Source organism: Anopheles merus, chromosome 2R, assembly GCF_017562075.2.
Source record: "Anopheles merus strain MAF chromosome 2R, AmerM5.1, whole genome shotgun sequence".
Classification (NCBI taxonomy): Eukaryota; Metazoa; Arthropoda; class Insecta; order Diptera; family Culicidae; genus Anopheles; species Anopheles merus.
Window position 1 is genome coordinate 7,269,603 of NC_054082.1, and position 287,207 is coordinate 7,556,809.

At 47.9% G+C, this 287,207-nt stretch overlaps 9 protein-coding genes across 18 annotated transcripts in view; 5 read left to right on the forward strand and 4 right to left on the reverse strand.

The window, feature by feature from the left end:
• Positions 1-13,587: 13,587 nt before the first annotated feature.
• On the forward strand, positions 13,588-192,650 carry LOC121588621. 4 transcript variants are annotated; one of them, XM_041906745.1, is made up of 10 exons: positions 13,588-13,684; positions 15,053-15,800; positions 110,783-110,979; positions 122,970-123,016; positions 163,130-163,194; positions 175,366-175,466; positions 181,038-181,129; positions 181,238-181,348; positions 190,522-190,791; positions 191,061-192,650. In XM_041906745.1, exons 5-10 carry the CDS (start codon positions 163,169-163,171, stop codon positions 191,487-191,489), a joined length of 1,029 nt encoding a protein of 342 aa, XP_041762679.1. In that variant the 5' UTR covers positions 13,588-13,684; positions 15,053-15,800; positions 110,783-110,979; positions 122,970-123,016; positions 163,130-163,168; the 3' UTR covers positions 191,490-192,650. The 4 variants fall into 4 exon arrangements, with proteins under 4 accessions (XP_041762679.1, XP_041762680.1, XP_041762682.1 ...); XM_041906746.1 differs by having other exon boundaries at positions 15,066-15,800; XM_041906748.1 differs by lacking the exon at positions 163,130-163,194.
• Positions 176,832-179,082, reverse strand: LOC121588620 (hexamerin-1.1-like). Its single transcript, XM_041906744.1, has one exon. The coding sequence runs from the start codon at positions 179,043-179,045 to the stop codon at positions 176,907-176,909; it is 2,139 nt and encodes a 712-aa protein (XP_041762678.1). The 5' UTR covers positions 179,046-179,082; the 3' UTR covers positions 176,832-176,906.
• Positions 192,651-194,168: 1,518 nt separating the features above from the next.
• LOC121590555 (hexamerin-1.1-like) lies at positions 194,169-196,455 on the forward strand. Its single transcript, XM_041910332.1, has one exon. The coding sequence runs from the start codon at positions 194,229-194,231 to the stop codon at positions 196,362-196,364; it is 2,136 nt and encodes a 711-aa protein (XP_041766266.1). The 5' UTR covers positions 194,169-194,228; the 3' UTR covers positions 196,365-196,455.
• Positions 196,456-201,625: 5,170 nt separating this feature from the next.
• LOC121590207 lies at positions 201,626-208,344 on the forward strand. The gene is made up of 4 exons (XM_041909669.1): positions 201,626-202,895; positions 204,201-204,329; positions 206,752-206,874; positions 207,022-208,344. The coding sequence occupies exons 1-4, from the start codon at positions 202,706-202,708 to the stop codon at positions 207,123-207,125; spliced, it is 546 nt and encodes a 181-aa protein (XP_041765603.1). The 5' UTR covers positions 201,626-202,705; the 3' UTR covers positions 207,126-208,344.
• A 1,481-nt stretch (positions 208,345-209,825) lies between these two features.
• Positions 209,826-248,970, forward strand: LOC121588825 (dynein heavy chain 10, axonemal). Its single transcript, XM_041907220.1, has 68 exons — positions 209,826-210,231; positions 210,650-210,730; positions 213,773-213,811; positions 214,102-214,175; positions 214,337-214,460; positions 214,533-215,377; positions 215,457-215,568; positions 215,645-215,772; positions 216,099-216,289; positions 216,588-216,786; positions 216,869-216,955; positions 217,180-217,340; positions 217,707-217,851; positions 219,103-219,216; positions 219,366-219,558; positions 219,683-219,949; positions 220,208-220,315; positions 221,170-221,258; positions 221,788-221,871; positions 223,043-223,156; positions 223,261-223,853; positions 223,955-224,116; positions 224,215-224,320; positions 224,393-224,475; positions 224,540-224,831; positions 224,911-225,069; positions 225,146-225,298; positions 225,380-225,512; positions 225,631-225,716; positions 225,885-226,019; positions 226,151-226,357; positions 226,662-226,795; positions 226,869-226,949; positions 227,022-227,217; positions 227,320-227,471; positions 227,573-227,654; positions 227,887-227,995; positions 228,427-228,547; positions 228,662-228,831; positions 228,963-229,104; positions 229,175-229,224; positions 229,902-230,027; positions 230,460-230,582; positions 232,062-232,192; positions 232,616-233,038; positions 233,116-233,220; positions 233,355-233,513; positions 234,667-234,777; positions 234,907-235,710; positions 235,786-236,143; positions 236,222-237,029; positions 237,096-237,300; positions 237,462-237,604; positions 237,870-238,074; positions 238,156-238,315; positions 239,641-239,814; positions 240,027-240,406; positions 240,512-242,266; positions 242,334-242,405; positions 242,503-243,114; positions 244,034-244,195; positions 244,254-244,425; positions 244,513-244,644; positions 245,323-245,675; positions 245,929-246,033; positions 246,868-246,969; positions 248,267-248,413; positions 248,737-248,970. Exons 1-68 carry the CDS (start codon positions 210,009-210,011, stop codon positions 248,881-248,883), a joined length of 14,898 nt encoding a protein of 4,965 aa, XP_041763154.1. The 5' UTR covers positions 209,826-210,008; the 3' UTR covers positions 248,884-248,970.
• Positions 248,971-249,071: 101 nt separating this feature from the next.
• Positions 249,072-250,755, forward strand: LOC121588826. Of its 2 annotated transcripts, none has more exons than XM_041907221.1 (3): positions 249,072-249,457; positions 249,551-249,982; positions 250,067-250,755. In XM_041907221.1, the coding sequence occupies exons 1-3, from the start codon at positions 249,350-249,352 to the stop codon at positions 250,550-250,552; spliced, it is 1,026 nt and encodes a 341-aa protein (XP_041763155.1). In that variant the 5' UTR covers positions 249,072-249,349; the 3' UTR covers positions 250,553-250,755. The 2 variants fall into 2 exon arrangements, with proteins under 2 accessions (XP_041763155.1, XP_041763156.1); XM_041907222.1 differs by having other exon boundaries at positions 249,074-249,457; positions 250,070-250,755.
• A 141-nt stretch (positions 250,756-250,896) lies between these two features.
• The window catches only part of LOC121590214 (papilin), a 66,623-nt gene continuing 30,312 nt past the window's right edge, over positions 250,897-287,207 (reverse strand). For 4 of the 6 annotated variants that reach the window (XM_041909683.1, XM_041909679.1, XM_041909682.1 and 1 more), the window contains exons 3-19: positions 273,212-273,364; positions 265,700-265,760; positions 264,376-264,557; positions 264,221-264,281; positions 261,503-262,473; positions 261,257-261,377; positions 261,005-261,184; positions 257,638-260,836; positions 257,390-257,569; positions 256,878-257,069; positions 255,517-256,368; positions 255,232-255,420; positions 253,861-254,405; positions 253,629-253,779; positions 252,876-253,310; positions 252,423-252,695; positions 250,897-252,339 (exon numbers count right to left, since the gene is read on the reverse strand). In XM_041909683.1, the coding sequence (XP_041765617.1) occupies positions 252,182-252,339; positions 252,423-252,695; positions 252,876-253,310; positions 253,629-253,779; positions 253,861-254,405; positions 255,232-255,420; positions 255,517-256,368; positions 256,878-257,069; positions 257,390-257,569; positions 257,638-260,836; positions 261,005-261,184; positions 261,257-261,377; positions 261,503-262,473; positions 264,221-264,281; positions 264,376-264,557; positions 265,700-265,760; positions 273,212-273,216 (7,755 nt within the window). In that variant the 5' untranslated portion in view covers positions 273,217-273,364 and the 3' untranslated portion in view covers positions 250,897-252,181. The remainder of the gene's footprint in view (positions 252,340-252,422; positions 252,696-252,875; positions 253,311-253,628; positions 253,780-253,860; positions 254,406-255,231; positions 255,421-255,516; positions 256,369-256,877; positions 257,070-257,389; positions 257,570-257,637; positions 260,837-261,004; positions 261,185-261,256; positions 261,378-261,502; positions 262,474-264,220; positions 264,282-264,375; positions 264,558-265,699; positions 265,761-273,211; positions 273,365-287,207) is intronic. The other 2 variants (XM_041909685.1, XM_041909684.1) reach the window with 2 other exon arrangements.
• LOC121590220 (cuticle protein-like) lies at positions 281,372-282,307 on the reverse strand. The gene is made up of 2 exons (XM_041909692.1): positions 282,224-282,307; positions 281,372-282,128 (listed from the first exon to the last, which is right to left on the reverse strand). The coding sequence occupies exons 1-2, from the start codon at positions 282,233-282,235 to the stop codon at positions 281,529-281,531; spliced, it is 612 nt and encodes a 203-aa protein (XP_041765626.1). The 5' UTR covers positions 282,236-282,307; the 3' UTR covers positions 281,372-281,528.
• Positions 284,588-285,619, reverse strand: LOC121590217 (cuticle protein-like). The gene is made up of 2 exons (XM_041909690.1): positions 285,538-285,619; positions 284,588-285,447 (listed from the first exon to the last, which is right to left on the reverse strand). The coding sequence occupies exons 1-2, from the start codon at positions 285,547-285,549 to the stop codon at positions 284,671-284,673; spliced, it is 789 nt and encodes a 262-aa protein (XP_041765624.1). The 5' UTR covers positions 285,550-285,619; the 3' UTR covers positions 284,588-284,670.

Below are 287,207 nucleotides of genomic sequence, written 5' to 3' on the forward strand. Positions count from 1 at the left end.
TTTTTAGAGCGTTCCACCTCTCGCTCGTAGTTTCATATCTGTTTTCTGGTAGTAGAGACTCGTCTAAAGCGGCTTTGAATTCCTGTTGGACAGTAATGTCCCTTAGAGAGTCCGTGTTGAGCCGAGGCTGCGTGTTTTCTCCGCCCCCATTGGTGCGGGGGCGGGCGATTCTACAACGTATCACTAAGCCAACCAAGTAGTGATCGGAATCGATATTGGCTCCTCGATAAGTTCTGACGTTTAACAGGCTCGACTGTCGTCGGCGGCTTATTAACACGTGGTCGATCTGGTTGAAGGATTCGCCATCCGGGTGCGCCCACGTCATTTTGTGGATGTCCCTCCGCGCAAATTTGGTACTTCCTACAACCAGATTGTTCGCTGCGGCGAACTGGACCAATCTACTACCATTATCGTTACTGTGCTCATGCAGACTGTGACAGCCAGTGTATTGGCGGTACATTGGCTCCCTACCGACTTTTGCGTTGAAGTCCCCCAGGATGATTTTGAGGTCATGCCTGGGGCACGCATCTATAGTTCTAGCGAGGCGGCCGTAAAAAAGGTCCTTCTCCTCTTCCTCTTTATCTTCGGTAGGGGCGTGAACGTTTATGAGGCTTATATTAAAAAATTTGCCTCGCATGCGCAGGGTGCATAGCCTATCGTTTATAGCCTTGAAATCTATGATTACGGATTTCAGCCGGGCTTAAAGCATATAAGTATTGTATTAAAGTGTCCGTCGTTTTTCGTCCTGAAAAATGGTCCTGTACAGAAATAAAACTTGTTCAGTCCAAGCTAAGAAGATGACTAATGTGCGAAACAAATAGAGCGCTACTTATTGTTACCATCTAAACACCGTGTTTTGCATTTCCTTGCAAGGATTCGCTTAAAAATAGCTTCCTACAACACAATTCAATACGGTAATTGAATACTTTTTCTTACAAGCTTAGCTCGCTATAATGACACTGACTGTAATTGGAGTTGTTTGTTTGGCTCCTTGCCCCTAACTGTGCTTAATTTTCGTTCCGTTTACAGCGCAAAACAACGAAAGCTCGCGAAACTTGCATCAGCATCCCCGCCCCGGAATCGTGGGAGGCAAATCGATCCCCACAAACAATACCAAAACACGGTCACGCCGTACGGTTGAAGCCGTACTGCAGTTTGGGTGCTTTTATTTTCACTTCTTGCGCTTTGGTGACTTTCAATGGATCCGTTTTCGTTTCATTTGTAGCTGCCCGCCTGCCGCTACCTCCCTGGAGTGTGCCCGAGGAGAGGAGTGCACTGATTGCTTGTTATGGTTTTGCGTGTCTTGCGTGTGCTGCTTTTGGTAAACATTTATTATTTTTTTGCTTCCTTTTGCTGCTCTTATCTATTTCCTTCGCTAGATTTGATGCACTGCGTAGCACCTGGTCCATGGGCATCCTTGTGCACCTTTGGTGTGTCGTGCACGGTGACGTTTATCGTTAACGGGGATGGTTAGCGATTTCCCGGCCCAGCGCTGGTGGTGGGCAAATCGAATGGAAAACAAATAAACATGCATCCGAGCGATGGCTGTGAATTCATGCATGCATGGGCGATAGCTGGAGACGGGTGTGTATGGGTGTGTTGAAGGAAAAAAAAGTAGTGCAGTAAAATGTAGTGACAAAAATTGCATTCGAATGCACGTGAAAGGTTACCTCGGTTGTCGCTGTGCAACGGCACTGGAAATAGGTGCGGTAGAGTCAATCGAATGGAAATTATTGTGCCAATTTTTCATGCAACGATAAGGAGATGCAGATGAAAGGATTCTGTAGGACGTTCGGCATCAAACATTGAGATGGATTTGAAAGGCGTGAGTCGTTTTTAAATCACACAAATAATGCACTATAATTTAAAAGAGTCAATTAAAGAAGAAATATGATTATTGAGAGGATTTTGGCATTCTGAAATGCAACGATGATGTGAGGCTTTCGAATAGCTTATCAATTAAATGCTTAATGAAACTTCCCTCTAGCATACACATGGTACAACTATTATTATAGTGTTCAACAAGACACATCGAACGATCAAGCCATGGTAAGCCCACCGCATCCAGGTGATTGTCATAACAACTCCGACAGAACTTGGAGAGAGTAAGAGCAAGAAAGAGAGCAAAACGATAAGGTTCAACGCAAGGGATAAAAAGACGTTGCGGTTTGATTAGTTTCATCATTTCTTAATCGAAAGCAACTGCTACCAGTGCCCGGGATTAGGCAGCCTGGGTACTCAGGGGCAGCTGAGTCAGCCCGGCAGTATGCGCTACCGGTGCGCCACGACTGCAGCAAAGGGCCGTAAGCACACTTAAAAATATAAGCATTCTTAAAAAGTCGATTACTTGGAAACATCGATAAGTGATTGTAATTGAATCACTGCTTGAAGCAGTACCGGTGCAGTCTCGAATGCACGTACGTAGGGTTTCTTGGTCTCTTTCTCTCTCTCTTTCTCTCTCTCTCTTTTTTTCTCCTGTGTAACAATAATCGTTTGTGATGGTGCGAGTGTGTGCGCCCGAATGAAGATTATAGCATTCCAAAGCATGCCCGTGTGGGGTGGTTGGTTGGTTGGGGCGTGCAAGGGAAAAGCGCCCGGCAAAGACGTGTGCTTTGCCGGATGCCAATGCACTACTTGTATCAAGTTGAAGAAACTCCCGGCCCTCCACACGCAAGAGGGTGCTTTGGGATGCTTCTTCAGCAAATCGCTCCCATCGACAGAGACGGTACCGGTAACGGTACCGTTTGCTCCCGGGATGGAAATGTGTTCTCGTTCAATCATTCTAACACACACACACACACACACACACACACACACACACACACACACCAGGTGGATCAGTGGCGACGTCCGGAGGGAGGTAAAATTTTCCGAAACCATAATTTTTCCTGTGACACTTCTGATCCGGATAACAATTTATGCAGCAGTAGAAGCGACCCTCAGAAGAACGGTTCACCCGTTGGTGCAGCGGATTGTGATGTGTACAATGTTGCTGTGCTTTTAATATGTATTTTTATCTCTCTCTCTCGCTTTCCCTCCTGCTGGTTTACCTCTTTGCAGGATCGTATCTCGCTTGCTCGCCGCTCACTGGCGTTGTCGTAATGGCCGACGATGCTGTCCGACGGTGCACCGACAATCAAGTCAACGTCAGGGTCGGGGTGCATGATGCACTGTGCACGCTCATAAATCGATCGCTGTTGCGATGGTCCCCGAGGCGGGAGCGTTTGCAACATACAAATGAATAAATTTGCAAATCAAAACCCCCACACGCACACAAGCAGCACAACATAGTCCTGATATCCTGATCCATCACGCAAAGGGTTTTGGCGAAGAAATTGCATTGCGCCCCGCGCCAAAGCCGCGGGTTCCCAAGCTAGGGTTCGATTTTTCATCGAATAGTTTCGAAAAGCCAATAACAACGGCTGTCCGGGCCGGGCCACCAGGCCACCATGTGTGAGTTTGGGGTGCACGGGCACGGGCTACAAGCTGGCCCCGATCGACTTCACACAATAATTCGTGTCATCGCGTCACCCCGGCACGTACCGAGCGGTCGTTAGCTAGCCGAAACGCACGGCTCGAGTGGAAATCGGTGGACCGATGGAAGCCGAAACATTCGCCCTGCTCGCTGTTTCGCTCAATTGGCGCACGCACGTGTTGATAATGTTTGATACGCTCGCCGGGCGTGTCTCCCCAGCACGACCGCGAACCCACGACTCGCAAGTACGGCTGGCGCGACTCGGTCCGTTATGAAGCGTAAAATAGGTACCGTGTGTGTGTACTGCGGGCCCCAGTCAGTTTTGAGCTGGAAAGACTTTCAGCACCAACCGTCATCATTATGTCCGGGTGGGACAGGCTGCTACGTCACCGCTTGCATTGCCGGACACTGCAACTGCTGCTTCGCAACGCTCGACAAAAGCCATTTCGAAGCGCACGTGGTCGTGCCGGGCAGCCGGGATTGGTTGGGGCAAAAATGATACCGAGTGGTCCCAATATCTAGCAGGAAGCAGATGGGCTGTCAGTATTTAAAACTCAAGCTTTAGGTAGATTAGGGTACAGGTACGGTATTGGGGAGGAGATTCGCACACGATAGCAGTAGGTACGGTTGTGTAGTTATTCGGAAAAGCGAGTGCAATTATGAACGGATATTAGAAAATTGTGTTTTCTACAAAAGATTTTAATCGTTTCTGTTCGTTTTTTCCTCTCAGCAAGACTTTATTATTGAATTTGATCGTGATGGGAAGATATGTAGCATATATTGTGCATCGTATGTTGGTTTTAAGAGACCCAAACTGTCTGTTCACGTTGCAATGTCTAGTTACAGGATACCTAGTTATTAATTGTTTTTATATTCCTTGTTTTTCAGTCGCTGCTCTACACTAGCCTAATGTTAATCTCCTTGTACCATTTGTAGAGCTCGCGGGGTACATCGCTCCGTACAACTAGTTACATCACATTCTCATCACATCCTTCCCCGCTAAACCACCTGCTCAATCAAAGCCATGATACATCATTTCCCATTCGATATGTCTTGCATAATTGAGCCGAGCCCGAGACGTTTCGCGCCAAGCGTATCCCAACAGATAATCAGATTCGCCGCGAGTGGGAACAAGTAATAGCCCGCGAGTGGGAACAAGTGAATAGCAAACGGGAGGGATGGATGACGCCCAACACGAGAGGCTGCGACGCCAAGCACCTGGCATTCGCTGGTCCGGATGTAATCGATTGATCCCGGCCCGGGCGCGATGGATTGGTTGTCTTCTGCGTGATGTACGCCTGCCCACCCCGTAGCGTTGGAGTCCCGGGGACGGGGTGTGAAAATACGTTCCGCTTCGTGGAAACCCGTTTACTACTGCCGTGCCTTTTCCGTGCTCCCTGACAGACAGTCTTTTGGGCAAGGTGTTCGTGTACCGTTCGCGTTGTCGTGCACGACGCCTATCGGCACAGCCAGCCGGGTTGCAGCACGATCCGGTATATTTATTTGGTGACAGTTGCCTGTCAGTTTATATCGCGTCTATTTAATATCCACGTATCCTTTCATCGCAATTGGGGGTTCACGTGCAGTGTCGTACGGCTACGGGTCGGCCGCGCAACCGTACCAAACCGTGGCGTGGATGGATGGTGAAAGCACTCGGCCACCTCTCCCTTGGCTTTCGTCCGGGCTGCTCTCTCTATCGCGAAATTGAGAAGACAAATCAATCGCAGCTTGCACTGACACGGCGAACGCGCGTCCGTTGCACATTTGCCTGCCGCTTCACGCTCGTTCAGCCATTGTCCGCCCCTCAGCAGCGCCACTCGAAAATTCGCACTGTGCTCGATTAATCGAAATTTCCATTCCCGCCCCACTTTGACAGGATGCCCACGCTCTCTTGTCGGTCGTACACAGTTTGATCGCCGTTTCAGGGGCATTTCAAGGGGGGACGTTTGTGAGCTGACCTAATTGTGATGCCGCAGGGCTGACGGGGAGGAGAAAGCGTGGGGAGACCGTTTGAGGCTGCTCCGGTCGGTACCGACCTGTGTGCTGCTGCTGGTGGTGGGTTTCGTATTCAGCACGCGTGTATGTTTTGAGATTGAGAAGCTCGGGCCGGTGCAGCACAAAAGGGCGATGCGACCGCAAACGTTTGATCAGACTTACGGCGAATTACGGCGCTATCATTATTGTGCAAATTTCAATAGCATAAACAGTCGGGCGCAGAGGAGCGTACGCGCCCGGCACGAGCACCTGCTAGAAAAGCCAAAAGCACTTGTTTGAAAAGCGATATTGATGGCCTACTCACAAGTAGGAAACAGTTAACATTACAAAGAAATCATGCAATAGAAAACGGCTTTCGAATTGTAAATGGCGGTAAATTGATTATTATAATTATTATTTATCAGTAAAAAGGCTTACCATAAAAAATGTAATAGCTGGTTCTGTAGGGTCAATTAATAAATTCAATTTCAGCCAATGCACGAACAATCCGCAAAAGGGTAAGAAATAATGCACAAAAATGGCACCATTCACCAGCATGCGTTAAATAATAAATACGCTTAATTATTTGCTCCGCTAGCCGATCATATTTTTATCACGGAAAGTGCATAATGCCGAACCAGTCCACCCACTCCTCAACCCCTTCCTCCACCTCGGTTCGTTTGGTATGTGCAATTTTTCACGCAATAAAATGATTTTTTTCTGTTTAATCTACCATCGGTTCGGAACCGTCCAGCAAACATCGAGGACGAGTCGCATATCTTGCATCAATTGCGTCGCGCGAATGGAACTTCAAAACGGTTCATATTGAAGTGCAACGATTGTGATCGATATTAAAAATTCGTAGAACAACAGCAACAACACTGTGCACTACGGTACGATGAAGTTTGCGCATTTGGCAGTGAGCAGAATACGATTATGAAATGAATGTTCCTGTAAAACCGGGCAATTAATTGCAATAGAAATGATAATGGATCTGCCCAGCAAAGTATTCAAAAGGCAGTGAGCATTCATTATCTTCTAAACGACACTGGCAGAAAGTTTTGCAAAATAATTTGTGTAGCAGAAGAAATGCTGCATTTAATTGTCACTAAACGATTGCTGATTAGGTGAGCCTAATTTGCCGGCCGCCGCGAGACAAACTTCAGCGCGACAGTATCAGTGCCGTCCCCACGCTTTACCGTACGGTATGGCCAGATATCGGTACGATATTGAGTTGATTAATCAAAGACTGAAAAGACCCGTTCCCCGTTGAATGGAAACAGTTTGCTGGCCTGGTCCTGCCCTAGTCCTGCACGGTGACATTCGACGACGAACGAAATAATCGCTCCGATGGCGTCGTTTTTGAAAAGTTTGCTCGATTTCCATTATGAGTTAGCATTAATCATAACCTGTTCACCCCCTTGGAAAACCCCTTTTCGGCGATTGGAGTCGGTCGGCTTTGGCAGGGGGCAACTTTTTCCGATGCTTCCTCTTTGGACTGCGCTGTGCCTCCCACGCTTGGAGACTCGTTGGACAGGAAATTAACGAGACAATAAGTAAGTGCACGTGCTCTCGCTACGGGGGGGGGGGGGGGGGGAGAGATCGTGACTGCGGAAGGCGAAGGATCCAACGCAGCTCGTACCTCGATGTTCTAACCTCCGGGCCGGGTAAGAATGGCGCGCATATGCTATGCTCGGTGTAGCGAAAGTGTTGTGCCAGATTGTTGCGTAAACACGGTGACGCAAAACAAATGCGCAGGCCCGGCGCAAATTGGGGGAGGAGTGGGACACATTCTATTTCTCAACTTGCGCACCCTTGCCCGCTCGGTTTTTCTGAGAATTGCTGCATCAGGTGGATTTTGGGTCGAGGCTTGAGCGAGGAAGCTAGAAGCAGGCGGAGACATTAAGTTTGAAAAATGACTTTTCCTAATGAATAATTAACAACTGGTAGCTGTTGGTGGAAATTAATTGCTTTGAAATCAACAATTACTTTCAATTGTCGCTTCCGCTGGCTGTGACTCGCTGGGATGTTTGGAAGAAAGCGGGTATGCTGGTTGCTGCCTGATTTTTAGGCTTTTTCATGACTCTAGGTAGTTTTTCTTCAAAGGATGACCATCGATGTTTGTAAGTGGTTCTCTTTATTGAAGATAATTGCTGCAATAAGCTGTATATTGGTTTTTTGTTTGATAAAAGATAATCCTTTTCGAGAGACCACCAATAGTTCCTAGCTTTGGGAAATGATATCTACATTGGTCGGTTAACCAGAAACAATTAATAATTTCGTGATAGAGATGACTGTGAGTGATGTATTGCGATTAAAAAATAAAGCGATTTGAAACAGGTAATGCTATGGTGCTTAGAGCATATGAAAGAACCTCTAAATGTCATGTTTAAAATTACGTTTCCTTCCAAAAACTCCATGTATTAAGAATTCCGAAAATCAAGATCGAAATGCATTCTCTTGCCATACGCCGTCCGATTGCGAATGCTGTCTTTGGACTGAGAGAAACATAACATTCCAGGAACCAATACAAGCCGGAAGTCTGAAACATGCTTCAACCGCACACATTTAATCATGCCTAAATGCTCGGTGACCCCCAACCATCCTGACCAACCGGTGCTGGTCGGCATGGTTAATGCATCCTCTCTGGTCATTTCCTACATACACAAACGGTTGACGGTGTGCTGCGGTATTTAAATCAAAGTTAGGAAGCATTTCCTCGCAAACCCTCCGCATACATTCCGGTGCTAAATGTCAATTACTTGCAGGGGAACGGGTAAAGCGTTTGGGGAGTGCTACGCTCCTGCAAACTGTCGCCATAGTTCGATGAGGTCAACTGAGGTACACTCTCGTGGTGACATCTCCGGTTCAAAGCAAGGGAGATAAAAGGAGTGAGATAGACATGAAAAGAGAGCGATGAAGATATGGCTTCGGTTATCCGAAGCGCACTACCATGGTTTGCAGTCTGTGTGCACGCTATTGCTGGTGTCGTGTCCCGCTTTACCATGTTGTAATCCTAACCCCTAAAAACATATGCACTTTTACGTATTCTAATGACTTCAATAATTAAAGAAGTCCTTTATGGGGATCGGGCTTGGCTTGCATCGGTTTGTGCTTCATCGGAGCCCGGAACGGTCGTACCGAGTGGCTACCACAGCTGCAGGCGGACGTTGCGGTATGATGGAGTGCTTGCCGAGAACCCCCGGCAAGCAGAAATTAGTTTCACTTTGCCGGCTTGCCCGGCGTTGGGGCCAGTTGCAAAGCGACTGTGTCTGTCTCCCTGCCGACAACTGAGGGATGCATGTTGGATGCTGTCGTACAACACCGCACGACTCTGCACACCGGTGCCCGGCGGGCGATTGACCGTACGACTTCGTGCGCAGCCGGGCCGGGTGGGCCACCGGGCGGGCAGGAACATCCCGGTACCGGCTGAAAAACTACTGGTTTCCTTTTTTACCTCTCTTTTTACTCCGGTTTCCATGACCGCTTAAGGCCCGGATCGGGTCGCCAGCAAGGTAACCTTGCGGAAATGGAAAATATTAACACTCCACAGACATACACAGGCTCCTAAATTTGTCTTCCTTTGAGAGCATAATCGTTTCGCTGCTCCCTGTCCCCCGGGTGTCCAGGACTTGCACGGCCCATCCATTCGGATTGGTTCTTTTCTGCTTTGGAAATGCAATACGCTGTTGAGAAATATCGGTCGTCGGATTTTGCATTCACCAGTCGGTGGGAGGCACGTTGCTGCTTACCGCTTCCTCCAACACCGCCGCCACCGTTCGAAAGCCGCCTGCAACTGCAAGTAGGCCAATGGTAGGAGTTTTATTCTACGCACCGGACCATTTAGCCGATGGAGCTACCTCCACAAAACCGGAGCGGGGCGGTCCGTGAAGCCTTCCAATTGCTTAGAAATTTGTTGTTTTAATTCCAGCACACGAGCCGTGAACTCGAGCTCGGTGTACGGTGCAGTCGGTGCAGCAGGCGGCTACGGTACAGCAATGCTCGGATTTCTGACTTTTCCAAAAGCAAAGCGGATAAGTGGGATTAGCATTAGTCTCGCAGTGAGGGAATTTAGGATTTAAAGTGATTTTTTCTAGCTTCCCCCTGCTAGCCTGCTCGTTCGGCCGTCTGCCCGAGCCGGCCACCGGTCGTGTGGTTTTGTGTCCCCTGTGGCTGCCCTCCCAGCCCGCCGTAGGGCAGGGATGAATTATACGGCCAGTTTGGTTTAACCAGTAAGCTCGGGCTATAATGATACGTGTACGGTTTGATGGGGGTATTGTGTTGTAGTTGCCGCGGGAGAAGCAGGGAAGAGCTCAAATCCAAGGGAATGGCTAAGGCTGAGCGAATTGTTTTGGTACGGCTTGGAGGGCGCACAAAGCGAAACTAGACACACTGAAGTGTGCTGTGGCTGAGCGTTTTCGAGAGGAAATGAAATAATTTTGGTACTTTTTTCAATTTTTGCATTCGGAACGTCTGTTAGGATCAAGTGCGGTTTGGTCGGCGGGAAGTGCGAGAAGTTGGGTTGGCTCCTTGCTTGCCTGGACAGGTGCACTGTGTGTGTGTGTTTTTTTCAATTAACTTATGCATTTTTGAAAACATAAGCCCAATTTGAGCTCTGCCAAGCCGATTCCGGGCTGTCATTGGATTAGGGTAAATGGAGAGCTTTTGTTAGTTTCAAAGCCAATTGTTTACATGCTGGAGAATAGTTGCTCTTATAAGGATATACAGGAAAAGGACGTAAAAGTAATGGTTACACGACGCAAGCAATGGTTAGTAAGATTCTTAAAAGTTTGAATCAATTGTCGGATTAATAGATTGCGAATTGCTCCTATGATCCGGGACTATCAAGTACGAAGCATCCGAGGTCGCATTGCACCAACCTTCAGGATTTTACAGAAAAACAAAACCTCAAAAACCCATCCATCGAAATGAGTATCCATGAAACTAATAAGACTTCGCCAGAAAGTAGTTGATTTATTCATTGTCAGCTTGTTTTGCCTTAATTTATTCTCCTCATCTTACACCAACGGGGACGGTGGAATTCCATTAAACAGCTGATCGTACTCATTTTCGTTCGTTGGACATTTTTTAACGTCATTTCAACCCCAATTATGGTCAGTGAAATGAGGCTGCTAAATACTTTCCCTCAACTTGGGTGCGCACCACCTTTTTTTTGTCGCATCCCTTCACCGATGATTCAATATTTCACCTCCGTAACGTAACGTAACATGCATTGACCCTTCGGCTCTTAGCCCAAGACAGTGGCGGTCAAGTCCGATATAATTTCATCATTTTTAATTTTGCTCTCGTTCAGCGCTTCCTCCCGGTTGGCTGATGCGGCATTGGGGTTAAAAAGTTTTCCCTTGTCGGTCGCTAGTTTTTGCACGTGTAAATGTGGGAAACAAAACACGAGCAGCACAACAACAACAACAACAACAGCAGCAACGACAACATTACCAACGACAGCAATTGGCAGAACCCTTCAATATTTCCCACGTAGCGCGGTCGGGATGGAGATCCCCGAGCGTTTCGCTAAGCCGCACACCCCACGATAGCTTTCCCCCGAAACCATCGGAAACCCTTTGGAGAGAAATTCCACCCTTCAGACTCGGTCGGTGACGTCGTTCAAGCCCTGGTACGGGTAAGGTTCGGTTCTACGCTTCCCTAACAGAATGTGGCCTTTTTTTGTTGTTTGGTTCCTAAACCCACCGGAAACCTGCCGTCACGCAATTCGTTTTACGTTCGTTTTGAAAAACCACTCTGCGGAAAACCCATTAACTCACCACTTAACGCAAACTCTTTTTATGTGTCCCTTTTCTGTGTGGCTGGACTTGTGTTTCTGTCGGGTGTTTTTTTTTTGCTGCTGCTGTTGCTGCTGCCGTAGTTTGTCTCTTTGGAAAGTTTCTGGCCGGCCCGGGAGCGCTCGTGGGTGGAGCGCTCTTTTGTCCTTCGATAGCTGACTAACGCTGACTTTTTCTTTTCCCGTCATAATTGGTTACTTCCTATCGGACAATCAGGCGCGCTAGGTCAGGTGAGAAGGCGGGCGGCACACAATAGGGTGCAGTTTTTGCACTTTGGAGTCTGTTGTTTTCACTGTCCATCAATTTCTTTCCCACTCGGCATTGATCGTTTCAGGCGAATCGGGGATGCAGTGGGAAGTGGCGAGAATGATTAGGAATTGAGGGAAAGTTAAAACATGGAAATGTTAGTATAGAATATGCTTGTGTTTGAAGGTAATTATGGCCTTCATGCATGGAGTATAGAAGTGATTATTTTTAGTAAAAATATTAAATTTATTTCTATGCAATAAGAGGAAATCAGCAGCTGCAAAGGATTTATTCTACTGAATCATTCCATTGATGCATGCCCATGCAGGTAACGCATTTGCTGAGCGAATACCTGTCTCATGTTTATCTTCATAGAATTAAACCTATAAACCATTTAACGAGCTAGTTCTCTAGGTATCTTCCGTCGCTGATCTCGGTAACAACAATTACTTGCCCTCGTTTCATGACCTGCCTCTATTGAGTTGTTATTCCGTCGACGTGCCAAGTCCAAGCAAATCTGTCAGTACGAACGTCATTCTCTGCCAGACGGTCTCGCGCTCTCTCTCTCTCTCTCTCTCTCTCTCTCGGGATCGTTCGGCCGAAGTAATTCATCGCCTATATCGGGTTGCTCTCCTCGACGTTGCGATAACGAAAGTTCATTCGATGCTGTACAGCAATCAAAGGTTATGATAAAACGCAAACAAATAGCAAGTTGTTTGCAATTAAGCAACAAAACATTTAAAAAAAATACTATGTTTTAGATTTAACTTTTATTGTGAACGTTTAGCCCTGCAACTTCTTTCGCCTCAACTGTCAAGCTTATTTCTTTAAAAAAATGAAGCGTACATAAGCCCCATCATCAAGACGAGATGTGTACGTTTGGTCGTTTGGCTAAAACAGTTGTCGCACGAGTTGTGTTGTTTCCCCCCCCCCCCCCCCCGGACCCGGAATGACTGTGCGCATGGTCACTGGCACATAGGTCGGCATTTGTTTATCTTCCTTTCTTCGATTCACTCGAGATTGGGTGTTACTGTGCCGTGTTGTGTTGTATTTTTTTACTGTTTTCGTTCCTCCCTTTTGTTGCAGGGAGGATGGATGAACACTAGTTCGGGTGTCAGTTTTTCCGCCCCGGGATGGTTGAGAAAATGTTCAACAAAATACACTTGGCGAGAGAACGTCGGGTCGGTTTGGATGCGGTGAGTGGACACGAAGTGAAAATCCTCTACGCGAGGCAGTATACTCTCATCTCACAGATGCGAACGTGTTTGGTGGTAACGTACGGTGTGGCTGGAGGTGGTTTAAACTCTTTGAGCGAATTTAAAAATTGAAATGTAACATCATTTTGGGAGGCAAAGACAGATTTTTTTTACGATTTTGTTTGCTTGAAATAATGCATTTTTTATAAAAAAAAAAAAATGAATTAAGTGTTACATTGTGGATAAAAACGTAACGAAATAAGCAGAATTGGGCAAAAATAAGACTATTTGTACCCAAAACTTTAATAACAAACTTTAGATTTTTTTCTAAGAATCACTAAATTAACGTGTAATGGTTGAATAGCATAAACAGTCAATAGAATGCATTGAAAAGAATGGCTTAAATTTAAATAATTCTGTTCCCTATAATGCAATAAAATAACGGAATCATAGGATAGATCAAGATTATGGGTTGAATAGACATTTACGACCGGACTGCCCTAATGCCAAATATCAAAAAAGAACTATTTTTATAATATTTTATCTGTTCAGAAAAGCTATTCTTATGTTAATACAATCACTGAGAAATAGTAGCACCAGCTTCTCACCAGTTGCTGAGTTGCTTTTGCTTACCTTCATTCTCTCACCGTCGCGAAAGCATCATCTCACATTCTCATCTCACGGCATCGTTTACTCTCCCAAGTTCAGCGCCACGACATCACGTTCGGTTCGCTCGGTTCGCATGGCAAAAGTACGAGGCGAGAAATATTTGCCGAAGCTGAGCAAGATCCTTTCGGAGACACTGAACAAAAAAAAAAAAGAGCAGAAAAAGAACATCCAGCCTCCCGAATCGGATGAACGCGTACTCGACGCGGATGCTGGTACGGTCGCCAGTTTGGCAACATCCCGCGTCGGTGTAACAGGCCCACTGGGTAGGAGTGTCGTTATCGGTCGTTTATCGGTTGACGTACGAGCCGTGATCTTTAGCGAAGGTACGTTCGGTACTGCCGTGTTCCATGATCCGCGCACTGTGATGTAGCGTTGAGCCAGTGAAAAGGCAGCAAATAAAAAAAAAACAAACAAAAAAGTCTCATTCGGTGCATTTGGGAGATCGTAGAGGAGATACAGTTAGGCCGGGATACATTTTCGGAGCCTCCAGATGTGTGTGCATGTGCATTTGTTTAAACACCAAACAAATTACTATTCTGCCTGGAAACACTAATCTGGTACTCATGGACAAAACTCCAATGGAATGAAAAATCCACCCCCTCACTGTCGCTGACAGTTTAGACGAGGAAAGTGGAAGACCCTAACACAGTACACGTGGCAGTGTCGAAAGGCCAGTTTTTCAACAGCTTCGACGATGAAGTACCTCTTGGTCCGTGGCTGAAATCTGCACTGCGATACGTTGCGTAATACGGCACGTTACACATTCCAGACTATCATCGCTGGAGCTGCGTCCGAGCACCAGCACCGAGCTAAGGATAATTCAATCAGCTTCGGGTCGGAGAGCTGTAAAAAATTGAAATCAATACCCGCCCGAAAAGGAGGGAAGGGCGCCTACGGTTGGCGTGGTGGGGTGGTTGGATTCGGCACCGCACGCCACGGAACTGCGGCGCATTATCATTATCAGCGTTTCGTCTGTAGGTACGCGCTGTAGCGTTTCCCTTTAGGCTGTTTTGCCAGGGCACACTCTCACCCAGCACGCAGCTTTCGCGCTGTTATCGTTCGTTTCCGATCGTGAAAACTTTGCTCCAGAAATAATAAACCATAAACGGTGGCCGTAGCACGGTGGCAGCCAAACAGGCAGCAGCCGGGCGGTTCGAAAACGATACCGAAACCGGTGCCGGTGCCCCGAGCGCTGGTGAAGGAGAAGATAAAATAAAAATAATCACACTTCCAGCTGGCGGGCCAGCAGGGACAGGGCGGGGAGAAGGGTGCACGGTCGTTAACAGGCATCCGGCAGGCATCTCCGAGGCGGTCGCACGGAACGGAATTTTCAGCCATTCCGTGCAAAACAAGAATTGGGCAGGGCATTTGTTTACCAGATGGGTGGGTAGAAGGTAGGGAGGGGGGGGGGGGGGTTGAATGGGAATGACTTTTCTTTTATGTAAAGTGCGATTCGCTTTCCTCGGTGGGGCTGTGCAAATAAAATCTGCCAGTTTTCGGATGGAATTTTTCCTAAGCTAGGCGTGAGAGATTTAGAGCAACACGCACTAGACAGGGTAGGAGAATCGTTAAAGTTTTCGAAAACTCAGCTCTGTATACTGCATACTGAATACACAATGTTTCGAGCTATTTATTTGCGTGTATTCCTGCATGTTTCTGCATAAGCTTGTATAATCCTTCTCATCCTTCAGAGTGTCATTCCAGGCTTTATTCTTGCTAAAACGCTTAAGCTAAACATATGCTGTGACAGATTCGTTCGGTGACGGCTCGAAAAGTGAACCGGAAAAAGTGAGTGTCGTCTTCCAAGCGTGTGAAGGCGTTTGTGCGTGTGTGAGTGTTTCACGGCTGGATTATTGTGCGTTGATACTAGTGCAAGTGGAGCAAAATAGGAAAACGTAAGTGTTGCCACCAAACGGCACAACGCTGACAGATCCAAGCGCGCGCGAGAGTGTGTGAGTGCATTGTTAGTGATGTACGTGTGCTGTGTGCTGTGTGTGTAGAGCAGCTGCAAAAAGGGGTGACGTCCTTTGACGTTCAAAATCGCGGAATGTCAATCTAGTTCGGGCTCAGCGACTGAAACGCTGCTCTTGTATAGATAACCCCTCTCCGTGCAGGAAGCAGAGCTAGCCCGATACCATTTTTCTTCCAAGCGTGTGTGTTTGTCAGTGTCTGATTGTGTGTAGCTGCAATAAAAGGAATAAGAAACAGGTGAAGTGAAGACAGGCGTACGGAAAAAGGAAAAACACAACCTAGCATAGTGGTAGTGGTGGCTATTCCTTTTACAGATATCGTTCAGTGACGGCAGCGATTACACTTTAAAGCACTCAAGCGCCCAGGCCACTCACGAAATACTTCGAACGTAGATGCTTTCTCCAGCAGCAGCAACATCAGCAGTAGCAGCAGCAGCAGCAGTTGAACTAGCAGTGGAGCCAGAACTAGGTCAGCTATTTTTATCAACATTCTTCTCGCTCGCCCTAACCTCCGGGAAGGCTATATTTTATTCTATGTTTTGTATTTTCTTGATTGTTTATTTGTGTGTGTGTGAGCAATTTGAATTCAAAACCCTATGCGCAACTCACCTTTAAAGTACACCTTGGACTACCCACCGCACAGTGCTGGTAGTGGTCGAGGGGCCTGGCGGCGATTAAAACCCGGTTGTGACATTTTCCGAAAGGATTAATGCCCTCGAGGGAGACCCGATTTTGGAGTCTTCCTGCACCAGTGCAGCAATAACCTTCGGATCGGGCTGTAGGAGAAAGGTTGCCTCTTAGGTTGACTGTTCACAAAGATGTAACCCCAGTAAGCGTCGAGCTAGACGACAGTTTTTGCATACCGAGAAGAAGTCCCACGGTGTAGAGGGTTGGGCGAGACAAAATTAGCATCACAAGTAGTGAACTTTGCGTTGTACACGACCTGACCTGTGAGTCTTTTCCGCGGGAAGGAGCGAGAAGAGCTCAGCCACGGGGCAGCTGTTGCTGTGGCGAACGATTCATCTCGGTGGCAGCGGCTTCTAGGAGGCACCGGCGACACCACACCATTTCACCGGCTCATTAAGCCCGGCTTGCCGTCCCGGCCTTGGCAAGCGCTGGCCCAAGATCTCAAGCATTGCAGGGTGCGCCTTTTGTTTGTGAGCGCCGTACGACCGGTAACGAAGCGAGGCGAACTAGTCGGCAGTTACTGGTAAAGCCATAATCACTCCTTTGTTGCTGGGACGGTGCCCACCGCGCACGCCGCTCCGTTGATGGGCTTCATTCACTTCCTGGAGCATGGTGGCCTTTGTGGCGCTTTCTTCCAGGGCGGGTGTTGCGTTCTGGGGCCCCGGGGGGGACAAAGCATCACCCCTCCCAAGGACCCTTTAAATGTGTCGGTTTTACCAGTTTTGCTTACCTAATTAAACGCAAGATCGGTCGGACAGGCAGCAGCTTTGCAGCGGTACTTCTGGGACGGGCTAACAATGGATCGAGGGATTACGCTGATGCGAACCTGTAATTAGACGGCTAGCTGATGGGTAGGGCAGTGGGGGGCATGCGGCTGTCATCGGTAGACTCTGGACTCTGGACTCGGTCGATTGATAAGTAGCAAATGACTTTGCGGTTCCGCATGGCAAGTACGGCGGCAAGTTGGCTGATCCGTTCCATTAGCGTGCCTGATGATGGTTGGATTAAACAGCAATTTGCCGATGTTTGTGGTTTGCTGGTGCTGGTGAGGTGCAGAAGCAACACCACCACCGCTAAGCGAAAACAATAAACGACTACCACGGAAAGGAACTGAAAGTTGCAAAGCTCGTGAAAGATGAAGTTATAATTCGTGGAATTCTGCTCTCCTGCTTCTTTCTGTCACGTTTGTGGTTACATTTGTACCTTGACCTTTATCTAGCGAGCTAGATCTTCCGAAAGTTTTGCACAGCCACGTGGTTTCATTCGAGCATTTCTAGGAAGCTTTGAAGCCTTTCGAGAAAGAAATGGGAAAGTTTTTGGTTAGCAAAAATGTAAATAAATGTAACGTCAAACACGTTACATAAAACCGGGCTCAAATGCTTTGCCCGGCCGAAAGAGAATGCATTAAACGTAATGAGCCACCTGCTCGCATAATCTGGCTAGGGGTTTGTCCGGCCCGTTTATACGGCTACGGCGGTTATATTTAAAATTTAAATATAACCTTCACCTGAATTGCTGCTAAAGCCGAATGAATAATTGTGCAGTTCTTTTTGCGCTCCAGGTTTCTCTTCTTTTACCTCTCTTTCGCCTGTTTTCGCTTAAGTGAGCTTTTGCAGTGTGATTTATTATACGAAAACCTTTTTTATGCAAAAAAACTACCCCAACAACGAACGGTGCAGTAGGATGACGTGAAGGAAAGCGTTAACTGCTCTTCCGACACCTTCACTTTCAAGGCTTTTTGTTCAGGTTGACCCACATCCCTACCGGTGATTTTCTAGCGAATGCTGGTGAAAAAAAAACAGACTCATAAACAATTTTACGCACACATACAACCACTCTCACGGTCAAAACAAACTGAGCATCACTCATTTCGTGCCGGCTGGCCCAGATTTATGTACCGGGAATGTTTTGTAAACCGACCCAAGATTTGTGTGGTTGCAGAAACAAAAAAAGCAGGACGAAAACATCCCAAGATTTGTAAAAGTTCTCTAAAGCAGCACCCACTGTTGGAAAAGTTGTGCCTCGGCCACGGTTGTTCGATTTGTGAGTCGATGATATTTCTCCCCACGCACAGAACGTAGAACCACGGAAGCGCTTTTCCACCGAGAGGTGGAGGGGTTTCCAACTTTAAACATGCGTTTCGGTCAAAAGTTTGCGCTGCGTAGGTCGTGAACCAAGACATCTAAGGGTCGAAGAAGGCGAGAATTTTGGGCCGCTGTGTTGCTTTGGTTGCTTTCCACATTAATCGGTCGACAGGTTAGACTGATTACGGAGCCTCACACTTTAATGTGCAGTGAATGGTTTTGTTTATTTGAAGTTTTGTTTTGAGCCTAGTAAAATATACAGCAAAGTTTTCTATACCAGCAAGGGTTTGAAAGCGGAAATGACCGACGAGTTTCCGCTACAATCGCTTAAGAGCAATAATGAGTTTTCCCATCGAACCGTTTAGCACGGAGTGAAAACGATCTCTTTTTATTGCGCCAAAGTAGCTTTGGAAGTAAAATTTTATGAACTCATCATTAATTACACAATTAAATTTCATTCGCTTCCAAACACGACACGACACGTTGGACAATCGTTGGAATGGCTTGAGCGGGGGGAAAAAATAAATAAATAAATAAAATAAACCACCGCCCAGGGTAGAGTGCTTAAAGCGTGAAAAGCTTGATTTATTGCCCGGTCCGAGAATACCCCCATGCGAAGGGGTCACTTTCCTGCCCGTCACCATCCAGCAACACGCTCGAAAGGGCTGGAAAGCAATTCGAATAAACGAACGGTTGGAACACGAGCTCGAAATGTTGTGCCGCCGGTCGGATTATCTCAAGAAGCGAGTGTTTAAGCGGTACACTTTATGGTTACCGGCAAAGGACATGTGAGACGAATGTGCGTGTGTGTGTGTATGTGTGTGCGTGAGAGAAGAAAATTGTAAAACGAGCGCGCTGCTCCGTTGCAAACAGCGCCATGGAAAACAAACCAAATCAAAAAAAGGAAAGCAAAAGAAACCCCGGTCACCTTTTCCCTGTTTAGTACCCAGAAACCCGGTCAGTTTTCGTTTAGCACGTTTCATGTTACGGAGTGTCCGAAGGCTAGAGTGAGAAAAAGAGAGCGAGACAAAGCAAACGGAAATGGAGGCTGTTTACGGTAAAACATAAACCCGTCGTCGGTAAAACATAAACGCGCGCAAAAGGGGTCGAAGAAGAAACAGAGCAAAGTGGAACCGGGCAAAGGTTCGGCAAGGCCCGTGCTGCTGCGGTGTGCAAAAGTGAACCGCATAAAACTTCGCAGGAAAGACCGAACAAACCATACCCCTTGGAAAAGCCGACTTGCGGAGCAGGAAAGGGGGAGTGGAAATGGGCCGAAAGACTGGGAAATTGATATGTTTGTTTTAAATTGAATTTCAGATCCACTGCCGGCGAATTCGGGGATGGGCTTGGGCTTGAGCTTTCGCTGAGACCGAACGACCACGACAGCAATAATATCCAAAAATGAAGCTTCACTAATGGAGAATGGTGGAAGTTGTGTAGGTCAAGTGCCGAAGGAAAGGGGGAGAGGGGGAATGTCATTTCTTTTCCTTCAGCAACGCGCTCAATAAACAGCTGAAATGCAGTCTTGCGACATCAAGACGATGTGCTGTTGTGTTTATTTATTTCAATTAGATTTAGTTTCCGCTTTTTTAATGCTTCCCATATACTCGACCGGCTCTCCGAAACGGCTTCCAGGTCTGGTCCGGGCCCGGGGCCAGTGGAAAGCGGCGGACGGATTTATAAACTCGACTGCGCTTATGGCAAGTGTTTCTCAAGCCGCAATAAAGAAGCGCTTCTTGATAACAGGCGCTTTTTGACACCCGACAATCCAGACGGCTCGGGATTGTCCCGATACGGATCAAGTATCTCGGCCCTATCGTTTCCCTTAAAAACATGCTCCCCGCTAGAGGGCGGGACTAGCGGCGGGGCGTGATTGCTTATGGATAAATGTTTATCCGTACGTGTGTGCAAGGTAGTGTCCCGGTTCGAGGGACTGTTGGAACGACTGTGGAGGCAAGAAAAGGCGCAAAAAAAGGATCGTGGCCATTTTGTCGCTATGATTGTTGTCTGGTTGCGACAAGCGTTCGATGCTGACCTTTTCCTATCTGCTGATTCCGTTGTGTTCCGTGTGTATCGAGGGCTGGGGACGCAAGGCAAAGGGTTGCACGAAGCGAACAAGGGAGCGCTTCGCTTTGCTTGCTGCCATGTGGAAAAGGGTTTGTTTTTTCGTACTCTACCAAGAAGCAGCAGCAGCCCCGTGTCGAAGTGGGTAGCATCTGCCGTGTGCCGTTTTGGCAGTTGTTGTGCTGTCGATCGTCACAGGTCATATAGTTTTGCTACTTTGCACTTCTTTTCAGCGACCGGCTGGCAGCGTCAGAGGAGATGTGTTTTGTTTTAAAATTTGGAAATTTTGTATCAAATGGTAAAACATTTGTTTCGTGCCGGTTTAGGTATGGTTGGTCGTACGGAGACGGTGCCCTAGCTAGAAAACGGTTCACAGATGGGGCTGAGCGTATGTGTGTGTATGTTGTGAGAAAACGAAAGATTGCAGAAATAAAAGAAAATAGCAAGCGAACAAACTGCACCGGAGTGTCGTTTATAAAGTTGCGCTGTATGAGTGTTCTAGACTTTCTGCCGAATCTATTAAAACTAAAGCATGCTTCGTTCTGTTTTCCACCTTTACGTGGCAGCGACACGTGTGGGCTTCCGTGGAACACAACATGAACGCAGCTTGACTTGTGTCCCGGCCATTGCTTAACGCTAGGAAAGTTTTTCTTATGTTTCATATGCCCACACACACACACACAGATAGCACAGAAACAAGCAGCAAACCTATAATGGGCAAAGTGAGGAAAACAATTGTCTCTTACACCGAGTCCATTCGATATTTAGGCTTCGTGCTTGGCGGGCCAAACCTTGAGACAAGAGAGAGAGAGAGAGAAGAACACAACGAAAAAAAGCCCACAAGAGACACAGCGTGAATTTTTTATGTGCTTTCCTTCACCTCTTCTCTCCCGTACCGACCGAAGATCGAATCCCCGGGAGACTTTCACCGGATATGTCTGGGTATGTGTTCGTTATGCTTTCCTTCTGCTTTTGTTTCGATTTCGGTTAGCGATCGCTGTCTTTGTGTCGCCTCTCTCAAGAGTGGCGTAAAATCCGTGTGCAAATCAGATGCGTTTTCCTTTTGCCCGACGACATTAAGGGATTGGTGTCTGTGTGTGTGTTTGTGTGTGTGCCGGGTCTACCCTTGCGAGGAGAACACATATTACGGTCTGTTCCGCCCCCCTGCTGTGGAGATTTTGATCGTGTTGATGGGATGTTTTTCCTTTCCCCGAGCGCGTTCCATCGCGTGCCGTCTGCTGGTTTTGGTTTCGGCAGTTCTTTCTTTTATTTTGTTTACATCACTTTGCAACCAAGCTTGGGGAGCTGTTTTCGGTTTAAAAATGTATGCTCGTGGCGATATACCCGGTGGGGCTTGGTTTGCGCACATTACGGGGTCGCATTACGGTAAGTGAGTGAAGTATGTGGTATTTGGTTGGGAAAATGTGACACGTTACTTTCCCAAAAGGTGTAGGTACTGTGGTGTAGGCATTTTTAAGTAAACGGGAATCAATAGTAACTTATTGACTTATTTGAGTTAAGAAAGAGGATGTTTGTATTCAAAACTATTTGAGAATGTTAGTGAAGAGTAAAATTGACATCTCTTTACAGAAAAATTACAGAAAATTGAAACAATCTGCAATCTTGACTATTTTGGTAGACTCTAAGTGATGCAATCTGCAGATTTAGGTAACAAGGGAATTTTCAAGTCGAAAAAATAACACAAATAAGATGTACATTTGATGTAGAACAATGGAAAGGCAATACTCCTATCCCTTGGACTGCGTCATTAAAAATGGCAGCTACCAAACGGTCACTTATAGCATCGTCGTTTCAAATTGCTATTCACAGAGGATAGCTTTGCTTGATTGGAAAAGCTCGCTAGCACGTGAAATCGAACCACTCCAACATATAGTACCACCGTTGGACACGATTTGGCCGTCAGTGTTGGAATTTTACTTCCAAGTTCCGCAAGATTGCGCTTGAACGTAAAAACGCGCCCCGAAACGAAACAGCTCACCAATTGAGTGAGCGTCCGTCTTTTTGTGTGCGTGTCTATGCCCCACCGTGTCCAGCCTTTGATCCATCGCGAGCGTGTATCACGAACACTGGTTCACTGTGTGCCAAAATGTGCACGTAACTTTTCACTTTAGCACCGTGCAAATGTTCCTTTAAGAAGGCGAATGGCGAAAACTATAGGGAATCTATCTTGCAACATGCATTCAGAAGGAGAACAAAAAAACACAACATCCATACGCTGCGGTTGGATCGGTGTTTCAGAGTTGATGTGCTTGTATAGCAACGCTCGGCATCCCTCACCACCGTTTCGATCGTGTCTTGGCAGTGTCTTGAGACAGCATCCACTTATGTTTGCGGTCTGAAGTGGGTGGAAGAGCTTTTTGATTTCTCATCAATTGATGAGCTTTCGTGACGAGCTTGGCCAACGACGAGCGCAGAGAAAAGCGCATTAACTTTCTAGCCCGTTGCCACCCGGTGCACGTCGCGTCGACTGTAGTCATTCATCGTTTTTGATGACTAAGTAGTAAACCGCCAAGGTGTGACTTGCACCCGTAAGCCACATACACTGCTGTTGGCCACCTTCAAGCGGAGCCAGAGAGAGAGAGAGAGAGATAGAGCGTGTGTGATCAATATTCAGGAGCTGCAGAGGAGCATAACTTTATTTTTTATGGGTTCACGGTTGCCTTCGCCACTAGTCTCCCAGCCGTAAGTAAGGTGCAGGGAAGATTTCGGGTTGTTGTAAAGAGGTTGATGTTGTGTAGTTGAAAGCGAATGGAGCTGTTAGCAATGAAATGAAGTCAGCGAACGTGCCTTTGGCACTAGGATTGGCTTCACATGCACAGGGGTTCGGTCTGGTTTTAGTGTTCGTCTCACTCACGGTTCACTAGACTCACTTGAACACTGCATCTAAAGCGAGCGGTTTGTTGACGGTTCAACAGAGTGTGGTGGTCAAATCTCTATGGAAAGGTACCTTACCGGGCATGTTGGTGGCTAGACGATATTGAATTCAGATGAAAGGACAGCTTTCCCATCACGGTGGTGTTTGCTTTCATCCATAACTCATTTCCGGTGATGGTTTTCGTTGCTGGTTTGATGCTTTTGCAGGGCGATTGATTTCATAAGGTCGTTAAGAACCGATAGCAGCACACCAGTTTGAGGTTAGCGTCCGAGCACCGGCGCCCGGGGTTGCAGATGGTTGCAAATGTTTGAGCGATTGCTATCCCGAAACACCATCTCGAAGGCAACATTTAATGTATCTGTGCCGCTGATCAATCGGTTTGAAGAAGGGTTCACGTTCCAGCTGGAATGAAATTCGAAGACACCTCAGACTCACTCAATAAAAACAGGACCGGGCTGGCCAGAGGGCAGCACAAACCTCTAGCCGGAAATCGATATCCGATGTTTACCGGTGTAATTTCTCCAAACTAATTTGCAGCTCATCAAAGCAAAAACTCGATCAATCTGCTGTGGCGGTAGGGCAGGCATTTTGGGAGCGAAGAAGATAGGTTTATTTGCAGGTGTTGTATTTTTGGGGCGTTGGAAGTGGTGAAGCGAATGAAGTTTATCTTGCTCGCCGATGATACAGCAAATGGAACGAAAATTTCACCGGAACTGGTGTAATTAAATTTAATTGACCCTTGAACAGCTGCAACTCCGTCGGCTGGACCGATGGAAATCATCCGTTTGGGGCAGTTGGTGTTTGGATATTGATCGAGAGGCAAGAGAGGTAGAGAGAAAGAGAGAGCGAGTTTAAATAAAAGGTTAAACTTCTCTGCCATACGGCTGTTATCTACCGTTAATTTGCAGATTTTGTTGATGAGGCGAGTCAAGACTTGCGTAGTTTTGCTGATTGATTATTCATTCAACAAATGATTAATGATTGTTGGAGGGACACAGGTCGGCGACCTGTACGATGAGGGTTCATATTGCGAAACAAAAATATATTGTAGTTAAATAACCTTCATTTTAAAGTCTTTATAAGTTACGCTGTTAGCACATTTTATCGAGGATTGTAAGAAGTGGCAAACAAACTCCTTCCCATAGACACAGTAGCACTTCATAAATGGATCAAACCATTACTGGCCAGGGTGTTTGTTATTGTGCGTCTGTTATAAAAGCATAAAAAATAGTACTGCTGCGCTCACAATTTTCCCTAGAGTTGCCTACTGTGTCACCTTCTCCGAAAAGCAATGAGCCGTTGATTGACCGGATTTATCGAATTTTCTCGCTTTTCTCTTCCTTTCTCTCTCTCTCGTCTCGGCAATCGATCAAATCGTGTTAACTGTTCAGCCCATTGGGAAAGAGCCTTCGTCGCTACCGGAAATCTGAGTTGATTTTGCAGGATTTCGATTCAATCGCTTCTTTCTTCTCCACGGCTTCCCCGGAACGGTGCGCTGTCGGCGCGTTACCGACGGGCGCAAACATCAACGCAGACCGACGACCGACTGATGATTCCAATCATAAGATGATGATAATGATGGCCCGTTTGAATAAGGGGCCGCAGTCGCCGCACTCGACCTACTTGTCGCCAGTCGGACGGATAATGGGGCGGCAAATGATGGCTGAAACGGATCCGGTGCGCGCATTGTGCGCGCACACGACGAGGCACGAGAAATTGTTATTTGAATTATTATTTTTTCTCCTCTGCGTGTGTATTGGACTGTTTGTATCGAATGGTCGGTAGGGTGAGTAATGGGAGAAAATATTTGAATAAGTGATTTTGAAACCTCGTGGCCACCACCAATCCGCTGATGGAAGGTTGATTCGGTACTGCCGAAAGGTTGGGGTAAGAAAGTTTCGCGGTTAGCTTAGGGCAATATAATGCGGGCAAATGGACTGGTGGAAGCGTTTGATTTCAGCACGAGCGTGGATGTATGGTACGGGCGAAGTTTATCGGCAAGGGATGGAATATTTTACAATCGACAATGGGGAGGATGTTTTGTTGGAGGCTCGTTTCGATCGAAGCTGCCGGAAGTTCTAGGATGAATGAATGATGAGCCCGGTTGACAATGGGAAATGCCGAATCATTATTGTTGAAGAGCTGCAGATAAAGCACTGAGCGAGGACTGTAATCGTATTCGTATTTTGAAGGGTAACGTATCGATATACATTTTAACGAGCGACAGTAACGTTTTTGGGTACCAAAGAGTTGAAATTGTTAAATTTGCATCCAAATGTCGGTTTTTTTTCAAAAACATTTCAATGCGATGTGTAAATTCTTGGTGTTAACATTTGATTTAGCTCGATAATTAGAGAACTTTCAAAACTCTGATAAAGTTAATAAAGCACCATGCGCCTCCATCAGTTGCTTAATTGCTAAAAATAAATTTAAAATGAATCGCATTGCATAAAATTATTATATTTTAACACCCAGCGGTTTAAGAATTTGTTGACCAATTTCTGTTTATATATTATCTGTTCAAAATATCTTTTGTTTTCATTTTATAGCATTAACAAAGTAATTTTTCAAGCGATGGAGCCGCCCAGTGCTTTTTGTTGTTAATTATGTTAAAATTAGTTTGTAACGTGGCGTAGAGCAGTGATTTGTTGGCCCTTCGTCTGGGTTGTTGAAAATAACGTATGTGTTATCAAACGTTTCATTGCATTCTCATCATCTTGGTATGTACATAAAGAGTCAAAATGAAGAACAATTGAGGGATAACTAATTGTACTACAAAATGTGCGAAATGTGAAGCGAAAATTGTAATGCCATTTCAGGAGTGTTTTATTGCATTTCATCCACAAACATAAAATAAAGTTGAATACAATTCTATAGTTTGGTTCATTTTCATCTGCTCCATGTTAAACAAAATCATCCTACCAGCGTGTTCGCTAGTCACGGCAGCAGGTACGCGATACGCGCAAATACGCACGCAACCCATTGCACGTCGAGTGGAGGGATGGGTGATTAAGCATCCTGCTTCTTGCTGACAGGTGTGGTGTGTAAGAAAATACGCAATCCAAAATCATGACGGGCACACAAGCGTGGGAAGGCAGCAGCGAGAAGAAAAGGTGAACGCATTAATACCGTGGTAACATTTGTGCCATTGAGCATTGATTGATCGGTTGACTGATTGATGGATTGATTGATGGATTACGGGAATGCTAGCGGGACGTTTGAGGCGCGGTACGGCCGTTTGCTAAACTGTTTGTTAAATGTACAAACAGCCTAGCTGCTCATATTTGAGTGGAGGGCCAGCGTGGTATGATCGTTTTGAGTTGTCAATCTCATTTTCCTATTTGGCGAATAGTGTTTGCTAACAGAATATGAGCGCTTTGATGGTGTCACAAATTTGAACGACTTGGGTGTCTACCGGCAAGGCTAGCAACGTTTCTAATATGTTTTAGCAACGCTCACTTCTTGAAGTATCGCAATTAAGTGTGCACAAATCAGCGGTAGACTAAGAGAGCAAGAGCTATGGTAAAAAAACAGTATGTCAGGTGCCAGCTACTGCCGTTTGGTGCTTCTCTCCTGGGGCTCGTTTTGAAGCTCATGCCCTTTAGCAGAACCGGTAGCGGCCCAGCCCAACCCCTGACGCACAGCCTCACCGATAATAATACGGAGGTAACGAGCTCGTTTTTCATAAAACCGTGTCCCACTTTCACACCGTTGGTTAAAAGCCCCAGCGTTTGGCTTTTATCTGGGCGGAATGGGCAACTTGTGGCCACCTTTTTTTTTGTTGCTGGTGCTTCTTCTCGATGGCGTTTCTGTGTGTTTTTTTTGTTGGTACACTTTCACCGAGTTCATAATTTAGTGCGGGGCTCAAATTCGCACACGCCGGCCCGACACAGTGTTGCAAAATTTTGCCTCGAACGCAAATTCGAATTTTTCCAAGCGGAAATCCTGCCCCTGCCGGGTCAACCTGCACTGTCCCCGGCGCCGGTCCAGCTTGTTGCCGCTTGATGCAATTTGCGGACCGTTCCAGCTAAACGGGCCGCGTACGGAGTATGTGTTGAATATATTTGCAACTAAAATAACTTTCTCCTGTATGTTTGCACTACACATTCCGAAAGTGGAGACGGTCTCGCGCGTGCAGTCACACACACACGCTCACACACCCGGTTTCGCCATGTGTGGCATAATTTTATGCTGCCTGCAACCCGTTCCAGCCCCCAGCGCCAGCCAGCTCGGTCCCGCTTGTGCGAGTGCAGTGTGTAATCGCATGGTGGCGGGGGCCAAAAAAATGCCGAGCCATACTTTCTCTATTTCTGTACATGTTCCCGTCGCGCACCCGCACATGAGCATTAGCGGCAACCGTTGTTCCACCATTGCACCATATGGGTAAGGTAGTTGGGAAAAGACGGAGTGGAATGGGAGAGGAAGGTTTTGGGGTAGGATAGAGAAATTCTAATGCCGTTCGGGAGTGTCGAAACTCGCTTCTGGTTACCGACCGACCACAAACGTTCAAGCACACTTCAAAGTTCAACCGAGTGCAACTCACAAGCTATCTCACACACACACACACATAGACCGTGCAAAGCTTCCGGCAGCAACACTCTCCGTGTGCTCTGAAGGTGTGTTGTGCCTGGTCAGCATGGGTGGTGTTGGTGTTTTGGGGTTTCGAACCGGTGGAAGGGCGATGATACAAAATATTGGGCAGAAAAAAAAGAAAGGAACGAAATGCAAAACAGAGCGAACCACTATGGTGAGTTTGCCGAACAGATAATTGGGAAGCTATTGTTACATTACATTTTCCAACTTGGAGTGGCATCCGGGAGAGTAAGTGCAAGCGTGTACTCGGCGGAAGAGGAAACCCGTTGTGGCATGCTGTGCATGGAATCTGCAGCGGGCTTTGTCTGGCAGAAGAAATTGATACATTAATTTACACTTGTTACACTGGTGAACACGGCAGCACTCTTGCTCTCCAGGGGGGCTAAGAGAGAAAGAGCTAGTAAGAGCAAGAGAATGAAAAGAAAGAGCGACAACTTCTTAAATAAGGTTTCATGCTGTGTACTGCTGCTGGGCTGTCTATTAGAGGCGTAATTATACAGTGAAAGTTTACGTTTTTAATTGAAAATGTGGCTGCGGGTACGATTTGACCGAAAGCAAGCTGGGGCGGAAACCGGCGGGCCCAGAGCAGGAAGGGGTGGAAGATTTATCGGGCAGAAACGGTAACATTGCCCGTGCTGTGCGGGCAAAATTGTTTCGTTGCTAGTATCGGAAGGATAATCGATAGCTACAGCTGGTGCCGTCGTGCGAGCCGTGCTGTGTTGCCAAGGAAGGCGCAAGGAAGGTGTAATTGAGTGGAATAAGTACTGTTAATGGAGCACTTCCTGCGAAAGGCTGAGACGGCAACAGGCAAATGGAAAGTGTTTGATTGTATAGCTCATTGAAATGGATAATTGGTAATGCAAAAAAGGGGGAAGGAATTTTTAGTTGGTTGGATGGAAACAGGTTGCTGCTTGGCACGATAGAATGGCGCGTTGAAAGTGTTGATTATGGACAGTACCGTCAAAAGCAATGTACTTAAATCAATGCATGTCGTTTTATTCGATAAATTGATATGTTGTTCTTAACATATTTTAATCGAAGTGATGAACTTTACATGAGCAGTTGGCTGAACAAAGATAAAGGTATTGGATCATTATAAAAATATGATTACTTTGAAACCATGAAACCTGTTAAGCCATATTTTAGGTTTTTGTAAACAAACTGCACGGCATTGGTAAATGTTTAACGTAGGGAAAAGCGGAGCAAAATGGCACATTTAAGGATTTTGCTCAAAATCTCTTTGGCTAAACGACTTTTCACTGATATGTTGACGGCAATCGATTCAGGTACTAATAATGAAGGGTTGCCATTTCGCTCCACTTTCCCCTACCTCATGCATTCTTTGCAGAACACAAGCCTGCACTGCGATTTAATACCATTTCCATAATTCCATTTTCCCGGGCCAGGCTCCCATTAGATCCAACACAAATATTGTTTCTAAATCAATGCATTGGATTGACCTTTTCCGTTCGGCCAGCGGCCAATGTAACCCCAGTCTTTCATTTACGATTTGTACACAAAGTTATCGAGTGTGCACGCAAATCGGCAACGCTGCAACCGGTACCCCAACCCCGGCACGATCCTTGATCAACTGCAGTTGAAATCACACACAACATTATGAAATCGATGCAATTCAACCAACTTTGGCCCGGTCCGTTGTGCGCGTCTGTATCTCGAGGGAAGTCCGCACAGCGGTGCGTGAAACTGTGAATGCGAGTTGGTGAGTTGGTCAGTGTTGTAGGTTGTGTTTTTTTGTTCGTTGCATTCCCCCAACCCCCCCTACCACACATCTTCTATTGTTTCAAATCTGCACCGAAATATGCTGCTAGGCCCACGCAAGTGGGTGGCCGCATTTGTACGCTCGCTTTCCCATTAGTATGCACCTCGAATGCAACAACTTGACCGCGCCAGTGCTCGGAATAGTGCTCGAGCAGCAGCAGCAGCAGAGCGTGTTTGCACGGTTGGTTAGCCGGTTGTTCGGTCGATTGGTTCGATTTTTCGGATGTTAGAAATTCAGGAAAGGATGGCGACAGAGACGGGGGGAAGACAGGGAGGGACGGTGGTGGGAGAAACCACTTCCCAGAATGCGCGTGAAAATGCATCCAATATGGACGTGCAGGTTTAGATACGGGCGGGAATAGGAAATTGCGATTTTCACTCAGCACACTACATGCTTGTTTTCGATTGTGCTGCTGCGAGATTGGGAGATTTTGCGCTTGTTGAGAGGCCAGGAGAGGCGAGCTGTGTTGTAATGCTGACCTTACTACCGTTGCAGCGCTTGGTTGGAGGTTGTGCGGCCAAGGGCCAAAGCCGACCTGCAATGAACTCCGTGCGCACCGCGTGTGCAATTAAAGCCTTCATCTTGATAATTACATTTGAAATACGGTTCTCGGTGGGAGTTTACCAGCGGTTGGTCTCGCCCAGCCGGGAGCTCTCGGTCGGTTAATAGCAGGTGATGTTGCACACGGTGGAAGGGGGGGGGGGGGTGGAGAGCCGGTGTGGGAAATTGGAACAGGAACCTGATCCCGGTGATCTGATTTCGCCGCCGTGAATGGGAACGGACCATTTCGAAAGTGGTTCGCTCCGGTGTGCTTAATTAAAATGGTATTTGTTTGATTTGGAAACATCCCTATTGAGTTATGTTGATAAAGCACGGCCCGTACGGATTGCCGGTGCAATCTAGATGCGATACGAGTTTGATAAGGATGTATGGGAAGTTTGCTTTTCGGGAGATCGTGTGTGATTTCCGTTGGTTTCATGTGTAATGTGATTATGATCAGTATGGAGCATGCATTGTCGACAAAAATTTCATCACATTTTTAAAATTGGTTGTTAAACATATAAAAATATGTTTTACGTTATGACTCGTTTTCGAGAGTCAGTAATTTCTTCCAGTTTTATATGTATCTTTTTTTTGCGTAAATCATTTCTCTGAAACAATTTCGTTGGCATTAAAGAGCGTTTATATTGGTTGTAGCTTCCACCAACCAAAACAAAGCAAGCTTTCATCGGCTGCTTTAATTTTAATCGCTATATGAGCCTGCTGCCCCAGCTCGTAATCGGTTAAGACTAATTTAATCTTATTTTAGAGCTGAAAATTACGAAAAAAGGAAGCAAATCAAGAGCGAAACAAAACAACAACAAAAAAAAAAAACTGGTACCATCACGCTCTAGTTGTTGCTTAAAGCGTTCAGCGAACTTTTCCCATCTAAAATGGGGGAGACGAAAAAGAGCGAAAAGCGTAGAAAACACAGGAAAATCGTAGACGACAGAAAAACGGGCAACAGGAAAGAACGGCTCGAGTTGGTGGTCGTACCACCATGGCATATCTGCCCGTAGGCTCAGACATTCTCCAGAGATTAAGGGAGGTTTTAGCACAGTGGTCGGCTCTATGACTGTGTCTGTGTGTTTGTGCAGCACCACTCGCAACACTATAATTTCTCCAGCACGAAGCTTAGCCAGCATAAACTCGAGTCCATTCTCGTCCAACCAGCCGTCCAGGCATCTGTGGGCCAAGCCTTGGAAGCGAGGGTTTTCATCAGCAACAACTTTGCTCGCTTCAAATGCCGAACCTGGTGTTCATCTTGCCGGGATAACCGGGGCTTTTGAGCAATGCGCTGTGTCCGCTTGCGGATTGTCGGGCCAAGCTTAAAGTACGATACATTTGGTCGACCAGCAACCGGGTGGAAAAAAAAACAAAAAACAAAAGAGAAGGCGCAGAGACAGCAGAGGGGACCGGTTTTCGGCTTCACTCAATCACGGCGGGATTTTGAAGCATTCAATCCATAATGAAGCCAGCGTGTGCGTGCTTTCGGCGCACCGACAAAGACGCACGCACACACGTGGCTTAAGGATATGGCAAAGAGAGATAGAGAGAGTGTGTGAGAAAGAGAGAGAGAATAAAACGACCCAAAACAATGGCAGCATCGACGGCCGAGTGAATCCCTCGCAAAATTATCCAACAAATGAATTAGAGCCGGAACGGCTAAGCCTAGTCGAGCCGTTCCGTAATGCTCCGTGCCGTTTCAATACTCCTCGGGCCCGGGGCGGGTCGCAGTTCGGGGAGGAAGAAATCAAAATCCCGACGAAAGTAAAGACGAACGCATTTCCACATGAGATCCTATGAATAATAAAATGCGGACAAAATCTACACCAGCTAATGAATAAATAAGTACGCAGTGAATGATATTATTTAGCATCAAATTGGCATTGGCCGAAAGCTCACGTGATCCTTTGCCGACTGCCCGTCTCGCTGTCGCTGGGCGGGTGGGGCTGGGCGAAAGTTCCAGCCGGACAGGGCCAACCGGTGGCCGGTGGTTGCGCGCGTCCACCGTTCGGGCGATGTGTTTCCGTTTGCATGAGACGATGAAGGATTTGCGATGAGCGTTGCTGAGCACGTTTCGGATGGAAAACGGTAATTTAATTTCCGGAAATGTGTGCGAGAGCATCAGAGGCGGTTTCGGTAGTTTTAGGCAGGTTTAGTTTCCGACGGGCGAGGATAACGCTTTTGTCTACGGCGTAGGGTAAAATCGATAGAATCTGTGATTTTATGGGAAAGTGTTCGTGTTTTATACTTAAATCAATAACGTATATGTCGTACGTCAATGAATATTCCTTTGTTCGCGGTGCATCGTGAACTATCGCTCGAGTGATACTGAATTCTTTACGGTTGGTTGGGAAAACTGTGTTCCTTTTTTATCCTTTTAAACTAGTGAAACTTCGCTGCGAGCTTTACGAGCATGCCAACGCCACCATCGAACTTGTGCCAACGACTCACATCGATCGATCAGTAGCGGCGGGCATGCAACTCCGGTTAGTTGAACACATGTCACGTAGGCAAATAAGAGCCAGCATCAGACGTCCACGTGCGCTGAACGAAAACTAGCAAACTTGAATTCATGTATAGTTTGCTCCACCAGCCGAAAAAGAAAACGTAATCAAATTTTGATGCTTACTTAGCTGCAGTTTAGCGTGGGACACACATTCCTCGGTGTTTGGGGGAGGCGAACGAAAGACGCTCGCTGCCACATGTTCCGCTCGCCATTTTCCGGACAGTTTGAGTTCTTATCGATAGAAGGACGAAGAAAAAAAAGAAGAATCCGGTTTGACAACTTTGTCGCACACTCCATTCCAACGGCATTGCATCACGCCCGGACGATGCAGCTCGCAGTCGTGTGCAACTTATACATCATGTTTCCCTTCCAAATGTTCTCACTCAGCTTGAACTGGATGCAACGAAACTTACTTTGTCATGGAATCATGATTGAAAGTTGTTTTTTCGCCCCCCACCCCCCCTGCTTTTTCCACTCCACCGTGCACTGAATAATGCAAGCGAAAAACTTCGTTGTCGTTGATCAGTCGATAAATTGCGAAAACTAAATTAATGTTGCCCGCCGAGCAAACCGAGTGTGTAAAGTAAGTTGATTGAAATTTTTTAGAGTTCAAATGTTTTTGTTATTACTCGCCTGCTCTGTACGCCGGGAAAGCGCAGTGTGAGTATCGCTAGCGAAGGGTGACTGTTCGTGCCACTACATGACACCGATCTGTCATCGGAGCGGTTTGAACTGTCAATCAATTGGTGGGCATGTATTTTTCATGCCCTTTTGATGGACGAAGCCCCGGAACAGTATCAACAGAGCTAAAAAAAAAGAAAAAAAATTGGAATAAGAGAAAAAAGGAAACACACATACAGGTGTTTTTCGCCGTGCTTGTGTGTGACTGTGACGGGGCAATGTGATACACTCGGCACCGGCGATGGCGGTGGGAGTTGAGCAACAACCGCATTGACACGTGCCTGAGATTATAAATGGAACCGTGATGGTCGTGGCGGTGCCACACTCTGGAAAGTTATGATGAATTATTAATGCTTTCAATTGATGCTTCCGCTCGCCATGGGGGATAAAACTGGCTGGCTGGCTGGCTGGCTGGCTGGTAGTGGCGGAGCCTTTGAAAAATGGCGTGTCTCCCTGTCGGGGTGTTGCGCCTAACCTTCGCATGCGAGAAGGGCGAGACGAGTGCGTTTGATGCGGCAAAACGCTCACGGCCTGTGCTTGGGGCAAAATTGTTGCCGCTGCGAAACGCAATCGAAAAGCAATCAGTGAATCGATTTGCATTTAACTATTTTCCAACCCTGACCCGAAAAAGTGGAAAGTGGGTGTGGCTGTTTAAAATGCTAACCCTTTGCATCGCTCAACCAAGTCTTGTTTATTTATTCACTAAGCGGTGCACACGCGTGACACAAATAGTTTCGCCGTTGCTTTCCGTGGTGTTTGACCCAATTAACAATGCATGTGTCACGGTGCGTTTTTGATGAATTCCCATACGGAGACGGTGCACCCGAGCACGTTGAAGGTATGCAGGTATTGCAACAGTAATAATGGCAGCGAAGAATGGAGCTGCTGGTATGTCGCGTATGAGCGATGAAAAATGTGTGCATAATGACATTCCACATTTGTGGGTGCAAACCAAAAACCGAGCGAGAAACGGGAAGGGTGCCCATATGCAGTGCGGTGAACGCGCGCATACGTCTTTTCCACTTTGTCTCCCTGCACGTCGCCCGCCCGACGGCTTCCGGCTTCATTTGCTCGTTGATTACAAATCGATCCAGCTGCTACCTTGGGGCACCGATTGCGAACGTATGCATACGTTGTAGCGGTGAAGAAAACGGCTTTACCGCACTCGGTTCGTGCGATGGCACAGCCTTGAATGGTGGTACAGGGGGGGAAGGGGGGGGGGGCTTTCCGCAGCCTGCGGTTGAAAACGTAAAGACGCCGCACAAGATAAAGCGAGCCTAAGAAATGTAGATTTAATGTGCACAGCCGTGGCAGCCGGTTGAGGTTTCGCTTTGAAAAGAGCCTCCGCCCGCTAGATAAGAGCGCAAGAAAGCGTGCCGGAACACCTGGCAACACATCTGCAGGATGAATCTTTTATCCCGCTTGGGAACTTCATGGGCCGGATCTTGCCAGGAGACATTAGAGGTTCGATTTATCGTACCCATATTTGCTGCCCTCCTCGCTATTGCTATCCGTAGAAAGTGCGGTGAGGGGAGTTGCACAACCTCACTGCACCTCTCAAAAGCGCAGCGAGAAAGAGAGCAGGGGCTGCGAAAGAGAGAAAGAGAGAGCACCGAAGCGAAGGGAGTTAAGTGAGTCTCAAGTATGTTTGTGCTTCCCTCTATGGCTTTGGCACCGGAGTCCCGGAGACGGTGCACAACCGTTCAATCATCACATCGTGACGCTCGCGGGGGTGGAAAATTGTGCACCGAAAGCAATCGAAACGGTTCGACCTGACGGACCTGACCTGACGGACCCCGCCACAGCCCCGCTCGATTTGCGCAATTGGAACCCGGCCCGCCCGAGTGTCGAGTGTGCGAGCATAAATTATTCATTATTATTCGACAGCGTGCGCTTTAAGCTAGGACCTTGACGTTCCGCACAGTGGCTGCCAACGCCATCAGCGCCATCAGCGGCACCATCGTCTGTGTCATTAACAAACACCCGCCGTGCTCGCACTGGTGCACCATTCTTCGTGCCGTGCTGCTGCAGCGGTTGGTTGCGGCAGGCGGAAGAAACATTCATTAGGCAATCCTTCTCCTGAGTGCACCTTTCAAAAGGGCAGCGTCTTGCGCGCTGACGTTTCCAGATCGATATTTCTTTCTCTGATGGGGTAAAGGGAAGCTATTAGAGAGGGAGAGAGGCGGAGAGAGAGAGAGGTAAGAGGCGGCACTCGACCGCATACCAACTTCAAATGGATCCGCTGTTGAGCTGTGGCTGAGCGGGTGGTTTGGGCTGGGCGAGTTGTTGAGCGCCCGGATATTAGACGCCACGTACAGGGAGGCCGCACGGGAACGTCACGGGATTATCCGATTTCCGAGCCAGCGATCGTTTGATGATGCATGGGGGCTGGTGCTAATACTAGGAGGAAAATTTTCGGTGGAATGTTTAGAAATGCGAGAGGGAAGAGGGAAAGAGGGAGAGAGAGAGAGAGCGACTACACGCATTGAATGTTATGGCTTTGGATGGTGCTGTGTCTGTGTGGGACAGCTTTGGGAAAATTGTAAATGAGGGCAACCTTTTCGCACCAAAGTAATGCTAATCGGTGCCCGAATCAATAAATGGATCAGCATTTCGTGGTTGTGCATAATTTGTGCAACATTTCTTATTGTAATTGGGGCGAGTAATTGAAGCATAAAGGGAAAGAGAGAATGAGGCGTGGCTACGTTAATAGAGCTGGGTGGTGGAATAAATTGAGCCAGCCGTTTTGATGTTTTATTCCACACTTTCTGATCTGAAGAGATTAGCGTGTTTAGTCATAAATGTGTTCTAGGAATCATACACATTGCTTCGAATGTTATTGGATTCAGAATAGAACTAATGTAAGGATTATGATGCGAAATTATCGCAAACGTTTAATCACGGGTAAATTGGCATAAATTAAAGCTCTTTTTTATTCTTTACCTTGGCAAACCAAATTCTCACACAAACCTGGGTCTTCAGGTTTTCTTCCATTCCGGGTTGCCTCTATCGAAGCTCGTTGCTGAAGTTCATTCCATGCTTCCAGGAGAGCTTTAATTCCGTCTCTGCATTTTACTTGTTATCTTCCGTCCGGGGAGTTTCCTGCTCGGTCCTCGTTAGTTTGCGATTGAAGCAAAGATATGACGTTCGGTTGAAACAATTTTCACATGCTTAGCTTAACACACACACACACACACACACACACACACACACACACACACACACACACACACACACACACACACACACACAGCACAGACAGTGCACACCCACCGGGAGGATGTCAGTTCCGTCTTGGGCGTATGATCTAGCGTATGGCGATAATGGCACCGAATGGTTGGTCTGGGGAAGTTAACAGCACGAAACCCAAGGAAACCGAGCAACCAACACACAGACACACACACACATACACACACACACGCATACAGGTTGCACATCGTCCGTGGCTCCCAAGTTCATCCTTTCGTCCCAAGTTCACCACCAAAACTACTCCCGGTACGGTCTTAAGAGTCCAATCTTTCATCTTAAGCATCCACACGGAACGAGCTCCGTATCTGTAGGTGTGTGTGTGCGTGTCGTATTCATTATGTAACATAACGAGAATGATAATTGCATCACCACAATGTGCAACGGGATGAGCACATTTGAGGCGCCGGTCAGGACTAGGCGTGGATGGGGCGAACGCACGAGGTCGGACTCGGGATGAGTGATGAGTGATAGGGACTACCGTTGGATGGCTGTACGGATGCTTCCTCGTTAACGATACCGCAGCTCGCTCAGCTCGTTCTCGGGTGCTCGGTTTGTTGTTGAATAAGTTGGCAGAGTGAAGGCAGCCCAACAGGTCCCAGCGGTACCATTGAGCGACGGTGGCGCTGTGAATCGCCCGTACCGTAGATCCGGCGCCGCCGGATGAAGCTTCCGGAATGGATACAGGGCTCCACGTCCGTGTTGGCTGCAAGCCGGTTAGAAGAAAATGAAATTCTCCCCGAGTTTCTTGAAAACAACAACCGCAAACAACGGCACAACACGTGCAGCAGTAATTGCCACCCATAATTTGCTGCTTCTCACTTTTTGTCCTTAAGGTAGGGACGGTAGGGTGAGTCCCTGTGAGTGTTTGACGTTGGCCAATAATTTACATTCGACACCCTTTCCTTTGGGTGGGCTTACGTAGGCGAGTCGGAGGAGCGTTAAAGGTTGGCAAAACAATCTGCACCATTATTCTAAACGGGGTTTTACGGGAAAGAAACAAATTGAATGGAATAGCTGGTGAAGCTCGTGAACGGGAGCTTCTGTGTTCAGCAGCCCGTAACATGATGCAGCACACCCTCTTTCTCGCTCCCCATCTCATGTACTGTTTTCCAACACTCCAGTTATAAACTTCCACACGGTTCGTGTTGCTACCACGTCCGATGGAGCTTATGTGTGAGTGTGTTTGCGTACCATCAATTCCGTATGGCCATTTAGACCATTATGATGTTTAAAAATCGATAAATTATAATTTTATCCACGCTCGCAACTTCTTCTGCAGCGCCGGTCTGCAGCGGCTCACCCAACCGTAGCCCGATGATAAATCCTTCGACAACAAGCATGGTTTATGGTTCGATTTGTATGAATTATGGCGGTCCGCTTTTGACTCCCGGGCTGCTCCCGGGAGCAGTTTTGCTCTAACAAGGTACGGAGGTTCACCTTTTGTATGACGCCGTGTCTCACCCCGTTCCCCCAGTGCCAAGGATGATATCGTTAGCTTATCGCTGCAAGAAGTGAATCGTATTGCGATAACGGTCTGTTATGAGCGTAGCAGTGGGGCTGCCGGCGAAACAACGTTCGCCGGGCTTTGGCGAAAAAGGCTCCGGACGCAGTACGGCCACCGTTAAAGTGCATCGTTTGCTGTGCCAGTGTGCGCAAACGGTTGTGTTGGGTGCCCGTCGGTTGAAGTGGAAATTTTTAATTTCTGTTTGTTGATCCGCTTTGATGAGGCACTTTAAGCGAGTGGTCTTTTGTGGTGGCAGGCTCGTTGGTGCTGCTCTTGGTGTGCGCCCGGCTCGACGACTCATTTACGGCTCGTGCTGAAAAGGATGCTTGGGTGCATTGAAATGGCGTAAAGTAGTTTTAGCACTTGGATAGTAAGGGGTGCATTCTAACCACTTCACAATGTTTTACAATGTTGATGGGGGTGAGTGTTTCACATTTTGAAGTATGCTATGACTTAGATTTTGTAAGGTTAGGTTAGCAGCAATTTTGTGGGATAAAATGCCATATAGTGCTACTTACGTGAATATTGAGAATTCTGAACAAATGGTCCTTCAGAATTTTCAAAAAATTGGCAGTTAATAGTAACGTCATACCACCGTAATCGTTAAATGTAAATTATGTCTCTTTTACACTGTTGGCCTGTTGGCAATTCGGGGATAGAGATGAGATGGTACCTGATCCGACCTATCTATGCTTAACAAGAGACTATTTAGCTTGTATAACTATATCTGCCTCCACGGGAAACCCCATGCAAAGTGAGTGTCATCTTGAGGAGCTTGCAATATTTATGACACCACAATGTAGGCCCGTATTGCTTTGCGTTTGGCAATACGTAAATAATTTAATTTGACGTAAACTGTGCTGCAGCCTAAGAACCACCTTCCGTCACCGAAGAGCTCAAGCCCCTCAAACACTCGAACCTGGTGCTATCGTGCCACCAGCCAGCATAGCTTTGGGCTTTCGGTCAGACTTGCTTCTAGATCATATCCACACGCACTCACACACACACACACACACCAGCCGTCCAACTCTGGCCGGCTAAAGAAGCATTCTGAGTTAGAAGAAGTTGCATAACACCACACACACAAACAAACACACTCACACACGCACACACTCTAGGAAAAGCTTTTTTGGAGTCGGGAGGGTTTTTAAGCCCGATTTCAAGGATGAGCGCGGGTCACGGACACCGTACCGTACCGTCCGTCGACGCAGCAGACAAAGTTTCGGGGAGTAATAATTTTGATAACCAATCCGAGAAGTTTAATAAGTAAAGTTTGTGTGAGCATCCGCGATTTGCAAACAAAGAGTAATGGATGGGTGGTGTACGAAGCGGTGGCACCGGATGGGGGTTACTTACTTTAAAAGCTTTCCTTACCGCTTGTGGCGCAGACAGAGAGCAAGCAGGGGAAGAGAAGAGAGAGAGAGAGAGAGAGAGAAGGAGAGTGGAACCTGTTTCGCCGGCGTGCTAGGACGCGTTCTATGGGCAGCGAGCGGACGGTGGGAACGTTTTCGTTTCAATCAACTTCTAATAGATATAATCCGCAGCGTTCAAGCGAACGGATTAAGACGCCGGTGAACCAAGCGGGGCTCGGAAAGAAACAGCAACGGACACCACGCAACACGTTGATGGCGTTCGTGGTTGAATTGAAAATCTTGTAAATTGGATGTAACAGAGGACGCGCAGCAGTACCAGCAGTAGCAGCAGCAACAGTTTCGACCGACGCGCTCTTCATGGCCAGAGCAAGAAGCATCAATTTGCAAAATTATTTTTCTGCTAAGCTGATGCGGTGTTTGTTTTCGGAGCAGCACAATTTGGCTAATTGAAAACTGCCAAACCAATTGGTGAAGCAGCGCGATTGCCTCATTACGAGCGGGCAGGAATTCAAGTTAAATGCGGTTTCATCTTTAAAGTTGTGGTCATTTCGGAGCCGGGCTGCTTGTTAGCTTAAGCGTTGTTACTACTACGGTACAACGGAGCACGGGTCCGACCATAGCCAGCACAAGGTTACGGTTGGTGTCACTTAATGTAATGTCCTTCCGGGAGTGTCTCGGGAAGTGGTGGCCCACGACACCCACACGATCGTTATAACGTTCTATCCGACATTACTTGCATGCCGTGTTGTACAACTTATCGCTTGAAACAGGATATTACAACCAAAATCAACAACAAAAGGGTTGTACGATGTTCTTCTTTCTCTCCCATCTCATCCCTTCGGCAGCGTTTTGTTTCTTCTTGAACCTTTACTTTCCGAAAAGACGGGGTTCGGGGTGGTTTTGTGATGAAGACAAGACACCAACACTCAGCCACCCGGACTACCCAACGGGCAACCCAAAGGAATTCTGCTTGCAAGCTCCTTGCTCGAACTTTTCCCCGTGTGAAACTGTACACGGTTCGGATTTTGCTTCACATACTGCACACACACACACATACACACACATGCAGTGTAAACGTGTGAAGACTGCAGAGCTCCTGTCTACCCCTTTCTTACACCCTTTCTTGTTTTCCCAATGTGCCGTCCCAACAGTGCCCGGGGTGTTCCTTTTTATGTGTGTGTGTATATATTTTGCGTTTCCGTTCTCCTTTGTCTGGGCGCATATTTTTTCGCGATCCAATGGCCCCCGGGAGGGGTTTCCACGTTTACTCATACGAATTCATTGCTAAAGGGTTTCGGGGTTTGGGAAGCCTTCGCAGGTTGTTTTTTTTATTTCTTTAGTCATTTTCTGAAACATTGGTTTTTGCATTCCTTTGTGCTTGTGTGGGCCGGCACGGCTTTTGGGGCTGTGGGAAACTCAATTTTCAATAAATTTCAATAAACACCGCCTCCCCGGAGAGTTTTGGGAGCTTTCGGGTGCGTGTGTATGCATGTTGTTAAGCCTGTGCGGTTTGGTGTATCTCTATGTGAGTGTGTGTAAGTGTGAAAAAGAGAGTGAGTGTGTGAGTGAAAGGGAGAGAATATCTTGAGATACAGCTTTCATCGGGTTGCTTTGTCCCGTGTTTGCAGTTTGCAGACTTTCATTCGGCAGCATTTTCGATCGGAACGGAATTCAACCCAGAAGGATATTTTGCCGCGTTGAAGGCAGAGGGAGACCTTCCCTTTATTAAAATATGCCTTTAAGAGCGGCCGGGAATGGCGAATGCCTGTGACGCACCCTGGCGTCCCGTGTGCGATGCCTACAGGCGAAGGAATCTCATTGTTGATGCGCTGTGAATGTGGCTAAATCGGTTTTGCCAGGAGAATCGAAAACTTTGAACCATCGTTAGACCTTGGCGAGAGCTTGAAGATTGAAACAGGTGGTGATAAATGATAAACGCGAACATGGAGTTAAGTGCTAGGGGAAATGGGGAAACGAGTGAGAGAGATTAGAGCATTCACTCTTCCACTCTAGCAGCAGCGTCAGCAGTCAGAACACAATACCCGGGCAAGGTGATGTGGAAAAGAATGGCAGAAACAAAAGAAAGATTCACGGAGATTTGCTACCATACCCCTCTCACACCTCCTTCCCCCCTCCTCCCTCGCGAAGGAAGGGATTGATTTGGTGCAAAAGTTTTCCATCTTGCTAGGCCTCTCGATGTGTCTTTCGGGACGATGGTGCCCGTGGGGTTTGTCGCCGATGTGGTATCAACCCGGAGCAAAACATTATCTCCGTATGGTACAGGATGTTTTACCTCGATTTTTCTTCGCCTCGGTTGCTTTTTTGATGACACATTTTCCTGTCACCGCGTTCCTGTCGGTGTGCGTGCCATTAAAAGGGAGCGGAGGGGGAATAGCGCTGCTTCTGAAGTGACAGGAAAGATGTGTCTTAAAAGAACTTCCTTTCAATCCCGCGTGTCACCGTATGTATGGAAATGTGGGGAAAATCTTTCTGCTCAGTGCATTACGGGCACAAGGAAAAGTTCGTGGTTCGCCAAGACAATTTGCATTACCACCTTCTTTCCCGTTTTTGGGGGGCGGTCCGCACGCTGGATGATTCGGTAAGAAATTTTCGATTCATATTTACCTTGATAAAAGTGAGGCAGAATGAAAATGGGACCCGAACGGTAAGAACCGTTTCCAACTCCACAAGCCATCACCAGCTCGCAAGCATCGACACGATCAACAGAGTGTTTGGCAAAGTGTTACCTACTCGATTGGTTGGGCAGAGGGGAGACGGGCCAGCCAGCTTTACAAAATTGTTTTTCCTCCATATTTTGGCTTGTAACGTACCGGGTGCCATGCAAATGTCTCCAGGGAAGGTTTGCGGATGGGTTTGAACCAATTACGGCAGGCGGCGAGCATACCGAGGGATGGTTGAGAAGAGGAAAAAAAGGGGCAAAACATGACGTGGCCCGGGTAGGAGAAAAGTTTTCCCACCATACCGTGCAAGTCAAACAAAACATGCTGATGCAAAATATCGAACGGATAAACTTAATAATATAGTAATCCCCTTAGCTATTAATATGGATTACCGCAAAAGTTTGCCGAAAACTTCCGCCACCGTCGCTCGGTGTCAAGCGCTGGCGGTGAGGTCGCCCGGACGGCTTGTCCCGTGCCGTGGTGGGACGGCCGGAGCGGGACGACGGTAGACACTTTCACTTTTCATCCCTTTTTCCGATCAGCCAGCTTTTGCGGCCGGAAGGCATCGGAAGAGCAATTGAGCGGGATCGAATTTGTTGAAAGCTGCCGGTTAATGGAGAGCGGCTGGAGTGCGACCGAGCAAGTGATGTTTGGTGAGGGTGTACAACTGCCACCACTTGTCGCCCGATAGAATTGGTTAGCGGAGGGTAGCCGATAGAAGCGGGAATGGAAAGAGGGTGGTAGCAGCAGCAGCAAGAACACTTAGTGTCGGTGACTGTTGTAGAGGAAAAGGATTATCTTCCCACGGTGGTGATGGAGCGGGTGAGGGCGGGTTTCGGTTGTGTGAAACGTCTTATCTTCCCGTGTAAAGACGAGGTAGCGTTCACCTGTAAGGGGACAGGGTGTAATGTACGGTGCACATTTCCAACCGATCGTTAGGGAGTGTGCGGTGTCGGTTGAGCAGGGTGGAAAGAACCATTTAGTACACTAGTTGAGCGTTTCTCTCATCGGCGCTACTGATGATAGAGCGGCAATTTATATTGTCAAAGTTTAACATTTGGCATGTTGTGCGTTTGCACATACTAGTGTAGGTTTCGGTAATAATTGGGACTTTGAGGGGAGGAGTTAGTATTGGTAAGCCTTGTAAATGGGTTGGATATTCAACAAATAATGTTTAACTAGCGAAATGAATCTTTCATGCGAAACCTACGAGCCTAAACAAGCTTTCACGACAGAATGCACAGAGCTTATACAATCACATGATTATCAAAGTATATGCACTTAAGATAGTGGCTAACGAACTTCAAACCCAAAATCAAATCGGATTCTTCTTGAGTGTTTGATGGAGCAGCACGAAGTCACACAATATTGTTTTTCCTAATGCCTTTTTGAAAGGCTGATAAATCTGCATCTGAGCAAAAGTTAGTAGTAGGATGAACATGTAAAAGCCTGCAAAAGTCTGAGTGGTTCCATTCTGATACTGATTCCTAGAAGTTGACCATTTCATCGTCAAATGATGTCGTTATTACACCTGATATTATGATGTTGCGGCGTGCGAAAGGAATGTCTAGAAATATCATCTGTATAGAGATTTCGCTAATTAAATTATAATTCTCATCAAATTGCACAACTAACAGAGGCCAAAAAGATCTTTTTTGGCTTTTAGGATCGTAAAAATTGTATAATTTGTAAGCTTAAGTATCTTACTGTAACAAGTAACTTATCTAATCAGAATTATGAAAGACACCTTAAATACTTCTATAATCCTTGGTTTTATATTTTACTAACACTAATTGCTTTTTTTTCTCCTTTTTCCATTTCGCAGGTAAGCTGTGCTGCATTTAATCCGTCAGTTGTGTGAGTAAAGTGCATGTCCTCTGCACGTTGCAATGAAACAATTTAATGCTCGTTTTGTAGCCTTTGTGCAATTTTGAAGCAATGGCAGGACGTCATACACTGCCAGCTTAGAAAAAGACCTCTTCAAGCAGGACACACTTCTCTCAACTGTGTCCTTCCTGTCCTTCCAAAAGTCTGCTTTGGATGTTTTTTTGTCCGTCTTGTTTGGCTACAGCACAAAAAAACCAGCCCCGTCCCGTTCATTGCTGTCTTGCGCTTGTCTGATCATTACCATCATCGCAAAACCATCACCATCAGCGTCATCATCATTACCTTATTTATCTGCAATGGTTGTTCTACACCGATTCCAGAATATTTTCCGAAATTAATCCTCTCACTTTTCCACCCTGGCCCGGACGGGGGTGTTTGCTACAGCGCCCACAGCCCTGTCATGAGCACGAGGGGCGTGTATTTTTGCACCAACCCCTCTGCTGGGTGGAGGCGCCCAGCATCGCGTAGCATTTAAAATAGGGGAGAACCTTTACGGACACCCACACACACATCCACGCAGACACACACACACACACACACACACACACACACACACACACACACACACACACACACACACACACACACACACACAAACATTCGCCACCCCGTGAAACTTCTTGGGAAAATGGTGATTGTGTCGTTGTGCCGGGGTGTGGCTGTGTTGTTTTTCCTGCCCCAGCCAACCGTGGGGAACCGGCAAGAAACGAGGGAAGTGAGTGTTTTTGTTATGCAGATTAAAAGTGAATTTAATTGAAATACAAAAATGAGACGATCCAAACGGTTCCGGAATGGTCATGTCGCGTGGTCTTGTGGCGTAAGGTTGTTGCTGTTTGTTTTTTGGCCTTCTTTTCACCCTTCGCTGTGGCCGATGGTCATGACGGTGATGATGGTGATGATGGTGATGATGGTATAAAGGAAACGGTTTACCTTGTGCGGGTGTTCCAGAAGCGTGTGTGTGTGCGTGTAGTTCAAGTTTGGCTGTTTGTTTTTTGTCTTCTCCCGCTTTAAATCCATCGCAATCATTGGTCGTGGTTGGCCGACGGGTTTTTGAAATGGAAAAAACTGGTGTCGGTTACGATTGTTTTCGATGGTGGTTGTGGTCTCGGGACCTTGCGCCGTGGGAGCTTACTTCTGTTTGCCTTCGCCGCCAGAGCGGGCCGGAATGTTTTGTTTACCGTCTGTTCGTTGTGCTGTCGGAGCCGTTTTTCATCTCGCTTTGTTGGTGGAAGGCTTTTTCCCATCGCAGCCACTGGTAGATTCTTGGAAGTAAAGGCTTTTTCTACCGGTTCCAGGCAACCAAAAAGTCCAAAAACCGGCAATATGGACTACTTTTCCCCCTCATAGTAAGTCAATAAACAAGGTCTGGTCGAGTGAGCGAGCGTTGGTTTTGCATAATTCGACGGTAGGCGACAGTTGGAAATGGAATGTTGATTGTTTAAAGTATCATGTCGGAGGCGTATGTCGGTCGGTGCCTTTAGCTTTTCGATGTTTGCTTGTACCAAAGGGGGGGAAGTGCCGACATCATTCGATGTCGGCACTAGTAACGATGTTAGCTACGATGATTGCCAGGCCCATTGAAAGCTTTTTTAAATTTAATATAAACATGAAATAGTTTAGCAGTAAAACGAGCTTAAAAATAAATGGTAACATGGTAAAAAAACAATGCATTAAAACAATGCTGTGATGAAAATGGCTGTGGAAAAGTGCTATTTTCTGTGCTCATTCGCTTTGTTGCTCTAGCACGTACGTGTTCACAGAGCCAAAGATTCAGACATCAAGTGAATTGTTTATTGGTAGCTTTGCGAGGGATCAGAAAAATGAAGGTGAAGGCGGCAGGTCCCTTGGTCAAACGTTCGTTCTTGTCCGGCAATGCCCACAGAAGCATTGTTTGCGAAAGGCAAACTGTAGTGCGGTCCAGGTCGGTAAGGCCTTAGCTAGAACTGGGTTGGATCGTCTAGTCTGCTGTGTGGTTTTTTTTCTGTCGACAAACGGGCAGCCAAAATTGAAACCAGAATGAAGAGAGACGCTGTGTTTTTAGTAAAATTAACTTTTCTATCGCATTTCTGTTCGCCTGCAAAGCTATCGGTGGGTTTGCAGAGAACAAAAAGCAAAGGTTATGTTGGAGCAAGGTGGATTGAGATGGTGCCTTTTAGCGATGTTGTAGTTGAGTCTAAAGGCATTTTCACGTTCAGTATAACTAAAATGGAAAGTCACCATTTTATTACAGCGAACAAAATATCACACTATTTTGAAAAAAGAAAGATACTAATCTACTATTTAAAGAAGAGATGGTAAACGTCAATAATCAATTCAATTAAGTCTTAAAAGGTACCGCTGATCTAGTGGAAACTGGTCCCGAGATTGCCATTAACGTAAAATGCCATATAAATCGGTTGTAACGAAACGATTGGTGCGTTAATTTTATATTCTTCGTTTTACGGTGCATTTGTTAAGACATCATAAAGCAATTAAGTACGCCATGAACACCATCCGTAGACCAGCCACTCTTCACGAAGTATTTAAATTTTTAACATTTTGTTCAGCCCATTCTTTTCCAATAATTGTTCTTGCTGTGTGCTATCGTTTGGCCGGGCGCTAATGAAAAGCTTACGGTTTTACGAATGGCCCACTGCCGGGTGCGCCTATTAATGATGCGTGAACGGTTCGTTGAGGGTCAACTCGGCTCCATTGCCGCATGAGACTTCCCTAGCACACAAAAAGGAACAAAAAATAATAGTACTATTAAAACTCATCAACTCAACTCACATAATAGAAGGATAATACTGATTGCGGTCAACCGTGTCACGAACCAAGCATTCAAATGAGTGTGCATGTGTGTGTGTGCGCACGCTCGTCCTTTGCACTGACCGGTACGTTCCCGGTTCCCGTTTGTTCGGGGTTTTGCAAAAACCCCAAATACGTAACCGAGCGTAAAATCGCTGAAACATTAAGGGACCGACGCCTCACACTTGATCTAGTGTATTTATCTTGAAAGTTTTTCATTCAATTTTGGGGTTGAAGCCTCACTCCGGTCGGTAAAGTTGCGAAGTGGATCGATGCCCTCGCCTGCCCGCTTTGGTATAAAGAAAGAAAGAAAAAAAAAACATCAGTATTTGGAATCGATGGAAGTAATTTCCCTCCTCAAGTTTCTTCACAACTGCTGACTATGGGAAGGTACCGTCCGGAAAGAAGCACCAAATCATTGTCGGGCCCGATGCCCGGTACAGTTTCGTTACCGACCAATTTCTATTGTGCAAATAATCATAGTCATCTCACTTATAGGGTTAGGCAAAGGGTATTGCTGGAAGAAAATAATGGCATGTAAAGTAGAAGTGGCAAAGAAAAAGTGGGAAATTCTTGGAAGAACCAAACATAAAGGACAAATGTTGGGCGCATACATGCACAATAACGCTTTCGCATCCTGTCCAGTCCTGAGGACACACACACGCACCCGACGGAGGGGTTAAAATCTTTTGATGCTTTGTTTGGGGTGTTTGGGTGACAGGCACATTGAAAAAGATGTACTAGGATCTTCATCCTCGAGTAGTTGGGTGGTGTAAATCTATTAAACACTCGTCTAAGCAAATCAACATGAGTGAACAAGAAATTGCGACCGTTTGGGTAGGGCAGGAGCTATTCTTGTGTGCTGTGTTTTCGGGTCCAATGATGCTCAGGAGGACGTAAAAAGTAGAGATTGATGGTAGTGTGCTTGGAAAGTAGGGAAGAGCATTGATGGTAAGGGAGGGAAATAAATTGAAAGGAAAAATAGCTCTTTGAAATTTATAACACAACACAGAAGGAAACGACTGGTTCCAGAAGATGTAAGCGTTTGCTTTAAGGGAATTGAATTGCGTGGTTAGCAATGCAAGGAAATAGAACAGTATTCACAGTTTCTAATAAAAAAAAGGTAGAACATGTTCTCGTATGCTAAAACAATGCCATCAGTTTAATTGTTTCAATAATATATGTGAATAAATTCCTATAAAAAGTAGGTTAAAGGCTGCGAAAAGGCATCCTTGGAGAGTTTCACCGATATACGTTACCCTCAGGGATGAAGTATTAATATCCGTTTCCCATACTAATGCACCGCACCGTTACCCGTGGCAGACAGATAAAAGCTCGATCCGATCGGTAGGTTCACGCTTAATAGCATCGCGCGTAATCGAGGTGTGCGATTAATCAATCATACCGATATAAATTAATAATCACTGAACAAAAAAAAAAAACTTTCATTTTGCCATAGCCAACCGTGCGAACCGTTTTATTCCGGCGTATTTTTTTGTTTGCAGTTACCTTTTGCGTCTCCGGTGTTTTTAATTTACGCTACAGTTCCATTTTTACCTTTGCGTGCTCACGTGCGTTTTCCAACTGAACTGGTTCTCAGCCTGGCGGGAGCCCGGTGTCTGTGCGAGGGGTGCCCGGGCAAAGGCCGTGGTGGCACAATGATTCCATGTCACCGCCTCTTTGCCGAACTCGAAACTAATTTGTCCAGGTGACCGTAAAATAATAACATTATGAAAAATGGAGCCAACATTTTTATGCTCATTTTGCGCGCGGAAAGCTTAAACATAGGGTAGGGAATTTTTTTTTTCCGCCCGGCAGACAGTTTGTCGATGGTGCCTGTGAAACGAAACAGGGTACGAGAGAGTGCGTCAAACCCAGCGTCGTAATTTATGGCAAGCGTGGTTTGGAAAATTATTGGCAAAGCAGGGGAATATATTTATATCGAAAACAAAAACTGCCCCATCCATAGGCATGATTGCACACGCAACAAAAAAGGGATGAGTTGGGCAAAGAGTTCCAAGAAATAATGCGGAAAAAGACACACACATACACACACCGTAAAAGTGCACACTGTCAACCCTTTGGTCGCACTGGCCGCAAGGCGAAGCGGAGTAAGGGAAGGGAGCGAAGAGTCGCTCGCTCATTGATGGAATTAAAAATGAAAAAGCGGCTCGTGAAGCAGCTTAAAGAATGTCCGATATAGAATGGGAGATAAATACACAGAGAGAGAGAAAGACAGAGAGAGAGAGAGAGAGACAGAGAGAGAGAGAGAGAGAGAAAGAGAGAGAGAGATAAAGAGAAAAAGAGGTATGATTATCGATGACCGAAAAAAGGGTTTTGCTGCGTTCCAGCAATATTGGCTACATATCACTGTGCTGCGATGGTGCGTTTTTCCCTCCATTGCGTGGAGATGGGTGGACACAACCGAAAAGCGTTCCTCCATTGCCCTGTCTGCACGTTCGGCCGGTCCTGAAGGCACAACACTTTGATGAATTTTTCATGAGCCTTTTCATGGGAATGATGTGTCGTGATGGAGAGGATGTTCCCTTTTTTGTTTTGGTAGCTGTACGGTACAGTTTCCCTCCCATAGAGCCTCGCCTGTGGTCTGCGTTGCTTCCGAAAGCATGTGGTATAAATCAATTGGGAAAAATTGGAAACATTGATTTAAATACGATTTTAAATGTTATCATATTTCCTTGCGGCAACGTTACGCCTTGCGGTATGGGGCACAGTTTTTGGAGGAGCTTCATTTTTCTCCCCATTTCACTTACTAGCACTGGAAATACACGACGCTCGGGTCTGTCGTTTGTTCATAATGTGCCCCTTACGCGCAGCACAAAAGCTTTCCCTTCCCGGTTTTCAATTTACCGGGGCCGGAACTTTTGGACGGAAAATTTGTCAGTTCCGCTACCGCTAAAACTCATCCTGCAAGCCCAACATTGAATGGCGCAGGGCAAAGGTAGATGAGGCAGCATGAAAGTGCATTTTCCTAAGGCCACCTCTACTCCACCCGCAGGGCACATTGAAGTGTGTTGTGATTTTCGGCTGTGCCCCGGCCCAATACGGTGGTAGTGGTGCAGGTTGTGAGTGATGTTTTCTTTCCCCCCTTCTTTTCCCCTCCCCCCATCCCCCCGGACCGTGTGCGATTCTTGGGCGTGATTGTGGCAGGTCACGTTTGCCTTCACTCCGTAACGGGTGGGGTTTTTCTCGGCTAAAGGAATGGCGCAAAAGGTAAAAGTTTTTAATTTAAATTAGTTTCGCATTAACATTCTTCTCGAAAGAAAGTTTTCCTATTTCGTTGTCGGTGGCGGCGCTTCCAGGTAGCTGCTGCCGCACCGCACGGGACTGCTGATCCCGCTGAGGATGATTTCATTTCCACGCCTTGGCTGCCCTTGGGTGCCCCAGAGTGGCAAAAGAAAAGATTGGAGCGTCGAGTTTTTGACTGGAAGGGAATGGCAGCCGTACTATTGTTTTGCTGCCAGTGGGATGGGACGAGGTGCGCTTGGATAGAATTTTATGCCTCGCTGCACTTGTGATTGATATTTAGTGAAACAAAAAGCCAGAAATCCGGTCGGTCGAAGTTGCTTCATCAGTGCCAAGGTAGGGAAGCATCGTTCAGGCGGGAACAGGGTAGATAGTGAGCGAGTAAAGCACAGTTCCGTTTTCAGTAAAGGCAGAGCGAAAGGAATTGTATAAACCGAGGTACGTTTTTGCCGGTGCGAATGCTTCTCGCTGGAGTAAGGGAGATTGGTGTTGATTGGTGTTACGTTTCAAGTTAACGCAAGGTGTGGAAGAAATGAGATGATCGATATTTCGCCCATTCATCGGTGCGTTTACTTTTGATTGAGTTTTGTTTTTCTGATTTCGACTGCCGGTTGTTGTCGGAAAGAGAGTTGGAAAATCTCTGCTAGGAACGGTAACACGGTAAAAACTTTGCTGAAGTTTGTTGCAGTAAGCTTTGTAAAGCATCTTATCGATTGGCATTTCCGAGGACTTATCTATTTGATGGTGGATCTTTGTTGTTTTGCTCTTAAAGTGGGAGAGGAAATCGGGTAAATTTAAAACTTATTAAACACAGTTGAATTTTTGCTTGATTGAGCCTGTTCTTCCAACAAAAAGCTAGCGCTGAATAGTAGTAGGCAAGGAAGGAGTAATAAAGTTTGAGCTATAATTCCTTTTGAGTGATTTAATATTTGTTTTTTGAAGGAAATTTATATCCATTGGAATTGCTATGGATGTCTCGTTACCATGTTTACTCACTATTTTTCCCCAACGATTATAACACAAGCAAAGTGGATTGAAAAACACGAAACGCAACCCTCCCTCCGCCCCATTGCAATATGAGCGATGTTTTGCAATTTTTCCAATTTTGCGTATCGTGCTGCTTGCGAGGAAAAAGTTTTACATTTTTCCCTATCGAAACGGTGCCACCCACGGCACGGCACGGCACAGCTGGCAGCTGGCTGGTTCGAGTATATTGCTCGCGTTTCTTCGCCCTTCTCTTGCCCTGTGCCTTTGCTCACCTATTTGCCAGTTTGATGTCGAAGATGCAAAAGTTCACCCGGAAGCATTCAAATTCTAATTTATGTTTGCATGCATGCATACGTTCTGATATGATTTTTGGTGTGTTTCGTCATTTTTGTTGTTTTCTTTTTTTCTCGAGTTTGTTATGTGCTTCTTGCTATTGCCGTACGTCGTAAGACAATCTGGAAAGTCGTTTTATCTAGTAGAAGTGAAACTTTTACCGCCTCCACTTGTTTCCACGCAAGATCATTTGTGTGTACCCATACAGACACACACACACACACACACACACACACACACACACACACACATGACGAATAAATGTGAATGCTCAACTGGAGCTTTGCAGTGCTTTTTGCCTGTGTGGTGTGCTGGGTGTTTTCAACGTTGTTTATACGGGTTATGTAGAAGAAACGACCACGACGACGACGATGATAAGCGCAGCAAAGCAAATCAGCATAAGAAATAGACGGCGTGCGTCACCATCTGCCCCCAAACTTGCCAGTGGCGCAGCCATTATTCGTTCGGTATGCTTTGGGCGGGTTTCCCGTGCTTTTGCACCTTGTTTGTGTTGCGTTGGCAAGCAGAAAAGTTGTAAAAAAGTTCTGATTATGCATGACGGCTCGGTTTGTGACGTTGGCGTTTCTGTATTTGTGTGTGTGTGTATGGCTGTATGGTATTATCAGACTAAATGGCCCGGTTAGACCCCGCGTTTCGTAGGTTCGTAAAACTTGCCTATCTGGTGCTGTTTGATCTAGGCACTCGCGTTGTTTGTTTGGAATTAAATGATAAACGCACATTTTCTGACACGCCAGCTTTGGCGGCGCGGCAAGATCATTGGTACCCGTCGCGGATGAAATGTGACGCGGTATGGTAGCAAACAAACAACGCGCGAGAGAAGGCGCGAGTGCATAAGGGAAGGCTTGCATGACATTTGGATAGGAAAATAGCTGTGTAGCTGTGTTAGTGTTTTACCGAGCAAACGGAAGTCATGTGTATAGCTTTTTTACTCCTTTTCATTAGTTGCTTATAGTTACAAGCATAGATTATGGGACAATATGAGTAACGTTATTGTTTGCTTACTAAAGAATAAAATGTTAATTAAACTTACTTAAAAAAATGCTCATTGATTGGGGAATGTTTGAGATAAAAGTTTGTTCTTTTCCTAATGAGACGTTCGATGATGTTTGATGTGAGATTTGATTGACAGATTCAGTTTTTTACATGCAATTTACCTAGAAAACATGTTAAATTACTCAAAAACGAGCAATAGTATTCCCAATTTATCTTATAAGATTTTTGTCTCTTTCATAACATTCCACATTATTTGGAAGACCATTAAATGCAATTCAGTAATGCAACCCGGTTGCAAAGCCGCAGCATGTATCAAATGCGTCGCTGTGATGCTTTTACTTATCTCGCAAAGGATTCAGTTGCTCCACAGAACGGATACAAATGCGCGTTCGATTTGATCTGTTCGGTTGGATTTGAAGCGAGAGAGAGAAAAAATGCGCAATGTGATCGTAAGGCAGACAGAAAAAGTAATCCTCGTTTTTTCTCCTTCAGTTTCTGTTAACCATCCATCCACCCAACGGGTGCACCTTTTGTTGTTGACGAGTTTTCATTTGCGAATCTTACCCCGTCGTACCTCGGTGCGCACACCTGGATGTGTTAGATTGAGCCCGGAACATCCCAGTTCGCTGCCTCCTGTGCCGGCGTGTACTGCAGCCTCTTTTTTTGTTGTTCCTGTACCCTTTTAATATTGGTGCCATTCACTGGTGTGTTTGAGGAAAGAGACCTTCCATTTTTTGTGTTCGGGCCTGTGTGTGTTTGTCTGTGTGGCCTCGTTTTCGATCGCAATCAGCCATACTTTGACCTGCGAATGCAGCGTTTCACTGCTTGCAATGAATGCAGCAACTGCATCCGAACATCATTCCCTTCCTACACCGAGCGCCAGTATCGGCAAGCTACTCGCATTTCAAATCATGATTGCCAGCATACCGATTTATGGCCCATACACACACACACACACAAGCTCGCACAAAAACACACCGACAGTGTGCAGAGAGTGTATGTTCCCGGTTATGAAGCGACCCAACACGGCTCGGGCGCATCTGGGTCGAGTTTTTGGGGCAGCTTTTTCCCAATGTCTGCCATATTCCAACCGTGCAAGGGCGTGTGCGTAATGGACATATGCGAGTGGCCGTCAAATGGAGGGGGTATAATTTGATTTAATTTTCGTAGTTTGGAAGCGGATGCATTTGGAAGGGATTTCGTTCTTGTTTTTCTGTTATTTTTTTTTGCGTTTGCCATAGACCACGCTTTGTCGATTGTTGGAAAATGGAAGCGCTGAGACAGCGTTCCATAAAACTCTTCTCGGCCGTGTTCGGGTGTTTGGTTTCGGTACGTGAACCGGTTCCAAATCAAACGCATCGATAAATGTGCAACGAATGGGATAGTTGGGGGGAATTTTCGTTCTAATTTCTCTCACAACACACTCATCATGCTCGACGAGCATCCATCGCAACCTTCCATATTACGTTTCAAGTTGGTTGGAATGTTTAGTTAGCAGATTTTCTTCCAAAAGCGTTTGATTTGCATTATATAGTTGGTCCCTTTTCGATCCAACGGATCCAATTACTAGTCAAACCAGTGGCCAAATTTCCAAAAAAGTTGTAAACTGCTGTTTTGTACAGCAGCACTCATTTGCAATACGACACCAGTGCAGTGGCTGGTGTAAATAGTGTGTTTGATGATGGTTTATGAATTGTTTCGCGGTTGATGGACGTTGTATCGAGAGCGTCAGCAATTAAACAACTCCTCCGGCCCTTCTGTACCCATGCAGGTTCAGCCCAGAGTGCACTGGCTAGATGGACGGTTCTGTATCGGGCATTGCCACAGCCGGTATTGACCGGTACCCGGTATCGTTGCCGTGTTTAATTGGCGTATTGTTACAACGATGAGTTATTAAAATTCAGGAGATCATGTGAGCCGATCGGTGAAGTTGAGTGAGTTTATTTGTCTGCTATTGTCTGGTTAGTGTGGTGCGGGTGGTCAATAAAGTGATTTAGGTATGGGTTTATTGAGGTGTAAAATCATCCATCATGCGGGTTTGGTAGGGTACCGTGCTCTATAGGTTTGTTTGTGCAATGTAATGAAATTATTAGAGCAGACTTTTGCGGATAGTGCGATGCAAAAGTTCGCTTGTTTAGAGTTTCAGTTTATGTTGGAGGAAAGATTCTATTAGCAGGTTTTTCGAGGTGAAAAATATGAAACGTAGCTAATGAGTAATCAAGTTTCTGTATGAACTTTCGCTATAACTATGCCACTATTAAAACGGAATATTTTTCTTTTGATAAATATTGGTTATCCATTAAGAGAATTCTTATAACCATAGACTTGGATGGCTGTAAGCTACGAAAGTTTTACTAGTAAATGCAGGTATTCTTTCCATGAGAAAACACTATTGATAAAATGGATCGCTCATCACCGCGTGTAGCATAAAACCATCGTACCACACGTTGCACAAAACATGTCCGACTGTTCGCACACTCCTGACAGCTCTACCTTTTTGTTTCGCTGTCGCGGGGATGAAGCAAAAAACCGCTCCCCCACGATTAGTTTAGGACAATGTCGAACATGACAATCTATCCAGCGCCATGCCCTCGAACGCTGTCAGAAAGATACAACGCTTGTAACGAAAGCAATTTGTTCGATGACGGTCTTGCTACAAACAATCCGCCATAAAGCATTGTAGAACAACCCAATCGACACACGATCGACACGTTGTGTGAAGCGGATGGTAGATGGAAGCGAGTAAAGAGAGGCTAACAAAAAAAAACGTTTTGGATTTTTGTTCTTTATTTGCACTCCGATCAAACACACGGGTACAGCCGGTAACCAGCACCACTGTGGTCGAAACAAAAGACGGGCGAGCATTATTTGGGCGTAAACGATATTTTCATCCCATACGGCAGGACGCTTGGAGCATACTTTTGTTCTCGCCCGAAAAGAAGCTTCCCGCAGTGGTTGGCCGCCTGGCAAAAGGATAAAACACAACTTGAGCAATTTATATATATATGTATGTGTATCGAAAGAGTGGAGTGCAGCTTAAAGCTTGTCGTTCGCTTGGCGCATCGAGTTTTATTCTCTCTGCCTCGCTGCCTTCGCCTGGCCCAAGTGGATAATGGATAATACAGTGGTTATACACAGTTTGACCATCCATTCGCTTTCGATCGAGCTGGCGGTGGACGCTTTACGGGGATGACCATGTGGTGAACGGGACGGCGGCCCAAGCGGATGCCGAAGCTGACAAGGATGGCCCAAGGCAATTTATGCAGCGCTAGCGGCAGCCCAGATTTAGGTCAGCCATAAATTTGGATTAAGAGTTTAAAACGGTTAAAAGCAAAAATATGGTCCCAACAGCGTCCCCAACGGCGACTTGACGGTCCTTGGGAGCCAGTTCCGTTCGGACCCGACATTATTTCGGGAGCTGTTGAGTGTGTGTGTGTGTGAGCACTTTCATTGTATTGAACGGCAGGGAGGGGTTGGGAGGGGTTTAAGCTTGTGCTTGCAACAAGAGGACCTTATTTAGTGTACTGCAGGCACGCTTGTCACCAATCACCAATCGATCCCTCCCCGTTTTTTGAAGTGGATTATCTCCGTCGAGCGGATATTCTTTTTTTTGTGCCACCGGAGCGAAAGCGTGAAGTGTGAAGTAGAATTATGTCACTGGTTTTTTTTTTTTTGGTACCAGACCACAGTACCTTTATTTATTACACCGTGCTTTTGTAAAGTATTGTTCATCTTAAAAATACAGTAGAGGGAAAAGAGGTATAATAGATCATATTTCATTCTGTGCCAGCGCTCTGAATTGATCAATTCTCGGAATTTTAATAACCCACTACATCGCTGGCCAAAGATGATTTTGCTTTGAATTATGGCGTGGCCCGCATGCTTAATCCATAAAAAAGATACCACCGGTGCGCGCCCATAACCCGAGCCCGAGCAACCTGAAATTAAGCCTAGAGAAAGAGAGACAACGAAGCGCAAAAAAAGAGGCCACAATCAGTCTGCAACGTCTGCTCGTAAATCTTTAGTGAAGGCGAAGTAATTTCTGCCCAGACTCCGACTGCCCAGACTCCGTTCCGGCCTTTAAGTAAGCTAGCCCATTTGGCAGGGGTGGGGTGTACCAGAAAAAGAAACGGCTGCCACACTCCAAGAAATGCCAAGGGTAATAACATTGATCGGAGGCCATGGTCGGTACATTCTTCCGCCTAGCAACTTCCCGCCTCCTATTTTGGAAGGGCAGTAGAGCTTTGCATTCTTCGCAGCTGAATGGGCAGTTTCGGGCAGCAAGCGCAGCCCAAGAAGCTCCATAAACCACATCGATCCCGTCCCGGAGAGGGGCGGATCCACGAAAGGGGAGTTGATGGAACGGGTGGGAAAAACTCAAAAATAACCGCTCACAAATTGCCCCACGGGGTTATTGGACTAACGGGGGAGTGGTGGTGCTGGTGGTGGTGAAAGGATGAGAGTTTACGTTGTGGTTGGGGTTGGGGGCTGGGGAGAGGGATTTCCACTGGTTAGTGATTGGTTTTTCTCGGTCCCTATCTCCCCACACCCGGGATTCCCGTTGGTCTAGGATTCCGTTCGCCGAGCTAGGAGTGGGGCGTTCAGGGAGTGGAGTTTCTTCTCTGTTGATGTATTCAATCTTGGTTTATTAACCAATAAAGTTGAAAATCTTGGCCAGACCTTGCACGCTATCGCTGGCCCTGGTGGTGCTCGAACACTAGTTTCAAGCTTCGTTTTTGCTGCTCCATTCCTGGAAGAGGCTCAAAGCGGGCAAGATAACATTGGCATTGGGTTAAACGATGGGGACACAAAGGAAAATCCACTCCCCGTTCCGTCGCCGGACGCTCAATAGTCTACCTGCGCTCGACCGGAAGTTGGGTTGAAGCGCAAACACTCGCACACAAACATACACACAAACACATAAATGCAAATGGTTTTTCCGCTAGCTGCCCTCAGCAGCAGTAGCAGCTATGTCGTCGTGCTTGTGCGGCACGTCGTTTGTCCTGCCCGGCGTGGGGACCGATCTGTTGGCCGGCCGGTTCCGGCAAGAGCGATAGTAGTGCTGCTCCACCCGCTGTGTTGCTCGTGGCGGGCTGCTGTGGTCGAATGTTCGAACGATTTTTCAACTTCCCATACACACACACACACACACACGTGCGTCTTCCACTATTTCACGCTCAAACGAGCACGTCCAAGAAAATTGTTTCCCTCTCTTTCTCTTATAGGCCGGAGTCCCGTTCGTTCGTGCTCATTTCCGGCGCTTTTGCATCGTGCCAGCGCCAACCTTTCCAAGCAATTTTTCCACTCGAGCTCACGGCCAAACTTTCCGCGAATGCTGTGTGTGTGGTGGGCAGGGGGAAGATGAACAATTTTATTCATATTCATTGATTTTTCCCTTCCCCCCACACAATCGTTCGAGCACAAACACACGCCCCGTAGAACAGTTCAATATTAATATCGAGTGTTTTTTGTTGTAGTCGTTGGTGTATGCTGTTGTTGTTGTTGTTGAGACTGCTAGACCAATCTTGAGCCGGCGGAGGAAAACATGGAAAAGGACAAGGGAGTGGAAGGGAGGAAACAGGGCGGGTAGATTGTGTCTGGAATATTTTTGCGATTCGTTTGCTTGCTTTCATCACACCGACCGACCGTAACGACCGGAAACTGACCCAATGAAGGAACCGCTTCACTTCTTTCCGGTAGCAACGTCTCCCTTTCCTCCCTTGCTGCTCTCAAACCCGATGGCGGACCCCTTGGATACGGTCGAAATTGTCTGTCGTGTTCCAATGAAAGTTTCTGTGCTTTTCAAACACAGAGAGAGAGAGAGAGAGAGAGAGAGAGAAAAAAGAAAGGGCAAACAAAAATCGAGTGTTGTGGTTGCGGACAGCAAACGGGGCGACGGATAAGCAGGCCGAAGATCAACTGGCGATGATTCTTTTATTATTGAGAGTTCATCTTGCTGTTTGTTTTCTTGCTGCTGTGGATGGTGGCTTTATTTTCTTCTGCACCCCGGCTCGTTACGGTTTTGTACGTGGCTGCTTACCTTTTTTTTTTCGTTCGTTGGAATGCTGCGTCAAAAGCCTCATCGAAAATGGGGTTCTTTTTCGAGCACTTCCCGTTCGTCCCGGTTTATCAGCTTACCGCGCAACCCGCCATTAGCGAGATCAAACCAAACCAAAGAGGGAGAGAATGGAAGGTCCTTAGGAACCTCTCCACCTCATACCTCAACAAATCACTTGAGCAGCTAGTCAATTAACCTATTTTACACCTTCACTAGTGGGGCCTAGGTGGTGTGTGACCCGGCGGAGGCAAAAAGCTGATAAAGAAGTGCTGAAACTGACGCTGGTTATTCGAGTGTTTTTTGTGTGTGCTTCCTCCCGAGCATTGTTTGCTGGCGCCGTGCGTCAGAATAATCGCAAGAAAGCTACCGTTGGCTGATGAGGCAAGAACCTTCGGTGAGGGAGTCCCACCGAGAGCGAGAGTGGGGAAAAAATAACATAAAACAATTTATCATCTCATTAGACGCAAGAAGAGTGGGGATGGGTTTCAGGTGGTTTTGCGGCAGCTTCTCCCGGTCCAATCGGTTTTGTGTGCTCATCCTGGGGACGTGCCGAGCGCTAAAGCTGGGTCGAACAGGCGGAAACAATGGTGGAAAAAATAACACATGCACAAAAACATCCTACCGTTCCGACAAAAGGCTCGTTTCGGTGAGTGTACTGGGTGGCATGGCCCTAGCGGAGGGATGTCGGACAAAAAGTCGCGGCTCAGCGGGGAAGTGTTTGCAACAGGACAAACAAAAAAAAAGAAAAGAAAGAAAGACAGCTTCAAGAAGCTGAAGTATAAAGCCGAAGAAGGGAGTCGTTTCCACCCGTCGACTTTTTCGCATCGAGACGAAACGATCATTATGTGGTAACGGATGGCGAATGTCAAGGGCGGTCCGTGATGGGCGGTGGTGTGCGTCAGGTGCCAGGTGCCAGGAAAGGCAGGTGAAAGGCATTTTGAATAACCCGTTGTGTTTACGGGGGCGGGTGGACGCGCGCAAGCATGTGGACGCAGGTTGACGGATGTAGCGATACGGCGCGATAATGAAAGGGTGGATCACTCACACATACACACTCCAAAATCCGACTCTTCCGACACAGGGCGTCGGGGAGGGGAGTTTCCGTCTTCGGAGAGTGATAAATTATCTTTCTTATCGAATTTATTTTGCCGTCGCCAATATTTTCACCGTGGCTTGTCGGCTTGTCTTCCTTGAGCCGTTGAGGCGTTTGTGTTGTGGGGCGTGAGGCGTTATTTTCTTTCCGCGTCCTTGCTGGGATATTCTAATGGTGGCGAATTGTCTAACGCCAAGGTGGAATTTTGTGCCTCACCTGTCGAGCGTATTTTTCACCGACGTACGGTGGTGGTTTCGCCTTTCTTTTCGCCCGTTTGTGCTGTGCGCCGGTGTGCCTTCGCGCGAAATGAGACGACCTGACGGTGACCTTAATTTCAGCAACACACACTCACACACACACACACACGCCCTTTCTCATCAAGCGGTGCGCTGTGTGACAGTCGATTAGGGAGCAGTTGGGAAATTAATATAAAGCGATAGAGTTGGGCTTCCGTTTTTCATGTTGCGCTTCCCTGTTTTTTCTTCTTCGTTTTCAATTATCCAGCCCAATAGCGAAAAGTGGCAGCAAAAAAACGGCTTCACTGGTGGCTATTTAGTGGTGGTGGTGGTGGTAGTGGTGGAGCAAAAACTTATTGCAATAAACCTCCCGGGTGTCCCGAGCCGAGACTTGATGCCATCGTTTTTTTCAGCTACTCTCCTCTTCGCATGTTAACGGCATCGTGCTTTACAGCTCAGGCGATGCATTCTGTCTTGGTAGCGCCGTGGCCGTGTTGGAGCGTCTTTTCAGCCCTTGGTGGAAAAGAAAAGCGTGAACTTAAAATTAAATATTTGGGGCCATCGTATTTGGTGGGCTTGGTCGTGCCCGGTGCCTGAACGGTGTAAAGCAGCAACCAGCAAAGGAAGGGAGATAAAAGCACACACATACACAGCATACACACACACACACACACACACACACACACACACACACACACAGCATACACTTGTGCGATAAAAGTTTTACTCAGTATGTTAACAGTTTAGCGAAGCGCCACCGGAATAATCCCTTAGGGAGGAGTGAGAAGCAGTGGATGGGTATGGCGAGCTAAGAGGGTAGTTTCTTTTTTTTACTTTTAAAAACAATATCTTAATAGAGCGTGCCAGTCCGTTGATTGGCGTTTAAAGATAAATGCGGGAAAAGACTAAGGCCAATGAATTTGGGTAATTTAAAAAGAACATTTTGTAATTAAAATGATTTTAAAGCATAAAGGAAAGTTTCAGGAAAACTTTAATGATAGGACACGTTTTCATTGCCGTGAATGTGCTGCTGTTGACTTAATTATCTATTCACTACTTTTCTACTCTTTTACATGAAAGTTTTATGAAAAGCGAACTACATCTCTACATACGAGTTGATGAATGGATGGGATCTTCTTCGATGACACAATGTCATGTTTATGCTGCAGTAGACAATAAAAACACAGCATTCAGTGCAATTGTTGCTGTCTCTCTCTCTCTCTCTCTCTTCATTTCCATACAACCATACCCAGAGTAATACCACCACAGTGGAAATGGAGTGTACTTAAATGCCAAACCACCTTTGGAACGGCCACATGTGTAATTGCCTTCCCTGAGACCATTCCTTCAGCTCCTCCTTTTGGGAGCAACACAATGATTGATTTTGCGTAGCGGGCTGCACTTGCGGTGTCTTCAAACAGTGTACTAGGCCACACGCTAATACACGCAAACCACATCAAACGTAAGTGTGCTGCTGCTGTGATAGACCGTGCTTGCTGTAGTACACTTTAGTCGCAGAAACGCATTTCGCACCGTCGCCGTTGTTCGTTGAATCATCGCGCGAACCGCCGAACGCCGGTGGGCGGTAAATTGGCGTAAAATCCTGCAAATCGATACGGGTGCGACGGTGGGTGACGGTTGTGGAAGTTCGTGGAAATCTTCGCCTAGCAAAGACGTCAATAGAGAGTTGGCCGTATCTTGCCAGCGGTTCACCTCTGCAGCAGTTGGGGTGCGCGATATCTCGCACTCAATCGCACGGCGCGAGGCTCCCTGCAAACGGTCGCACCTTGGCAGCGGGTTTTGCAATCATTTGAAGATAAAATTCAATTCGTTTTGGTAATTTGTTCAATTTTGGCATTCCACCCGACGATGCAGCTTTGCAGCCTGCGGGGTATCTGCGCGCTTATTTGTCGCCCTGCACGCGGTTGCTGGTGGCTTCTCATTTACCATCATCATTAGCACGATTGTGTGAAGGTAAGGCATCGCGAGGAGCAAGATTCGCCCGGATTTCACATTCCGATCCACCCCGATCCTTGTCCGCCTTGGTGGTTGAGTGTTATTCGTTGTGTTTTGGGGGCGTCTTATCAAAGCTCTTTCGGTGCACAGTTTTTCTTCGAATCATCGAAAAACGGGGAATGATTGTTTCTTTTGTTCTGGGAGCGATGATCCTGCCACGGTCCCTGTGCGCCTGTAGTAAGGTGTTCTGGGGTGCTTTATCCCTCTAAATGGCGTTCGTTGAGCTTCGCATTTAAATTGGTGGCGTAGTATTATTTGCTGTCTCGTGTCATCATGTCAACATGCCACGTGAGTTCGTTGCCGGTGGGAAAATTTTCCTCTCAGTTGCCAAGTAGCCGGTACGCGTGGAAATGAGGGTACAAGGGTGTGCGTGAAGGGTGATGTTGATGTGGCGGGGTAAATTTCGTGGAAAGAATTTTGCATTTTCGATTAAATCCTTCGACACAAATTGACGTCATGGACGCATCACGTGGCGTTGTATTTTTATAATTTAAATTTTATTCGCTTGGTATGCTGAAATTCTTATTTGGGGGGCCAACACAATTGCAAACGACACACGCTTTTCTTTGATGTTGTAAAAGTGTAAATATCGACGACGGTTATAAAACAAAACTTCTCAACTGAAGTTATTTATATATTGCTTAAAAACAAACGATTCACACACCAATTGTATAACTTTAGGCGTAAGACTTGGGTTTACAAATAAAACTATGTTTTGAGTTTTCTATTCGGGTAAGTGTTTGTTATCCAAGGAAACAGCAACAAGAAATTCCATTTCAATCATCATTCAAAGTCAACCGATTCGGGAGGATTGTTTTGCACCCGCCAGCGCCTAAATCGCGTGAGTTGAGAAACTCAATAAGGAATCTATTTGGCAGATCGAATCACACTTTTCGTTCCTTATCACCATAACTGCATGTGTCAAGCCGGATCGATTCCTACCACTCCGAAGCGGCTCGATGTGAAAATAAGCGCAAAAAAACGAATAAATGAGAACGACGGTAATGTTCGACCGAAAAAAAAAAATACGACCATAACACATGCCACTGAAAGGCCGGAAAATGGGCTACGTTTAGTCGATGCCATGATTGTGCCTGTGGTAGGTTTAGCTTTTTTTCTGCTTGCTGAATAAGACGGGAAATTGAATTTAATATGTTTTAAGCTACACGATCCCGGACGCGTTTGCACGGTCGGTGCATTGCGGGAAAGCGAAAGCGGTGCCCTAAATGGTGTATCTGCTTTTTTTTGCTTCTATCTCCCGCGCCATTCCAGCGAAACACTCCATACACGCGGGCTGAAGTTGGTGTGATTTTCATCGGTTTCGTACCGTTACGAGATGGGTGCTACCACCAGTTACTTGGAGAAAAGTGATGCTTATGAAGCCAAATAAGGCAACGATTGCGTGGCAAAAGGGCGGGCTGGAAAGGGACATGACTGTGAAGCAAGCGTCCCGCTCGCCATCAGCCGGCTTGCCGCTTCGTGAGCGAATACAGTCAAATCAGCAAACATCCGGCAGGTTTTTGGAGTGGTACGGTTTTTCAACCACTTTCCAACAAGCACAGCTTTTACAGGCAGCAGATGGAGAGGGAGGGGCACTAGGTATCCGGGGTTACGTGCCGAGGTGGTTGGTTGATTTTAACGAAATGAAACAGAAGAAAAACGGAAGGGTGTTTTTAGTACAAACGGAAAGGAGCTGGGAAGCAGCGGGCGGTGGGAAAAGCCACCGCAAAACTCCGGGTCTGGTACGTTTGAGTGACAACCGAACGGGACCAAAGAGCGAAGAGAGCGAGAGAGGGCACCGGTTCCCGTATCGGGAAATTACGGTAGCTTCGAGGAACCTCCCCACCACCGAGGGAGTCAAATGGGAGAAATTGAAGTGGGTACGTGTTATCTGTGTTTCGGAGAAAATCAAACATGTACAGCAACCCTGTACTGTTGCGGTTACTTGTCGGTTTGCTTTGCTGTTTTGCTTCTCAACTTTTCCATCCCGAAGCCGTACACCGGGCGCCGGGAGCACCGGAACGGTTGAACGGTGGGGCTTTCGGTAATACACCGAACTAAGTGGAGCCCACTAAACTGTGTGGAAAAAAAGTATTAAGCGTGGTAGGGGGCGGGACAAAATTTCAGACAAAAATAGCACACACAAATACACATGCGAGAGAATGTAATTCCGGTCGTCGGTGGAAGATTGTGGATGCTGCTAGGAAACCCTTTATCCCCACGGCCCTGTCGACAACCGTGCAGGGTTCATTAAATTTCGAAAAGCTTTTCAGAATCAGCCGTCCGACACCTTTCGGCGAGGTGCTAGTTTCGTGCTTTCCAATTTTCTTGCTGCAGCAAAAGTGGGTACGTCCCGCCACCAAACGGGAAACAGTGTCGAAATTATTGGAATTGCGTGAAAGGCGGAGGAAATAATTTTGTATCCTTTTCGTTGGAAGTGGGAGGTAAATATTGTGTGAGGGGTTTTGACGTACGAAATGGTACGGAATATAATTTCAATCGTTTTGGAAAGAGAAGTAGTCGGCTTCTTTGGTGCGATGATAGCGAACATTATCGAGCGGAATTACTTAGGACGTACTTGAGAAATATTCGTTTCTGGTTAACTGTTGAATGGCTGATTGCTTATCGTGCAGGGAACAAGGTTTCGGAGACAGAGACGATGAGCAAAAGGCGTTTCTGAAGACAAGCTTATGTATTTTGTTGTGTTAATTACGCTTGGTTTGTGTTGCTTGGTTGTCGTTGTCGTAAGAACATGACAAGATATTGAGTGATACTTTGAGCATCAAGTCGCATGATCATTGCGTGCCGTTAAGAAAACAATACAACATTTTCAGGATCAAGAGTATAAAAGGTCATGTTTGTTTATATCCAAGGTTCTTAATGACCTCTATAGTGAATGGCCATGTTATTTGTAAGTAAGCAAACCCAACTCTAGATCGTAGAATCTTAAAGGAGTGATTAGAACCAAGTTTTGAGACAATTGAAACCAAAAACACGAGTCTCGGCATTCTCAAAGAGTGAAGGATCCTGGAAACAATGAGAGTGAAGATCTTCCATAGGAAAAATAGTAAATGGCCCCATACTATAGGTTAGGAATTTATTGGCATGTTTTTCGGGTTGAACATGTAGAATAGTGGTTAAGCATTGAGACAAGACTACCATTACTATATGTATCTATGCCAATTAAGTCACTCTAATCTTCCACCAATTCTAGCAGAAGAGTAAATAAACAATTCAACCGCTCACGTTTACTCTCCAGCTCGGAATTTGCCCCGGATGTCGTTCTCGTTTGTTTGCATAATTTCCTTTCAAATAATTCGACCCCTCGCACTTCAAACACTCAAACACACTAACACACACACATCTGGCAGCTAATTTCTCATCCATATGATCAACCCGTCACCAATTACCTAACCTCACGTACGCCACGGGTGAGAGTAAATAAACAATAGCAGCACAGCCTCCCCCCCCCCCCCACGCCCGCTTCACGTGGCAAGACGTTTGGTAAAATCTGGCAAAAATTAAGTGGTTTCCGAAATTACAAATGAAACGAAATCACATCTCATTAGCATGGGGCATGGAGGAAAGATACACGCTCCGCATGATGTTGCTGCGTGCGCTGTGTGTTGGCTGTGCGCACTGTGGCGGAGTGGGTGATAAATTAAGGAACACAAGAGGGCAGCCCACACGTGGCGCGGGGGTTGGCTGGGCGCAATGTGATGATTGTGAACATGGGCCGTGATTAACAACGCCACAGCATTCACCCGCCCAGCAAGGCGCAGCCAGAGAACGCATGGAGGATTCCCAGCGTCTTCGGATGGCTTCATGTGGGGCTTCTGTCGATTCGTGGCGGGTGACTTTCACATCCAGCCGCCGGTGGATCGGTGCTGATGATTTTGCGCTTCGGCTGAAGAGTTGTGTAAACTTTGGGAAAATTAATTTGATCACGGGAAAAGCCAGCCGGTTCTCGGGTACGAGCAGTACGAGCGGAAGTTGAACCGAGAGGCTAAGCGTAGACGAAGCACGCGCAACAACACCAAACCATGAGGCACGGCTGATGGAGAGTGATTGGTGGATGATTTAAATTAAAGCGGATCGTTATGGGAGAAGAATCGCTCGAGAATAGGGCGGAAAAGGGAGGCTACCCGGAGGGCAGGACGGTGCCGAATGAAGTGGTATAAGCAACATCTGTTAGCAGCAGAACCGTTGCTGTAATCCAACCGTCCTCGGGGGGAAGACATCTCCAACGACAGGCCAAGGAGGTTAGAAACGATCGAGAGAAACGTTTTGCTCCGGTGCGGGCAAGATAGCGAGAGAATGTTTATTGTTGTTACACTGTTTTTTGGTCGGTCCATTCACATCCTGTTTGTCAGCAGCAGAGAATCTAAATCCGAACGAAATATTGAGGATATTCGATGTTGTCTGATGAGCAATCGCGCCTACGGACAAACTTTCGCTATTCAGTGTGTGCTCCAAACACACACAAACACACACACACCGACTCACACACAATCAGTGGTTTTATTCACAGTCTCCACCTTTCCGCAAACACAGCCCCACTCGGTGCGCAACAGTGTGAGAATACGCACGGAATATTAAACTTCCTACCCCCCGCGTACCGTTTTCATAACAATCTCTCCAGCGTACGCGACATTGCATGGCAAGACTAACGAAGTGTCCGAACCGCTGCTGGCAGGGACGGGAACGCAGAAGTATATCCGGCGAACAAGAGTGATCGTACCCAGCCGGGCCACAACCGCACAATCAATCTCTTCCAATTGAGTTTTTGGGTGTCGATCGTCGTGCGCCTGCTGCCCCAAAAAGGGTAACAATCAACGGCGACACATTCGGAACGGCGGGCCTGGCGAGATGGGGACAGCTCCATCCCGGAAGGTTGGTTCGTTGCCTCTTCAGCTTCACTGTGTACTACACAATTCCCAAATCAAATCACCGATAGAACAGCGAAGCGGGAGAAGGAATAGGAGCAGGAGTCGGTTCGGGTCATAAGCCGGGAACGTGATTGAGACAGCCGCTGCGGGTAGTTCCGTTCGGTGGGTAAAGTTTGTCAGCTACAGTTTCCTGCCACCGCGGCGGCGCGGTGGTTTTGTAAGTTTTGCCGCACGCAGCGTTGAGTGCTCGCCTAGGGAAAGAAGTTTTTCTATCCCAATCCCAGGCTCCATGGTCTCGGGACCTTGTGGGAGGGAGCTTGCGGACAATGTTCATCATTGCTCCTGACGCTCCGAAAACCCAATAAATACTTTAGCGCGAGACGGGTGTGCGCGTACGTTTCTGAAAACAGATTTTGATTTGCCATCTCCAAATGGCCGCTGGCTACTGTCCGTTCTGCACAGTGCTTGGGGACCGCCTGGAATGAGATTAATAGAGTCACTCGCAGGCACAGCATCCTGTTGGGTAGGGTGAGCGGGAAAGGTGACCCTACTTCCCGTCACCGGGGGAAAAAAATGCGCTGCGCCAACTTATGGCCCAAAGTATCAGAAAAGTGTCCTAATTAAGTGAGTTATAAAGTTTTATGCTGTCAAACGGAAAGTGGCATCGAAAATTCCGAATGTTTGTCGGTTTGGAAATCGGAAAAGCGGAAATCCAAATGCTGGCTGTGGGGAGCGGGCGATCGTGGCAGATAGGGTGGGCAGATTTGAGAAAGAGCGTCGCATGGATGTCGCTAGCACCAGCTCGGGGTGATTTCTGCATTCTGCTGTGGCAGTGGTTTTGGTATTTTTACGTTCCGCTCTAATCAATTGCTTTCGCTGTGATGGTTTCATTAGGCAGGTTAAGAAAGTTATCATGGTCAAGGGGAGTCACGAGACTGTCGGCAGCAGCAAAATTAAATGTTCCATTCAGAAGGTATAGCGGGCTGGATACAGAGACGAGAAAAAGTTGTTTTTTATTTCGAGCGATAAAGTACAGGATGTTGTTGTTTTGCGTAATATTGAGCATTTTCTGAAGAGCTTTTGATTTACTTGGCGAAACTTTCGGCAATAGCAATAGCTGATGTTTCGTGTTATGGGTTTGAAGGATGCTCTGTTAATAAAAGCAATAACGTTGGATTATGAATATTGTTTTGGAGCAAAAATGGATGACCATCAGATGAGATTCCAAACAGGTTTGGCCATTTTAATATCAGCTAAAGTTTCGCGTTCAGCATGATGCTTTGAAAAAAGTGTTCCTGCTTCTAATAGTGGTCTGAATTAATATGGGATATAGTTGGCCAATGTTCAGTTTCGAAGCACCACTAGAAGACCATCATTCTCGTGTTGGCTCCAAAGGTGTGTAGATATTGAACTCGCTGTGTCAAATATCGATCGCTGATGAGTGGTCGGCATTCAGTATGCTAACAGAGTAAGCAGTTTTCGGGACCTAATTAATTAATTACTATCGGTGATCGCGATAACAGTACTCACCGAAAGTAGCTCACAGTCTGTTAGCATTGTTCACTTGTTTAGTGTTTTTTGTTTGTTATCACAGATTGAGTGTATTTTTCTCCTCTTCACGATGGGTGCTTCCCGATACTGACCCACCACGATTAGCAACGGAGGACAAATGGTGCAGTGAGCGGTTTGTACATTCCGCTTACGATGAAAGCGCTTGGGAATTGACACACCGAAATCGCCACAGTTTCGTAGGTAATGGAAACGGTGTTGGGAGTGTTTTTTTGCATTTCGTAGCGAAAATTTGTTTTCAAAACAATTTGCCAGATGGCTGTGGAGGGAGATAATTGATACTCGAAACGGAGTGCTCGCCGCCTCCCGAATGAAAATGGGCTTGGCGGGTTTTTGTGGGTTCGTTTAGACGGCTGTTTGATCCCGCATGGGGCAATGTAAACGTGGCGGGTGGGTGTAATAGAATAACGAGGCATTTAGTGTTTGTTTCGCCTGGTGCTCTGGTGTCCCTATCAAATTGGGTTAGGTTAAATGCTGTTAAGATTTTTTGCATGCATGTCGTGGATGATGATGAAAATGAAAATTTGGTGAAAGCAATCGGTGTTGCAATCGGTGGAATTGCAGACTGAGTGTACCAACTTTATGCTAACTTACATTAAAAAGGCAATCAATTGCGGAATGCTGTGTGGAAAAGCGATGAAACCGTTTTTGAAAATATATTTATTTTACATAGCAAAACTGTATTTTCATTTGAGCAAATTACTCATTGAGGTATATGTAAGAACAAATCAAGCATAATAACAGCATTTTTTTCTTTCTACTGTCATCACGGCTAGCTTTTAGCAGCAACAAGCTCAAGTATCGGCTTAGTGCTTTAACATAAGCTGATTGCTTTCTTCAGCGCTCCTTAATGAGCTGAGACTTTATCGCCATTAAACTTTTACTACACCAGCCCAATGGGTTGGGTAAAACAAGAAAATCGCCTCGTGCTGGGCGAACGAAAGCAGCAAAAACAAAAAAACCAAAAGCAAAATCACGCCACTGACGCTCCAACACGGTACGGCGTGGTTCGAAAGGCGCGATGCAAGCGAAGCATCCTTCGTACGCGGACAGTCGGGTGTAGAGTAAAAATCACAATTCATTTCCCGCTCGTAAGTCACCCTTTCGTTTCGAAACGAAGTACAGCCACACAAACACACACACCCACACACACACAACGCAGAGAGGGAGGGACATATTGCAAGCGCTTGAGAAGATCGCTAAGCAGAGCGGAGCGATAAAAGCTCTATCGACTGCACTGAAACAGTTTAATGAATTTTTAATGGAACGTCAATTAATTTTATTATCTATTGTGTCGACTCGGCTGCATGGCATTAACAAACTGAGGGCGAATAGTTCCGGGTTGAAAGTGTGCTCTGTGCCAGCGCATTGAGAAATAAGGAAATCGCTGGAATGGCTTATGAGAAAATGCATTTGCGAACTGAAGAAGCTAGCTTTTTTTAAAGGATTGCGTGGTTTATGCTTTTCAAGAGTATAATATTACCGCAAATTCATTAGTTTTAGACTAGTTTTTGATGTAGTTGTTAAAATATTTGGATTAATTGATGTGGTATTTTTGATTAAGGTGTTTAAACTAGTATTGTCGTAGCACCAATAGTTTCGTTTAATATTACGTTTCGAGGAAATCGAGAAATGTTTAATGTATAAAATACTGTATTTAAACATCCGACCTTTTGCCTGACGCACGTTTTGCACAATTATTGAAATTGTATCAAATATCTTGTTGTATCTGACATGTTGGTCGAAAACAAGCAAGAGCCGATTGCTAATGAAAACCGTCAGCCGACATTTTGGATTAAAACCACCGAACACACACACACACACACACACACACACACATACACTTACTCCGACGTAACTGAGGCAATAACTCATTTTACAATTTTCATATTAATCAGAACACTTTGATAACGGTTCCAATCATCAATTTCGCCCGTGTGAGTGTGACGGGCGCTTTTTCCGCTGGATACCGGTGCACCGGTGCAATGAAAGCGAATCCCCGGGCGAGCCATCATTTATTGTGCTTTGTTCGCTCAGAAGGTAGGGCAGGACACTTCAGCACTATGTCCATCAGCGGTATCTCCCCCCCCCCCCCCGAGGGGTAACGCGTTCGATCCGGCCGGGTGACCGTCAGCTCGCCGATTACGCGTGCAGAGCGAACAATCCGGCCGGCCCGTAGCAGGCTCCAACCCGGTCAACACAACATTAGCAACAGTAATAATGCTGTGCAGTGATCAACGGTTTACATAAATCAAGCGAGCTATTCGAACGATGCGTTACACCCACCGTCCGAAGGCGCCCGCGGAGGAGCCCGCGGGACCGGGAAGATAATTTAGTGAGCGTACGCGAAACGGTCATTCCATGTGCGCGGGTGCATGTGAGCGTGCGAGTGCTTACTTCGGTTCTGGTTGGCCCGGGAAGTATTGCAAATCGGTCCATAAATTTACGCCTTCGCGAAGGTGCAGCCATGCGCTGGCGGCAGGCGCTCGGTGTCTGTGACGATCCAATCTTCTTCCAGCCCGGCAGCGTCACGGGCAGCGTTTTGTTGCGTTCGGCCAGGACTAAGTGGAATTTGCAGATTACTATCAAAAGCTCAAGTGTGGATGTGGATTTATGGATAAATAATTAATTCAATCGTTGTGTTTTATTTAATCCGAGAAATGGCGGCTGGTTGTTTGCAATGGACAATGGCAGTTAATTACAGCTGGCATCAACTTGTTAGCGTTGCGGAGAATGAAATGTTCTTCTAGGGTAGGAGTTATTGGTTTTGGAAGCAGAATGTTTCAATTATTAGAATTGTTGTTATGTTATATGCTTTCAAAGTGGGCTTGAAAACAGAAACGTAATTGAAAATCAAACAGCAGCACTGTAAACGGGACGCTAAATTCAATATCTCACGCATGCGAAAGTGATTCCCGAAATCAACGGGGAAGCCGAACCTTTTAGGATTAAACCGCTGGACGCCACGACTGCCAGCATGGTGGCGGTGTGAATGAAGTTATCCCGTTTTGCGCTGTTGTGTTTGTAAATTTATCTATAAATCCGATTTAATTCGGAAAGCTCTCAGCCGCCCACACCCTACGCCGGTCGTTCGGTTGCGAGCACTCGCTCGATTGCTACGCTGCTAACCGTATTTAGGTGGGCGGGTTTCGGCTACAGATAATCAAATTTTGCCAGATTTTGTGCCCATGTGAAATGAGGCCACATCGCTCGGTTTATTTGGGCGCGTTGTTTGAGATCGTGACTCTAATGGTGGTGTGTATTCCCGGCGCATGGGTGGGTTCTTTTTTTTTGGGGTTGGTGGTGGACCGGGCGGATGGTGTATTGCTCTATATTTCATCCTTCGTTTGCCACCGCCATTGTGACGTGTAGAGTACGTGCCAGGTAGTTCGCACGGTACGGCGGGTGTATGTGTTTATGTGCAGCTAATGAAGCTGGCACGAATGCTGGGACTTGAGAGAATCGTGTTTCGAGCGCATCTAATGCTTTAAGACACGTCCCACGTGAAGGGGTGTTTTTTGTTCATTATTTAATGCGAACATTGAATGATGATGGTTGGTTTGGGATGTGTGTTGTTATAGGGGTTGTATCTACCGACACAAAAATGGGTAATTGAGAGAATGGAAGAACATTATTGGATTTAATATGTTTTCCGCTGTGTTGTTGATTTTTTTCGAAAGAGGATCTTATCTGTTGCCGATTGCACATTTGCTAGACTTTGTATTTTTGTTAAAAATACTGAAGAAGCGACTTTTGTATTCCTTTGTGGAGTGAACAATAAATTTCTGTGATGTTGTAGAATTATGTGTTTTTACAACATTATTTGAAACGATTGTGCTGCACTGTATTTATAGTAACGATTGTACTGCAAGATTCATTTTCCTGGTTCTACTGTATAAGTAAATGAAGTACTTGATGAACCTATTATTTCTGACTTTTAAAACACTTTATTCTCTTTGTCAATTGTGTCGATGTCTTTCTTTTCTTTCTTGAATTGTTAATATCAACCAGAATAGGAAGTCGAACACAACTCCATTCACGCTATTAAGTAGCAAACAGTGTCCTTTCTTAAACGAGTTGGAGTAGAATCTACCGCAGGTTACGACCGCAACCACGCATGATCTTACGATGACAAACGGAACGAATGCAGGAATTATGTAAAATTAATGAAGCGTTAAATGTCGCCCATAAGTGAGCTTAATCATATTTGAAGATTGCCACCGTCACGGTCTCCGCGAGCAGGGCGTCGCAAGATGGTTCCTTCTTTGCCGATAAAAGACTTGGTACTGCTTGGTAGTGGAAAATTCTCTCCCGTTTCTGTGTGGCTTCTACCGGGGGAAAACCCGAGCAATTTTTTGCTTCCTTTCCAGCCGTTTAATCCAGCCCAGAAAGTTGTCGTATGGTCTAGGGAGCTTTTCTATCGACTACTGGGAAGCTGGCGAAGAAGGGGGTGTCTCGAAGTGTTCTGGGTGGAAAAGAATCGATAGCGTTGATTTATTGACAATCCCCGCCCTCCCCCATCAGCCCACCCCTTTTCGCCTTCGGTTTGTCTGGTGTACACGGATTCTCGAGAACCGTGTGAAGAATTTCTCGCTCTCGCGGGACACTTTTCCATGGTGGTGGTGTGTGTAGACGCGCGCGCGCGCGCGCCATGGCGAACGCTAGAATTGCTAGATTTATTACACTCAATTGTCGCCCGCTCGAAGGAAGTGATAAATTTAGAGGTTTTCGAATCCCGCACTCTAGCACAACGCTGGCAGTACCCGGCACAAGGAAGAATGCCGACACCATTCGGTCTGCCGAGTGTGCCGGGTTTATCGTCATGCCTGCCGCAAACGGTAAGTTAATAGCGCACCATTTGAATTCCCCATCGGGCTACTAATTTTGATGGTCATGTTGGGTGCATGTTTTATATTCCATTCCATGGGTATGTTTGTGTGTGTGTGAGTGTGTTTGTTTAAAACGTCTATAAATTGAGGCGCCAGGTGCCGGGAGTAGGTGAGAATGTAATGCTCTCGCCACCCCGTAAAGGCAGCCATTTGTCTGCAGTTGCTCAAACCACAGTCGGTACACTGAGCCTGCGGTACTCACTCCGCACTGTGCATGTGTACATTAAATTGTACGTGATCTTGTTGGTTGCGTGATTTGTTAAATCGTTGCCATTTTATGCCGCACAATTTCTTACCTGTTAGGCTGGGATTGTGGGCTTAATAAATTCTGCACACCGGTTAGGAGGCGGATGTTTTAACCCGGGTGGAACGGATTAGGACTCTCAAAAGGATTGATACGGAGCAAAAAGCGCTACAACAGGTAGCACGGAAGGATCATGGAATGGTTTGACGGTTGGTGTGTGTTGTTAAATTTTATGAAGCTGCTCGTGTTTTGAATGTTATGGAACCAATTGTGCGTACGGAGAGGTCTCGGTGACAAATTTGCACTTCATGAGTCGCGTTGAAGTTTAATTGAATATAAAATTGTGGTCTCTTACGGGTATAGGAAAGAAAAATTAAAATTTATTGTTTTAAACAACTTTTCCACGTTGAATACCTCAGCGGAAATATTTTACCTCATTTTGAGGAGCGCATTTCTCAATTCTCTGTACTGGGTCTTCAGCACAGGCTAGTGATATCGCACACAAAAGGAATTTATTGTTATCGCTAGCAATCCCCTACCTCTCCCGTATCAGCATCGGGCTCTGAAACGAGCGCAGAAACAGTGCAGATAAGATCAGCCCTGCTTCGAAAGGGATTCGGAGCGGATCAGCATAAAAGAGGCAGGAGATTAAGAAATTGTATTGCTGCTGACATTCTTCCGTAGCAGAGCATATTCTTAATAATACGCTTACTTAGAAATATATACATGCGCCGAAAGCAAATCGATCCATGCGGGCGGGCATGGCAGGCACCGGCAGGCTGTTCCCGGGCGGATGCTGGCTAGCGGAAAAGGGTGGAAAAAGATTAAAAAAATATTCTCGCATATCATTCGCGGGTGGGAGTTGTAGATTTTTTTTTCGTTGCTGTTGTTTGATGTGCGGAAGTGAAAAGGGAGGAAATACGCGCAAAAGATTAAAAGAAGTAGCCTCGAACGAACGCAAGCACCGGGGTGCTTTTTTGTGCAGGAGAAGGATGTGCTAGAAAAGAATGAAAACACATTGAAAAAAAAAGAAAACGCTTGAAAACGAAGGATGAAAGTAAAACCGACCGGCACAGTTTGAAGAAAAGCGATGCATTGTTCAGATAGAGAAACTTCACATTCATTCCTAGGGATCATTACAGCTGACTGATTTCTTTCAATGGATTATTATTGCAAGTGTACGGGTACGCTTCAGGGACGACGAAAGAAAAAAAAACTGGTTAAAAAACGGTTGGTACGTTTTTTGCCAGTGGTATGTCACTGCGGTGTGGTGCGATACAACCGCTCCGAAAACGTCGGTTCGGGCGCTGTCTTTGTAGCTTGGCTTCATGTTCTGTCCTTGAAGCGTGGTACGGCGCTGAATGTTGAATCATATTTTGCTAATGATTAGAGTGTAGCGCACAATCAAAAGACAGATAACATCAGGCGCTGGGAATTGGAGGAGGGCCCCGGGAGGGGGGGTTCTTTTGGCTGTTGCTTTGGGCGTTTGTTCAGCGTTTGTTCTGTGCGGTCCTGAAGCTCTTTGTTTGATGCATTGCTTTGCGGTAGTGACTATGGCGCAGGCCAGGTACTTGGCGATCGCTTGCTAGGCGATAATCCTTCTGGCGATGGCAGCGAGCAAGTACGAGAAATGGAACGGGAATTATAAAATGAATTTGTTTTCTGATTTAAAAAGAGATAGATAAATTGTTTCAAATTGAAAAAAAGGCTTAATGAAATAAATGGATTAGTTTTATGTATTAATATACGTCAAATTGGTTTACCTCTTAAAAGAAAATACATTAATACACATAGTGCTTTATGTTACTATACTTACATAATACATCTTATTGAACGTCCAGTTAATACTAGCGTTCACGAGACTGTGTCTGATTAAATATTTCGTCAAAACGCAAATATTCTCACCCGTCCAATGCGTCCAGATTGCGGCAATTGGGACGGTAGCACAATCACACCGATGCAAAAATCTCGGACTCAAATCGTTCAACCGAGGCCCTTGGGCTGTGGGGCGCACATTTTGATGCGAAAGGATGTAATAAAGATATTCGTTGCAGCGCAATTGCACGGCCAACCGCTCCAGGCGACCGCACAATGGTCGAACGGTGACAGACATATGACCATGTGCTTGTGCATACGGAACAGCCGAACGCCGAGTCATATCCTGACGCTTCGACACCAATCTGTCTCCGGACAACGTTTTACACACTGCAATCTAAACGTTGGAGCGTTTTTTTGTTTGTCTCGATGACGGATACTCATCTCGCTATTCAGAAGTCTATTCAGCTAAAAAGGGAGCAGTCAAGCATGGCGCTCTTGAGCCTTCCGCTAAATGCCTAGCTTTAGTGCTCATCTCGCGTCACCGAATGGCGTCTCTGCCGCTCTGCCGAAGGACAACTGTGTGTAGCACCGCGTACCTGACCCACGGTGGTCGCGTTTACATCGCGTGCAGCTTCCATGGATCCCGCTGGCTCTACGGCTGCCGAGCGCGCACTCAATTTGACGCTTTTGGGGCATACCGTGATGGATAAACATGTTCCTCCGGTCGACATTTGCTAAACGTGGGGACGAGGGATTTATCATCAGCCGACTCGGTTCCTCGGGCGGGCTGATATGGGACAATGCTCCATGGAAGGGAGGCGATGTGTCACGGGCATGTGACGAAGGTAGCCGAGGGTAAATGTATGCGCCGCATTTTGATGATCCCTGAGGATCCCGACGGTCGGTGGCCCTGATGAGTTGCTTCCGACGGAAGTTTACGGAGCACGGAGGACGGTGTGCTGCCTCTTGGTGCGGGATTTTGTGTAACCACGTGGGAACAATGTGTGGCTGCTGGTAGTCGGTCGCTGCTGGACGGCTCGGGGGCTGTCAAATTTCACGTCACCGAAATCCTGTGGGCATAATTGATTAGATGCGGTTATTCATCGACGTGTGTGGGTGGAGCAATTGAAGGTAATAACAATTGCCCAGCCGCTGGCAGTGCAGTGTCAAACTTATTGTGTTTGGCGTGGTTTGTTGCTCTTTGTTTGAAATGACAGATATGTGTTCAAAGGCCAATTTCATGGACAAACTAATCTTGAATTGATCCGTTATTGGTGCCACATTAGTTTTTGTAGGTTTTTAACATTTTAAAATCATTTTGATGGAATTTTAAACAGAGTTATGAAATAATTTAAAGTCTTTTAGAAATATTTTAATAAAAAAAACCATGAAAAACTGTCACGAAAGTTAATGTTGAGTGGAAAACAACGAAGGATAAATTGTATAATAAAATGTTCAACAAACTCATCCTCGCTCATCACGTCTATCGTCGTCACAACTGTCGTATCGCACGCACGCGGTCGGATCCTGGATCAGCACACAAAGCCTTCCAACAGCTTTGATGAATCTACTCTAGTCGCACGCTCACCGCACGCCATCCCATGCTGACGCTCCCGGTTTGTTGAGCTCTTAATTACCCTTCATTTCCAGAAGCCCGGGGGGCCACTTTGGTCGACCCCCTTCCACCAAACCACCAAGAAGTCATCAACCGTCCAGAGCGCCACAGTAACGATTGTTGCGTGCTGAAGCCGGACGGACGCGAATTATGCCGTGTGCCGATGTGTAGCGCTGCTGTCCCCTCGGGTGGGGAGGAGTGTAGAACGTGGTGACGTTGCTAAAAACACTTCCCCGCATCACAGTGCAGAGGTTGCTTCGTAGTGATGGTGGCAACTGTTAAAAAAATGCCAACGCCTGTTTGCTATCCACCTCCCGACGGGACACGGGAATCCTTCAAAACTTGAGTGCTTAACAGCGAGGCATGATAACAGCAAAACCTTTTCAAAAAAATGAAAGTGGCAGCGTCGACCGATGCCTCCGAGCATTTGAGAATGACCTGGTCAAATTATTTGAACGGAGGGCGTCTCCGTGTGCACACACACACACACACACACACACACACAAACAACATCAGCAAAAAAACCGAGAATCCCCAAACAACAAACGTACGAATAATCCGCTGGCCGCTTTTTTGTGCGTTGCCGTACCCAGTGAGCATGGGGATGCAAGGGGGGCACGGCTTGGTGTGTATTCATTTGAGTCCTTCAAGTCGACTTTTTCATCATCCACGGCGTTGTTCGCGACGCAAGGCGCACCCGTTTTTTTAGCTTTTGTTAGTAACAGACGAAAGGCGAATGAAAGTCATTATGTCAACTTTCATCAGCGTGGTGGCGTACGGAGGAGCACATTTGCCTTTTTCACATTCGCTCGTCTCACATCGTGTCGGTTCGGGGTGGGAAGATGGGCTGCTGGAGATGTAGGCCTCCGGTATTGCGCCGTGCATGTGTGTATGTGTGTGTGTTGGCACATCCCTGAGAGCAAGGAACATTGTAAGGCTTGCATAACACCGCACAGCCGGTCGGTCGGTGCCGCTGTCGTGTACGCTGGTGAGCGTTTTCCCACGCTCTTTCCAGTCTATGCTGCGTGCGTCGGACATCAAAGCATTGGGTGAAGGGTGAAAAGAGAGGCAAAGGGACACGTTAGTAGGCAAACAAAACCAACAGAAAAAAAAACTGCTACACCTTCTCAGCGGGGGCACTCTCTCCTGATGGCAGCACATTCGAAGCACCGGGCCCCCTACGAAATGGGACAAGTTGTCCGCCCACTGTCCACCGGGTGATGGAGATTTTTCACACTTTCATTTCATCAGCGAAATGACCTCCGGTTTTTCGCATCACTGTGGTGTTTTTTGTCAAGAGGGTTGTGTGTGTGTATATGTGTTTGTATACTCGTGCTACGCATCAGTGCTCCTTCGTGGGAGATTTTCGGCGTTAGGAGAACGTTAGTTTTTGTTGCTGTATGCATTATCCAACCGCCATTTTGAACCTATTTCGAAGGGGAAAGCTGAGAAAAACAAAAAAAAAAATAAAAATCTGTGGGTTAAGTTTTTTTTCACACCAAGTCTTTGCAGGCCAACTGAACTAACTGCTCCATCATGCTACGGTTCGTGGGACGCTTCAGGGTGGCGGTTATTCTTTTTGTTTTTTTGATTCTGCTGGCTCAAGCGGTACACCCTAATGACCACTCGTTTTCAATTTTATCTAATCGCATTATGCGCTCGTCCCTCGGCTGCTTCTGGGTGGGGTTATGAGTGTTTCGGTTTTTTTTTTTCATTATTATTCCTCCGTCAGCATTCTCTGTAGGGTCAAGCGATTAAGTGCATTTTGATGTGTCAAGTGGTCTGTTGTGGTTTTTGAATGAGGTTGTGAATTTAAATAAAAAAGCAAATAAGAATTGAATTCAGGCTTCACAAGCGTGGTAGAATAATGTACAAAAATCGTTTGTACATGTACAAAAATGCAATAAAAATTAATTTAAAAAAATCAATATGTACAGTATGAAAAGCACTACAACTGTGCGCGTATACAGCGTTGATAAAATCGTTCAATTTCGTATTGTGCATGATGAATTGTCCCATAACGGACGGATCGTGAGTGACCAATATTGACCAGCCGTAAATCATTGTCTACTTTTGTGTGTGCCTACTTTTGAGCAAGCGTACAATATAAATATCAATACTGAGCCGAAAATTGCCGCTGCTGTTAAAAATGTGTACATCTTCATTTCGCGCGTGTTTGCGTTGCGTGGCCGGTGCTCTTCAAACCAATGCCGGTGCCCATTGGTAAAAGCCAAAACTGGGGATTGCATTTTTCCAGAACCATACGGTGGAAAAGCACTCAATTTCCGAACGGGCGCAAACATCCCGCATAATTATCCGAGGCTTGGGTTTTTTTCTGGATGTGTGCACGGGTGGGTCTCTGTGTGTGTGTGTGTGTGTGTGTGTTTTTTTTGCAGGCAGGAAAATGGATGTGTTATTTTTTGCCTTTATATCTTTGTTCGATAAAAGTCACTCTCGCACTATGATTAATTGAATTTTGTGAGACCACTACGGGTGGAAAAATCTGGACTGGAGTGTTTCGATTTTATGTGTGTGTTTTTATGCTGCTCCCTCCTTTATGGGTGCAACGGCAGCATATGGCTGTCCAAATAGTGTACGTAGCGTGTATGCGGTTTACAGACTGAAGTGTGCAATACATTGTTCCTGGCCGTGGAAAGCCAACACTTAACTGTTTCTGTTTCGGACGTCCTCTGGCAAACGTGAAAAAGAACGTTTGATTGAAGCTGCATACTGATTAAACAGAATCATCGTAAACTGATGTGTTTGCTATCGGGAAGCGTTGGAGCCAAAACGTTGCGCATTTTTAACCACAGCAATACCGTGTTGCTGTAAAACTGTAACAGAAAGTAACACGTTTTATAACGCGTTTCATAACTTGATTTTTCTTTCTTGGCAGTTGCTCACCACTGCAATATCATCCTGTTTAAATATTTAACCTGTCACCATAAGATGACCAGCCTCATCATACGGAGTAGTCATTTTTCATCAGCTAGTAGCGCTTGCGGCTGTAACAGGGGTGAGCGAACAATGCTGTTCAATGTACCATGAGTGACACAAATGAGCAATCGATGAGTAGGTGAAAAATGATGTTTTAAACGCGTGTCACTCAATGTATTCATTTCTTGTCTGAAGTGAGCTGCTGCTGCTGCTGCTGACGAGTCGGGCATGACTGAGCAACACCGTTTTCTCCCCGCACTACAGCTATATTGGTTCCAATGTCTTGCATTCCGTACTGGAGCCGAATTATGGAGTGGAATTTTATGCCGGGTTTGCTTACAAGCATGCGGAACGATCAAAGGAAAGTTTTAGCATTTATTAGCAAGTTTCATTTTTATGAAATAAAACTGGAAGCTTGAAGGCAACATTCTTGCTCACGATTCAATAGCTTGCTAGTCGGCAAGGTGATGAGTCTTTTTGTGGCCTGAACGCTTCCGCGCGATCGAGGCATCGCAGCTTAAAGTACGTGCCGCTCCAAATCCTCTCCGTTAGCGTATCTGGTGCTTCACGCTGCAGCTCGTAGAATAAATGTCACCTGAGCAGCATATTCATATTTTTCCCCGTTAAAAATGTAGCCCATGAGGCGTCATATGTCCCCCCTCCCCGCGCTGCCAGTTGTCGACGTATGCTTTTGTTGCGCTCGTGTGCTTACGGCCCCCGTCGTCACAAGCGTCTGGGCGCGATCGATGGCGTACCATCTACCGTTGCGTTTGGCCAGGGGTATACCGATACGTGTGCACATGTGTGAAGCAGCAACCGGCAGCAAGGTGTGTCATTTTTCTGCCACGTAAACGTTTGCGCCCGAGAATGTGAACAGCGATAGAGATGTTCGATGGTATGCGCCTGCTTTTCCGTGCTTTGGAGATGAGCTTTCGGCAGCGTTTCAGCGTGGCCCACCATCCACCATGGAATGCATGCAGGTAACAATGCTTGCGGCACGATGAAAACATGTTCGTGGATGTATGTGTGTGTGTGTGTTTGAGTGAATAAAAGACAACAGAGAAACGGCAGCAAAAAAGGTCACCTACAACAGGAGACGAACCTCGACAGTGGGAGTGGAAAACTTGGAAGAACGCATATTTCGTCCGGACGAATGAGGGATGAAGTGGAAATCGTCGTACCATCCGTTCTGGCAAAAAAAAGGAGCAAAAGAGGAAAGAAAGGACGAGGTGTGCACCTTTCGAGGGTTCAACTGGTAGGTGGCAGGCGCGAACGATCCGGTTTCCCTTGGCAGCAGCGAGAAGCCTCGTTTCGTGTCGTAGCACAGTGTCTAGCAGTAGGTCGACTTTTCTCGTTCGTTATTTTCGCTCGTGATGACAAATTCATGCTTTTGTCATTTTCGAAATATTTGTGTACTACCCCCAACGTTTGTTCACAACTCTCTTTCTCTCTCTCTCTCTCTCTCTCTCTCTCTCTCTCTCTCTCTGTCTCACCACATCAAAATATCTTCCTCATTTTGGAGTATTGTGTATATATCTGTGTATGTGTGTATTTGTGTACCGAGACTGTCTTTATGGTTAGCGGGAAGCTTTTCGCGGAAACATGGCAGGGTGGTATTTTGATCCTTGCCTCACGTCATACCTACGCCAACATAGGTTTGACGGGCATTTTTGCCCCTTTGCGGTCCTGTTTGAGTCATTTCGCGGGAGAGATGTTTCTTTTTTTTTTAGTCGAAAATGTTGGCTGGTAGCTGAAGGTTGGCGATAACTATTTGTGTCTGCTTTGTAATGGGCTTCATGAAAGCCTGGTTTGGTGGATAGTGCAGAAATGTCAACACACATCGTTGAGAGGAGGTGAAGGAAGCGCGTTCATTTCGAAAGCGTGTTGAGAAATGCTTTTCTGAGTACTGGTGAATGGGTTAGCTTTTCGTAATGAAAGATAATTTCTACCTACAACCTCAGTGTAAAGTGCTATTTGCTTCTACGAAGTGAAGGTCAAAGTTCGCATATGAATTGACGGATCTGTTTGCTTTTTTATGCAGCAAAAAAAGGGATTTTTGTAATAGATAACGACAGTATTTTAGATACAATTGGCTTGCTACCCATTGAGCTTGAAATAAAAATGTTTAATATTATGTGAAATATGTTGTAGATTATCCAACAAAAATAAAGCAAACAATACATCCAATTTATCCCTTTTAAGACCTTCTCCGTATGTATACGATCTCAGCATGTGAAGGCGAATGTAAATCTTGCCATTTTGAAGCACGCTCTCCTTCTCTTGGGTCAGAAAAATCATCCATTGCTTGTGACGCGTCACTCCCCGGGCTGATAAGCTTTTCTCGCCCAGCTGTGTGCATCAAAGCGGGAAGAAGTTATCAAACTTTCAGTAGGGCCGCTGAGGATGGGTTTGCGCCGTCAGCTTTTGCAGCTCGGTTTGAGGTTGTCGGACAGTCGCAAGGGAAGGCGAAGGGTTTGGAAAGGCTCGTTGAGAAGCGGCGACATGAAGCGTGGTCTACCGCTGGCGCCAGTGCGATGGGTACTGGCATTTGAAGGGAATTGAAGCGGAAATCGGAAGGAGGAGGATGCGAAAAGCATCTGTAGCGTCTTCCAATTTGTCCGGGATTATGTCAGTCCGCATTTCACACCAAACGAAGCGAAACGGTTAGGAAAATCTTGCACCATCTCTTCCCGATCTTTCCTGTGGGGTGTGTGCGTGAAGTGTGAATCCTTAAAGGAACCGAAAAAGTCATCAAGTATGTGTGTTGAATGTATGCTGTCTGCTGCGGTGTAATCATGAAATAGAAAGAAGAAGAGAAAAGAAAAATACAACACATATGCAGCCACACTCACACACACTCAGACCCATGCATACAGAGCGACTGACTTACAGCAAGTGAAGGGTGTGCTCCGATGGGTTTGATGCCATTATTTCACACGTTATGGCGAAGAAACCGGTTCCTGCACTCCCTGTCAGAGAGCCCGTGGTAGATCGGCGTCGTTATTTCAAGTTTGAAGAACGAGGTTCAGCTACGGCTAGGAGGACGGCGGCATCCTTCATCGCAACTACCACATGTGACCATAGGATTTTGTATTGCAAAGTACATGTGACCGAGAGTGCAGGGGCTGTTGAGCTCGTGTGGTAGATCACGGAGGCGGCAAACCGAATGCAACGTACGCCTTTGGTTGGTGGAAAAAATGCATCGAGCATTTACCATCTCGGGCACGAGTTCGCCCGGTGTCGCTGCAATGGAGCGAGAAAAGTGGAAAACCATGAATTACTGCAGTATCTTGGACTTTGCCATTAATCTATTATCAAGCTCGGGGGTACGTCTCGTTGCTTTATGGTGGCACCGGTAGTTTGCACTGCTTGAAGGTGAATACCGTTGGACACGTCCGTAGTGCCGTCGGTTGGCGATAGAGCTACGCATTTTTCAAACCCCAGGTCAAGCCCGGGTCCCACCCACACTCTCGGTAGAATGTATAAATCTTGAAATGAAATTACACTTTCTTCCGAGTGGTTTTACCACTTTCCACTCGGTTTGACTTTCTTCGCCACTTCGCTTACAATCCCGTTAGAGCTGCAGGCAAATTGGTAAGGGTGAGATGCAAACGAGACGGAATAATGGGAGAGTGTTACAGCTTGGCCTTGCCATTTCTTGCCACCTCGAAGGTTCGATGTCAGTGTAGTCAAGAGTGGAATGAGAGCAAAGGGGTTTCAGGCAGTGAGATGGATAACGTTATTCACTCGAACGTCTTGATATATGGTGTAAAATGGTCAATCGGGTAGAGATATCGTTGAGTTGTAGCAGCAGCTAGCTGTTTAATGTGACATTAAAGCATTGTCTATTGAGTGATGTTTTGCAAATAGTATTATTTTGTTGTAAATATGTAACATTCGTAAAAAGGTGTGAAGAAATCTAAAGAATGTGTGAGATACTAGGCGTCTCCACTACGCGTCCTAGAGGAGACGCCTGGTCTTTTATGGCCATGTGGAGACGCTTGGTGTTTTAAACATTTACTAGCATACGGTTGAATTTCCACTGTAGACTGTGTCGTCTAACAACTCATCATCTATTTTTACTTGTTTCTATCTTTCGTTACAGGTAAACATAGCACCCGTGACCCTTATCACTGGCATTAGTGAAACGTCTCAGCATTAAGGCAAACAGAAAAAAAAACCCTTCACCACTATTGCACACTCGCAGTGAGCAGAAGAACAACAGCTCAGTCGAAAAATAGTCACCTAACATTTCCAGCGAAAAGCATCGAGCCGTGAAACGGGACACCGTGGGTCGAGATCCGACGAAAGCACCTGGCAAGCAGCAGCAGCAGCCGCCTCCCCGTGCTGGTAACAAGGTTTTGCGCACGTTGGAATCAAATTCGAATCGGAATGCTATTTGGAATCCTTCTGCTTGATCACGTGCCGAATATTTGCACCATGACTGTTCGCAAATGGGCACCACTGTAGCCTCGGAGGGTTTGGCATTGGAAGGAAAAGGGAACAATTCTGGGAAATGCGGCCCAGCTGGTCGGCACGTGGTAGGAAGGAAGTAGTTGAAGCTTGCGCAAGAAATTGCAAGACACTGCCGCTGCCTAGGCGAAAGAAATATGACCCTTAAAGGGAAGGCGCTTGGCAGCGGGTACATTTCACCCGACGGGCAACGCGCTCTGGGGCAGCGGGTGCGGGGCGATCTCGTATTCGCACGGCTGGCTGCCGGGACCGGCCAGCCCTTATGGAATGTTCTGCTTCGGGGAGGCTCACGCAAAGAATGAGTGAGTAAAAATTGTTCTCGAAGGATTTCAATTTGTGTGCAGCCCGCTCGCAAGGCCCGCAGATGTCTCCCGGGGACGCTGAGAACCGGTAACCGGCATCGGGTGGTGTAAAATTTATTCTTCCTCTTTCTCGCGCTCGGTGTCTTTTCCTAGCTCGAGAGTAGCTTCCAAAATACCGCCACGGCAGGAATCTTTTACACATTGTGACCGAGACGAAACCTTCCCGAGGCAGAACATTGTACGGTGGTCTTTTGTGCCCGAAACGCGGGGATGGAAATAAATGTGCAGGAAATTGAAAAAATAAAGATCGCCAGCACACACAGCTCGCTGGCTGGGGCGAGAAAATGCCGAAAACAAAATAACGAACGGTAAGGTATGGTGCCCGATCACGAACTGTGCGACTCTGGTGGCAGGTCATGAATGTCGCTGTACGTCGTAGGGAGGATGTAAATCTTCGAGTGTCGTTCGGTGTTCGTTTGGCCGCTGAGAAGCTTTTCGCCGGTTTCAAAGAGCCGACTGAAAAGGAAAAGACTAATGAAGTGTTAGTGAGTTGTATAAATAATGCTATTTGTTTGTTGATTCTGGCTGTCAGACAATAAGGTGCAATGTTTGGAAGCCGTTTTAAAATAGACGCTAGAAACGCTCGAATCGAAAGAAACCAGCAAATGGAAGTAGATGGATGGCAAAAATTAAGGACTTTTTGTTTGAAGCCTTATCTTTCAACTTGTTGGTACTTGTTAGTACAGAATATTGTAGTAATCGTGCAAAAAAATTTAAGAAAAAATGACTTCCAAACCCCTTTATTTTGTCCACCCCTTCCCACATTGGTGTCTCGCAACAATAAAAGAACGAAATAGTCCATACGGCAGCACAGTCCCGCAGTCGTATGTAAATCGATCCCATCGTATTTGTACCGCTTGAGCCCGGATTTAGGGCTTCAATTTCTGGTAAACAAGTGCGTTACCATTATTTGGAACGATACATTTTGCTTCCCCCAAGTCGAACGGCCGGTTCGCTCGATGTAACAGCCGTCGTACAACGGCGTCTCAGCGTGTTTGTTGACAATTTTGGGCCCATACGCTCGACATGAATCTTCAAATTTGCAAATGAAGGCAAACTCGCAAATGCTTGCGCAAAGATAGGGTTCGGAAATATCAAACACTTTTGTCTCGCCCGGCCCAGCTCGTCACTGACTCGCAAGTTTAGGTACTGTTTGGTTCAGGGTAGAAGTGTGCCTTCTATCCACTCACAAACACCACGCAAATGACCGGCTGGATCGGGATGGACGCGATCCGAGACCGGATTCAATACCGCTCGGCTGCCGTTTCCGCTCCGTTGTGTTAGGACCGTGTCGCCCCGGAAGGTCGCCCCAAAAGTGTGTACCATCGTGACAAAGACACCGGATAGACTGTTATGTTCGCCGGCAGGACGGGGCTAAACTCTCGCATCCGCTTACACAGCGTTAATTTAGCCGTGGAAGTTTAATCCGGTTTAATTTTAGCCGTGGAAGTAGAAGCTGAACAAGCGATCGTTTATACCTCTTACCATCCCGCCTCGAAGTGACGAGCGTGTAAGTACACGGGCACGGATTGAACTAGGATCGGTTCGAGTGTCCAAAATCCATCCCCGTATGTGAAAGTCATTCCGTGTACAAGGGGTTAGAACTTTTATATGGCTCATCATCAATGGGAGTTGTCGTAGATGCCGTGTCGTAACCGGGGCCGAATTCTTGTGCAACCGGTCTCGAAGCTGCACTGTTGGTTTGGTTGTATTTTGGAATACTGCTTCCGGTACAGCGATATAAGTGGAAAAGTACACGTCTAACGATTGATAAAAGTTCGAGGGACAGAGAGCGAGAGAACCAGACAGGTAGAGAGAGAGAGAGAGAGCAACAAATGCCCAACAAACAGCGCAAAGCGATCGTTCGGTTGTTGGTGCTTTAAAGCATTACGTTCACCCCAAGGAAGGGCGACGAATAGTGCTGTCAGTTTCCGATGATGCTTCGCACTGTACGTCAGGCAGTTTGACGGGTAACGAGCTCTCGTTACAGCAGACCCGATAAAGTGTGCCGCCAAGGGGGAGGAGAGATGAGAATGCTAGAAATCATTTCCTATTACTAGTGAAACGTCCAGTAAGCGGCTGCACAAAGCGTCCCACTACGGGAACGATCCGGCCATCCAGCGGTTTCAGTCGAGAAGGATGGTATGGTGTTCCAGAACCGTTCAAACACATTACCCAACCATCCCTACAATTACCGTTACATTGATCGTTGGTACGAGAGGGGATAAGATGGAGAGGATGCATCTGGAAGTAACCTTTGTTGTGCTGTTTGTTGTCGTTCGCAAAATGCCTTCAGCTTTTACAAAGGGTGATGGCAGTGTGATGCTGTGCTTCGCACCTATAATCGACCATTTCGGGCTGGATTCGGGTTTGTAGCGATACGTTGGTAAAGGAAATCGAAAAAACTTTCCAGTATCGGAACAAGTGAGTTGTTATCATTATGGTTACTTTAGTTCATTTTTATGGCCACGCTACTCCGAATAGGAGAATCTGGAGAATATAATCTTTTCAATCGTTGTGTGTATATCTTGATACGAATATTGTTTTAAATGAGTGTCTTTTGGAGAACAATTTGTCACAATAAATAGGTTTATTCAATACTTATACCATAGTTCTGTATAACGAGCAACGATAGATAATGGTATGAATCCGATAGAACAACGTTTTTGTTAATAACAGTGAGAAAATCTATAAATAATTCGATAATGATTTCGTGCCAGGTTTAACGACACCGTTGTATCACCACTCATTCTCCTGCTTTTCCTTGGTGCGCACGGGTTTTCTGTTTTCCACGCACTTGAAACATGTGTCTCGCTACGATAAGGTGTAACGATTTATTCAATCCAATCAAACCACCAACACCCGTTATCCAACCCAGCGCATCAATGGCCTTGCCTTCCGCTGTTCATGCTCTTGAGACAGGTTGTTTGATCGACAATCGGTGCCGACCTTCGCTTCCGCCGCACAAGGACAGAGGACACCGTCGAGCATGAAATTCAATTTCACTTGCCGTCACTCCGTCACATATTGTACGGTGTGAAATTGCTCTTGCTCACATACGCGTCCGGTAGAAGGCAAAGACACGCATCGAAAACTCACCGCCGTACGGAAGGAATGAGCCAAATCTGAACACTGCAAAAAAGAGCGTAACCGAAGGGTTTATTTTTACGTCGCCCAATTCGAGTCACCTACTGGCGGGACGGTTTCCTTTCAAGTAGGGGCATCATCGCCGATTGGATTGAATATTGGAGTTTGGGATCCCGTATCTCGCCCTTAAAGTGTTGTCTTCCTGTATTATGGGTTGAGCTCACCGTATCACCTCCGCTCTGACGCACAAACATGGAGTGGAAAAAAAATCGAGCAAAATCCAATGACCGGTTCTCATAAGTTTCGATTAAAATGTGAAATTTCAGAACGGGAAGGGGAAGGCCGTGCGAACTTTTTGCACAATACGCGTGCGGAAAAAGGACGAATGCAAGAGAAGATGGGAAAAAACAAACAAAAACACCATCGACCCCATGATACCGATGATTGTCAGCAGCCGGATTGAATTTTTGACAGCGTCATACATTGCGATCATAAAGAGCTTTTCCACACATTGGTTTCATTACGCAAAGGGGTGGGAAAGTTACGACTGTGATTTCGTTTTTCCCTCCTTTTACTGACATTGACGCGCACATGCGAGGATGCGTTTGTGTCTGCTGGGTGTTGCTAGACGCGGTGGCAAGATGTTCTTGGGCAGAGGATCGCGGGTAGAATCGAGATGAAGCCACAAAGCGTCAATGCATGGTGAGTCGAATACTGTTTACTGAAGCGTGGTTTGAAGTGTGATGTAGATAAATAATCGATTTGATTTTGTTTTGGTTATGCTGAGAGGTTAATTTGAAGGATTTGAGAGGAAATTCATTAAACAAAAACTTAGTTTTATTCTTTAAGATGTTTAGTAATTTATTTAAACAATCTGACATTTGGTGCTATTTTATTTAAGCTAGTTTATTTCCGAGTTCGTCGCACAGCATGAATCAAGTAACACAACCAAACTGTTAAAAGATGCAGATGCTTCTGCGTATCGCGTTTCCTATGAATAAACTTTCCATGCTAATACGCTAATACGGCAACTGTGTACCGTACTGTGTCATGTACCAGGTCAAACTTATTCGATCACGCCGCTCAACACAATCAAGCTCAGTGTGGACATGTATTGACACAACTGCATCGCTCATAGATTATTCCTGCAAAGTCTATAGAAGTTGATTTTCCTCGACAATTCTTTTGTAAACAGTACTGTCCGTTCGTTCGTTCTTCAAGCGCTCTTGAACGTTACTCGTATTACTAATGAATGAACTGTGCATGCTAGTTGGGTTTACAACCAACAGTTGTGATTGTTCTCATACGTTGAAACGTCGCGTTTTGTGTGCTTTCATGCAACGTGGCAAGATGTGCCACGATGAAAGCCGAGTTTTCGATGTGTTGAGTCAGTTTGTAATGAATTATAAATGAAGCAATGCGTCGTTTTGGAAAACTTTGGTATAGGAAAGTATACTATGTAAGCGTACAATTGTTGGTTTTTTGTATTGCATTGAATCATGAGAAGATGTTGTATGGACTGTTGTATTTTGCTTTCAATATTTGAACATTGTTTTGGACAGTATAATTGTGTTTATATAAATGGACAATAGCTTTAAAGATTTACCCGAAACATGGAAACAAGCAGTCCAACAAATTCACATAAATAATATTGAACCTTTTGACGATTTGTTAGAACAAAATCTCATTATTCATCACCTCAAAGAATTGTTCGATGATGGTTTAATTAATTTTTTTTCTGCAAGCAAATACTCCAATCGATCATTATCGTATCTCTTCATCATTACCGTCGGTTGACTTCTCTGTAGACCTGGTACAAGACTGCATTTTTTAAACAGAATTTTATGATCAGAAAAAAAAAGTTTCCCGACATCAACCTTTAACAAGGGTACCGAAAAAACTTTCACCAATTAGGGTTGGGCGACCCTTCCGAGGAGCAAATCAGCGACCAAATGCCGGCATCAGCAGTCACCCAGTTTGAAGCTAGGCTTTCGAAAACTTTTCCATCACCCGGCCGTTAAAGGAAAATGGTTCAAATGTTGAGCGAAAGTTTGGGCCAAAGTTGTGAATTGCGGTGTAGCTGCAACCGGCAGGAGGCGGATCGATCAACGGTCACCGATGGTACGGGACACAAAGTCCCGCTCACGGTACATTAGCTAGCTAGAGCGGTGGTGGTGATGTGGAGGGTTTTGGATGGTGTGAGGGATTTCATGAGCTGGTGACAAGCGTCCATACCAGTCAAAGGAAAAATATTCTATCGGTAGGTTCTAGTGTGCCTGGGTCTGGGTAGTAGTACTTTAAATGATTTTTTGAGGGTAAACTGTTCCTGTAAGTTACATAAAAATTCGAGAATTTTGTAGATAACTTTGTTCCTTTAGGCTTTGGACAAGACGAGGCAAAGACGATGGAGTTTTCATTATAATATTATTGCTGAAATTGAAATTGTTGCGAATTTGTGAATTTTATTGGTAACATTTTTTGAACGAAAGATACATTATCAATTATTGGAATTGAACCAATGACTATTTGTAGAGAAAAAATCGTCTACATTTATTTTAAGGTTACTATTATCATTATCTGAGATTCTAACGAATAGCATTGTTAATTCTGCCACCAATCCGGTTTATGTTCAAATGGAAGCATGCTAACAAATGGAAATTATATCCACAATAAATTCCACAAATCCTCCCTCGCACTTATCATCCTCAGATGTCCCGAGCTTCTCACCTCCTCTCATTCCAGGAAACTCGTTTAAATATCAATCAATTTGAGCACCACTTAGCCCAGGACTTCCGGGGATCCAAAGTGACTAATCAACATGCAAAATATTATGAAACTCTCCATTTGCTCATCACCGCACCTAGACACCCTGCTAGATCCTACCGCGTTTTATTGGAAATGGGAACTGTCACGACGAGGGGAATGGGACGTGGAAAGAGAGACACGAAAGAGATGACGTACTTTTCAAAACATTCGCGGAATGTTTCCCCGCTGGTTGGGAATAAGACGCCAAACGAATAGAAAAAAGCAAGAAAATGTGAAGGAAATCTCTCTCTTTCTCGCTCACGCGAGCGCTGCATCGAAGGAAACCTACTCCGACAGAGAACTTTTAAGAGTTCCAATTCTGATTCATTAATTTGTGAAATTAAATTTCCCTTTTCTCGGACTCGATGAGCTGTACGGAAGGAGAGGGAGCGTGCGTGTGTATTTCTTACGCTAAAAATATTCGTTCCATTCGAGCAAGCTCTTTCTGTAGCTGCGAGAGGCAACACAACGCAGCAGCAGTACGCAGCCACCTTGGGGGAAAGCAACCAAAGCTTCCACTGATGCCAGTTGGCCATACGGTTTGTCGGATGTTGGTGGTACTTCTTCTTGCGTGCTAAGTTTTTGGCATTTCCGTCGCGAATGTCGCGCTACGAAACAATTCAATTTGACAGTCAGCTTAATTTTGACAAATATTTATGACGATACGGACACAGCCGGATGGGGCGCTCTTACGCAGGCAACGCTTCAAACGCTCAGCTGTCGCTGGGCAGGTGCGGGAGTTCGTGGAGTTCGTGGTGGGCGAAAGCGACTGTCGGGCCTGTAGCGATAGAATCGTTAGCAGATCGTTGCGCGCGAACAGAGCTGTTCACGCGGGAAGTTGTTGGGTCGTTGGGTGGGTTTCTTGCTGAGCGCTCCGAAGATTAGATCCTTTGGTTTTCATCTTGGGGACACTTTGTTTTGCTTGCATCGCGAGAAACGGCCGGTAGACAGTATACAGGATGTAGCGCGAATCTACAAAGTGTCAGTGTAAATGAGACTCAAGGGACGTTGGTTGGGATTTGTGCGGTCAAGCCCGTAACCGACGTTTGTTACGGGCCTCTAGTTACGGGAACAGATGTGCGAACTCAACCATCCTCAGATTGTGCTGATACAAATTCCTAGACAACGCCGGATTTTTGAGGTGTTTTCTTTATCCTCCGGTTCGTTTGCCTCCTTCACCTGCTTGACACGGATAGGCCGTGGGTCGTGGGTGTGATCGCTTCTTTGTCACCGGTTCAGACCAAAACCGGGGCTCATGCTACAACACTGAAGAGGATACTGTCCATTGCCCGGTGTCAGGGTATTTCGAATGAATGATTTAGATCAATCGGTGACGATAAGGTTTCTCTCGTCCCCGGTGATATCAATCATAAGCGATTTGTCAGCCTGTCATGTACGGTGAAAAGGGCAAAGCTTTTCTTTCGTCTCCCGGCCTGCGAAAGCGAATCGTCGTTGAGCGGGAGGTCATCGCGTGGTGCGTTTGGCAGCTTATTCTTCGCCTCCATTTGCAGTTTACGAGTATCGATTTTCGCTCAAAATGATGTTGATTGATGAATTGGCGGAAATCGGCTCCCGGACGATTAAGAAATGTGATATGCAAACAAGGAAATGTATCAGCAGAGTACAAGCTGTACGACTAGCAATTAGTAATAACGACGCTATCAGCATAAAAGGAATGCAGTACCTTGGAAAACTGTAGAAAGTAATTAAAATTGAAGCTGCACACTGCAAGCATCGAGCTGCTGCTTACAGAGTGAAAATCTTTTACCCTTTTTCCCTCAAACACCACCGAATGGGCCCATAAAAATCACTGTTTCCCCTCAAAAGCTTTGGAAGTCTGGAGGCGAGGAACGCTCATCGATTCTAGCTGGTAGGGTTGTCGATTGCAGAGGATCCTTACTCTCGTCCCAAATTCCTGCCCGCCCGATTCAGAAAGACCGCTCGGCAAATGGGGCTGGGAATTGGAAGACGCCCGAGCATCATTAAAGTAAATGAAGCATTAAAAGCGCTGTTAATTACACACAAAACAAATGCTTTTCCTTTTCATTATGCCATTTTCCTTGGCCTCCCTGTGATTGGAGCGTTTGCCTAGCTGGCGTCGGTTGTTGTGCGATTCGGTTCGAATCTTCGAAGCCATTTTGCCGATCGCTCCGCGGTAACGGAAAGAAGCAGTCGTACGGCTTACCGAACAGTCGAAGGTTGGCTGATTGCTTCCGGTGAAAGTTCAAAGATCGGAACCGTACTTTTAGTACGCCGGTACTATTGCTGCTAAGCCAAGGCGAGCAAGCTAGTTGCTGTCTTTACTGTTTTATGTTCTTTTTGGCTCCGGTACTTGAAAAGGTAGAATCAATTGCGCTGCTGGTGGGTTGAGGCTATTCTGAGATGCTGAGGTGAACGTATCTTCCCGGTAGGATTAGCACGCTTGCGCTTGCAATTGAACTTCACCTTTGCTTGCAGCGCTGAATTCTCAGAGGGGACCAAACATTCACTTGGCATGATGCTTCTACAACCAAATAGATGCTTTTGTTTTCAGGCGGTTAGTGCACGGTATGAGCTTTCCGATTGAGTTACGTTACTTCGCTCCAACCTCCAACAACCCAGCAACACACAAAACCGTGCATCCGCTAGCGTAATACGAAGGGTGCTCAAAAGACTCACATAGCAAATATCTTCATACGATGCGACGCGCCAGAAACAAGGAACAACCACGCTGCGAAACGTTTCAACTCGCCCGACAATGCACTCCCGATTGGATTTCGTCACCTAATTTCTGGTCGTACATAAATAACACACTTTGTAAATTATAAGAAAGTCCAGCTACAACACACCAGCTGTGGCTAGAGCCGAGCTGCTGTGCACTGTGTCATTGGCGTCCGTTGACTGTCCCGACGCATTGGCAGCCAAGCATCGGCGAACAAGCATGGTGTGGTGCTATGTGTGTGGTGCCACACATATACACAAACACTCACAGAGCGGCATCCTTTGGCAGTGTGCAAGCGTTCGAGCGGTGAAGAGAAATGTCTTGATCCACTGCCAATAGACAATCAGACGACAGTGGTGGTGGTGGTGGTGGTGGTGGTGTTGGTAGCTGTAGCAGTTGCATCGTCTTGCCAATGTCTGCAGACGCTAAATTATACAGGAAAGTACTTTAATAAAATTGGATGAAAAATTCAAACCGTCTCCACCGTCCACGGCGAGCGAAGCTTTTGTCGCTTCTGTGTGTGTATGTGTGTGTGTGTGTGTGTGTGTGTGTGTGTGTGTGTGTGTGTGTGTGTGTGTTGTGGAGCGATCGATTGTTTATGGTGCTGGTATCCGGTTCGGTTCAAGTGCTTCCCGTTGCGGCACTGTGCCACAGTGTCTGATAATTCTTGAAGCACGTGCTGTGCTCGGTGCGGAAGTGATTTGTACTAATATGTTGGAATACGCGTGGAACGGGAAGAAGTTGAGGCAAAGATGCTGAAAGCTTTATTAATAAGAGTGAAAATACATTCAATGAAGGATGCTTTTCCCACTCAAAGATGTGGTAAAATAAATCAGGACATTGCACACTTCTTTTGCATCTCAGCATAGTTATGGACTGGTTTAAATCCAAGGCGCTAATTTTGTTAAGCTGCTAATATGACGACTATTTAACGTTATCTAGCCGTTTGGGATATTCTTAGATACATCAAGAAGTAGAAAAATGTGGTCAAATTTGTTTTTTTTTTTGTTATACGACAAATAAACGATTTGTGATGCATTTATTACTGCGAACTGCGGTTTATGACTTTACTACATAATGAGGAAGTTGGTAAATATGTTGATCCCTTAAATTCATTTATTCATTTTGAAAACTGAGTGTTTCTAATTCCAGTAGAGGTTTAAAGAAATCAGATATTTTCGATTGTGATATTTGAAAATCATGTTACTATGTAGAGTCATTTGCTAATGATATAAAACTGTATAGTGAACCCGTGTTTATCTTCCTTTTATTACATCACAACGAAACAAACAGTAATACTCTCAATATACCCCAATTTCTCTACACTCTCCTGCCTGCAGCATGTGAGATGGCTCGTTTTAAAACTTTTCCCTTGAAGCGATACAAATGTCATGCATGAAAAGCGAATATTTCGATAACTTACCCTCCCCTGCAATGTATCCGGACCAGATACCATACGATGCGCCAATATATTTTAATCGCTAAATTACCAACTTTCCGACTTGCCCCGGCAATCATCCAAAGCTAGAGCGGGTCGCAACCCTCCATCTGCACATTAAACATGTGGAAAGCATTGATGCAAGACAACGCAAATGACTCGTATAATCGTTGGCCCTGTACACACGCAAGACGAAACCGTTTCACCATGTTCAGCGCAGGCTGTGCCGTATCGAGCAGGCGACGACGACGACGGAATCGGAATGTTTGCGTTGGCCAATGAATATCTTGCGCAATTTATCTCCCACCAGTCAGCAATCAATATGTTTGAGAAAACTCGGCCACTCGCCACACACACACACACACACACATACACACTGTGAAAGTGGAGCAGCATGGTACGGCGCCGAGCCTGTGTTCTGTTTATTGCCCACGCACAGCTTACAGAGCACTTACGAGCGCTGCCTTCGGGCGGGAGCTTTGCTACGAGATATGACCGAGATGCGTGCGTTTAATGGCGAGCGCATCTTGGCGAGCGAGGACGGCCCGATTGGCAGGCAACGAGGGGTGAGAAGTGGACGAGTACTTAAAGCGAGCTCCAGCCCTTGCGTGCAATGGACGCATATGAGCACGATGCTTTGCCTTCTCGATCCCCGGCTCGATAGTGATTGCGGACCGACTGGCACGGGCGGTGGCTGAATATTTCAAAAACTCGAACCATTACTGTCGAAATAAATGGCCCACATAAACTATTGGAAATGCTGATCTAAGTTAAATATTTGTACACACTTACACAGTGACATGGGTTGGTGCTGGCTTGGCTTGGGTACTGCCACTACTAGCAGCCCTGCATGCTTTTGCGCTGGTGCAGCACCATCGAGGATGAAGACGTTCCCCTGATGCTCGTGGCTAAGCGAATGAATGGACGGGCAGGCAGGGAAAGAATCAAGCATTCCAGCTGTCGAGATTGAGCCCAAATGGAGGCGTTCGGGCAGGCAGGCAAGCGAATGCCTGTCGAGATGTGCGCCGCCTTCCGGGTCCGAGGGAGACTTTATCGAAACGCAATTGGATACATGTTGAAGGACAGCAGGGAGCACGGTACTGGGAAGAGCTTCGGTAGATTGAGTTTTCTCGGTGCAGGACGTGAAAATGTGCGAATCGATGGTCGTTCGTGAGGGCGAGCGATGGTCGACGGTGACGTGAAGTTTGCGGTGTGTGTGTGTGTGTGTGTTGAACGCTTTTCTGCTGAAGTGTTACATCCTTGTTGCAAGCGATAGGCAAGCTCCCTGCGTAATGGTTGTGTACACAGCTCGCCGAGTGTTCGAGGAGAGCAATATGAGATGAGTGGCAGTGATTAAAATCGATGCAAATAGGAACCTCATATCACTCGGGTCAATTAATAACCGTACGCTGTGCGTGTGTGTGTGTGTGTGTGCCAGTGGTCGGACAATGTACACTCTTTGCCCGCCTGGTGGAAATGCAGCGACGGTTGGCACCGTATGGACCAACGTAAACGGAACACGGTCATTGAAAAGTCTGGAAGTGGCAGCGGTTTTCGATTAAACTTTTTGCGTTTCTTCCAATTTCCGCCATCGTGGCAGGCCGCTTCCAGTACGCCCATCCTTAATGTCCGGTCCCCAAACGGTGCGCCGGACATTTCCGGTTAAGCTGTATCAGATATGCCGTATCTTCCAGGGGGAGGTGGATGTAGGGCAGCCCTTGGGCAGTCGTTAAAAAAGGCACTTTCGAGCAAAATTCATGAGCATAAACATCCCTGCTCCCACCCACACCGAGAGATAACAATTTTGTGATAAAAATGCGAAAAGAAATGCTACTCATGCTACTTGGCCCGTTCGGGAATGGCCGTCCATTGCGGTCCGATCCGAATCCGATGGGTGTCATGCGTTTGCCCTAGCGCATAACCACAAACACACGGAGACGGGGACGAGCAAAGTGGCCCAATGAGGGAGTGGGCCAGTTTCTTCACTCTCGCCCAACGAAATCTACATAAATTCTGAAAGTTTTTCTTAGGCAGCCGGAACCAAACACGCCACTCTGGAGGCCAATTGCTCCGAGAGATGGCTGCTGGAGTCCGAAAGCTATCATATTCTTGGTGCTGAGAGAGAGAGAAAAATTCAGAGGATGCAGGCAAGCATGTTAGCAATTTTCGATCTAAATGGCCTCGGATATAAATCTACCGGAGGGCCCGGTGCCGTACGTGCGGAACGGGCGGAAAACAGCAAAATCAAAGCCCACGCTATCACGGGTGGCTGTGCGAGCTGAGCGCATCCGTTTGGGCTAGGGGCCTGGCTAGTGTCGGCTGGCGTGAGCCACCGTCCGGAAGATTGTGATTGGATGTTGTGGGCGTGGAAATGTGAAAATAAGAAAACTAATGCCCGGTGGGTGCAGGCAGGTAAGCAGCCACGTACGAGCAGTGCGCTCCGCTGCCCGCTTCGCGATTGCTGCATAATGACCGTTACCGAGACCATGGCTGAGCGTTCTGTGGTAGGAAAAAAACTCGATATGAAAAAAACCCCTTTTTATTGCACGAAGCGGCTAAAGAGGCGTATAAAATCACACAAACATATACTAACACACACACCGCAAAGACGATCGTACGATGATGCGGCGGAAGCACGAAACCGCGGCAGCAAACTTTTATTATCCCCGATAATGGGAAATATTTATGAAAATTTATTCATTGATTTTTTGCTTTATTGCCAATCTCTTTCCGGCTGCCCGACTTTTTACACACACACACACACACACCCATACCAGCTGCACCGACCGATAAGTCATGAATCGGATGAATGGGATGCCTTTCGAAAACGCGGGATGCCACATTAACGCGAAAACCCATCAGCCCTGTCAGACCTTCGCGTGATGGTCGGGGTGTGGATTGGGATGGTGGGGGGGGGGGAAAGTATCGGAAGAGTTAAGATAGAATAGCGCACACAAACAGTACGGCTGTTGGCGGTGTGGTGTTGAGAATGCAAAAGATTTCCTTTTTTTCTTCGTTCTTTTCATTCGTAAGAATCGCTTCTTTATGCCATTTTACTTCCACCTTGAATAATGATGGTGACACTGGTGAACTGCTGGCGTGCTCTCTTTTTCCCCCAGCCACCCACAGCCGGCTGCCGAATGGTGTGGACGGATCCGACTGCCGTCCCTTCTTCTTGTCGATAAAACTCCGTTGGGTTGGGTTGGGCTGTGGGAGCGGGTCGGAATAGTGATTGGTAGCAATTAAAAAGGGATTGGCACTCTCCCATCCATACTTTGGCTTTTTTTGTAGTACGGGTATTTTTTGTTATGGCTGACTAGCAATTATAATCTGCCATAATTGACGTCGTCCGAATGAATGAAGCTGCGGGCACCCGGTACGTTCCAATTTTATTATCATGCCAGTACCGTTTGAGCTACGCCGAGTGCGACTGCAAATAGGGAGGGCGGCAGGTGCCTACGCTTTTGTACCGAGTGTGAGGAATTTTCGAATAGAAAATTGTGGAATTTTATGTGGCAGCAAGGGAAGGTAGGAAGCATTAAAGCTTACGCAACGAGCAAAAAGTACGCCGTTTGCTTTCGTTTTGCTCGTTTATCATCACCTTCTCTTGGAGGCGAGCGAGAGAGCACCAGCACTAGAGCGTATAGATGTATGCGAACGAGCAGGCTGGATTTGCATTTGCAGTTACCGAGGCAACAACCATGTGGGGGCATGGCTTGAACTTCTGGTACTGCTACCGGAGCAGCAACAGCAATTAGTAGTCGGAACGGAAGTCAACTGCCGGCAGGGTTATTCATTCGGCGCTTCCTGTTTCGCCTTCCCGTTCGGGTACACGGGCGGCTAACCCTCGCTTTTATGCTTAACGAGGTGGCAGTTTGATGTTGCACTTGCAGTGGGGAAGTTGTTTTTAATACGCGAATCCTCTTCTTCCAGCATCATTTTGCTTTACTCACCGCACAACGCACCGCGGCATGCGGCAGGCCTACGTCGACGGCCATTGATGCCGCAAAGGCAGTGTGAAGTGCAACGTTTCTGTGCAACGACTGTGCACAGACAGGGTGCAAGGAGACCAGGGCGGCTTTTGAAGAGATACTCTTCTGCTCGCTTTTGTTCGCTACGATCTTCTGCGGCCTTCTTGTTCAGCAAACACGGCGATGACACGATGATAAAGTACCGTTGAAGTGCTCGCCTCTATTGCCTGCCCGCCTGCTCTTCTCATCGGCGATGCAATGAAGCGAACTGCTTTTATGTTTGCTTAACCGGTCGTCACCCGGGGGAAGGCTACCCGTGCATTGGCGGTGGCTCATTCGCTGCCGATACCTTGTATACTACCCGGCTTTCGCAAAAGGCGCTGGATATGGAAGTGGAGCAAGGTGGCCTTTTTTAAATATGTAAAAGAGTAATCCTATCTCTCTCTCCCTCTCTTGCTCTTCCGTCTATTCATTGATACATACCGACAGACAGCTAAAAGAAAGGGTAGTGTGGGTGAATGTGTGTGTGTGTGCGGTATGTCTTAATTACTTTCATGATTAAAATAGCATGACTTATGGTTTGCCAACCGGTACAAAAGGATTGATATAATGAATCTAGTTACACATTCCTGTGCAGGAGCCGTGCTCCGGCTGCTAGTTTTTTGTGGGTGGCTTTGGAGAAGGGAAAGAAGAAAAAAGGCATTTTGGTTTGAGCGTTGGAATTTTAGCTCCCATTTCCGGAAGCAGCTCCCCGAGAGAATTTCTTGCTCTGGCCGAACCGTTGCGGTTTCGATAGAATGGTTTGCATCGAAGTGGTATGGTATGCGCATAAGGTTTACTCATTCGGTACGGCAAGTTGTGGTTGGCATTTGGGGGAAGCAGGGCTTGAATTGAGTAATCTCATTGTTTGTGAATGATTTATTGGCTAATTTTGGGCACGATGTGTGCAAAAATAATCAAGCTGTTTGAGTGTTTGAATCGTTTCAATTGAAATGGTTAAAAAATGTGTTGAACTCGTTGAAAGCTTTCAACTTGGTTCTACACAGAAGCAAAGGAGTTACTTTGCTTGAATGGGTTTCTACAGAACATACATCATCGGTTTTGTAATAACACGATGAAGTTTACAATTGTTAAATTAAGAGTAAATAAGACGCCACTCATCTATTTAGTTTGCAAATAAACGAATCGATTAGCTTCCAGGTGTAACAATATTCCCTTATATATTGTTTCAACTCCGGTCCTCCGCCTTCAACTACTGCCACTGGTCGTCCAATCTGACGCCAATGAAGACAGTTTTATTGATGGAGTGGTTCGCAAACGGGGCAACAAGCACCGGACGTTTTCAACGGTTCAATCATTCTCCGTCCTCGCAGCTTGCATCAGTCTGGCCTGTCAGTTCGTACGGCTAGTCGGAAGCGGAGTTTGACCCGAAGGTGTCTCTGATTTGCCGATAATCTTGTACAATTTTGCTCCTTTCCGTTGTTTTTTTTTGTTCATTTCATCCCGGTAAACCTCCAGCCGGGCCGGAGCCGAGAGACGACAGATTGTCACGTTTTTGAATGAGGGAACGGGTTTTTCTTTTTGCATCCCGCCTTGTGCATGTTTGCCCTTGCTAGCAGATGGTTCAAACCGTGTCCAATGTCCTGCCAATCGGTGATGTTCAGGATACGGAATGAATTTGCAAACGATCGGTGCCGCCCGGACGTTCGTGTGAATTGTGTCGAATCCACCTAGCGAGTGGTAGTCGTTGATTGAGGTTGTTGCTATTTTTTTTTGTAACTAAAGTTTATAAAACACAGTTTGACGTAATCAATACAAATGCTCTGAAATACATGTGAACGATAAGCAGAGTAAAAGTTAAAATGTCAAAAAACCATGGCATTGAGTACATATATTCCCGAACTGAACACCTTAAGCAGCTCAGAAACAGTGCTTGGCTTTGTTTCGCCGTGTTGTGAATTCACCGCAACCACAACAAAACCAGCCGCACTTCGGGTGTACGGTTGCGGCCAATCAACCTGCCGGACACGTTCGACATTTTTTTTCTCCTTCCCAGCAAAACTGATGCGCTTCCGTTTCGTTAGGACACTTTGGCGTTGTCTAGCAAGTTTTTAGGTGGCGAAGCAGTAGAGGGCGGCTAGGCAAAGGCATCGCGGGTGGTTAATGGTTGAATTTTGAAAATGACGGCAATATCGCCCCGAGTGGACGATTGGGAGCGTTTAGTCGGCGAAACTGGCAGTGGAAAAGTGTGAGAAAAAGACACACACAGAAAAGCGAGCGAGGGAAACTAGCCGTACACGGTGTAGCAAATAGACGAGAAGGGCGGAAAACACACTGACACTGGTTAAAGGCTAGCAAAATCGTTTTGTAAATTGTTTGGTGGCCAACGGTTGCAAGCGGGAAGGCGTGGAAGGAAAGGAAAAAAAAAGTATGCTCCTAACACAGACCGTTTGTTGTCCGGTTTGCTGTTTGGAGCATGAAGTTAAAACGTCTGAGTCTGAAATTGATAGAAGGGCGAGTCGGGTCTCCTTGCCCGCCGCTTCCTTTGCCGCGTGTCCGAGCGACATCATCGTAGCGCTTGATGAGCGTTAGATGAGACGCTTCGCTTGTGTAGGTTCGATGCTAGGGTTGTTGGAAAACAGTGAAAAGGTTTAGCTTTTTTAAGCGCTATCTCTCCCGTTGTAGTTGTCGTCGCCGCTCGCTGCTGGACGCTGGAATGGTGGCTGGTCGATTGATGCAAGTGTTTCCCCTGTGCCTGTGTGGTGCGCTCATGGGGCGCTGCAAAGAAAGAAGAGACGGCTTCCTGATTGCCAGCGGCACTATTGATAATAGCGATCAGAAGCAGCAACAGACAAGCGCTGTACAGAGTGCTGCTCGTAGCGGTCCAGTTAGACGGTCAGTGAATGGATACGTTTGTACAAACCTGACAGAAGATACAAAACGGTTTCAGCGTCTCTTCTCCCCGCTCCGTTCTCCGGCAGCGGGTAGAATGAAGCTTGCTTTTTTCCCTTCTTTATGACTTGTCTTTATTTGTAGCGAATTTGTTCAACCCTTCACGTGTCCACATCGATTCGTCGGGGCGAACATGATAAAACCGTACCCAACCCAACCGTTTTGTACGGTGGCGATAGTGTTGGTTGGTTTAGATGCGCTAGTCCCATCCGGTGGATGCCCTCGATACCCCAACCCATAAACTCCTCGGTTCGTAGCGCTGTTACACTTACTGCTGCTTCTAGGATAAGCGTTTTTATGTGCTTTGTGTGTGTGTGTGATGCCCATTCCTCTGTCAACTAAACCCAAAAACCGACCGAAAATGCATCACAAGCGCGCCACATACGCTCGGTGGTTCCTCGATGGACGGGTTTTTTCCGGTCGGATGAGTCGCCGACGGTTGACGTGTGCCGCCCCTGAATACCGCTGAACATCCCGTGCCACGCGTGAGACTGTATTAAGATCGGTCCCATAAAGATAAGATTTTATTGAAAACGTTGCTATAAAGAAATTATTTGATGATTTTAGATATTGAGAAGTGAAGCCCGACGCTCGGGAAATGGGAAACTTCTTCAGCCGGGTTAAGTGGTTGTTTGATGTTGTTTTGCCTGGGCATTACTTTTTTTTTCTTCTTCGTTTTTTGATTACGATCTTCTAGAGGTAGAGTTTCCATGGAGTTCCATACCGTGAAATAAGTACCGTTCCCTGTCAGCGATTTGCTTTGGCACCGAATTCTAACCCATTTGCTAAGCGGAGGGAACGAAATTGAGATTGTACGGCAAACATGCTACGGGTTGTGGACACGAGAAAGAGAGGTAGAGAGAGACGGGAAAGAGGAGCGCAAATTGCCTCGATCCGATTGCTATCTCACTGTATAGACGATTGACCACGACGTACACACACACATACTGCGAAATAGAACATGATAAACTTTCGTCCTTGATGGGGTTCTACCACCCATGCAAACTCCACATGGAACTAGGGGCAGACAAACCAAAAGGAAGGGTTTGGATTAACCAACTTGACCAACTTTTGCACCCCCAGAAAACCCCTTTTTTCCTCCCGAGAGGGAAAGAGCTGAGACAAGCAAGAAAACCGGACAGAATGGAGCAAAGGAGAAGCGATCCGTTCGTTCGTTCGATGGTTCGTGCCCGCAAGTCGATCCACTAGATTAGTTTGCGTGTGTATGTCGGTAACGTGGAAGAAGGCCTGAGGTTCCTAACCAATGTTTCGGTCTCCTTGAAACGTCCGCGAAGGATTGACGCTTGCTTGGGCTGCGTATGTTTGGTGGGCTGCTGGAATGCTTGGTGCCAGTCTGGCACTGAAACACTGAGGAGACTGAGGAGTTCCATCAACAAATGTACATGATGGGAGCACGAATCTCTTGCTTTCGCTACCCTTCGCTTGCCCCTTGGCCCCGGAAGGCTCGCCACGCTGGAAGTCCACGTGGAAGATAAATAGAGAAGACATTAATTGGCATTATGAGATTACATCGCCTCCCTTCCACTGGGCGCTTTTGTTTACGGGGAACTTATTTAGCGAAAATGAGAGGTATTAGTTTCGGTTTGTGAAAATAATGACCCCAACCGAATCGGTTGTCCGAGTGCCAGAGGACGACCTCCAATTGCTGGAACCGATCGGACATTTCGTCTGACGCGCACTGGGATCGTTGGGTGTGGGGTTGAGTTGAGTTTGCCCGCTGCGGTTTGGTGTTGTCTCCACGGGGATGACCGCTTAAGCCACCAAGGGTTTTGCCAAGGCTTCGACATCGGCGCTAGTCGCCGGGTGAAGGATTATGGTCCGGGTCAAAGGAACGAGCCGTTAATTGTAGGAGAAGTAATGTGACGACAGCACCGATATGATGCGTTTCATGAACGATTAGGCTAGGGCCGGAGGAGCACAGTTTGTCTGCCCCGAAGACGATGACAGTTCGCACACGCTCTAGCTGCTTCGTGAGATCCGTTACGATTGGCAGTCGAGAAAGTTTCTTCCCGACGGACAGACACAAATACACGAGGATCAATGACGGGTCGGGGCTTTTATCTAATGAAACACATTCTTCGATGAGTTTGGGCTGGGTTTGTTTTGTTGCCCCCGCGGGTGAGCTTGACGATAAGCGAAAAAGCAATTTCCCGCTCCCGCAATCGGTAGATTGTTTGGAGTTAGACACACGCACGGACGCTCGCTGAAGCTTTGAGAAATTAATGCGCAGCTCGGGTTATACATCAAACCCCTTTAAGCGAGATGAAGACGTGTTGAATAGTGCTGTTTGCAACAAAGACCGCTTTATTACCATTTTCATTTGTGTTCACACCGTGTGCTTTGGGTGGAAGGGAAGCTGTGGAATGGACTACGCTACAACGAATCTTTTGTGTGTGTTTGTGTGTCCGATTGTGTAAAGCGTTGTAGGAAAAAAGAAGTACGCCTAACTACTTCTGGCGTGCATTGTTTATTGCACAAAACAGCCGAATGTTGCTGCCACTGACAAGTGATACATGCCTGCGAACGGAGCAGTGGATATGACCTCGTAATGAGTGCTTTAGTATCTTGGAGTTCTCCTTTTCTATCCCTGCCGGAAGTAGCACCGCACAGGCTGCGAAATTATTCCTCTCGAATGTACACCGGGTACTTCCGTTTGCCAACCAACAAGAGGTTAGCGTAACTCCATGGAGCACAATATACATTCGTGCGCACACATGTGAAGCAGAATAAAGCACAACTCGGGAAAGCATTGGGATGTGGATGTGAGAGGAGAAAGAATAGCAAAGAAAAAAAGCAAGATTCCCTAGCGGTAGCGGTTGTACACTGCTGTGTGGTATGGAATCAAGATTCGCACCTCACTAGCTAGGTTGGAGATTTGGGAGGATAAAGCCACCAAAAGGATCTCGGGCGCAACTGTTCAACTTCCGTCAGACGCCACTAGCTTCTACTGCACACACGTAACTCTACACGGCATTCTAGGTCTGTTTTTTTTTCGGTGGCTCGAATTGTGTCGGAAAGACGTGCCCACGGTGAAGACTAGTGCCGTCTGATACACCATCCACAAGACATTCTTGTGTTGTGTGTACCTACTTCAACCCACACACACCGCTACGCCGTTCATCCTACCCGCGCCGGTCTAGCTCATTCTGGATCCGCATCCGCGCCAGGTTACGGTTAATAGTATCATCGCATCAGCGCATACTCTTACAGTGCAATGCGGATGCTTTCTTTATCTTGAATTGGTTCTCCATCGCCCGACTTGATCCTTGGCTCTCTGTTGCACCAACCGGCAGAACAGGAATATTAAATGACGCTCAAACAACAGCACCAAGAACAGTGTGTTTCTTGAAACGCGTGGTGAAGTTTTCGGCATCCTCTCATCCCTCCCCCCAACCCCACAACTTGTAAAGAAAGGTAAAGCCAAAACGGATCTGATTTAGTTTCCGGACGGGGAGGATAATATCGCAAAAGCACAACAGCGCACCGGCACCAGCATCACAACACTTCAGGTGAGCTTTTGTGAAGCATGCCGGGATTGTTTTCCTGTGTTTCGGGCGCACAGTGAGCACGGCACGGCAACGGAAAGTTCCGGTGCAGGTGGGGTTGTGCAATGTGCAACTTCGTTCCGGAGCAACGGAGATCAAGTTGACAGTCGGATGAAAACAGGTGATAACGGGGTTAAGAGAAAGGAAAGCGCGCGATTTGCAGACAAGAAGCGGAATAGTGTGGGCACAAAATCAAGCCCTGGATGGAGTTTCCACAATTCTGCAAAGGGATAACACACACACACACACATACTGCTTGTGCCCTGGTCGAGTAGAATGTACCGAGCGGGGGTTTCGTGCCGAGTTTCATTTCAAGCAAAGCAGAAAGTATTTTCTTGTAAACGAACTGGCGCACAATGCATAAACAATGAGCGATCGAGGGTCGTTGGGTGGTGCGCGGTGGCTGCAACTATTGGTGGTGCAAGAAGCAGCAATACAGCGTTAAATCCCGGGTGAACACAAGGAACACGTTCAGTGGGCGAGTGGAGAAGGTTGCACGGTGTGCTCAGAGATGTCAGATAGACGGTGTTGTTGGTTCTCTCGGCTCGGTGCAAGAGTTAAGATTTTCGTACCGGTGCAGTACCTGCTACTACTGAAGTGGGGGCAAAACCCACACAAAGATTGTTTATTAATTTTGCGCTGTGTGTCATGATTGGATAAAAGGCTTAACGGATCGGCACGATCGTTGTGTTAAGATCAATATATGTTCATTAGTGTAAATGGCTTTAGATAGAGACTTCGTTGCATCACGTGCTCATCGTGCAGGTGATTAAGTGCTTCCAGATTGTTATTAATATTCGTTGTGTGTTTTCTATGGCGAAGGATGTAGATTGTAGGTCTACAATAGCTGGAATAGGCTCCATGACCAATCGGCTACTACATAATTGGAAGATATCATGAGACTTTAAGCTCTAGGTGATTGCGGATACTTAAACTATCCCTTTTTGGGAGTGAATTTAATTATGTTGCTAAGAGTTGCAAAGGATCTTGAAAGATTTTATCTGTTCGGAACGTTCTTGTTCGTTATCTAGAACCTCCACGAAATCAATCGCGAAGAAAGATATATTCAACGAAATGATACTTGCCCAAAAATATGCGATCAACTCAAACCTCTTGAACATTGTTGTGGTTGAGCTTTATTCTTCTTTGCTAGGATTCTTATGGTTTTTATTTCCTCAACGTTTGAATTTCCATATTTCCGATGCGGATTTATTGGAACATTTCCACAGATTTCGGTACGTACCGGCAGCGCTCGAGCGAAGAATGTCGCATCTAATAAACATCAGCAAGCAAAAGCCATAACTCTAATGAGCAGCTAAAGCAAAGCTCATCCAAAGCGAGAAGCTACGGCAGTCATCCGCGAATGGTGGTCGTAAAGCTTACTACCAAAAAGAAAAACGAGAAACGAGCAAGAAGAGAGAAAATAAAACGAATAAGAACATCATGCTATCAGTTTACCCGCGCTTACCCATATTAGCTTCCCTGTCCTTGCCATGCACGACAGCATTTTATGAGCGAAGCATTCCGGCGGAAGAATTAGAATGTGCCGCGCGGAATGCTTTATGATTTCACCACCAAGCTGAACGACGAGCAAGAAGTAGCGTGCAGCAACAACAAAACAACGCAAAGCCCCCAAAAGAAACAACATAATTCCGCGTAGCGTTCTGGCGGTGTGTCAGAGGACGGATTTTGTACGTTCCGGAAATTTGTTCGCCGTTCTATGTTAGATCAAGCGGTACGAGGCACGTGGGAGATGGGAAGATGGGAAAAGAAGGTGAACGAAAAAAAAAAAAACAACGGTGATGGAAAATGCCAATCATTTTCACTCGAGCGCTTGCCGTCGTTGCGCTGCGAGGCAACATTTAGTTAAACATGGCAATAAGCGGGGCACGAGGGCGTCAGGATGTGCTCTTTTCTTGGCCGTGGTTGGCTGCCGCACAAGACGGAAGCAAACGGGAGCACCGGTACCGGACACGGATGGGGTGGGGTTCCATGTTCTATTTGAAAAGCTTTAATCACATTACACCTTCAAATCCCGGTACGCATGGCACAGGGCGACCCGGGCGCCTGTCACCTTTAAATACTGTGGGGCCGTGCGTTCCGGGAAGTGTTTTTTATTTCTGCACCTTTCTTGTTTGGTGAGGGGCTGGGGCAGGCGGAACGTCCCGCTTATCCTGTGAAGCAGAGTGGCTCAGCGGTACGCAGGTTAGCCCATGGTGTTGCCCAGGGATCATAAGGCATCATGTTATTAGTGTCGTAAAGTTGCTCCGACCGGCTTTCCGGCGCCTTCAAAACGGGTTTCGCCCAGATGGATGGACTGATGGATGCTTTACCTCACTCTACTGTTTCTGGCATGAAAAAAAACCGGTCGCTATTTTTGCAATGTATGTGGCCGCCTGCTAAAGCTCGAAACCGTCCGATTCAATTGAAACTACCTTCAATCTGACAGGTTACTTCTGGGGAGAGCGGGTTTGCCCGAGGAAGAAACAGGAGCAAAGGTACATGAGAACCAAGAAGCCCGAAAGAAAAGAAGGTTGGCTGTGAGGCTGCTCGCTGCCAGTCACCTTTTTGAGTGTGTGTGTGTGTGTGTGTTTTTGTGTGGCTTTTCTCTACGTCTGTGTGTGTGTGTGTGTTTTAGTCGATCTCTCGCCGGGGAAGCTGATGAAGTCGACGAGCTCTCGTAAAGACAAATCCCTTAAAAGCCCTCTCATACATATGTTTTTACGAGACAGACCGAACATCACGCGTGGCATATACCAGAGTGTTCCTTGGGTAACCTTTTCTTAACCCTTATAAAACAGTAGACACCGACGCCGGCAGTAAAGGGAGGTTTCCCCATGCCACGTGAACTACGCAACAGCCGTATCCTTTGGGCGAAACTCTCAGGCAACCTTTTGCCCCTCGGACGTTTCAGTGGAACAGAGCGATGGGGATGGTGGACAGGTTGGGAGACTTGAAAATATCTTCCCCCCAAGCTCACTCCAGGAGGAAGACAGATTGAGATGAGCAACGACGGCGAGGAACTTTCGGTATAAATTTATTAAAAAACAAAAGACGACAGTTTCGAAGAAAGTTCAAAGAGGGCTTCGTCCGTTCGGCAATGGCACGGGAGCGAGGGTTTTCCCCGATTGATGTGGGCTGCTCTAGCTTGCCAGCTTAACGATCGGCTTCCTCAAAATTTGATACATTTTGATTGAAAACCCCACCTGTTCCACCACCTCCCTGGACAAAGTCAGATCAATTTGCGACGATAATTATGACGAAAAGCGACAGCCACCTGTCAATGGGGTAAAAAAGATGGTTCTTCTTCCCCGGTACAGGTGTGCCATTAGCGGGTTGAGAGGAGTTGATGAGCGGCAGCGGAGGGGAGCAAAATCTCGTCACCTTTTCCTAAGCGGAGCTGTGAGTGTTGAGTTTCGAAGCCCAGTTGCTAGAGTTGTTATAATAATTTTGGGCCCTTTTCGCGTGACCTTCCTGGCAGTGGCAGCAGCAGCAGCAGCAGCATCGTAGAAGCATTCGGTTTCTCAGTCTTTTGTTTGATCATCCGGATCATCCGGCCGGATAAGCCGGGTGCTTACGGGCAGTTGACAGTTGACGTAATGACGTGAAACGATCCACTCGACGCCTTGGTTGCGCCGTTGGCGCGGCAAACCGCTTTGAAGCCGCCTTTTCTAGAATTGTTTTAACATAATTGAAAACATTTCATCATTCATTTAAGAGAAGCACACTGTTCGCCGTCTGCTACAATTATCTAGCTAATGTTTTGTTGAGGCCGGGCTGGCCTAAGTCGCTAAAAGTCGCCCCGCTTGCGGCTTTCTCCCTTGCAGTATAAACGATATTGCCCTGCCCGTAAATGTTCTCCCCACCAACAGAAGCCTCCAAACAGACCGCGAAACCTTTTTTATGTGCGCGGGCGCCTGCCGAGCGGAATCGCTTGAATCGCGGCACCATGGGCTTTATGGGCAAACTTAATAGAATATGTTTTACGGTCCCTTGCGGCCATAAAGGAATAAAAGCATAATTTACTTGCAATAAAGCGCGCTGCATCACCCTCCCAATTCCCGTTTTCGCTCACTCTCGATCGACAGCTTTTCCATGGCACCGGCTGCCGACAGACAGACAACGCGGCACCGTGATTGACATGTTCCCGGTTCGTGCGTGCGTTGGCCGTGCAAAGGGAGAAAGTTTTTTCTTTGCATATGCCCAAAATCCCGCACTTCCCGGGGGCACGGGCAGGAAATGTGAAAAATGGCCATCCAAGTGATCCACTCTCGCTCTCGAACTTCATTCAATGTTTCGTTTACCGCCCGTTTGAAACTGACACTGCCGGACGGGGGCCAAATGGGACAACCATTTTTCGCTTGGTGGAGCCATTTGCTCCCTCTGCCATGGGGGGGGGGGGGGGGAGAGCGGTTATTTTGTGCAGATTGTTGTCGGGGCCCGTTGTTCTGTTCCGTCGCTCCGTAAATCTGTAAAGCGCATCCGTTCCTGGGAGGATGAGAGTAAAAAAAGAACACGGTAAGCTGGAAGGAAGAATCCACCCCGAAAAGAACACGTCCCAGTGTCCGTGAAAGTCATTTATTCAAATTAAATTTCACGTCCACCCAGGTTGAGCATAATTCATATTTATTGTTCAACTTTATGGCCTCTGCTTCGGCGCCTGAGTGTGTGTGTGTGTGTGTTTGTGGCTTCTTTGGGTTGGCATTTCGGCACGGTGTAGGCTATAAAGTTTGAGTCCTAGCGGTGAAAATCGTTGCTCTAGTAACGCTTTGGCCAAGCGTGTTGCTATTGGTTTGATACAGACAAAAGGGATTTGTTTTTTTTTTGTAAAAAAAAACTGGCATAATGTTGGAAGGTGGATTAGACAGTGATTGTAAGTGGTTGGTGGGTCCGCCAAAATCCAATAGGTCACGACACTGTGATTTGGTAATTTTAAAATTATATTATTTTCTTGCAGGCTTGAAATACTCAATCAGAATCGCAAATGCATCCCATTGGATTCAATAAAATGATTACCACACATTAACAGATTATCTGATAAAAATGAAAAAAATAGCAAGACTACCTCTGCATCAAGTAAAACACCATTCAAGAAGATCATTTGAAATCAGATTGCAGATAAAAAGCAAAAAAAAATGCAGCACATTACATACAGCATATAAATTGAATAAAAAGGCAATCAGTCGCACGAGTACAACCCCTCCACGCCGCTCGTTCGAATGCCGATGTAATGTTGCAACAGAGTTTTAACTGCGGCAAAAATTGTCATGTTACGGGAAGAGAGACACATTTGTGTCCACTGCCCACCAGATGATCGTTATTTATCTCTTCCCTTTGCTTTGCAGCCTCTCGGGGGGTGTGTGCTGATCGGATCCAATGGCGCCAGTTGATATCTGTAATTTTTCGCTCGCTTTCGTTCCCATTGCATGCCCTCTGTGTTCGACAAAGGCAAAGGGTTAGAGCGATGAGCTGCGTGGAGGGTGGATGCAATTCATACAATTATTGTTTGAGCACAGTAATTCACCACCGATGGACACGCGGGATGCAGATAATGGGGCCGATTGTGTAATGATGCTAGCTGATTATATGTTCGCAACGATCTGAGTGAATTTTTTTTTTGTGCTGTCTACTTTTCCAGGAGCTTTTATTTCCTCCCCCGGCAACATACACTCCTGCTGGGGGAGTATGTTGAACAAGCGTTGACATTTTTGTTGCTTTCGTTCAACCTTTGCAGAGCATGAGGGAGACACACGATATTACACAATAATCGATACAGTATTGTTGATTCGGTATGTTCTTTTTTCTTTCCTTTCCAGTGTGGAATCTGCGTCTGGGAAACGCTCGTGTATTATAATCGTTTTATCATCCCGTCTGTGCGTGAGTGAGATTGTGCGTTGGTGGTTTGAAGCAATAAAAACTCACTTAAGAAACAATCGTAATCGATTGAAAATTCAACCAAAGCATCCGGATACCGCGAGTCTATCGATGAGTTGGTAGTAGCTGAAGGGTAAAGGTAAGTAGACACACACACAACAACAGCAAAAACTCACAATCTTTCGGTCTTTGTTCCGGTGGAGATTTGTTTAGCTTAACAAGACCAAAGGGAAGAGAGAGTGAGAGAAATGGGCCGGAGCATGCGAGATCGGAAAAGCCCTGCCTGCCGATCTCTGCTTCCTTTCGCATTTAAATAAATAATGAGAAAGGATCAAGAAGGCAATCCAAACAAAAGGAAGTGTAACCCCTTTTTTAATATCATCCGTCGGAAGGTCTGCCGCTGGACACCTTCAAGAGTGTTTCGATTGCACCCTTTTCTCCCTCTCTCTCTCTCTCTCTCTCTAGTCTCCTATATTTTTTCCTTCTTCTCCAGTAGCTTGCGGTGAGTGGGGTGCAACACAAAGGAACGATTCCATTCTCAATCCCTTTTTCCCGATCCCGAGAAGCCTGAGACCTGTCCGGAGGGTACGCGTGACCAATCTGGGCTTTTGTTTATTGTAGGCCCGGATTTTTGTTTTCTGATTTTTGGTAAACGAAACCGGACTGGCGGAAGGTTTTTATTTTGTTGTTGTTGCTGTTGCTGTCAACCGGTCGGAAAATCCGGACCCATATTGCCCCAGACCCAACGGGTAAATGGTTCCGTAATGGTAGATCAACGCCCGGAAGAGAGGACATCCTCATTATTGTGTGAGCGTGGGTAAACAGCTCGCGGATCGGGGCACATGAAAGTGAATCCGTTCGCTTTGCTTTGCCGATTTTGGCATCGAGTAGAATGGCGTCATTCGTCACTAGCTAGGTCGGGAACTGCACAGTAAATGTGGCAACGGAATCTTCTGACATGAGAGGAGGCGTGAGAGGCGATTTTTTTATGTTGTTGTCTACGGCTACTACCCAAAAGCAACCTGCTAAGGACGGAAATTAGTAGGTAATCAACTGAAGAATGGCAAAATAAGCAAGACTTTGGTTAAATGGAGGGGAAAGGGGCCCTTGACCCACGGTGCGATCATCTAGTGGAGAGTTTTTTTTTTCCATTCCATTTTGTTCGCGACCGAGCTAGTCCGCCCCGATCAGGGTCGAGTCGTATTTAAATGGACCTATTTCAACATAAGTCCCTTGGGACGGGACTTCCGTTTCTTTTCGTGCAGTTTTTTGCGTGCGTTGCTTTTGTGTAAGTCGTCCAAATGCTGGATGTGCTGTACTACGAGCGGGTGGAGGTATGGTGACATGCCTTGCTTATTTATTTGACCCAACGGAAAATGAGAAACTGGGCCGAGGGTCGAGCCAGCGAGTAGCCATATCGGTTGTTCTTATCTTTCTACCAACGAGTACTTCTAGCCGGCTTCCCGGGCGCACTGGTTGATCGGACTCTTTTTTTTTTCATTTCATTTCATTGCAATGCTGTTATTTCCCTTTTCCCTTTTCCGGTTTCGTTCCCCGCAAAGGGCACGGACACGGCTTGAATAATGACATCAAACGAAACATAAAAATTGTCCACTACGGAGCAGACGGTACGCGCCATCCAGGAGACTGGCATGTTGAAGGTGGCTCAGAAATGAATTACACCAGCACGGGGATGTATAAAATGGGGGAGACGGAATGCTGACAGAAGACGAACGGTGAAGAACCCAACATTAATGGGGTTACCTATCCTGCTGGTAGCGGATTGTTAGGAAAATTAGGTTTTGAATCTGGCACAGCAGTCGTGTAGTGTAGGTGATGGTGTATTTTTCATTCCCAAGCGGTGGGTGGAAGGGACAAATCACAGTTCATGACACCATTATTAAGATGGGCGAAATAAATCCATTTTAGTGCCGAAAAGGTTAACCGTAAGGGGAGGAGGGTTGTGGATTAAAAAAAAAAGAAGGTTGAGAGTAGGACCCTTCAGCGTAGTTTATTTGAATTGAAAAATTCGTGGAATTGGAATCGTTTCCTCTTAGGTGACAATTTTGCTGTAAACCGTTTAGAAGGAAGCATAAGCATGAGATATTTTCAACATCGAAAGGTTGGTTTGGAAGCTGTTCTTTTCCAGCTATCATATTCTGGTATAGGGCATTACATCTTGTTTGATAAAGATTACTATCTGATTCGATACACATTCTAATTGGGTACGCTATCTATACGAAAAGTCCAACACTATTCTAAGCAATTGATTGCCACGGGATGATTCAAGTTCTTTCTAAATCGATTAGTCACAATCAGAGCAACTCAAAGCTCATGATCACTGCACACAGATCAGCCGGATAATTGGCTTACCAAAAATAAACAGTCTTATCGAGTAGTACAGTGCGTCCAATCGCCACCACGAAGCGGAAAGAAAAACTCCACCTTCGTAGGAGCTAAGAATCGAAAATCAATGAGCTATTTCATTTTCGTTCGCCATTCCCCGGCTTGTCGAACAAGCCCGATCGCACTCCTGCCTGTTCGGAACACTTTACGTGCAAGCCTTTCTGCCTTTTGCCAGTTCATTGTTAGTACTGTGGAGCGCAAATGACGTGAGGCAAAGCAAGTGCTTCCGCTACGGTGTGAGACGTGCGCAAACCCTTCGAGCGGCTTTGTCGCCGGTCATCCTGGCAGCTCGGCAGTTGGATGGCTCTCTCCGGGAGAGCCGGGTCTACCCCAGAAGGTGAAGACACAGGATGCAAAAACATTCCTCAAGCGCACATTGCCGGCACACGTTCGGTGGCCATTTCTTCACTTCACTAAAATTCCTCATGCAAGCGTCAATCGTCTTCAGAGAAAGATAGTCCTTTTCGAGCAAACAGCTTGCTCCCTCTGTCCGCTGAATGTGCTTCTGGGATGGATGGAACCATCGCACGATTCCATCCTTGAGTAGCATCGACATAAAAAAGAAGCACCTTCAGCAAGTGAGCAATTTGTGGATGCCGTTAGGGAAAGTGCGTGTATTGCTTGTTCGTTTGCTGTTGTTGTTTTTTTGTCGTTCTCTGTTCTCCTCATGCCACATCAAATTGCGAGCCACACCTTTGCCTAGCCTGGTCGGTACGTTTGCTGGCAAGACACACAAGCGTGGTTGATTCTTTGCCGGTTCGCCGCAGGACTACACTATCACTGTACTCTGTCGGTGAGTCAATCTATGTCTTGGGGTGTTCGGGCGAGGGATGAAGGATCTCTGTCGAAGCAAAATCAACATTCCTGTGTTCGTTTTGGTGGTATGTTTTATTTGCACACCTTAGACACACACACACACACACACTCACGTACGTGGAGAAAATGCTTTGAACGGGAAGACGTTCCCACCAGTCCATCATGGTGTTGGTGGTCCCAGTTTCGGAAGGTGCGCTACCGAAGAGCTTCACGATGGTGAGCTGTTTTGTTCCAACCAAACAGTAGTGTGCGGTGAGTTTGATGCTCTGTTTTTGTTTGACTTGAAATGTGGTTGTATTTTTTTGTTTTCAGACTTCAGGCTTCTGAACAAACTCCCTTTTTAAAGCAGTCAGCATTCGGTGCAGGTGGTGGTGTTAGAATGAGTAGCATTTCTATCGGATTCCAATTGCATTAGTGGCTGTGGTTTGGGGTAGTTGCAACTACTTTCAACCATTAATTCTCCAATGCGGTGTGTGAGTGAGTTGCTGCAGCAGTAGTTTGTTTGGTACGAAAAAGTGATTTACAAACAACTTTCTCAATCAATTAGCAAAGCATAATTGAGTAGAATGAGAGCTTAATAGGAGCTAAATGTTAGGGAAAATGGGCAACTCAGCAATTTCTTCAGCAACGAATGCTATACACGTTTTCATGGTTTTTTCCTTAGGGAGAAATATTATTTTTTATATTTGGTTACTAGTTCAAGTGTACGGGTTCGAATTGCCTGTTTCCTAATCAGTTTAAAGCGGTATTTACTCTTCATTAATCTAAGCCGCTCTGAACATAATTCAAGATGTAAATCTGTTTAGAGATGTTTATACATCGGTATTTATCAATAGAGTTATTTAGAGATAGTCAGCTGCTAAATTTAACTACCGGGAAAATTACTTCCATGTTTCGGTTAAAGAGAAAGGTATACTCAAACAGTTTTAGCCTCATTAAAATAAAAGAAACATTAATGTCATTTTAATTATAGCAAATAGGAGCCATTCGTTCTAATAATAACACCGATCGATGAGCTGTTCTTTATAAAGACATGATTACGAAGGTTATTTTTGCATGCCAAGTACTCCAAGAAGCTTTAACACAACAAACAATGTTAATTAGCCGGCACTTTAGGCACTGAATTCGAAGCTAATGAAGGAACAAAAAATAATTGTATATACCTAATAGCGATTTCCGGAAATGATCAAAGCTACTGGAGGGGGTTTTCACCGAAAATGGAATAAACTGAGAGAATCGTAATACATTTTACCAAGTGAACTTTTTGTAGCTTTAATGCGCACAGTGTAATTAACTTGTACTTTCTAAACCATCCTTTAATCACTGCCCAGCCACACAGCCGGTATCTTTTTCCCCACTAAGAAAACTTTCTGTTGGCACATTTGCATTGCAACACGATACTCATTAGTGTGTATCGAACGGTGCTGCTCCATTCTAAACATCCCACCACTGCAGTCATACAGGGCTTCGGCGAGTGGGAATTAGAATTGCTGATTAGCTGCCTGTGAATGTGGGGTGTGTGTGTTGACTTAGCAGCTTGAAGTTGTTGTACCAACTCGGTGTCGGTGGGACCGGTTGTGCTTAAAGCAAACCACCAACAAATGCTACCTAGCTCATATCTTTGTTAGATGTAGATTTAACGGATGCAGAGCCGGACTGTTTCACCGCCGATTGCTGCAGCTTCAATTTAGAAGACACTCGGGATCAAATGATCGGCCCCATCCCACCGTCTGCACTTGCTGCCCTTCTGGAAACCTGGAAAGGATAAACTGAACGCATAATTAATAAGATTATAGAAAACCGAAGGTAGCGAAACTAAACACGGGCCCGGGTATTATTAGGATCGCATGTTAGCGCAAGGGGACGTGTGAAAGAAGGACAAAGGATGAACATGGCCGGTTGACCGGAGTGTTCAAGCTGTGTTGTTGTAGTGGATTAGAACACACACAGAGAGAGAGAGAGAGAGAGAGAGCGAGCGAAGCGGCTTCCGTGTTCTTGGGCACGCTGTGTGTATATCGTACGGTTCGGGCCAGCACGTTATGTGTTGCTTTTAATTACCATCGAACGAGGCTATTGATTCGATTAGCGAAATTAGTTAATGCGCTCAGATTACTGCCCTTTACCCTGGACTTTGTGTATGCGTTCATGTGTGTGTGTGTGTGTGTGTGTGTGTGAGTGTGTCTAGTCCTGTGACCTCTGAGGTGAAGTGAATTAAAGCGGTTAATTATTTGTTGTGTCCGGTAACGTGAAGCGCAGGGAAGCGAAACGCCGGCATGTAATGAGCTCTTCTTAACACGTGATGCATGATCTTGGTTGAGGTGGTTCACTACCATCAACCATTAATCAGGTTAGCTGCAGCTGTAATTGATGGATATTAAAATTCTGCAGACGACGAAAACTCCTCGACTCCTCGCAAATGATATTGAATTAGGTAAAATTTGTTCGTTAAAAAGGCTAATTCGAGCATCTTACGCTTACCAGCCTGATTCTGATTAATAGCATCCATCTCAGCAGAGTGTAATCGAAGCTTATCGATTGTTTAATCAAATTAACGAGTCTGTACGCCTTGCACTGTGTCCACGCAGACGCAGCACCTACGGTCTATGATTTGTTTCCTATCCTTAGCAATGCACGCAGCACCGGGCCGTTTCATGCGAAGGTGATAAAATTGTATCGCACCTTGCCTCAATTTATCGGCAAAGAGATTTCCCCAAAACAAGCCAAAACCACCCGCACACGGCTGGCACAAGGGCTGTGCTGGCCATTTTTCCCCCTGGTGCGGCATTATCGGCACCGTACGACACCTAGTTACGTAGTATCTTGCTCTCGGCGCAACATTTCCCCGTAGGCGCCATTGTGTACCACTGTGGTGAGATTTTCGGGATGCGCCACCGTGTGCCATTGTTCACCGTGCTGTATCGGCCGTTCCGAGCCAAGGGCCCCTGCGTAAGAGTAGCGGGTATCAGGAAGGGATAATAATAAAAATGAAGCTTAGCATCAACAGCCTCCCAAGCACACGTAGTGGCACTACATTATCATCTCAACATCGAGGAGCAGCCGTGCTTTGTTGCTTTGTTGTTGGGGGGGGGGGGGGGGGGGCCGAACGGTTTGCTTCAGGTGGGCCGAAGCGGTTTGATTCTTCCGAGGGCGTGTACGCGCCACCGTTACACAGTGCTTGACAAGGTGTTAGCAGCGGGCAGAATTATGAAGCGTTCGCCCACAGTAGAGAGAATTTGTTGGGAAGTATGTAACGTTTCTCTGACCGGCAGCAAAGGCAGAAAATAGTGTACAAAGTGAGCACTAGTACGGGCAAGTGGCAAGAGTTTCGCATCTTGCACACATCACTGTACGCTTACACAACATTGCGATGTTGCCCGCCGGGTGTGTAGGCATATATTGCTCCGTAGTGCTGGTGCTGTTCATCGTTTAGCCTCCGGAATGCTCATGCTTCGCAACCCATAAAAGAGAAAGAGACCAGAACCGTTTCACAAGGTTGATGTTATTGTTTATTTACGATGCCTATCGTTTGCGGTGTGCAAAATATGAACAGCTACGGCACAAATGCTCATGTTGAAGACAATGTCGAGCACCTGTTTCGGCTCGGCGGCGCCAAGCACTCGCACTCATCTCGGTAAATGGCTGTGAATGTGTGTGTGTGTGTGTGTGTGTGTGTGTGTATGGTTGCGTTCGTAACAAGAGCTTGGCCCACAATGGGTTGGCCAATGGGATCTAGTTCACTATCATTGACACTATTGCAATGGTGCGCGCCTGTTTGGCAAAGGGGTCGGGTGAATCCTGAAAATGAACAAATGTTGGCTGCCTGTTCCCCAAAGTTCTACCCCCCGAAAAGCAGGTTTAATAGAGTGGGAGGGTACACCAGTGCTCCAACCAACGGTGGTGAGCTAAAAAAAAGGAAAGAAAATAAACGGTATGAAATTTTTATGCACCAAATACTATCAAACGTCTAGCGCGCGGTGCACAAATACCGTGCAGGAAGAAATCGCTCGTAATGGTCGTTTCGTAAGCACGATAGGATCTTACCATCGGTACCGGTAGGGCTATAGATGGTCAGGATGGTTCTCTTTCGGGCATTGTTACCGGTGTACGGTGTAAGGTTACGCCTGCTTCCATGTGTGTGCGTTTGTGTACGGCTGTGTACAGCAAACATCGCGCGCAAAGCCTGTGCCGGGAACGCGCGTGAGTAAATCCGCTGTAAGAGAATATTATCTGTTAAGTAAGCTAATTTTACGATCATAAATGTGTGTGTGTGTAGGTGTATTTTTACAAGGGATTTTCGTGGCGATGGTGGTCGTTCCGCAACCGCTAAGACGCGGTGCGGACGACAGGGCGATAGCACACACACAGTCGTTTTCGATTTCCTGGGCCACTGCTATCATATGTTATGGTCGCGCATTATGCGAAGCATTGTGTAGGGGTGGAGGCAGCTCCTGGCAAGGTGGGATTGTGGGTTAGAGCGTGTGCGGTGAACGCAATGTGGCACGGTCGCATTGTGCACGTACTGTTGCGTAAAAGGAAAGCAGGTTTTTTGCCTGGTTCGATTCGTTTTGCTGCCATGTTGTAAATAGTTTAGAAATTGCTTTGTTGAAAAGGGAAACCATTTGGATAACATAGACTCTTACAGTGTAATAAGGTTGGCACAGTTTGAATATTTTATGTAACAAATTTTATTTGAATCACTGGAAAAAAACCAACAGATTATTACATTCTAAACGGTGGCAGATTGTGTTTCGTTTCATGCATTAAACTGAATAAATTTGTCGCTTATTTCGATCAGCTTTTAAATTAAATGCTTTATTTAAATCAAACAGTTGATGACTATAAATTGAAAGCTCATCCGAAACATCTCTAATCCCCAATATTCATGGGAAGAATCAAATATTGGTACATTCATAAGTAAATGGGATTTTCTCCTGACAAATTCCTTTGCTGTTTGGGGGTTTGTGAGCTTAGCCGGCGCAATCGTAGCTCAACCAGGAGTTAACAAATGTCCCTACCTTACCCATAGCAGATGGCAAATTCCATGCAACGAATCAAAATCGGATCTCGTTGCAATCTCTGCTCTGCTCGGAATGGAATGGATCGCTGTCGTTCGTTTGGCTACGGGTTTACAGTCCCTTCCCCACATTCCACCATCTGCCTCACCTGGTACGGCGGTCTGCCCATGGGAAAAAGGTGATTCATACCAGTTCCGTTAAGCCAGCCGCTACCACTACCGCCCGGTAGACGCCGCACCGTGGCTGTGCTTAGTCGAAACGTAGCAGTAAACGAGTCGGGATCATCTCAAAATGCCGCACATTTGCAACAAGCAGCAACAGCAACAGCAAACAGGGACGGTAAATGTGAAACTTTGGTATCTTCGGTTTGCTTGCCATCAATGGGTGCCCCATTATTGTACCAGCGTAAAACTTGCCTCATTACGCGCGTTTGCGAGTCAGCCGAACCGAAACCCGCCCGGCACCGCTCGCTCGGTCTCTGTTGCCGACGTTGCTGTGCTGTCGGGGCCGGCCCCGCAAATAGCCCAAATGGGAGCATTAAGTAAGGGTCATAAAGGCAACCAGAGCAACCGAAAGAAAACGGCATGATGGGTTATCGATGTGTGAGGGCAGGGAAAGAGACAATGGTTGTCCCCGATACAAACCCCCCCCCCCACACACACATACACACGCTGACAAGTTTATGAACCTCGGGAGAAAAGCAAATGGTGGGAGCAAACACACGCACATACACGCCCGCGTTATGATGGCAGCGGGGAGCGCGGAAAACCGGATCTTGCGCGGGTATTAGCCGGGGCGGGTGGTTTATGGGTAATGGTCGCATCGTAACCGAGAGTTACGCTTTATTTTAACTAAAGATCCACCATAAGCCGCTCCGCTCGCTCGCACCGATAAACCGGCGCGTCGTTTACGGGTGTGCGTGCGGATTTGCTGTAAACGTTAGCGTGCACGGGACGTTGGAAATTGGCCGTGGAGCGGATCAGCGCTGACCAGGGACGGTGCAGGCCGCGATATGGAGAAAGTTTTGTGGCCGGGCGAGTGCCTCATTTTCCCCCAGCAACGGGAAAGCGGAAGCTTTGATGCGTAACCGTGGAAAGATAAATCAAATAATTATCGAAGGAAAGTTTTTCCCTTCGCTCAGCAGCTAAACAGCAGAGCTATCTGGGTGTGTCTGGGGTGATATAAATCGCTGATTGTAACCTTTTTGCAGCGGGATCGGACGGGGCAAAAGCCATTCCCAATCAACGCTGCTCGGTACGCGCCACGAACGAACGATAATTGGCGTGGAAAGGTTCAATACTAAAGTTTTCGTCTGAAGGATAAATATTGAAGCATGGTTTGCAACGGTTTGGTGTTTGCTGGAGAGTTGTCGAGACCGGCTTCACGAGCCTGGCCCTTTCAGAACTTACAATGATGCTTGCTACAAGCACTTCTCATCCTGTTTGCGAAGAGAAACAGCACATGACATAAGTGTACAACACAAACAAGCCAACCAACCAACACGTGCCGTTTCCTTTTAAACAGCTCCATCACAAAGTGCAACCACTCGTGAGCACACTCGAGCAGGACAGGGTTCATATGCGAACACTTCCCTGCTATAAAGAAAACTTGAACTTTACCCCCCCTCCACAACACAGACAACGCCACCAGCGCGCGCTGTACAGGGAGGAAAACAAAATTAATGGACTTTTCACCCCGGGTTCAGGAATTAAAAGTGGGTGCTGCAAAGTGTTGCTGCCCTATTGCCCCCTCTGCCACAGCAGACGATGATGCGATGGGCCCCCCTCCCCCCTAAAAAAGCCAGTGTTATCTACGACAAGCAGCATGGTTTCGACCGTCTGTCCCTGGCTCACTTGTCGCCCTCTGGTTGCTTCTCCAGAAGTTTGGTGCGCAACCATTTGCTCTCTAATTTTATATCACATCAAATTTACAAGCAAACACTCTGCGTGTCGCCCCAAGAAAACCCCTTCCAGCCCCATCCCTCAGTTACGGACGTGTTTTGGTCAACACATTTTCTCCAGCAGCTCCCATCTTCCCTGCGATCGGATGGTTTGAAGATTTGCGAGACACCAAGTTCACACAACACGAAAGTTTTGCCGTCGTTTTGTGATGTCGTGCAAAAATTAATTTAAGATTATATTCCCTACCGCTGTTAGCCGTAGGTGTCCCCCTGCCCACTGGACGGTCGGCCACTCACGTCGGTGGAGAAGGGAACGCAGCCGAGCAGACACTCTAGAACTTGGCCAGAACAAGCTTAATGGACTTCAGAGTGGTTGCAAATAGGTGTCCCCAAAGGGGGAGCCGAAGCTGTGCCGTCGGGCTGACCAACGGAGATTAAGCTGTCACACTTTGGGGGACGTCCATGTTAGGGAAAGATATCTCCACTCGTAGGGAGAGAAATGAAAATAAATGATAAACTATTTTGACTCGAAGCACATCATGTCTGCCGAATCAATAATACGTGGTAACGTTTAGCTCAGCTAGTTTGTACTTAGATACAGTTGGGCGTCAAATCTACAGGCCCAATTTACAGGCAACCAAAGCACTGGGCAACAAACACTTAGCCGAAGAGGGAAGCAATGTGATCTTAACTCGATTTGCCCAACTTAAACTCCACTCCCTCCCGCCTTCCCTGTGGCCATTACGAAACGAGCGGCGAAAACTTTGGTGGTCAATCGCGTGGTACAAAATGAAGCAAACTGTGGCTGGAGAGGAGCTACGAGGGTGCAGGGGCTGGGCAAAACTGTAACAAGCAAAAGCAGGAACTCGCCACTCGTGCAAAATGCATTACTGACAAGATAAGAGATTAAATTTAATTAATTTAATTTGGAAATTAATGCGAAAATGTTCTCCTGCGCTTAAATCAGTCTTCCCCGCCGCCCTTCCGTTCTTTGTCGTTCTGTCTCTTTCCTAGCTGTGCTTGTGCTCGTGTCTGGAATGTTCTCGATTGTTTTTTTTTTTGGTGAGACTCGAGGTTTTGTCCCATTTCCTTGTCTTTCGTTCGTTCTGGCCCTTAGCGTCAGCGTTTGTGTGTCAGCGGACCCATATAGAAACAAGAAAGAGACACTCTCTGCTGCACGGGGAGGAATGAGGAATGGGATGGGCGAAAGGAATGTTCGTCCCTGAACCTTAAGGCTGCGAGTAAAACCGTTTCGTGTTGTCGCGTTTCCATCAGGAATGTGATGGGCAGAACGAGCGAGCAAAGCGGAGAGCAGGTTGCAAGACCGGTGCGGTGAGACCAGCGACCATCATGATCAACGAGCAGAAAGTTGCCAAAAACTCGCTCAAGACCAAGCGAGGAAACTTGCTGAGAGGCAGCAAGGGAAGGAGCGGCTGGAATTTAGCGCTTAAACTTTCTCGAGCCAAACGAGAATATTTTTTACCGTGCAGCTTTTTCGCTTCTTATTTTCGCTCTGCAAGTGAATGTGTGTGTGTAAGTGATGGTTTTTTTTCCGCCGTACATGCCTCGATCGCTGAAAACTGATAAGGTGTGGTGCAAGGTGGTCAACCGGATGCAGTGTGTGTGTGCGCGCGCGTACGCTCAAACTTGCTGGCCTGCTTTATCGACAAGGAAACTTTTATCGAGCTAATCGCTTGTGAAGCATTAAAACTCTTCCCACAAATCAACCCGATGATTCCGATCGCAGCCACAGATGGATGCATCCTACCTTTCGGAAGCGGCGCAGCCAACGGGAGCCTCCGCATTTATGATTCACGGTCTAAGGGATGGAAAGTATGAGCGTGAGTTATGGCTTGGGTTCGTCGCTTGGATGGATGCAAAAGCATATATACAAATATACTTGTACTGTAAAAATGTTCACAAAAGCATAAACTGACGCTAAATTAATGGTTTTTTTTTACAAATCGCTTTCCCTTTATCTTCTGCTTACAGAGATTTTGCAACGATAGCAGCGTGCGTGTATGAAATCCTGTGAACAAGTAAGTGAAGCAGACGAGCAAGTTTTAAGCCCCTAAATGTAGGCAAACTGTAAGCATCTTAAAGACAGGCCTCGTTTCATCAGATCACTTTGCGCAAGCTGTGTTCTCGTTCCACATTTCCTTTTATTCAATTTTGTTTGCTTCCATTTCTCTGTATGCCGTAATTCATTCACCTCAGAGTAAACAGAGGATGAGTAGATGGAAGGACAGAAACAAAAACGAAAAAACAAGAGATTCCATCGTAGCGACTTAACGTCCGTATGAGTAACGATTTATCATCTCAGCCACATCGCTCGGCCTCCGGTGGTCTCGGCCCCATGCAGCCACGTGAGGAAGCCGAAATCTTAACGGCTGCTAATTGGATTATGAGATAATTACGCCTCTTCATTATCCTCTTGCCGATGCCAGCGTCAGACATTTAGCTCGCCATCGCCAGCACCGATGATGCCGGGGTGGCATAAGCTTCGGGGCGGAACGCATTTTCGTTTCCGGCACGTTACACCACCACTATTAGTAGTGATGGAGGAGGTCCTGGTCGGGCTCGTGAGTGTGTGTGTGTGCGTGTGTGAGTCTCAGTTGTGCAAAGCTAGACACACAAAAACGGAAGCAACCGCACACATGGAAAGGCAGAACAAAAAAAGCAAAAGCAAAACCACGACGCCTCATACCGTCTGGGTCGTTGAGTTTTGCAGTTAATGTTGTAACCGGAATTGGATTGGCTTCTTCATTCCCTCGTGTGCCCCTTCGCTCCGCCAGTTGTGCCGTTGTGACAAAGAAATGGTAAACAATTCTTCTTTCGGCTGCCAGCGCCAGACAAATCGAATGGCTCTGGGACATAAGGGCGAGGGCGTAAGAATGATTACCTTCCATTCGCTGTGGAGAGATCTTAGGAGGAGGGGAGAAAAAAGAAATGCGTTACTATGGTTACAAGAGGCGCACAGTATCCCACGCGTGTTGTAATGGCCCGTCGAATGCCGCCGATGTCGGGGGACAGTTTTTCGACAAACGAATGGACCACGAATGGATTGTCGTTACTGTAAGCGGCCGATGTAAGTCGGCTTAAAACCCCTGGGAAATGGGGTTTAAGTGAACCCGCTGTCGGGGCGCGTGTGTTTACAGTTTTGCTCTTGACTAAAGGCGCAAGAGTATAGCGATGTTTCGTAGAAGTAAAAATAGGATGATTGCTGTTCAGATAGGAAAAAGATAAGAAACGTCGATTTTCCGTCATTTTCCTCCGGATTTAAGCAGGCATTTATTTCACCTTTTCGGTACGATGCAGGTTCGTTACATAATCTCATCCAGTGTGGAGAGGTTGTCCGTACATTTTGTTGACACTTTAATGGGAAATCATCACGATTGGTCTGGGCAGCAGCGGTACACACATACTCGGTACGATGGCGAAAAAATGTGCTGTCGAATGGTTTCTGACAGCTGTCTTGGTGGGGGAAAAGCTATTCCCATAACTCCCCCTAAGGTTCTGTCTCTAAGTGAGACCACTCACTGTGCTGTTATGATTAGGACGGCTTTTAGGGAAGCGAAATACATTGCATATTTGTTGTAAGGGATTGATTTTTTGCCCTCTTTCGGGCCGGAACGGTGCGGGGCATAGTTTGGTTGATTTTTGTTGGCTTGCACAACCGAGCAGGACCTGCTCAGGGAATCTCTCATGTAGTGCGAATGGTTAAGTATTCTGCTCGCAGCCCGGCCACTCAGCGAGCGAGTCAGAATCGATCAAATGAATCGCAAGCAGCAGCAGCAGCGTGCATCGCTGATGCGAGAAGAATAAAACCTCACCAGCGAAAAGATTGAAATCATCGCTGTGAAGAGGACACAGCGGCGAGACAGGAAAGGGCAGGCTCGGGTGGAAAGTATCACCCAACTCCGTCAGGATATGAATACTAAAATATAAACCAAACAGATGAATCATTCATAAATGCGTGTGCATTTGACGACCGACGGGTTTGGTAGTGATGAGCAACAACACGAAAGAAAACACAGAACACTGTGCCACACTTGAAGGTCGGCTTTAGTTTGGGGCGTGAGGGAGAAAGACAGAGAGAGTTCAAAAGTAAACAGCAACAAACCGAAAAAAACGCACAACCGTCAACCATTGGGAGACGTGTGGGTTGAAGGTTTTATTGCGCTTATCCATATTCATTCTACCGCCACGCAGTCCGACAGTGTTTTTCGACGAATGGCATCCCTCGGACGGTTGGTGGAGGTGTTCGGAGCACGCCGCTCGGAAATATATGACATGATAATCCAACTAAAAACATGCATCCCCACACGGCCCAGCCGGAGATAGATCCATCAAAATCGGGGACGGTTAAAGCGCTTCATTCTTTGTGTGCACATACATTTATTTTTGATTGGCCATTTGACAGGGCGGCATGACGGATTGGTTTGATTTGCATGTTGATTTGTTGGCTGGAGGTGTGTGTGTGTGGTTGCTAAATGGGGAATGGGAGTAATAAAACGGTGTGCGTTAACGTTTAACAGGTCTTAATTTCTTTCCCAATTCTTCTAGGTTTTGGTATGTATAGGCTATGAAAGGAAAAGTGGCATTAGTCAGAATGATAAATTAAAATACTGTTTTGCCCACCAACCTGCTGTTGGAGCTAAACTCGTCCACCAACAATCAATGCAGGGCAAAATGCAATACACGAACACAAAACCACACGCACACAGATACAGCCCACGAGCGGGGCAGTATGATTTATCGGGGCCGGATTCTGTCACGAAGACATTTCCATAAAAGGAAACGAAACGGAAGAATCTTTTGTGTAACTGTAAGCTTCCTTGCTTACTTCAGTCCCTGTCCCGGTCGTGACACTGGTCGTGAGCGTCCGTAGATGGATCGGTGTAACTGACACCAAGATGATGCTATATTTGCTTAGCTCAAGTTTCTGCTGTACTGCGTCATGCGACTGCCAGGATCGGCCCAAAACCACAGTGAGCATCATGCCCCGAAGCGTCTGTTTGAAATCCTATCCCCGAACGTGCATTCCAGCTTAGCAGTGTCGTCCTGCGAGTCACAGCGAGGAACGATGCCCTGCGGCAGAGAATGGGAAAGGCAACGCTTCGGTCGGTTGGTCGCGTAACGGTAACGACTGCAAATGGGCTGCTGCTGCTGCTGCTGCTGGCAAAGGCTCGCCCGGTCATTATAGTACCATCATTTATAACATTGTTTATTTATACGATTCCGTCCGTTTGTCCGTGACTAATGTAGTGCGCGTCACGGTCGTCCTCGTGCAGGCGAGTGAGGGGATTTGGCGGACACATTCCCTCGGGATTTCTTGGGACGCTACTGGTCGGGCGAGGTGCGACTGCTAGGACAAAAGGACACGAATCCTTCCACTTATTTCCGGCATGTTTCCGCTCACTGTCAGTTGGTTGCTGTCAACGCGGGCGGAGTGCAGTAACGGAGTAATTCAATATTGTTTTCGTGTGCTCCCCGTTGCACAGTGGCCCCCGGCATGTGTGATGAGCAGACACACAAACACACACACACACACACACTTACATGCCAATGACGAATAGAGATGAATGCTAGCTCGTTACCAAGAACGGAGTCGTTCGCAGTGACCGCGAAAAGTGATCCCGGGCGGAGGAAATTCGGGCGAGTCCGGTTCGAGCGAAAAACAAATCTCATCCCTTTACCCCACGGGCACTTTGCCGTCTTCTGTTGGCACCCAGTAGCCGGAAAACGCCCCGAGACAGAGAAAAACAATCGCACAAGGATGGCGCGCAGGGAAAAAAACACAGTGCAAAAATATGAATAATAAAGCGAAAACATCTGAAACAAGAGTAAACCGAACGTTTGAACATAAATAAAAATACGGGACCGGAAAGCAACCACTAATTGGCAATTCGCCTGCGGTTGAATGGAGCCAACATCCCGGTTTCCCACTCCCTCCACTCCCTCCCGCTCCATCGTACCTCATTTCCCGCGGGTCGCAGTCGTGAAGTTTATGTCCATTTTGCCCGACTCGCCTCTTCGCTCCTCGGGTTGTGTCGCTGTGGCTCCAATTGCTGACAGTGACGGTGACTGCGAGCAGGCGAATTTTATCCTGAGTAAACAGAATCCCTACAATGGAGGCTAGGAAAATAGTTTCCCCCTTCCCGCCGAAACCGCTCGTCGCTCGCCGGCTGAGCCATGCTCGCTGGATGGTGAACCATAGTAGCCATGGTTTTGCTGAATCTGCCATCGCAACCATCGTCAAGGGAGTGTTTGTGCTTGGGTGCTGGGGTGGGAGTAAACGGGAGAAAAAGGCCATGGGGAAGCCTCCTCCGTTTCACCACACATTCTCAGAATGCGAAGGATGCAACGAAAACCATACGGAGACGGGCCGGGCATGTTCGTTTCTGCAGGGTTTGTGCGATGGAGGCGCCCGGTCGCTTTCAGGCTGCTGCTGTAATAGTGGGAGGTTTTGGACAGGCACCGAGGGTATCATTTGCTTCGAATGGTCTGTCGTTGTCATATCTTTTATTTCATTGGGCATCAGCGTCTTTACTGTTTGTGATTTCATTCCGTTCGGAGTTCGGAGTCTTTTCACCCTTCGCTTCCCTTCCTTTTGCTCTCTTCCGTCGCTGCCATGCCTTTTGGACGCGCATTTGCCAATTTGCGTGGTAAACGAACGTCGCCGTTATACGCGAAGACTGATTTCTATCTTGGTGCTTGTAGTTGTGCTTTGCTGTTTGATTTGTGAGCTCTAGCTTTGCTAGCACGGCGAGCAATCGTTTTGTTCTTGAGTTACTTTGTTTGTGTTTTTCCACAAAAAAGTCTAATTTTTCAGCTAAATTAATCAGCGACCACACAGCTACTAATCCACATGGAGATAATTATGTTCGATTCAGCATGCGAATGATGTGTTGCATTTCAGTTTGCTGATGATTTTAGTAGAATGTGTTTTCTAAATCCAATTATATTCTAGACATTTCTATAAAGCAAAGGATTTAATCATCCTTTCCAAAAGCGTTTCCATTCAACCGATGCTGTTTCAGCCATTTGAAGGATTTCCCTGAATGCTTACCACCTTCGACCGAACCTGTCTGTGGATGAATCTATTTTGAGCGTCACCATGGTAAATCGACACATTTGTTTGAAGTTCACGACCGCTTCTATACAAAACCACTTGTGCCAAGAACGGAAACACTTTGCACTAAGAGCGTTTTGCTTGAACTCCTTCACAGTGAAGCAGCCTTATTTCGTTTAACCTTTTTTCTTGGAAGTAAATGCAATAACTTTAGTAAATGCATTTTCTTTCCTGTGAAATTTGAAGTAAAAGTTTCTCTATCATTTAACACCTTTCACTGCAGCAGCTAGCACGTTAGCACGCCTTTTCAACACCTTGCAGAATGTTCGGTCAATCTTCTAGGGAAGGTTTTACATACCGCGAGTGGATTTTCCTTCCTCGTTTCTTTACCTTTTTCGATGCATTCTGTGATATTTTTTTTGTGTTGCATTCCTTGGGCCAAAGGTCTGCTGGGAGTTGGCAGATGATTTTGCATGATACATTATACATTCCAGCTTACGGAGCTCTGCCAATGAAAGTAGGGGTCGAGTTGAAATCTAAATTTCAATCTTTTCTTCAACAATGCCAACCTCACCTTCACTTCGCAAGCGGCTCTGTTGAGATGCAGAAACTCGATGAAATGAAGTTTTCAACAGTACAGTCTGAGAATGGACGTCAAAGTGCATCTGCTTTCCATTTGATTTGGTTTATTTTTTCCACGAAGGACAACGCTCAGCTAGCTGGATAAAATTATCGTTATTGTTGAAAAAGGTTATTAATTTTATGACTGTGAGGTTTAATTTTGATATGTCTTTTTTAAAAGAAACATTTTTTAAACAAGCTTAGTTATATCTTTTCCAAAAAAAACTTTAGATTATTCTAGTTCATTCCACGAAAAGCAACTCCTCGTTTTGCAGAAAGCTTTCTTTTGGGAAAGTAGAGCAGCAAAATTTGCTTGGATTTAAACTTTTTAATGCCCTTACAAAAAACACAGCTTAGCCAAGGGGCCCTTCCCGCTGGGAAGATGAGAAGGGTGTTGTTTTTTTTCCAATTTTTTGCTTTGCAGCAACTCACCAGCAGTCCACACCTGGGCAAATGGTGCTACTTTGTGACACTTTTTACGCGGTTTCGTGGATTAAATCGCACACTCTGTCCTGCCGGCCGCAACATGCAGGCGGCGGATAGGCTGTGGCGTGATTACGGAAATTTGATCCTCTTTCAACCGCGATCCGCAAGAGCCGGAAGAAACCCGCTGTGCCCATTCTCCCGCGGCGCATGAAGAAGGAAGAGACCAGCACGACCGGGACTCGAGCGGAAGCACGACGGTGTATCATTATCATTCGCCACCGGCACCGGTGGTAACGATTTCAGGAGCTACGCCTGCCGTTTGCAGCATGCCCTTGTGCAATGCAGCTCCCAGTTTTTTTTTCTTTTGGCTGGTCGAATGGTTGTGGTGGCTGTTATACCCCCTCCGGAGGGCAAATGCTTGCTGCCCGGTCTGTGTTGGGTTTGCCCTTGCGCGCGTCGGGAGAGATGGGTGTGCCTTACCTTCTTTCACATTCTTTTTGGCACGAGCAGTGATGCGACGGCCTGGGCAGGATCGAGATTTGAGGTTTCGTTTGAGGCGTCGTGGAATTTACGAGCTTCGTTGCCATTTCGACTCGGAAAGCTCGGATCGGATGAGCCGGGCGACGGGGCGCTAAACGTAATCGAGAAGTTTTGTGCAACGGCTGGGCTCGGGGGCACCTGTGGATGGTCGGAAATCGAATAAGTTTCAGTTTACAAACGGCCGCGAGCTGTTCCCGTCCCGCTTTTGTTATGCCAACTTTGGGCAGCGGTTATTTATGCACATTAAAGCACCGTCATCAAACACCCTGGATGATGTGGATTAAAGCCATTTAGTTTGAACAATTGCAGCCAAAGCTGTGTTTTCTTACGGCATATTTGTATCGTTGCCTTTTGCTCCACTCATGCCGCAATGAATCTCAATTTGCAATGGGGTTTATTTTACTAGAGCAATATTCATTCCACGAGAATCTGCTTCATACAGTATCGGTTTTGAATTGTTTCCTGACAGATTCCACTCATGCTTCCCACTGCTGAGCGGCGGTGAGCCGTGAACTGTATTGCTGCGTTTGCTGTTCCAGCCCCATTATTTCTGCACCATTTGAATCCACACAGCTAAGTAATCAATTTAAATTCTTCAAATTAGCAAACGTGTAACCCATTGCATCTATGCAAACAATTCATATCAATTACGGAAGCCCTTGGCGCGTGCAGCAAAGGCAAAACACACCGAGTGCAAAGCTCTCGGTACCTCCCGGGGAAGCTTCCCCGGTTACCACTACCGGTGACTGGCTACAGTGGTTCTGACCTTTTGCATCCATACATGAGCTGCAAATTTACAGCCACTCACACACAATCACACACACACACGTGATCACGCTGCAGCATGTGGCGAAGCAGCGGGATAGCTAGCAAGCGGACCAATCCGGAGCCGGCATGGAAAGTGGATCACATCGCAACATGTGATCCGTGCCCGAGTGTCGGGCTTTATCCTGCCGCCCGTAGCCATTGGGTCCGTTTTGTGATGCCAAAGCCATTTGAAGCCGATGCACTGCACTGCATCACTGGGTGGTGGCCGGCTCGCACGGCGATGTGTGTGTGTGGGAAGTGTACGTTGCTAACGGATTAATTTAAATATTTTCATTCAATATGGTATTGGAATTCATTTGCTGAAATGCTGGCCCCAACCGACCGGCTTCCGCTCACCCTCCACCGAGTGCAGTCACTGTGCGCTTGGAGTGCCCGTAACAAGGGCTTGTATTTATCGGGTTTGTTGAGCTGGTAGTGGTACCAAAAAAAAAAAAAAAAACATTCCTTCACTCTTGGTTGCCCTTTTGGGTGGGAGAACGGCTCCCAGCAGACCGGGCTAACAAATGGCTAATGGTCACACAATGGAGCGGCAAAAGGGTGTGGCCGCTGGTTTAGACATGTGTGCGAAAGCGGGGCAGCAACACAACAGCGCCAGGAAATTGTTTACACCGATCAAAACCCCTTCGGGAGCTTCGGGTGGAAAATGAAAAATCTTTCTCCAAGTGGCCTGTAAAAGCTGTTTCCGTGTTTGGAAAGTTTTCGCAAAAGGGCATCAAGAGGTGTTTTTATTGTTTGGCGGTGGGATGGATGGAGATTGGCGCCTGCACGTGAAGACAAATGATTGGTAAACGTTGCCTGGCCGGCGACGGGGAGGGAAATGGTGCAATTTATCTACGGAATGTACTGGCTATGCTTGGTTTAGCAGTCCGTTTCAGTGCATCAAGCCGTTGGGGTGTTTGGTGCATGAAAAGGAAATAAAAGAGTTTTTTTTTTGGACTCGTGACCTAGTGTAATGAATTCAATGTGACCTAACATCTTGACGTTCTATTGATAATTATTTATATACTATTGGATCGAAAAAGAATAGTATTATATTATGCTCAGCTGCAGTAAGTAGACATGGTATTCTTAAAATTAAACGAAAGTATAGATATAATTATTTTCCATGGCATGGTGATTGATTTATATATCATTTGCTGGGAGTTGATGTTTGTCTTAAGGTTGCTGTAGTGCCAGATTATAAATAATAAAGTTGTATTGAGTAAAGAGCATTCTACTTTCTGGATGATATATTAAAGCTCTCCAGTATGCCTTCCACAAAGTCATATTAACTCTCTATCCTTCCCACCATCAATCAGCAACCAGCCACGGTTGTGTGGTTAAGTTATTTGGCCTGCTGAAACCACTCAACAAGCCTTCTCGCAACGGCCTGCCGTTGAGGTCAAATTATTGAGGAAATTTAATCGAAATCATACCCCACCATACACCATGCTCCCCAACCAGCCCGAGCATATTAACTGTCAGTGTCAGAAATTAATGTTACATACTTAACCCCCCTCCGCAATGAAAGTGTAGGCAACGTGTAGCAATGGCAACCACTTTCTTCGAGCTGTCGAGAAAGTTGCTGTAGGTAGGTGCTATTCCAGCTACAGAAAAATGCGTCTTCCCTCTTGTAGCTACTTTGCTACGCCCTCTTAGCGCAGGCTGTAGAAGATTGCGGCAAAAGAAAAGCAATTTCTGGTGGAATGTTTGTTGCAGGGTTGTACGATGGCGTTACAATAATTGCGTCCATGCACCGTCGAACATTGTCGGTTTGCTACCGAAGGGCTGGGTTTACTGGTTGGCTAAAGAAAAGGACACGGCGAAATGTGCAATTTACAAGTGCATTCCGAGGCACGGTGGGCTCTTTGCAAAATGAGAGTGTTTTTCTGCCAAATCTCATAACTTCCGAGCGAAACGAAATGAGGCAACATGGCCAGGTGTCAAAGGAAAGCTGACAGAGCACGGTACGGATAATGGACAGATCGTGCAGCCGGAAAGACAACCGGCAAAAGTGTACGAGAATAGACAGGACGTTCAGGGTTGGTAAGCCAGCGGATTGGCGGTGGCTTCTTCCTTAACAGGTGCAACCCCGGTAGGTGCTTCAGGCTGTGTCCCGTAACATCGGCGACATCAAACCGTCACCACAATGCGTCTTCAGCGGTCCCCGGCACTTGAGGGAGCCGTTCTTCTTCTATCAAATCAACCATCCAGAAACAAATGGCTGGTCCCGGGCTACAATGTACATCACCTCCAACACAGCAACACAACTTTAATGGAATGGGAGGGGGGGGGGGGAGGGAAGAAAAACATTTTCCACTTCACTCAGCGTGCAACATTTTCTCGCTCACATTTGTTGTGCTGTGGGGCATTTTTTTATGTGTTCCAACGCTTCCCAGCCCCGTTATAGTGCCCCGTTACAGAGTGCGGGGGCAGCCATTTTCCACGCCGTGCACGGTCGTCCCGGGCCGGTTTAGGTCGTGAAGGTTCCGGTACGGGGTCCTTGCCGAGCCACTAATGTTGATGATCCTGCAAATGTTTCGTTATAAACGCGGGTGCGGACAGTGAAAAGGTAGCAAATGGACTGAGGCGAGCAATGAAGTGAGCAGCCCTAGCAGCAGTCCCAATGCCACCACTATCAAACAAACGTATTGCCACGCGGTAACGTGGGTCAAATGCCACGGGCGGGCAAAGCCGGTGGAGGTGAAGCCATCCAAGGGAACGCATAAACGAACAACGGAACGAACGGAGCAACAGACAAAAAAGGTAATGTCGAAAGTCAGCAGCAAAGATGGAAAAATATAAGTAGAAAGCAACAGTAGGAAACATAACAGCGAGCAGCCACCGTGTAACGCCTTACTGCCTGGGTGGCATTGTTGTGGCGGATTTTTCGGTTCAGTAGATCGCGGTGTACGCGGTGTAAGTCGCCTCTGTGTGTATGTGTTTATGAAGCGAGAAGGAGAGAGCAAAGTAAGAAGAAATAAAACAACAGTGGGTGGAAATGGTTGTGGTAGGAAAATGGCACTAACTCGATGGACGTTTGGTGGAAACGGTGCGGCAGATTTGGGCTTTGGTGGTCGGCAGTGGTAGCGGGCCAAATTCTGTTCCGGCAGAGCCCTATTTCCTCGGAGAAGGTCAACCCCTGGTAGCGGGACGGCACAGTAAGCAGCCGAGAGGCAAAAACCGAAACGGGTGGAAAACAATTTGTCGTGTGTGGTATAAATTTTAAAGATTTATCTTCATTCCCAGACAAAACACAAACCCGGGCACTGGGCTGCGAAGCGGGGCGGTTTGGACGGGGCCAGTAGTTTAGTGGCTCGGTGAAGCCTCAGGATATATTTGCTGTACAATAATGGAAAAGAATCGTTTTCATTGCGGGTGTGTGAGTGTGTTTGTGTGTGCGGGTGCGCAAGCCGTGAATGCAAGAACCATTGTGCGACAACCAGAAATGGCGAAAAGATGCTGTTCGATGTGTGCGCATCCTTTTACCTACTGCAACTCGGCAAACGGGCAAATTCAGCAAAAGTTCACCACTTTACGGGTGGATTCCAAAATAAGTGACACACTCCTGTGGCAGTGCCGGGTAGCTGGGTAGAGCACGACAGGAGGTAAGAGACGACAAAAATCCCAAATTGATCGTTTGCAATCCTCGCCGGATGTACTAATGCCAATAAATATGGGTCAGCTAAAAAATACACTCCCAAACACACAGAGAGTTATCGTGCTTTCGGAGCATGGAAGCTTTGGAGTTGAAGGAAAGCATAAAGAAAGAAACACATTCCGGTGTGCATTCGCAGTGGGAAGAACAAGGACAATAAAAAAATGCATAAACCTGATGCTTTATTGTGCTGGTAGAGAGGTTGATGCGAAGTTAAGATCGACTAGGTAAAAGCTTCTATCTGGGGAAGGTTTAATGGACAGTATAAGACAATTCGCTTTTGTTCGCTCTCAGCATTATCTCAATGTTATTATGTGCTGAGTGCTTCTTGCATTGAAATGGTTTTGGTATTCACTGGATCCTTCATAGAACTACTCTGTAAGCTAAAATCCAATATGATTTCATTTGTATTACTGGATATTTAATTTAAGAATTCCATTTTCAATAACTCACTTCTAATTCCCTAGTGACTTCCAATTTCCAACTTGAATTAAGATATCTGATGTAGTGTAGAACGTTTTGCCTACAAAAAAGGTGGAATTTTTTCGTTAGTTTTATTCGTTCATTTACACCTTACCCGTTTTTACGAGACGAACGCATGCATTGTTACACTTATCTGCGTGCATCGCATCACACCTCTAGCAAAAAGATTCTGCCGTGCGCCCTCCCTCAGCGTTTACGAGCCAAGCGTTTTTCACCACTTTTCATTCCATTGCCATAAAATCGTTAAACAACCCGTAACGAACCGTTTTAACACATCCTTCTTCATTTTCCGATGCAACGAAGATGGCTGGAGTCTTTTTTGTGTGTGTATGTGTGTGTGTGTGCGCTCCATCTTTTCCCGTCCACCATCAAGTGGTGCTCTATTGCCGGCTATAGCTATGATACAAGAAATGGCTACACACTGCTCGAGGACATTCACGGCTGTGCGCGCCGGTATCGAAATCCTATAAAGATCAAATAAATGTCTCTCTCTCCTGATAAGTGACTACGTGAGTGGAGCTGTATCGTTTGCCGCTGCTACAAACCCGAACACATACATCGAACACACAAGGCGACAACGACCAGCATCGCTAGCATCATCACGAACAGCTCGGCTGGGGGCGAGTATCGTGTAGAACAGCGGGCCAAAAAGGCGCCATAATGTGTAACGGAGTGCAGCCGGGGACGATCGACGAGCATGCTGCCTGCACGCGGGTCTCCGGATGTTCGGAAGTGTTGCCAAAACCATTATCATCTCGTATCATCGGATCGAGCCGGTTCGGTTGCGTTTGGCAAGATGGCGCGCACCAACATTACATACTCGCGCGCACACACACACAGACCCACAGCAACAGAACAGATAGCAGGAATCGATAATGGCTTTATTACATTTTCTACAGCTCTACACGGCCGAGGCGGAAACGGAATTTTTATTGCCACCTTCATTGAGGTATAACAAAAAAGCACTCACACACACACACACTCGCTGGTGACGTGCGGTGGTTGGCTGTCGGCGAGCGCGATATGTTGCACGTTCTGCACATGATCGCGTGAAGATTGTGATGAGTGAGCACAGGCCGTCCCCGGGAGCATCGGCAGTAAAACTAGTTATCGTCTGATTAAATCTGGCAAAGAATGAGCGCGCAAGCGTTGCGGCTCGTACATCGGATAGAACGCGCAAAACTGATTAAGTGGGAGCCTTAAACTTGTGCGCCCAAGCAGTGCCACGGCACGGTTGAGATGCATCGGGGAAGGTGTGTGCCGCGCGAGATCGTACCCTCGAGGGTTGTCACGGATTTCGATTCCGGATCGAAGATGATACGGGACCCGGGAGGCATCGAGCTGTTGTAGCGATGATGGCTTTCGCGGCATTTGCAGATTGCACCCATACTACCAGAAAGCGAGGCTCAAGGATGAACTGTAGGTTCGCGAATGCGTTGAAATTGGGTCGGGAATTGGTTTAGTGCACGTTTGTTGAAAAGGATACACTAATGCACAGAAAAAATACAATATTTTGGGAAATCCAAAACCATTCCAAAGCTCCAATAATCTAAATACATAATACTGCTTACTCAGCGTGTAGAGATTGATCGTTTTTTTGTAGGAAAAAATCCATTTCACATTGGATTGGATTGTTAGAATTACACGTTTCTGTGCTTGTGTTTGAGTGAAGCAAATAAATAACTCTTTGCGATCCTTTGCTATACTGTACAGACAATCATTGTAGATACCGTGGGCCCCGGACACAGATTGATTGACCCGAGTAGATGTGTGTTATGATTTCACAAGCAAACTAATAAAATCAGGATTCTATTGAGACACGAATGGGTGGTGAATTCAAATTTCACCATACACAACCAATGCAAACAATAGGAACCAAACTAATTCCATTCTTTTTCTCTTATCCCTTTCGAACCGGGCCCGGCTCCATCCTACACTTAGACCTTAGAGTGAACCACTTGAGCAAACACGGGAGCATACCGCCGGCATACTCGGGCAGACTGATAAAGTTGCCCTTTGTCCGGTAGAATTTGTTCGGCGGAGATCATTGTTGTACTCATTCTACCATCACGCCCGTACGTGTTTGGCATACAAATTCGGTGTCTTGCAGGCCGGAGCAATATGCCGGTACAGGGTAAGAAGTTGTACAGTCGTCTCGGGCCGAAGACGGCAACCTCACCACTCCTAAGGGTTGAAGCCCTGAGACGCAGAGACTGTAGCGCTGAGCGGAGGAGACACAATTACAACGGATTCATTTTCGGTGGACAGTGCGGCGAACAGGCGGGCAGGGCACGAGGTGCACTTTGGTCAGTCGAGCTGGAAAATCAACCTGCCACAATGGGGCAATTTAGGCCGTTGCCAGCCCGGTGGGGCAGGATCTCAAGAATCACTAACAATGTTTCTTACGTACGTGAGCAAAAGGTGACGCAAAGGGACGAAAACTTTTCGCAATGTAATGGACCCGCTTACCACGCGCGCCCACCGCCCTACCCCTTTACTCTACTCCACCGAGTGCAAACCGTTTTACGGCTAGGCGGACGGGGGATGGGGCCTAGTTTGAAGTTTGCGTTTGGTTTATTTGCCCCTCGAAACCGATCGATCTGCGATGTGATCGGAATATTAGATGCGGTCTAATACCCGTGGCTCTGTACTGCCACACTTCCACAGCAGGCAGGGCAATGCAATCGAACCTAAAAAAACCTTTCCCTCAATATGTCAAATGGAATTAGGCTTCGGCATTAGTTTACCACTGTCCGGCGTACGGGTACGTGCCGCAAGCCCGGCAATCCGAAATTGGAAAGTTTTTGTTTGCCATAGTAATGCCAAGATTAGAAGTTGTTGTTGTCGTTCGGTTGTCGCTTCGCCATAAATCCTGACGATATCGGCATCGCCATAATCTGGCCCGGAGCGCTGTTTGGCTGTTTGACTTGTACTTTTTGCGCAACTCGTTTCACGGGGTTTCATCGTAAGTTGTGCGCTCGGTTCTAGAAAATGATAAACATTGCATTATAGAGATGTTAGGAATGTTGTAGCGATAGTTAACATGTTTTATGTTCCACTTAATATCTCTCATATCCTAGCATCGGCGTGTTTGTTTTTCCCCGGAAGCCGCGCTCTTCCGTTCGCAGTGCGCTACAATAGACGCGACTATCGTGTCACGGACAGCGGATAGTGATATGCAAAAATGAAGTCATAAACTGGGGGACACAGACACACACATATACGACGATAAAGCGGTGTGGGATTCCTAGTCTGGTGTATTTGCTGGTATAAACTGTAAATGGCACAATGGTGTAGCTCCAATGGTGGTGGCCCCACTCCAACGGCAAGACAAAAACGCCAAGCATTTTATACTATCTTGGAAACCACAGTCGCCCTGATCACCACGGGGAAAAGGATGCAGCGAAAAATCAAAAACACCAAGGTTGTAAATGGATACACAAAAAACAACTATGGCCAGCTGAAATATAGCACCACATACAGAGAGACCGTGGCAGGCCTGGGAACACCCGATGAGGAATGGGACTGGACTGGCTGCATTCACACCGGGAGGTTCCGCTGCTCCCGCTGGGGGGCTGCCGCCCAGTGTACAGTGCAGATTCATACACCCGTGCAAACGACTCCGATCTCGTGAGCCCCTTTTGCGTTTCGCTTCACGTGGTCCTAGAGACTGCTTGGGGTTGTTGGGGGGTTGTCTATGACTCACCAAAGACTGCATTTAATATTTAGTCCAAAAGGCTGGAATGACCAAAAAAAAAAAAACTGTCATCATCGTGTGCATAAAATCCGCATCATAATTCGAAATTGAGGCGTTCGACTGCTGGGCACCAGTTCGTTTTATTTTGTCGCAGCTCCCGGTGGCGTCTTTCGGGACGCCAATCGGGTGCAATTATTTTTTGTTTAACACCGTTCCGTGTCTGTGGCGAAGCAGCAGCACTCCCCGTATGCAAATACGCAAGTACGCGGCTGCAGTAGATGCTGGATTTGGGCCGGGTCTTGTGCGCACTGTTGGCGTGTTATTTATAGCTGTCACTGGAAATAAGTTACATCCTTGCCGCAAAAAAAAAAAAAAAAACACAAACCGGCAACAAGGTCAAAACCGGAAGCAATGCGTCATTTACTGTGTGGCCAGTAGGTTTGATCGTTTAGGTCAGCGGAGGGTTGAACCAAGTAAGATTGTTTTGTAGTGTAAATGCTTTTCATTTTAATATCTTCCATTGATCAACATAGATCACACACTGCAGCTTTAATACAGCTCAATGATCTCTACCACATTGAACGTTGTTGTATGCTGGTTAGTTGTGTGCTATTTGTATGTGTACATTAATTGTACTTCTGCTTCCATTATTACTTTATAGAGTTTAAAGGGTAAATACATACGTTATCTATTCTATTTAAAGATTCTAACACAGCCAAATTTAGAAGGCTCTATACACACAGCTTGCTGAAATTTGTCAAACCCAGTTCTGGCGCTCACTTTACGTAACATTCACGCTAAAGTCCTGAGCGACAAGCTTCGTTTATGCTTTGCTTGTCCCAAACAGCTCCACCAGCAGGTACCGGAGTAAATGAGTTTAAACTCGTGCCATCCTTGCTCCTTTGATCAATGTTCGCAAGGTGACCTTTCAACCGTAAGCAACTCAACCCGGCTCCAGCACCGTCGAATGAAGGAACTGATTGGCCCTTATCCCATACCTCAGTCGGTCGCTTATGCTCATCTCATCAACTACTTCAACATTGCACGTTCCTTTACATCGCCCGCCTTCTTCAAGTCTCTATTTAGTGCTTTAAAAGCAACGCTACTCTAAATAGCTGTGGTGCTGGTACTGTTCGAGCTGGTGGCAGACTGCTCCATGCACACGAAAAAAAAAAAACGCAAAAAAGCACAAACCCCTAGCGTCTCGCTTGCTCGCGCAAAGTATCCTCTTGCAGCGCTCGATTCCGTGCGTCAAGTTGTCGCCAGCATCAACCAGTTGGCACTTGGGATGAACGCGGTGCGGCCTCTAGCCTTGGCCTCCGCAAGGTGTACCGCCGCACCACCGATTGAATACGATCGGGCCATCCGTTTGCAGGAGCTCGGGTGGGGTGGTGGATTTTGCGTGCCGGCTGCTTTGTCGTTCCGACACGACGTGCAGCGAGCATGTGACATGCTTTGTCTTGTGAAGTTTTGTACACGCGCCGACCCACATCCCACGGCACAATGGCGCGGCAAGAAGTACACACTTGCAAGCCTGCATAATGCACTTTTAATAATGAATCAGAAGCATTCTCATATTTCTTTCCGGCGCGCGCGACCTTCTTGCGATGCGAAGTGGCACCGTGGCAAACAAAGGCATTCGAGCCGGTGGAAGGAGGAAAACGGCTCTGTGGTGGGGGTGATGCTGGTGGGGCGACCGTTTTTGACGACTATGTGGGGACCATCGTCAGCATCGTCGTCGTGCGCGTCGTCGGTCTCTGTTTCCAGCGGTGAGTATAGCAATAGCATGGCGGCAGAGCTTCTTCGTGCATTTGCGTGCAAATGCCTTCCTGCATCCTCCCCCCTTGCCATAGACGGATAATGCAGCATTCAGTTTGTTCTCGACACGATGCAGCACATTTAGCTGGTGGAACAACGTTAATGAGCGAAAGGGGCAGGGGCTGATTGCGAGAGTGCGGTTGCTCTGTGTGTTTGTGTGTATCATGTGTGCACATACTGGCAGTGGCCCACTTTTGTGCATTGTAATACACTACCGGAAGCGAATTAATTTGCAACGAATGCCGAAACACAGGCCAGGAGCGAGGGAAAAGATTGCGGGATGTGAATATTGCGTGGAGGTATGCGAGAATCTCATTGAAAGTGGTTTAGATATGTTCAAATCAATAGAAAAAATCTAATTAGAGAAAAATAGTTGAAGAGAATGTTAATAATTGGAGAAACATAATTGAAGAGAACGTTAATCACATTTCATTCCCATAAAAGTAACGGCAAATGAAGAAATTTAAGTATTTGTTTTGCGAAAAAACTTGAACGGTCGTGCTTACTTTATTAATATATGAAGTGCTTGGCTGAATAAGTTAACCGTAGACCGTCTTTGCTACACGGTGACTGATCCAGATTGTAATCGAACCAGGTCCTGCTTCGCAGGTTCAATTTGAAATTCGCTAAAGTAAATTCGATCATTCGTTAAAACTAGAATTCACTTTGCTCCCTTCCTGTGGCCCATAAAGTCACGAGTCCTTAGTACTGCAAACTCTTTCTATCAGCAGCAGCGGTAAACGATACACATTAGCCTAACTAAGAACGTGCAAGCTCACTCAACGCACGCGCACCACTGTACAAGCCACCGAGTGAGCATCCGTTCTCGGCAGTCGACAACGTGGGACGACCTGCTCCCACTACCACCACCACCACTCGACACGAAGAAAACGTTTTGAAGTCACCGGGCCCGGGTCACGTGAAGTACTGGCATTATGTTTTGGTATCAGCATCGGGCGGTACCAACGCGACCCGGGCGCGCACTAAAAAGTGCAAGATGAATAACTTAATTAATTTGTATATAACAACGTAATTAAGTGAAATTTACAGGCCTATTGTGTATGTGTGTGTGTGAGTTTGTGCCTACAGCTCGGACGTTCTGGAAAACGGCACATCCTGTGTACGGATGCCGCGCGCGCATATATCACCGTTCACCGTTCCGTCAGCCGAGGCCCAGCCGTGTCCGTGGTGAAAGAAGACGCTGGTAGGGAGAAAGGTTCCTGCAGGCACAATGTTTTTTTTCTTCTTCTTCGTCTTCTCGGCTGAACTCGGGCGGCTGGGCGAGCTGAAGCGAGCGTATGAAGTTCGGCTGGAGTCCAGAATGGCAACTGCTGCCTATTGCCCCGGCAGTGCCAAGCGAACAAAAGCCAAGCTGATGGGGAAAGTTGTCGACTTAGGAGAAAAGTTCCCCGGTAAGTTTCACCAGCGGTAAAGCACTGCACCACGATGGGGCAAGTCCGCGTGCCCGGAAGGTGTGGCACTGCCCGCGGGCGCCAGTAATGAAAACGGACGATAGTTTCCACGGAGTAGCAGTTTCGGGATGATGAGCTCTTGCCGAGAGTGGAGCTTTCAAGCCGCGGGTCCTGTAGGGCACGTATTGTCGGCCATAGACACATACACACATGTGCCCTCATACAGGACCTCAAGTGCACTGAAGACAATCTCGAGTGCACCGAGTGAAGTTTTCCAAGTAGTCAAAAGCGGATAGGGAAGTTATAGCGAAGGACAGAGAGAGAGAGAGAGCTTGGGTGTGTGACAGAAAAGCGGGTCGGTTAAATTTATGGTCTATTTTATTTAATTTTCCTCCCTTTCGGATGTTGAAAGTTTGGCTGGAGCAAAGGTGGTGATAGGCAAATTAGAGGTAATAAATATTTGAGAAAGAACAATAGATCGTGGGTATACTTTAAAATTGATAAAGATTGATTATCAATAAAGCTCTCATCGCATGGTGCAAGTCAAAAGATCAAACTACAGCTGTAGAATTATTAGGTATTAAAGGACAAACTCCAGTGTAAGTTGTATAGTTTTAGTAGCTCTGGTTTGTATAATAATTTGATATTTTCTTTCGAATTATGAATGATTTGAAATTATTTTTTATTGGTTCTTGACCTGAAGTACCTAGATTTCACGTAAATCATTTAAACCAAATAATGAACTTCCTGAGAGAACTAAAATAGAAATATACTTTAAAATATCATAGAAAGCTGATTGATAAATTAATAGAAACTGTTGTAAATAAAGACGATTTAACACAAAGTATTGTAATCATACTTTTTTCAACCTATTTTTGTACATATATTGAGTTGTTAAAAGTGAACGAAAAGAACATTCTCCGGCCTTGTGCAAACACATCTCATTAAAGTGGATCAACGCACTAAGGTTCCCACCCGCCGGGGGGGGGGGGGGTTGCTCTGGTCTTTGTTGACGTGGCACAATAAATTTCTCACCCTCTGTGAGCGCCGTGAATCCCCGGCAGCCTTAAATTACTTAACGGACGCCATAATTTACCGGTGCGGATTTGCAATTCAACAAAAATACACCTTTCAACAAAGTCTGCTGTAACGGTAAGCCACCCGGGCACGGAGCTTTCGAAGGCGGCACTGGACGAACAAAGCGGACCCCAACCGGAGACGATGTGTCCCGGGCCACCGGTGACGGCTACGAAGTGTTTTAATTTCTTCAGCTGGTGAGTTGGCCGGTTGCGGGATGTTGAGGGGCCACCTTGAGTAGTGCTACATTTCATCAAACCGATCGAAAGCGTTCATTAACATGCGAAAATGAAGATTCATCCACCGGAAGCCATAGATTTACTTCGTCTTACGGACGCCCGGCTAGACGAAGGGCATACACGAAGCAGCTGGACGGCTTTCCTTTCAGCGTAATTAAAGTCCGGTTTCATTAAACCGCTGTGTGGCTGGTTGGTGGTGCGCGAAGCGGGCGGAATGTCTCGCGTAGCCATGGTCTAGCTCCCCCGGGCGGGTGCGTTTTACCGTGGACGCTGCCGTGGAATGGGTTGTGGAGCCGTTCGGAATTCGAAACTTTCTCCGTTCGGTAGTGAGGTTGGGTTTTTTTTTTGCTGTGCATTTTGGTCAGTGTCCTCCTGTTCTTTTTTTTTTCGTACACAGTCATCCTTCTTGCCTGCGTCAACAAAGTAGTGCCGGTACTGGTGCTGCTGTTTTGTGTGCGGGGCCTTCGCAAACACGGGCAGATTATCGCAACCCGCATAGTGCAAGGGATTAAAATGTAATCCTATTTTACAGTTTGAAACGTACTTGCGATGGCGGCATAACAAAGACGTTTTGTGCAGAGACTCCCGGGCCGCCCGGGCCGCTCTGTTGACGTTCTCATTTTCTCCATCCGTTCTCCATCCGTCGGAGCTGTGGATAGGAAAGTCACAATGTAAATCTCGGCAGCCGGCCACGGTCCCGAGCGCACAGCCGCACTCCGGCATGGAAAAACACAACAAAAGCCAAAGCCGAACTGCTGGAACAACATCATTACCAAGCAACCCGGTGGACCTGGTGGACAGCAGGAAAAGGGTTCTGGTCATGGCCGCAAACTCTCCGTCAACAATAACAGTCAGCGCTCGTTAAGTCCACCTGGGCTGTTTGTGTGTGCGCGCGCGCCCGGGCAACCGTTCCGAGGAAGGCGCTTTTGCAACATTTTCACTTACTAAAATGGCAAAATACGGCGAAACTGCCGCTTCGTTCCATCATGATCGGTGCGAGTGACGGTGGTTCTTCGAAAGACTGTTGCGTCCGTGCTGGGCCCGACTGTGTGCAACTGACTGTGTGCAACCGACTGTGCGGTTTTTTTCCAACAGGATTGGAGCATTGGAAATAAATGTAACATTCGCGGAGCTGAACCGAGCGGAATTCCTTTCGCAGGCAAAACTGTTAACGCTGCTATGATTTCATGCATTCGTGCAATTTTCTGTGTACTGTGCCAGTAATTCGGCTTTGCATGAGTGTTATTTCAATAAATATCCGTATGGAATTTTGGTTGTTTATATTGATGGATAAGGAGAGGCTATACTGGAGCGGTGTACCTTAGGCTGCAAGTTATTGAGATCAAAATGTACTGGGATTTATCATCATTTTCTATTCTCTATTAAAATCCACAACAACTTGTTCATTTAGTTGATTTACTTAATAATAAAGACATTAAATCTATTGTAGTCATAACTGGAAATGACAGAAGTACATTTTTTGTATAATTTCCCGTTACTCAAAATAAAATGAAAACGCATTCAGTCTTCTTTTCATCGTATGTCTTACTCATTTCTATGAGCAAAATCTTCACCATTGGCCGTGCAATGGCACTCAATCTCAACGCTTCAACTAAAGGAAGATCATTGAAGCAGGGTAAATAAAATGCAAATTAGCAAGAAAGCAACATCAAAAAAGGCACCGCAAAAACTGTACTTGCTCTACTTGTCAGGTGTGTTTGGGGGCTTGTTGTCTGTGCTGTGAGGCTTCTGCTTTCTTCAAAAGAAAGCTACACTGCCGTGTGATTCAAGGCACTTTCTTGGGAGGGCGCTTGAACCTTCAATTTCCAGATGCAGTTGGGTGCATCAACCGACCACTGTCGAGGTGCTGCGGTTAGTGACGTTGAAGACTCTCCTTTTTTTGCCCCTTTGTTGCACTTTTCGCTTTTCGTTTTTTCTTTTGCCACTTCAGAGGCTGGGTTATTACATCCAGCACCTTCAATTATGCAGCTCCTTCCATTTCCGAAGGCAAAAAACCAGAGCAACTGTACCAAAGCCAACACCCCAAACAACTGTAGCAACAAAGAAAAAAGAGGGAAAACGCAATAACATCTACCGGAGGGGGGATGGAACGTTCCAACACATGGCCCCGGCCGCACCGAATCATGGGAAAACTTTTTTATGGACCATCTTCGGGCTGCAAGGAAAATGAAAGAAGGAAGTAAAGATTTTCCTTACGGCTTCGACACTGTTGGCCACTCACTTCGAGACGGCTGGGCGCACGTTTTCGTTCGTTCTACACGATAAATCCCATTCTTGCTTCCCTGGTCTCGTCGATGTTTTTTCACTCTCTTTTTTTTCCTCTGGCAGCTCGAATCCTCTTCCCTTCCCGTGGAAGCATTCGTTTGACGCTTTTTAGACGTACGAATAGCAATGGTGGCAATGTTCGTCCATCGCTCCGACACACGTTTGCAGCCAAACCCCTCCCTCGGCAGCGTGAGGTCAAAGTGGCTGAGATTCTACAATTGCCGGTGTACGACCACGGGTACATCCTCCGCAATTTGGCCTGAAAAGAAATGTGTTATTTTTATGTCCTCTGCTGTCACCCTCCCACCGGCAGCTTTTGCTTTTATTTTGCTCGTTTAGTTTGTTATTAAGAGCAAAGTCTGGCCGGCGACCACTATGGCCGGTGCAGCTGGCTGAACTGTGTGCAGTTTTTCTTTTAGTTCTCCAGCCCTTTTTTTGTTCGTGCTCTACCTGCGCCACTCAGAGGAAAGAGGATTATTGTGATTATTATTTTTATGATGCGGGAGGATGTGAGTTATAGTTGCATCCCCTGGCTCATACACACAACCAGCGGCTCACTCAAATGAAAGTCAGGCCAAAGGGAAATGGGCACTGGGGCGTCACCGGGACACTTTTCATTCTCCACGGGGCCAAGCTCGTTGCAATTGCCATGATGCATGCATTTTACTGGCAGTGTCCGGCCGGGCGGAAGAGTAAACCGGCAAAACAAACATCACGATCGGTGTGTCTCGTGCAATCCCGGTGACTGGCTAAAGGCATCTGTATTCATGTGTGTGTGTGTGTCTCTGGTGAAAGGAAGCTACATTGTACAGTTAGACGAGATGATGGTGCACAAATCTGGCCTGTGTGCGGTGCAGCCTCTGCAGGAAAGCAGGAAGAGTTGAATGGGATTAACTTCATGAGCTATTCCAATGAGGTTGAGGATTAAATCTCGTTCCAGACGATGACGGCAAAGGGTTTTGGCTGCGTGTTTGTCTGTTGTGCCGGAGTGAAAGAGAGAAAAGGAGGATGGAGAAAAATATATTCCAAGAAAGAAAACTTTACACTATGAAAAGGATCAACGGACGAAATTGAATGAGAAAACTTTGGGGTGGATTATTCAGCTCTCCTCCCAGAGGCAGAGGCTTGTCTGGAATGGTCGCCGGCTCGTTTGGTAGTGGTAGTTTCCCCCATTTTTTTTTGTTTTCTGCAGTGCTCGTTGTAAAGTTTGGTTTTTGTTGCATAAAATTTTCCGTAGAAAAATGAAATCTGTGACACTTGCAGCAGAATGAAAATCAGCGTAGTTGGAATTCACCGTAACTTGTTACAACAAGATAATTGAAATCAACCCCGTTCAGTTGAGGCGAACGTGTCTTAGTGGGATACTTCTCCCGGATGGTTTTATTCCGCTCAATACGAATTGAGGGTAATTGGATTTTTATTGCACTTTTACTGTCGATATCGATGTGATTGTACCGCTACTTTATTCACAGAAATTGTTTTAATTTAAATTGTGAGTATATTTTAATTAAGTCGTATCTGGGCTGAAATGTTACAGACTGCGTTGGAACTTACTTCTTCATAAGTGGATTTTTACAGCCAAAAAGGTTCTCTCTAGAAAAAATCAATTCAGTCAGGGTTGTTCCTGCATGAAAGGACACTGTCAACGAATATTGTTTCGACTGTGGAACCTTTTCTCGCCCTAACCAACGACACTGGTCCTTCCCCAGCATCATCAATACCAATTCAGCTGTAAAGCAGCATCACAGCTTACCTTAAACCATTCGGTCATTTCAAAGACAGTGCGAGCTTTTTGGGGAGCTTTCTTCTTTTTTTTGCAGCTCACTGTTCGGCAAGAAACCTACACCTTACACAGCCGTAGCAAAGTCATACAATAAATGTCTGTTCGGTGCTCTCTTCCACATCGCCCAAACCCAAGTTGAGCGATTTTTATTGCTTCCTTAAACCCCCGATGGAGGCAGGGCCCACCACGGGAATCTGGGCTAGCGGCGAAATGGGGAATGAAAATTTATCTCCTATAATTGTCTCCGCTCTCTCCAAATGGACAAAATTATGATACCCATAAGTTTGCATTGGGAGCGAAATCGTTTACCATTCGTCGGGATGGCTCCGGTCGTGGAATCCTCAACCTTCGAACGTCGCAAGACGCTGTGCGAATAATGTTAATGAATTGTCTGAGTAGAGTTACGGAACGAAAGTATAAAATTTTATTTGTACCTTTGGTTTAAAGCCATAATACTTTCAGTAATTCCATTCGACCCAGATCCAGCAAACGGGTACAGCAGTTGAGCAGTATGAAAATATTTCTGTTCACCAGGGACAACTGACTGTGGGCAACTATGCATTCTTCGCACGTAGTTAGATCACATCTTGCCGCGCACTAAGCTTTCAACATACACAATGGCACCAATGGAAGATGAAATTCTTTAAAACACAGGCGTAGAAAAAAAGTGTCCGCTTCGCTTCGTTCGGTTGGCAAAATTTACGGCCCACACTGCCCGCCCGGTGCACGGTGGCAAAATTAAAACCAAAGAAAAATAAGCACACACAAACTGAGAGAGTTTCCTTCTTTTTGTTTCCTCTGTCAGGCAAAAACCTAACCACTGTCCAAAAAAAGAGAAATGAAGAAAAAAAAAAACCCCACCACAGCAAGCACGAGCCATCGAGGGCTGGGGAGTTTTTGGCTTCGGTCGGTGTCGGTGTGTGTCACTTCGATGACCAAATCCCATTTGAAATTAACGGAAAGTGCTCGCGCCCGGACGGAGAATAACGAGCTGAAATTAATGAAAATATTTGTTTTCCCATTTTCCATCCCGCATTCGGGTGCCAGCCACCATGGAGGAGATATTGTTACCAGCAGCCATTTGCATTTGGGTTCGAAATTCGTTCAATTGCGCTGTTCGATGGCGCACGGTGGAGCGGCTGGAACGGAGGAAGGCTGAGCAGAGATGAGAAGGACGGACGACAAGCACTCTGATCACTGTGGGAAATGAATGTGTGGTCGCACAGGAGCATTAGTGTGTGCGCATTAGTTTTTTTTGGTGTGTATGTGTGTGTGTGCGATAGTGTGCTTCTCGTGGGGATCTTGCAGTTCTTTCACGTAGCAGTTGCCAAGGAATGCATGCCAAGGATTTGTTCGTGATTGCAGGCGGACATTTTATCTGTGCGCTTGCATCGGGAAACAAATGATATGGTGGTCGCGATTGTTTCAATTCATTGTTTCATTCGTGGAATTGATTTCATTGGTTTTCTAAGCTTAACCTGTGTGTGTGTGTGTGTGACTGAGAACAGGGATAGAAAAAATAATGATTTTTGTACGGTTTCATTTGAATTTTTGCTTCAACATCTTAGTATGGTTTGCAACTTCGATTCCGGAATGTTTTGCCTAACTATAGCTCTGCTAGAGGCATCGTCTAATTTCCATGAATATTTTATACAGCTTTACGGAAAAGAGACATAGATGACCGAAAATTCATTTTAAAAAATCATAGGTTATTTAAAAAAAATGCTACAATGAAAAAGCTTTATACAGCTGGTGTCCTTTTAAATTAGGACTTCATTCAATCTCTACTGTATGCTAAAGGAATGTACGAATTGAAACGGACCAAAAACCAACTTCACATTCCTGTCCCAATAGTGTTGACGGTGGAAGTGGTGTTTTTTACATTCTCCAACGAGCCTTTCTCTCGTTGGAAATTAGTTAGCCAGCAAGTTCCGCGCAAACAGGCACGTCGGGCAGGCGTGCCCGTGCCAATTCGCGAAAGAAATAACCATCTTCAAAGAGAATAATCATTTGTTTTCCCGGCACACCCGGGCGAAGCTAATTAATGGCTATCTCGCCGCCGTACCGGTGGGAAAAAGAGCGTCCAAGTCAGCCAACACTCACACACACACACTCACACGCACAAACAAACAAACTAGCTAACTAACACACAAAGAAGCCAAAAGGGAAAGCAAAACGGCGCTTCCAACAAGGAAAAGCTGCTCGTGAAGAACTTTCATCCGCGCTTAGCATAATTATTGCCAGTGATAACGATATCGCACCGCCCGTGCGGCCATACTTTTTTTCTGCACGCTTACATTCGTACGATACCCCCACATACCTCCAGCTCTCCACAGAAGGTACGGTGGCGTGAGGAAGCGAGCGAGGGAAAACTTTCGCTCCAAACAAAAGGGGACTCGGGCGCTTTGGCCATCCCCCTCGGGGAAGTTGTGTTAGCTTTATGGTAAGAGTTTCGGTGTAACCTGGTCCGTAGGCGGCGTAGGAAAGGGTGTGCGTTTTTCCGCGGACGAAGTAAATCTCCTGCTCGTCACTCGTACCCTAGGTACGGTGGGGAGGAAGGACATCGAAACGTCTGTCGAACTCTGGACAGGACCGAGTACTCATGACTCGTTGGTGGGTCGTTTTAGGGATGCGTCCCGGCACAGGAGTGGCAAACTTTTCTAATATCTAATAAACTTTGAGCCTTTTGTGTTTGCGAGCGTTTGGAAGTGCGATATAGTATGTCATAGTGCGTGCGTGTGTGTGTGTGTGTGCCGGAGAGGAGATTGTACTATTGCGTAGGGAATTGAGCTCTCTAGTTCGTCTTTGTCTGCTGTCGGTTGAACATATTTTCACTCACTCACAAGGAGGCTTTCATCTTTTCCTTCATCCCTTCCCCGAATGGGACGGGACGAGGATCCACCGATGAACTGGGGCTGGACCGAATGGTGTTCGCTTATCAGCCGTCGTTCATCTGGTTTCGACGCCCAACGGCTGAGGTAAGATGTTGCGCCCTTGCTGGGTACGGTTGAAAGCGGAAAGACTGTCAGGCAATTGCCTTTGTGTGCTGCGAATAATTTTTGTTGCAAATTGCTACGAGACTGAGTATAATATGAAGCAAAGGTCAGTACTGAAAAGTTTAATTTGCAACGAGTTTAACATGTAATGCTTCTGCTACTGATTACACAGTTTCTTGCATGTTACTTTTGACTTTTATATCGCTACTAAGTTGCAGGAAACATGGTTTTCTGGAGGCAAAAGTAATTCGTTCACATAAAACTGTCTTCAGGGCTTGAAAACGGCCCATCGTGTTGGTAAAAATGCACTTTGGCACTCGAAATGTTAAAACAGTTGTAATAAATAAATAAAAAGTAAAATATAAACTTATTCGACTTTACTATTATCAAGCATATTGATCTAATATATGAGGTCATAAACATCTACTCGAAAAAGGTACAAACATTTTAGGTTTCATATGTAGGCAATCTCAGGAATTTACCAATCCTAGGTGTATCCTAAGTTTACCTCGTCCGGTCAATGTTAGAGTTCAACAATGTTCTTTGGTGTCCATCCTCCGATCTATGGATTCATAGAATCGAATCAGTACAGCGTCGGTTTAGATGGTACGTCTTACGTGTTTGTTCTCTGGACTATCGTTAGGTTCTTCGTTAGTTTTACAATCTCTTGACCATAGACGTAATCATATGACAACTATTGTTCGGAGAGATTGACGTCCCGGATTTGTTGGCTAGGTTAAATACTTACGCTCCTAAAAGAACAATCAGAAACAGACAATGTATAGCTCGTTAAACTTCAATGATTTTTGTGAATACTTTGAATTCAGCTCTTGAAAGCTTCGCTGTCATATGAATGAAACAAATTGTTGCTTCTTTGTGTTAGGATTAGGTAATACCGAATTAGTTTAGATGTAATTCGGCCGTGATATTGACCGTATATACAAACTAAAACAGAAACTGTGCGCTGTTTATAAAACGATTATTGCTGTGTGAAAGCAACCAGGAGCAAACATTGTACCGCATAACAGTCTGTAACAGTAAAATCGCAGGCTAAAAGCTTCCCCAGTTACTATTAACTCATAAACAATCAAACTGTGTCCCGTTGGCACTAGCTCAAACTTTATACGACTCTTAAACGACCTCCCATAGTTAAGCCATTCCGGTGAAGCGCAAGAATAGCCAAGTGTAGCACACACGCCGGGCAGGATAAAGAGAAGAAAGAAAAAAAGCTCCATTCCTCCCAACATATTGTGCCCATCATATTTCAGAAGATAAGATCGGGGAATTAGTGCGCCTTCGGGCGATGCGATGGTGCTGTGTTTTCAAGCAGGCGAGCATAAACTAGCCGAGAAATCATAAATACACATTTTCCGTGCTGGGTAAGGACTTTGGAGTTTATTTTTTCCTGTCCCTCCTGTCTCCTGCTCGCTTGCTTTCTGTGAGTTGGCGCTACTGCGTGTGTGTGTGTTTTGCTGATGCTCCCGGGAGGCGCTCTTACCTTACGGCCAAGGGTTTGGAGCAAAGTTTGTACACACGTACGTCCACTTTCCTCCAGAGTGCTCGTTCGTCACGAATTGTTATTGTAGCATCCAAGCCCCCCACCCTGTTCCCGGCTCCGGCTCCGGGGAGTTTCCGCTGGGCTTCATTTTTCTTCATCTCTTCAAATCTCGATTCTCCATCGTTACGAGCACGGACGGGAATGGTGATGTGCGGAGAGGAAGAGCAAAAAAGTCACCCGTGCAGTAGTTTGCTTTTCCGTGCTTCACAACAAGCACACAACTAGCGTGGCTCAGACCCAGGCGTTATGTGCGGGAGTAGTTGTAGTAGATGGAGCATACAAAAAAGCAGACCAAAACAACGTTGCAACTTTTCCACCTCCGTGAGCTTTCCCTCGCTTTATCTTTGGCGCGACGTGGCACCGCGCGCGCGGAAAATCGTTGTCCCGGTGAAATTCCGACAAATTCATCCGTCCACTGCCGGTGTCGCCTGCCGTCAAGAAATCCGTTCATCATCGTTATTGAGTCGGTCGGAGCAGCAGCTGGAGGGTGCCCTGGAAAGCGCATTTATTCGTGCACGGTTCGGGTTTTACCACACTGGTCACGATTTTCCACCCCAACTCTCCTGGGGGAAGGGGTGGGGGGAGGGGGAGGGATATCGGGGAGGAAAAATATGCGCTGCGTACTACTTCATCTTACAGCTCGTACACGATACGAGCGATATGGTTTCGCTTATGGTAACGGTTACGGAATCGATAAGCTCCTGGGAAGTGGTCGCAATGGGCGAAGGATTCCGATTCGAAGCGGATGCTCGACGAGCAACAGAAATCAAGCGCAATCAGCTCGAACTCCGGCGCGTTCTGTAGCGCTGGATGGATGAAGTGCAATCAGTTGATAAATTAACGAGCAAAGATATTGGATAATTTCACAGCTGACGATGCACACGATGGAACTTTTTCCCACTCACTTTGAGTGTGCACACTTCATTTTTTAAAACGATGATTTGCTTCATGGTGTCATGGACAAGTTTTGCTTCCTCTATCCTGTTTGTGTGAGTGTGTGTGTGTGTAGTTCTATTGCTATTTATTCCAATCAATGAGGAAAGTGTAGAGATAATTCGATTGGCAGCGTTTATGCGGTAAGTGACTGTCGTAATTAAGGGACTTTACTTGTAAGGTAGTTACCGTAGTCAACGGCTTATAAATATTGGCGCTTAGTTCAGCCACCCCATATAAAAGCAAACCCAACTTTATGAAACATTTATATGCACATCTGAAATGCTTTAACATGTCCATCAATTCAATCAATCGCCACACACGATAAAAGTCTACATAAAACAGGAAAATGAATGCAGCGCAAACACACAAACAAACAGTCCCGGTCCCATTTTGGGACAGTTCGGTAATTAAGATTTTCCCAAACACATTCGGTTCGAGCAGTAAGGGGGGAAGGGGGGGGGGTGATAAATCGATTTTAAATACTTTCACCATGAAGCGTCATAAAAATCAAACACAAACGCTCCCATCCCGGCCAGCGCTCGTGGAAAGTCTCGCCTGCAGGACGAGCTTTTCGTTCATTCGAATACGCACACACACAGACACAAGCACACACACCCACTCTGCAACGCACATAAAAGTGATGCATTTATTTGAATTCTGCTTCGACTCGGTCCGAGAATTGAATTTGCTTGATGACAAATTGATTTTGCTCTCACTCTGTCGCTCCGGTCTTTTCCTATTTTTTTCCTATTGTATGCACACTGCAGGAATGCACGGACAAAAGTGTCCGGTGTGTGTGTGTGTGTGTGTGTGTGTGTGTGTGTGTGTGTGTGTGTGTGTGTGTGTGTGTGAGTGTGTGTGTGTGCATGGGAGACGGTAAACTATGCTGGGCGGAAAATACAGTTATTTGCAGCCAGTGTCGATGCCAATCTGTGATGAAGCGTTTCTGCCCGGGCGTCGTACGGAGCGTTTGGATGGAATTGGTTTCCCTGTGCATGATTCGTTCGTGGAAGGAAAGGGGTTTCATTGTGTGTGTGTGTGTGTGTGTGTGTGTGTGTGTGTGTGTGTGTGTGTGTGTTTTTTTGCTTTGTTTTCCATGTCTGCTGTTGTTGAGTTCGCTTCATAGACTGACCAACAGTGGAGGTGCAACGTCCATCATCTGTATGCGTTTTGATGAAAAGCGATGGGGTTGGTCGGTTAAGGGTACACAAATCGCGAAAAGCAAAAGGTGACGATGATGCGGGGCGGTACCGGCAAACGAAACAAAGCAGCGGGCACGGGCAAGCAAATAGTTGTTGTAGAATAAATCATCGAACATGGATTTTACATTCAAATTGACTAACCATCCGTCGTGGTATTGCAGCGGGAGAATCGATAGAGAAAGAAAGGAATGGAGAATGTTGAATAAATTGTTTTAAATTTGATACATCGCCTGTTGGAGTGTTTTTGTGTTTTAATCCGCTCTGAAACGGTTCGCTAAAGGTGTTTTGTTTGTTGTGTATAGTTTGCGGAATGACATACACACCTGTAAAATGTAATAAAATTCAATCAATTTTGGTTTAGGTGTTCAGCTTCTATTTGGTTATTGCAATGGAATCAAGCAAAGTGCATCATTCTCGCTAGTAACGCGAGATCCATCCATTTTGTTCCATATTTTCATCATGATGATTGGTGAATGTTGATGTTTTCAGATCAATTGTCAGTATTAAAAATTTTTTTTTGAATAAGAGGTAAACTAGTAAAATGGAAAGCTATTCCATCTAGCTACTGTATGTGTTTTAATCTCTTTGTTAATGCTATTTCGATACACCAATCATTATGAATCTATTGTAAGGGTGTGGCCTAATACTCAAGTCCAATAGATCGGCTATATATCAAACTAACCTCACTTTCTTTAAAATAACCTTGAAAGCCTACGCCATGTTTGATGGCCCTATGTCCCGCTGCAATGGCTTCACCCACAAAAGCACAAACGCTATTCGCTGATGAAGAAACACAACGCGGGAGTAAAACCAAATTACACGCAAATCCCCCAAAGGATTGTAAAATTTATTACCCATCCTTCGCTCGCCGGCAACCAAGCTGCCTAAACCGATAGACACCATCACAATCACCGGCATCATCATTCTCATCACTCTCATCATCATAGTAAGACGCGGGCAAAGCAGCGGAGCATCAGGCTGGCAAATGGCTGGCTTTCGTCCTGGGCTCCCACAATGATGGCAACCTCTCTGGTAAAAATGCAAAACGTCTCTAAAAAGAAAGTATGGCTCCTTCGAGACCTCTGCTCCCGACTAGTTCAGAAGGGAGGCCTACTCACGGTCCCGTCTATTTTCCCGGGCCGAGATTGCTCGCCTGTTCCGGTTGGGGCATTCGCACACACGTGAGACGTGGCGTGTAAATCTTACCACAGCTTCCGCCGCGTGTGCAAATGCGAAACACACACACACGGCTGCCTTCTAGAACTGGTTGGTTCAGGGTTGCAAGATGATCCGGCACGCTAGTGGTCCCCTGTGGGCGATTTGATTTTATTTTGTGGCTCTTTAAAAGCTTGTATGGTGGGGTGTAATATTTTCCCTGCGGTAGTAACTCATCCTCAGGGCTGGCCGTCCATTGAGGGGACTTTGGGAGGGTTTGGGGCAGCGTTCGGGAGCTTTAGAGCGCGAAACAATGAAGTTGAATGATTGGGTGTGTTAGGTAGGGGGTGACGGGGTCCACCAATCGCTGATGATGGTGGTGGTGGTGGTGGTGATGAAGAGGATGTTGAAATTTGGGAAGTGCAAAATAAAAAAAAAAAAACTAAAATAGCTTTGCGCGCTACTTCAGCGCGTCCAGCAGCTTCCCGCTACCCGGAAGTGCATGATGGAAAAACCATCAACTGACAGTGATTGGACGGCTAGTGCCGGCTGATTCGGTGATGGAAAGTGGCTCTTATGGGAACTTTGTGGGTGGTATAAGGGTAAATGAAATGAAACAGGGAAATGGTTCTTGCATAAAATCAGTCGATGGAATGGTTTAGTACGTATTTTGATTAGGTTCTAGGAAATAAAAGAGAGATTGGGCCTCATTGATGTACGATGGGATACAAGGTAAATAAGGCACATCGTATAGTTAAATACTGTCCTATTACATTTAATATGACACAATAGTAAAAATATGCAATAAATTTATTTGTAATAAATAAGCAGAATTGAGATTTTCAAGTGAATTTAAAAAGATAAAACCGTACAAAAGTGTTTGTTCAAAATATTTTATTTGACCTTTGCAGCTTCGATTGTTTCACACAGTATATTAGCAACTTAAAATTAAAATTTGAAAGATTTGCAACAAAACTGGAACCGATTGTGCACAGAGTTTTGAATTTTTATTATCTGCTGCGAAACCTCTTGACCAAAATATTCAAAGTGAACTTTAAACGATCTCTGTTTCTGATTTTCACTGCTCCCATCACTTGATCCAACACACACATTGTCCGTTCTAACCCAAAGCACAGACACACACACACACTTTGCCACTTTTACAGTGTACACATTGGCAAGCGTTTACCGAAATAAAAGAGCACCTAACTGTGCCGACTGTTATAGAAAACGATTCTGATGCGCAGACATTGTGTCTATCCTCGCAGTGGTGGTAATGACATTTCCTTCGCAGACAGCCACGCACAGTCGGCATGCGGCAAGGGGGCGCAATCGTAACGCGAAACTCCATCCATTTGCCAGCACTGCTCCCTGCTCGCTGCTGCCTCCCCATTCGCCTCCCATCGCTGACAAATTGCGAAATGGGTTTGTCCTTCTGCCTGTTTGGCTGTGTTAGTGGCTGCGCTACACATTTTGGCTGACATCACGATGACGGTTTTGGGGGCACACGGAACGGCCCGAAGCACGTGGCCCCGGCCGTTGTTGACTACGCAAAACCCATTGTTTGCTGATGGATGAACTTGTTGTTCATTGTCGATTGGTACACATGTTAGATCATTAGATATATGAGCCTGACTGGGGTGAACGAAACCGGTACCGGGAAAGGGGATGCGACCCGGATGCGGCTGTGGGGCCATGATTTGAGGTCCTGATTTGATTACACTGTGTTGTAACTGTATGACTGCGCCCATCGTGTGAGCACAGAGCAAAGGCATAAGAGCCGGACTTGTTGGCAGTGAATTGGACGAAACGCGGGTATTGTTTCGGGATTGTTTAACGAACGAAATGATCGGTTTGTTTGATGAATCAAGAGTGCTGGAACTGAAAATGAGAAACCTTTAAACGAACAGCAACTCATTTTTAATCAAGCAAATCTGTTCAAAATTCATCTTGGCTTGGCTAATCACACAAAGCCGTGCAGCTAAGAAAGCAGATCAATTGGGGCGTTTGGAATACTGAAGAAACTGTCCACTCCTCAGGAGCCATATTCTATTACATTTCCAGCACACACACACACTTGTCTAAAAATCCTCCAGCTGAACTGTCACCTTTGGGCAGTGCTGCCGGCCCTTCGCAGTCACAAATGCTTCTGCACGGATCAGTACATCGAATGGAAAGCTTTTAAGTGTTTTCTCATCTAAGCTGCTTTTCCCATGACAGTAAAACGAAACTTTCCTTGTAGGTAGATATGCCTTCATCGCCTGCTGTCACTTTTGTTGGCCTTTTTCCAGTGCTGGACCGGAGCTGGATTTACTTTCAACATATACACAGCTTGTGCCAGCCGTAATGGTCAGTGAGCCATTACACATCATGTCTCTATTTTTGTGTGGGAATAACGTTCCAGGAATTGACAGCGAACAAAGTTCAAAATAGCTTGACGAACCAGTGTAGTCATTGCAGAGAGTAGTAAATGACGACGGCGTGTGTATTTATTTTTAGTATCAAATATTACACAAATACTTTTCACTCACTGTTATAAAGAAATCAATATACAGAAAATGTAGTGTAGTGCAAAAAAGAAGGAAAAAAGTTTATCATATTCACTTATGAAAGTCTCAATATTGTCAGTATGTTGTCAGTGTTTGAGGGTGGTCCACCGTAAAAACGAAATGAACGATAAAGAAAGTGAGGGAGAAAAGCAAGTGAATAAAAAAGCACAACAAAAAACGCATCGAACTTCTTCACCCACTTATCTGCCACAGAGATTTGTTTCTTCACCCGGCCCGGAATAGCGGCTGCAGAGTGTCGTATATGAGTGTGCGTGTATATCTATACATACATATATTTCATCACCACTTTATTTCTGGCGCCAGCGAGGAGCCTCGCTTCGCCGAGAGTAAAGGATCCATTTTTTCATCCCCTTTCCCGTTTGACTTTCCCTTCGACGCTCCACTCTTTGCTGCTCCGTCATGAGAGTCGGAGTCCTTACTTCCTGGATATTGGTTTAGGGTAGGTGCCATTATGCGTGAACATAAAAATGATTTTAGACTCTGTTTATGGATCGGATGTTGGTGTTGGTGTTGGGTTGTGTGCTGGCGCTTTCCCCGACCAGGGAAAAAGTACTGAAACAAACACAAACACGCACAAGGGAGAACAAAAAAAGACACCAAAGCGGAAAGCGGTGAAAGGAAAAACCATAAGCAGCAATAACGTGTGTTCTGCCGGCGGGGAGGGACTGGTGGATATGTTTTTCTTCCGTCATGGTAACCGTCACCGTTCGTCATTTTAGCCGCTCGCGGTGTGGGTTGATGATTTTCGTTTTGGTTTGTTGTGCCAACAACTTTTGCTTAGGCGTGTGAAGCTGACGTGAAAGCTGTTGGTGAGTGGCGGTGTGTGAGCGCTGGGTGACAAATCCCTTGCGGACATCGGGACGCGAGATTTGCCACGCATGGAAAGCAATTTAGATTTACTTCTCAAAAACACACCCATCCGCACGATAAATTGCACTTTGCCCGAGGCGTGACATGGAGAAGGACCAGATTCAGTGTGTGTTTTAAATAAAGCAAGCAGTCATGAAAGTGTTTCCCGGGCAAACAAATTAGCATCGCCAGAAGCCCGTGTGTTAATTACCCCGAAACACACAAAAAAAATAACCCGCAATCAAGTGCTACACATTAGTGATTGCATTTAATGGAGTTTTATCGTTTCGTCTTCTAGCCCGCTTTCCGGCCGTCCTGTGGTTGCGGCAAACAGGCGACAACAAAACGTCAGTGGCAAAAACTCGCGAGACCGGGGCCGCCTCGCCTACGGTTGTTAATATTTAGGAACATCGCACACCGAGGGCCACCACCGCACACAGTGTGCGCGTGCCTTGACGTGTGGCAAAAGAAAACGGTAGAACCCGGTTCCTAATTTTATGGCCCACCCCCCCCCCCCCCCCCCTTTCTTTTATGTGGCCTCATAAAGCTGTGCTGGGGCGCCACAACGCTCCTACGGTCGGCTACTATTAATAACACGAAAATTGTTTAATAACTTGTTTATTTGAGACCATCGTAAAAAGGCACATATACACACACAGCGGCACTGTGTGTGTGTGGTGTGACAACGACCTACATGTAGGCGAGGTTTATTGCACAGCCAGTAGCTCCCGCAAGCCAGCACTTGGTTGGTGCAATAATTATAGCACGAGGCTTCATCCCTTTTTGCTTAGTTACAGAACAAGGGACCAATAGTTGGTTGGTGTTTGTGTGCGTGTTGGCTTAAGGTCAGTCACATCGGTTATGTCTTCTGCTGCAAGCGTCGACTGGCTGTTTGTCCCTCTAATGGGCTACGTGTTTCGCTCCTGCCTTGCCCGTCCCCGTCGTGCAGACCACAGGATTGGCCAGCCGCTTGTGGTTGCCCGCAGGAAATCCGCCATTCCCTAGGCAATCGTAAGTTGTAACATAACGAGGGCTACTCGTAACAGACCCATAAGACACAGCCGTTAATGTGCATATGCTGTGTCCGGTTTTAGTGTTCTTTTGCTGCTGGTTGATGGAGTTGGTGAGTGCACTGTGCACATGGTGGATATGGGGGTTTTGGTGGGTTTGCTAAGGCAATCTTTTTTTGATTGCGGAAGGAGATAAAGGATGTTTAGGAATATTGTATCTTCAATAACAATTATGGTTAGAAAATCTATACCATGCTTCAATATGGGAATAAAAGACAACAGTAAGTTAATATTGTTTGCTTTAACAGTGTATTGTTTCTGCTTTAAAGCACCTACTGTTATAAAAACCAAATACAGTAGCTCTATTTATTACGATAGCAATAAACCATGGCCAAGCAAATTTTCACCACCAACTCGAGACTCGTCTGTCCAGACCTTCCCCAAACGGCCCAAATCGCCCCCGGGTTGGTTTTCAATCAGCAAATTTGTCAACGCATCTAATCCGCAGACAGTGCTGATTGATCTACGTTTCGCCCCGATAAATCACCACTGTGTACCGCTATGGGCTGCGACAGTTTCCCGAGCCTTACTCCTAACCAACACAGTGCGTAGTTTTTGTGGTGTCTTGTTCTATTAATCTCACGCACATACAGCCCAAGCCCGTGCAACAAGAGCAAAAAATAAAACAAAAAAGAACCTTTCTGCCAGCGGCCTACCCACCCCCAACAGGGACGGAAAGTCATTTCATTACGTGAGCTTTTTCCGATCAGTACGCGCTGGCGTACAGTCCCGCCGGTACCTTTGACTGTTGTATTTCGGTTCCGGTCGGGTGCGTAAGTTTATTTGTGGCAAAAATGATGAATAAGCACTTCGTCTTTGAACGACAACCCCTCTCACTCCTCCCAGAGCTGGACCTGTACCATCATCATCATCATCATCATCGTTGGTATGATCACTAGCTGAAATAACACATCTAATAGTGAATTGAATGTGTGTGTGTATGAGCAGGCATTTACTCTTCCCTCAAACACACATACACAAAAAAAGACTGCTTCACTGAACGAATGAAGCTTTCACGTTGACTTTTGCACGGCCCCCTTGGTACAATGCTCCTCCCTTTAAGTGTCCTTGTACGAGCTGTCGAACTGTCGAGCGGTTGTTCCCTCGAGCAGCGTTCGGGCAGGGTGACGCTGGGCTCGGGGGAAGAACATTTATCAATCTGTCGATAAGTTATAACTATTACGAAAACTCCCGCTATACGGACCGAACCGCAAATCACTGGTGCGGGCGAGTCGAGCGCTCTGTTTCACTTGCGGCTAGTGATGGGTAATCCGGAGCGGAGTCATGGATCAACTCCGACTCCGGTGCGCAAAATATGACTCCGACTCCGGATCGCTCCGGATCACACCGGATCACTCCGGACTGATCCGGACTCGGAGTCGATGAGACCGAGGGTTTTTCCGTACGCACCCCCACCCCCCCCCCCCCCCGCTAAACAGTCCGGAGTAACTCCGAGTCCAACTCCGAGGGGTGCCGGAGTCGGATCAATCCAACTCCGGAAAAAAATTGTATTTACCCATCACTACTTGCGGCCCGAACGCTGGTAAAATGGAAGGAAAATTCACCGCCGCCGAAACGAACCGTCGAACGCACCGCACCGCTAAGAGCGTTTGCATGTGTGTGTGTGTCGATTTGGCAAGGTGATGGCAAGGGGAGCGTTTTATCCATCCCATTTGGCTCCCGGGAAGACTAATGTTCGGTCCGGTTCGAAAGGGCACAGAACTGTTGCGGACTGGTCCATCAAATGAACCGAGCCGATTTCGATTCGATCTGTCATCGAGCCCTGCAGGCTCCGCAGGACCCGGGCAGCCGCAAACGGGGAGGATTCGATTAATTTATTTCATTTTTCTCTTGCTCTATTTTTCTACCACTTTTCGGCCACCCAAACCCAAACCTGCTGGCCGTGAATTCGATTGAGTGGCAGTGGGGATTGGGTTCTATGCGCTCGGGACGAACCTTTCGCCGCCCGGTACGTGCGCCGTTCGACTGGTGCTTTAGCAGGTTCCTATCGCCTTCCAGTCGGCCTTCTGCTCACTACTGGGACCACGCACGCGGGTGTGCAAAAACTTCCTGCACGATGAGAGGCTGTACAGCTCTCTGGAGAAGGTTTTTTTATTGCTGTTGCCGTTCCACTCACCGCACGGTTCGAGCTTTTGCAAGCAAATAAATGTTTTTCAATTCACTAAATGAATGAACAAACGAACGTGTCCCGTGCGCCCGAGAGCGGACCTGGTGCGTGATGCACGGTATGTGTGTGTGTGTGTGTGTGTGTGTGTGTGTGTGTGTGTGTGTGTGTGTGTGTGTGTGTGTGTGTGTGTGGTGTGTGTGTGTGTGTGTGTGTGTGTGTGTGTGTGTGTGTGTGTGTGTGTGTGTGTGTGTGTGTGTGTGTGTGTGTGTCCACTCCCTCCGCTTGCGATAGGCCTATGTACCCAAGTGTCCCTGCGCTATCTACAATCTTCCAGCGCAATGTTCGCAGCATAACGGGGAACGGTGGGCCGTGTTTGCCAGGCCTCCGATTGGACCTCTGCTAGCAGACATGTGAGCTGTTGCTGCTGCTGCTGCTGCCACTGCTGTCGCTGCTGCTGCTGAAAGCTTCATTAGATACGGTTCGCTTGCTATCGATTGACAGTTGCTGGCACGAGAACCGTGGTGCCGATACGGACAGGAGCAAACGGATGGAGCTGTTTTACGAACGTTAGCGTTCCCGATCGATACGGGCACCGGGAACCCCCATGGTCGTACAATCTAGCCATCCCAAAACAGCCGCGATAATCCGACCCGTAAATATTGGGGTCCTTCACGAGCCTTTGCGCGATGAGCGAAGGGACCGAAAAATGGGCACATTTGAACAGAAATTGCACACACGGACAAACACAAAAGACGTTCGGTGGGTTTGATAAATAAAAATAATGATACTTTGCAGTGGACGAGTTTGTGTGTGTGTGTGGAAGGGACGGGGTGCTGTTTGATCTGGGCATGATTTTCAATCCGATAAGCCCCACCAAACGGGCATGGCCGGGGGACGCCTGTAAATGCCCGCTACGAAAGGAAACGGCCACTCTACGGACGGTATTTCAGATCGTGCCGTTCGAGTGCACATTATCCCAGGTCCCGGTGAATAAAGTTGTGGATAAGCTGGGCGGGTTTTTTTTTTGGGCGGTTGCTGTCGACATGCTGGGTGGGTTGTCGTAAGCCTGTCATATTTCCTCATTAGTGAGATTAGATTTCACTCAACTTGACGGAAAATTGCCCGTACTTACCCGCTCAATGGGGAAGTGTTTGCGTTGGATTGTGCCAACGGAAAGAGATAGGCGGAGAGAAAGAGACAATAAATCAAAGCTTTTGTTCGATGAAAGAGCACGAGTGACATTTTTGTAAAAAAAAAGGAAAATAATACGAAGCATGCGTTTCCTGCGAATTTAGGTAGCAAATCAGGGAAGGAAAGTCCCGATGTGATTTTTCCCTTTCATTTACTTTAAGAAATATTCCAGTCAACCAACGTTGGTTACCTTCTGGTGTGGAGCATTATTTGAAAAGTTTCTGCGCAGTCTTGGTACTCCGGTCACCTGCCTTCCGCGGCCTGACTCACCAAAACCGGTGGCAAACACTTGGCTCGAAAGTATTTTGCATACTCATGCGCGCTTATCTAAAATTCAAATTCATCACCATTTTTTAAGGCCACCCGGTACCGAGAAACGGATTCGATCATCAAAGGTTAAGCGGAAAGTTTTCCGTTTGTTTTCCCTATCACGCTTGGTCCATGATTTCATCTCCATCTCGCAGGCACACTGTTTCTAATCGTTTCCTTTAACTTACCTCACGCGAAGTAAACGCGAAATGATTTCGTTTTAACTGTTTTCCATTTTCTTTCTTACTTATCCCTCCTCTCGCTAGATAATGCTTTCCCATCGTTCCCGATTCGTCCGATAGAAGATGCCGAAGGAAATGGAAGCAACAATGTAAGTGTCCCCGGCCATCGACGCCATCGGTTTTGGATGGCTTATTAGAATTCATCCTTATTTTAATCTGTCACATTTTATTCGTTTAAATCTGCATACTGAAGCAGTTTCACCGTACAACAGTGTGTGCAAAGGTGTGTTTGTGTGTGTGTGTGCTATTGAACGGGCGAAGGTGTAGGAAGTGCATTTAGCAAAGCGTTCACCCGGAAGAATGGTAGCGCGGAAACGCGCCTGAAAGTTTGGTTCTGCTGAATCGAACCCATTTCAGATCGGCAAACCCAGCGGCAGACCGGATGAAACGATATGAAGGGAATCGTACGGCAACGTTAACGAAGGAAGGGGAGAAAGCAACGATCAGAGTGAAAATCGCACACCTTGCCGTAGGAAATCAATGTGGAATTGTAGCTGGCTATGGGCTTGAGGAGGCAAAAAAAGCCATGCCTCTACCAAAATGGAACGCAGCTTTTTTATTTCGAAAACTTCATTCACCTCGAAATGGGGGAAACGACGCATGAACGAAGTGAGTTGATTACTTTTTGAAAAACTTTGATTCGAAAGCGAACGATTGGAAAGTTTCGAACAAATGAACGAAAAAAAAAGCAGGTTGAATTCGATGAACAAGAAAGTGCAGAAAAGGCTCCGTTTGAACAGCGAGTGCTATTTCCGCACTTCCGATGCTGTTTACGTGCCCGAAATGAGCTTCCGGGAAAGCGTGGGTAGAAAATATGGTGCGCGAGTGTAAATGAATCGGTATCGGCCCGCCTGCACCAGCCGTCAAAGCCACCGCTCGATGGTGTTTGCTTGATGTCTTGCCTGTTCCTGCTGCTGGTGCTGAGTGGCTCAGAACGATTCCAAAGGTGCATTATATGCAAAGAAGAAGAAGAAGAATCCATCGAATCGGTGCTTTGAAGTGTGCTTTTCCGTCGTTTCATTGTGCTGCGCTGCGAGCCAATGGTGGTTTTGTAATGGGAGTTTTGCATGGATCTCGGAAAAAGACAAAAGGGTTTTGTAATGAAAACTTTCCCGCTCACTGGGCTCGGCGCGAACGGGAATGGTTCACGCTAAAGGGATAAAAATTCCGTTTTGGTGGATTTGTTGAAAATGTATGGTTGGTTGTTGTTTTTCAATGTAATTACGCTTCGCGATGTATTTGGGGAAAGCTTACGTTTGATCAGGATAGAGACTTTAACGCAAATAAAGCAATTTTGGATGTAGAACTTAATTTTAGGATTACTTTATTTATGTTTTTATTTTTACATTTAAAAGTTTATCATTGTTTTGACATCGTCATTCATTGTGGTACTGAAGCCCATTTGCTTTAAATATTTAATCAAAAACAATTTCAGAGACTCAAAACTGCGATAAAGTTGAGTTTTTTCTATTATTTTTTTATTACTTTTAATGCTTTGTGATTTGCTTTAGACAAACAAATGAGTTTAACAAATCTTTTCGAAAACTATGTTAATTTTATTGTTTATTGCTTACACTGTGCCTAGCACAGTTTCCACTTAAGTTTTGGCCTATAAATATCGTCCACTCCCTTGTCTGTAAGTAGGGGATCATCATGAGTGGAAGAAATGTTGCCGATCGTTTACTTACCATTTAACTAATCTACGCAGATTCAGTAACTTCCAGCTTCAAGGATGCTCTCCAACGCTCTCTAAGCTAGAAGTAGTACCCATGTTTGGTCCAAAGTACCATTAACTATGCTGCCGTAATTGAAAAAAATCCCAGAGCAGCATGACTTTTATCCACTCTCGCACACAAGATTCATTTTCCCACACAAAAAAAACCCATAACCACTTACCAACACTGCGTGCGGAACAAAGGGCAAAAGCCCCAAAACCCTTGCAGGCCAATTTTCGTGAGTATCGGGCTCGGTACCACCCGTCCATCAGCAAACTCAATTTTACAGTCACGAGAAAGAATAAAGCGAGTGTCAGCAAAGTCACAACAGCTGATGGATGGCAATGGGCACAAGATCAACCCAGAAGGTTGAGCGGCTACCTAAAAGGGGCCATATTGTCCCAACCCTACCCGCAGGGTACGGGCAGGGGTGAGAAGTACAAAAAAAAAAATCCCACCAACACAGGAACGAAAGGCGACGAGAATGACTCTTGAATATTAAGTAATCATTTATTTATATACACTTCGACCGTGCACGGAGGCGCGCGCGCGCGCGTAACAAGCGTTATCTCATTTTGAAAGATTGCAAATTTATTCAGCCGGTACGGTGATAGGAGATAAAAGAGAAGGTGCGGAGTGGAGGGGGTGGGGGAGCGGTCACACACAAAAGGAAGATGTAAAATTGCCAGCTCAGATTTTTCTATTTGAAGGGCCGCGCGCGCTTCAGTGTGAAACCGTTCCGATTTCGCAGTGTGGCAGCTTCTTCCCTGCCGGTGCGTTCTGGGTGCGGGGTGCCCTGTGGGGGTAGCGCTGAAGGTGAGCCTACACCGACGCCTTGGCGCACCGAACGAAGGGCGCAAGGGTCGTGTTGGGTGGCGGCTGGTGACATGAAAAATGCCCACATTGTCATTTCTCTCGACGCTTCGAGCATGCAACTCGTTGCCAATCGTTTTTCCCACGTACGGGCAAAAAGGGAGGGAAACAAATGAATGGGCGGAAGGGAAGGGAAGCCAACGGGGAGCAGGAAGGAAGGAAGGCCCCGATGGGCCAGATATTTATTTTGTCGTAGAGCTCATCCTAATTTATGGTGAAATTTTATTTGTCCCACTGCTGAATGGGCGACTTTTTTCCCTTCCAAACTGCCCACATCCCTCTCTCTCTCTCTCTCTCTCTCTCTCTCTCTCTCTCTCTCTTTCTCTCTATGTGAGAGCGGGTGTTTGTTGTGGTAAGGAGCAAATTGTATGGAAAATCAGGCGGATTTGTTTGGCCAAAGAATATGGTCGCACTGGAAGTGCATAAGGTGTGGCAAGGAGTGGGAAAATGTGATGAGTTTGCATTGGAGGTAATTTAAATCTATTCGAAAGATCGTAATAATGCTGACGGGAGCATATTTCAATTCGGGAGCAAGGTAGTGGAAAATGGTGCAGAGCGAAAAGGGAGGGTATGGAGGGCAGCAGGGCATGATGTATTTAGAAAATAACTTTCAATAGTTTCCCAAACGACTTCCTGTATTATAAGCCCGTACCAGTTTAGCTTTTTGTTGAGCAGCCGCAAATAAATTCCCAGCATCGGGATATTTGAATTTGAAGCATAGGCACAGAACATTTCGAGGAGAATTTCAAATACTGTCGTTGAAAATATTTTAAAGTAATTTAATAGACGTTCAACAGACATCAGTATGCATATATTTTTTATTTAGATAGTGAAATTGCATCTAAATGACTCTAGAAGCTTTGCATAACCTAGCCGTGACACAAAGGTCTGTTCCTTTAGAATCTAGTCTCTTAACAGGTTCAAAATTTAGTCATGTTCAACCTAGAAAAATGAAAATTTTGAGAGTAATAATGCTGTATTTAACTGTACTTCCCGACTATGACGACAGCTGGTCAGTTCTTTATTGAGCCATTTGGACCCTCGATAGAAGGCTAAGTTCATTTATTGTTTATCTATTTATTTATTAATTAATTAATGTACTTCTTAATAGGACATTCGGAAATGGCTGTATTTCTATTTATATAGGAATTATTATTTATAAAGGTTTAAGTTTGACGTTTCTTTGGTTATGAAAGCTCGTGTTTTGTGCCTTCACCTGCCAATGATTTGCCAAATTACTTCAAATTGCCGGAAAAATTTGGGAGACATTGATCCTACTTCGGCCATATGACTACAATCCTAAATTTAAAATAAATTGCGATTTTTCACTTCCGGAACCATGTTGGACTTTCCTAGTGGTTGTGCAAATTTTGTTTTCAACACTTTCATTCTTATAACTAATATTTTCATAGCTATGGAACGCTATTGAGCTATTTAATACCTTCAATAATATTCATAATATTTAATACCTTCAAATAACTATGAACAAGTTCCCAGTGAAAAATAAAACTAGGTGATCGAATTCTATCGGAAAGTTGTATAATTATAAATGTTTCTATAAATGTTATAAATGTTTTCGATGTACACGCATAAATGAATTTGCACTCCGAGCAATATACACCTTCTAACTAAAAAACACGAACGAACATTCCTTATCACGATATGCATTAGCCGGGTTCTTGTAGAACGCTGGGTTGATCCAACCAACCAAGTTCCTCACTCGAACGCAATCCATTTGTTGAATCTTTCCCACCTGTAACACGGCCGGAAGTGTGCTGTTGATTTTGAAAACCGCACGCCGAAGCTAGAAACAACCCAACCATTGTGTGCACGCGGGTGTGTGTGTCCCCTTTCACTCGTGAATGGATTCGGACAATAAATCCTGTACACCCTGGTACTCGTGAGGGCCAAGGGCGGGCTTTTTAGAAAGTTTCCACTTCCGTTCCGGACGAATGGACGGTGCTGGCAGGACTACAGCAAAATGCTTTCCGCCTCCGGGGAGGGAAGCAATCCTAATCCGTCGCCTTTGTTCGCCGGCTCCAGTGTGTAAGCAGACGTATGTGTGAAATGTTTCGCACATGCTCGAAATGGGCATTGTTTAGCTGAATGGGAATCGAAAAGAAGGGATCCGGATTGTAAATTTGTTGATGGAGTCTCAGTTGTCCGAAGGTGGCTGTAATTTAGGTAGCATTAAGACCGTCCGGTTGATGTTTTGCGCGGGAAAATGCAGACAAAAGACTGGCAGCACTGGCTGAATGCAAGTGTATTTATTGGGCATTCTGCTGTGATTAGTGGGTAATATTGGGGAGTGACTGTAAAAAGCGAAGTTAAAAGAGTTTAAAAAGAGGTTAAACGAAGATCAATTTGGACAAAGATTAAAGAGCAAGCATGTAGCGATTGAGTTATCAAAACTTGCCCACGAATGATCGGGCCCTGCTTGTGTATCTTTCTCCATTGCCCAACTGAGACGACATTCTCGATAGTTGCCCATCGAGTGGACGTGTTATTTGCCGTCACGTCTTTCCCCTTGCTCCCACCATCATGCTCGCCGCTTTGATCGGAAAACATTGCTGCAAAACCCACCGGGTGCGGCGGTGCGATGGACTGTGCAAAATGTCAACCCTAAGAGTTCATCGTTTAGCTTTCTATTCGAGGCGCTCCGAACGGTACCGATTCAACAGACAGTGGAGGCTTCCCGACCGGCTGCCGGCATCGGTCCGCAAATATCGCACCCATTGCTGCTACGCTCCGGCTCGGATCAGCAATGATAATAAATCGCCGGTGGTCGTTGGAAAATAAAATAAAGCCACGGAAGCAGAAAAATACCGCAATCATCCGTCGTTCGTGATCGGTCAAGCTTCCTCTTTTAAGCCGAGGTAGCGAGGGAGCTGCTGGACTGGCTGGTGGGTGGAGACGGGCGAAAAAGCTGTAGAGCTAATTACGGCGTTATTAGGACGGCTTGCCGAGCCGGTCGACCTTTTCTCGATCGGTGCTGGCGAGCGTACTTCCGGAGCACGTACGCCCCATTCTTGGGGTTCGCTCTGTGACGGTGCGTTTAGATTGGAGTTGGAGAGAGAAAAAAAAAGAGAAACCAACCACCGTGCAAACGAAGCCGGATAAAGCCTGCGTTGAGTGGGAGATTTCCACCGGAAGTGCAGTTTTAAGTTTGAACATCCGCCTCGAAACCCAATTACGTCTGCAACCGCAAACTGAAGCGAGCGCAGAGCTGATACAGAATGTATCAGTAAGCTTGAAAAACTGTGGGAAGGATTATTTTAAGTTGTTTTATCAACTTTAGTCTCGTAAAAATGCTTTATTTTTGCATCAATTCCATCCATCCTGGAGTTTGGAGTGCAAAAGTTTATACGCCTTTCGTTTGCAATACAGCAACGTCAGCACACACACACACACACAAGTGTGTACATGTTCATGTACGCGTTTTTTGGTGCGCGTTTTGGTGCGCATCTCAAGAGAAGCGTGGAATTGATTTTTAATAATCCCTGCAGGATTACCGTAATCCCAAATGACATCTCATCATTAGCCTGAGAGCTTTTGCGAGGCTCGACGAAATCAATCAGAACGACAGTGCTGACACTGGCACGCACGCACGCACGCACGCAAACAGCAAAGACAAAGCCGCTGCGTACGTTCGCTGCCGCTCAGAGCGAGAGAGAATGTTCATTGAAAATGGTCCTCGACAGTCGACGTACCCGGAAGCGAGAACAAAAAACAAGTTGATGGAATAAAGTTGAATGTGTGCGTGTGTGTGAATTCGATTTTCTTTGTTTTTGCAGAAACCAGTGTCAGTCAGTTGAAAGGATGTGATCAAACATTTTAATTAATTTATATGTTTGCTTGGTTGCACGAGGAGAGTGTTTCGAACTATCACTGGGATTAAAAGAAAGACTTGAAATTGATGGCAATTATTTTGGAATATTATAACTGCCAATCATTTTTTTTCTAAATATTTTGTTATAGAGAGCTTAAATACCTTTTGGCTCAATTGGCTAACAGCTAGGGCACTTTTCTTTATCTCATTGAACAAATAACTCGCCGCAGTTTCACCAGATTAACATCCCTAACAACACTCACTTTTAAACCATCTTTTAAACCAAAAAAGGAAGACGCACTACACCGCTTTTCGTTTATTCAAACCTCATCCAAAGGATGACAGTAACAAACATTGTTGAATTATCCAAATTTGTGATAAGTGCACTCTTTACATATTTAAAACAAAAGGGGACCAGCGATTCGCTAACAATCACAAATTCTCTGAGGCTTCATGGCACAAAAGGATGCTTTATGCCATCCAACCATGTTCCAAATTAATACTCCTTGTAAAGAAAAAATATTGTTCCTACCCTATACAAACAAGCTGATTGACAGATTTGCTACCACACCATAGCGCAGGATGCGTTTTGAAGGCATCGATGATTGTGCTGGCGAAAACAAAATCACGCGAAACATAAACAACTCGACGCGTATCAGTGCCCTAAGGGGGTCGTCGGTAGTGAAAAGTACACAAACACACACTTTGCAAAGGATTGCTCGGGTTTGGAGATGGCAAATGAACGGTGTGCTTACATTTTTACCACACCACCATGATTCACAGCGACTGTGTGCACAAGCACACACACACACACACGCACCTACACACGACGTAAGTGTGAAGCCAATGAACCAAAGGCGAGCTTGGGCTGGGGTTATTGCCATTTTTTGAAAACATATATCTCCCGATTGCCTCGGTGCTGATGCAGACTTCATCTCGGGCTCTTTGCTCCTTGCGCTGTGTGCTATGGAATTGGATAAAAATATGGCGTAAAATAAATAAAAACATAAATAATAGCAACGGTGGTGCTCTGTGTGAGTGCCGTTTTTTTTTTTTGCGGCGTACAACAATCGACTGCGGGGCCATTTCCATCTCCATCAGACAAAAGAGCGCTAAGCTTGTGCTGGTTCAAAAAAAAAAAGGAAAATACAGAAGAGAAGACCAAGAGAAAACATGTGAAAAAACTTTCCTACACTTGGTTAAAATATTACACACACCCACATGTGAAGCCCCATTTTGGTGGCAAAAAAATAATGGCCAAAGTGAAGAAAAATGTGTTGTGCAGCAAGCGAGCAAGCATCCCATCCCTCACCGGGGCACCGAAAAACGGAGTGAGTACAAACGAAAAGTGCAATAATCGCTTGTCTGGGTGGAACGAGGAAAAAAAACACATCCCAAATACAGCTAACAATTGCATTAAGGAAGACCAGTCGGAGGAGTAATGGCCACAAAACGTATCCCAATATGCTTGACCGCATTAGAAACGGGTTCTTTTCGCTCGATCGCTTGGAATTGATCATCTTACCATTTGTTGCGGCATCAGACGTCCTCGTTCGTTTTTTTATGCGAGTCAATCACTAACGTAGCAAATAGTGGTTTGCTTCGCAGCTTCTTGCAGACACTGTATTTAATTTTTGCCAGTCCGTGCAACCGGGTGCGCCCACTGTTGCCTAGCGTGTGGCAGCGTGTGCACGATGACGCTAACGCTTTCGATACGCCGAAAACAATTTTTCACTGTCGAAAGGGACATGATCAGTACGCGGTACGGAAACTTACAAAATAACAGAACCAAAACAAAGACTAACGCCACCTCGTGGCCGTTACACACCAACACACACACACCGTACTCCATACGTAGTACGCGCACAGCGAAAGGATAACAATAAATGAATGGGATCCTTCCTGATGTTGCACCGTAGGCGCTGGACTGAACTGGAGCTGCGGGAAGCATTTTTGCACCCCGGCCATGGTGGGGCCAGTGTGAATAAATGGAAAATACAAACATACACACACATACACACGGACAGATACACACAAACCTGTGCACCATGTTTCGTGATACAATGGGACGAAAAAGTCGACAAAACAGGGTAAATCGCTCTATGAAAGGATCAACTCGTCTCTCGTGGCGCTTCTTTCCCGGTGGACAGTGTGAAGCGCTCGCACGTTGCCAGGAGGGTAAAAACGTAGTTAATCCTATCGAAACATTAAATCTTCCTTTTCTTGTACCGATTGCATTTATGCTGCTGCTGCTGCTGTTTCTCTGCCACCGAAAAGCGTTTCGAGCAAAAAAGTCTAAAGCAACGCGCTCGTACCGTGGAACGCAACAATACAACACTCGGGGAAAGCAGCAGCAGCAGCAGCAGGAGAACAGTGGCATTGCAGTTTTTCGCCCGGGATGCTTTTACCGTGGATTGGACGAACCACGGATACGGAACGGAACGGATGGGGTTCTTTGTTTTCCCGCTGGCAATTAAGTGGGCAGGACAGGTCGGCACGAGAGTGCTTTCAACCGTGCCAAGTAGTGGCACTCAACGTGTCTATTTAGCTTAGGCGCAAGCTTTTGTGTACGAGCTCCCCGGGCTCTACGGCTGCACTGGTGGAGATTTAAGCTGATGGCGTGAATTTCTAGCGTGCTCGAAGGCTGCTACAATGGTGCCCAAATCTGTCAAACCTTACGGACGGATTGACTGGTTTACAGTGTAGAAGGCGGCGTGAAGGATTTCAGCGTGACGGATTAGAAGGCAGGTAACGGTGCACAAGGCGAGAAGCGTATAATAATCTATCCTTATCAAATCGGATACGCACCAGAAGCTGGTTGCTGATGGTACATACTTGAAGAAAGTGTGGTCGGAGCTTGAGACGAATTTTCAATTTATTTTGGCTTTATCTGATCTAACTCACGAGGAAGCTGGAAATTAGGACTTGATTTTTTACATAAAAGTTTACGTGAAATGTTCACAATCAATAGCATGTATTGAAAGCCATCATAGATTGAATTGGCATTTGAAAGGCATACAAAGGTACAAATTACTATACAAGAGTTCATGTTACATGTTCAAAACGTTGGTAAAACAGATGTTGTCATGACAATTCTCACACTTTGACCTCGTGAAACCTACAAAATTCCATGATGCAAACTGAAGTAATAAAAACAAACTATTTCTACTCGATATTGAAACACTCGCAAAACGATGGCATTTGCGACGGTGTGGCATTTCAATTTCCTTTCGCTACCATCACCTGGCGTATGTAAATTTTGACAGTCGCATTAAATCATTCTCGTTTGCCGCTCGGCTGTCGCTTCCCCAGCCCTTCCCAGCTTTGTTACACTTCTCTTTCCCCGCCCCACACGAAGACAAAGTTCGGGCAGGTTGAACGGTTTCCAGGCACGGTTTGGCGGCCTGTATTGCTGTAGCCACGTATTGCCCGGGCCATCGTCGGAGTGGTACATTTCAGCGTAACGGCGTATCAGACGAAGCACTTGAAAACAATAAATTGTACATAATTTAGATTTAATGGTAATGTAAACAATTTAAAATGTTTCTCCTTGCGCTGGCTACCGGCAGGAGTTTGCGTCGGATTTTAAGCTTGATGGAGCATGTGCTGGAGAGCGGGGAAGCATCGAATTTGAGCAGTTTTCGGTGAATGCATACCATGGAGGAAGCGTTGAGAGCGTCTCAGGCAGAAGCTGGAGGATCGGTGGTGGGTCGTTCTTTTGTACCAGCTATCTTCCAGCATTCGATTCAATGTTTCCCGGCAGCGGGTCCGGCAAGTGGCACTCGTACAGGAATGATAATGGGATTGATGCTTCAGGAAATCGAAATGTTTGAAACTGTTTGCTCAGTATACGGCAAACGTTCTGTAAGCTAGCGTTGTGTTTGATAATTTAGAACAATCGGCGTTGCTCATGAGAAAATCCGAAAAAAGTAACAGAGATTAATGAAGTTTAATTCATTGAATTGAATGTTGAATTTAACTCATAGTCTACTTTAGTTTAAAACAAACATTGGTGTTGGAGTGTCAGTAGAAAAACATGTAATTTTTTGAGAATCTGCTGAAGGTTCAAAAACCAGGAATATTATTTTATTTAAAGCTTCCAAGTAAGAAGAATACAAATTTATTTTCCTCAGACTCAGACTTATGTGTCCTTCATGCTCTCGACTCATCGCCAAACTATCTCACAAACGGATTTAGAAAAAAATGTGAACATTCGTTTACACGTCGTCAGTACGCCCGAGATGTGGGAAAAGATTTCCCCAGATTTGGTTGGAGCACTAACTACCTAGCCAACATGCCTAGATAACACGCCATCATACAGCTTTGAGAGCCAGCAAGAAGGCAAGAGAGCACACACACACACACACACACACAAAATCTCCACACCATCCCACAAAAAACCCCATTTGCGGAGGAAAGTTGAACCGAAAACAAACATCAATCATTTCCAGCTTTTTGAGAATCTCATTTACAACAACTTTTGTGCTTAAAACGCTGATTAAACAGCTTTTCTGCAACGGCGGCGTTCCGTGGTAGTGACGGTGCCGCTACCGCTCAACCGGTCGGCTGGAGAGCTTTTGGGCTGTACCCCGGCAATGGCAGTGCTTTAGAGCACCCGACTCCCGCACCCTGCGCAACACCGAACGGGGTAAACCGGGCACGGTGAAGAGTGAAATCATGACTGGTTGTACAAGAGGAAAAACTTCATCACAGTCACAGTGCCTCACTAAAACTCTCTCCCTCGTGGCTTCACGCGGGTGCGCTTGGTACACCAGACCCAACTGAAGGAAGCAACTACCCGCTCGTAGCCTGCTTCTCGTAGCCTTGCCAAATGTTCCCGCCCCGTTACGCATTTTACGTCGCCGCCTCTGCCAGGCTTTTGAGCCAGTGCAGTGACGTTGGTTAGTGGCCGGCTGAGTACGAAAGCCTGCGAACGAACGGATGGATGTTACTTGCGTTGTTCCCGCTCGCACTGTTCCTGTGCTGGCCACTCATTTCCTTCGGTATCCTTCCCAAAGTAGAAAAAATAGCGTTACACAGCGGCACACGAAGGAAGCCATGCTCGAAGCCATGTAGCCTGGGAGTGGTAGTGGTGTGTTCCTACCGCAGTTGTACTGGAATAAATTTGCATAATTTCACCTTTTTTTTTCGCTCCAACCGGAAGGTTATCATCAAATTATTCCGTTCGAAACTTTTCACCTTCCTTTCGGTACGGTCGGTTGCTCTCCCAACCCTCGTCACTCCGTTGTGCCCCTCGAGAATTCGTGGGTACTCTTTTTTCCGGGTTGTCGTTGTCGTGCGCTGAACAATTTATCGTCCAGTTTACGAAGAGCAAAGGGAAGTGGAAGGCACGATTTGTTGTGGAAAGTATAGTTTTTACTCGCTGCCAACAACAAGTTTGTTCTGTTCTCAGTGTGCGTGTGTGTTTCTGTTTGGGTGTGTTTTTTCTGGTGCAAAGTGGCCAGAGGACGTCAACAGACTTGATGGGACGCTTTTTGAGGGTTCTACTTTTTTGTAATGCTGCAGAAAGTACTCCTTCCCGTTCCGATTGTTATGGTTGGTGGCGTAGCGTTTTTGTGGATGGAAAGTTTTATGCGTTCATAAAATTAGCACCAATCGATGGAGGGCGTAAGCAAATGGTGCTGCCAGGGATTGATGTTAAATGTGAGCTCAATAAAATGAACGATTTGTACGAGAATTGCGACTGGCAATGCTCGAAAGAAGAAGCCGTTTATAGATTACAATTAAAAAAAGCTGAACTTAACTTTAAGCCATGAAAATACTGAAAACTTTTACTTGTTATACTAAAATAAGACTCCGTCTATCTTGTTCTTCGCCAACAGGAAACTACAGCACACAATGTCAAAGCGCAGGAAACTCGGCTACGGATGGTTTAGTTCCTTTTTGCTCTGCTTTTTCGCCCTGACGGAGCTCATTTCCAATGGTAAGTAAAAGGTTGCTGCCCGAAAGCTCCCATCGAGCACTTCAAACAGGTCCTTCGTACGGCATAAACAGCAATAAAAAGCGGAACTCCCTCACATTCACACAATTCGTCCCGTTCAGTTGCTGACCGAGTTCCGCTGGAAACATCATTAACACAGGGAAAGAAAAACAGTGCAAACAGCACACTGCTGGGCATACCGCTCTTCATCGACCATTCGCATGACCGAGGGCAATCACTTGCTGCACATAACATCACTACCTGCCACTTGCTACGGTCGGTGGGAAAACCACGGAAAACGGCAACGGATCAAATGATGGTTTGATCCCGTGCTTCACCGAATTCCCATTGAAGTGTTCACCACGGGACGCACTGCATAAATGGCGTGTAGTGCAAATGATTATGACACGATAATGACGGATAATTTGCACACTTACCAGGTGAACTCGTCCTTCGACCCTGCTTCCTCTTGAATGTGGTATTGTATTGTAACGGCAAAAACATACAAATGCTGATGAAAACACATTTTCCATTTTCAGGTGTGTTAAACAAACGCTGACAAGTTGGTTTCAAGTTTTATAAACGTAAAGGATGCTATTTCAACGCAGAACATGTTGTAGTACAATTGTGATCTGACTTTGTGGCTTTTCTCTAACCGTTCTGGGACGTTTCTTCCTCGATCAAACGTCCTTTGCCCAAACACACACTTTGCCTCCGTATCCTGGTTGTGTGCGGAAGCGACAAGTTTGCTTAACTGAGATCGCACATCGCAAATATGTAAAATTTAAACCATTTTTTTTGCTCCCGCATGCCAACGCGACTAACGGAGATTGTGAGCAAACGTACCACACAAGTGTGCAGTGTGTGCGAGACGCACTTTCATTACTTTTAATTGAAATGGCAGGAAACGTAAGGGCCTCGAGCGTGCCGCAAACGGGTGAGTGCTTGCAGAGAGGATTAAGTTTGTTGAGCTGTTTTTTTTGTTCTTATTTTTCTCATTCTCGAAAAAGTTATGAAGAAACGTTTTAACTCGACAGCAGTATCGTTCTCATCATCAGTGCCATCTTCTTGTTTTGGTACACTTTGCGAATGTTCGTTGCTTTTAGCCCGCAGCCATGCTTGAGCCTGGGCCATTTCCAGTTTGCCAACTCTTGTGTGTATGTAACTTTGACTCGATTCAGGCATGTAAACATTGTACGAGAACACACACATGTGTATGTGTGTATCTTTGCGTTTGAGCTTGATGCCTGTGTGTGCACGTTTTAAATGAAAAGTTTGACGCAAAAGCGCTTAACCAACAGCGCGACCCTTACATAATAGTTTAGAGAAAGAGCGTCGCAGAGCAACAAAAAACATCGACAAATGTAATTCATTCTATTGCTAGTTTTATTCGTCCATTCATTTGCGTAAACCAAATCCCTTCCGATGTCTTGCGCAATCGCATTAGTGAACGGCATTGATTTCCGCCTCCTTCTTGTGGAAGATCATCGTATCGAGGTAGTACATGTTCGGCGTGTACCAAACCTTCTCGTCGATCGGACGATCGAACGGATAGCCGAACGGCAGCGAGTCGATGTAGCGCGCACCGGAAGCGACGCCACAGTTGAGCGTGTAATCGTAGCCCTCGTGCTGCGGCACGGCCGGCGCATGGTACGGCGACACGATGAAGTACAGCTGGAACGGCATGCCGCCCTTCTTGCCCTTGGGCAGCATCAGGCGGGACGGGAAGCCGCAGTGCGCCTCGGTCATGTCGAGCGGGAACTGGCGCTTACCGTTATACGCGTCCATCACCCACTTGTACAGCTCGAAGTACGGCGTGCGGTCCTGCACGTACAGCGGGAACTGGGTCGACTCGCGCACAAACACATTCTGGCCCTGCTTGAACTCCCACTCGAACGTGTCGAGCAGCACAAAGTTCTCCCGGTTCTCGTTCACGCCGTACGCGTGCCCGTACTGGTCGTACTTCGGGCCGAGGTACATGCGCACCACACCCTTGACCGGCTTCTCCGCGACCACGCTGTACTCCACGGTGAACGGCATGTGGTTCAGGCGCCACTGGCGCGCCTTGATCACAAAGTCCTCGCCCTGGTAGTGGGCGATCTTGCCGAACTTCTTCATCTCGCCCGCCTTCATCGAGCTCTCGTCGAACACCTCCACGTCGACCGCGTTCGTGATGTCCGCGTCGGAGCGGTCGAAGTACGTCACCAGCTTGTCGACCTTGACCGACTCGAACTTCAGCTCGCCGAAGGTCAGCTCCTCCTTCGTGTACGGCTGCAGGTGGTCCTTGAACTCCCAGTACCACTGGATGATGCGCTTGTACAGCTGGTAAAACATCGGGTCGCGCAGGGACGTCTCGTAGTGCTCGAGCACACCCGGCAGCACCTTGTAGTTTTCGAAGTGCTCGATCGATCCGCCCAGCAGGATGCGCGCGAACCATCCGACGTACTTGTAGAACCGGCTGTTCACGCTGTCCGGGTTCGATTGGATCAGGTTGCCCAGGTACTCGACCGACTCGGGCTTGGTCAGATCGACGTGGCGTCCGTCCGGCAGCACAATGTAGCCCAGATCGATGGCCTCGCGGATGCGGTGCTCGTACTCCACCACCTCCTCCACGTCCTCGTAGTGCTCCGGCGTGTACACCTCGTAGTAGTTGTCGCGGGACGGGAAGCTGACACCGTTGTAGTAGTGCATGTTCGGGTAGTACCCGGTGACGATCGGCTTGAACCACGAAAACTCCGGAATCGTGCCGAGATCGTTCGACAGCCGCTCCAGGTAGTAGCGGGCGAGCAGCTGCTGGTGCTTGAACAGGTACAGCTCACCACGGCGATCCTTGTACAGTCCGTACTCCTTGCCGCCCATCCAGAACGGGTAGTCGGCGTGGAAGTAGTAGTAGTACGTGTTCAGTCCAATGTCCTCCGTGAAGTACGACACCTTCTGGGCGACGTTCGTGTGCACGTACCAGCCGGTATAGTTGGTCGGGATCACGACCGTGTACACGTCGTCCACCTTCTTCACCCCGGGGAAGCCCTGCATCTTGTACTGGGCCGCCTTCTGGACCACCTCCGTGTTGAAGAAGTAGTACGGGTAGATCTCGTACGGTGCCGGCAGCTCCAGTCCGGCCAGATCCTTACGGTGCAGCACCGCCACGGTGACCGCGTACACAAACATGCCCTCGTTCACGTGGAACCGGGCCCAAACGACCGACTTGTAGAACGTCTCCCAATCCTTCGCGTAGTAGAACAGATGGAACAGGGCGATCGCCTGCTCGCGATGATGATCGTCGAACACGGAGAAGATCTCGTCGAACGGCAGCAAGCCGTGCTTGTACAGCGTCACGAACTCTTTCACCGCCTCCACGTTGCTGTACTGGTCGTAGTGCTGCTCGATGTCGTACGCCTTCGACACCTCCCACAGCTCGGTGTGCACCTCGTGCTGGTGGACGTGCTGGAACACCTCCAGCATCTGCTTCTGCTTCACCAGGAAATCTTTGTCCGCGTAGGTTACCTTGCCTTCCGGCACGACCACGTACCCAGCGGCTAGGGCCGCCAGGCTGAGCAGTGCTACCACAGTGAGCCCCTTCATGTCGGCTGAACGACTGTACTTGCACCGGACTGAGGCGAACGGCGCGTTTTTATACCGTTTCACGATGCAATCCAGCCGCCCTGCCTATCAGTCGGCTGGTGATAATCGGTGAAGGTGCCCGCTGTTTCGGCGGTTCGAGAACGAAGGCAGGTGTAAATGGGCATAATAACATGCAGCAGGCTGATAAAGGAGCATACCCAAAGAACTATATAAAGTAGGATGATTTATGTGGCCTTGCTTTCAGCACTGAATGTCTTGGGAAAACCTGCGGAAACGTTGCTCTGACTGACTTTTATCGCACATCGTACCCGGGGTGATGGGTCAAGAGAGTCATTATTCAATTTCCAATCCCATTCCCATTTCGGTCTGCATAAAGTGTCTCCTGAGCAAACACTTTCCACTTGGTCTGGCTGTGTGTGTGTGTGAGAGTGTGCTCTTCTGTAATAGTTCCGCTCTAACGATTAAAGTCCAGCATAGGTAGTAGATCACAGGAGACCATACTAAGGATGGAGCATCTTCCTGAATCATTATTGATTTTCCTAGACCCCCAGGCACGAACGGAACGGCGCAGGGAATATTTTAGCACCTGCCCGTGCCGCTCTCTTCCGGGCTTGACGCTCGAGAACGAACAAACGAGCCGTTCCAGCAAGAAGTTTGCCGTGAGTTAAGAAACCAGGCTCCAATTTCCCAGCGGGCTCTAGCCATCCAGGCTCGTCCCCAGCAGCTCGGCCCGGTCGCTCCGGGTGGGGCAGGGAGGCGCATAAATTAAATGCAACACTACCGGGCCACTGGAGCCATGAAAACATATTGCCACACCAGGATTCCGGCTGCGCGAAAGGAGGCCGGCGGCCATCCGGATCAAAAGCGTAAAATAATTCCAAAAACAATCAATTCGAGATTGTCTTTTTGAGTGGTTCCGTTCGCAGGGCCGTGCGGAGGGAAGTTTTTGATTTGTGAAACAGTTTTCCCCCCGTTTGCCTCGTCCCACCAACCCATCGGAAGGCAGTACCAACGGGGAGGTTTGGAAAGTTCAAAAGTTTCATCACTTCGGTGAAACAATATAACCGGCTGGGCGGCCCACACCCGCACCGTCTTAAGCCATGGCCATGGCTTTCGTCTGGCTAATGTCTTTCCTGGAACGGCAACGGAAACGTAACGGTGACCGTTTACCGATCGGGTGCCCGTCGTCCTCAGTCGTCGGTCTCTGGAGGGGAATGAATTATGGGTTCAAGACGACCGACTGCCATATGGCCATATCATGGATGTATTTGCATTGTTCCCAACCAGGAAGATAAATAACCGGCAAGAGCCACCGGCGAGCGGTACGAGCAACCCGTTTGCATTTGTCTGCCGAGCGAATGCTAATCGGTCCCACTCGGACTCACCCTCACACACACATACTCACACATAGAGAGACAAACAAACACCTTTAAGAGTTGGTTGCATGGGGACCAGGAAGCTAGGATATCATTCCCCGCTCGAGTACGAAAAGGCATCGAGCAATACTGGACGGAACGATGGCGATCGACTCGGATGTCTGCGATGGTTTCATGTGCGCTGCACTTGCATTTGCACATTTACCGCTCCCAACGTGCAGCGCAAAAGCGTCTTCAATAATACTCCAAAAGGTCCTACTTTCCGGGAAATTTCCTCCCTCTATCTTCCGTTCTTTTGCTGTGGCTCGCATCTTGGGCAGCGTGGTTGAAGGTGTCCGTTTGTTCAAGATTGCAGTCTCGTTTCGGAAGATTTGCATCCAAGGGGCCAACGGGCGTCCGCTGCACACGGTGCGATAAGCGGAATATTAACTAACATTCCACGTAAATCCAGTGTTCGTGAGCGCTTATCAGCCAAGGCAGCAATGCCGGACCTGAACTCCCAAACCCGGCTGCACCGCCGGTTCAATGGACGTTTGCAGTTGGACAAGCAAAACAAACGCGTTCTGGTTTACTGATTGTACGTTCTGTTTCTTTCCGTTTTTTTTTTTCGTGGCAGTTTGCAGCCTGAAGGATCTAAAAATATTCGTCCCGGAGGCGGTCATTATGGGCAATGCGGCGACCTTATCGTGTCAATTCGAGCTGGAAAAGGTGAGTCAACTGTCCGAACTGGGGCGTTATCGCTAGTGAGCGTCTTGCCAACGATCCCACTGTCCTCCCCTACATCCTTCGCTAACGTTTACCGCTTTCTATTCGCAGGCAACACTTTACTCCGTTCGGTGGTACTTCGAGGGGGAAGAGTTCTATCGCTTCGTGCCGAAGGAATCACCGCCAGCGCGCACCTTCCCGGTCTCGGGCATTACGGTGGATGTAAGTGATGAATGGGCCTTTTGTTTTTTTGTTTTTATCTTACAAAAGAAGCAATCAACGGTAGCAGTTCTGTTCGCCCTGCGACAAATTAACGTAATCCTCGGGTGCGGTGCTAAAGAAAGTTATCGAAATCCTACAATTTCTGTGAAGAAACCTATTCTCTACAGCTCAACAAAGTACGCACGCGACTAAGCAGCTTTGAGAACGGAGCAGCAAGTGGATGGGTGAACGTTTCGCTCTAACAGACTTACATTTGTTACGTTACGGTGCGTGTGGTGCTCTCTTAATTAAAATAAAATCACACCATCAATAACTACTGAACTGTTATCCGGATACAGAGCTGTTGTTCTGCAAACCCAAACACACACAAATAGTGGCAAAGTACCATCACGCACCAGATGAAGATGTATTGCTCTTCGTTTCTTCACTGATGAACGCACCTTTATTTCTCCGGTTTTCCTCCGTGCAGGGCATACAGCACGCCAGGAGGTGAGATGGAGACACGAAAGGCAATAAAATTAATATAAGCCCATCTGAGCCTCTTCCTGCCCATATGCTTCGGCGGCACGGAAAACTCCCGCTGCCAATAGCCTAAAGGATTATTGTCACTTGTTTGGTTTCCGCTTCACATTCGTGTACGCGGATTAGCCGGGCCCGAGCCGGCAATAAGCTTTGCTCCAGCGACTCGACTCAATCGAATCGACTCTTTCCGCGGGTGAAAATGAAGCCGGATGAAAGCCCACACCCACAGGCTCGACGTGTGTGTGATGTGTGTGTGTGTGGCTGTCTTTAGAATAGTTTTGCGGAAGTACACAAAAATGTACACACGTGCATGTTGAGGAACAGCGTTTACGAACGCTGTAGCATAATGGTCGCCTGCGGCTGTATAATTCTCGTCGATTGGAAATTTTCCCTCCCCCCGGAGGAACATAATTTTCTTTGATTTCCTTCACCCCTGCATCGTCCTGCCCTTTCCGTCCGGATGTTTTCTTTCTTGCGCAGTTGATCGAAACTTCATCCACACCACAATTTCCTGATGAAAACTCAACAAGACTTTGCCGGTTATTATGGGTTTCGCTTTGCTGCCGGGGATTTGTGCCGGGCGCGCTTTTCACGAGCGCCATATGTGCACGCGCACAGCAGCACGGTGGGCCGGGCAGGGTATTCCTTTGCTTTGCTGTTCGATACAACATCTCTGCGAGCGGGGTGAGGTTAGCGTTTGGTCTGCCGTGGTGGGGCAACATTCAATTTCGATTCCTCCGCCGTTTCCGTGCCATGCTCAATCGACAATTCTATTTAGTTGACGGTTCGGGCAAAAGAATTCGCTCCTGAGCGCGTGTGTCGGGCCCATTCCGCCGGCACATCCGAAAGAGTTACACCGGCATCCGGTGGTGGTGTGATGAATGTTTGTGGGTGTGCGCGTGTATTTGGCGTAGAACCGACGAAGCGTGGAGAGTTGACACGACACGACCGAATCCTTGCAAGTGTCATGGAAATGGAACCATATGCCACTGGGGTGGTGTCGGGTCCCCCGTGTCCCCAGCTCCCTCGCTTCAGGGCGCTTCAGAACCCAATGGTAAGTTGCCGGCGACACATTTTCACCGGAAATTCTTTAGAGCTAGAGCTTCAAACGCCACCCAAGCACCGGAATACTTTGAGTTTCGGTTTTGTGAATGTTTCAATAAAGTTTGCGGTTTCATGGGGAAAGCTGGTCCACAAGTTGATTGTGGACTTATAGCCTGTTCCGGAAGATTTTTCCGATGAAAGGAGCTCCTTCTCTCTCTCTCTCTGCTGTTGGTGAAGTTATGCAGCTAAATGTTGCTACTGGATTTTGATCGAAATCGCTATGTTAAATTGCTTTATGCCAGCCGCAGATGAGGTGAATAGAGTACTCTTTGTATGACGATGTAGGCTCAAGGCGAGCAAACGAATCCCAGCCTTTTTGATATACCATTTTCAGAGGCTGAGTGTTTAGTTGGTTTCAGCGTGAGTTATTGGCGATTTCTACTGTTTTGGAGAAAGCAGGAACAAAAATATCGCCTATAAAAGGTGTTTCAATGAATAGAATTGAGGGGTTTTCAGGTGCTTGGGGTTTCTGGTAACTGTTAAGGGAGATAGGAAAAAGGAAAAGGAAGACTGTTTTACATACACAATCTCATTTTTATCTCACATTAAGTAGTAGTGTAATGTCTGAGTTGTCCAACGTCGTTCTTATATCGTGGTGATGTCATCATAGTCTTATAGTGAAGTTATCGCTCATTGTAAGTGGTCCTCGTTACGAATGTTCGAACTCATCTTTGGTGGAGCTCTTCCCAAGTGCAGCTTAAAGGGTTTCGAATAAAATAATCATACATTTCAACCTACTATTTCTTAACTTCTGCAGAAAAAAATGTAGCAGGTTCGATGAAGATAGCTTCTACTCCACTTGGTGGCATACCATTTTTGTAAACTACGCTGAGTTCAGTGTTGATGTTTCATCATGGAGCATGTTCATGCATGGTTCTTGAATGCGACTGCTAAATGTATGATAATTGGAACCTGTCAACAAAAAGCACAACCGAACCCACCATTCTCACAATCATCGAACCCTTTTGTCAGCCCAAACCTCAGCCTTTCGCTGTGCCAGTCGGGCACCAGCTGCATGCACCAAGTTGCACGCAATCTATTCGACTTGATTTCCATCTTCTCAGCATCTTGAAGCGAGCATTCTGATGCCTTTTTCGAACAATCCTATCCACTCCTTACAGCCCTCATGCCATTGTCATGGCAATCAAACGGAAATAACAGATCGGTGTCGGTCTAGTGTCATTGTAGAATTAACAAACACCTTCGCCCAGACAATGGTGCTGTTCGGATGCACTTGTGTGTATTACACACCCTTATCCGGGCTGCCGTGCACACCAGGCAGCAAACAGTGTCGGTGTTGAATGGCTGAGAAATTACTTACCATCGTGTGTGTGTGTGAATGTGTGTCGGTATCGCACCGAAATCACCGCACCCTAAAAGAACCATTATACGTCCCCGGATCGGTTTGATGACGCCGAGAGTGTTGCTCATACACAGTACGTGTACACAAACACACGCATTGTGTTCTCCTCATCCGGCCGGGTTCTTCGCACCGACATGGTGGAAAATGGCTTGCAGCTGCTGAATTTACCACCCATATCTTTGTCTCACTTTATGGTGGAAAGTAATCAACAGCAATACTAAAAGCAAGCCGCAACTTTATTGTTTTACAGACACACTTCCACATCCCTGCTGAACTGAGCCTGAAGAGCCACGCACAAAGGTGTCGTTTCCATTAAGCACTCGACTGACGCATGGGTGGTTGGCCGGGTGTAAGCTTTAAGATTTACTTCTCCCGGCTTAAAGACACCCAAGGTGAAGCAAATGGGTACGGGCGAGCGATTCGGCACGATAGACCACGTGAGCCACTGTTTCCAATGCTTCCCACAAGTGAGTGTGTTAGCTTAGGATGAACGTACTGCAGGGACAGTGGCATAAAAAGTGATCCCTTCTCCTAGCCCCGAGGGGCTTCATGCCATCATTCGTGTCGGTGGTTATTAAAACACAAACCACTGTGCTCGGAGAGTGTGATACCCACCCATCAACCGAATGGTGGAGTGGAAATTAACATGAACTTGAAAGCCAATCAAAGCCTCGTTACGTTACACACCCGGTACAGCACCAGCGTACCTTGGCGATAGTGAAACCTTGCACAATATATTAAAAACCGAGGATTCCCCGTTTGCGTAGTGCCCTCTCTCATCTCCAACCGTGCGAACCGTAATTTGACGGCACTTTTGCACCGACAGCGGACGGTGAATTAATTTTACAACACCCCTGGTGGCTGGGTCTCTGTGTGTGTAGGTGAGCTTGCTGTCAGGCTGCCGTTTGCCCGGGACAACAACATGTCAGCTAAATTATGAACAGCGCACGAGCGCCAGTAACGGTTGAAGCGTGAATGAAGATGCCAAAATTGTCGAGAATGTCCCGCGCCACGGTTTTCTGTGCGTGTTGAAGGGCCACAACCCGGGCTTTTTTGTTGTTGTTGACGGTCTAGTCTCGTTTCAAGGGTACAAAGGGACTAATTGGAGTTTGCTTATCGAAACTCCAGCATCTCGTTTGCCGCACCAGACGCACGGCGAAGATCAGGCTTCATTTTGGAAAGCGTTTGTTAAGATACCATTAATTTCCCGTGTTGTCTACCTAGGCTGGGAAAATTAACTGGTTGCGAGAAAAGTTATAGTTTTGTTGCCAGGAGAAGCGAGAACGAGAACCTGTTACAACAATTTACAACAGGCAGAGATTTACAACAATCTTGAAACATGACTACATCGACACCTTGGACACACCAGAATACACCTTTTAAAGTGTGTTTAGCCTGTGAACTAAATATAGAAAGTACTTATTTGTGGGTCTTATTTCAAATTGTTGATTTAAAACGCGTAAACTAATGCAAGAAACTGTATTCCAGTTGGATTCAAATTATAATTCAAAATTACTATAAGAAAAATACCCATCGCACCATTACTCCATTGGCCTGACGCGAACAAACCAGCTCGACCTTACCGCTCCCAAGACAAAAGGGCGATGAAAATCAAAAGCCCGCTCGCCGATGTGCGAGTAGGCCACATCCTGCCACATGACATTCGGAAGGACTGCGAGAGGGCTCGCGAGGCCTGGCTGACCGTGGCTACCTATTCAGCTCGGGCTAAACCACTTCCGAAACGTTGCGGCCTACCCAAGGCAACAATGAACGCCGTCGTCCGTTCGAAAGCACAAAGTAATTGCTTTTCGCTATCGTAAACTGGCAGAGTGTAGCGCATGTGTGTGTGTGTGTGTGTGGGGGAGGGGCTAGAAGCGAAAAGACGAGACGAAAAGTAAAAAACAAGAAGCGAAAGCTTCCCTCATAAAAGAGGGCAAAAAATGTGGGAACCCCTGGCCGGAACTTGCCTTTATGCTTACCCCACCTTTGCGACGGCGAACGGAGGGCACGATCCTCTATTGTTTCACTACATGTGCTTCGCCGGTGAGCAAAGTGGGCTAATCCTTCGCCGACTCGTCTTCAATAGAGAAGGGACGGATCGGGCCAGCTGGCGCGAATGAACTACGCTGCTGATGTTCACGACCTTTCCTTGCAGCAGCTTCGAGCGGTATATGGGGCAGGTGCGGGAATTATTACATACTTTACTACTCGCCCCCTCTCTCTCTCTCTCTCTCTCTCGTGCCCTCTCTCTCTATTCATTTCTTTTGCCCGTGAGCCGACGGCACGCTCCTCACACTGACGCGGGACGGTTTAGAGTGAGTGATGCTGTCCGGACGGGTTTATCTATTCAGCGCAGGGCTACACCCAAATGTCGCCGCTAGGTAAAAGGCGCTGCTGAACCCATCCGAAGCACCAGCAGGTGAACACGGTGGGCCTATCAGTGAGTGATTCTTTTGTTCTGGTGCTTTTCCTCCCCACACAGTGTGTGGACGCGCGCGAGCACTCTTGAGCACACTCCTGCGGCGGGTTCGGGAAATGCTCCAAAGATACCAAAGGCAATGATACGGGGTGAGCGAGAATGATAAGTGACGGAAAGGGGAGGGAAATCGTCCTGATAGGTGGCCGGATAAAAAGCGCTTCGACACTGTATTGTACTCATTGAGTGCCATTTGTCTGTTAAGGGAAGCAAAGTGGACCCCGAAACCGGTGGGCAGGGTTGGCAGGTGGGTGATGAATGCAGGGCTCCAACCGCTGCCGTTTGCCGCCGGTGGCACAAATTCCAATCCCCGCCTCCGTAACACACATTTTCCCTACTCCACTTGCAACTGCGAACTGGTGCAGGTGAATGTGGGCCATGGTAGAAAATAACACAAAGTGCTTTTTAATTAACATCCGTCATGTGAACAGTCGGTTGCTTTTGGCCCCGTGTCATACGTGTGTGTGTGTGTGTGAGAGAGAGAGAGGAAGAGTGTGTGCAGGGTAAAAAGTGGCAGCTTTACAGTTTATGCATTCACACATACACACACGTGAAAAAAAGGAGTGAGGAAACAGCTCCCAGTTCTGATGATGGAACCCTGCACCACTGTTATCTACACCGGCTCACCTAAGCCACACACACGAGAAGGATAGAAGGATAAATATGCATTTTTTTGCTTTGTTTCTTAACCTCCACCCGGTTCACGGTTTTATTGGAATAGATAATGGACATTCATTCAAATGGCTCGATGGAACGCTCGTGGCACAAAGGCGCAAGCTCCAGGGTTACGGCAGCGAGTCGGGCGCTGCCATTGGTGGCGATATGAAAAGACCATTATGTTGCAGAGAGCCCCGGAAACACTATGGCTGCGATGGCTTATGGCAGGATATATGCACGTTTATATAGCATTGATGTGCGTGAGTGTGTGAGTGGGCGCTTTTGACACCTTTTCATGTTTGATGTACAATTATGATATAAAGTGCATTCTGTTTAGACGCTCTATCAAAAAACCCTTATCGCTACAATTTGTGTGGTTAGGAAACTAGCGAATGAAACGTAAAGCTACCCATTGTGGTAACCACAAACAAAGCTCACTTATACTGAAAAGGATTATAAAACAATCAAATCCCCTGTGTGCAATAAAATTCATATCATTGGTGCGCTGTAATTTGAAGAACTCAAATAATCACCAACATTACCTCGAATTGCAATTATTTATTTCTAGCCCGGGCAATCAGTGTCCCGATGAGTGTTCTCTAGCAGACATCCAATAAACTTGCTTTCTGTAGAGTGATCATTACAGGAGATCGATTTTGCTCTCGCTCGCCCCCCACCCCCGGGGGCAGGAAGCTCGCAATCACATTTTCCACTATCGTGCTGCAAAAGTGAGCTCATTATAAAACTTTTCATTCGCCACAGCTCCCTACACCGGTCCCAGTGGAAGCGTTGCCTCAATTGGCTCCGGTCACGATTTGCTCGCTCACAGCATATCATCATTATTGTCCCTCCAAGCTTCCTCCAAGCCCATCGGCGACGGTTGGGAAGTGAACTGTACTCGTAGCAGCTGCTGCACGGCTGCCCTCCCAACCCTCCCAGCGGCGACCCAGGCAACGGATGATCCAATCGAAGCTGGAATCCCGCGGCTCGCAGCAAAAGAAAGCGGATACGCTCGCCGGGTGTGCTTCGTGTCCCGTGCTTTACGATTCCTGCTTCCGGCAACAACACGGCTCACCCACTGCGGGGCCTGTAGCACGCGCTTATCACGGGCCAGGATGGAAGTAATTACTGCCTAACTGCTGTAGAATTCATAAACATAATGAGAGAAATTATTTCCATCTTTCGTTATCTGCGCATTGTCTGGCGTCGTCCTTTCGGTGGCAAACCGTCTGCCTGAGCGAGAGCTACCTTTTCTTGCATACCTCGTCCTGAAGGCCACCGGGGTCGAGCAGTTTGAACTTTCCGATGGTGGAGTGCAGCACTGGGAGCGTCGGTTTTAAACAACAGGTCGTTCTCCAGACGGTACGCCCACTCATTGGAGCCCTTTTTCTGGCAAACGAGGAGATTATTAAAATCCTTTATTCACCTCCGATTGAGTCGCTTTGCAGAACTTTCTCAACCCCGCCAGCTGGTTCGTTCGCTGTGCGGTGGATCTGTTTCCGTGCCATAAAATCAGCTGCCCCGATAATGGAGAGCCTAATTTTCTCAGTGCGGCCAATTGTAGCTGCCAGCCCGCAGGCCACTGTTACACCACTCCGCAGTGCAGTCCAGCCCGGAAGTAGGGCCGGTAGTCATCGTTTCAGATCGAGTGCTGTTATAAAACGATTTCATACACACTGGACGCGGCAGGGCCATTTTTTCTTCCTCTTCAAGATAACTTCGCTCTGTCTCTCTTTTTTTCTCTCTCGCTCCCTCTTGGTTGCTCGCTTGCTTTCTTTGTCTGCAATTGGTGTTACAATTCGCACCCGTTGTTGTAGCCCTGCCTGTAACCCCTTTTCCTGACACGATAATTAGTCGGGCTAGAAGCTGGCCCGAAGCACCCAGGAAGCACCACGAGTGATAAACCCACCAGCCCCATAAAGCACCGCGATAATTAAAGATAAAAACCCGGTCGGAAGCGGGTGTAAAAAAGTTGAATTGCTTCCTTGGAAGCGTCCGTGGCTGGTGTGCCGGCGTTTGGTGCGAAGTTTAGTCCCATTATTATTGTACGTAAACCTTATTCACCACTATTTGTACCATTTCTCGGTGGGAGTGCAAAAAAACAGGGTGGTAAAAGAAGAAGTACTCCGGGCTATTCTAAACCCTTCCCGTGCCGCTCCGTAGTGTGGTTTAAGGTTGTCTTTTTTACGCTTGTCCATGGCCCGTGTGCTAGCTGCCGCCAGTAGTTTGATGAAAGTTGATGCACCACTTGCTGCCGGATGTTGCCACTCAGCGGGGGACGCTAATTTTCCGTGCCCACGGTTGCACGGAATTTGCTCGAGAGTGGGATAGAACTTGTGGTTTGCCCAATTGGTGGTGGGATGATGTAATGTTTTGTTTTAGTTCATGCTTTTCCGCTGCTTTTTGTTGAAGTTTTTTGTGCAGTTTTGGTTGCTTGTTGGGAACCGTGCAGCATAACATGTTGAGCATGAGATCAATTATGTTCAAGAAAGAAGGGTCAAAACTGCGTTAAAAGTTTACCAAAAGAATAGTTTTTATCTATGTTTATTTCAAAACAACCGATACAATGGAGGCGCTTGGTGGTTGACGCGAAACAAGTAATTATAAAAGGCAAATCGTTCCTAAAGCTGAATATGAATGGATTTCTAGGTGGATATCGGCATGCGTGTATCGCAATATTTGTAAAATACATATCAAACGTAGAAGTAAAATAAAAAAAATGCAATTTTGATTTTTATTTAATTATGATGTTTTTCAAAACCATTAATTGTATTGGAAAAGGGAGAAAAATGAAATTTCAAAAAAAAACTTTGAGTAACAGGTTTATTTTACCCTTTTTCAAGCTATTGCACTGTAGCTTATAAACTCGATGAAATTCTAACCTCAAACATACGCCAGCGTACAAACGAATATAATTTTCCGACCGGATACGTGATTGCTATCTATTGCCACCCGAGCCATCCATTCCGGGCGTTGTTTGATAACCATTTGTCTTTTTTCTTTTGTTTCACCATCCTCTGTTTCCCGTTCCTGGCGCACACGCACCTGCAGGGCACACAGTCGGACGCCACGTCGGTCACGCTGCGGGGCGTGACCCGCGACCTGACCGGCCAGTTCCAGTGCGAGGTGTCCGAGGACGCACCGCTCTTCCACACCGACATCCGGCAGGCGCGCATGCAGGTGGTCGAGCTGCCGAAGGAGGACCCGATGATGCAGCTGGACAAAACGCACATCACCACGCTGGACAATTTCCGGGCCGTCTGCACCGTGGGGACGTCCTTTCCGGCTGCCAACATTACCTGGTACATCAACACGAAGCGGGTAAGTTGTCCCGGTTGGCGTGTGGAGAGAGAGAGAGGGGGGGGGGTAGATTGACAATCAATACAGATTATTTGCCGACCATAAATTGGAAAGTGCACGGGATGCTATCGGGGGTCGGTTCTGCTAGGAGCTTCGGCAACAAACATCGCTCGCAGTTTGTGCAACAGTTTGGTCAAATAAAGCAAGCAAACGGCCCTTTCCATGTTCCGTGGCCGGCACTGATGGTCTCTTCTTTTTGCTCTGTTCTTCCCTTCACCACACCTTCACAGATTCATCGATCGCCGTACCAGCGCATCACGTACCGGTCGTACGAGGGGACGCCCACCTTCTCCTCGCTCGAGATGCTCCCGCACAGCCAGGTGCTGCAGGACATCTACCAGTCGATGCCACCGTTCCACACCAGCCTCACGGTGATGTGCGAGATCTCCATCCTGCACATCTACACCAAGAGTGCCCAGCAGCGCATCCTGGTGAGCGATCTCGTCACGACCATCTCGCCCAATCTGCTCGGGCTGGATGGGTCGAACAATCGGCGGAAAAACAACGGCGACCCGGACAACTCGCCGCTGACCGGAGGCGCGGGTCTGGCCCGCAGGCAACCCCGCTCACTGCTGTACGTGCTGGCGGTCGGGGCCGTGCTGATGCATTGCCGGTACGGAGCTGCCCTGCTGTTGACGGATCGTGCATCCGGGTTGTGATTGGTGACTGCGCAAGTACTGTAAATATGAAAGCAAACTCGAGCAAACACACGCTACATTGCAAGCAAACCAACGTAAGAATAATACTACTACAAACAACTAGAAAAGATCTTGATACTCAGTATAAGTAAGTGTGTGTGTGTGTGCGTGTACGTGTGTATAAGATGAAATGGGAAGCTAGTAATGTTATTTTGGACCTTTGTTTTGGTTTAATACTTTTCTCCAGAGTGAGGGAAAGACACGAAAGCGAAGAACAATAACTATTTCCCATTTCGGGTCTGGTCGGGGGGGGGGGGCTCAAAGCATCCCAAACCTCCAGGAAGAAGGCTGTACGTGTAAATTGTATATGTATCTGTGCACTGTTTTTGTCCCACGGCAAAGAAGTAGCAGCTAAAATGATGACGCTATCACCGTACAGGCAAATTCGCTTTTCCAAATTTTCCAATTCTGTTTCCGTTCTATTCCCATGTTCATTCCTACGTAATGCATAAAATCGTTAAAGTTCACACAGTTGGTGGACTAAGCAAGACACAGGGGCAATAAAACACTGTTTAGAAGCGTACCGTGCTTGCTTTCCATTCCTTCCTTGCGGTAGGTAGGTGAGCGGCTCTAAATAAACCCGACCCGGCAACTTTACCGACAAACGCAGGACACACATAAGCCCTCTGCTCCCGTTTTTTCCAGTACTTCCGAAAATGTATATGGTACTAGTAGTTTTGTAAAACGCTGATTGTACATGTAAAAAAAAAAGATAGACACACACCACTACCCATACGCTCAATACAACTTTCTTTGCCATGAGAGTGAACGAAGTTACGTTGTGGTGGTGACGCTCAAACGCAAACAAAAGTAGACAGAAGAAAACACAGACAGAGACACAGAGGCAGCTTCTCCTTGCTGGCCAGGCTTAGTAGGCAGCTGCTGGGCAGCACTTATTGCGACAGTGTGTAGAAGCGGCATGCTGAAACAGGGAGACACACGACACTCAAAACTATCCCACACACAGGGCATGCTGGTAGTGGTACGACAGGGACTACTAGCCGTAAAAGGCTGGTTGTAAGGACATGTGCATGTGTGAGAGATGATTGCGTGAGAAAGAGGAAGTGAGACAGCACTTGCTTCCAGGCTCCCGCTGTACAGTACAGTAGGTGGGACATTTGTTAGCTGAGGCTGAGTAGACAAACAATGTAATTATTATTATCTGTTACTAACATGAATGTACTGGAACTAATCAATAAAGAAAAAAAAAACAGCAAAGGAAAAAACATTAAAACCAAACTAAACAAAATCAAGCCTCCGCAAACCGCGGACATTAGAGCAAGTAATGGTAATGGTAATAGGAGGGAAAAACAAAAACGTAAACAAACAGCTCGCAAAACACGCATTACCCGTTGTTTAGACTTTTGATGGTTGTTTTGTGCATTGTGTTAGTATCTCCCCCCCACCCACTTCCATTTAACCAAATGTGTTTCCGTTGCAAATGTTCCAAACTTTTCCCATCCATTTACAATTTGCCAAGCGAAATGACATTCCTCGTCAATTGATGCCACGGCACAATGCGTGTGTATGTTAACGCTTGTTCAAATCGGAACAATTCTCTCCAATCCGTGTGTGTGTTTGTGTGCGCGTGTGGAGGGAACGTGGTTGGAGACTGTTCCTTCAGTGCCAACAAGTGGTGTAAAAGAAGAAGACAGAAAGGTAGGAGAAAATGGAAAAGAAAAGAAAGACGATAAAAAAAGAACGCTAGTATAGGACATTGAAATAACAGATCGCTTCATACAAAGTAACAAAACAATAGTACGGTCGAATAAGGCAAAACAAAATGGCATAACACAACCCCAGGGCGAACGAGAACAAGTAAAAGGAAAATGAAATGAAATGAAGCAAACAAATAAACAAATAAACTAAAACAGACGTAAAATTCAGGGCATTTGAAAAAACGAAACTCGTCAACACATGTTGCATGACTTGTGCACTAAGCAATGGAAACATTGAAGCGAACGCAGACAGCTGACAGACAGCCTTGCGACTGTCTCGTGTACGAGCGCCAATAGATGGTTGTGTACTGGGAGGTGAATAGACCGGTCACTCAATAAATGCCACACCAGGGATAAAACTGTGTACGCCTGATCGTGCGCTCTTCTGCAGTGCGACGCGAACAGAGCCAATTCGATCGCTCGTACGAGATCGAGCAAAGCCGACAGGAAAAACAAAACACAAACACGAAAAGTTAAGAGAATAAATATTATTATTAATAAAAACAAGTAAGCTTGTGAGTTGCGTTGTTTTGTTTGGGTTGAGGGGGTGCCGTCCGAAATCGAGATTGTTCTTGTTTTGATGGCTACAAAGTCTCCACCATTATCGCTCTAGCCAGAATGTCTGACGAGCGAGTCGGGCTGAGAATGTGACCCCCCGGCATATGCTCTTATCGCTCATCCCACGAAATGCATCTGCACCACCTGAAGGTTATGTACTGCAAACCAAAGAGCACCACGAGCGGCGTCGAACTGGTGTGCGCTTGTTTTGTTTATGCATCGCCGAATTACCGCATCCAAATTATTGATAAGCAAACATTCGGCGGAAGGTCACGGGAGGGCTTTGGGCTGATTGCTGGACGGTTGCCAACCGAGGTAAGTTTGACTGAGCGAGGTTCACCTTGCTATATAAGAAAGCGGTCCGCCCATCGAACGGTAGTCAGTCCCGGAATCTACCGAGCGCCGAACCGGACAGTGAAACACGATGCGATCGTTCCTAGCGATCACCGTGGTGTGCCTGCTGGCCTGTACCGCCAGCGGCTACTACATGACGAAGGAGGTCAAGTATGCCGACAAGCCGTTCCTGGAGAAGCAGAAGGCCATGCTGGAGATCTTCCAGCACGTGCACCAGCCGGAGCTGCACACGCACCTGTGGGACGACCAGAAGGCGTTCGATCTGGCCGCGTACAAGGAGCACTTCACCAAGCCGCAGGTCGTCGAGGAGTTCCTGCGCTTCTACAAGTACGGCTTGCTGCCGATGGAGGAGATCTTCTCCGTGTACAACGAGTACCATCGGGAGCAGGCGGTCGCCCTGTTCCATCTGTTCTACTACGCGAAGGATTGGGACACGTTCTACAAGACGATGGTGTGGGCCCGCTTCCACGTGAACGAGGGCATGTTTGTGTACGCGGTCACCGTGGCGGTGCTGCATCGGGCCGACATGCAGGGCATCGTGCTGCCGGCACCGTACGAGATCTACCCGTACTACTTCTTCAACGACGTCGTGATCAGCAAGGCGCAGCGCTACAAGATGCAGGGCTTCTATCGCATGAAGAAGGCGGACGGTGTGTACAGTGCGTTCATCCCGAGCAACTACACCGGCTACTACGTGCACAGCAATCCGGAGCAGCGCGTCAGCTACTTCATGGAGGACATTGGCCTGAACGCGTACTACTACTACTTCCATGCCGACTACCCGACCTGGATGGGCGGCAAGGAGTACGGACTGTACAAGGACCGTCGCGGTGAGTTCTATCTCTACCAGCACCAGCAGTTCCTGGCCCGCTACTACCTGGAGCGTCTGTCGAACGATCTCGGTACGATTCCGACCTTCTCCTGGTACGAGCCGATCGTGACCGGGTACTACCCGTACCTGCGCTACTACAACGGTGTGCCGTTCCCGGCCCGCGAAAACTACCACAACGGCTACACGGAGAAGCACGACGTGGTGCAGGAGATCACGGACTACGAGCGTCGCCTGATGGAGGCGATCGACTACGGTTTCATCATCCTCCCGGACGGTACGTTCGTGAACATTACCACCCCGACCGGGGTGGAGTATCTGGGCAATCTGATTCAATCGAACGGCGACAGCGTGAACAAGCGCTTCTACGGCTACCTGGAGAAGGTGGCCAAGTTCTTCCTCGGCGGCTCGTTCGAGATGTTCAACGAGTTCCGCGCGGTGCCGAGCGTGCTCGAGCGCTACGAGACGGCGATGCGCGATCCGGTGTTCTACCAGTTCTTCAAGCGCGTGATTGGCTTCTACTACCGCTACCTGGACACGCTGCCGAGCTACAAGTACGACGAGATTAACTTCCCCGGCGTGAAGCTGGAGACGGTCGAGATGGACAAGCTGGTCACGTACTTCGACAACTTCGATGCGGACATCACGAACGCGGTCGATGTGGAGGTGTTCGACGAAACCACGATGAAGGCGGGCGAGATGAAGAAGTTCGGCAAGATGGCCCACTACCAGGGCGAAGACTTTGTGCTGTACGCGCGCATGCCCCGCCTCAACCATCTGCCGTTCTCGTTCAAGCTGAACGTCGTGTCGGACAAGCCGCAGAAGGCGGTGGTGCTGGTATTCCTCGGCCCGAAGTACGACCAGTACGGTAACGCGTACAGCGTGAACGCTAACCGCGAGAACTTCTTCCAGCTCGACCACTTCCTGGTCGATCTGGTGGCGGGCGAGAATGCGATCACGCGCAACTCGCAGGACTTTAGCTGGTTCGTCAAGGACCGCACGACCTACTTCGACCTGTACAAGCAGGTGATGCAGGCGTACAACGGTGACTACAAGTTCCCGCTCGACATGTCCGAGGCGCACTGCGGCTTCCCGGCCCGACTGATGCTGCCGAAGGGCAAGAAGGGCGGCATGCCGTTCCAGTTCTTCTTCATGATTGCCCCGTACCATGCGCCGGAGGTGGAGCGCTTCACCGGCTACGATCAGACGCTTTCCTGTGGCGTTGGTTCCGGCGCGCGCTACATCGACGCGCTGCCGTTCGGCTATCCGTTCAATCGCAAGATCAACGAGGCTACCTGGTTCACGCCGAACATGGTGTACTACGACACGATGATCTTCCACAAGAGCGAAACGGAGGTCAACTCGGTCGTTGTCTAGACAGGCGCCAGCACCGGTTTGCATTGGTTTGAGTGGAATGAGCGATGTTTGGGTTTTTGTTTGCAGTTAATAAATTAAACGTACAATCAGAGTCACTTGAACGCTTCATTTCAGTCTACCAAAAAGGAAGTTGTTGCTTTCATCACAAAAATCTCACATATTCATTATGTGGAAGAGGCAACCATCATCGATATAAGGTAAAGCAAGAAGCGATGAATATGTTTGGAGTACATTGTTTGCCAAAGGGTTTTGAATGGTGAAATATTCTACTCTTATTAAGTTCATTGTCAGGTGAGCAGACATTTCCACGTTTCTAAAACTACCATTGGAACGGTTTATTTAATTGGGCGTACTTGAGTGGTAAGATACTGCGTATTACAAGTGGACATTGTTTAGGCGAGTGTGCCACACTCTTCGACTCCATGAAGCAATCGAATAATAAATCGCATTAGTTTTTTAATAATATATATGCATTTTAGAGACCATTCAAAATCCAACATCAACTGTACCTCAGATGTGTATCAACTTCATACGATGATTAAATAATTGGATAAGCTTTCAATCTGCTCCTAGCATCCTGCCCGGCACAACACTTGTGCAAAGTTATAATTGTATGCAGACAAGCTCAATAGTTGCATATTAAACCGGACCCAGTCAGGGTACGAAACTAACCAAGCTTCGAGGGAATAAAATGCAATTCCAAGAATGCAACCAGCTGTCTTGATGGCTCTGAGCTAGAGAAACCTGTTCAGCCGTAGGCTACAATTCACTCGCCAAGTTGGAAATTGGAATCAAAAGGAATACCTCCAGTTTAATTAATGTTTCGTATCCTCGGTATCCCAGCGTGTGGTCGTGTGGGCTTGTGGTGAAGAGCGTGATTTTATTCGCTCAATTAAAAAATAATTATTATGCAAAGCGTGTATATTGATTGGATTTTTCGAATGTGTAGAAGGCATTTTAATCACGTGATTAGGCGCATCTTCCCTTCAATCGTAATGGAAAGAGGCTGCCTCTGCATCACTTTAACCTGCACCGAGCATGCATATCAAACGCAGACACTTTAAAACTATAAAACGATTGAAAAGCAACACTATCGAGTGACACTTGTTTGGTGTTTTATTTAAATCCCGTTCCTGCTTGTCCCCCAAAGCCCCTTTTTGATCCGGTGCCACCACCGGTATGTACCGATGTACAAAAGAGTTGCACAAATTGATTTACACATGATGCACTCACCGAACCAGGCCAGTCCACACGTTTCAATCTCCATTAATCATAGCAAGTGCACTCGAATCACTCGACAGCTTGGGCCGGGATCCGATCTACCGTATCGATGCGTGCATCAATGCCTTTTTGCGCAACGTTTTGCAATTGCATGTGTGTGTTCGTGTGAAACAATTTATCAAACTCCCACGTGCTCCCAGTCGCCCGTGCCGGCAAACTGCGCCCTCAGCCCCCCCAAAGGGATCGACGGTGACAACTCGCGGAGGTGTTTAGTAATTGATTCGGATAGTAATTGTGGCAGCAATCCAGCCCGGCAGTTGGGTCGGAACAGTTTTATCAATTGATGTCGGTTATTTTAACCCTCCCGATGATTGTCGGTCACCGGGTGCCACGGAGGGGGTTCCCAGGTGGGGAATAGCTCACACGGAACGGAAGGGAAAAAGTCGACAGCGGCACAACCCCAGTGCAAAATTCCCTTCCGGGTGTTGCTTCTAGTTTAGCGTTGAAATCACATTACGAGATGCACCCGACGCGGTTACTCTTTAGCAACAAGCGCCCTTTAATGTTGAATGAGCGTTTGAGGCGACCAACGAGCAAGCCGAACTGTAGCACCCTTGCTCAATTCCCACCAAATGCAAAGCAGTTGAGCCTGAGTGGGGGAGTTTTGGAGGCGATTCGATCCGGCAAAGTGTGTGTGTGTGGGTGCGGGTGTGTATGTGCGCAATAGATTTAATTCATGATTTGCATAATTCATACCGAGTGGCAAGCGGGATTCAACGAGCCACGGGCTCTAGTAGTGGTGGTTTTGTGGTTTGATTTGCGTGCCACAGACCCCCGGCCGTCTAGAAATGTTATCGAATTTCCACCAAACGGGGCCGTTCGTGGAGCATTTCCGAAATCTAATCATAATTAGATGAACAATCCGGCCAAACGGTAATGGTAGGTCATGGTTGGATAAAAATAGATCCTGCCAAACAGCAGAGCGAGTGGCTTCACGTTTGACAGTGGAATCACAGGCCAATACACACACACACAGACTCACCGATTCGGGTCGGTGTGTTGCACCGCAGTTGCGGTTGACATTAGCCGGAATGCAGTTTGACGGATCGACGCTCAGCTGCTCAATATTGCAATGCCATTGACTCCGGGACGATTTCCGATTGTTTTCAGCCGGATAATAATCATTTCGGTACGGTATGCAAATCGGTAGGGGCACAATGTCGAGGGGCCGACCCGGTTCGGGGCTTTGGGGCGAGGTTAAGCTCAGCTTGCACAGGTCCTGGAGCCGACGGAGCCGATGGCATCGATTGGAATCAATAATTTAAGTACAGGGTTTAACTATGAATGGGCTTGATATTTCCATTGACATTTTATCCGATTACTGATGATGAATCTTTTGCGGTCCGGCGGGAAAGCGCCACTGAAGGTTGGTACCGGTCAGCCGTGCCGAAGTGTGCTGTAGGTCTTGCCCCGGGATCTGTGCCATGCGTGGGGTTGGTTTGTTTGAGCGAGTGGGTGGGTTTGTGTGAACAATGGTTGATAATTATTTGGCTGGAAGCTTATCGGACGGATTTTCTTTCAATGCCTTCCATACGAAAGAGGTTTTGATTGGTCTGACGCTTCGGTTTGTGTCGGTAATCTTTTGATTGGGTCTTTGGGTAATTTAAATTCCTTTTTTTCTATATATTGACCTGTATTGAAAAGCTCTTTTCTACCTACGGACGGAGAAAATATGGACATCTTGTGCAATCTGTTTAAGGGCTACGTAACATACATTGTGAGTATGTAAGAAATCCATAGTGCTTGTAAACGCTTGTAAACTAAATCTGAACCATTGCCATAGAACCGATCATAGAACCATACCGGTTCTGGTCACAAACACATACTGGATCTGATTTTCAATCCATTTCGGTCCTATACAAGATTCTGAACCCTTGATTCTGAGTCTTGGAACTGATCCTAAGCTTATCTCGATCCTCTTCCTGTTCCTGAGTCAATATCGATCCAAGAACTTGTGTAGAACTCATACCGATCTAGAAGCTGATCCTTAATCTATACCGGTTTTGGAACTGGCGGTGAATTAATATCCACTCAGGATCTAATTACGCACTCATATACATCCTAACCTAAACCTATTTTACTAGTCAAGAAGCTTATCGCGAGCCAGTTCCAGTGAAGGAACTGCGCTATTGGTGAATGAACCAACCCCGGAAGTAACTTCAAAAGAGGTCTCCTATACATTTTGCGATTATAGTAGGCAGGATGGATAAAAACAAATGTGCATTAAGGGAGTTTACTAGCATTGGTGTGCCGAGATGTGGGTTTAATAAACTTCTTATGACAAAAACTTGCTGCAAATCGATTAAGTTTTAGGTTCGATTATTTAATTAAAATAATAAAATATCGATGACAAAAATAGAATATATTTAAAGCAATTGCTGAAAACATATACCTTGAAAGAATTGATACATGAGCACAATGGCCAACGTGTTTCCAATGACAATATTTTCACAACGCACACAAAAACAATGCGTTGCAGCCATCTATTTTGTTTAGGCCACTGTTCATACTGTTACGATACAAAAAAAAACGGAATCCCTTCAACAGCTTAAAACTACACATCCCAACAACAGCCTCTAAAAAGAGCCAAACAAATTCCCTGCCCTGTGAACATGCATGTAATTCGAATCTGATCAAAATTAAACAATCCGAATTAACCTGCCTGCCACACCCCCACGGCGGTCGGATATGATGGTGCCGCGGTACAACCCCAATGCCTCACAGCACACTCGCAATATCCGACCACACTATTTAGCGTCGCATTATTGCACGGCCCTTGTTTCCGCTCCGATGTTTCTGCATCCCAGCCCCCATTCGCACCGCCCCGTTTTAATCCAATAAAATGCACCAAATTACCAAAAACCATGTCACCTATCGCGTACAAGCATCTACAATCGATTACGCTAGAAAAAGAGCTGAAGAGAGAGAGAGAGAGAGAGAGAGAGAGAGGGAGAGAGAGAGAGAGAGCGCTTTGGATCCCTTATCCTGCGCGTTGGCAAATAATCGTTTTATTGGACCGATTATTATGTGGGTGCATTGACACAAGTCAAATCTGTCCTAATGGGTACCGCGCGCGTATGCCTCTTCCCCTTCTCTTCCCAGTTGCCAGCGAGTTGATTATTTTATTCTCACAATGAGACTACCATCATCATCGCACCAAAAAACTGGCAGGCACAGCCATGGGGGTAGCTTCACCTCATCCAGCCCAGCAACTGTGGGGGAACAAAAACTGATCCGACACGCCTGTCAAACGGATTATTTCACGCGGTACAGTGAACCGTTGAGCCATCGCACATGTAACTAACATGAGTTCTGGAAGGAAGGGGTGGAAGAAGAGTGGGGGTTTAGTGACTTGCCAGCCCAGCGACGAGACAAACGCGGTTCAGGCTACGTGCAGCGGTACACCACTGGTGGGCTTTTTACTTTTTCGTTGCACTTTCACACTAAACCCCACGCTGAACGACTGTAAAAAGAGAGAGAGAGAGCACGGTGATGGTGGTGTTGGGAAGTTCCTGGGTGGGTAACATAAAAAGTTAATTACTTTTCGCGACCCCAAGCACCACCGCCGACGTGCGCGAACGGTTTCTTCTGGCAAGGACGTAAGCGCCCGTAGAGCGGCGTCGTGTGGGAAAGTTCGTGTCTTACACGCCTCAGAGCGTCAGTAATCGTTTCCACGCCTTTTGGGAAGAATTTAGAGCACCGTTCAACTCACACGCCCACACACACACACACACACACACACACACACACACACACACACATGAGGGGGAAGGGATTTGGGTTAGGAATTTTCCCGGTACGTGGAAAAGCGCACCGTACCGCACCGAAGCCGTTGCGTTCAATAGGCTCAGTTAGGATAGGCGCGGATCATCCGGACCCGGTCGAAGCCCGAAAGTATTTTTCGGTTCTTTGCCGTGGAAAACCTCCAAGTGAGTGCGTGTGGCATGGCCGTGTATGTGTACGCTACCGATCGGTAGCGCGCGCCATTCGAAGGCGGTGTGTGGCCTTAAAATTGCTACCAGAGCCCCCGACTGTCACTTCGATACGCACCACGGTGAGGCGTGCACAGAAGCGTTCGGGCAGCAGCGACCATTTTTATGGGAAAACTTATACCACCCGCCTTTGGGTGTGGGCCCTAGTGCTGGTGTGAACGTCTTCATCCCGTCTCCAGTCGTCGGCATTCCGGGAGCAAGGATAATTAATTTGCGCTCTGCGGTGGTGTGCCGAAACGATCCCGCGCAGTGACATCCAATCCACGCGGTTCGCGGTCGTGTTTGGGAGCTCCGTCGCGGAATTATCCCGGAAAAGCTCAGCGCAGCTAACTTTAACGTAATAAAACACACCGACAAACACCGAACGCTGCTACTAATTAGTCGCCAGCTCCGTCCGCCGACGGTGTCATTCGGCGGTGCCCTAGCTGCCCTGGCTACGTGCCGCGGATGCAGAAACCGAGCACACAGCCCCAGCACGAGGCGGCGTGGTGTGAACAACTTCGTCCACCAACCACTGTCGTCCACTGTTCGTGATTCTAAAGCCAAAAAAAAGGAAGTCAGCCAGTGTGTGTGTGTGTGTGTGTATTTGTGTGAGTGCACGTTTACAACTATTCCGGGAGCAGCTGGATTTTTCATATCGAACGTTTTCGCGGCTTTCACACGTTAGGAAAATCAAACCACAAACTTCTACCACGTCGCTGTTTTTGGGACGCGGACGGAAGGGAAAAGTCCAATCCAGCGTGCACCAACACGTGAGAGTTGTTCGTCTTTTTCCATTTTCTTTTTTTTTTGCTGGCTGCAATCTGGAAAAGCTTCCCCATCGACAGAGTGGACGCGTTAAGATAGTGTGTAATTACAACATCAACAACTCGGTGCATCGTTTCCAAGTGCGACGCGGAAGACCCTGAGATAGAGAGAGAGAGAGAGAGAGAGAGTGAGCTGTGCTCCGTGCGCCTTTGTGTGTCTGTTAGACACCTTTTGCTTGGCCACCGTTTGCCGTTACACCGGCTCGGACGGGAATCCGAGCGCGTTTCCCTTCCGCCCAAAAGGTTGCTTAAAATTCTGGCAATGATCTTTGGTGATTTAGTATGCTGCGTGCATTTTGTGGTTCTGTTGCAAAGCTGCATTGGCGCACTGGTGGCACCTCCGGCGGTGGCGGATGGGCCGGTGGCAGCGCCACTCCTGCAGCAGCCGCCGGTCGGGACGCTGCTGCCGACAAACCGTAGCAGCCGGTACACGGAACCGACCCTACCCGGAGGTTAGTAGCTCAGCGAGATCTGCTTAAAGTTGTCGATGGTGGCGGCCGAGGAAGGAAGTAGCAGGATGCAAACGCACACCGGGACGTGATCCTTATTCCCCCTTTTTCCCCGATTCAACGGCTCATCGTGTGTGTGTTATGTGCTTTTTTTTTGGATTTATGAAGGAAGGTTTTACGTTAAGCTCGGACTCGACTCTTGCCCGAATGCCGAATGGCACATGCCTGCACGTACATCCCGGCTAGGACACTGTACCGTACGTGAGGACCGTTTAATACCTGGCGCGGGGAAAAGGGAAAGCTGGAGATCGTGGTGGTGGTGGTGGTGGTTGTTCATTAGAGTGGCGATCCTCACACTGGAAAAAGCGGCGGTTATAAAGAGGAGAAGCAAAACAACGCGAGTGCATTTATGGTACGGAGGAAACTGTTTATAATGTCGGTGACAGTGGTCACATGTTTTGTCCGCAGTCACACACTGGACCGCCCATACGATGCATGCATAGGTGTTGTGATATGCGGTGCAGCATTGTGTTTTTTTGTCGCAATTTTCAATGCCCTTTGTTTATGTTTAAAGTTTTCAATTGTTTGCTTTAAATTGTGAATTCACGTTTTTAAGGGTGTTTTATGATGGAAGTATTAGTTCAGAGCGCACTCTGTTCGGTTTGTGGAGCAAAAGTTTCCGTTCGATGTTTGTATGTGCGAAAAACCATAGATTTATTTTATTCTTTATGCACTCCACGATGAGTTGATTTAAATCTTTATTATTCAAAACACTTTTTGCGCTCTTCAAAAAATCTTGTCCTCATTATCTTAATTGCTTTCCAGCGACTTGTTCTATTACTACCTTTGGTAAGCGCTTGAATATTAAACGAATCCACTAGCTCGTCACAAATCGGTTTTTCTTCCACCTTCCCTTCTCACCGTGCGATAATTAATTCATTCGATTAAATCCCCCTAAACGACGTACAGTGCACCGATTCTACCCGATCGATTGGCTTTCCCTCTAATCCTTTCGAAAAAATAAAACTGCACAAAAGAATACGTACCACCCTTCCTACCTCACAGAAAAAAAAGAACAGCACAAAACAACATCCCTTCTCTGTGTGAAGTCAAATTTTACCGAGCATTTGAGTGCGCTGCTCACGAGACGATACGAAAGAGCGAACGAACGGAAACGCCAAATCACATCCTTTACGACACACTGTGTGCTGTGTGCTGCTCACTTTACGCTTTCTTCTCTCACCCCATCCACGGTGCTTCACGATTGTTCCGATTGACCGGTTGGCTGCCCGCCGAAACCCTTCGCAGAGCTGAACGACTACTGCCGAGCGGCACAGGACTGCCGACAGTACGCCCATGTGTGTGACACCCGCAAGCAGACGTGCGACTGTGCCGAAGGATACCGGCCGGACGAGACGAATCGGGCCTGTCTCGGGGGTGAGTAAGGCATACCAGTAAGCGGTGGAGTTAGGATTTCCCAGCTGCCTGTTGTAGCCCAAGAAGTAGTACCGAAATAAGTGAATTTTCGTTTTCACACTTTACACACACGCACACACACACACACACACGGCATGTTCAAACGAGCACGCAAACGGGCCATTTCCGAAATGGACATAGAGTCGTCTAGCACTCGCCACACACACTCCCCCCATGGCCCACAAAAGCTGGCAGGGATAGAGATGCATGATTGAGACCATTGTATCTTAATAACACGCACCCGAAGGCACACTACACTTCTGCCCCTCCTTGCCACATGACACAGAGCTACAACAGTACCACAAAGTGCGTAGAGAGAAAGCGAGAGAGAGCGAGCGAGCCTGTCCATAACGTACTGCAGTTTGTACGACCCAGAACCTGGTCGTCCGTTTTGCAATGTCCAACCGGTCTACGAATGTGTCAATTTCCTTCCTTCACTTAGGCATGTCCCATCGATGTCGATCGTTTCGTTTCGGGTTTTAGAAACTCACCAGCCAAGACCCTATCGATTGGAGTGGAACGGAGGGGGTGGACGTTCGGGCTCTGGCGAGACCGTGGCAGCGTACATTGCAATAAATTTCACCATCACCCAGAGGCAGGCGGAGCTTAATATTCATCGCATACAGTTCCGGCTACATTTGTTTATCGTTTTGAGGAATGATTTTAGAATGCAGCAGAGAGAGAGAGAACGGTTTGGGTGGTGTACAGCGTCCCACATCCGGCAGGTTGAGGCTTCTTGATGCTTTTAAAAGTGAAGCAATAAACTGAAATCCCCTTCCAACACCGTTGCAAGTAGTGCGATTTGTTGCAAAACGGAGCTCCTTCGATCCGACTCCGACAAGTAGCAGAGCTTCACCCAAAACCGGAGTGCTTCGACGCTTGCAAGTGTATTTAAATTGCGCTATTTGTTTGTGTCGATGGCAGTGTCTAATGGTGCTTTTGTCACTCGTCGTCGGCTACATTCACTACAGGTGCATTGTCTTGTGCCGTCATCGACTCGCTTCATCGAATGTTTGCTGCTCTGCCAGTTTCTTTGCTTGTTTTGTGCTACTTTTTTTCTTTTAGCTGCCAGTGCCGTGCCACACACTATCGAACGAAATTCGAACACGGAACTCGGCAAGTCTTTGCCTTGGCGCTTGTTACGGCTTATCTGCTGGAGAAGATTGCTTCCTGCACGGTTCGTGCGCGACGTCAATAATTCTGTGCAAATTTGAGTACACGCTTGCTACACGCAGCAAAGCATCCGAGCATCCGGGGGGGAATCCTTTCCCAGCAGAAGGTAATCCGCTCTTCCGGCAGATCGGGAAGGGGAGGAACGTCTCAACATCGGCTCCAAAATAACAACCGGCACAAAAATAGCTCCACAAACAAGCACACCAAAGCTCGCTTGCTCTTTACCGGCGCCGAAAAACAATGCCGACTAATCGGTCGGTGCACCGCCACCGAGCTTTGTTCGGTGCGTTTTTCCCACCCCGGTTTTCCGTCCTGCTCAGACTCAGACATTCACTTAGAGGCTTAGTGTCTTAAGGTTTAGTGCTTCGGAAGAAAGGCACACCGGTTCCCGTTTTGTTGCACTTTCGTTTTGTGCAAAGATGGAGTGAGGGAGAGAGAGACAGGCAGAGAGAGAGAGAGAGAGAGAAAGAGAGAGATAGAGAGAGCGATAGTACGATGGGCATTAGATTCAAAACGAACCGGAGGAAATAGGCGAACATAATCGAATTTGCTGGCACCACTCCACTTTGTTCTGCTTCTGTTTTATCCTTTTAGCAGAGAAGAAGAAAACAGTCTCACACACACTCACACACACACACTCACACCCATACACTCATGATCGGTGTTGCGTTCCAGATGATTGGCTCTTTGATTGGTTGCCAGCTCAGAGGTTCTTGTTCGTTTTGGCCGAGCGAAACGGTTCGAAAGTGCACTAGAGTGCTACACGGCTGCCGCATCAAAACTGCGTCTTACAGCTTTGTGCAACGTATGCAAAAGTGTCTTCGCATTTGTTTGCGATCTTTGCGGGGCACCCCATCTGCTTTCCATCCGACCAAGAGCAAGAGTACCTCGCGCACCATCTCTTTGTACCGAAAGGTTGTTTGTCTGACCCACAAAACCCCACCAGTACGGTTGGCAAATATTTGGAAATTGGATCTCAATCTTGCTGCTGCTTCGCACATCCGATAAAGAGTGCATTTAATGCACAGGGAGTGCAGATTCTTTCTCGTGCTGGAGATTGAACCATAAATAGTGCCTCAAGTTCCTCTAGTAGCGAGTATCAACGCATTTCACCTCTAGCATTGTGCTTCGTTGTAATCAATAATAATACGAATCTTACTTTTTCCCGCTCGGTCTCTGCTACATCCACTCTCCCATGCTCCATCCCCAGCCGTTGGACGTCGATGTTTGTACGACAGCCACTGCATCACGAACGCGTACTGCAAGGGACAAATGATCTGTACGTGCAAGCGTGAGTACGGTTTCCTCGCCGATGATAACTGGTCATGTCAAGGTAATTTATCACCCGCACTATTACGTGTTACCCGGTAGATCCATCTCGCTCGCCCTGCGACAACACTCTCCATTGCCCATGAAGAAACGGCTTCCTCCTGTAACTGTAAGCACTTACCTTTTTTTTATTTCTGCCATTATTTCTTAGCATCATCTGCGAGGACATCTTCAAAAATCAACCCTACTCAACTGCTGGCACTCGTGCTCGTGCTGACGTGGTGGAGCGCACCACGCACCAGGGCACTATTGTGAGAAGAGAATGGATGCATTTATTGTAAGATTTAATTAAAGCCTTCTCCCCCGCCTCCCCCTGCAAGAAGAAAAGAAAGCACACCGATGCAACCGGATAACAGACGGAGTCTCTTATTGGCCGTTAAATATTCTTCCGATGCACTTCTGCCATGCACCTGGGCCCTGGGCCCGGCACACAAAGGGTAGCTTCCAAGTGGCATCGGCATCTTTCAATAAGCCTTCCAGGACACCGTGGTTACCCGCCCGAAGATACTGAAAAGCGTTCATTCCACTTACCAGCCTCTTGGCTGAATGTACTGGAAAGAAATGCACGAATAGAGAGAGAGAGAAAAATACACACAGCAAAGCAAGTGCTTTTCAGCTTCCGATAAATCTGCATTGTCCCTTTCGCTCAACCCACACTCTACGCCGAAGCGCCGTACGTTGTCTGCGAAAGCGAGTCGTCCCGGGCCAAGTCGGCAGCGCCAGAGAAAATGAAGGCATCAGCTGTCGATGTAAAATCGAAATAAGATTAGTTTATTCGTGAAGTGCATTCTCATTTCACTCGCTCCCCTCCCCCCCTTTGCCGATGCCAGAATCCAATAAAACCCCGAAGCGGCTGGGCTTTGTTCCTGGGCTGCTGGAGTCGAGTCCTTGCTTGGACTCCCGGCACCCGGATCGGAAGCACGTTCCCGAGGAGTGGGACAGGATACAGCCGCACTTCAACCGAACCCCGAACGGAAGTGGGAAACGAATCGGCGGCACTGCAGGAAGTCGTGCCACGAGCACATAGCGAAGAATAAATATTCCTTTGCTTACAAATAAATGTCGAAATTGGGATGGTGGGTACCCCGTTGGTGGTGAATGTGTTTGCTGTTTGTGCCGTTCGGCAGAACAAATGTTGGGTGAACGTGTCCCGACGTACTTTCTTTGCATTTTTGCGGGAAGAAAAATTCGACACCGCCAGCAGCTGAAGCAGCCGCTCTCACCCCCACATATGCCGTGGAAGGAAAAGGGGAGGTTTGGGTGTTTTGTGTGGGTCCTGGAGCATTTGGCCTGCCTGCCGAGTTAGTTGTGCAAATCGGACCAAGAGTTGATTGTTTCCGTTCGGTAAATATTGTTTTCCATGCAGCATATGATCGTTAAACTGTGAACAGGCTCCTTATCGAATGTTTGCTACGCGTGTGTGTTTGTGCTTTGTAGTTGAAAAATGTATAAAATATAGAACGAAAATAAACAAATAAATATAGAAAATTATCCTTTGCCCGTTTGTTTTTTTTTTTGCGTTTCAATTTATTTTGTATCAATAATGCGTATCAATATTTTGCAAACATAAACATAATTGCAGGCCGTCCGATGGGCGGTTCAATCCCGATATGGATATCGATAAATTATGAAACCGTTAGCACACCCAGGACGTGCTTTGGTGTTGGCTTTGGCTTCCTTCACTTCACCCGACACGCGCACACAGCGGCGCACTATTTTGACAAAAGCATTTGAACGGCAAATATCATTGATATGTGTAATAATAATATCACATCAGTTAATGATTTCGAAACACCGATGCAAGCTCGCATTTGGCGCACCGCTCCCACCTTCTACCCCTGCCCCGCACCCTACCGTGTGGGCTAATGATTGCTAATTTATACAGTACCAGCTGCTATCTGGTGTCATACGCCACGTGTGAAACCGATACCCTGATTGACGGGCGAACCGACCAAGGGCGAGGCTGGTCCACGGGTGCGCCGTAGCTCCCTGCACGCCCGCTGCATTGCTTTGTCGTCGTTGAGAAAGGCAACACACACACACACACCAAAAAAAAAGGGCAACCGTGGTGCCAGAAACGACACAAATTAGCGCACAATATTGGAATAATATAAATTTCAATAATTAATTTTATTTATAAATTCACTTAAAACCCCCAAAATCAATTACCATCGCATGCTCATTGCCGGCCCGGCGTTCGCATTCGCTCGTTGGCCACGGTAACCTACCGGGCGCGGGCAGCAGCGGAAGGATGCGAAAACTCATTTCATTTACCTTTTCACCCGTGCGTGTGCACCCGGTTCTGCATTGTTTCTGTGTTCGTGGTCCCGGGAAATTGTTCGCATTTCGCCTGCACGAGGGAGAAGTGCTTCCCTGAAGTTCCCGACCGTTTCGGGATAAAAATGTGTTTTTATTTATCCAACTCATACGGCAACGGCAGAGTGTGGACCGCCCGGGCAAACGACACGTGACGGGACCTTCGCATCACGATTAAGGTGAAAACATAATTCCAATAAATGTTAATTGATGCCAAATTTTATTTACGATTTCGTGTACGTGTGGGCCCCGCCGGCCCTTGCACCGAGCTAAGTATGTGTGTGTGTGTTTGTGTGGCCGGAAATGGCGCCAGGGTGGAAGTAATTTGATTTCCGCGTTGCATCAATTTACATTCCGTGCGGGTAAGCAGGTAAGGAGCCGCAGCGTCGCAGTTGCAGTTTTTTAATTAACGTATGAACCACTTGACAATAGTTGTTTTTTGTTTGCCCAACGGATACACTCCATGCTGAGTTTCGCAGAAAGCAGCAACCAAGCAACGCACGCACACTGTGTGTCATGTTGCAAAGGAACAGGATCACCATGGCGCTGGGCTAGGACGCGACGGTTGCTATGGACGCTTGGATTGTTTTATTCGAACGCCGAAAGCGTCTGGGCTCTGGGCGTGGAAACGGGGTGATTTTCTTCACTTCCAATCGAGTAGTGCTGTGGTGCGGTGTGTGTATGCGATTCCATTTTTGCAACTGTTGTCGCCGAACGGACGAAACAATCCTCTTTGTAACCTGTAGCGAGAAGGAAGCCATTTTAAAGCCGTGTTTCGTACGTTTTTTTCCGAGTGATTGTGTGTGATTGTCGCGCGACGGGATGGATTTCCGGGCCATCTGGATACGGGACCGGCTGTGCAAGATATTGGGCGTGTTTGAGCCGCGCTACATCGACACGGTGCTGAACGAGCTGTACGACGAGCTGGTCGCCTTCCTGGACGATGCCGTCACCGACCAGCGGGACGACCACAAGCGCATCCTGTTCGCGTACCGCACGTTTTACGAGCGGCTTATCGAGGAGAAGGTGACCGCATTCGAGCCAGGTACGGTATTGGCAAAGGGGACCCCCAGGACCCCTGTCACATTCTTCGTGCTCCTAACCGTCTCACCCTTCTTTCTTCTCTTTCTCTGTTTCCTAACCACACCACACGCTCCCCAAAACGTGAACGCATTTTTTGGACTTTGGAAAAAAACACCACCCGAAAACGTGGGTCAATCGTAAATCTTGCACTGCACTGCGGCCATCCGGACCCTTCCCTTCCCACCCCGCACCAACCCGGTGGGAGCTCGTTCGAAACGCATGAATGATGGGCGGGCGATCCCTACAAATATTATATGCATGTAAAACATGGCAATCATCAAAAACGCCCGCCTGCTCGGATCGGACCAACTCGACTTTTGTTCGGGCTATGATTAAACATCCAACCCCTTGCACCGTTTGTTGGGCCGAGGGTTACGTAGTTACGGCCGGAGCAGCCCAACCCACCGGCTCGGACCAACCGGAACAGACGCAAAAGGAGAAGAAAGGCAAAAAGGTTAAAGGTGGGTAATTTTTCGTTGCGTCCATTCGGGAAGGACTCGGGCGCGCGGCGCCACCTGTTCGACGAAGCGGAGCGGTCGTGGCGTGGGGGACGCGTCGTTGTAACAATCTCTCTTATCAATGTGCTTCACCAGCTCCGCTCCTCCTCCGTCCATCTTGGGTGCAGTTTGCTCGCATACAACCCATATGAGTAATAGCCAGGGCTCGTCGCCCTTTTCAGGCCTCAAGTCAGCGAAAGAGAGAGAGAAAGACAGAAATACTCCCCATAATATCTCTGGTACTACTGTCTACTTCCGACTGCAACTTCACACACTCACACACCCACTAATGCATCCTGCTCCATCAGCACCGTACCTCGTTTATATTCTCAAATGGATTTATTCGTTTCGGCCGTCGCCCCGGCTCACCGTTCGGCTGCGGCCCTTCAACTGTACAAGTCTCGGCAGACCGGTGAAATTATGACACTTTCATCTAGTCAGGCCGTAAATTACCGATGTCATTCGATTGCTGCCTTGCTGCCGCCGGCACCGCCGCTTCCTTCCCACGTTCGAGTGGACTCAGCAAAAGCACACAAGCCACGAACCCTTTTTGCGCCACAAAAAAGAAAGGTGCGAGAGCAAGCTATCTTCGGGAAGTAGTTTTTAGAGGACTCACACATACATATACACAGCGAACGACACTTCATACTGTGTGAGGTCTGCAAAGGTTTGAAACGGCCCTGCTAATCGATGGCTAGGGTGCAAAGGGTGAAGAAAAACTTTCACGAATCACCTTTTGCGTCCTTTCCTGCCAGGAGCACTGCTTGCACACACCTTCCTGATCGTTTTTGAGGTTGGCTTTCGCCACTTTTGGAGGAGTTTTTTTTTCGTACCTTTCACTCTGACCGAACCCAGTTCTGGCCGCGACACCTTCCACGAAAAGTTTCTTTTCCTCGTGAACCCTCAAACTTTCAAATCCTTTTTTCTTGGTGTGTGTGTGTGTGTTTTTTTGTTAATGTTTCGTGTCGCCACTACGCCAACTTCCTGCTCGAGAGGCTGAAATCAGCTTTACCTTTCCCTTTCACCGGTGCATTCAGGCTTTGGTTTTGCCCGAACGCTGCTGCCACCATTGTTTCATCGCATAAATTTTCCGGCAGATCCCTTCGTGCGAAAAATGACTTTTGGAGTACGTTATGAATGCATGATTTCCTCCATTTTGTGCGACGAGCGATTGTTCCTTATATACCTTGCTTGCTTTTCCTCCACCAACAAAAGGGTTAAGAAGCAACGGTAGTGTGGCAATGGACGTTCACCAGATGCATTTACCGTGTCTTACTTCTAGCAAGCGGTACAGATTATGCATCTTATCTGCATTTTTGCAGACAGTTGTGTGCCTTCAAGGTGGGAAGACCATTATGTAGCACTGTGGCAAGTACAGCTCGGTGAGCGATTCGTCTCTGAAGAAATGAGGGGAATTGAGATTGAGATTTCCTTTTTAATTAATGTTCAAAAGAGGCATCAACTCGAATGGTGACTGACGTCTGAACAGGTCTGGTTGTGTAATTGAAATCACTACTTACTAACAGCATTCTTTATGAAGAAAGCGAGTTTTCGGTTCGTTTATTCCACATTTTTACTGCTTTCTATAATCATTTCATAACTCCGTTTCGATCCATAGCATGACACTTGACATTATACTTGCTTCTTGATCCTACACTTTATTGAAATGATATAAATAATCCGCAGAGGTGTGAAAAGGCCAGAAGCTAGTTTACGGTTATACACAAAACAGTCACAATTCAGACAATTGGCTTCGATAAACCGTGTTTTGTTTTTCCTGCTCAACAACAAACAACCTTCTAAATGTACTGTCCGCCCAGCAAAGGACGTGATGAATAGGCACAATAACACACACCCACACACATGCACCCACACACAAACACTCACACACAGACGTCCTCAGTGCGCCCGAGGATCAACTCTCTGCACTGCGAAGGAAATGAATACGGATGTGAGCCTGGCTGCCTTTCATATCCTGCAGGCAGCACGTTCGGGAAAGGTTAATTTGATTTATTTATGTTTTTCTTTCGATCGTTCGAACACCCACACCCGCTCATCACCGACATGGGGCGGAGTGTGTGTATGTGTGTGTGGGTTGTAAACTACAACCTTTCTGCCTTCTCGTTCCCCGCCTCCCACACGCACACAGTGAAGAAGCGTCGGTCACTTTTAGGGGCAAGCATGTCGCATGGCATGGCGTCGGGCGCAAACATTGTGGGTACATCACGTTGCCCGCTGGAGGCGGCTCACGACGCCGTGTCCCCATTTTACGTGTTTTGCTATTGTCCCGGGCCGTCTTCAGGCACGCAATCGAGCAAAGGATGCAGCAGCAAGGGAGCGGCGGCCAATATTAATAGCATTATTGTGTCGCTATGGGGTATTGCAAAAATGTACCACCATGTGCCTGAAGTGTGTCCAACCCACCTCCCCCCCCCCCAGATTGCTCGGCAACATCGAGACGGCATCAATGAGTGGTGGCGCTGGTTGTTCCGCTGGTAAAATTGCTCTTTTTCGAGAGTAGCTCCAGCAGAGACGGTAACTGCTGCTGTTGCCACTATCGGTGTTGATATTTTCAACGACGCTCACTGGAAGCTGGCTGTGACGCGCTTTCTTAATTATAACATTTTACATCATGCTCTTGTTTGCAGCGTCAGTAGCGAAGCTCCCCTAGACAATATTTACCTTCCGTTAGTATAACATCCTTCAATTTGCTTACTACATATTTCTCCCGCCGACTCCCACAGGTCCTGCCGACGACGGAGATGATGGCAGTAAGTGCATACGCACGGCATGGAAATCATGTCGCTATTAATTGCTGCACATAGTTAGCACTTAATTAAGTTTTAGCCAAACACAAGCACAACAGCTAGTAGAGTGAATGTGTGTTTTAATTTCCGTGTGTGCGCGGATGTTGTTATTTGGTTTTAAACAAGTGTCTTCGGCGTTTAATTTATGTTTCCTGCAGTGAAGGATTTCTAATAACAACTTTCCCACTCCCTCCCGCAGGCAAGAAAAAAGGCAAACCCAAGAAAGGAAAGAAAGGAGGTACGTATTGTGAAGGCGGCCACCCTATGAATGGCAAAGTTGCACCCTGGCGCCATCGAGAGGCCGTGCATAAAGCACACTACAATGTGCAATAATGCACAGCGGCGCGTTTTGCAAAACATCCACTGATAGCAATTAGTCCGGCTGGTTGATTCGCACGCCGGGCGAGGGGAGGGTACCGTCACCCATCGTCAGCTTCGTTCTAATTAAAAAATCCTTCCTTATCCTCTCCCCCCCCCCCCGCTCGATGCATCGCTTGCCCTCGATGCGGCAACAACTTTTCTAATTAGACGCTGACCATGAGATTACTGGAGACGCCGGATTCCTTGGGGCTAGCAACGATAATGAGCTGGTGGAAGTTACGGTAAGTTCGGCGAAACGCCGCCGCTTGAGCTGTGATGACGTTGTTCAAAATGAGCAGCGCGAACAAACAGACCGCCTTCCTCCCCTACTACTGCACGCCGTTGTTTATGCTACATTGTACGCTAATGGAAAAGTGATGTCGTTGTTGTTTGCTCGCACTAGAAAATTGTGCCGACATCGATCAAAACGCCAATCGTGCACATTTGCTTCGGCATCATCCCGGAGGAGAAGATTGATCCAAACGTCCGGTACGTGTACATGGTTCGGCGACTCTGCACACCCATCGGTACGTATGAAGGTAGCCAGGCTGGCTGGCCTTAGCGTTTTGTAGCATAAACACCCAAATCCAATCCCCCAGGCACATTCCAAAACCTCGAGGACTGCGTGGCGGAGATGCCGCGTAAAGTGATCGTCGGCTGCATTAGGGGCAACCTGATACACAACGCGAAGGAAATGCTGGAGCGCATCTACCGGCCCGGCGTGGAGTTCCAGTTTCACGAGCCGAACACGAAGCGCCCCAAGCCGGAAAAGAGCGTCAGTGTGGAGGAGCAGGACGAAGCGGCCGGGGGTGATCGCTCCGCCAGCAGGACCAGCGTCGGCCTGATCGACTACACCCGCCCGTCCGACTTTCGCATGAAGGCGATGCAGGCGAAGCAGCTGTCCCCGAGCGCGGCCTTGCGCGAAGAGTCGGCGCTGGAAAACAGCAGCCGCCAGTCGCTGGCCGACACGCCGAGCAGCGAGTCGAACCTGACGCAAACGAAGGCGTCCGAGTCGACGACCGGCGATAGTGATGCGCGGGCGCTGCCGCTCCCGCAAACATCCACCGAGCGGTGGAACGCGCTGCTGGAGGAGTCGAAGCTGAAGGGCGAGGCGCGGCTGACCGCCAAACAGCAGCCGGCGAAGCCGTCGGCCGAAACGAGCGCCCCGGAGGAAAGCCCCATGAAGCAGAACCTGGAGGCGAACCTGGAGAAGTTTATCGACACGCTCCAGTGGACGATCGATCACGTGGAGTGTGCGTTCGGGCTGCCCACGCAGTACAATGCGCCACACCAGGAGAACATCACCGTGGACGAGGATAAGTTTAAAATCAAGGTCGACATCGGGAGGACGAGCATCGAGGAGCTGACCACGCTGCAGCTGGAGGAGATCGTCGAAGGGTGGTCCATCTACATCGGGAAGGTGTTGCGCGAGTCCAACGAGAAGGTACAAAAGCCGGATTGACAACTGCCGGGCCTTGGGTGCAGTGCAGAATAATGTCCTCTGCCTCACGTTTGTCTCACAGGAACCGACCGACTGCACACCGATGGCCGAGTATAATCTATGGGTCGAGCGGGAATTGCAGTACAATTCCATCATCGAGCAGCTGAAGGCACCGTTTGTGATTCAGGTTTTCGGTACGGGGTCACCCGATTGGTCACTACTGTAACTTATGGGTACGGGACGCTAAAACTGCCCACTGCTTACTTTTAGACGCCCTGAAGGACAATCAGAGCCACATCATGAAGGCGTGGCCGGACCGGTTCCGCAAGCTAAAGGAGGCGCTGTGCCTGGCCCGGGAAAACGTCGAGCACCTGGCCATGCTTCAAAGCTATCTTGAGGTAAGCTGGCGGGGGGGATTCCCGTTGTTATTACATTTCTATTACAACATTATCTCGCCCGTCCCGGGGTTAAGTTGAAACCCATGTCCTGCCCTGGCATGGGGAGTGCGAAAACATCAACGGCAAACCGGGTCCAATCACGCTCCAGAGACTGACACTCTCGGCCGGGCTGGCGAATGTTGCAAAACCATTAAAAAAACACACATCACCCGTGCCCTTTTTATTCCAACACCCGACGATAATCACATTATTTGCTGCCTTTCTGTGCCGGAGTGCCGTTTTAACGAATGCCCCTTTCGCTTTTCTCCCACGGCCCCGCTTGGCAGAAAATCAAAACCGGTGATGACTTCAAATTCATCCTATCCATTATACCGAACATAACGATCATACTGAGACACATCTGGACGATGTCAAACTATTACAGCCGGGACGAGAACATGCTCAGCCTGATCGGGAAGATATCGTACGTGTTTGCGGAGAAAGTTAAAATATTAATTAATGTGGATACCATTTTCAAGTAAGTTGTCGCTCCTTTCTAAATCATAATTAACTGGACGTGCAAACGCCGGGACCGTGCCGGGGCGACCCGGGGGCCTGGGCCCGCTCGGTACTGGGTTTTGGAAAAGTTTAATTAGCAGCAGCAACCCCATGCCCAAATCGCTCCCCGTGTGTGTGAGTGGCTTGTTGTTTGCATGAGCTGACGAGCCAATTATGCTTTCGGCTGAACTGGCTGTGGGTGTGTGAAAAATGGGTGAATTTGTTAGCCAGCAGTTTTGACATTTCGACACGAGCGTTTCATTCCTCCCCTCCGTTAGACACTCGGCGTCACACATACACCAGTGCGCCACGAACTGTGCGACGCTGCTGCAGGCGTGGAAGCAATCCTACATGGACACCCGGGCCCAGATCGAGCAGTCGGGCATTGGGTCACGGTGGGAGTTTGACAAGAATGTGCTGTTCCGGGAGATCGATCACATGACGCGCATTAGCCACGATATGGCAAACATTGCCCAGGTACGTGTGACTTCCTTTTTTTCGATTACGCATCGCAACATCCATGTTGATTGACATGCTTGTTGTTGGTGATCATTTTTAGATTTTCCTGGATTTTGAAAACTTATTCGATGCGAACTTCAAAGCCATGATTACCGATCCGGAGGAGGTGGATAACACACTGAGCAAGGTGAGTGAGTTCTATGGGTATTGCATGATAAAAGCCCTAGCCAGGAAAGCATGTTTCCCGGAAGGCTTTTCATAGTGTCCTAGGTAGCGAAAGCACTTTCTCTCAACGCACAAGAAAAAAAGGCCTAACGTTAAGTAGAAATTCATCAGCGCTAATGATATCCATTCTTTCGTGTCCCGGCGTGCCTGTCCCGCGGTAATGCGGTACTGCTGCTGCCGGGGTAGGTTTATCACCTCATCACTCATATCATCGCGGCCGACTACGACATCTTCGTGTCGAGCAATTTGGCCAACTGGGAGGCAACGCTGGACTTCTTTTACAAGTCCGTCGAGGGGGTGGAGAAGGAAGCGAAGGTGGCGCTGGACCGCTGCATCCCATCGCTCCGGTAAGTACGGCCCCAAACTCTTTTGAGGGCGCGAGGACACAATCACCGGGTTAGTCGCAACATAAATCACCAATAATCCAGTGAACCGGTGGGGTTGGGTGTGTGTGCACACCGACATCATTCGGACATGTTTTTCCTTTTCTGAAGCCCGTTTTTTCATGTTTCTCATCCCTTCTCGTCCCTATTCTTCCACACCGGATCGCTTCCATCTTCACACACGACTGCACAACTACGTGTGCTCTGCAACGATTCTTCATCGCTTCATCGGAACACCTTCGCCGCCGGATTCGATTGCCACCGGGATGGTGCCGGTGCTACCAACACTCCTTGCCCCGCCACCCATCCCCCCCCCCTCCTATGCAACAGGTCCGCCGAGCTGGGGCTGGAGCTGATAAAAAATTTAGACCGCATAGAAACACGGCCGGCATTGGCAAAGCATTTATCATCCAAGTATGAAAATATTATGAAACAATTCCTGGCGGAAGTCGGCATGGTTGAGCACGAGTTTCTGGTACATAAATAAATGTGTTGTCATCTTTTAGTGCAGGTACTTTAGGCGCAGGCGACAGGCACTGACACAGCAGCAGCAGCAGCAGCGAAGCGTGTGGGCGAACGGTGGAAAAGAACGGCGGAAAGCTTCCCAGCAAATCCACCCGGACCGGGCAGCGGTGGATCGTAACTTTTGCTCAGTTTGGTGTCGTGTTTTTTTGGCCTTCTTTCAGCGATGTTTTTGCGACCAAGAAACAGCGCAACAAACCTGAAAGATTGGAAAAAGGGGAAAGATTATTTCCCATTTTTTGTTTCCGTTCCCTCGCAAGCGCTCCTCTCTTCGCCCATTCGCGGGGGACTCCAGCGCAGCATTCTACATCACCTGGCGGCATTTGTTTCGCTAGTTGCTGTTTGTTGCAGATTTGATTACGCTTTCACATGCACACTCATGTCGGCACCAATTTCGAGGGACAAAAACACAGCAAGAGAAATCCCCGCCCCGAAAGTGAAGGCGAAAAAAGTACCATGCAATTTATATCGTTCTTCGTAATTGATTCCCCGGTTCAAGACGCTGTTGTTACGGCGGCCCGCAAAACACGTGCCTACCGGGGGAGGGCGGCGGTCGCACACAAACTTTTCCATCTCAAGCGCCGGAAAACTTTACCTCGCTCGCTTGCTGCTGCTGCTGCTCGGGCTCGGGCATTATTAATGGCTTCCGGAAATCAATTCAAAAGTTGCAATGCCTTTTGCAAAAGCCGCTGAGGGGCGCGCGCTCACGCTCCTGACCGGTGTGTGTGTGTGTGTGTGTGTGTGTGTGTGTGTGTGTGTGTGTGTGTGTGTGTGTGTGTGTGTGTGTGTGTGTGTGTGTGTGTGTGTGTGGTGTGTGTGTGTGTGTGTGTGTGTGTGTGTGTGTGTGTGTGTGTGTGTGTGTGTGTGTGTGTGTGTGTGTGTGTGTGTGTGGTGTGTGTGTGTGTGTGTGTGTGTGTGTGTGTGTGTGTGTGTGGTGTGTGTGTGGTGTGTGTGTGTGTGTGTGTGGTGTGTGTGTGTGTGTGTGGTGTGTGTGTGTGTGTGTGTGTGTGTGTGTGTTGTGTGTGTGTGTGTGTGTGTGTGTGTGTGTGTGTGTGTGTGTGTGTGTGTGGTGCCTGCGTCTGCCATTAAGTCGTTTACAATTCTACCGCATTTAACTTGCCCATCATTTTTCCAGCAGCTTGTGACAAATTTTGATTCCTCTTGTTTCTCGTTCCAATGTGCTGTTTCATGCCGGCGCACACAGAAGCACAAAAACAATCCGCCCCTGCAGCGCAATGAGCCGTGTCACGTGGGTGCCGTGTTTTGGGTGCGTTCGCTGCTGAACTTCATCCGGAAATCTATGACCGCGTTTAGAGAGGTAGGTGCGGGCCCAGCGTCACCTATTGTTTTGTTGCAAAAAAACTACATGCACATTACACAGCTGGAGCGGATTTTGAAGTGGATATTTTTCCCTATTTTTTCCTATTTTTTCTTGCTTTCTTTGTCCTTCCCCGCTTGCGTACCCAGTTTGAGGCCAGCAAGCAGCAGGCGGAAACTTCGCTCCAGCGCAGCGCGTTCGGCCAGTACATGCAGCTGGTGAAGGACTTCCAGGCGTACGAGAAGGACAACTTTCAAAAGTTTACCACGTACGGCACCAAAACGGTGAACGGCGTGCTGAAGCGCAACATTTTGAAGCTAGAATTTTGCGACACAATGCTCGGTAAAGTGGGGAAGTGGAATCAAGCCATTTCTGTAGCGACACTGTGTAGTGTTCCGAACATTGTTTCTTTTTGGCATGGGCCAAGTAACTAACCCGTTTTTCTTCATCAATGTTCACCGTGCAGAGCTGCAGAAGGAGCGAAAAGCGTCCAAAGCGAAGAAAGACAAACTGTCCGCCCGGCGGCCCTCCGCCCTGATGACCGGCAAGGACCGATCCCGGTACACCAACATTGCCACCGCGGTCCGCTGGCTCGTCAACCGGCCGGACGCGCTCGATCCGCAGCTGGCCCTCGCGCAGAAGCTGGTCCGGGCGGCACGCAACACACCGTCGCAGGTTTCCTCCAGCGGCTCGCAGACCCCGGCCAGCGAGTTCAAAATCAATCAAGCCCAGCGTAAGTCGTGGCGCGCCTGGACTGGAGCGCCAAACTTTTGTCAAGTAAATTGATTTTTCACATCCCCATCGGGAAGCGGTGTGTGCTACTTAACGCTAAATGTTGCCATTGTAGCAACAGAAGCAGCAAACAAAAAACAGCATTACTTTCCTCCCTGTGCTGCGGGGGACAAAGTTTGATGGGTGAACAGTGTGATACTCTCTATTTTTTCCTTTGGTTTTCTTGATCGTTTTTTTTTTTACATTTCGAACCAAACAGTGATGGTGTCAGCAGTTTCGCAAAAGAAAATTCCCACGTGGCGCGAGGTAATCGGCGAATCGGTGCTCATCGAGTACAAGCTCAAGTTTGCATTGAACTTTTCCTACGGTAAGATGCCTTTTCCATTCCCTGTTCCAGCGCTTCTCTGGTCAGCTCTGGTCGGCATGGCTGAGGCTGGCATCCCTGGAAGATGGGTTGAGTGGTGGAGCTGTCCTTTCCCCGGCCGGCGCTTGCCGGTGCTACTTATCTGTTCGCGTACAGTTTTGCGCTTATAAAATGCTGTCTAAATAATCGGTTTGAAGATCCCGGGGTTTCGAGAACGAACGTCTCGACCGCACTGCCGCTGGGTGGACTGGCCTCAAGTGGGACACAGTGTAGCTGGCTGAATGAATATTCTATTCCCTCTCCAAACAGGAGCGATTTCGAGCCCCGTCCCGTCGTACCTTCGCACTGGATGGGTTTCTTCATTTTTCAACTATCAAAGGAGACGATACCACACGCCAACCGGCCCCGAAACCCGGAACACGGAGCAAGCTGATTATCATTTTCATTTCCAATAACCAACAGAAGTGGCTTTTGATTTATTCTTGTTCTCGTCCGCTCCGTCCACTGCCGGCGCCATCTTCCATCGCAGAAGTAACGGTTTTTTTTTTTTGGTTTGTTTGTATGTGTGCTGCCAGCATCTATTCAATTTATGCTCCACTAAAGCGCTGGCGAAAGGACTCTCAACCTCTCAACACCACCCTCACCCCGTTTGCCTTGGTCCTCGCACAAGATGCGGCCATATCAAATCCGGTCGTTACACTTTTTCGGAGAGCAGAGGACTGCCAGCTTCACTGTCTTTAGCGGCGCGTCCATTTACTGTATATACGTATACGTTTTTTTTTGTTTCTTCTTATTCCATGTGCCACCACACCGACACACGCACACATGGCCCATGGTTTCCACACGCGGCCGGGCAGACATATTCGACGTCATCAACGAAGGTCAACAGTTCGAGTATTTGGGATTCGCATTAAGTCCCACCATTAGGATGGCCATTATGAGAAAAGTAAGCAATATTTTCTTATCCACTTTTGCTCCACCACCACCACCACCACCACCAACCGCTCGGTAGCTTGACGTGTGTCGTTTGATTTGTACCCGGTTAGTCGGCCAAAGACACACCAACGCTTCCTCTTTCGTCGGCGTTGAAGGTTCGGCGCTTCAACGTATTATACCTTAAATTTTGGCACAGCTCTCTGCATCGCGAGAGTGCCACCCCACAGGGAGGGGTGCTGGGTGGCTGGTTGGGCCGAGATTTTTGTCCATAGGTCGTTGGACGGTACCTGTCGTAGAAAGTTATTGCCGTCCCCTTACCTTATGGCACCCGGCGTGACAGCGATATATTTCAAAGTCGTGCCGAGAATGCTGCAAAGGACGGGTTGAAGCTGAGTGTTTTTGGTAGTTTTTTTAATCATTTTCCGTTGCAGGTAGAAACGAATCGGTGAACGTAAAAAGCATATTAATGCTTTAACTCTTATTTCTATGCTAGCTCAACATATACACTAACTGTATAAACCATTTACTGTGCCTTGCAGGACCAACTGTTTCGCGATGTGGAGTGCGTCAGCAAAATGGTCAACCGGTACAACGACATCGTGCTGAATCTATCCACTCCGGAGGTAAGTTATCCGTCTTGCAAAATGCCTTTCATCCTTCAGACATTATCGAATTTAATTCAGTTACGCACTAAGCGGAGCAATCGGGCGATGATCGTCTCATTCCGTCACTTCCAACCTAGTATCGACACACAGTCAGTCGGGCAAAAATGCCTGAAAATAATAATATTATCCCCCTCATCCTGTGGTCCCGGCATGTTAATCAGCTCTTCAATTCCAATTCCATTTTCGGGTTTTATACATCCCGAAAGATGCATTTCCATAATAAATGGGCAAGAAAATCCTTTGTTCCATAAATTATTGACAACACTCGTGCACAGACCGAAACCAATTTCCAAGGTTCCCCGATAGCAAAACCAAAACCAAAGCAAGGCTGGAGAGACGATGAGCAGGGGAGGGTGTATGGAATGAGGGGGAAAGTGAGGATGCCTATTTCTGCCACACCGCGCTACTCAGTATGCATGCTCGAAGTTCACCCAGCACAGCAACTTTGGGTCGAAGGAACGGATTGATTTTTGAAATCACCAGCACCACTCCTCGGTGTGTCACACTGGTGGCGTTTGGAGCGGTTTTCGGTGGGAAAATCCTAGTTAATTCGTATATCCCTTCGTCCCCCTCGTCCCGCTATCCCGAACGTATCCCCCGCGTATCCTTGGTGGGGCGCGTGTTCATTTCGAGCGTTTCTACCAACGGCACCGCACCGCACCGAGAACGCAAAAATCGCCCGCGGGAGAGAGAGAGAGTATTAATTTATCCGTTGTCATAAATATTCATGCCAAATGATAAGTATACCGGAAAGTTGTTGTCCCCGGGATTGTGGGCCGGTTGGTGCACGGGACGAGGGGGGAGCAAGGTACGGGGCGGCCCCGTACGCCGGCCGTATGGTTGGAGGCAGTTGGACACTTCATTCGTCAAGTGGTTTCAATTTCAATCTGTTTGAAGATTTAAGCAAGAACTTCCTGTGAACAGACCCGTCTGGCAGTCGGCCGCGTTGGGTGGGGGAGGTTTTTTGATTTGCATAAAATTGTATTGCGTTAATTTTTAAGATATTCGGCGCTCGTGGTGTGGTAGTCTGCCTGACGGTTTTTAAGATATTCTATTTACATCATATTTGGCGGGGAAAGTATTTTTACGATTTTTATCCACTCGTCCCTCTCATCTCTCTCTCTTCTAGGTTCACTTCTTGCGCAGTCATTTGTACGAAGTGGAAACTATTATCCAGGCGGGACTGGGCCGCTTCACTTGGCAGTCGTTTAATATTGGAGCTTACGCAGAAAAGTGCCAAACGGTAAAGCAGTAAACTGCGCATTACTACTGCAAAGTACTTCAATTTTACACTCACACTAACGCTTTACATTTTCACTTTCCACCCTTCCGACACACTACTTCCAGCTAATGAAGAGCTTATCGTCGCTGGTATCGCAAATTGGGTACATCAGCAACGACATCAAGGTGCGTATCGAGCGGCTCGAGTCGTTCGCGATGTTCGAACTGGACGGCGATAAAACAAAGGAAGCGCGCGTCACTGCATCAGAGGTGGTGCTGAAAGCACCGACGCAACAAAAGGAGCACCATCATTCGCACCACCACTCGTCCCACCGGCAGCAGCACCATCAGCAACAGCAGCAGTCACACCAGGACTCGCTGCGCCACGAAAGCGTTACGCCGACCGACGGAGCGGCGGTGACGATGGCAACGGTGCGGGCCGACGATGCCGGCACCGATTTGGAGAAGCGACAAAAGCGGCCGAAGAAAGTGTCCATCAAGGAGACGGACGATAGCGTGAAGCCGTGCCGGGAGTACTTCGACGCACTGGCCAAGGATCGCAATGCGAAAACGATCAAGCTGCTGCAGCTGTACGATTCCATCGGACCGATACTGATTAAGCTGGAAAGCCTGGTGCTCGGTACGTTTACGGGCGAGTGTCCCGAGATGAAGTACTACTACAACCACTGGGAGAAACAAGTGTTTGGTTGCTTCACCAGGTGAGAATGCAGGGAGCGGGCCGTTTGGAGCACAATATCAAGTAACAGCAAATAAACCTTACCGCTACTGCTTTGCTCCTGCTTTGCTGTGCCCCACCCAGATTTGCAGCGAAAAACTTGGAAAAGTTCATGAACCATCTGCTGCACAATCAGCCCCTGTTCGAGGTGGATGCAATCTTGACGGTGCCGGAAATACTGATGCGACCATCGTCAACGGACGCGTACAGCATCATGATCAGCTCGGTGAAGGATTTCCTGCTCCGGTGAGGATATGGAGGGGGAGTTTCGGCTTTGCGCCTGACGAAGTTTAATTGCACCAATTGTTTCGCTGAGTGAGTATCAAATTTTGTTTCTTCGCTAGATTGAAAAATTTTAAACGCTGGACGGCCGAAACCTGTCTCCCGTGTCCGGTGACCAAGTGCGAGGAGAAAGAGTTTTACTTCACCTTTTTTGAGGATGTCGTTCAGGTATGTTAAAAGGGCACAGCATGCAGAGGAAGAATGTTTGGTACATTAAGATGACTCTTTTGTATACATCAGATCCCTCGGGTGTGTGATTTGGTAATAAATCTGCAGCAATCGATCCAGCAACTTGTCACGGAGGTACTCACCTATTTGAAAAGGTAAGTAATCTCACGCCAATTCTACAGCTGATATGGGCCTAAACCTATTTGTTTTGAACGCCAGCTGGCAAAAGTATCGAAACCTTTGGATGTATGAAAAAATGAGCGTTTGCGAGAAGTTCCTCAACCAAAACGTGTCGCTAGCACAGCTGGACGAGAAGTTCATCTACTACACGCAGATCGTGAATGAGCTGGAGCGGCACAAACCGTTTCACGACATTAAAAGCATTCGCGTCAACCTGAGGCCACTGATCCGCGGCATCGTCGACCATGCCGTCGAGTGGCGCAATACGCTGGGCAACATTCTTGCCGAACGGACGCGCCAGCAGATGATAGAACTACACGAGCACATGGTGGTAGGTGGTGTTCAGCTTCGCAGTTGCTTGCTCGGCCCTCATGGTGCGTTTGTTTGATGAGTGTGTTTGTTTTGTGCAGAGTTTAAGGAACGATCTGGATAAGAACGTGAAGGAGCTGTCTCACTTCAAGACAGTGATGCAAACGATTCAAACCATTCAATCGACCACGCTGACGGTGGAGCTGAAAATACACGAAATACAGGAGATTTACAACATTCTCGAAGAGCATCGCATCAAGGTGAGCTGCTGCGCCGGATGGCAGCATTAGGTGCACGATTTTTACACCAATGTTCTCACGATTTCCATCAACACAGTTCCCGCTGGGCGATATGATTATGGCGTACCATTTGGAGAAGCGATGGAAAAAAATCTACCATTCCGCATTGCTGCGCTCGGGCAAGCTGCAGCCGACCAAGGCAAAGTTTGCCGAAATTACGCAAAAAGAAATACAAACGTTCAGCGACGAGGTAGGTCGACGGGCCAGCACACCAGCACCTGCTTTTGTGTATTGGATTGTGACCGTGTGTTTTTGCTTTCCGTTTTGCAAGCTTGCAAAGTTTATAACGAAATTCCGCACCGAAGGGCCCGGCACGGTCGGGCTTGACCTGGACAGGGGCGTCGAGCTGATGGATTCGTACGGCAAAGAAATCGAACTAATGGATCGTCAACGCATCGAGCTAGGTAGGGTTGAGCTTTGTTCTGCAACTGGGCCGCGAGCGAGCGAAGCGCACACATTGATGCCTTTTAAAAATTGTACTGTGTATGCTTGTTTCTTTTTTTGTTCTCCCACGCTTTCTAGAAAATGCCGAAAAGCTGTTTGATATTCCATTAACGGATTACAGTGATTTTTTGCAATGCAAGCACGAGTACGAAGAAATACAAGTGGTAAGTGAGTGCAGGCCGCAGGCCGTGCAGGCCCGGCAACGACACAAATGGTCAATTGATGCTCAAAGTAAAAACGCAATTTTGTCTAATTGAATTGCCGCTAGCAGTGATAGGAAATTGGGTAATGAATGATAAAATGTGATTTCACCATTGCTCCTCCCTACCCAGGTCTACAAACTGTACGTGCAGCAGAAAGTCGCCCGAGAGAAGTGGTCCCACACGCTGTGGGCCAATCTAAACCCCCAGGCACTGCTGGAGGGTATCGACAATTTTATGAAGGAGTTCCGAATGCTGCCCAAAAATGTGAGCTTCTCTAACACACACACACACACATACACAACCAATCCGGTGCAAAAAGCCGTAGAAACTGTTTCTTTTTTGTTGTTTGATTTCTCACTCGTTCGCTTCCCGTTTTCATCCGACTCCCGGCACAGGTCCGGCAAGCGCCCGTTGGGCAAGCGCTGGACACGAAAATGAAGCAATTCAAATCGTCCATTCCGCTAATGCTGAGCCTAAAGGACGAAGCGCTGCGCAGGCGGCACTGGGAGAAGCTAATGGAAAAAACTGGTCAACATTTCGACATGTCAGCGGACCGATTCACGCTCGAGAACATGTTTGCGATGGAGCTGCATAAGTATCAGGTAGGTTTTTCGGTGATTTTTTTTTGCTGAGCCACCATGTAGGGGAGAGAATGAAAAAAAAAGGCCGTACGTAGCGGGAGGAGGATATTTTTGGAGAGACTGTTTCTGCTGATTAATGAAGTCTGCATACAAGTGGATCGGCGGGTGAACATAAATAATGTTCCAATGGCTGTCAGCACACTAATTATTATTCTTGAAGCGTAGAGCGTTTGCAACCTCAAATACCTTTCGGTCGGCTTACATCTGTGCGAGCTACAATTTCGTATTGTTTCTTTCCTATCGCGACTGTTTTCCCGTTTCAAAGGACATTGCCGAGGAGATCATCAATAACGCTATCAAGGAGCTTGCGATCGAACGTAGCGTGCAGGAAATAAACGACATCTGGGAGCGGATGTGCTTCAACATGATACGCTACGAGAAGGGCGGCCGAGTGAGAGGGTAAGGGAGCATGAGCGAAATCAAAGCCCCCCATTTCCAGCAATTAAACAATGCGGTCGATGGTTATTTTTAGGCACATTCTTGGAGCAACGGATGAAATTATGCAAGTGCTTGAAGAAAATTCCATGAACCTTCAATCCATGGCAGCATCACAGTAAGATATCTCTGCGCACGCCAAGCTAAGCAAACCTTTTTTTCACGCACCAAAATGTCTCTCACTCCGCAGATTTATTGGCCCGTTCATGTCCAAGGTTCAGCAGTGGGAAAAGGATCTTACCCTCATATCGGAAATCATCGACGAATGGATTAGCGTGCAGCGAAAGTGGCTGTACCTGGAGGGCATTTTTATCGACGGTGACATCAGCAGCCAGTTGCCGGAGGAGGCCAAAAATTTCAACACCATCGATGAGGAATTCCGCGAGGTGAGATATGATTAAAACAGTGGCCTGCCCACCACTTGGCGGCGGTACTTTAGTTGCTTGACATTTTATGATGTATTTTCGTGACATGTGATTAACCATCAGATAATGCGGAACAGCAACGATAATCCGCTCGTGACGGCTGTGTGCCTTGTTCCGGGCCGGCTGAACGATTTCATGCGCCTGGGATCCGCACTTGACGGTTGTCAGAAATCGCTCAACGACTATCTGGAGCAAAAACGTAGAGCATTCCCAAGGTAAGTGTTCTGTGGGCCACAGTGCGGACATGCCGTCATTACATGGCACACCTAAATATTCATCATCTTTTCTCACCCACGCGCTGGGGCTGTTCTCACAGGTTCTACTTTATATCGACGGACGAGCTGCTCTCCATACTGGGCGACAGTGAGCCAACGTGCGTCCAGGAGCACATCATAAAGGTAAAGTTTATTTCCTTTTTCTCCCTCCTCCCTTGTGTCCTTTCCATCAAACATTCAGCACTAAACAGGTTGGCGGTAGCACCTGACCTGGCTGCTTGTTTAAAACCAGCACACCAGGAAGCGGCCACAGCTCGCTGGGTTACCTAAAAAGTTTACTACCACTTTGCAAGCTGTTACCCCATGCCGGTTCCAATTACTCGAGACATTGACGCACAAATTTTCGCACTTGCAGATGTTCGATAACATAAAATCTTTACGATTTGCTAAAGATCGATTCGACACGCCGACTGTAACGGCCATGATTTCCAGCGAGGGCGAAGTGATGGAGTTCGAGAACCAGGGTATGTATGTCATCGTCATCGGCCTCCAGTGAACCTTCCCAGGCCTACCATCGCTCCTTCTGATGGGCTTCGGTTTCGATGGATCCGACATGAGCAAATTGAGCGTCCACCACCATGGACCTACGCGCAACGAGGTGGAAAATATTTCACAATTTTTCATTTTATTACCTCACGTGCTGTTGTACCCCGTGGCTGCTGCTGGAGCTTTATTTTATAGCACAGTGAATGTATCAATCGCTCGAACCTTCCAAAACTGTCCTTTGTGCGGACGCTGTGGCATAAACTGTGTTGTTGTGGCTTCCCCAAGACATAACCACACGCACGCATGCATCGGGAAGAAAAGAGGAGGAGAGAGCGTGTTACAAAACTTGTTGTCCCCTTTATTGATTTCCATTTTGCTTTTATTCTTTTTTTTTCTTCGGCCGTAACAGTGCCGGTAAAGGAGCGGGTCGAGAACTGGATGAACGAGGTGTTGAAGGAAATGCGTCGGACCAATCGATTTATAACGAAGAAAGCAATCTTCCATTACGGCAAGGATCGCGAACTCGGACGGTTAGTAGGCACCCTCCAATTCTCCCATCCCGCAAAAGGTGTAATATTCTACGCACGTTTTTTTTTCTCTCTCTTCCGCTACTCGTGCCTTTCGACTGCTGGCTTCATCTCTAGGCCGGACTGGATTATGCTTTACCAGGGCATGGTTTGTCTCGCTGCCAATCAAGTCTGGTGGACGGCGGAGGTCGAGGAGGTGTTCGCTAAGGTGCGCCACGGCAACAAGCGAGCGATGAAGGAATATCTGCAGGAGCAGAACCGCCAGCTCGACGAGCTCGTGCTGAAAGGTAGGTAAGGCCGTGATTTAAGCCACGCGTCCATGCCGACAGCTCTTCAATATTAAATCGGGAAGCGGGAAGCCCCAAGGTAAAATGTGCGTGTGTTTGGGTTACTAATAGACACATTTCGTTTTTGGCAGTGCGCGCTAATCTGACACCCAATGATCGTCTTAAGTTCAAAACGATTGCCACCATCGACGTGCATGCACGGGACATCATCGAAGGGTTTGTGCGGGATAGCATTCTGGACGCTCACGAGTTCGGTTGGGAAAGTCAGCTTAGGTAAGAGCGGGATGGGCGTTGAAATAGACGCATGAATTATTATATCTTTATTTATATCTCTTTTCCATAGGTTTTATTGGATACGAGAAATGGATAATTTGTATGTGCTTCAATGTACAGGTAAGATTTGTGACGAAAGTTTAAGCAAATTCACGTGTATTCACAATTTTAGCAAATTAATCTTTTACTAACTATTACCAAACGTTGCCTTTAGCTGTGTGTTCATTCTGTTAGATGATTCTAGATCATATGGAGATACCTTTTCAAACACTGCACTTCTCCGAATTCTTACTGCTCTTTCTGCCTAGGATAGATTCTTTTTCTTCTTTGTTTTTGATTCTCATCCCAGCAACAATCTCCTTCGTCCCCAAAGGGTTCCCAAGTATCTTGCACAATCACTCCCAGTGTTCTTTACCGTACCGTTGCCCGTTGGGTTTCCGGAAAGCTACTTCAAATCCTGTACTAATTACATTTCGTTTCTGATTGCTCTTCATCGGTCCAACCTCACTGCACCGCGCACACGCCTCCGTGCCCGGACTGGATGGCCGGACTCTGGCCCGGTACGATGGACGAAACATTCGTCTTGTGCGGCAACCGTCATCGTTCGGTCCGCCATCAACCGAACCCGACATAAATTGGACGATCCCGGGCATCGAATCACTGTCGAACATCATTGCCATATGGTGCACGGGCAAAACGCTCTCGAAAACGGATCCGTCGCCATCGATGGCAACGATCCCAAACCTGCTGACACGATGCTGACGACGTCCACGACGACGACGACGATGATTTGATAGGAAAATTCGATTACGGTTACGAGTATATGGGATTAAATGGACGGCTCGTTATTACGCCATTGACTGATAGGATATATTTAACAATCACGCAAGCCTTGACGATGAATTTGGGCGGTGCACCAGCTGGTAAGTGATAATCGATGGGTCTGGCCGAACCCCGAGCACACGATGAGGACGACGACGCAGACCGAAGATAAGACATTTGCCGTTGCAGTGACCACGTGTGCCGGTGACAACATTCATTTAGATTTTGCATCCATTATACGCTGCAATCCCCCCCCCCCCACAGGGGAACCACGGTGAAGCCACCCTGCGTGGCATTTGCACACGCACACACACACACAAATGTTGGCCACACCACCACACAACAGTGTAGCAAGGCAGACACACGGCAGCCTAATCTCAGCACGTTGCTGTTTTTCGGGTGCACCGGGACAGAGTTTCGCAATCAGTCGCTGCACATTTGTCTCTTATCGGAAAGCGGACGTTTGTTTCCACATGTGTGTTTATCTAGCGTTCCTTTTGTAACTAATCCCGAAACGTTTCGTTTTCGTGCAGGTCCTGCCGGTACGGGCAAGACCGAAACGACCAAGGATTTAGCCAAAGCGATGGCACTGCTTTGCGTCGTAACGAACTGCGGCGAGGGCATGGACTTTCGGGCGGTCGGAACGGTACTGTCAGGTATGTATGGTTTTTGGGAGGCTTTCGGTTCTCGGTCCGGACGCCTCAATCTTATGTTGGGGTATTAGTCAACGTAATGTGTGGACAGTGTAGCTGCCGTCAGCTATCTAGCTGGAAGATACAATTTAACCGATTATTTGTTCATTGTGAATCGTTCAAAACTGATTGTTTTGAAAGTGTCGTAAATAATTCAAAAAACTGAAAGTTTGCAATTGCACCCAATTTCCTTTTCAAGAGCAATACCATCATACTCCACAACCTCTGTGTGTGTATTTGTGATGCTTCATCGCGGCCACTGCGCTGCTGCGCATTGCTCTCGCCCAACTTTACCTCATTAAAATAATCAAATTGAATCGGAAAATTTATTTCTCAATTTTACGGTTTAACAGTAATCCGCAAACTAAATATCTGCTGATCTGATAACGTGTGCCGCATGCAGTACGGCCAAACCTGTAATTTCGTGCCCGGTTTTGTGTTTCCGTCCGGTTTGCGTCCTTCCGGCAGCCATCCCAACCCCAGCCGACAACAGTGCTGGGGCCGACAAGCCACTACAGTTATCGGTACAAGTGGTTTAATGCTCCATCCCCCCGCATACACACACACACACACACACAGACTCGGCGCACAGAAGCCAAATGGTACAAGGATACGATGGACAGGAGGTGTGTGTGTGTGTGTGTGTGAGTGTACAAAGGTTTTCGTGGCGCAATTCATCCTGCTGATGGTTGCTGATTGTGCGGCCGCCACAGCCAGCCACCACCGACCGAGGAAAATGGTGGCAGACAACGGCACCAATGTTTAAAACCTTTTTGCATAACTTCAACCACACAGCCAGGCAGTGTACACGAGGCTTTACACCTTTTTCACACACAGCCGTAACAGGGGGGGGGGGGGGCGGGAGACCTGTTTGCACTGGTGCATCCGGTCGGTCCGGATGCCTTTGCACGCACGCTTTAAGCTGAAGGGCGGGATGGGTTTGTGATGATGCCGAAAAAGACGACTCGTAGACCGACGACCGAAACGCACCGCGCACCAATCGGTAATCGGCTTTGCGCTTTATATAAAACACAAATTGCGCTACAAATAAAGCGTGCCTCGCAAATGGTGATTCAATTTCGCGGCCCAAAACCACAGATCGCCAGGGGAACACTCCGCCACCTGTGCCACCGTTTGAGACCAAACGCTAGACCGTGAGCTTGCAGGAGTCACAATTCTATTTCGAGTTGCAATTTTTGCAACACGCGCGCATTAAACAAACGCGCGTGCGGTTAGAGCGTCCCGATTCGGGGCGAAGGTTGACCGAAACGGGTTTTGCAAATGCTATTTGTTTAAATTAAGTCGAAAAGCTAAAGCTTCTTTGCAAATGGGCGTTTGCAGGACGGTGTTGTTGAGCAATTTTCAATACGTCGTAGTTGTTTGGCGAAGGAATGTATCAATATTTCAATTACTGATTTACATCGCTCTCCCAACAACGCACAGGACTGACCCAATGCGGTGCCTGGGGATGTTTCGACGAGTTTAATCGTATCGATATCTCCGTGCTGAGTGTCATCTCTACCCAGCTGCAAACGATTAAGACGGCGCTCGTGTGCCGCGTCAAAACATTCATGGTAAGTGCCTTAAGGTCTGGTGTAATCTTTCCTTCCTAATGCTTCCAGCGGTGTGCTCTCTGAAGCGCACCCACGACTTCGATCCAACTCCGGATATTGTTAGTCCGATTTTGACGTCATCCGGAGTCGTCCAGAGTCGGTTGGAGTCTGCCGAAGATTGCCGGTGCAATTTATGTATGATCATGCATATTACATCGTGGTCGACTCCGGACGACTCCGGTTGAGTTCGGATGACTCTGAGCGATTTCGGACGGCTTCAGACGATTCTAAATGGATTCGGATAATGCTGGAGGTGGAAAACCTACCTTCCGGAGCCGGTTCAGAAATGCTCAAACTCGGATCGGAGTCGACTCTGGATTTTTGTGCCTACTTTACCCAACAATAATGCCTTCCTCATCATCACACGCCTCTGTTTCCTTCCAGTTTGAGGGCAACGAGATCAATCTCGATCCCAAGGTCGGCATCTTCATTACGATGAACCCGGGCTATGCCGGGCGCACGGAGCTGCCCGAATCGGTGAAGGCCCTGTTCCGGCCCGTCACCTGCATCATGCCCGATCTGGAGCTGATCTGCATGATATCGCTCTTCTCGGACGGCTTCATCACGGCCAAGGTGCTGGCGAAGAAGATGACCGTGCTGTACAAGATGGCGCGCGAGCAGCTGTCCAAGCAGTATCACTACGACTGGGGCCTTCGATCGCTTAACGCTGTGCTGCGGATGGCCGGCGTGAACAAGCGCAAATCGCCCGAAATTTCGGAAGCCGCCACCCTGATGCGCACGCTGTTCGACATGAACTTTCCCAAGTTTGTGTTTGACGATGTGCCACTGTTTATGGGGCTCATAAAGGTAAGCCCGGCGGTGGCATGGTTTTATAACAAACTGGTTGGCATTTAATAACAATGACATCACGCTTCCCTCCGCAGGATCTATTTCCCGGCGTAGATTATCCCCGCGTGGGCTACCCGGACTTTAACGAAGCGGTGAAGGAGGTGCTTTTAGCAGATGGATTCATCATCATTCAGAAACAGGTGTGTGTGTGTGTGTGTGTGTGTGTGTGTGTGTGTGTGTGTGTGTGTGTGTGTGTGTGTGTGTGTGTGTATGTGTGATTGAGCAACGTTTAATTAGCATATTCATGACGGCTGCGCATCCATTCATTCGGCAGATGGACAAGGTGCAGCAACTGTACGAAACGATGATGACTCGCCATTCCACGATGGTGGTCGGTCCGACCGGTGGTGGCAAAACGGTCGTCATCAACACGCTGATAAAAGCGCAAACCAACATGGGACTGCCGACGAAATGTACCGTGCTGAATCCAAAGGTAAGAAAATGGCATTCAAATCGTATGCACTGTAGTTGGGAAAACTTTACAAATGTAGCATTAGTTCTTTGCATAACAAAATGGAATATCCCTTGCTATGGCGCTGCTTTTTTTGTTTTTGACTCTGTTTGAGTCTGCACGTGTGTTTGGTCAAAGATCAAAAGCGACGACCATTGGCAGTGGAACCAATCTCTTTTTTTTTTGTTACACGTTCTGATGCTTTAACCATTCAAAAGAGCTATGCCCATCTTTCGCACCACACCAATCGACCGCCGATGTGTGTTCAAAGAACTTGAGCATGCCAATATCGGCTAATGGGTAAGCTCCGCCAAGTCGTCGGTCCACGAGCGTTTGAAATTGTTTGCATCTACACCGATGGTCGATGTTGAAAAATGCATTGCGAACCCCCCTCGCTTTCCCTCCTCATTTAGTCCGGCATGCCCAGGAACGGTGCTGCAAATAATCGTTATCTTGCAATTGGGTACGCAAAGATAAGCTCTTTGTGCGATTGGATCCATCGGGATGCACTTTCCCGAATAGTCAATCCAATATTGCCAACCGGATCGAACGGTCCGGAGGCCTGCCTGCCTGCCTGCCTGCGGGGCAAACCCCAATACCCACGATGGCACGAGGCCCAACGGTTCTAAGCAAACTCACGTATAAATTAACGGTCGTACCCAGCCCGGTCGAATCCTAGGCGGCCGACAAAAAACCCATTTTTGGGGTAAAAAGTTACGACCTCCGCTGCTCCGCTCTCACCCTATTCGGAATCTCAGATGATGACGGTACGTCGGATGCCGGTGAAATCGATGCTTTTCTCTTGAATAGAGCCGGAACGTGTGCCATACAAGGCAACATTGCGAAATAGGCAACAGCAATAGCGATACCTTCGTCTGGTTGCTTTTTGCTCTTACTGCTCCAAAAATGAGTTAGTAGATTGGATGGATTTATTTCGATTTTTTCCCGGTACTCGTTTTGTAAATGTTCTAAATATTGAATATGTGGCGATGAAACCTTTCACAGTCGAGCTGCTGGCCCAGAGTGAATTTCAATCATAGGAAACGAGGGTCCTCTTTCCGATTCTCCCGTCCGGTGGTCTATATTTTTAATATCCTTTTCAAAAAAATACTTACCCTTTTTTGGCTCGCTGCAGGCTTGCTCGGTGATAGAGCTGTACGGATTTCTCGATCCGAGTACGCGCGACTGGGTCGATGGATTGTTCTCCAACATTTTCCGCGAGATGAATAAACCCACTGACCGCGATGTAAGTATCAGTTTCCGTGCAGCTATTGATTCATTTCCCCGCCGTAAGATCCACGCCGCGCGTGGTCACCCTGAGGAGAGTGCGACTGATGAAAACCCCACATGCCTTTGCACCCATTCCACGTTCCAGGAACGGCGCTACGTTTGCTTCGACGGGGACGTCGATGCGCTCTGGATCGAGAACATGAACTCCGTCATGGATGACAACAAATTGCTGACGCTGGCGAACGGCGAACGCATCCGGCTGAATAGCTACTGTGCGCTGCTGTTTGAAGTTGGCGACCTGGCCTACGCTTCGCCGGCGACCGTTTCCCGGGCCGGCATGGTGTACCTGGATCCGAAAAACCTCGGCTACGTGTGCTACTGGGAGCGGTGGCTGAAGGGCCGCTACCTGGAGGAGCAGGAGATGCTGCAAAAAACGTTCAGCGCGCTCGTTCCCGCCGCGATCGATTACATCCTCGAGGGTGTCGATGGCAACAATCAGGAGGATCCGCTCGAGCTGGTCATTCGCCAGACGAACCTGAACATGGTGGTGCAGCTGTGCCAGTTTTACGACGCACTGTTTCCGATGAAAACGTCCGCCTGCCCGCACGAGGAGGACGTGGTGGAGTGTGGCTTTGTGCAGTGCGTGTACCTGTCGCTCGGGGCCGCCCTGCTCGAGGAGTCGCGCAGCCGGTTCGATGGGTTCGTCAAGCGAAACCTCGAAATGATTGCGGCCGAGGATACGCGCGAAAGTCCCGCCACGACGGGACAGTTGCCCACGGTGAAGCCGACGCTGTTTGATTACTTCTTCGACATCGAGCGCAAGCAGTGGCTGGCCTGGGAGTGGGTCATTCCGGGCTACGTGCATGATGCGACGCTACACTTTAGCGACATCTTGGTGCCGACGATGGACACGATGAAGATTGAGAAAATATTGGATCTCATGAATAGGGTAGGAAAAGAGGACCGAGAAGTAGTTTTAACATTTCGTGATATGAGGTTTTTTCTAATTCCTATTCATCGACAGGTTCGTCGTCCGGTCGTTCTGGTGGGCGATCCTGGCACTTCCAAGACGGCAGTAATATCCCACTTTTTGCGCCATCTAAACCGCGACTCGTTCGTCGTGCTCAACATAAACTTTTCCTCCCGCACGTCCTCGATGGACGTGCAGAAGACCATCGAGGCGGCGGTGGAGAAGCGCACGAAGGATATCTTTGGCCCGCCGGTCGGCAAGAAGCTGGTCACCTTCATCGACGACATGAACATGCCGCAGGTGGACAACTACGGCACGCAGCAACCGATCGCGCTGCTGAAGCTGCTGCTAGAGAAGGAGGGCATGTTCGATCGCACCAAGGATTTGAGCTGGAAGAAGTTCAAAGATATGTGTAAGTGATGGCTGGCAATGGGCTGCAATAGAGCGGGCTTGATTTTAATAATGATATTCCGAAAATCGCCTTCTCCAGCGTTCCTCGCCGCTATGGGCCGTGCCGGAGGAGGACGCAACGAGGTGGATTCACGCTTCATCTCAATGTTCTCCGTGATCAACATCATCTTTCCGAACGACAGCACACTGCGCCACATCTACGCCTCGATCCTGAAGGGGCACCTGGAACCGTTCGCACCGGATCTGGGCGACAACGCGGACAAGCTGATCGAGATGACGCTGGCCCTGTTCAAAACGCTCGTCACCAAGCTACCGCCGACGCCCTCCAAATTCCACTACATCTTCAACATGAAGGATCTGTCGCGCATCTTCGCCGGGCTGCTGCAGATCCATCCGAGCTTCTTCAAGGAAACGCGCCACCTGGTCCGGGTGTGGCGTAACGAGTTCGCGCGCGTCATCTGCGATCGGCTAATCAACGAGCAGGATCAACAGTTTATGGAGCAGCAGCTGGGCGAGCAGATAATGGAGCAGTTTCCCATACCGCGCAGCTTCCGGCACACGGTGCAGATGGAACCGGCCCAGCAGCAGCAGCAGCAGCAGCAGCTGCAGGAGGGCCGGCTGGAGTCGCGCATTAAGAGTGCCGTGGTGGAGCTGTCCGTTGCGCAGTACGCGCTGCGGGATCCGCTACTGTTTGGCGACTATCGCAACGCGGTCAACCCGGCCGAGGAGCGCTACTACGAGGATTTGCTCGACTACGAGGCGATCTACTTCCTGTTCCAGGAGATACTGATGGAGTACTGCGAGCAGCGGGGCAAGATGAATCTGGTGCTGTTCGAGGACTGTCTCGAGCATCTGACGCGCGTCCATCGCACACTGCGTATGCATCGGTAAGGCGTCTTTGTGGAATTGATTGGATTTAACCCTCTAACGTTGTGTCCTGATCTATTCCACAGCGGGCACGTCATGCTGGTCGGTATCGGTGGCTCGGGCAAGCAAAGCATTACCCGGCTGGCGGCGTTCGCGGCCGGCTGCGAAATCTTCGAAATCGTGCTCAGCCGCGGCTACAACGAGACCTCGTTCCGGGAGGATCTGAAAACGCTCTTCCTGCAGGTCGGCGTGCGGAACGTGAAAACATGCTTCATCTTTAAGGCGGCCCAAGTAAGTCGGTCGGGTTCTGGGGTGCTTCCCCCCTCTGTTGTACCGCTGCTGTACTTTTCAATTTCAATGTTTGCCTTTCTTCCTGCCGCTTTAATTCATTTCCTCTGCGCCTCAACACCATGTGATCCCTTCCCCTCGAACCGGTCCACCACCATCATCAGATTGCGGAAGAAGGATTTCTGGAGTTCATAAATAATATTTTAACCACTGGCATGGTGCCAGCAATGTTTACCGACGACGAAAAGGATCAGATAATTGGTCAGTGCCGCGGTGCGGCCCAGGAGCATGGCTACGCGCCCAGCAAGTAGGTTCCGGGGCGGGTTGGTATTTATTACGCTGGCTGAACTTTTTCACACAGCTGCCGGGTATGCGTGGTTTATTGGCTTCGTGTACGCGCCACCGAAGAGCAAGCCTGTAGCTGGCTTGGCTCCTCTCGGTTGCTCCCCTCGCATCCTCGCGTTTGTTTTCCGGGCACGCCATTTTAAATCCATTTATCGCATCGCTCATCCCGGGCAAGCGTCGTGGCTGTATTTTCCCCTCCCTTCTCTTACCCTTCCCACTTCCGGCAGGGATGGCGTTTGGTCGTTTTTCCTCGAGCGGGCCGTGCGCAATCTGCACGTCGTGCTGTGCATGTCGCCCGAGGGTGACGCACTCCGCAACCGGTGCCGCAACTTCCCCGGCCTAGTCGGCAGCACCACGATCGATTGGGTGTTTCCCTGGCCCCAGCAGGCGCTGTTTGCCGTGGCGAAGGTGTTCCTCGCGGACCATCCGAAGGTAGGCGGAACTGCAATCGGAAGAAACCCTGCCACGAACTCATCTGTGCCACGCGTGTTTGATTTGTCTGTAATTTCCCAGATCCCGGAAAGCTATCGAGAACCAATCATCGCCCATATCGTGCACGTCCATCAGTCGCTCAAGGGCTACAATGTGCAGTATCTGATGAAGTTACGGCGAAAGAACTTCGTTACGCCGAAGCACTATCTCGATTTCATCAATACCTACTTGAAGCTGATCGGTAAGTAAAGAGCAGTCGAGCATATCTTGCCGAGTCGAGTGCCGCAAATGTCTTGCAAAACTGGCATCAATTACTATTCATGCTCGCTGGAACGCTTGTTACGAAAAGTTGTGGTGGTGGTGGAGAAGGTGGGAGGCATCATTTAACCTCGAAAGCGATTCCAATTTTTTTCCCCCTGGTACCGATATAATGTGCGCACGAAAAGAATGAACTCGACGGAAACACCCATATCAATTTGTTGCCATGGCAAAGCTTGGGAAGATTCGCGTCTTCCTCCTTTGCCTGCTGTCATCCGCACCGTTCGGCATCCGTAACGCTGTCCATCAAATGTCTCATCGCTCAGTCAACCGTCTACCGTTCGAGTCTCTTATGACGTCGGAGAGCAGCAGCAGCAAAAAAAAAGAAAGAAACCTAGGCCCAATTCTAGGCGCTTTTTCCCGGAGCACGCTCATTCTGCCGTAACGCGGCGAGCGTGTTTTGCGTGGTCCATAATTAATTAGCACAGCATTATCCGGAATAATCGATCAATGCCTTGGTTGCCAGCCTGGGGCGACCGAGATGAAGCACCCGGTGTGTGGCTGTTCAGCCCGGTTTTAGCCCGGTTCGACCACCGGAGCAGGGCGGGAGGCTTCCGGTTTAGCCGCACCAGAAGTGTGTACGGCTGGAAAGAGCTTAGTCACATCAAGCAGAAACACTAATATGTGCCCACCGGCCGCGTCTTGCCGCATCCGAATCTGTCGGGCTCGGATACCATGGGCCACCGATTGGTGTGTTGCGCAACACCTACCACCGTAATATCCGTCTGTGTGTGTGTGTGTGTGTGTGGTGGCATGGGTTTTTATTTTTATTTTTCATCCTTCGATGGGTTTTCCGCCCGGATGTCACTGTTTGCTGGGCCGGGAGGACGGTGGGGACGTGTGGTGAGTGGGAAATTGAGAAGCGTTAAAGTAGGCCCACTCTGCACGGGCCTATCGGTAAGCCGTCGGTCCTCGGCTAAGAAGGTACGGGCCGGATAGCCGAGCACATTATCCCGGTCGGGTCTGTGTGTGTGTGTGTGTGTTGCAACCCGCCCGATACGGTTACACTGGAAAAGGGCACCAGGGCTGGCATCGGATGGGAGATCCGGTGCTACGATCCAAGCCAGTGGATGAGCCTGGTGCGAGGTGTGAGAAGAAAATAAATATAATATACAGTGTTCCTGGGAAAAAAAGGCACCGATAGAGACAGAGAGAAAGTGGGAGCCCGAGAAAAAGCGGGCGAAAACCCCACGCTCTATAGCTAAATAAATGTTCATCTTTCATTTTCAATTTGTCACGCTTCGCCAGAGGAGAAAGATAATTTCATCATGCAACAGTGCTCCCGACTATCGGACGGCATCGAGAAAATTAATGAAGCCTCACTTCAGATCGATCAATTGAGTATCATCGTGGAGGAGCAGCGGAAAAATGTCATCGAAGCGGCGGACCGTTGTGAATCGATGCTGGCGGGAATTGAGACATGTAAGTGTGGGGAGTAAAAGGAAGACGGAAAAACCCTCCGCGCTGGGTTCCTTCTCCAATGTTTTGGTTTGTTTGTGCGCGGTGGGTGTGTGTTTTCGAGGAAATTGGAAACACATTTCTCGCCCGATCCTTGGGGAGCTCGGTCTGTGTGTGGTTTTATCGCGAACCCCGCACTTCCTGATGACACGGTTATTTCTTCCGTCCGCTTCCAGCGACCGAAAAGGCCAACGTGAAGAAGCTGGAAGCGTCGGAGAAGTCGGTCGAGGTGGAGCAGCAGAAGAAAATCATCACCGTCGAAAAGGCGGAAGCGGAGGAGGCGCTGGCGGCCGCCCTGCCCGCCCTGGAGGTGGCCCGGCTGGCCCTGTCGGATCTGGACAAGTCGGACATTACGGAGATACGAAGCTTCGCCACGCCGCCCGAACCGGTGCAGGTGGTGTGTGAGTGTGTGGCCATCATCAAGGGGTTCAAGGAAATCTCGTGGAAGACGGCGAAAGGCATGATGTCGGAGGGCAACTTTTTGCGCAGCCTGCAGGAGCTGGACTGTGACGCCATCACGCAGAAGCAGGTCGCGACGGTGCGAGCCAACATGAAGGTAAGCGGCGGGGGGGGGGGGGGGGGGGGGGTGCAACAATGGAGCTCTAACTGCGAGCAATATTAACAGTAAAACATCCCATCGGTTGTCCGTACTCGTCTGCAGAGATCGCAAAAGTTGGACGAAATGCAGAGCATCTCGAAGGCCGGCTACGGGCTGCTCAAGTTCGTCCGGGCCGTGCTCGGCTACTGCGACGTGTTTAAGGAGATCAAACCGAAGAAGGACCGGGTCGCGTTCCTCGAGTCGGAGCTGAACGGCCAGATACGGCTGCTGGTGCGGCTGACGAGCGAGATCGGCAAGCTGGAGCACGAGCTGGCCGAGCTGAACAGCAAGTACGCGAACGCCATCAAGGAGAAGCAGATGCTGCAGGAAATGATGGAGCAGGCCGAGCGGCGGCTGCTCGCCGCCGACAAGCTGATATCCGGCCTCAGCTCCGAGCGCGACCGGTGGGTGATCGATCTCGGCAAGCTGCAGATCGAGCGCACGAAAGTGATCGGGAACGCGCTGCTGTCCGCCTCGTTCCTCGCCTACATGGGGCCCTTCTCGTGGGAGTTCCGGAAGGCGATTCTCTTCGGCGATTGGCTGGCGAACGTGGTGCAGCAGGCGGTGCCGTTCACCGAGCCGTACCGCGTCAACGGCAGCCTGTCGAGCGACCTGGAGCAGAGCACGTGGGCCTCGGAGGGGCTGCCACCGGACGAGCTGTCGATACAGAACGGCATCCTGACGACCCGGGCGTCCCGGTTTCCGCTCTGCATCGATCCGCAGCAGCAGGCGCTGTCGTGGATTAGGAAGCGCGAAGCGCCCAACAGCCTGAAGACGCTCTCGTTCAACGACAAGGACTTCCTGAAGCAGCTCGAGATGGCCATCAAGTACGGGACGCCGGTGCTGTTTCAGGATGTGGACGATTACATCGACCCGGTCATAGACAACGTGCTCGAGCGGAACGTGCGGGTGCAGGCGGGCCGGCAGATCGTCCTGATCGGCGATAAGGAGGTGGACGTGGACGCCAACTTCCGCCTGTACCTCACGACCAAGCTCGCCAACCCGAACTTCGATCCGGCAGTGTACGCGAAGGCGCAGGTCATCAACTACACCGTGACGGTCAGCGGGCTGGAAGATCAGCTGCTGAGTGTGGTGGTGCGGGCGGAGCGGGCCGACCTGGAGGAGCAGCGCGAAACGCTGATTGCCGAGACGAGCGCGAACAAGGCGCTGCTGCAGAATCTCGAGGACTCGCTGCTGCGCGAGCTCGCCACCTCGACCGGCAACATGCTGGACAACGTGGAGCTGGTGACGACGCTCGAAAGCACCAAGGAGAAGGCGGCCGAGGTGTCGCAAAAGATTGTGCTGGCCGAGCAGACGTCCGGAGAGATCGATCAGCTGCGCAACGGCTACCGGCTGGCGGCCCAGCGCGGCGCCATCCTGTACTTTGTGCTGTCGGACATGGCCGCGGTCAATGGGATGTACCAGTACTCGCTCAACTCGTACCTGGAGGTGTTCAGCTTCTCGCTGCGCAAGGCCGTGCCGGACAACACGCTGTCGAAGCGGCTGGACAACATCATCAACACGCTGACGCGGAACGTGTACGATTACGGGTGCATTGGGATATTCGAGAAGCACAAGCTGCTGTACTCGTTCCAGATTACGATCAAGCTGGAGCAGAACCGGGGCACCTTGTCCCAGGCGGAGGTCGACTTCTTCATCAAGGGGAAGGTGTCGCTGGAGAAGACGGACCGCGCCTGCCCGGTGACCTGGATCAGCGAGAAGGGCTGGCAGGATATAGTGATGCTGGGCGAAATGTTCCCCGACAAGTTCGGCGACCTGCCGAGCCACATCGAGCGCAACATCTACGAGTGGAGTAGCGTAAGTTTGCTGCGGTGGGACGTGATATGGAGATGACAGAAACTTGAATTTTATTCTTTTTCCCCAGTGGTATGATCTCGACGATGCTGTGGGTTACGAGTATCCTGGCAATTTTGAAGAGCGCATGTCACCTTACGATGTAAGTCTCCCGTTGCCCTGTGTGTCTCCCCTAACGCCCTCTTTAACTTCTTCTCACTTGTGGCTTTGTTTCACTCGTTCACCCATTTCCACGACAGCACCTGCTGCTGATGAGATGCCTGCGGGTGGACCGGGTGTACCGGATGCTGAACAACTACGTCGCGCAAACGATGGGCGAAGAGTTTATCACGCCGCCGATACTCAGCTTCGACTCCATCTACGAGCAGTCGACCGCGTCCACGCCCGTCGTCTTCATCCTGAGCCCCGGGTCCGACCCAACCGCCGACCTGATGAAGCTGGCCGACCGGTGCGGCTTCGGGGGTCCCAAATTCAAACACATCTCGCTCGGCCAGGGCCAGGAGGGGGCGGCCCTCCGGCTACTGTACGCCGCCCTCGACCAGGGCCAGTGGCTGATGCTGCAGAACGGCCACCTGCTGATCAGCTTCATCAAGACGCTGGAGAAAATCATCGACTCGATCGAAAAGCCGCACCCGGACTTTCGGCTCTGGATAACGACCGACGCCACGCCAACGTTCCCCATCGGCATACTGCAAAAGTCGCTCAAAGTCGTTACCGAGCCGCCGAACGGGCTGAAGATGAATCTGCGGGCCACCTTCTTCAAACTTCGCCAGCAAACGCTCGACTCGTGCAGCCACGCCGCCTTCAAACCGCTGGCGTACGTGCTGGCGTTCTTCCACGCCGTGCTACAGGTATGTCTCCGTGTGTGTTTTTTTTTTTTTTTTTGGGTTGGGTTGTGGGTGTTTGGATTCGCAAGCGAAGGATTTAGAGCTTGAACGCTCCGCAGGTTAGCAGCAGCAGCAGCGGCAGCAGCCATTGCCATGCACACATCAGCGAAATCTGCTCCCAGCAATCCTTCCCTGGTGCTAGCAAGTGAGATGTAAATTTTGTCCTTTCCTCCCATCCCTGGCTCCTTCGCTGGCTGCTGTAATTCTCCTCATGAATAATAAGCGTCGTGATTTTTTGCCATCACTCTTTCATCTCCACAAATCCTCCAAATCAGATAACGGGGGCGCACATATTCTCCTGCGAGGCGAACTGCCGTGGGTTAAACGAAGGATATGATGGCGCAAGTGTGTAAGCTTTGCCAGCGTGCCGCGTGACGATGGCAAACTGCAATCGTGCACTTTTCTGCGCTCCTTTTCGCTCCGCAGAACTTCCCCATGCACGGTGCAGTTATTCATGCAAATGATTCACTGTTTGGAGAAGAGGTGTCCGGTGTAGAAGAAGTAGCAGAAGGCAACCAATGGAAGTAAAGAAAAGAAAACACACACACTCGAAAGCAAGAACGAAGTAAATCTATGGAAATCTTTTGAAGTTATGATGCACATGATCGTCGGATGATGGCTAGCGAGTAGTCGGTAGAGGTGGCCTCTCCCATCAACAATCCTTATCATTACGCAAATGCACTCCCATCGGAAAGTACCTGAGGGATTTCTGGAGTACCTCATCATTTAGTTCTGGGCTTTTTTTCATTTCTTTTTCCCTCGGAGCGCATATGAAGCGCATTATTCGAACGCACAAAGCGACTGTGCTGTATGATTTTTGCCTCTCTGGTGGATTTGGTTTGTAATATTCCCTCTCTGTGCGTATCCCTTTGTTTCCACCCAGGAGCGAAGAAAGTACGGCAAGCTGGGCTGGAACATTTGCTACGACTTCAACGAGTCCGACTTCAACGTGTGTCTGCAGATACTGGACACGTACCTGACGAAGGCGGTGGACTCGCGCGACACCCGCATGCCGTGGAACAGCCTGAAATATTTAATTGGAGAGGTAGGGTTTTGTATTTTGATGTGTGGTACAATGACTGATTGCCGGCCTCGTTTACCAGGTAATGTACGGCGGTCGGGTCATCGATGACTTTGATCGGCGCGTCGTGAAAACGTACATGGACGAGTACATGGGCGACTTCCTGTTCGATACGTTCCAGCCGTTCAACTTTTACGCGGACGACTCGTTCACGTACGCACCGATTGCCGCACCCAATCGGGACGAGTTTATCGGTAAGAGCGCCAAAGAACACTCGTCCTCGATTGCTACAGAAATCACCACCCTGTGTGTGTGTTTGGCTTTTGGTTTATAATTTCCAGCCTCGATCGATAAGCTGCCACTCAACAATACGCCGGAAGTGTTTGGTTTGCATTCGAACGCCGAGATCGGTTACTATACGACGGCGGTGCGGGAGACCTGGGCGCACCTGATTGATTTGCAGCCACAGACCGGTGAGTAGGGGGTGCACTGTGAGGGGGGGGGGGAGTTGATGGGGTGCTTAGGGAAATTAATTCACACGGTTGCATAGCTTCAACCGTGGGTGTGGTACTTTGCCGCCGTTTGCGGTGAATAGGACGTCATTGACGGTCGAGTGTTTTAGACAGTGCGCGGTGTTATTAATATTTTTAAATAAGTTGCTTCAAGAGCGATGAGTTTTTGTTTTGTTATTTAAAACACCCCCTCTTGTTTGCGGGATAGTTTGCATGGGCGAGCTGTTTGTACTGCCTGTTCCGGAAGAAAATGGTAAGCAGAACCCAAAAACATAGTTTCATTGTGCTACCGGCAGCCGGGAAGCTTTTATAGTTCATCGCACTGTAGAGTGTACTAACTTTCGCACGGTATCGCACATCGAAGCATATTTTGTTGATTGATGTACAGGCACACTAAAACACACACACACACACACCGGCACATTGGTCCACAAAGTCACTGCACGCTTTCACACGTAGCCCGGGAGTCATCAATCACACACTTGTCGAAAGTCACGGTCTTAGCGCACATGTTTGAAATTTTACGCCTCAACAATGACACAATATGTGGCATAAAACTGGGCGCGGACCCACCCCTTCCCACCTCCATCCCTCCGCTCCTTTTCTCGCCGTGTAATATGTGCTTCGTCATCTGTGCAGGTGCGGATACGGGCGGCATCAGCCGGGACGAGTTTATCGACCGGGCGGCGGTGGACATACTGAAAAAGCTGCCGAAACCGTTCGATATCTGGCGCGTGAAACGGGCGTACCAGGTCAACATAACGCCCATCTGCGTGGTGCTGCTGCAGGAGCTCGAGCGGTACAACCGGCTGATCCAGCGGATGGAGCACACGCTCCACCAGCTCCGCAAGGCGCTCGCCGGCGAGATCGGCATGGACGCGGTGCTCGACAACGTGGCCCATGCATTATTCAACGGCCAGCTGCCGGATGACTGGCGCAAGCTGGCCCCGGCCACCTGCAAACAGCTCGGCGACTGGATCGAACATTTGCTGGTAAGCTCTTCCCCCCCTCTCATTGCCCCTTTAAGGACAACTTGCCGTCGGATTAAGCGCAACTACTGGCTCGCTCGCTGCAGGGCGCTAATTAAAAAAACTGCAAAACTTTGCCTCGCTTGTCCGCGCGCGCGTATGTGTGTGTCAAATTGCTCGTTTTAATTTTGCCACAAAATGATTTTGCTCCCCCTTCTCTCCCCCCCTTTATTTGCACCCGAACGATCCTGCTAATGATGGTTGGCCGTGAGAGCAGCGAAGATCACAGCAGTATAAATATTGGTCCGTGTCCGGCGAACCGCTGGTGATGTGGCTGTCCGGGCTGCACATACCGGAAAGTTATTTAACCGCGTTAGTGCAGGTAAATTAAACAAACAGCATATAAATTACAAAACTCACTCTCTCCGATAGCGCTTCCCGCGTGTGTGTTGGAGTGCGTGGTGTTGGTGCTGGTGCTGCCGCTGGCTAACATTCATTACAGACCCCCGGCAGAAGGGCTGATTGCAGTAATTCGGAACACTGTGTACGTGCGTGGTGATGATGATGTAGTGAGGACATTGGTAACAGTTTGTTGAAAGTTATAGAGTAACTGTTTGCAAATATTAGACCCTCCTGTTTGATTGATTGAATGGATTTAAATCATTTGTTTTACCCACTTTCCAATCAATATTTGTCAAAACTGCGTTTAATTGCACGACTTTTACATGCTTTGATTTGGTATTTGGTTTCATCTGTTGCCCGTGCCACAACGCACGGCCAATGGTGTGGGACTGGTTGAAGCTGAAATTTAACCCAACTTCAAACCCGATTGCTTTCAACCGACTGCTTGTGCAAAACCGTTGTGTGGCGGCGGTCATATTAAATTGAAAATATCAATCAGAACCATCGCAAATTCAGCAGTGGTAGCATCAAACGGACCCGGTATCGATGTCTCGAACACACATCGCTAATTTAAAACGGCTGCAACAGTTATCGAATTCCTTCTCTTTTGGCCCTTTGGCCCATCGTGCCACTGTGCCACCATCGTCATCACCCATCCTTATGTACGATTTGCATATTCATCGCTCAACTGCACAGCCACCAGCACCACATAACCGTACTCGCATTGGATTCCATGGATTTTTCTACTTACCGAGTTCAATTTTCTATTTGCCCCTCAATCGTAACACACTCACACACTCACTTATCTTCCCAGATCGCTTGCCGGAAGAACAACTGGCCGCTGGACCGGTCGACGCTCTTCACCTCCGTCACGAGGTTCCAGCGCGAGGACGAAATCGAGGAGCGACCCGGAGCGGTAAATCAATTTGAATTAATCTCTCTTTCTCGACGATTTCATTAGTTTCCGTTTAGATTAGTGGGATACTTTTCCCGTCTGTCTTTCCCCCGTGTCTGTGTGTGTATCTGTGCGAAAGACACGTAAATCGCGCACCCGGCGCAGACAAGCGCATGCAGAAGATGTTGCGCCCCGGGGTGGGTTTGGATTGCAATTCGATTAGAAGCGGCCAAGAACTCGTGCGGCTGTTTGCCCTCCCCTCGGTACCAGGACGGTACTATTTATTACCCTTCCAACGCCGGGTATGTCGATACTCGACTTCCTGCCAGCGTTCCAGCGCGTTCGGATTGAATCAAATCACAGATCCCACAATCCCACACATGATAGGAGGCTGTCCGGCTTCGGTGGTGCTAAAGACATTTTTCTTGCCGCACTTCTGATATCTGTGATTGCCTCAGATGTAGAGTGTGTGTGAGTGGGTAGCAGTTCTATTGGCCACAGGATTGGCTTGCAGGGGCTTGGGCGATATTGGTCCGTTCACATCAGAGCGGTGCTGATAACTACTACTGCTGCTGCACCCTTAATTCAATAAGAGCGTGGTTACATCTTAAGGCTGTGGCGAACCTCCAATTCTACAAATTGAATCCGCTTCCTGGTTCGTTCGCTCACTGGGGCCCCGTGGCCACAGGGAAAGTGTTGGAATAAAACAAAAATCCAATAATGCATCCTCCACTGTGATCGATGTCGCCCTTACGGACCAGGCGGGGGAAGTTCCCGATGGGGAACAACGATGCCTGCTTGCATTGAAATTACCAATATCTGGTCGGAAACACTTGATGTTTGCCGTTCGTGAACTTCGTGTTGATTGAAACTCGTCGGCAATAGACGAGATTTTGGGGTTTTGAGAACACAATTTTGGGGTTTTTCACAATTCCACAAAGCAATCTCAAGCTTTTTACTTCATCTTTTATGTAATTCGCTGTACCGGTTTCGCTTCATTATTTGTAATCTCCAATGTACTCTTCAACTCACCATTGAGAAAAAGGTCACGAGCAAATAGTGAAGTTATGGTAGTTATTTTGTAGTAGTTACCACTCTGCACAACCAATACTATTCCAGCATTGCCCCGGCCGCATGTCTGCAGTGTTGGGTGCGGGTTTTGGACCCCTTCTTACCTCTCCAGCAGTGTTCCAGAGCAAGTCCGCCGTAGCCGTACACAATTTGTCTTATTTGTACGTTCATTCTTTTCCATTTTTTCCCCCCGTTCGCTCGCTCGGGGATGGAAACGCCCGGGATGGATGGATGGTGATAAATGCAGGGCTGCTACGTGACCGGCCTGTACCTTCAGGGCGCACGGTGGGATCCGGAAAACCGATGTCTGACACGCTCGACGCCGAAAGTGCTGGTCGAACCGCTGCCCGTGCTCTCGATCGTACCGATAGAAACACACCGGCTGAAGTTACAAGTAAGTGCGAACGCCCGCCCCCAAGATCTTGCCCCACTGCCCAACAGCCCACCCCACTCCCCGCGCTTTATTTGATTATGTTGCCCGCTGTCACATACCGAGTTTGATAAACATTTCGATTTATTCTTGCGAAACTGTGCGACTGTGCACCAACAAACGTACGTTGTGTGTGGCTCTTTTGTTTGCTTCCTTAGTTCTTCGAGCCAGGGAGTGGGATGTTGGTCATCTACATTCCCACTTTCTGCTCGGTAGCTGATATTAATTGTGCAACTTGTTTGTTTCTATTGTTTTCTATTTTTTGCATTTCTTTTCCCACCCTCTAGAATACGTTCCGAACGCCCGTTTACACGACGTCCGAGCGACGCAATGCGATGGGCGTTGGGCTGGTGTTTGAAGCTGACCTGCGGACGGAGGAGCACACCAGCCTGTGGGTACTGCAGGGCGTGTGTCTAACGATGAATTTGGATTAAGCTCTGGACATCTGGTGCTTGAAGGATGTCCAAGAATGCATCGATCGTGTTGATTAGAATAAATTATTAATGTATTGTTTAATAAGACTTAAAAAGGTTTTTTCTTCTATGACTCCTATCACACACATTGGAATCAGTACTACACGGTAGATACTGGAATTGAACCCATGAACACAAACACACTGCTTCCGCTACGAACAGGAGGAACCGCGTTTGTGCGTAGCGTCTGCGCACTGGCCGTCGCGCGTACTGTCATTTGGAATCATCTGTGTTTATGAAAACAGCTTGGCTGGAAAATCGATAACTCCAATCAAAAGGGAGCAGACGAGCACAATGACGAAAGTGAACGATAAACAACATTGCAACTGAACAACGTCTTGTTTTGGGCACACGGAGCAAAGAATGTACAAATCAGTGTTTTGGTGGTAGTGTTTAGGGAATTGTGGAAGTGTGCGTAAAGAAGAAGATGTTTATGGACGACAGTGGCATCGAGAGCGGCGACAAGCTGGAATCGCTGTTCATCGACGAGCTCGCCAGCTTCGGGGAGGACCAGCTGTTAACGGACACTGCTGCAGTAAGTCGAATTGCTACTCGCGTTACTACTCCTCACCAGTGCTACATTACATTCCGTATGGTGTTTGCCTTTTCTTTCTCTCCCCCCGGCTAGCCTGCGCTTGTTAAGGGTCCCGTGGACTCGGACGCCGAAAGTGACATCTACTCCAAGCTGAACGATTTCGATGTGGTGTTTGAAAATCCGGGCGAACGGCCCGATCCGATTCGAGCGGCCGTAGCAGCGGCGGCCGCTCCCGTGCCCGACTCCGACCTCCGTCTTCCGCGGCCGCAGCCGTCCAGTGGCGCCGGCGGACGCAAGGTTCTGACGAGCGACAACAGTACCGATTCGTTCGCTTCCTCCACGGCCACGTCCAGCGGAGCGCCGGTGTCTTCCGGCGCGAACGGAGACGAAGGTGGTGGGCAGCGCGATCACGGGGCCAGCACGGTGCCGCAGCTCAGCACGTGCAAGATATTGCAGCGCAAGCTGGAGCTGAAGGTGGAACGCGCCAAACGCAACTACCGCCAGATGTACCACGATGGGGGACAGGTAGGTCGGCACGGGGTTTGGCATCGTGCAATGAAGGTTGAATTTACTGAAAAAAAAAACCACCAAACCACCGATTCCATTCAGCAGGATCCAATCGAAAAGGAGCCGAAGATTAGCAGCCTCATACCGATCTCGCGCCTTCCGATACCGGCCGGGCGGGAAAGCCACCAGCTGGTGGACGTCAACACCGGCTTCAACAGCGATGACGAGCTGGAGAATGTGTCCTTCTTTCCGCGCCCCAATCGGAAGGGCAGCGGCGGGAGCAACACGCGCCAGGAGCTGTCCGACACGTTCAGCATCCAGGAGATGACGATCGAGTCGGACAACGACGAGCTGGACTTTGAGCAGTGCCGCAAGATGTCGGACAGCAAGGGCTACCGGAAGATACTGAACCGCGGGTGCTCGGGCGCGGCCGGCAAGGACGACTATCTGGACAACGATACGCTGGACGAGGATGACGATTCGCAGAACCTGGAGCTGCTGCCACCGAAGGGCGGCGGTTACGCGCTGAAGGAGCAGCTGCGGCGGCTGTTTTGCTGCTGCTTCGTAAAGAGTAACGATTTCCTGTGATGTGATGGAGAGAGGGAGTCCGTTGGGGGAAGGCAAGTCGTAGCACTCGTTCGTTTGATCGTTTTTTTCCTTCTTGGGGCTTCCCATGCGAGAGCAACGTCGTGTGCGGGAAGGAAGGGGAAGCGACAAAATGTATCCGCAAACATATTACTGCTAGCAGCAACAAATAAACGCTTCCAGCATATTGGGAGGAAATTATTAATCGAGCAAAAACTAAATCATCGCTATGTGTATGTGTGTGTGTGTGTGTGTGTGTGTGTGTGTGTGTGCGTTTATCCTTGTATTGTCATCAAGCTTGATCGACATCGCACCACAGATGTGTGATTCAATTTCTCATTCATTTATTATTTCCTATCGATCAGAGTTAATGCTAGATTCTATTTTTTTTTTTTATTTCCTCTGCTCTACTGCACTGCATCCCTCCCTGCCTCGGCTGTCCACGATGCTCACTAGAGAGAGAGAGAGCGAGAGCCTCGTATGGAGCGATAGACGAAGGGAGCGAGAGGGAGAGCGAGCCAATTAAAGAAGAGAGGCGTTGATTGTTGACAATAAATTATTTACAGTAGTAAGCGACGGAGAGAAGAGGCAAATGGAAAACGATTCGGAAAATGCAGTTGTATGCGTTGTTTTCTTCCTGCTTTCGATGTTTGTTTGTTATCCTGTCCCTACTTTAAATGCATAGTTACTATTGTTACATTGGTAAGCGTTGATGTTAGCAAATTGTGGCACAACTAGAGCCTTCCCAGATTTGCTGCTTATTTAAACTCTTTTTTTATGCATCCATTTACTGGATTTCCAGGGGTTCTCATAGTTGTGGAACACTGCCTTGACTCTTTCTAATGGGAATTGAACTTTATGTGATGGAAATTGGACTCTATAGCACCCTTGTTGGACAAGTTCCTAGAAAATTCCTATTGGATTTGACCAATAAGGGTGCTTTAAAGCCCAATTCCCATTACATTAAGTTCATTTCACGAAAGAAAGAGTTAATAAAGCGTCCCACAGCTATGAGAACTCCTGGCAAATCCTGCATCCAGGCTTAAACGCACTGATCCTACCCCTTTTTGTCAGACGCATAAAGCTACACACTGTTCTCTCCCTGCCCGATGATGGTATACGCCTCCCCTCCTCTAAGCTATATGTATAAAAGAAAAGCACTACGCGTAAACATTGTCACTAAAATTGATTGTATTATGGCGCGAAGGTTGTGTTCGCGCCAGATTTTGGGGGATTTTTGATACCTCAAATTCACCACTTCACCACCACTGGCGCACCGTTACGGATGGAGGTGTATGCTGACTCTCACTCTCTCTCTCTCTCTCTTTCTATCTCTATCACACTCTCGAATGGCTGACATTGTTGCTAGAGCGGAAATAAATAGTTGCATAAGGCAATTTTCTTCTTTATCGTGTCTTGCAAAATTGGATTACGGTCCGTTTTCTTGACCGTTTTTTAACGGAACGGATGGCTGGCTGGTGTTGGTGGCTAGTGTGAAGTTTGGTGCTGGTCTTTCGGGCGAGATTCTAATTTGCAATTGATGGTAAAAGCTATTTCCACGCTCTCTCTCTCTCTCTCTCACTCTATTCTTCCCCTTCTTTTGCTATGGCACGAGTGTGTGTTGTAGTTTGTTCAACGGTAACGGTTGTTTACATTGATCTGTCCCGCCAGCGTGCACGATCGGCAGCAGAACCGCGCGTAGTACTTGTGGTTGCAGTAGTGTCCCGCCACGATCAGGTCACACTTGGCAAGGAGCTGATTGTCGGTACATCCCGGCGGCACGTATACACCTGCGTTTGGGAAAAAAGCAGAAAGAGGAAGATAAAGCACCCATTGTACAATTCCGCCACCACAAGGACGACGGGGACCGTACCTTCAACGTGTATGCTGTTCTCCTGGAATGCTTCCGACATTTCGTTTCGCGCCAGACACTTGTACCGCCCAGTGTCGGACGGTATCGCACCGAACACCATCAGCTGGTGCGCGTCGGTGATGTGTATGCGATCGGTCGGCACCAACATCTGGCCATCCTTGAACCAGTTCACCGTCGGTCGCGGGTATCCGTCCACGGTGCAGTTGATCGTGAAGTTGCTGTTCGGTCGCAGGTCCCGTCCCTGCGGGAAGTGCATTTGCACGCTCACCGGTGCTAAAAAAACAGTAAATGGAGAGTTTAGCGATGTGTTTTTGTGGTTAGTTCTCGCTCCCAACACCTCCCTCCCAGTGCTTTACCCTACAAGCAACATAGCAGCAGCAACCCAACACAATGAGTTTTAGTAACAGAAAATAAGTGCAAACAAACCAACCACCAACCCACCACCGTACTTACCTGGCGGACGAACGACCACTGGCGGTGGCTGAGCGACTGGTGGCCGGGGCCGCGACGGGTAGCGATCGACCGGTGGGGCAGGACGCGCTGGTGCCGGTGCCGCCACCACGTACTTCATGTACCGCTCGTCCTGCGGGTTAATCTGAGCCGGCAGGTTGTAGCCGTACAGGGTGACCGTGCGCGAGATGCCCTTGCCGGCACCGGAGTACGCCTGGCAGACGTACGGCCCGAGATCCTCCAGGCGGACGCGCGGCAGCGACAGCGAATAGTCGCGATTCACCATCTTCAGCGGCATCATGTACGTGTCGCGCCACCAGGTGACGATCGGTTTCGGGTAGCCACCGGCCGGGCAGCGCAACGTGGCCGGGCTCTCCAGCTCCACCACCAGCGAATCGTTCAGGTTGCCGGCGATGTAAGCGTCCCGCGGCACCGGGTCTGCAAGCGTGTGTGTGCCGTGCCGTGTCGTGCGTGGTTAGTTGTGCAGTAACAAGGCCGCCCCCATTCACCAGGAAGAGTTTAAACCCACATCCATTGTGTGTTTTGTGTTAGTAAAAAGGTGAAAAGAAAATAGAACGAAAATAGAATGCCGAAAGAAGAAAAGCGCGAGTTAGTTACGGGGGAGAAGGCAAGTGTGCTGTTAGCTCACCGGCAAAGAGTGTGTGCATGCCCCGGGGAGGCATCTTGGTGGGTTAGTTACAGCCGTTTCGAGCCAAACTCTAATCAGGGCCAAAAAAAAGAAGCGCCGTTACTTACCGTTCACCGTCAGTTGAACTTCCCGAAGCGCCGGCTCACCGATGCCATTGTCCGCGATGCAAACGTACGTGCCGGAGTCGGTGCGATGCAGCTGCACGATCTGCAGGTCCCCGTTCGACGTTATCACGTACCGGCCCTGGTTGGTGTTGAGCTGCAATTGCAAAATGGAAGCGTTACAGCGTTACCTCTTCGGTAAAATACACGCGCCAACTCCTTCCCTCAGCCGCCCTACCATTATCTCGCCCTTGCGCCAGCGGATCGAAGGCGGCGGGAATCCGGTCGCGAAGCAGCGCAGCAGTGCAATGCCACCCTCCTCCGACTTGATGTCCAGCTCCTCCTGCGGCACCTCCTCCAGCACGGTCGGTCCGGGGATGCCCGGCTGCCCGCCCGTCGGACGGTCTACTGACGCGCGATCGACGGGGCTGATGCAGATCAGCGCACAGCCCGCCTGGCAGCACTTGTTGTTGCCGCGACAGTCAGCGTCCGTGTTGCAGTCGCGGCTGCAGTGGGTAGCGTTCGCCAGCACCGGACAGTCGCCCGGCTTCTGGGACTCGCGGCACACGCCGACAAACTCGGACCCGGAGCCCACGAACGCTCCGCCACTCTGCACGTCCACCACGCACTCGCTGCCCGCCGGGCAGAAGTAGCCGGCGCACGGATCGTTACACTGGCAGCGTTCGCACCCGTTGGCAGGATCGTACGACTTGGCAATGCCGTACGGGCAGTGCAGCTGGCTGCACTCGTGGTCGTACTGTTCGCACGGATTCACCGCATTGGCTGTGTGTGTGTGTGTGTGTGTGTGGGAAGGAAGACAAGCACAAAGAGATGGGATTAGTGAAAGAGCATGACAAAAAGGGAGAAGGCAAACGTTAGTCACTATGGCAACACCGATGAGTTGATGTACACAGAGCGGATGAAACAGGCGAAAACCCCGGCAATTGTTATTGGAAGGGATGACCAAAATGATTCCGTATAGCATGATGAGATCGATGAAAATAGTATGAAGAAGATAAAAGTTTCCGGAACCGATGTAACGAACGACGCCCCAATTGTAATCCACGCGCCATCTTTTGTAATGCGTTTTGCGCATGTGATTACGCCTAGAACCCAGCAAACCAACGCAGCCCAACAACACACCGAAGAAGCGCGCCACCGTAGAACAAAAGTTCCCAAATGCGAAAAGCGAAAGACAGCTTCGTTTTAGTGACAAACAGCTTTCTTTTCCATCAGCAGCAACAGCACCGCCAGCAGTAGCAGCAAACGCCATGTTTGCCCCACAAACACACATTTGCGATAGCGACGACGACTTACATTCGATGGTGCAGTACGTGCGACAGTTGCTGTACGAGGGGAAATTGTTCGCGTTGCCGCCGCAGCCACGGTAGCGGAAGGCGAAACAGGTCTCGCGCTCGGGATCGTAGTACCAGCGTAGCTTCCGGGACCGGGTCCCGCATCTGTCACCCTTCCGAACCGGAAGGCTACAGATGTGTAGCTTCTCTGCAGACACATCGCAATGATTGTATTGCGGATTGTAGGGGAATGTTTGGGTAATGGAATTTCCTTTTGATATTTTCACTCACTCACACACGCACACAGTACTTACCAGCATCGTCGAAGCCGGGCCGCTGATGCACGCACGTTCCTTCGCATTCTTCGGCGCTCGCGAAACGATTCCCGTTGCCCTCGCAACCACTGTAGTTGAAGGCGTAGCAGGCGTGCGTCCTCGAGTCGTAGTAGTACATTGGAATGCTTTCCGTGCATTGGCCTGCTTGGACCGCATCCTGGCAAACGTCTGCAAGGTGGGAAAAATGCAAACAGAGAGAGAGAGAGAGTGAGAGTGATTACAATTAATTTATCGCATTACGCGTTCCTTCCAGTCGATACTTACCTACACCGCGGTACATGCCACACACCCGTTCACACTCCTCCTCCGACCGGTAGCGGTTCGCGTTGCCTCCGGCGCCACTGTACCGGAACCGCTCGCACGACTGCCGCTCCGCGTTGTAGTAAAACAGGATCTCGTCCCCATCGCCATCGCCATAGTCGGGCACCTCCTCGCACCGGCTGCGATTACCGGCCGCCGGCTGCTGCTCATGCGGTCCCCGCACATCGACATCGACCGGTGCGCGTTCTCCACCCGGGCAGCTGCGCTCACATTCCGCCTCACTCGCGAAGTTGTTCCGATTGCCGCCGCAACCACTGTAAGCGAAGCGGACGCACCGCTGCTCGTGCGGTTCGTAGAACCAGCGCTCCTCGTTCCCGCTGCACTCGCCGTACGCGTGCGGCAATTGACACACGTCCTGCTCCCCTTCGCTGCCGCACGATCGTTCGCACTCTTCCTTGCGCTGGAAGTTGTTCCCGTTGCCGCCGCAGCCCGTGTACGTGAACAGCTCACACGCGCCAGTCTGGGTGCTGAAGTAGTAGCGCGCCTCGTACGGGCTACACTCGCGATCCCCATTGTCCATCGGCAGCTGGCACTGGCTACGATCGAACGGTTCGCCTGGCGCTGCGGGTTGCACCGGTGCCACGGGGGCTGCCCCCGGTGGTGCCGGTGCCGGTTTCGGACCCTCCTCGATGCACCGGTTGATGCAGGACTGCTCGTCGGCAAAGTTGTTCCCGTTGCCGCCGCACCCGCCGTAGTAGAACTGGCGGCACCGTTCGTCCTTCGTGTCGAAGTACCAGTGGGCGGTGTAGTTCTGGCACTCGCCAATCTCCGCCGGCAGGAAGCAGATGTCTTTCTCTGTCGTGAGGCGAACAAAAAGGGGGGAACAGCGGTTAGCGCAGGGAAGCGACAAACGTGAGGATACACAACCCCACGGAGAGAATGAGTGTTACGGACGGCTACGAGTGTTTTAGTACAGAAAAAGCCTTAGGGCGGGAGGTAGCGGTTGTTTTTTTAAGAACACTTCTTGCGGGGAAAGCTGGAAAAGAATGTAAAACGATTTTTTGTGTTTTTGTTTTTTGTTTTTGTCGAATAAGCCAAAGGGTGGTTCGCCAAACAGGTGTTGTTGTACCCAAGATCGGATTAAATTTTGTGAACCGGATCTTCCGTGTACGGGTACTAAATTTTGCTCTCGTTTCGCTCTCTTTTCGCGTGGATGAGTGTATGCGCAGCAGGTTGTTGGAAATGTGAAGGAAGGGTCGGACGGTACGGTTGTTTCTGTTTTTTCTCTCTCTTTTTTTTCGGTCGGGCGCCTCCTGGCCTCCCAAGAGCATACCGCGAGGCGCGCACACTACTGCACTACTTACCAACCTTCGGTGGGCACTGCTCTTCGCAATGATCGCGCGAAACGAACTGGTTGTCGTTGCCACCGCAACCGGTAAAGTAGAAGGGCATGCATTTCTGACTGTCGCTGGCAAAGTACCAGCGGGCCTGCTGCTGCTGTTGCTGCTGCTGCTGCGCTTCGCAGCTGCCCGTGTCCAGCGGTTCGCTACAGCTTGCTACACCACGCCGGCGGGAGAGTTTAGATTACGAGGAAAGTTGAGGGGTTTTAAGACGGGTTAAGCGCCCGTACGCGCGTGTGTTAAGTCACAATCAAAGGAGCCAAAACCAGGACGGGGATGGAGAGAACAGAACAGAACAGAGAGAAAGATAGAGAAAGCGTCATCACACCCAATCGCGATTCGCGATGCAGCCAACACCCTGGGAGTAACGGAGCAAGTGATAGAGAGCATCTGCGGTCCGTGCTGGCATGCACTGGCAACGGCCTGAAACAAAAAATAACACACACGGACACCTCCGGCCCGATCCGGATACTTACGCTTGTGTACGCCCGGTTTCTTGCAGTGGTAGCCGCAGGACGCTTCCGTCGGGTAGTTGTTCTTGTTGCCCTTGCACCCGCCGAAGTAGAAGGGATGGCACGCGTCCGTCTCCTGGTCGTAGTACCAGCGCTCGAACGTTCCATTGCACGGACCCGCTTCCATCGGTTGTTCGCACGGTGCTGTGGAAGAAAGATACAAAATTAGTCCCGGCTGGAAGTTCCCCGCCCCCGGTTGTCGAGCCACTCACGCTTCGAGTCGTCCACACTGCACAGCGCCTTGCACTCTTCCTGGCTCTCGAACCGGTTGGCATTGCCGAGACAGCCGCCGTACGTGAACTGTGCGCACATGTTGCGCTCCGCGTCATAGTACCACATGTTGTAGTGGCCGGTGCACGGGCCGCTAATCTTGGGCAGATGGCACACATCCTTGCCGGTCGGCGTCTCGCAGATGTTCTTGCACTCCTCGGCCGAGTCGAACCGATTGTTGTTGCCCTCGCAGCCACCGTACCAGAACCGTCCGCAGCCGCCGTACTCCACGTCGAAGAAGTGCTTAACGGTGTAGTTGTGGCACGGACCCTTGTCCTTCGGCAGCGCGCACGCCTTCTGCGGCGACTCCGGCACGGCGGTGCAGCCCTCGAACTTGCTGCCCTGCGCCTCGCTGACCCCATCCGGGCAGCAGCCGTACTTGCTGTCGGCACAGGTGCAGCCCTCCCCGTCCGGACCCTTGGCGGGCGTTTTGCCGTCCCCGCAGCACTTGAACTCGCTGTGCGTACAGTGGCAGCCCTGGTTGTGCGGACCCTTCGCCGGCGTAACGCCGTCCGGACAGCAACCGAACTGGTGCGCATGGCACGGGCATCCCTCGAACGACGGGCCCATCGCTTCCGTCTCCTTGTCCGGGCAGCAGCCGTGCCGCGCGTACTGACACCCGCAGCCCTCGTTGTCGTGACCGCGCGCCGACGTCCTGTTGTCCGGGCAGCAGCCGTACGGTGCGTACTGGCAGTCGCATCCCTCCAGGTTGGGGCCACGCGCCGCCACCACATTGTCCGGGCAGCAGCCGTACGGCGTCTGCAGGCAGCAGCCTTCCCCGCTGTGACCGTGCGCCGGCGTTTTTCCATCCGGACAGCAACCGAACGGTTCCCGGCTGCAGGGTTCGCAGCCCTGCCCGTCGGGCCCACTGGCAGCCGTCGCATTGTCCGGGCAGCATCCGTGCGGCGTGGTGGCACAGCCCTCCACCGCTGCCGGTGGTTCTTCCGGCGTCGGTTGCTCGGTGCCGGCCGGTGCTTCTTCCTCTTCCTTCTCCACCCCGGGGCAGCCCTTCGCGTTCGGGCCCTTTGCTTCGGTGGTTCCGTCCGGACAGCAGCCGTGCTTGGCCGCGGTACAGCCGGGCGGCATGGTCGTCGTCTCAACCGGGCAGCCCTCCGCATCGTTGCCCTCCGCCGGCGTAACCTTATCCGGGCAGCAGCCGAACAGCGTGTCGGCACACTCCGCCTTCGGGCAGCCCTTGCCGTTCGGTCCCTTGGCCGGCGACACACCGTCCGGGCAGCAGCCGTGCTTCGTCTCCTTGCACGTTTCCGCCAGCGTGCAGCCCTCCAGGAACGGTCCGGACGCTTTCGTCTTGCCGTCAGGGCAGCATCCATGCGTGGACTTGGCGCACTGGGGCACCTTCGGCCGGGGTTTGCATTTGCGCGGCTTCTGCTCCTTCGCAATGATCGAGGTGAGCGTGTACGGCGTGCTGCTCTCGCGGTCGTCCGCTTCGTCGTCGGTCGTGGAGGCGTCGGTCGAGGAGTCCCAGATTTCGAACGTGGTCTCGTCCACCGTTTCCTCCGTTACGGTTGAGCCGGTGAAGTCCTCCGTCGAGGCGCCGGTTACGGTCGGCTCAGTCGAGTCCACCGTCGTCGTGGAGCTGTCGTCGGTCGATGCGCCCGTTGCTGATTCTTCCGTCGCTCCCGATTCACTCGAACTGTCCACAGAAGTGCCCGTCACTGAGGGTTCACTGGAAGACGACATCATGGATGTTTCCGTAGACTCGGATCCTTCCACCATCTTCGTGCTGGAATCAGTCGAACTTTCGTCGGACGACACTTCGGTGGTGCTTACGTCACTGCTGCTCGTTGCCGTATCCGAAGCGACCGTACTGCTCGCTGCCTCACTACTATCCGTCGTCGAAGGCACATCCGTGGTGGACGCATCGTCCATCGTACTGGTCAGGTCCGTCATCGTCGTGGTGCTACCAAGATCGGTGGTGCTTTCCTCATCAGTCGAGCTGGTGGACGTTTCTGTCACATCGGTGGTCGATTCCGAAGCATCCGTAGTCGACACGCCACTGTCCGTGGTGGTTGGCATCGAGTCCTCCACAGAGGAAGCCTGACTGGTCGACGCCATATCCGAGGATTCGGTCGAGCTTTCTGCGCTTGCCTCCGTCGATCCGCTCGATTCCGATGCCATCGAGCTGCCGGATGAGGCGGACGCTTCCGTCGTGCTACCGGCCGCCTCAGACGATGCATCATCCGACGCACGGGACGCGGCCACTACCGTCGTTGCCTCACCCTCGTCACCCGAACCTTCCGACACCTCGGACATTGGGCTGCTTCCATCGCCAGAACCTTCCACCGTCGCCTCCGTCGTGGAGCCCTCGTCCGGATCGGTAGCCCCAGTGTCGAAGCCCGTCGCATCGCTCATCATCATTTCGTCCGTTTCGAGCGATGATTCGGTCGTGCCACTAACGGTGCTGTCCAGCTCGATGCCCTCGGCCAGCGACGTATCCTCCGTCACCATCATAACACCGTCCTGGCCCTCCGTGCTCACAGCACCCGATCCATCCTCCTCACCGTCGCCACTCGCATCGCCACTCGCATCCTCCTCATCATCCTCCTCCTCGCACAGTTCGTCCTCGTCGTAGTCGTCTTCCACCTCCGGCTGCTTGCTGCCCACCTCCACCGGGATCACCTCGTCCTCGGTGCAGTCGTGCTTGTTGCAGCTCTCCGTGGCCAGCTGAATCTTGTCCACGTCACAGTTCGTCTCCGGCACGACCGTGCCGTTGGCGAGGCAGAGCACCTTGCGCGACATCACACCGCCACCGCAGCCCTTGTCACAGTCCGTCCACGGGCCGGCGAACCACTGGCCCGGACATTCGGGCGGTCCTTCGCACTCCTGCTCCTTCTCCGGCTTCTGCTCCGGGTCGCACTTGTAATCATCGTCCGCCCGCTTCAGCGACTGTCCGTCGAACACACCGCACACCACCGTGCGCGTCTGTACGCCCTTGCCGCACACCGCCGAACACTTGCTCCACTGGGACGTGTACCACTGGTACTCGCACGGCGTCAGCTTGCACTCCCGGCGTAGCTCCGGCAGCTGCCGATCGGCGCAGAACGATGAGTCGTACACGGTGCCCGACTTGGACGCACAGTGCACCGTACGCGTTTCCACCGTTGCACCACACTCGTCGCACTGGAATGTACACGAAGCGCGTTAATCAAAACACAACAAAGTGAGATCCCCAACCGTTACACGCCTAAAAGTATGCAAGCGTGTATACACGGGCGTAACGGGCGCACACCGGTTACGTCGACTTGGTCGACTTTTTATTTGTTTGGTGAGAAAAATGAAAATACTCACTCCACTCCAGGACGACGTTACGTAATCGACACCCTCGCACGGGCGCAGCATGCACTGTTCGCTGACGGCCGGCTTTTCCGTGATGCACTCCTCGTCCTCCAGCACCGTGATGCGTCCATTTTCCTTCCGATAGCAGACGACCTTGCGCGTTCGCTCGCCCTCGCCGCACAGTTTGTTGCACTGGTAAAGGCAAAAATGGACAGGTTAAGGTAGTAGGACCCAAGCGAATTCCCTCCATCATCATCCACTTACCGGCGACCAGCGGCCGACGTACCACTCGGGACAGATAATGCCCTGATTGCATTCCCGCTCCGTCGCCGGCTTATTGCCGACCTGCTCGAGGCAAACGTCATCTTCGATCTTTTTCGTTTCACTAGAGGAAGTAATGGAGCAAATGGAGAGAAAGCATCAGCATCAGTGCACTCGGTATTCATGAAATTGGATTTTTTAGCTACTTCCTCCTCTCTCGCTCTCTCTCTCTCTCTCTCTCTCTCTTACCCATCAGCCGACACACGCTCGCAGTACACTTCGCGCGTCTGCTTGCCCTCGGTGCCGCACGGTTTCGAGCAGTTGCTCCACGGCCCTTCGAACCAGCGGGGCGGACAGGACTGCTGGCCACACTTTTGCGTCGTCGGTGGCTTCTCGCCCAGATTGCACAGCCCTTCGTCCACCTCCTTCAGCGAGCTCTTGCTGTTGCACGTCACGTTGCGCGTCTGCACCCCACCGCCGCACGTCACCGTGCACGGCTCGAACGCGGTGTACATCCACGAGTAGCTGTCCGGTTCGTCCACCGGGGCCGACTTCGACGACACGCTGTACTCGTAGTTCACGCCCACATTGCGATCCTGCGACAGCAGCACCAGGTACACCGATTCCGTCGTCGGCCCGAGGCACGTCAGCCGGTCCGGCGCGGCAAAGCCCTGCGGACGCCGCTCGTAGTGCCAATCGCTGCCGGCAAAGTGGATGGTGCGCGGAAAGTCGATCCGATAGTTACCATTCAGATGGTAGAAGCCGGTCAGATTCCTAATCGCCAGATAGTTGTTCGAGGGGGCCCGCTCGCTGATCAGCACGTTCGTGGCACCGGCCGGGATGAGCAGCAGATCGTTGTACCCGACCTGCAGATTGCTGGCATCGAGCAGCCCGGACGCCGTCTTGCAGCTGCTGCCGTCGCCGCGACAGATGCGACACTTGTCCTCCTTGGCCTGCGAGCCCAGCATCATGTCGCAGCCGACCGGCTGGCAGGTGCCGTCCACGCACACGTCGAACGATTCATCATTGCAGCGCGTTCCGTCCGCCACCTTCGCCCGGTGCCGGTAGTAGAACCGCTCGCCCACCGGCATACAGTTCAGCTCGCAGGGGTTCGGCGCCCGGGTGTACGGTACCCACTGGTACCGGTGTCCCTCGAACGGGACGTCGTTAAACTCCGAACACTGCTGCTTGCGGAAGTCCAGCTCGCGCTCGGGACAGTCCTGGCGGGGCGAGGCAAACGAATAGAAAAAAAACCGCTGTTAGAGCACTGTCTTTTTACGTTTAACTTATTTTAAAACAATTAAAAACCGTTCTATTTCCAGTGTTATTCTAACGACTTATCTCCACCAGCAACTTTGATCACCACAAATCGATCACAATAATTCACACCGGCGTGCTGGGGAAAAACAAAACCACCGAACGAAATAGAGAGAAAAACAATGTCCGGAAGCTGGACGGGCAAAATAACTCAATATGAATGCAAGGCACGATGCATCGCCGGCAGTCGTTTATCAGTGGCGTCCAATATGCAAGCAAAAACTGCAGCCAACCAACGAGGAGCGGACGGAACAAAGCAAGAAAGAAGGAACAAAATGCAAAAAAATACGGAAACCATAATGTAATCGATTTGTTAGGATCAGGTTGGTCGCATTCTTCTGTTTCCGTTTCGCTTTTCCTGCTTTGCAATCTAGCTTCAGGTGGTGCACCATCCTTTGGCACGTGCGGGGACACGTTACGCCATTCCACGTTACTCCCTATTGCGGCAATGGTGCGCCTTGAGCAGGACGCTCCTTGGCTCGCTGGCTGCACATCGGCCGACCTCTCTCGCCGACCGACAGATCGGTGCAATTGAATATGTTTCACTGGCATAATAAAATTTATCGACACAATTATAGCGCATCAACGGGAAGAAACACCCACGGAGAGGGATGAAAACCGGGGCTGCGCCGGGAGTGTGTTTTTAAATGCAATGATAGTAGCAGTCGGTCGGTGGTGTCTGCCATTGCCCGCCGTGTACGCTTGTTTGTCACGCTGTAAGACACAATCGATCGGAACCGGAGCAGCAGCAGCAGCAGCGTGGCAGTATTGAATTTTCCTAAGAGGGTCTGAAGCGACAGAAAGAACCCGGAACTGATGACACTGATACCTTAATTAAATGAATCATGGTTACGTGCTTTACAGCAGCCGGGACGCTGGTGGTGTGCACGCTGCACGTCGGTGTATCAATAAAGCTGTTGTCCTGTTGGTTATAAGTTGTGCAATATTATATCGCTCGGGCGTACGGTTTTCTTGGGAACTTGCATCCGGAGCATACGGGTTTTCTTTGTGTTATTCGTAAGAGTTCCATTTGTGGAGCATTGTATTTGGAGTGTTTATAAGGGTCAGTTCCCAAGCAGGATGTATGAGGATGCTGCTATCGGTAGTCGATGTTTATTACACAAAAAACGAGCTTGTTTTCGTAAATAAGGAAGATTAAAATGAGGAAAAAATAGATGTGAAAACTTTTCCATCAACCAATCGCCAAACGCCATACACTCTCTTTCCATATTGTTGAATAACAAAAAAGTGAATGAAAATCGAAATCGAAATGAGAAAAAATAGGAAGGTAAATAATTGACGGTACGGAAAGAAATTAAACGCGCACACTTTGCACACTCTCATCAATAACAGATCAGCTTGCTCCGCTCTGCTTCAATCTCCAATTAATCCACGAGTATCGCGCATTCCACTCGAGTACCGCCGCCGCTAACGATTGACGGAACGCCACCTCTGCAATCGGCCGTTTGGCCGTTAGCGCGTTAACTTGATGGACACAAATTACATGAATAGTTGATTCTCGCGAGGCCTCGGGATCTTCCCAGAAACACACAAGCTTCTACGTAGCTTGAAATGGCCCATTTTACCGGGGGAGCGAAAGGTCGTTCGCGAACACATCTTGCCACGCATCTTAATGTTCGTCACACTTACCTGTGTGTTGCAGGAGAAGTATTTCCTCTTTCCACCGGTACAGACGGGCGCTCCGGTGTGGCTGAAAGGGGGAAAGAAAGAGAAAAATGCACACACACAATTGTGTTTTAATGTACATACTTTACGTTACGCGCACAGGTCGCTGTGTTACTTACTCCAGATCAAGACATTCGCGCTCCTGGTACGCAACGCCGCCGCCGCACGTTCGCGAACACTCGGACGGTGCTCCCCAGGCGCTCCACCGCTCGTGCGGTGGTCCTTCGCCGCCGCCCGGTATGATGAAACTTTCCGGCTGGTACAGATTGCTGCCATGCTGCCGTTTATGCCGAGCGCCGAACTGATAGGATGGACACACACACACACACACACACAAAGAAGATTATCATTAGGACACTGGGTGCGGTGGGGACGCAGGGTTGTGCAGGTGGCGGTGGCTCATACTACGATTAAATGACCAACATTGTGCCGAATGGCGATGGCCTTGCGAGTGAACAAAAAAAATGCACAGCGTGCTAACGGGCGGCAAAAGGTGCTACTGCTGGCCATTCTTATGTAAACAAGTTGTGAATTTAATTTTAAAATTAGACGCTCTCCCGCACCGACGTCTCCCACTGGCCGTGTGATTCATCCCGGCGTGCGGGTGGAGATTCTTGGCATTCCATGCCGTGCGTGTTGCCTCCATGGTAGAACCGAACCCACTTCTATTAAACATCGTCCGAGGTTCGCGTCGTAAGCGTGGTAACTGAAAGGAGCGAAGCGATTTACAAATGAGGGGAAGAAGGGGAGGTAGTTGTTTGAACAGGGGCAGGATGCAGTGGAGATCATCTGCTCCTCGCATCCAGGGTGAACCTGACAAGCAGTGCCGTAGTCGGCACAAAATTGCTGTCTCCATTTTTCCTTCAATGTTCAATGAACTGCGTCCTTTTCCCTTTTGCGCAAAGCGGACGAAGGGAAAGTGGCAACCATTAGGTCAAGTGCTACCTTTTTCGAAATCCAACGTTATACACCTTCAACTCGATTGACCAAAGAGACACACAGAGAGCAGGAGAGAAAGAGAGAGAGAGGCGAACGTAGCAAAAAACTAATTTTCACCCGTCCTGAAGCGATTCGTTGGGAAATGTAAAAACCGAAGCCCTTCCCTTTTGGACACCGCCCGGGCGATAGTCGTTCCATTTCATTAACATTGAACTCGCTCCTCTTTTACAGGGGTGTGCTTTCCCTTACTACAGGACCTTCACAACTCGCACAGACCCATCCTCCCGTTGTATCCTTCCCGCGGGCTAGAACTTTCAATTAGAAACCGGGGCTAGGGACCTGCCCCACCTAATGACAACCGCTGGCAGCACCGCGGTCGGTACGGAAATTGAATTTTTACTTCAGCTGTTGTTTTGAGCCGCCTCACCACACCGCACACACCCGGTCAAACCCGGCTTTGCTCGTCGGAACACCTGGGCCGTTTGGTTCGCTTCGTTCACTTACCCGTCTGGATTCGGTAAAGCTCAGCTGTAAGGTCACTAGTAAAACTAACAATTTAGTATATCTGGAAGAGAAAAAGAGAAGAGAGAAGAGGGAAGCATGGTTAGTGTTATTGGAAAAAAATTGAAACAATTGCATCCTTTATGCTTTACTAAAGCCTTCCCCATAGTAAACAAAATATCATACAAAAACGATCAAAATTAGTGTTCTGCGTCGTGAATCTATCTTTAAGGTCCTCCAGCGATAAGGGATTTCAAGCCTGAATCGAATTTCTAAAGATTCATGAGCCTAAAGATATAAAGCTATAAAGCTAAAGATTCTTAGCCGGTCTCATGGTACAGTCGTCAACTCGTACGACTTAACAACATGCCCGTCATGGGTTCAAGCCCCAAATAGACCGTGCAGCCATACGTAGGACTGACTATCCTGCTATGGGGGGAAATCAATAAGTCACTGAAAGCCAACCCCACAAGTGGGTTGGCAGGCCTTGACCGTCATCGGTTGTTGAGCCAAAGAAGAAGAAGAAGAAAGATTCATGAACCTTCCGAGATTTATGAATCATCAATGATTCCGGAATCCAAAAACATACTTGAATCTCTAAAGATTTGAATATTTATAGGTATTTGTGTATTCAATTAGCTCAGAAAATTTATGAATCAGAGAAGATCAGAAATAATCATCTTTTTGGCGACTACGACCTACACGATCATGCCCGCCTATACAGGCTTTCGAGACTAATTCAGTACCACGTAAACGGATATCCATATGATACATATGGGTCCTCGCGTTATGTGTTTCAGAAGATTAGATTATATTAGTTATGTGCTTCAGAAGATTTGTGTATCATATGCGGTTCATGGATCTCTGCAGACCTATGAAGTTAAAGAGAGTAATGAATTCTGTTATAGCTGTTATCATGAATCTTTATAGATCTTAATTATCTATAGATTCATGAATTCCATGATGATCCTCAGATTTTCAGGAAATGCATAAATCATCACAGGGATTTACGAATCTTTATGGATTCATGAATCTATGGAATATTCACGAATCTTCAACTTCATGAGATTCGGATTCCTTCATTCATTCCACGCAAAGAATCGTTCATATTCTTGAATCTGATTCAGAGTTACTCATCTCGAGTAAAAAGATCCTATCTTTTCATTGCATTTCCACAATCAACGTGACTTTGGACTTTGTCCATCGGTGCTGTGCTCATGTCCTCCACTTAGCACTTCCAGTTCATTGGATGTTATCCTATAAAGCTTGTATTTTGTGTACTAATAAAGGAAACTTGTTGCTTGAATAGCATGTTTCCCCACTGCGTAAAGTGCACCATCCTTCTAACACATCTAATGGCCTCCATGTGTTTTCACCCCCTCGAGTACGATTAATGACGCTAAACAATCGCAAAGCTGTTTTTTCGAGGGAGCATAATCGCCATGTATCCAGGGCATTTGTCTTTCAAAATTCGTTAAGCGTTATTATGAGAACTCTCAAGCCCAAGTCGGTCGGAGCTCCATCCCTTGCCAAGTGTGCAGAGCTGCTTCTTCGCTCCAGTGCAAGAACACATCAGGAAGGAGGCATCATTATTCTAACACACACACATACCCAACCACACGTCTCTCTTGCATCCAATCACCCGCCGAGTCGAGCTCATTCTAAAACAATAGGCAGCAGCAGCAGATGATTCATCATTATCATTCCGCTGGCACTCCAATAATCCGGCAGAAGCCCACGGGTGCCACGGCTCTCGGTGCTTCCATGCCGTTCCGTTATGGCTTGTTCAGGCGAGCGACAAAACCGCAATCTGTTGTTGTACCCTTTCCGCGCGCCAGAAGACACTCTCACAACCCATCTTGAAGGAGCAGCCGGGGATTTCCAGTTCCAGCGGCACGGCACGAACACTTCTGCTAAGACGTTTTCGTTTTTCATCATTCATCGCCTCCAACCGACCACCCACCGGAACACACACACACACGCGCGCGCACGCCGTTTGGCCCTTAATGAAGATGATTTAAATAATGAGGAGCCAACAAGTCTGCCTGGTTCTTGATAGTCCTTTCCTACCCATTCCCCCGCAGTGTTTGCTCTTCACGTTTACACGTTCGCGCATTACACGTATTACAATGCGCATTAGCGCACAAGCGCGGGTGGCGGCCAACATCCGACGACTGGGTGGGTGGGTGGGCATGGCATGATGGTGTTGATGGCGCCGTTTCGCATCGCTTCCATTTATCAGTGGAAATTATGAATATTAATTTAAATTTTAATTATCCTTTGACGGCATTCACACTGCGTTTAAAGCGGTCGTGTTTTTTTACTACGCTCCATATACGAACCCTTTGTTTTGGCACCCATTTTCACCCCCACCATCCCTTTATTACACACACGCGCCCACTTGGTCTACAGATTTTTTGGTGGCAGTTGTGTATTCCAGTGTGCCAAATATCCCGATACTACCACGATACACGATACAGAACGCCACCGGAGGATGCCTTTACTTTCTTCGTTTTGTCTGATTAAAGCAGGGAGTTGACGGGCGCGTTGTTTCACACGTTCGCCCGGACTTTCGGCGCAACGTAAAGCCGAACGTGTGCTGGCTGCTGGCCAGCCCGAGGCCCCCCGAGGCTGCTCTGAGCGCATATTCATTATACATACGCAGCCCCCCGACCGGATGGGTAGCGGATAATGGGCTCCGTGCTGCTAATGTTTGCAAATATAATCTCACACTTAGCCGGTGACTTACCAGCGGGGAATGTGTGCGAGCAAATACATAAATTCATAAATTTGCGCCCAACGCCCAACCGTGGGGATCCACAAATCGACACAATCCTGGGAATTGTGTGAGTGTGTGTACGTTTGTTTGTGTACTGCTGGTGGTTCCAGAACATCCAGTCTCCGAGACGCAAGACGACTTGGACATACTTACGTATGTACCTATGGATGTGAGTGTTTCGTTTGTATTGGTTTAACAACTACAGTAATTAAATGTCGATGTATGTGTGTGTGTGCATTACAAGACATTCAGATTTTTTTTCTTACATTTTATGAATTTACACTTTAATTCATTCTATATTTTCAGCCGCTTTACAGCGATTTAAGATGCGTTTGTTTACAATTCATCATACCAAGCTGGCAAGGCGCCATTGCGGAAAAGCGGGCAAGAATAAAGGCCCCCAGACACACAAATGGCTGGTTTCAACAACAGCATAAAACATTCTACCGAAAAAGCATTTTTCATGCCCCCGAGTTTAGCGATTACGGCTTTGGCATTGACTAAAGATAAACAGGAACAGTGCATTAGTCAACGAAATGCCCGCCGGGTTTGTTAGTTACAATACTTTCCACCCCTAAACGCGCGTAGGAGTGCGTGTACAATTGCGCAAAAGCAAACAGTGCGGTAATTGATCACGTACCGCAGTTTTCTGAAAATTTGCAATATTTAGTCTCGCACGCATGGGGTGAAGTGTCAGCACTGAATTAGGGAGGCGTAAACTGATGCTCCAAGAAACAGCAAACAAACAGTGGGAATGATCGTGCGTATACGGTGAAGCGCTGTAGCTCATGTTGGGGAAATAAGCGCACTACGGATGGTTGTGTGTACCAGTGAGGGAAGGGCATAGGATGATTGTAATGAACTTGAAATCATTTTATGGTTTTTAAAATTGAGCTTATAATTTTAAGAAATGACTAATATTGTACCTCACGGTGGTACGTGAAGAGTTTTGGTAGATTATACTCATGATACATTTGATATCACAATCCAAAATCAATTGTTCGAAAATTCAAGGATTTAAAATGAACATTTTGAATATTTTTTTTGAATTCATAACTATTTCATTCTCTGTTGTTCATGTTCACTAAAGCACCTGAAGAACCTATACGAGCTTAAGAAAAGCTTTTTATCACATTCGTTGTTAAGGGATATTGATAGTCATTATCAGATCTCAAATATCGAAATACCCAACCCAAACAACATATTTTACTAATTTGTTTGTGTGTTTTCTTTTATCTATTCCCCCTCAAAAGCGCATAGTTTACATATTGCGCCAAACAGCACACAACACTCCATTACGGCTCGCCCATCGCGTGTAATACAGCAATTTCCCCACAAATCACCAATCACATTTGCAAACAACTCCCAATTGCGTCGTGCTATCAGGGCGTCAATTTGTCGATGGCAGTGTCGACGACAAATCGGCGCATCGTTCGTTCTTTCCTGCCGGGGACGCGAAAACGGCAAAAAGATAGCAAGCCCGTCCAACCGCCCGTGTGGGAGACGAAGGGCGATAACATCGCGCCCTATGTTTACCTATCTTCCCCCCAACGAGCACAGCGTGCTCGGTTCTTCTCATGCTCGACGGCTCTGTTTTTGGACCCACCCGAAAACCGCTGAATCCACGGACCGCGTGAAGCGGCCACAAAACTATCGACACAGCATATCCGATCGACATCAACGAGATCAACAGCAACCAAAGGCCGCATCATGCACGGCGGCTCGTTCAGCTGGAAAGGTCAAGTGATATCCGTGGCGTGTGGGTCCGGGTCGCTCCGTCCAATCAAGCCCGGCGCTCAAATCAGTGGCGTATACCACTTGATTAAAGCTATCAAGAGGATGCCCAAACAAGCAAGCACGCGGTTTGGTGGGTTTGCAACAGTGCGATATGGACTTTAATTTTCAGAAGCGCTGCTTCCACGAGCGATTGCCGAATCTCCGCTGCCAGCCAGCCAACATGGTGCTGCTTTGTTCGCATGTGGTTTCCGTGCCGCCGGCTCCGGCTGGTTTTGTTGGTGGCACCACCATTCTGAGCCCTTGCTATCTGTAGGGCATGAACGCAGCATTATCGAACCCCTCACCGCACCCGAAACACCGCTCACTGCTGGTGTCGAAGGACGACGAAGGATAATAAAATTTAGTTTAACAGCCCGAGCAAACACAAGTGACCGGAGCGCACGGTTGCTGTTTTGATCGGCGCCCACAGTCCGGACCGGTACCCCGGTGGGGACCGTGCCGAGTTGTCGAATCGTATTTTTGCCCTGCCCTGTTAGGGGGCCTCTCGCGAGACGCATCTCAAACGTTTTCCACCGATGACTTCCCCCACACCATTCCCCGGCCTTGATGGAATTGATAGTATGTGAGTGAGAAAATTAATTTTCCTCTCTATTTATTCACCCAATCCGCGATCGGAGCGGATGTTTAGAAATTGGTCGGGGAAGGTGTAAGGTCGACCAGGAGCGGGGAATGATGGTGGGATGGTGATAGCCAACGAGATAGTTACTTTATGTCCGGATCGATTACCCCGTTGAATGAGCAATAAACAGAGGAATCGATGAGTGAAAATGGAACAACGGACAAAAGAAGGTTTTCAGCAAATTCGGGCTGGAGGTTGTTTATCCGATAGTGATATGGCGGTATCTCGGGCTTGGTTCTTCTTTTATTTCTCTCTCTCGTATCGTAGTTTGTTTTCTGACGCAGCTATTATAGATGCTCTCTATTTTAAAGAGACCAACTAGTTCAGAATTATATTTAATTTTTTATAAAATATTTCTGCTTTTGAACTGGTGAGAAGTCAAATGAAATGAATGGCGAACTGATGTTTAGTTCCATTTCTTTAAGATAGAGGGCGCTGGAATTCTAGAAGAGAATATTTATCAAAACATTGTTTTATGTCTTTAAAGGACTTCACCTTTTTCTGAAATAAGTACATTTACAATTACTATTTTCTAATAGAGACATTTCACCCGGCATAATCAACAATATTTAACTTTACTAATAATTGCTTTATCACATTGTTTTGCCATAGAAAAATCCTTTCCTCTCATGATGGCTGTGACATAACAGCTTTCTAAATAAATTGATATCAATTTAGCCGCTTCAGAAATTTCTATTTTGGGTGTGCGTGTGTACGTGCTAATAACTACTCTGCGGTACTCAAAGCTCACCACTAATGAAGCACACAACGACGTGCTCACCACTCTAAGCAGCAGTTCATTTTAAAGCCCCTCAAAAATACTCCCTGCCCATGCATTCGCACAAATCAGTTCCAACAATTGCACCATTTATTACGCGGCAGCAAATGTTAATTAAACTTTACATTTTACAATGGCACGGGTTTACATGATGGCAGGCGATGTCATGCTGTCAGCGATTTAGGCATATTCTGTCCAATGCCCGCATTCATCGATCGTGCCACAACAACGTGTGTTGTTACCTACGGGAACAATTCCGTACGCCTAATGATGTTTGTTAGAGGAAAAATACGCACACACACACCCACACCCCTTCTCCCCATCCAATTTGCCTACCGATGAAAATGGTGGCAATATGTTTTGCATGAGGACATGGTGTGCTGTTCTATTGTTCAATCTACCTCGCAGGCACAGTCTGATTGACACGTAGACTGTGGGACGGGTAACCGGGAATGGGTAAACAAATTTGTAATTAATGTATTTGATTTTAGTGAAGCGTTATAATTCACTATTTTGCCAGCAGGCAATCACTAACAGGGAACAAAAACGAGATCAATGCTCCTCGCGTGGGGTTTATGTAACCGCTTCCCCGCTTCAGTACTGCACTACGTTCGATTTTGCAAAGCGTGTAATTTTAACGGTGCGTTGTGTGAACGCAGAGGTTACATGTTAAATCACGTGGAAAACAGGAAGCGTCCAAAGCGTTCGCAAATAAATAAAACGCAAAACATAACCCCGGTGCGAAAAGATTCCGTTAGCCTGCGTTCTTGACCCAGATTGGGAGAGCGGTCGGAGCGCGACTACCATCGCTGATAAACGATCGATAAACAAAAAAGAAGCTGCTGATGTCGATCATTTCTCATCGCTGCCAGAAAGTGTGCCAGATAAATAAAGGGTTGGTAAAAATAAATAACACACTTAATTATATGTGCGCCCTGGCCTGAGATGCGTCGCACCAGAAGGCAACAACAGTCCAATCCGGATGGTTCGGGTGCATGATCCGGTGATTGTTTATTGCATACATTCTCGTGTGTACACTTTTCCCACGGTTGCTGGTGATGGTGAGAAGCTGGTGGTTATACAAATATTCATCAGCAGGTCATTGATTTTTACTAGCAGCTATCGTATTACATGTATCTATAGTAAAAATTACACTCATATACTGATGCGGTGAAAATTCGATTCATTTTAGAATGGTTCCAATGAACTTGTACCTTTCAACTTACATCAAAGTTTATCGTTTCATCATTTGACATTCTGTAACACTGACCAACCCAACTGGTGACCTGGATGGAAAAGTGTTTGATTGTTTGATATATACCACCCAGAACGTTCAAAAGATACAACGTACAAAAGGTAATTGTTCGTTTTAAAATAACACAAATTCAAAGAATCGTTCAACACAAAGCGCGCTTAACAATTCCATTGAACTTAATTGAGAGTTGCCGAAAAGGTCAGACAACCAAAAGGTTTTACCGTTTATTGAATTCGATAGGTTTATTCAGAAAAGCTGACGCTTTAGTATACCTTCTACCCACTTACCTCATCTTGATTATGAGCTGTCTATCCGGTTGAATTGAACGATTCCATAAAACGGATTGTTACGCTGATGCTTTCCCGGTTCTAGTGCATGGGGAACCGGGCTCTACCGGGAGAAGGCGTATTTGCTCGTGCTATGACGCTTTTCTCAGGATGCTGTAAAAGGAAATATAAGAAAAAATAACAAGTTTAATTACACAATTTAGACAAGCATTTGAGGTATTTTCTTTGTACATTCTTTTCTATTTTCAAGTTAACTTCTATCTCCAACGTGTACAGAAAAAATGCCCACCAGCTTTCCGCTTCAAAGAGCTCGACACGCAAAGCACTCCACGTGAAAGGGGGCTTTATTTCCACCGACACTTTTCACATCAAGTACAAATCCCTTTTTTCATCAACAAATCGATACACAATCTCTTCCCGGATCGGGCTACAATGTTCGCTTAAGCAGCGTGAGCCAAAGAGGTAGCACATACCACCACCACCACCACCACCACCACCACCACCACCACCACCACCACCACCACCACCACCACCACCACCACCACCACCACCACCACTACCACCGAAAATATCTGCACACATCCACCAAAAACTTCACAAATCCCCTCGGGCGGAGGCCGCCCACATCGAACTTCGGTTTCGGAGCAATCAACGCATCAATTTTCTCTGCCGCGCCTCATCTGGAACCGTCGTGAGGCGCTGGGATGGGAGGGAAAGGCTCTCTAGTCTTTTCCGACGCCTTTCATACCGTTTCATTGTTCGTGTCTCGATTCTGATTCCACACGCTAGCTAACCATCCCGTTTTTCTCGATTGGTTCAATCGCCTGTCGGCAAGTTGTGGTGTCTTGGCTGTTACCTGTTCGATCTAACGCCTAACCACGGGGCGAAGGATCGAGGTTGTGGGTCTGGCGAAAAAGGTTGTGTACCACACATCCTGAAGCACACCACCTTGCCAAGAAGTCTTCCTGCTCGTTCTGGCGGTATTCAAACCGCAAAGTATTCCCCCGACAATCCGACGGTGGGCCTTGCTGGAGAGAGACGGGCTAACGAACGAAACCATCAAGCGGGAGGAAAACGGAACACCCCAAAACAGAACCGGGAGCAGGGTTCGGAATGAAAAACTTTATCTTGGTACAGTGGGTACACTTCCGGCACTTGCCGAGAACACCTATCTCGATCTCATTTGATTAAGATAATTGAATCAAAGCTTGAATTACGAGCATCGGTTTGTGATTGGGGCAGGCATCGGAATGGAAAAGCTAAAGGGGACAGACACAAGTATTTCCGTTCGGAGCTCCTCAATTCCCCACTGGCTGGTGGAGTGCAGGGGATGCAAAACGGGGACGAATATTTCGCAATCAACTGTGGCAGTGTGTTCTTTCCCTCATCCGACACGGAGACGAACAAGGGCAGACAAGCACACCATCATAACATCATAACTCTCAGGCAAATCGATGCATTGATGTGGAAGAAGCATGAAAAATTATGGTGTTAATAAAGCCATTTATAAAATTCTACCAGCCACACATGAGAAGCAATGTGAGATGAACGGTACGGACACGATCCTTCAGGAAATGATGCGGGTTCGATTCGGTTGGCGTGTGGAGAAAATCGGAAAAGCAAACAATTGTGGAGAAAATTACCGACAGTATGATAAAGTTCGTCGTGCGCTTGTGGCCACACTCAGAGCTTCCTTTGGTGAAGGAGTAAAAGGCAGACCAGGTACTGATGGATAGGTGTAATCCTACATCGCAGGGTACATTGGAGAGTATTTAATCGGTTTATTTTTTTCATATCTGTTTTAAATGTATGTCTTTTCAAAGATTACAATTTACAAACAGATAAGCGAAAATGATCAGATTTTGAATTTAAACAACATTGATTCATAAATTAAGAATAACCCCGGCGAAGCATTTACGATATTTGTGCTGGTATTATATCGAAAGTCTACTACGCAAACGTCGTCAGATGTTGAACATGCAATAAGTCCAATAGACATCATAAGACGCTGGCGTAAGCATCTTATCAGAATCACAATCGCCAGCTGGTGAAACCTCCGCATAGTGTTGCCGTGGCTTTAACTGCTCGACTTGTACATTTGGAGTACCAAATCTGATCTGCATCGCGCAAACTAAATCTTTTAATCTTTTTAATAACCCAAGTATCACTCAAATCTTAGTTCAATTTTAACATTGCTCCCAAAACTACATAACACCTGGAGACACACGGACTGCATTAGCGGGTTCTTGTCTTACGTTTCATACAACCCTCCGTCTCCGTCACTACCACGGAATAAGACTGTTGCCGGCGCTAGTCACCCGTTCCCGTAGCGTAACGAAACCGGCTGCCATTTAAGGCTCAACGGGTTTTCGGTTGATCTTTACCAGGTTCTACCACAGCCCCTCTCAATCCAGGATTCAAGGTCTTTGCGCCCGCGCCTTCATTCCCGTTGATGGCCTTGACGCAAGAGCTGTGCCTGGGAGAGAGATAGCGCTCCAAATGTGGAGCAGTCAACCAGGCCGCCACACCTTTCACTTAAATTTGCCAGCTCAAGGCGACCGGTGACCGTTGCCGGTGTCGGTGGAAGAACTCGTTTCTTCGTCCGCACAAATGCCATGATGCAATATCCACGTACGAGCACGGGCCCATCTCGTGCGTCTGCGGGGGTTCGTTTCGCTTCGGCTTCCCGGGGCGATGCGAGGCGTTGCCTGGAAACCGGGAGCTGTTGGATAGGAAACGCAATTGGGAACGAGATGGACGTTACAGTCCTTGCAGAGTGTGCGTAGCCTTTCCTACTTCCGGACGATTCTTGCTGAGCGACGACTGAGCTACGTTCCAGTTTTTGCCAGGAAGTAGAAAGCGGGCAACAAAACATGCTGTTATCCTTGCAAATGTCTTGTGACTCGTTCCGCTCCGATTTGGGTTAATGAGATTTATTTCCTTCCTGTCCGCAAACCAGCAACAGGTTTATGAAAAAACGATGAGTTTATTTAGCTAAAACGATTAAATATAATAAGCAAACCGCCAAGTCACTACAACAGAAAACGGCGAACCCACCCTTTACATCCCAAAGCATGTAAATGACAAAAAGATTTTTATTTGATTGCATGTCTCCGATTGCTCCGATTGCAGCCCGTACCACACACGGAGTGCAGCAATCACGGCAGCCAACCATGTCACAACATCCAATCTGTACGCCGGCGAGCTGGTACACCACCAGGACAGCGAACAGAGGGAACAAAGTGAAGGAAGCGAAAAGTGATTGTCAGTTGCCCGGGCCCTGCCAAAATCCCGCGCTCCCGGAGAGGACGCCTACCGTGAGCCCGGGCAAGGACTAGTGACGCGCTGGCCACACATCTGGGCACCAGATGTGCACGAAGGCATCGTTGGCTTGCACTGAAATCATACCACAACCGTTGCCGTAGGTCAGCAACGGGAGGAAACGAACGAGTGTGTGTATCGCTTGTAGAAAGCAGTTCGCTCAGCACAGCTCAATACAAAACTTTTAAAAGACGCTGTAAATAGTTCAAGTTTTGAAGAGCTCCAGCCCAGTGTGATAAATAAACAACTAATTGAATCGTTATTCATTGAGTCGACAAACTGTCAATGCGTTGCCGTCATCGTCGTGAACCATTTATTTTATTTCTTGCGCAATTTCAAAAACAGAGTGGAACATTTCCATCCCCACAATCGACCATCAAACGATGTTCCATTAATTTGTACTACTGGCTGTACTGTCGCCACCACTCCCCCTACATCAACAACATCATTGCCGAGCTGATTTATTGATCACGACGGATTTTTCTTCCCCTTCCCGAAGCCGTTTACGTGTCCGATTAAGGTCTAAACTAATAAACATTAAAGCGCTTACTGCAGCTGCTGTCACAGTGCTGGTTCGCTTGTGGGGATGGGAATTGCGTTTATCAAACGATAATTATAGCCATCAAGATGAATCTCGTCGCAAGCTCGGCGTGGCGTGCCAGTGTCTTCAAGCTGCGCCGTGTCGATATAATTGACATTTGCCGCGTTGATAAATCTATTGCCAGTCGGATTGGACCGAGCAGGCGAGGCGGCCAAACGGCAAACGTGCTTATTTATTCAATTTCCTTTTCCCCGTCGATGATCAAGTACGATCGACAGCCGTACGCCGTGTCATCATTACGCGCTGCCCTATCTACCGTGTGCAGTCGCGCTCGCTGCTGTCACCCAATCGTTATAATCGTGTGCATTTTGTCAGCATTTATCGGTTACCGTGCCCTCCTCCGCCAATCCGTGCAAACATTAATTTGAAATTTAAAGCAGCATTCTACTACACCCGCAGCATGCAATCGGTGCGAGCACATCTTTTGCGCCCCACTAGGTCCCCCCCTTCGGAAGGAGCACACACAGCAGCATCATCATCATCGTCATATTCTCGTCGTCACTGTCACCGGGAAGCAGTTTGTGGCGGAAATAGCAAGTTTGTGGAAAAACAACCACCATCAAACACAACCGGTGTGTCTTCGCGCTCATTCATAAATAACGAGCGTCGAATGTGGCACCGTTTGGATGGCCGCCGCCATCGGCACGGAAAGCAAACCTTTTAACCTTTCTGCATCTTCTTTGGTGCGTCTTTCGCCGCAGCCTCGTATCGGAACGATTGAACCGTCAAAACGGTTTGCTAAACGACTCGGGATACCCGTTCCGCAACGAAAAGGGTGGTGGCTTCAGATGGCACAAAACCATAATCATCGATAAGTCGATGCAATGAATGCATAATGTGCGTGGCGATGCCCGGTGCTTACGGATGGATTTCTGCACCGTGGGAAATGCGTTGTTGAGGAACAGGCGACTCTTTACAATGCCCGAACCAATGGGGATTTGTGCAAAAGTTGAAAGGCTGTTTCAATCCGCTAAGCGTGGAATGTGTTCACTCAGTTTCTAAAACTCAGTTATCCTACTTGCAGCACGGTGAGCAGGAAATTTGAAAACAACTTTGTTTTTTTTTTTAAAGTTTTTTAACTCACTTCATTTTAGTAGAACCTCTCTTTCAATTTACATGATAAACATGTCCATCAAACTGGGTCGGGATTGCCCGCGGGAATTTATCCTGCCCCACACGCGCACGGAACTTTCAAAACACACACACACACACACACAAACATAATCTCTCTTTTTCGTTCTTTCATGAGCGGTAAGCTGAAACAACATTTTGTACAGGGGGAGAAAAATGGTTTCTATGGTTGCTTCAGGTGCAGCATAAATCGACGCAGGCAGAGATTGCATAAAAGTGAGTGTATTTTTTTCCTGTTTCAAGCACATAGTCCTGGAAGCTGGGAGGAAATATGGTACACACCAAAACAAAAACAGCAACCTGACAGCCCTTTCCTCCCGCTTTGGGGTGCCATTCGGAGTAACGAGAACAAAAAAACATACACACACACACATACACACATATATACACGAGAGCATGAGTTATGCTTTATAGAGCATAAAAAGTAATTAAATTTCAAGTGCATACTGCCCTAACGTGCTCTTCCTTTTGCTTGCGTGTCGGTGTCTTGGCTTTGTGCAAGTGCACATGACCCCGCCAATGTCTCCCGACGGTGGTGTTAATGGTAGGTTACAGAAAGGCAGTTGAGCCGGTTGCTGAGCGGTGGGAAGAATGCGCATCCCTCCCAACATGTCCGGTGTGATTTATGGGCACTGTAACGCTAAGCAGTTTGTGACAATGAGAGGGAAAATAAAACACAAAACAGAGAGTGAGGGCACTACGGGCACAAAAACTGAAACACCAATTTCCTCAGGTCGCTTAGTATGACTTTGTAGAGACATACAGGGACCGCAAGTTCAAAACGCAAATCAACTGTCAACTCCGTAGAACGAAACGTCTGCGATGTAGCCGCACACTGTTCAGCAGCACATCTTTTGCTTTCACTTCAAGTTCTGGAATAAAAAAAAAACACATTGAAATGAAATAGTTGAGGTTTATCTTTCACCGATTCGTTCCGGCATCAAGTCGCCGGTCGTGCGTTTAAAAGTGGCTCCAGCAAGGTACGCTAGCAGCACATCATGATCGGCCGCCTGCGTTTGACCGCTGCGATGCAGGCGATGATTCTTCTAAATATCTCGCTGTTGCCTTACTGCAGATGTGTTGTTTTTGTGCTTCTAAAAAAAGCATCTCCGGTACTGCAACAGCAGCCTCCGGATGGTGTGGAAAACATAAACCAGTGGACCTTCTAGACGTGGCGCTCTCACGTGGCCCCGTAGCACGTGAAACGTAGCAACGCAGCTGCACAACTTCTACTCCAGCCCGAGCTCGACTATTAGCCTTTTGTAACGATTTATCTTTAATGTGTGCTGATGGAAATTGAAGTTTTCGGAGCGTGTTTTAAAGTTTCCCCTACCAAAGCCCTGCGTTGTGTGTTTGTTTGCGGTGCGCTCCACTTCCTATCATAACTAGCGGGTTTGCGTCTGTTTGCCAAACTCCCGCATCACAGTGCGGTTCTGCCGGTCTGCCGGTGTTGGGTGGTGATGGTGGCAAGAAAACTTTCGCACATTAAACCCACTTTCAGCTTCCTTGTGAGCGCAACACGCAAACGAAAGAAGACACTCCGACCAACCTTTACAACCAAGCACACGATCGCCATTAATCACCAGCGGGCGATGCACCGTGCTCGGGTGCGTGTTTGTCCACTTCAACCTGCACTCGACAGTAGCGCAAATATGCATCGGGAGCTTAAAGTCAACGGGTTGCAACTGTGGTGGCTTCTTTTTGGCACCTACATAAACATGTTTTCCTACCGTCCTCGACCTTCCCCAGACACGCAAAATAAACACCTGAACGGCTGAAAGTGGCCAACGAAGAGCTGGCTGGGTTGTGTGCAGACTCCGCACGATCATTACTATTCATGATGTATGGATTTTGGCTACCGGGGCGCACGATACCCTTGTTGTCCGTGCGGCCAAGTCATTCTCGAACTAAAGATACGTTCCATCGCAGGGCATACGTATCCCGGTCGAAGGGAATGCAAATGCATCCGACAACGACACATCGAAGGAAGCAAAACAGTGTGGGAGTAATTTGTACACAATCGATACATCGAACGAAAAGGCGGCCGGATTCAAGATACTGTGTGAGAAACGGAACATCAGTCGTTTGCCGGTTGCTCCAACCTATGTGTGTTTGCATGTGTGTGTGTGTGTGTCTATGTTCCAGGTGAGCAGTCAGCAGCGGAACTCAGTAAGACCCAACCAGAACCAACCAAACCAGCGAAGCAAATGTGTTTGTTTACGTTATAATTTACAGTAATGTTTACCGTTCCGGTTGCACGGGCATCTATTAGACCTGACCTCCTACCCCGGGGACCAGGAGCCAGTTTGCCGGCTGCGTGATGATACTGTTTGAAGTATCAAGCGCGAAAACATTCATACTTCAGTTGTCAGCTAGCCGTGAAGCATGCGTACGAAGCGATACGAGCGTGCAATATTACCAGGAGCTTACTGGAATCTTCACCAACTGGTTCTGCACGCACATGGTTCTTCGTTTTGGGAGCAGTGCTTTACCGGATAACGAAGCAGGATGACTTTTGCTTTGCAGATAGTTAAGTAAACATTCATTTGAGCTTCTTGGAGGAGGATAATAGAAAGACAGCATAATTGAAAAGCTCTTTTATTATGTATTCCTTTAAATAGTTGAGCTTAATATGTATTTATTGCATCATTTCAACACTGTTCTATATCAGATGTGTTAATGCCGTCTATGGGTAAGGAGGGGAATGCTTTTTAAGGAGCTCCCTTGATACTTCAAAAACAAAAAAGATACCTCTTGAACTACTTCAAGAAGCTATTTTGCTCAGAATTTCTTCGTAACACACCACTCCCATTGGAAAGTATATTTGGTCTTCACGCGTCTTCAGTATAAATTGTAATTTACGTGAAGTTCATAACGATTACAACTTGCGTAAAACATCTATTTGTTATCAACCGTTAAAAGCTTTCGTTTGGCTCTTCGCTTTAACACTTGCGAAACATTCAATCGATGGCATAAACTATCTGGATGACTATTAGAAACCCCCCGAGCAATGTAGCTGTCAGCTTTTCACGCTCAAATGAAGTGCTTCCCCACAGTGGAAAGCCCACAGAGCGTACCAGGCAAATAAAAACACACAACAATGCAAATAGTTTTGACGGATTCAATTGATTGTTATTAATATTCAAAACAATACGTTTAATAAATTAAACGATTCAGGCGTGAGTCTTGTAACGTGGGGTTTTGAAGATATGTACAAACGGTGCCGGATTCTGCTGAACAGTCGTGGGTGGATGTGCGCGCACTCTAGTGATGGAGGGCGGCGGTGTAAGCGACCGGTGTGGCCAGCTTAGCGACCGGAGCGGCGTACGAGATGGCCGGGCTGGCAACCACGGTCTTGGTGGCGACCGGAGCGGCGTACGAGATGGTCTTGGCTACCGGGGCAGCATAAGCGACGGCGGGCTGAGCAATGACCTTGGTGGCGACTGGGGCAGCAGCGACGATGGTCTTGGCGGCCAGCGGCTCACGGTGGACGACAGCGTTGAATCCGTTGTGCGGGTCGGCCGTATACTCGACGGTACGCTTGGTGCCATCGGGGTCAACGACGGAGTACGATCCCTGGACAACATCTCCGCTGCGCGACTCCTGCTGGGACTTGGAGTCTCCGGTCAGGGCGTCCGAGATGCCGTACGAGAATGAGTAGTGCGGGTTGGCATCGTACTCTTCTGGCTGGGCGGCGTACGCAACCTTGGCGACCGGGGCAGCAACCACTGCCGGAGCAGCGGCATAAGCGACCTTGGCGACCGGGGCAGCAGCAACTACGGCCGGTGCGGCAGCATAGCTGACGGCGGGCGATGCAATGAGGCCAGCGCGGGCCACGGCGATCAGAGCAGCGAAAGCCACAAACTGTGGAAAGGTGCGAACATGAGATGAGTGCTCAATCCCAGTGTGGCGGCAAAACGGAGAACCATCGCCGTCTGATTTGCCTGCAGTATGCCTACCTTGAATGCCATCTTTGCGTCGGGGTTGGAGAAGATGTTGTTCACAGCACCGGATGATCAATCGAACTGTGACTAGCCGTGATCGCGCTGCCCAATTTATACGCTCAACGCTGTTCCTCACCCGTTCCTGCCAAAGCAGCTACATCTACCAAACCTCCCGCAAAAAAAGGCAATAGCCGGCCCTTGGTCTGATCCCAATCCCTCTCCTTCTCCGAAGCCACAGCACAGAAAGCCAGTAAAGAGGGCATAAGTACACGATAAAAACGTAAAAAGGCGCATGTAAAAGTTGTGCACACCGGGAATCGCGGGGCCGAAGTCCCTACTCAAGCCAAACAAGCACAACAAAAGTCAGGCGTTGGTCCAGCATCCATTTTCCCATGCCCCAAGGTGTGGTGTCCAGTATGGCGATGCAACAACACAACAACAAAAAGCGCATCGAGCGGCATGCATTACGCACCAACACACGTGCACCACGAGTCGCGTGCAAAGCACTCGCGCAATGTAGGTCTTGCGTATACGCACGAGACGCTGCGAGGGAACCTGTCCGTCTGGCTGGGGCTGCGATTCCGGGCACCGCAGCACCGCAGCATCGTAAACGTAATAGCTGGACGGATACCACCTTCCTTCTCGCCAAGAAGGTCGTTCACTTTTAGTTTCATTGGCCTGTTTCTTTTCGGCTTTGGATCGGACACTGGAGCCCGCGGTACTCGAGGTCGCCCTCGCTCGTTGACTCGGTTCTACCCGGCCCGGCATCTTGTGTGACTCTCTCGTTAAGTGGCCGCTGGGCCACCATATCTGATAGCACAGCACAGTTGGAGCAGGGGCAGGGTTGGACAGGGCTGGTGGTTTAGCAAAAAATCGGTAACTTTTGTTCGGCAGTACTCTACTTCACTCTACCGTACCGTGAACTTCCGCCCCTGTGCCCGGAGGGAGGATATTGCAACTGCCACCACCCTTTTCTCGCACGTCCGACCGGGCAGTCGGAGTGATTTTTGACCTTTCGGTGGAACCTTTTTTGCGCCGGGCTGATTGGATACCAATCTTTATGACCAATGCAACGGCAAACGGGCCATGTTTTTGCTGCGTATGACACGCTACTACCACACCGACGGATATCGCGGTGTCCGGCTGATTGGGAACGAATTCGCACGTTTGTTGTGCTAGTTTTTGCTCCACACATTGTGCACAACACAGATCACGTGTGCAGATGCCAAATGGTGCCAAGTATCACCGATTAAAATTTGATCAAGCCCCAACTAATGCTATCCTATTGTGCGTGCGTGTTGGCGTGTTCGAACGAACGTGAACGAACCAAAACGGAGAACCAAAAAACAAACGCTCTCAAGGATTTGCCGAAATAAAGACTGTAAACGTAACCTTCAGCACACCTGACGCGGCTCTTCTTAATCAACGCACGCGATTATGACGGTCAGGGATGCTGTACCATCGATCATATCCAATCAGACACTGGCTCGAGGTCTGCACCTCCCATAGAAAGATGCTGCGACCGAGCCGATGGTATGTATATAGTTAACCATCTATTTTCACACCAACTCAATACATAAAAAGCAAGAAAAATTGCAACCATTTCCGCCACCTCACAAACGAGCTCCAATTAAAACATTCCATTCGAATCGCAATCCATGCGCGAAAATATAATAACCACTTTTAAACACATATTACATTTGCTTTCGAAATGCACCGACCACTTCCTCTGACGGTCGGTGGCACGACGAAGCTATCGACAGTTCGCACGGCAGAGCATACAGAAACTAATGAGCCGCAGCAAACTCGATTTCGCCGGCGATTAGGCCGCGAACGGACCATGGTTGAATCATTCTTCATAGGGCGGGTGATTGGACACCTTGACTCAGAGTCGAAAGAAATTCAAGTGTGTTCCGCAAAGATCACATACCGACCAGTTCTGCCAATCCCAGGCGAAAGGCCACGCGATCTGGCATGTGTACGTTGTCAACGAGCCGCTTTGCGAGCCCGTCTGCGCGTGGTGGGTTTATGTAAGCAGCATGTCCGCTTAAGATCAATCCACCGCCGGCAAGGTCGTTGATCACGACTTCAGGCTGCGCTAAAGCAAGTCAACGGTCACTTTTTGCCCGTGCCGGTTCCACGCTTCCATGCGGTAGCTGTTCTTATTACTTTGGTTTGCTCTTTGCAACGCCAGCTTCGAGGTTCGTTTCACCTAGTTTCGCCGTACATGTCAGGGCTTTGAGGACACAGTGAAATGAGAGCAAATAGTGCCATAAGGCAGGGGAAAATATCATACGCAGCGGATTGCACAAATTGCATCAGATTTTGCACCGAGTGCATCTGGTTGGTAGGCGAAGCTTCAATAAACGAATATTGTTATGATGTTTGTGACGGTTTATTTATTTTCTAAACCAGGAAATAATTTACATGAGGAATTTCGTTTCAAAGTCACTGGACACTATTTAGTGCTGGTAAGCGTAGGCCGGGGCGGCGTACGACAGAGCGGGCTGCGACACGTAGGTCTTGGTGGCCAGAGGAGCGGAGTAAGAGATAGCCGGCTGCGACACGTAGGTCTTGGTGGCCAGAGGAGCGGAGTAAGAGATGGTCTTGGCCACTGGAGCGGCATAGGACAGAGCTGGCTGCGAAACGTAGGTCTTGGTCAGAGGGGCGGCATAGGACAGAGCTGGCTGCGACACGTAGGTCTTCGTCAGAGGGGCGGCATAGGACAGAGCTGGCTGCGACACGTAGGTCTTGGTGGCGACCGGAGCGGAGTACGAGATGGTCTTGGCTACCGGGGCGGCATAAGCGACGGCGGGCTGAGCAATGACCTTGGTGGCGACCGGGGCAGCAGCGACGATGGTCTTGGCGGCCAGAGGCTCACGGCGGACGACAGCGTTGAATCCGTTGTGCGGGTCAGCAGTGTAGTCAACGGTACGCTTGGTGCCATCGGGGTCAACGACGGAGTACGATCCCTGGACAACATCTCCGCTGCGCGACTCCTGCTGGGACTTGGAGTCTCCGGTCAGGGCGTCCGAGATGCCGTACGAGAACGAGTACTGCGGGTTCGCGTCGTACTCCTCTGGCTGGGCGGCGTACGCGACCTTGGCGATCGGGGCAGCGGCATAAGCGACCTTGGCGACTGGGGCAGCAACGAGAGCCGGAGCAGCAGCGTAGGAAACTGCTGGCGAGGCAATGAGGCCAGCGCGGGCAACGGCCACCACTGCGGCGAAGATCACAAACTAACGAAATGAATTGATATTAATGACCATTTCCTGGACGGTTTTCGAAGTTCCTCCATTAGGAAACACGGATCCATTGTAGGAACCTACCTTGAATGCCATGTTGAGATGTTTTGGTGACTTGTTCACTGTTGAATGCTGCAGATTGAACTGTGCTCTAGTTCACACTCAACATGGTATTTATACGGACCAAGCGGTCTGCTACACTTCTGTTCTTGAGTCTCAAATTGCATCAGAAAAATGAAAGAGCGTTGGTGAGGGAAGGATAAAGGCGAGTCCGAACTTTCGACAGTGAGCAATCCAACACCCCACCCCAAATTGATCAAAGGCCAATGCGATCAAAGATTGGACCCAAATGGCCGTGGTTAATGTGCGTATCGAGGTGTGTATGTTATTCTCCTTAAAAACATACAGGAAGAAACAGAAAGCCATTCGGAAAGTGGCAACCTTTTATTTCCTTTTAATTATTCAATTGCAACTATGTTGTTATCCTCGATAAAATTTGAACTGCTTCACAAAGATTGATATTTTGTACTTTTTATTAGAGCAAGTTGATCTTTTTCCTTCGTTGACATGTTATTATTAGGTACATAACCAAATATTTTAAAAATATGTTTGTAAACACATATTGACCTCAAGAAATAGGACCGCTATTATCATTATTATCATAAAATAAATGTAAAATTCCTCTTGATAACAATAAATAGCCATCAATACAAATTTGAAATTGATTCCAGACTTTATGTGGAAATAAATGTAAAATGCAGTCAGATATTCAAAAAGTACAATACAAGTAAAGAATTAACCCTCATTTTCATCCAGCCGCTGAACCTATTCCTGGCAAAATATTATTATGTCTAAGCCTTTTGTGGAATATCAAGAAACCATTCTTATTCACAATTTTTCCAGATATTTGAACGATTTTGACCCTGTTTTCGTACAATCTACACTTAAATAGGGATGCAGTGCTATTCATTGTTCATATGTTTCATTCTTAATGAAGCGTTGTTTTTATAAATACATATGATAAAATATATTTGATTTACTTTTACAGTTTGTCCCCGAGATAAGCTAATAATGCGGATCGAGAAGTAATCATGTTTAGAACTTCCGACTAAGTCGAATTTTGAAATATTCAGTCAAAGTATAACTAATTTTCGGGTAATTTTGCTTCCAATGGTAGGTTTTAGCCACTTAATTAGTTATTGGATATGATTTTCGCATGGCTCGGTCGCGTAGTACAGTCGTCGACTTGCACGATTTAACAACATGCCCTTCATGTGTTAAAATCTCATCTGGACCTCATCTCCCGTAGCAAAAACTGACTCCCCGGTTGCCGTGGTATTGAAAAAGTTTCGAAGGCCTTTATAGGTCAGCATGTTCACGTGGAACGTTACGCCAAATACAAGTTATGATTCTAGTTTATTATGTATTTGTTGGTCACAAAAACAAGTCTTTCCGGCGGATTGTTTTCTAGCAATCTGTCAGAAATTAAAATAATCCTTAAATGATACATCAAAAAGCTTTCGAAATGGTGTGGTTGCTACACCGGATATTTTGAAAACAATCATTATACGTTTTCACTAGATGTAAGCATTGTCCTTATAACATGATCATCCTTACAGATGAAACTTGGCATAGATAAATGGAAAGTTTGTCTAATTGAAATTGTATTGTTACGTTCCAAGCAATTCACATGCAACATAGATTATTATTTCCACCCAGAAATATAGATGAATAAAAATATTGGCATGATCAAT

Excerpts from the sequence above, each read along its gene's own strand:
- LOC121588621 (XM_041906745.1), top strand. The coding sequence starts at position 163,169 with ATGCCGAAGGAAATGGAAGCAACAAT. Across the intron at positions 181,130-181,237 it reads GTCAATTCGAGCTGGAAAAG|GCAACACTTTACTCCGTTCG; the intron begins GTGAGTCAACTG and ends TTCTATTCGCAG. Across the intron at positions 190,792-191,060 it reads GGTACATCAACACGAAGCGG|ATTCATCGATCGCCGTACCA; the intron begins GTAAGTTGTCCC and ends ACACCTTCACAG.
- LOC121588620 (XM_041906744.1), bottom strand. The coding sequence starts at position 179,045 with ATGAAGGGGCTCACTGTGGTAGCACTGCTCAGCCTGGCGGCCCTAGCC.
- LOC121590555 (XM_041910332.1), top strand. The coding sequence starts at position 194,229 with ATGCGATCGTTCCTAGCGATCACCGTGGTGTGCCTGCTGGCCTGTACC.
- LOC121590207 (XM_041909669.1), top strand. The coding sequence starts at position 202,706 with ATGATCTTTGGTGATTTAGTATGCTGCGTGCATTTTGTGGTTCTGTTG. Across the intron at positions 204,330-206,751 it reads GAATCGGGCCTGTCTCGGGG|CCGTTGGACGTCGATGTTTG; the intron begins GTGAGTAAGGCA and ends CTCCATCCCCAG. Across the intron at positions 206,875-207,021 it reads TGATAACTGGTCATGTCAAG|CATCATCTGCGAGGACATCT; the intron begins GTAATTTATCAC and ends ATTATTTCTTAG.
- LOC121588825 (XM_041907220.1), top strand. The coding sequence starts at position 210,009 with ATGGATTTCCGGGCCATCTGGATACGGGACCGGCTGTGCAAGATATTG. Across the intron at positions 217,341-217,706 it reads CGCTGCATCCCATCGCTCCG|GTCCGCCGAGCTGGGGCTGG; the intron begins GTAAGTACGGCC and ends CCTATGCAACAG. Across the intron at positions 246,970-248,266 it reads TCGAGGAGCGACCCGGAGCG|GGCTGCTACGTGACCGGCCT; the intron begins GTAAATCAATTT and ends TGATAAATGCAG.
- LOC121588826 (XM_041907221.1), top strand. The coding sequence starts at position 249,350 with ATGTTTATGGACGACAGTGGCATCGAGAGCGGCGACAAGCTGGAATCG. Across the intron at positions 249,458-249,550 it reads TGTTAACGGACACTGCTGCA|CCTGCGCTTGTTAAGGGTCC; the intron begins GTAAGTCGAATT and ends CCCCCCGGCTAG. Across the intron at positions 249,983-250,066 it reads TGTACCACGATGGGGGACAG|CAGGATCCAATCGAAAAGGA; the intron begins GTAGGTCGGCAC and ends GATTCCATTCAG.